This window comes from Theropithecus gelada, chromosome 7b (assembly GCF_003255815.1).
Source record: "Theropithecus gelada isolate Dixy chromosome 7b, Tgel_1.0, whole genome shotgun sequence".
In the NCBI taxonomy this organism is placed as follows: Eukaryota; Metazoa; Chordata; class Mammalia; order Primates; family Cercopithecidae; genus Theropithecus; species Theropithecus gelada.
This window is the reverse complement of record NC_037675.1, coordinates 101,804,603-102,042,321: the sequence shown is the minus strand read 5'-3', so window position 1 is coordinate 102,042,321 and position 237,719 is coordinate 101,804,603. Positions and strand designations below refer to the sequence as shown.

The following is a 237,719-nucleotide window of genomic DNA, read 5'->3' as shown; positions in this document are numbered from 1 at the left end:
TGTGCTCCACTGCAAATGCAGGTGGAGGGCATCAGCGGGGCTGGGGGCTCTGCGGGGAAAGGGGGCTGTGGGTGAGGGGAGCTTTCATGAAGATACCATCCAAGCAAGCACTGAAGGAAAGAGGCTGGGGAGGGGGATGGTGGGCCCAAAGGCCCTGAGGCACCATCAGCCTGCTGGGTGGGGGTGATGGGATGGGCCCCACAGGTCACAGGAGCTCCCTCTCAGAGCAGGAGGAGAAAGGGCAAACGCCAGAGGCGTGACAAGAGGGAGGCCCCAGCAGCCACCTGGGGCAGAGGGCAGAGACTACCCATCTCCCACACCAGCCTCAGCACCACCACCCCCAACCGCCTTGCTCAGGCCAGTGGCAATCTTCACTTTCGCCAGTGACCAAGCTGGCCGGGCACAGGGTGCAACTCTTTTCACCAACACAGCCGTTCTTGAGCCTAAAAGAAATACACGGAAGGTGCTCCCACTGTGGGTCATGAGGACGCTGCCCCCACATGGGCCAGGGGATCCCACTCACCCTGTCCTCAAGGCACAGTAGGGGGACACTGGGGCCATGCCCTCAGCACCCCCAGTGCTCAGCTCCAGCTTCCTCTCCCCCAGACAGGCACACAGTAGGTGCTGTAGACCCGGATGCCTGCCATGTGTCAGGCTCTGCAGTGACTGTCGGGCAGGAGGGTTCAGCCCTCAGAAGCCCCACCTCGGGGCCTTTGCACAGCTCCTCCCTCGTCTGGGATACTCCTCCAGAGGAGCCCAGGGATCCCAAGGACCCCCTGGACACACTGACACACAGATCTTCACCTACCGGCTCCAGGCCAGCTTCAGCCCCCTCCTAGGACACTCCCAACAGACTTGACCTTCTCTGACCCTAGCTGTGAGCCTGCAGGCTGGCTCTTCCGATGCCCCACTTTACAGATGCGGAGATGAACCTGGGAGAGGAGTGGTGCCTTGCCTTGCCTCTGCTATGGCGACAGTGGAGTGGGGACAGAATCAGGGGGAGGGGAAGCCAAGTGCCCACCTCTTCCTGCATCCCCCACTGCTCTGGTCCATGGGCGGCCTCTTCACATTCTCTGCCTTTCTCCACTGACTCCCCTGCCAGGGACACCATCTTCACCAAGTTGAGGTCTGCCTCCTCCAGGAAGCCTTCCAAGGTACCCGTGGGCCCCACCTTCACCTGTCAGCAGATCCCTGGGCTCCTGGAGTGGCCCCTCAGTTACAATTCTGTTGGGGTTTCCATCTAGTCAGCCTGTGCAGGCACCTGGGGAGCCAGGCCTCCTCCCAGCCCAGCTCCTCCAGGCTCCTCAAGGGTCCCTCCCTCACTTCTCCACGAGGCTCCCTCAGCAGGTGAGCACACCTGCGTGTGCAGCACGCACACTGGTGGGGCAAGAGGCGGCCCAAGGGGCCCAGGGCTTGGGCCAACCAGGGGCCCAGCTGGCCACAGTCCTGGGGAGTGCAAGCGGCTGGGGCCTGTGAGGCTGGTGGGGCACTGAGCTCCAACAGAATCCCTGAGGGCAGACCAAAGACCCAGACTACCCCCACTTCAGGACTCCCTTGCTGGGACCCCCAGAGCGGGATGATCCCATCTCAAGCTCGCACAGTTCTCTCTGTCTCCAGAGCTCCAGCAGGCCTGGGAGGAAGGAGGTGAGAAGAAGCCGCTAATGCAAACTTATTGCTGAAAACACTTAACAAATAGCAAAACACATGTTTATTAGGCATCGCCGGCCGCCTGCCAGGCGCTTTCACTATTGTAGTCCTCACACTCCTGAGGCAAACAGACTTTTGTCCCCACTTTACAGATGAGGAAACTGAGGCTCAGAGGGTGGTACCCAGGACCCACAGCCAACCTCTGTGCTCATTCCTCTCATACACCCTTGAGGAAGAGGGGAGTCCCAGAGCCCAGCTGGCAACAGGAAGGTTCAGTGACACAAAGCTCAGTGCCAGATCTTCATGTCCCCTCCCCAGGAGCAGGTGGCGAGGACGGAGGGCAGCACGGGGTGGTAGGTGGTGCCGACACAGGCCTGCGTGTGCCCCTGCAGCGTGCATGCCCGGCTGGCCGTGCGGAAGCTGTACATCAGGACCCGGCCATCGGCGCTGCCCGTCACCAGCAGGTCACCGCCTGGGGAGCACTCACAGCCCACTGAGTAGCCCTCCACCTGCAGAGAGGGACACAGCGGGTGAGTAGGCTGCACCTGTCAAGCTGGGGTGAGTACGCCCATTCTACAGAGGAACAGGCCAAAGCCCCAAGCTGACAGAGCAGAGCTGGGCTTCACACCCCATTCCCTGAGGTCAAAGCCCAAGTCCCACCCGTGAGGCTGTAGAGCCCTAATGCGGGCTCACATCCCAAGGCCAGTTCAGCAAATCCAGGGAGATCAGCTCCAGCCCAGCTGAGGGGTCTGGCCTCAGGGACAGTCACCCAGCCCCCAGCCCTTCACCCCATCAAGGCTGGCCTGCGGAAAGGGGAGGGTGCAGAAATGACACCCATGACCATTCTGTCCTGTTCCCGCCACCCACCTCTGAGACCTGTCTGTGTGAGCCAACTACTGCTTCCTGCCCAGTACCTGGGCCCTGGGGTGAGGACCAGATGTGGCTCAGGGACTTGAAGAGATAGCAGGCCACATGGCATGCGCTCACCCAGGAAACAGAAAGCAGGATCCGCCCAGACAGAAGCTCCATGCACCCTGGGGCCCATATCCAGGACTGCCAGGAGGCTTGGGGCTGGGGCTCAGCATTCGCCTGGGAGACAAGGACAGAAGTACCTTGTGCCCTTCATAGCGCCGCCGTCTGCTCATCCGGTAGGGCCACACAGTGGAGAAAAGGGCCAGGTAGTTGCCATTGGTCTGTGCCAGGAACACGGGCTCTCTCGGGTGTAAGGCGAGGCTGGGGCAGGTGAACCTCTCCTGAGAAAAGCAGAGCCACAAATGGGTCGGAGAAGACACCCCCTACCCGGCACTGTGGTCTGAGGGGAAGCTCAGCTCCAGCTTCCCCTCCCACAGACAGGCACACAGTAGGTGCTGTAGACCTGGGGCCTGCTTCCAGACCCTTGCTGGGTGTCTCCATTGGTTTCCTATCGCTGCCATGACAAATCGCCACAAGCTTGGTGGCTCAAGACACACACATTTTACATCACACAGTTCTGCAAGTCAGAAGTCTGAAAGCGGCTTCACTGGGCTGAACTCAAGATGTTGGCGGGGCTGCACTTCTTTCTGGAGGCTAGAGGGAACCCAAATTTCCTCCATGTTTCCCAGCTTCTACAACCTGCCTGTGTCCCTGTGGCAGGCAGGAAAAAGCCCCCCAAAATATACCCATGTTCTAATTCCTGAAACCTGTGAATGTTACCTTACAGGGTCAAAACCAAGGGTCTCTGCAGACATAATTAAGGATTCTGAGATAAGGAGATGATCCTATGTCACGCTACATGCAGTCACGTGCAGCCTTACAGAAAGGAAGCCAAGGCTGGACGTGGTGGCTCACGCCTGTATCCCAGGACTTTGGGATGCTGAGACGGGCGGATCTCTTGAGCCCAGGAGTTCAACACCAGCCTGGGCAACACAGCAAAACCCCCATCTCTACAAAAGAAAAAAAAAAAAAAAAGAAACAAAGGGAAGGTGCAGAGATGTGACACAGTGAAGGTGGTGTGAAGACGCTGGCTTGGAGGGCTGGAGAGATGCAGACACAAGCCAGGAATGCCGGCTGTCACCAAAAGCCAGAAGAGGCCAGGAGGGATTCTCCCCTTGACACTCCAGAGGGAGCACACCCTGCCAACAACTTGATTTCAGCCCAATCAAACTTAATGTTGATTACGAACTTCAGGCCTCCAGAACTGTGAGGGAATAAGTTTGTGTTCTTCCAGCCACCAAGTTTGTGTAATTTGTCACACAAGGATAGAAAAGGAATCTACATGCCCATCTCGCCACCTCCACAGTGAGTCCTCAGGGACAGCCCAGCCCAGCCCAGCCCAGGGACCCACACAGCCAAAATGCACAGTAAGTGAGGAGGTAAGTGGCCAAATGAGAAAAGAAATGCAAGCACAAACCTCAAAACACAGGGGCACGAGATCTCACTGCTTCATTGACATGGTCCTACAGAAAGCACCCCTAAACTGCCCCCTCAAGCTGGCTTTACATTGTTCTAACTATTCTCCCTAGGCCACACTCTCTAAGAGAGCCCAAACTCAGAGGGCAAAGTGGGGAGCAGCAGGAAGCACAGCTGCAGGCTGATGTGCCCATCAGAGGCACAGAGGCTGCCACGGTCAGACAACGAGCTGCCGGTGTGATGGTGCCAGGCTGAGCACCTGTTCCCTCCGCACAGACAGCGTGCAGTGTAACTACAGTTCAGGCACAAGGCACCTTCATCTGCCTCACTTCCCCTGGGCTCCCGGAGGCAGGACACCCTCAGAGGTCCAATGTGCCCCTCCAGCTCCCCACCAGGGCCTGTCCTGCCCAGTGGGTTGCCCTGGGACACCCTGCAGTGGACGTCTAGAAGCAGGTTTGCTCAGGGCCACTTAGAACCCATTGAGAACAAGGAAAAGGCAGGGAGGAAAAGAAGGTGTATACAGGATAGGTATTTCATGTACACCCACATATATCATATACATGACATAAAGTTTTAAATTCGGAGATTAGTCATGGATTAGTTGAAATCTCAAAAGATGATGATGATGATGATGGTGATGATGATGATGATGATGATGGTGATGATGGCGGTGTTAGTGGTGATGACGATGGTAGCGGTGGTGGTGGTGATGATGGTATAACAGAGATGGTGGTGGTGACAATCATGGTGGTGACGGTGTGACAGAGGTAATGGTGGTGGTGGTGCTAGACATGCTGGTGACAGTGGTGGTGATAGAGATAGTGTGGTGTTGGTGTTGATGGTGGTACTGATAAGAGATGGTAGTGGTGACAGAGATGTGGTGTAATGGCAGTGATCGTGGTGGCAGTGATACAATTGGTGGTAGTGACAGAGATGGTGGTGGTGATAGAGTGGTGGTGATGGTGGTGGTGCAGCAACAGAGATGCTGGTGACAGTGAAGGTGACAGAGATGGCAGTGGGGATGATGGTGATGGCGGTGGTGATAGAAATGGTGTGGTGGTGAGAACGAGAGTGGTGATGGTGACAGTGATGATGATGGTGGTACGGGAGATAAAGAGGATGGTGGTGATGGTGGTGGCGGTGATGATGGTGGTGATGGTGGTGGGTATACACATGGTGATGCTGATGCTGATGGTGGCAGTGCTAGTGATAACAGTGGTGGCAGTGATGGTGGTGGTGTGGTGGTGACAATGATGGTGATGAGTATAGAGATGGTGATGGTGATGCTGATGGTGCTGGTGATAATGGTGGTGACGGTGATGACAGGAGTGGTGGTGGTGACAATGATGACAGTGGTGGTGGGTATAGAGACAGTGATGCTGATGGTGATACTGTTGATGGTGGCAGTGATGACACTGGTGGTGGGTATAGAGACAGTGATGCTGATGGTGCTGGTGATAATGGTGGTGGTAATGATGGTGGTGATGATAGGAGTGGTGGTAGTGACAATGATGACAGTGGTGGTGGTGGGTATAGAGACAGTGATGCTGATGATGGTACTGGTGGTGACGATGATGGTGGCAGTGATGACACTGGTGGTGGCAGTGATGTTGATGGTGGTGGTGGTAATGACAGTTAAAGTACAGAAGCACTCCCTGTGCCTGGCACTGTGCTATACCCTTTACAAGCATTCTCTCTCTCTCTTAATTCTCAAAACTATTTTCTCATAAAAAAGTGAGAATCAAAGAGGCTAAATAGCAGGTCCAGGGCTCTCTGCCTTAGAAGGTCCTAGTGAATCCAGAACCTTAATGCAGGTGTTCTAACTGTGGGGCCCCTGCTCTGAACTCCTGGGCTACATCACCTGCCAATGCCACTGAGGGCCAGAAATCCCTTCTGAGTAGCTGGTTGTGGTGGCAGTGGGAGGGTGGGGTTTCTCAGGTTGCACTGCCACGTTCCCCATTGATCTGGACTGAACTGCCCCCCGCCCCGACCCTTACACTGTGGGGTGGCCGTGCTGGCACAAGAATAGCAGAAGGAGATTGCATCTGGAAGCCCACAGCAAGCTCTCCATGTGTGCGGTAGGCTGAGACCTGCCTACCCCCCTCCTGGAGATTTCAGTCAAGTGAGTCTCCTCCCACAGAAGGGACCTGGGACCTCAGATAGATCAGAACTACACGGATACACTCTGTGGCTGAAACTGACAGCAATGCCAAGTGGGATTTCTTACGTGAAAAATCTGGTTGGAGATTTTGGCAGAGGTCCGGAAATCCCAGGCAATAATGGTGCGGTCAGCTGAGTCACGGGTGGAAGCATCTGTGCTGCTCAGGAACTCGGAGCCTTCCCGGAGGAACAGGATGTCCAAGGTCTGCTGGATGGTCGCCTTGTAGCTTCTCATCACCTGCAAGAGTGGACACCAGTCATGCTGGCAGGCCTGGGAGCACGGACAAGCTCCTGCCCAGGGAAGGCCAAGGACTCAGTGGGCAGGCGGGTTTAGTGAAGTCTATGCTGGATCATACACACCCAGGCTGAGCAGCATCCTCAAGCCATATGTGGAATCATGGACCCTCCCGCCCCACACCCAGGCTAGTGTCTGTCAACTTCTCAGCCCCCCTGCTCTATTGCCACATGGGCCCAGAAAGGCATTCCTACCACCCCTTGAGAGCAGCAGGATCCCAGGGAAAGTGCTAAGGGAAGGGCCCTTCACTCGCCAAGGGCACCTTGAGAGCATATTGACATCCATCAACACTGGGGTCATGTTTTGAGTGGGTCTTGCTTCTGAAGATGTCACATAATTCACAGCTTGCAAAGTCCCAGATTGTTGTCCCTGGAGGAGCCATAGTAATGCAGGAACAAGTGTGCTTAGGGACAGACCATAAAGCCAGAATCACAGGCCATATTTTAGCTTTAACGACACTTTGTATTGTTTTAGCATCATCACCGATACTTCACAGTCTCCTGTCTCATAAACTGACTTTATTAAGTATCGAGCAGTTGTTTTTCCTTTCTTAGAGGATTTTATCACATTCAGCCTCTGCTCTCAAATATCCAGCTCTGGTGGGGGGATGGAGAAGGGTCCCAGGACTAGCAAGTAGCTCCACTTAACAAACTCACAGAGCACAGGACTTTAATTACAATATAGAAATAACATGCTGGGCACCCACTCACCACCACGGAAGCACAGCAAGGTCTCAAGTTGGTCAGAGGGGCCAGCCGGTCCCTTTACCAGTTCCTGGGGCGCCACCATGTGGCTGCAGCATAAACAGTTCAGTCCCTGGGCCCCACCAGCTCAAAATGAGCCATCTTGACTTTTTAATTGGAGTTCACACCTTTCAAATTTTGCAGACATATTTTCTATCATCCTCCTTAAAATGTATATGTCAAATTCACATTAAATGTGGCACTCCATAATTTCAGTTTAGGTTAGAGGAGGAGGAGGTTGAGACCCATTCTCTGGATGAGGTTCACTGAGGCCCAGAAAGAGGTAGGGATGTGCTCAAGGTCACATGGCCGGGGCATGGTGGAGCCTCTTCCGCCTCCCACGGCTTCCCTGGGACCCACAGTTCATTTTCCTGCTGGTCAATTCCTGCCTCCTGCCTCTGTAATTCCTCGGGGAGGGTGGGCAGCAGATGACTGTTCTTCTCTGAGCCTCTTCCAAAGCAACCCTCAACTAAGGAGATTTCAGAGAGGGCCCCTTGAAGCCTAAACAATGATCCAGGGGTGGAAAAAACAGTTTTCTGAATGCAGGACAGGGAGACAAGCTGCCCCTCACAGCACAGCTGCCTGCCTTCCTCCGCGCACTGGATTCTGCATGCCCGTGCCTGCTCTATCCTCCCACGTGGCCTTAATACCACCGCCCCCACCAGCCTCAACACTTCGATCTCTAAGAGGCGGACCCAGGGAAAGAATGAGGAAGATGACGGCCCTCCCTGCCACTCACTGAGTGCCCGTTAGGTGCTGGCCCCTGGCTGGGGGGTTCACATAAGTTATCTCATGACAAGAGCCCCACAGGTAGCTTCTCTCGATGGGCATGAAGTCTCAGAGACAGGCAACTTGCCCAGGAGCCAAGAACCACCTGCATGCCCCTGCCAATGCACCACCTGCCTCCCAAGACAAAGTTTTTGAGGAGAACCAAAACAGTTGTTCCGTACATTTTCTGAGAATGGATGGAAATGGCCCAATTCATTAGAGTGTCATAAAAGTGAATGGCTGGGAAACAAGCCGTGTTATGGGCGATCCCTGCCAATAATGTGGCTGCAAGTGGAAGGCTGGCCTTTGAAGTGATCGCCGCCGAACATGATTTACTCGCCTTCACAACTGCTCGTGCCCCAGGAAAGAGCAAAGGGGCCATTTGTGTGTCTAGCTGGTGGGTTTTATGGCAACCTTAATTACACCAACAGCTGGCATGGGACGGTGCTACCCGAGCCTAACGAGCTGGATCCAAAAGGGAGCCTCGCTCAGACTCTTCTGGCAACTGCGGGCCCCTGGTGGAGAAGCAGGGACATGGTCTTAGGGAAAGCAAAAGATCGATCATGACACATGCAGGGGTTATGTCCCTACAATCTGCCCACTACTTGGCCTGCCAGCAAACCTGGGTGACGCTGGGCTGCTGCCGACTCGTCCAGAGCAATCTTGGGTTCCTGCCACTTCCAGGGTGCACAGGGTTGGGGATGGTCACTGGGCTCCAATCTTGGCCCACTAAGATTCACTATGTGCCTGGGGAAGGTTCATTCCCTCCCTGGGCCTAGTTTTTGAGTCATCAACACTCAGGCACCTCTGAGCCTCTAAGTACTCCTGGTCCTCAGAAAGGACTGGCGGATGCACCCAGCTATCCCTCACCCCATGCTGCCAGTCCTCTGCATGCAGATCTGAAGGACAGGAGGTGGGCAGGCATTGCTCTGGGCTCACACGCAGCCCTGTGCTCCTTTAGCTGCCCACCTCAGCCACCTGCCTAAGCCACAGGACTGTGAGCTCCTGGCACAGATGCCCTGCTGCCCACATTTCTGGGTCATCCTTGGCTAGCACGGGGTCTGCCCCCTGCAGGCATCAGTAAGGCGTGTCAAATTGATGCTGGATAAGTGAGTGGATGCATAAATGAATGAGTGAATGAACAAAAGGTCAACTACTTTAAAAGAAGCAATCCAGGGTCCTCTGGCTCCCAGCAACATCCTAGCACACAGGGCTAAGGCAACACACAAAAGCCTTTGCCACTGGCTCTCCCAGGACCCCCAGGTGAGATGGCATTCACTCACAGGTCCTTCCCATGGCCCTGACTGAGCCAGCCCCTGCCCTACCCCTCAGACTTGGAGACAAAGGAAAGCTGCTCCAAGACCTTGGTGGGAGGTGGGGCACAGCTGGACTGTGCTCCATGCTGCAGCCTCACAAGAGCCAAGAGCCCAGAGGTGGGTGGGGCCTCTCCTGGCCCTTGGATGAGCAGGGGTGAGATGCCAAGTGGGAGGGTCCAAGTACTTAGGCAGACACCCTGGGGACCTGAGCCTGGCAGCCTATTACCGGCTGCATCACTGGGGCAAGTAACTTCCGTCTGTTCTTCAGTCTCCATACCTGTAAAGTAGGGGTAACAACAGGACCTCCAGCTGAGGAAGTAAGGGTGATGTGCCCAGCTAAATGCCCAACACATATGAGCCTGATGCTTGTAAACCTTCTCCTCCCCAGCCAGCCAGAGCTAGAGTCCCTAGGATAGAGCTGTGAGTTCTTGGGCAACTCTCAATAATAGATGTATTGTCTTCTTCTAGTGCCAAGATGCAAGGCAAAGTGGAAAGGTAGCACAGGGCCCACTGCTTTGGTTTAAACTCGCAAAAGCAGAAGCTGCCAATCACACAGGATGGTGGCTATCAAAAGCAATTGACATTTACATTCAACAAAGTAAACCATAACTATGAGGAAAAACATGATTCAATTTCTCTACAACCTGGGGCTAGGGAAAACTTTCCCAGTTATGACTCCAAAGCCAGAAGCAGTAAGAGAAAAGTTGAATAAATTGGACTATATAAAAACAATAATAATTTAAAAAAAATACTTTGGGATGGCAGAAAGCAAGCAAGTAAATAAATAAATAATAAGGAAAGCAAAAAAGACAAGTAGGAGAAATATTTACCACTTCTATTACAGGCAAAGGTCACTATCTGTAATATACAGATGGTCCCTAAAAATAGACGAAAAAGACCAATAGCTCTACAGAAAAACAGGCAAGTAAACAGAGCTCAGAAAAAAGGAAATGGTCCTTCCACTTTGCTCATAACAAAAGCAATGCAAATTTAAATCACATAGAGATACCATTACTTGCCTATCAAATTAACAAAATCCAAAAGTTTTGCAACACCCTTGTTATGTGGCTCTGGGGGTGTTAGGTATCTACATATGGCTGCCAGAAATGCAAATGGTACAAGCCCTGTGCAGAAAGGATTTACACAACTTTGAGCAAAATAACATATGCATCGTTACTCGGCAATACGCATGACCCAGCAACCCCACTTTTAAGAACTAATCCTAAACACACTGGCAAAATCCCAAAGAGATATAAGCACAATGCCACTGAAAGCAGCACTATTTGTAAAAATAAAAAACAGGGAACAACCCAATGTTCATCAAGAAAGGACTGGCTGAATAAATTTCGGTACACTAATACTCTGGACCACTATGCTGTTGTAAAAAAGAATGAGGAACATATCCTGCTATGGAGTGATCTCCAGGACACATTGTTCAGTAAAAAAAAATCCAAAGTGGGAGAAAAAAAGTGTGTAAAGTAAGAAGAGGTGATAGGAACATGTGTGTGTGTTTGCTTCCACTGAGAAGCAATAAGAAGACAAATGAGAAACTAAAATAAGTAAATAAATATGATTGCCTTAAGAGGAAGGGAGGGGAGCAGACTGGGGGAGACAGAGTTAGAAGTGGAACATGGATGATTTCTCGAAATGCACCTTGTTTTGCAGATTTGACTCTAGAATTCCGTAAAGAGCCAGTCAGAAAATATTTTGGGTTTTGTAGGCCATATATAGTCACTGTTATATATACTTCTCTTTCTCTCTCTCTCTCTCTCTGTATGTGTGTGTGTGTCTGTGTGTTTGTTGGAGCTGGTTAAAAATGTAAAAACCATTCTCAGCTCAAAGACCATATAAAAACAGGTCACAGGCCAGATAAGGCCCATCAACCATAGTTTGCCAATCCTTTCTCTGGACCCACGTACACATTTTATTAAATTATGCAACAAAATTAACTTAAAAAGCAATCTCTAAAATGTGAAAGCAAAATTAGGCAAACAAAATTAACCACGTATTGATTTGGTAGCTTAACTGCACAAATAAGATTTCTTTTAAAAGACCTGAAGCACAGTAATTTAATGGTTAAATTAAATGGTTAGTTGAATATACATTATTAATAGAAAACAGCAATATGGTGGTAAAGCCTAATTAGATACACATTGTGAACAAAGAGAACTGCAAGAAATCTTAAAGTGTTTTCAGTTGTTTCATTGTTAGTGTCAATATATATAAAAGAAATGTGTTAAGGCAGATGGAAATTTAAAATTTTTAGCATAAAAGAGATTTTAAAAATATAAAAACAAAAAGTAAAGAAAATTCTGTAATCCTAAATTTGAATTGGAAAAATCAGTATAAACAATAATATATTTTGTCTTCACAATGAAAATATTTCCCAGCTCTGTCCACAGAAGGAGTGTGGAAACAATCAGTAAACTCTGCACCTGGATTATAGTCCCTAAGCCCAGCTAAATTGACCAGAAGTGACATAGATAATAGACCAAGACATGAAAAGTTATCATAACTCCATAACATATGTTTAAGAAGGTAGAGGAGAGAGTGACCATGGTAAGTAGAGAATGGAAGAGAATGTATATATATACACACACTTGTGTGTATATATATACACACATACATATATGTAGTCTTTGGATATATGATTATACATGTTTTATAGAGAGAGACTATATGTATATATATAGACTACATAAATGATACAAAGACTATATGTAGATATAGAGATAGTCTTCCATATCTCTACTACCGTGGTCAGTCTTTCCTCTACCTTCTTAAACATATGTTATGGAGTTATAATAACTTTTAATGAATCATATATACATATATGATGCAAATCACACTTCTAGAGATGAAGTATGCAATGTTTGAGATAAATACATTAGATGGGATTAACAGCAGATGAGACACTGCAAAAGAAACCATTAGTAAACTAGAAGACATAGCAATTAAAATTATGCAACATGTACCACATAGAAAAAAATTCTAAACTTTAAAATGAACAAATCTAATGTAAACCTGAAATGGAGTAAACCCACTATGCCTCTCTCTCTCTCTCTCCCTCCTATAAATTACAAAAAAAAAAAAAACTTTGGACAAAATTTTAAAAGCAACTACCTGAAGACTTTGAAAAGTCAATAATAGCAGGTGGGTTGGGAAGGGAAGTCAAAATTTGAATAAAGACCAGTATGGCAGATGAGGTTCCTAATTGGTATTCACTTTTGTGTTTTAACTCCTGATGTTGACCCAAAGACTGACTGGATTAAGGCAGTACATAGAGTACATAGTGGGCATGGACAGCAAACATTCTAAAATAAATCCATCATTCTGCCCAAATGATCAATCTGAAGAAAAAATAAACAGAGCTATGGGGATCTATGGATAATATCAAAAGCTTAAACATTTTTGTCAACAGAGTTCTTTTTCTTTTTTTCTTTTTTGAAGATGGAGTCTCACTCTGTCCCCCAGGCTGGAGTGCAGTGGTACGATCTTGGCTCACTGCAACTTCCGCCTCCCAGGTTCAAGCGATTCTCCTGCCTCAGCCTCCTGAGTAGCTGGGACTACAGGCGCACGCTGCCATGCCCAGCTAGCTTTTTGTATTTTAGTAGACACAGGGTTTCACCATGTTGCCCAGGCTGGTCTCGAACTCCTGAGCTCAGACAATCCGCCCGCCTCAGCCTCCCAAAGTGCTAGGATTACAGGTGTGAGTCACCGCGGCTGGCCATCAACAGAGTTCTTAAAGAAGGTGAAGACAGCAGTACCCAAAAGAAAGAATATTTAAGGAAGTATTGAGTGAACTGTTCCCAAATTTGGTTAAAGGCACAAATTTACGAAGTCAAGAGGCTCTGCAACTACAAAGAGGATAAATTAAAAAGAAAAAACACAATACAAACCAAGTTCTGCATATCCCAATCAAACTGCTAAAAACCTCAAAGAAAAAACCTTGACAGTGCCCAGGGGAAAAAAAATGAAGAATTACACAGAGGAGAACAATTTGAAATACCACAAATTTCTCATCAGAAACTATGGAGACCAGAAAACAGTGGAATATACTGAAAGTGGTAAATTAGTGTCAACCCAAAATTGTACAGACAGCAAAAATATCTTTCAAGAATAAAGATAAAATGAAGACCTTTACAAATGAAGAAGACATAAGTGAATTTGTCATGAACAGACCTAACCTATCTAAAACAAATGCTAAAGGAAGTTCCTCAGGTTGACAGGAAATAATGCCAGAGGAAAACGGAGCTTCAGGGATGAAGGAACAGCAACAAAAAATGGTAAATGATTAGGTAAACATAAGAAACCATTTTTTTTCCACTTGTTATATGAAATATGTATGACTCTTGAAAAAAAAATATATAGCATTGTCTGGGAAGGGGATCTTCAATGTATGTAGATGTAACCCATATCACAATTTTAACATACAGGGTAAGGGGTAAAAAGGCTTATCTGGTTAGAAGAATCATATGTTTGTTTTGTTTGTTTGTTTGTTACTTTGTTTGAGACGGAGTCTCGCTCTGTTGCCCAGGCTGGAGTGCAGTGGTGCAATCTCAGCTCACTGCAACCTCCCCTTCCTGGATCCAAGTGATTCTCCTGCCTCAGCCCCAGGAGTAGCTGGGACTACAGGCGCATGCCACCACGCCTGGCTAATTTTTGTATTTTTAGTACAGGCGGGGTTTCTCCATGTTGGTCAGGCTGCTCTCGAACTCCTGACCTCAGGTGATCCGCCTGCCTCAGCCTCCCAAAGTGCTAGGATTACAGGCATGAGCCACCGCACCTGGCCTAGACGAATCGTACGTTTTACTTGAAGTGGTAAAATATTAACAATAAGTAGAATTGTGAAAAATTAGGCATGTATATTGTAGTCCTTACGGCAACAATTTAAAGGTATAATACAAAGAGACATAGCCCAAAAGCTAATAGATAAAATATGATATAATAAAAATGTTAAAATAATCCAAAGAAGGCAGAAAAAGAGGAAGTAGAATAAAAACAGAGGAGATATGTCAGGTGCAGTGGCTCATGCCTGTGGTCCCAGCTACTTGGGAAGCTGAAGTGGGAGGACTGCTTGAGCCCAGTAGGTCAAGGCTGCAGTGCTCTATGATCATACAACTGCACTTCAGCTTGGGTGACAGAGCGAGATCCCATCTCCTTTAAAAAAAAAAAAAAAAAAACAGAGGAGACAAATAGTAAAATAATAAAATGACAGGCCAAATTCAACCATAGCAATAATTACATTAAATATAAATTGTCTAAAATCTCCAACTAAAAGACAGATTGTCCAATTGGCTTTCAAATTAACATTTCAAAAGATCCAACTGTATCTAATCTACAAGGCAGCCACCTTAAATATAATAAAATACATAGCTTATAGGTAAAAGGATGAAAAAATATACCATATTAAAAATAACCAAATGAAGGCTGAAGTGACTATATTTATAGCAGGCAAAGTAGACTTCAGAACAAGTAAAACTGCCAGGAATAAGAGGAATACAACGAAAATGTAAAAGTGTCAATTCATCTAGCAGACATAACAACCCTAAATATGTATATACCTAATAACAGACTTTCAAAATACATGAAGCAAAAACTGATAGAATTGAAAGGAGAAACCATACAAGTCCACGATTTTACCTGCAGATATTAACACTCCTTTCTTTATAATAAATAACACAAATATTAATCAGTGCATTCATGTAAGGAAACTACACAAACCAGGAAAGGAACCACCAAAAGAGAATAAGCAAAACAATTGCCAAGTTTCACACAGAGCTAGGAATCTTTCATTTTCCCACCAGTTACAGGGGGAAAACCTTGAAATACACAGGGCATTGGATAGAGTACTCACAAGAGTATTACCTCAGAAATGAGGCAAAATTAGCCCTAGTCTAAAGGCTGTTTTGGTTCCACCAAACAAAGCCTAACAGCAAGCCTCAGAAAAATCAAACCATTATCAAGCAATACAACTGCATCCAAAAAATCTCTCAAATCATGTAAAGGACAACAAAATATTGAGTACCCAACAAGTAAAATTCACAATGTCTGGCATCCATTCAAAAGTTACCAGATCTGGAAAGGGGTAAGAAAATGCTTCCCATAATGAAAAAAAAAAATCTGTCAATAGAAACAGACCCATGAGTGACACAAATGATAGAATAAATAGAAAAGAGGTCAGACATGGCGGCTCACGTCTGTAATCCTGGAAGTTTGGTAGGCTGAGGCAGGTGGATCACCTGAGGTCAGAAGCTCGAGACCAGCCTGGCAAATATGATGAAGCCCCATCTCTACTAAAAATACAAAAAAAAAAAAAAAAAAAAGCGCCAGGTGTGGTGGCATGTGCCTGTAATCCCAGCTACTCAGGAGGCTGAGGCAGAATTGCTTGAACCCAGGAGGCAGAGATTGCAGTGAGCCAAGATTAGGCCACTGCACTCCAGCCTGGGTGACAGAGTGAGACTCAGTCTCGAAAATAATAATAATAATAATAAATAGAAAAGAACAATAAATCAGTTATAATTATATACTGTATGATCAAGAAGGTAGAATATAGTATGAAAAGGTTAAGGATAATACACATGAAAGACATCTTTTAAAGACCCAAATCAAACATGTAGAAGTGATATAAAACAATGTCTGCTACTAATAGATTAGAAATTGCATAATATATGATTACTAAATTTGAAGATATGGAAGAACAGAGGATCAGTGAGCAATGGAATAAATCCAAAAAACCTGAATATGAATATAAGTGAGACAGGGGGATGAGGGGTGGGGTTTCAGGGAAAACCAAAATTGAAAAAACTATGAACAAAAATTTTCCAAATTTGATTAAACTATAAACCCACCGATAAAAGACTATAATACATTGATTAAAACTATAAACACATAGATAAAAGAAACTAAACAAAGCCTAAGAAACATAGAGAAAATTACACCAAGGCCCATTGTTTAAATTGCTTGAAGCCAATGGTAAAGAGAAAAATCTTAAAAAGCAGACAGAGAAAAGATGCATTACATACAGAAAAGCAAAGATGAGAAATACAGCAGACTTCTCACTGGAAACAGAGCAAGCTAGTGACAATTGAGTGACATGTTTAAAGTACTGGAAGAGAAAAAAAAAATCATCCACCCCAAATTTTTTACCTACCATAAATATATTTTAGACAAAAGACAAACTAAAGACTTTTCTGGGCAAATAAAAGCAGAAATAATTTATCACTAGCAGACCAAAAATACAGGAAATGTTAAAGGAAATTCTTAAGGCATAAAGAAAATGATACCAGATCTAAATTTACACCCAAAAAAGTGAAAAGCAATGGAAATAATACATATGTAGGAAAATAGATAATACCTTTTTCTTATTAAAATATTTTAAAATTATTGGCTACTTCCAGCAAAAATAATAACAACGTATTACGGAGGTTGTAACATATGTAAGAGTTAAAAATGTATGCCAGCAACAGCACAATACATTGAGGGGAAAAATTGAGAATCTGTATATTGCTGTAACGTTCTTACAGAAAAAGACATATAATATGACTTAAAGGCAGACAATCATTTTTAAAAAAACAAACTCCACAACACAAAGCCACAGATGACAAATCAACAAAAAAAATTAGATGAAATCATAAAAATACTAAGTTAATCCAAGGGGAAAAAAAGGTTGGGGGAGAAGAGATGGAACAAATAAAAAAACATAGCAAGGTGGTAGATTTAAACCCAACCATATCAATAATCACAATAAATTAAAACAGGACAAATACCCTAGTTCGAAAGAAGAGATTGTTAGACAGGTTTAAAATAAGAAAGCAAGATCCAGCTATATGCTGCCTAAAAGAAACACACTTTAAATATAAAGATACAGATAGGTTAAAAGTAAAAAAGATACGCCGTGCTAACAATAATTAAAATAAGTCAGGAATGTCTACATTAATACCGAAACAGATTTCAAAGTAAAGAATAAAGGGATAAAGAGGGTCTTTTCATGGCTGGGTGCAGTGGCTCATGCCTGTAATCCTAGCACTTTGGGAGGCCGAGGCGGGAGGATCGCTTGAGCTCAGGAATTCAAGACCAGCCTGGGCAACATAGTGAGACTCTGTTTCAAAAAAAAGAAAAAAAAAAAAAAAAAAAAGAGCGTCCTTTCACAATGATAAAAGAATCAATTCATTAGGAGAACATAATAATCCTAATTGTGTATGCACCTAGTAACAACTTCAAAACAAACGCAGGAAAACAGAACTAAAAAAGGAAGTAGACAAATCCACTCTTATAGACACAAATTGCAAGCCTTGTCTTAGTGCATTCCTGCTGCTAGGACAAAATACCTTAGACTGAGCAATTTATAAATAACAGAAATTTACTTCTCCCATTTCTGGATGCTGGGAAGTCCAAGATTGAGGTGCCAGCAGATTCAGTATCTGGTGAGGGCTTGCACCTTCTTGCTTGTCCTCACATGGCAGAAGAGATGGAAGAGCAAAAAGGGCCCACCTTGTTCCCTCCAGCCCTTTTATAAAGGCATTATTAACTACACTAACAAATGTGGAGCCCTCATGACATAATCACCCCTGTACGTGCCCCACCCCCAATATCATCCCTTTGGGGTTTAAGTTCCAACATATAAATTTTGGAGGAATACATACATTCAAAGTACAGCACAGCTCCTGTAGAATAGACAGAAAAATCAGAAAGGATATAGAAAATTTAAATAACACTATCAACCAACTTGATGTAATTGACATTTATAGAACACTGTACCCAACAACCGCAGAACACACATTCTTTTCAGTGCACACAGAACACTTACCAAGAGAGACCATATTTTAAAATATCAAACAAATCTAAATAAATTTAAAAGAATTCAAATAGACAATGTATGTACTGCGACCACAATGGAATTGAATTAGAAAAAACAACAAAGAGGCATCTGAAAAGTTCCTAAGTGTTTGGAACCTAACAAACACACTTCTAAATAAATAATGGATCAGGAAGAAATCAAAAGGAAATTAGAAAGTATTTTGAACTGAATGAAAATGAAAATGCAATGTATCAATAGCTTGGGTCGTGCAGCTGAAATGCCTACAGAAAAATCAATAGTATTGAACATCTATATTAGAAAAGAATAAGTCTCAAAACCATCACTTCAACTTCTACTTTAAGAAACTAGAAAAAGAAAATAAAACTAAATTCAAGGTTTTTGTGAAAGAAAGGAAATAAGATAGCTAAAGAAATTAATGACTTCTGTAAAAAGCAAAGAAAAAGAGTAAAAGACAATAAAACCAAAATCTGATACTTGATCAATAAAATGTATAAGCCTCTAGCTAGACTGATCAGAGTAAAAAAGAGAGAAGACAAAAATCACCAATATCAGCAATGAGATAAATGAGGTGATGTCACTACAGATTATACCGATTTTTTAAAATAACATTATAAAAAACTTTATGCCAAAAAAATTGGACAACTTTGATGAAATGGACAAATTTCTTGAAAGGCACAAGCTACCAAAAGTCACTCAAAAATAAACAGAAAATCAGAATAGCCCTATATTTATTCAGGAGATTTTATTTAAAATTTCACATCTTCCCACACAGAAAATTTCAGGCCGAGGTGGCTTCACTAGTCAATTCTAGCAAACATTTAAGGAATAAATAATGTCCATTTTTACATAAACTCCTCCAAAAATTGGATGAGAAATGAACATTTCCCAATTCATTCTCTGAGGCCAGAATTACCCTGATAGCAAACCCAGACAAAGATATTACAATAAAAAAGTTCAGATCAATAACCCTCATAAACATAGGTGCAAAAATTCCTAACACAACTTTAGCTGATATAATTCCAAATTATATAAATGGAATAATATATTATGATCAAGTGAAGTTTATCCCAAGAATGCAAGGCTGTTCTAATATTTGAAAATCAATTGACAAAATCCACCATATTAACAGAACAAAAAAAACCACATATGATCATTGAAATAAGTGGGAAAAGGCATTTGACAAAATCTAACATTCATTCAGGATTTTTAAAAAACTCTCAGCAAACTATGAATAAAAGGGAGTGTATTCAAACTGATAGGGACATGTACAAAACAACTAGTTAACATCATATGTAACTGAAAAAGAATACTTTCCCTCTAAGATCAGAAACAAGGCAAGGATGCACACTCTCACCACTTCTAGATAACATTGTTCTAGAGGTATGAGCCAGTGCAATAAGGAAACAAGAAAGGAGGGAAGGAAGGGAAGGAGAAAAGGCATAAGGGAGGGAGGGATGAAGAGAGAAAATAGATGAGAGAGAGAGGATATGGATAGACAGATAGTGTCCAGATTGGAAAAGAGTAACTAAACCTGACTTTATTAACAGACAACATGATTATCTATATAGAAAATCCAACAGAATCTACAAAGAAACAACCAGAACTAATAAATGAGTTTAGAAGAGTTACAGAATTCAAGGTGAATATTCACATAGCCACAATTTTTCTATATACTAACCAGGAGCAACCAGAAGTTGAAAATTTAAAATACCACTTACAATAGCATCAAAATATAAATACTTGGGGATAAATCTGACAAAACAATGTGAAAGACCTACACTATGAAAACTACAAAACATTGGTGAGAAAAATCAAAGATTTAAGTAAATAGAGAAGTATACTATGCTTATGGGTTGAAAGAAACAAAATTGTTAACAGTACAATTCTTTCCCAAATTGCTCTACAGATGAGATGCAATATCATTTAAAGTTCAAGCCAGTTTTTTTGCATAAATTGGCAAAGCAATTATAAAATTGAAATGTAAATGCAAAAAACCTAGAGTAGTCAAAACAACTTTGAAAAAGAACAAAGGTGAAAGACTTATACTAGCTGATTTCAAGACTCATTATAATATTACAATGATGAAAACAACAGTATAAAGATAGACAAATCAATGGGGCCAGTGCGGTGGCTCACACCAGTAATCCCAGCACTTTGGGAGGTCAAGGTAAGAGGATCACTTGAAGTTAGGAGTTTGAGATCAGCCTGGGCAACATGGCGAGACCCTGTCTCTCCAAAAATAACAAAACAAAAAAATTATTTTATTATTATTTTATTTATTTATTTATTTATTTTTGAGATGTTGTCTCGCTCTGTCACCCAGACTGGAGTGCAATGGCGTAATCTCGGCTCACTGCAACCTCCAGCTCCCGGGTTCAAGTGATTCTCCTGCCTCAGCCTCCCGAGTAGCTGGGATTACAGGCACCCGCCATCATGCCCAGTTAATTTTTGTATTTTTAGTAGAGACGGGGTTTCACCATGTTGGCCAGGCTGGTCTTGAACTCCTGACCTCAGGTGATCCACCCACCTTGACCTCCCAAAGTGCTGGAATTACAGGTGTGAACCACTGTGCCCGGCCAAAAGAAAATTTTTTTAAATTAGCTGAGTGTGGTGGTGCACTATAGTGCTAGCTACTCAGGAGACTGAGGCAGAAGGATCGCTTGAGCCCAGAAGTTCGAGGCTGCAGGAGCCACGATCGTGCCACTGCCTGGATGACATAGCGAAACCCTGTCTCTAAATGGAGTCTCGTTCTGCCTCACAGGCTGGAGTGCACTGGTGCAATCTCAGCTCACTGCAACCTCCGCCTCCCAGGTTCAAGCAATTCTCTTGCCTCAGTCTCCCAAGCAGCTAGGACTACAGACACGCACCACCATGCCCAGCTATTTTGTGTACTTTTAGTAGAGACAGGTTTTGCCATGTTGGCCAGGCTGGTCTCAAACTCCTGACTTCAAGTGATCCACCCACCTCAGCCTCCCAAAGTGCTGGGGTTACAGGTGTGAACCACTGTAACCAGCCTACAAAAAAAATTTTTAATTAAAAAAAAAGAAGAAATCAATGGAACAGAAGAGAGAGTACAACAATAAACCTACATCTATTTAGCCAATTTATTTCCCACAGAGATGTAAAGGCACGGATATTGTTTTCAACAAGTGCTGCAGAAATTTGATTATCCATAGGCAAAAACATGAAACTACATCCATACCTGTGCCATACACAAAAAATTGATACTAAATAGATCACAGACTTTAATATGAAGCCTAAAACTACACAACTTCTAGAAGTAAACACAGGGGCACAAAAACTTTTGAAGGTAATGGATGCATTATTTATCTTGATTGTGGTGACTATTTCATGGATGTATACATACGTCAAAACTTAAACTGTACATTTCGAATATGTGCAGCTTACTGTATGTCTTTTATATATAAAAATATACTTTTATATTTCCATAAAAGTATAAAAAGGGCAGGACATGGCAAAAACGAAGGAAAAACAAAGACGTTTTTGATAAACAAAACAGAGAATTCCCCACCACAAACCTGTACTATAAGAAATGCTAAAGGAAGCTCTGCAGCCTGGAGGGTAATGATACCAGATCGGCACTCAGATCAACAAGAAGAAATGAAGACACTATAGCCATTAAAAAATAAAGTTAAAAACAATTGTAGGGCAACAAATTTGACAATTTAGATAAAATGGAAAAAATCCTTAGAAGATAAAGGATAACAAAAACAACTAAAAGAGAAATAGGACACCTGAATGGCCCGTGTTATATATACTTAATTTTTTTGTGATTCAATATCTACCTACAAAGCAAGTCTTGTGTCCAGATGTCTTCACTGCAGAATTCTATCATTTAAGGAAGAAATAATACCAATCTTACACAAACATTCAAAAACATAAGTAGAGAACATTTCTCAATTCACTTTTCTGAGGTCAATATTAATCTCACATCAAAATGAGACACAGAACATAGGAAAAAATGTATAGCTCAATAATCCTCATCAACATAGATTTTTAAAATCCTTAACAAATTATTAGCAACTTGAATTAAACTCCATATGAGGACAATATATCATAAAACCAAATAGGAAAGATATGGTTTAACTTTTAAAACAAATCAATGTAATTCAACATATTAACAGAATATAGGAAAACATATAGATGTAGTAAAATCATTTTTGACAAAATTCAACACCAATATAGTATTTTTTAAAAATTCAGAAAACTAAGAATAGAAGGTAACTTTCTTGAACTGACTTAAGGTATCTATGAAAAACCAACATCTAACATCATACTTAATGGTAAAAGACTGATTGTTTTCCCTACAAAATGAGAAACAAGACAAAGATGTCCATTCTCACAATTTCTATTCAGTATTGTACTGAAGGTTCTAGTTATTGTAATACAGCAAGAAAAATAAACAATTGCACATGCATTAGAAAGAAAGCTATAAAATAGTACAGGCAACATGAACATGTAAATTAAAATTTCTAAGTAATCTATGAAAAAGCTACAAGGACTAAGAAGTGAATTTTAGTAAGGTCACATGATACACAGTCCATATTTAAAAAGTCCTGTATCTTGCCTGATTGTTCTGGTTGGAACTTCCAGTACTATGTTGAATTAGGAATGGTGAGAGTAGGCACCCTTGTCTTATTTCAGTTCTCAAGGGGAAAGCTTCCAGTTTTTGCCCATTCAGTATGAAGTTGGCTGTGCATTTGTCATAGACGGCTCTTTTATTTTAAGGTATGTTCCTTCAAGGCCTAGTTTCTTGATGGTTTTTATCATGAAAGGATGTTGGATTTTATTGAAAGCTTTTTCTGTGTTTATTGAGATAATCATATGGTTTTTGTTTTTAATTCTGTTTATGTAGTGAATCATATTTATTGATTCGCATATATTGAACCAACTCTGCATCCCAGGAATGAAGCCTACTTGATCATGGTGAATTAACTTTTTGATGTGCTGCTGGTTTGGTTTACTAGTATTTTGTTGCAGATTTCTGCATCTATGTTCATCAGGGATATTGGCCTGTAGTTTTCTTTTTTCTTGCCAAGTTTTGGTATGAGATGTTGGCTTTGTAGAATGAGTCAGGCAAGAAAAATAAAGCACATCGAGATAGGAAAAAAAGAAGTCAAACTATCTCTCTTCACAGATATTATTATTCAATATCTAGAAAACTCTAAAGACTATGCCAAAAGGCTCCTGGAACTAATAAATGACTTCAGTAAAGTTTCAAGATAGAAAACTCGATGTGTAAAAATCTGTGGCATTTCTATATGCCAATAACATTCAGGCTGCAAACAAATCAAGAATACAATCCCATTTGCAATAGCCATTTAAAAAACACACAAATACCTAGGAATACATCTAACCAAGAAGGTGAAAGATCTCTACAAGAACTACAAAATACTGCTGAAATAAATCATAAACAACACAAACAAATGGAAAACCATTCCATGCTCATAAGATTGGAAGAATCAATATCATTAAAATGACCATACTGCCCAAAGCACTCTACAGATCCGATGCTATTCCTATCAAACTACCAATGTCATTTTCCACAGAACTAGACAAAACTGCTCTAAAATTCATATGAAACCCAAAAAGAGCCCAAATAGCCAAAGCAATCTTAAGCAAAAAGAACAAAGCTGGAGGCATCATATTACCTGACCTCAAACTATACTATGAGGCTGCAGTAACCAAATCAACATGGTATTGTACAAACACAGACACATAGCCCAATCAAACAGAATAGAGAACCCAGAATAATGCTGCACACCTGCAGCCATCTGATCTTCAACAAAGTCAACCAAAATAAGCAATGGGGAAAGGATTCCCTATGCAATAAATGGTGCTAGGATAGATGGCTAGCCATATACAAAAAAATGAAACTGGCCCCTGCCTTTTACCATATACAAAAATTAACTCAACATTTAAATGTAACACATCAAACTTTAATACTCCTATAAAAATAAAACCTAGGAAACATCATTTTGGACATCAGCCTTAGGAAAGAATTTATTGCTAAGCCCTCAAAAGCAACTGCAATAAAAACAAAAATTAACAAGTGGGACCTAATTAAACAAAAGAGCTTCTGCACAGCAAAAGAAACTATCCAGAGAGTAAACAGACAACCTACAGAATGGGAGAAAATATTTGCAAACTAGGCATCTGACAAAGGTCTAATATCCAGAATCTATAAGAAACTTAAACAATTGAACAAGCAAAAAAACAAATAACCCCATTAAAAAATGGGCCAAAGACACGAATAGACACTTCTCAAAAGAAGACATACAGGCAGCCCTCAAATATGAAAGAATGTTCAACATCACTAATCAGCAGAGAAATGCAAATCAAAATCACAATGAGATAATTTCTCACACCAGACAGCATGACTATTATTAAAAAGTCAAAAAATAACAGGTGCTAGCAAGGCTGCAGAGAAAAGAGAACACTATGCTCTGTTGGTGGGAATGTAAGTTATTTCAGCCATTGTGGAAAGCAGTTTGGAGGTTTCTCAAAGAACTTAAAACAGAACTACCATTCAACCCAGCAATCCCATTACTGGGTATATATCCAAAAGAAAATATTATTCTACCAAAGAGACACATGCACTCACATGTTCATCACAGCATTATTCACAATAGCAAAGACATGGAATCAGTCTAGGTGCCCATCAACAGTAGATTGGATACAGAAAATGTGGCAAATATACACCATGGAATACTATGCAGCCATTAAAAAGGATGAAATCATGTACTTTGCAGAAACATGGATGAAGTTAGAGGCCATTTTCCTAAGCAAATTAATGCAGGAACAGAAAACAAAAATACTCCATGTTCTCACTTATAAGTGGAAGCTAAACTTTGGGTACTCGTGGAAATAAAGATGGCACAATAGACACTGTTGTCTAGAGGGTGGAGGGAGGGAGGGGGAAAGGGTTGAAAAGCTAACTACTGAGTACTATACTCGGTACCTGGGTGAAGGGATCAATCATACCTGAAATCTCAACATCATGCATTATACCCAGGAAACAAACCTGCACGTGTATCCCCTGAATCTAAAATAAAAGTTGAAATTATTTTTTAAAAAAGAAAGTTAATAGTATTTCTATATACTAACACCAAACAACTGGAAAATGAAATAAAAAATAAAATTCCACTCAAATTAGTATCTAAAAACATGAGAAACTGAGGAATAAATTAATACAACATGTGTAACATCAAACACTGAAAACTACAAAACACTGCTGAGAGAAACTAAAGAAGAGCTAAATAAATGAAGAGATGTACTACGTTCATGGAGAAGAAGATTCAACATTATTAAGATGTCAGTTATTCCCAAATTGATCTATAGATTGGACACAATCAGTATCTTTGTAGAAAAAGATAAATTGATTGTAAAACTGAAATAGGAATGTAAAGAACCTAGAATAGCCAGAAAAATCTTGAAAAAGAAAAACAAAGTTTGAGGCTTAAACTTCTCAATTTCAAAAATTATTATAAAGCTACAGTAACCAAAAGAGTATGGCATTGGTAAAATGATAGACACATCAATCAATGGAACAGAATTGACAAGCCAGAAAGAGATCCTTATGTGGCAAACTGATTTTCCACGAAGGCTCCAAAAACAATCTAATGAGGAAAATAATGTCGTTTCAACGAATGGTGCCAAAACAACTGGGTATCCCACATAGCAAAAGAAATAAATAACCATCAACCTTACCTCACACCATAAACAAAAATTAACTGAAAATATACCATAGCCCTGAATAAATGTACAGCAAAAACTATGAAACATCTAGAAGAAGACATAGGAGAAAATCTTTGCAACCTTAGGATAGGTAAAGATTTCTTTTTTTTTTTTTTTTGAGACGGAGTCTCGCTCTGTCGCCCAGGCTGGAGTGCAGTGGCCGGATCTCAGCTCACTGCAAGCTCCGCCTCCCGGGTTTACGCCATTCTCCTGCCTCAGCCTCCCGAGTAGCTGGGACTACAGGTGCCCGCCACCTCGCCCGGCTAGTTTTTTGTATTTTTTAGTAGAGACGGGGTTTCACTGGGTTAGCCAGGATGGTCTCGATCTGCTGACCTCGTGATCCGCCCGTCTCGGCCTCCCAAAGTGCTCGGATTACAGGCTTGAGCCACCGCGCCCAGCCGTAAAGATTTCTTAGAACACAAAAATCTATGTAATAGGAGAAAATAATACCAGAATATATAAAGACTCTTAGAACTCAATAATAATAAATTTATGTAGGCTAAAAAATTTGAACAGATCCTTCACAAAAGAAGACATTCAAATGGTCAATAAGCCCCACAAACAGATGATCACCATCATTAGACATCAGGCAGAAGAAATTAAAGCCACAATCAGATACCACTGCACACCCACTAAAATAACTAAAATGAAAAAGACTGACAACACCAAGTGTTGGTGAGAATGTGAGGCAACTGACACTTTCCCACACTGCTGATGGAAATGCAAAACAGTACAAGCACTTTGGAAACAGTTTGGTGACTTATTAAAAATTTAAATATATATATACTACACCACTTAGCAATTCCACTCTCAGTTATTTACCCAAAGAAATAAAAATGTATATTCACATACAGACCTGTTCATGAATGTTCACAGCAGCTTTACTCATAACAGCCAAAAACTGGAGACAATTCAAAACGTCCATCCACAGGTGACTGGATAAACAAACTGTGGTATGTCCATACAACGGACTATGACTCAGCAACAAGGAATGCTGATACATACAATAGGGATGAGGCTTGGAAGCAGCAGCAGACTCACAAGCTCCCCAAGTGACCTGCTTTAAGATGAAACTACCAGTTCATAAGACATACAGAAGAACAGAGGAATGTGTTAAATTACACCAGAGGGATACAGTCAGAAAGATATAGGACAAAGAATTGATTTATTAACCAATAAATAAGTTATAAGAAAAAGAAAGTAGGAAACAAATATATAGACTTAAGAGACTTAGCAATCAAATGTTAGGGTCCTGATTTGAACAAGGCACTGTCTAAAGCAAATTATGAGACAACCAGGGAAATTTGAACATGGATTAGAGAGTTGATGATATTAAGGAATTATTGCTAAATTACTAGATGGAATAATAGTTTTTTAAGCCCACATCTTCTAAAGAAACAAAAGTATTTACAAATAAAATGACAGGATATCTGGGATTTGCTTCAAAATAATCAGTGCTGAGGGTGAGGAGGGTAGAGACCGTTAGGAAATGGGTAGGATTATGGATAAAATAAGCATGGCCATAATTTTATAATTGTTAAAACAAGATGCTGGTTGCATAAAGGTTCATTAATTAGTCTTTCTACTTTGGTATATGTTTGGATTTTTCAATAATAAAAAGTTTTTTTAAAGTGCTCTGAGGGGAGGAATTAGCTCCACAAATGTTAGTTCTTCTTATCAGCTGGGCCTGAAATAACAAGCAGAGGTGGGACCAACTGGAATCAAGCAGTGGGCACAGAACAGACACAATTAAAGCCAATTACACCTGTGGTAGCGCATCTGTCCCATCTGTCCAGAACCCAACCCCTCTGCCAAGGGGAATATAGCAGTCTTCAGGGACTGGGGCTGAGGCAGCTGGGGCTGGGGACAAGGTTGTGTTGTGTAAGTGAAGCTGGGGAGTCCAGCAATTCTCCTACCTAGGTGCTGGTGGTTTCTATAGAAACCACCAGAGAAATGATATTTCACAGAGCACAAAGCATCTCCACTGGCCTCCACTGGCTTTGTTCACACTTGCCCATCAGCATCTGAGATCCAGCCTATCAAAGTGGCCCTCACAGCTCACTTTTAAATAGGTACAGCTCATTATAAAGCACCTGCTTTCAAATGTTTCCAAGGAAACAGAGGCCTCAAGACACCCCTCTCTCTAAATTCATTAGCATTTACCACTCCTTAATGAGGCTTAAAGATGGCGTGCTTTAATAACCACATGCAGGGGGCGGGGGGAGGACACCTTTCCCTTTTACATTCAGGTGAAACTGATGAGCTGGCTCAGGCTCCCAGGGGACACGCTTTAAAGGCAATGGTGACAGCATGCTGGGCATGTCTGGGGAGGTCTCCCTTATCTCTAAAGCCTCCCTTGGGGTGTTCAGCTCTGGGTCACAACCTAAAAATGGCTAGGGTGGAGACCCTGCACTGGCTGCCATGGGCAGCCAAGCCGACCTTGTTTCCTAACTCGCCTCTGAACGCGCATGTGTGCACGCACGCGCACACACACACAGACACACGGACACAGACACACACACATGCATGGATGGACACACACACACATGCAAAGACACACATACATACAGACACACACACTCACAGACACACACTGCATGTTCTCCAGCGACAAAAAACCCTCACCATTCCCTCATGCATTGTGCCCTTTAGTGCCTATGTGCCTTTATACATTCCTTATGCCTAAAATAGCCTACCTTGACTTGCTGCCTAGAAAACTCCTATGTATCCTTTGAAACCCTCTGCCAGCCAAGCCTCCCAACGTGGCAAGCAAAATCATTAGCTCCTTCTGTGAGTCTTTATCAGCCCCCACAGCCATTCCCACCATGATGCACTCTGTGGAGACTGGCTCCTCTCCTCGCCATGCAGGGAGGGGCCTCATGTTCCCCCACGCCGTGGCCATTTGGCCATGCGGTGGTTAATTCAGCAAGTGTCTACAGGACTCTTAATGAAGAAATTTAAAGTGAGCAGCTTCACGACACTGGTGGAACTGGAGCTGGCAGGTGGGGAGCAGCCTGTGAGTGTCTTGGGTCCCCCAGCTCCCCCGACTCTAGAAGAGCTAGCTGACTACCAGCAGCAGGAAGGCCTTGTCAGAGTCGTTCCCAGCTAACAACCGGAGGTTGTGCTCTACACAGGTTAGGTCATGGAGTTCGGCCTATTCCTGGCTAATGGGGAAAGTGAGGACCAGGGAATGAGAGCACTGAATGTGGGGGGCTCATCAGAGCCCTAGGGCCTTTCCCCTTAAGCAGGGAGGTTGTGAAACTGTCCCTCGGACAATGTAGAGAGGTGGATGACACCAGGCTCAGAGCTGAGTGGGAGGGCAAGGGCCAGCACAGTGGGGGGCTCTGCTTGCACCTCCCACAACTATCAAGGGGCCATGCAGAAGCAGAACATGTCCTCCAAGGACAGCTTTCCTAGGGGTGAGCCCCATCAAACAGCCCAAAGAGCTGTCTGGGGACAGGTCACGGGGCCTGGACTAGGGGAGGGATGGGGAACAGGATCCGCCAAAGGGTGGTAGGAGGGGACAGGGGAGGAGGGCTCCCTGGGGCTCCTGGAGAGTGAGATGAAGCTGGCCCTTGTCGGCTGCACAGCTCCAGGCAGACTGCACCATCCTCCTCTCTGCGTTGCCTAAGGGACTGTTTCCCAGCATCCTCCCCCAAGGAAAAGGCCCAAATGGCCCTTGTGAGCCCCCACATGCAGTGTCCCCATTCTCTGGTCCTCCCGTTCTCCATCTGTCAGGAAGGGTGAGCTGTATCTTCCTCTGTCTTGGAGGGTATCTACTGGCTTGTTGCCATGTGGGAATCACAGGGCCTCTGATAGCTCCTGGGGTGCCTTAGGCACGGGTTCCCACAGTGACAGCTCCTAAGTTCCCATTTTAGGTTCTTTCCCCCACATCCTGAGCATCCTTATTCAGCAATAATTAATTCACTTCTCCCTTTAAAAAACTAATCAAAGACAGGGGAGAATGTGTATCTGAGCTTCTGATCAGCCTGAGATGACCGGTGTTATCACACTGGGTTAGAACATCTTCAGCCAAAAGCACAGGCCCTTGACATTTTGGCCAGGTATGCTGCCCGGCTCGGGGGAAGGTACAATCTCTGCTCCACTTTTAGCAAAACTGAAGATGGCTCATGATGGCCAATTATCATGAGCTCATGGAGGGCACAACCCTGTTGTGATCATCATCTGAAGACATCAAGATAGCCAGGAGCATTTATTGAACACTCTAAGTGCCATGCATCTTGTTAGGTGCCTTACATGTGACCTCCTTAATCCTTGTGACCACTTTGGGAAGTTGGGCTTGCCACCTGCACTGTACAGTTGAGGACACTGAGGTCAGAGAGGTGAAGTGCCCTGCCCACGATCATGAAGCGAGGTGGAGGCAGAGCCACTGTCACACCAACTCAGTGGCCTGACATTCGAGCCGGACCCCTCTGTACCATGCACTACACCAGGTCGCCCAGTGCACACAGTAGCTGCTCAATTAGTGTTTGCTAAATTAGAATTGAATCTAAACATACCCACAGAGAAATTGTCATGTTGAAGACTGAAATTTTAAATTACAGATACAAAACACAAGGGAAAGGAAGAAAAGCAGAAATAGACAATTACACATGTATCTGTGTGCTGATCCCCTCAAGTGAAAAATTGGTTTTCGTCAGTTTATAGTGGAGCCACGAATTAAAAGTGGGCTCTAACAATGCAGCCACCCCCAACGGCAGCCCAACTCTGGAAAGCCCAGGCCCCTGCCTTGCAGCACCACCTGCAGCTGCCTCCTCCCCGCACCATCAACCCCCAGGAAGCCACACAGGACAATGGACAGAGGCACAGGCCTACTCTGAACAGAGATGGAGATGGTGAGGCTCGCTTGGCTGAGCCAGCGTCAAAACTGTGGGGGGCCCCAAAACCCCAGGCCCTGCCTAGCCCCAGAGAAACTAACTAGGGCACTAAGGGGAGGGGTCTATCTCTCTGATGAGGCACAGGGTCAACAGGAACCAAAAAAGGCCACTTTGTGGTGCACTGGCCTTGGGCTGGGCCACAGAGAAAGGCCCGTGCCCAGCATGCCTCCATCTGACCATCTCCACCCCTCCTTCTCCACCTTCCACAGCCAGAGCCACTTCCCTCTCCTCAGGTGCCTGGAAAAAGGAGCAGAAGAGGTGAGCTGGCCTGCCTCCAGGCCACTGAATTAGGGCAGGGCCTCCCCCAGGGCCCCCACAGGCCCTGAACCACAGCAGGAGAGAAGTGAGGGCGAGCAAGCCACCCTACTCTCAGGCCCCTCCAGTGTCCTCACCAGGAGCACACACAATGCACTAGGAGGGAGCTGCTCCATCCAGTCAGGCTTGCCCTCCTCCTTGGTGCGCAGAGAGGATGCGGCAGGTAAGAGAGAAGTAGGGGAGGAGGGTTGTGGCACCTCTGGGAAGAGAGCAACCAGATCCCAGGGAACCTCTGGGTGGAGTGGGGCCAGGCGGGCAGCAGGACCCCATTTCTCAACACTTGTACCATCCCCCATCTCAGGGACAGCTCTGTCTTTGTATCCCACCTGACTCCAGACACTGAATTCTACATTCACCAGGTGTGCAGTGAATCCCGGTCACTCCTTTGAGTTCTGAGGTGCTTGGCTGGGCTGATTAGCAAGGACTGGGGCCAAAGCAGAACACAGCGAACTTCACCCCGGAGGCCCATTCCACAGCCCAGGACAGGAGTTCTCGAAGGAAGGAGGCCTCCTGTGGCCCATCTGCCCGATCTCCCAGCCCCACTTCCTTCCTGCCTCGAGAAGGAGGTGGCTTTCTTCCCTGCCCCCACCCTCAGCCACCACCTCACCTCCAGCCCACCTCTCTGCACCAGTGCCTTCCTCCAGGATGGAGGTGAACATGCATTAAGTCTCACCTATGCTGAAAACAAGCAAACTAACAAATGAGCCCCATTCTTCAGGGTTAGCTGGCAGCTCCTTCTGGAAGGAAGCAGGCAGTGGTTTCCAGAGCCTAAAAACCATGCTTACCCTTCGATTAATTCTGCATTTAGGAATTTACGTGCAGAGACATTTGCCTTAGTGTTGTAATAAGGGAGCCACTGGAAATCTTATAAATACCCAACAATAGAGAGCTGGTTAAATACATCTTGGTATAATATATTGGGTAATTATTAAAAATTATGCATCCAAAAACTGTTAAATAATATGGGAAATGCTAATGATTTTATAATAAGCTGAAGGACAATGATATAAAAATATAAATATATATGCATAAAACAATTGAATGAAGGATATAAACTGTCAATGGTGGTTATGGATGGGTTGAAGTTTAACGGGTTATCTTCTTTATATTTTTTTCATTTTCCAAGTAGCCAACAAAGACCATATATTCCTTTTCTAATCAAAACGAACAACTAGAGAAGTACCACCTCACCCTCCATTCTGAAGTCGTGGGCAGCACTTGGGTCTCCAGGTCTCCAAGGCCCTTTTTTGCCTCTACCCCTACACCCTGCTTGCACCCAAGTCACAGGGGTCCCCACGACAAACCCTCTCATCGGCTCACAGCCCCACTCAGGCCAAGTAAGAGACAGAAGGGGAGGGACAGGGCTGCCACTGGCCCACATGGCACCTTGGTTCCTATTAGAGAAAGATACCCCTTCAAGTAGAAACCATCCCAAATCAGGGGCATGGCCTGGCCAGCAGGGCTTGGAATAGAATCCAGACCCCACCTACCCCTCAGCAAGGAGCCTCTCTGCACTGGACAGCCTGCACACGTTGGTCCCAGAAGAGGAGGACACAGGGACTGGGGTGGTGGAGAAGGGAGACCCTAAAGCTGCTGCAGAGGTTTCTGGCTGGGCCAGCAACTGGGTGGAGGTGGTGCCAGCAGCAGGGCAAGAGACATTTCCTGCAGCTTCTCTGAATCCTCTAAACAGTGTTCAATGAGCAAATGAGTGAGGCAAGCCAGAAAACCAGACCTTTTTGGAAAAAAAAAAAAAATTCAAGTCAAAGACTGTAATTCAAAACCAAGAAATCTGTTTGGTGGAAAGGGGGCATGCAGAGGGTAAGGAGAGCTATGCACTCCTCATCTCCCTTCTGAACTAGGCGTGGCGATGGCCCGCTCATTACAGGACGTGGCCCTCAGTCTCTCAGCACATCCATCTCCCTCCACAGCCTCTGCGCTGGATTTGTAGAGAAGCACCAAGCAGTCTTCCTTCAGGGGTATGAGAAAAGGTTGTGGCTGCCAGGAAAGCCTGCCCACTGACACAGTACATGGAACATCCGTGTGCTTAAAACCACACAGCCATCATATACACCCTCCTAAAACTGGGAATCTATTTGTTGGGGCACAAATTGAATTACACAAACTTTCCTGAAGTCATACAATCTTTGCAGAGTTATACTGCAGGTCCATGGAGGTTGGTACAATCACTTATTCAAGAAACAGTGACTGAACTGCTGACCAGGTGCCAGCACACACAAGGTCTGGGGATACCGGGTTGGAAGAGACCATCATGTCTCCCAGTCCTCACAGGGCTTGCATCCCAGTGGGAGACAACCAGGGGCTACAACCCAGGCTATCAGGCTGTGGAAGTAACACCACCTGGCAGGGGCAGGGGGACACCCAATCCAGTCGGGCTTGGGAAAATTTCCTGGAGGGAAGACATCACTGGAGACTTGGAGGACAGGTGATGTCTAGTCAAAAAGAAGGGAAATTCAAGCGAAAAAGAAAAATATATTCAAAATCGACCTGAGGCTAAATGGGAGCACACCTCCTGTAGCCCACCTCTCCACTGATGAAAACTGAAATTCTGGACAAAATACAAAAAGCAACTCCCTGAGGACTCGAAAAGTAAACAAGAGCAGGTGGCTTGTGAGAGAGAGAGAGAAACTCAGAGGAGTGACTAGTACAGAGGTGGGAGCCCGATTTCTTTTCTTTTCTTTTTTTGTTTGTTTGTGTGTTTTTTTCTTATTTTCTCTAACAGCTTTGACCCGAGAGGAGGACTCTAGTGGAGTTGTGCTGGCAGCTTCAAAGTATACAAAGCAAAAAATCACAGAACTGAAGAGAAAAATACACAAATTCACAACTATAGCTTGAAATGTCAACACTCCTCTCTCAGTCACTGAAAGAACAAGTAGATTAAAAAAAAAAAAAAAAAAAAAACAGCAAGGATGTAAAAGAACAGACACCATCATCAACCAATTGACCAAACTGCCATTTATAGAACATTCCACCCCACAACAGCAAAATGCACGGAGCATATGAAACGTTCAACACAGCAGGCTATATTCTGGGCCATAAGCTAACCTTAATAAATTTAGAAGAACTGCAATACAAAGTATGTTTTCTGACTATAACAGGATTAAACTAGAAATTAATGATAGACAGCTATCTTCCAGCCTGACCAACACAGTGAAACCCCGTCTCTACTAAACATAAAAATTAGCTGGGCGTGGTGGCACATGCCTGTAGTTCCAGCTATTCTGGAGACTGAGGCACGAGAATTGCTTGAATCCGGGAGGCAGAGTTTGCAGTGAGCCAAAATCGTGCCACTGCACTTCAGCCTATGGGACAGAGCAAGACTCTGTCTCAAAAAAAAAAAGAAAAAAAGAAAAACCTGGTAAATCTCCACGTTTCTACATGCTTGGAAATTGAATAATACACTTCTAAACAGCCCATATGTCAAAGAGAAAGTCTAAAGAAAATTAGAAAGTATATGTAATTGGATTAAAATTAAAATACAGCCAGCATATTATGATTAAAATTTGTGGGATATAGATGAAGCAGTGCTGAGAGGAAAATGTGTAGCATTAAAATGTTTATATTAAAAAAGATCTCAGGCTGTGCGCGGTGGCTCACGCCTGTAATCCCAGCACTTTGGGAGGCCAAGGCGGGCGGATCACAAGGTCAGGAGATCGAGACCACGGTGAAATCTCGTCTCTACTAAAAATACAAAAAAAATTAGCCGGGCGTGGTGGCAGGCGCCTGTAGTCCTAGCTACTCAGGAGGCTGAGGCAGGAGAATGGCATGATCCCGGGAGGCGGAGCTTACAGTGAGCCGAGATCGCGCCACTGCACTCCAGCCTGGGGAACAGAGCGAGACTCTGTCTCAAAAAAAAAAAAAAAGATCTCAAATCAATGGCCTAACTTGCCTCCTTAAGAAATTAGAAAAAGGGCAAATTAAATCCAAAGCAAGCAGACAGAAGAAAATAAAAATTAGAACAGAAATTAAAGAAGTGGAAAAACAATAGAGAAAATCAGTATTTCTTTGAAATGATTAATAAGATTGATAAATCTCTAGTCACAATGACTAGGTAAAAAGAGACAAATATCATTATCAGGAATGAAAGAGGAGACATCACTATAAGCTCTAAAAATATCAAAAGAAAAAGAGAATATTACAAATCAGTTTATGTACATTAAGTTTCACAACTTAGATGAAATGAACCAATTATTTGAGGCAGGTAACTACCAAGTCTCACTCATGAAGATATATACAATCTGAATAGTTCTATATCAAACCTCAAAGAGATCAAACAAGATACCACTTTGTACCCACTAGGATGGGACAAGTAAGAACAAGTGTTGGTGAGGATATGGAAAAATCAGAACCCTCATACATTGTTGATGGGAATATAAAATGGTGCAACCACTTTGGAAAACAGTCTGGCAGTTTCTCAAAAGTTTACACATACAGCTACCAACCATATGACTTTGCAATTCCACTTCTAGGAAGAACCACGAGAAATGAAAACATATATGCACATAAAAACTTACAAACAAATGTCCAAAAATGGAAGCAATGCAAATGTCCATCACCTAGAGATGGAGAAACAAAATGTGTATATCCATACAATGGAATATTATTTGGTCATAAAAAGAAGTGGAAGACTTTCTGTTAATGGTCTGGCATGTAAGGAGCTTATAAATCAAAACTCTGTCCTAACAAGTAAAAAGAACAAACTGTAATACTCTTCTCAGATCCATAAAAGAAATGAGATCACAGGGCAAACCACTGCCCCCAGAATTGGAGACACAGACAGGTGAATAAACAATCACAACATATTGGAGCAGAAATTTCCACAGGAACCAGGGCCAGGAAACTGAATAATTGACAAATTGCTAGAGGCTCATTGTGGACAAGTTGGACAGATTAAAAACTCTGGAACACCTGGTCATCAGTGGCCCCCAAAATTTTGTGCATTTTACCTCCAGGAGCTACCAGGTTCTCACGGTGAAGACTGGAGAAAATCCCCTTATGTTTCCAGCAGAAGGAGAAAAGGAACTACTTTGTTTTTGTTTTTGTTTTTGAGACGGAGTCTCACCCTGTAACCCAGACTGGAGTGCAATGGCATGGTCTCAGCTCACTGCAACCTCCACTTCCAGGGTTCAAACAATTCTCCTGCCTCAGCCTCCCAAGTAGCCAGGATTATAGGCACCTGCCACCACGCCCAGCTAATTTTTGTATTTTTAGTAGAGATGGGGTTTCACCATGTTGGCCAGCTGGTCTCAAACTCCTGACCTTGTGATCTGCCTACCTCAGCCTCCCGAAGTGCTGGGATTATAGGTGTGAGCCACCGCACCCAGCCATAACTACTTTGAAACATAACAGAGCATTCTGTTCTTCTTTTATGCATTTATTTTTGTAGAGTCAGAATCTTGCTATGTTGTTTGTTTGTTTTTGTAGAGTCCAGATCTCGCTACGTTGCCCAGGCTGCTCTCTAACTCCTGGCCTCAAGCAATCCTCTTGCCTCGGCCTCCCAAAGTGCATTCTGCTCTTAATGAGGTCTGTCCTGCAGAGAAATTAGTTAGCCAGAGTCTAACCTGCTGGGTTTATCACAGCCTAGCTGACCTAGGGGAAGGGGAATACCCAACCCCCACTGGCTCCCGCCTTTCACATGGGAGAAGGGAAAAACCCAATTCCTGCCCCTCTAGCCTTCTAGGTGGAGGAAAACACCCAGCTCCAGCCCATTCTAGCTGTCCTGTCCTATCTAAAGGGGAGAGGGGACTAAGAAGTACGTGTGAGCTCACAGTCCAGAAGCAGACTCTCTAAAAGACTAACCTAGTCGCAAGACGCTTCCCCCACCCCCCAACACTTCCCCACATTACTTAAGTCCTTTTTATAGCACTCCCTTTTACCTAGCTCATCTTGTCTGACTAGCAAGAAAGAATTATAAGGCATACTAACAGGCAAAAAACATAGCTTGAAGAGCAAGTACCAGAACTAGACTCAGATATGGCAGTGATGATGGAATTATCAGGCTGAAAATTTAAAACAACTATGATCAACATGCTAAGGGCTCTAATGGAAAAGTAGACAACACGAAGAACAGAAGGGCACTGTAAGCAGACAGACAGAAATTCTAAGAAAAGACCAAAAATAACTGCTTGAGATCAAAAACACTGTAACAAAAATAAAGAACATGCATTGCTGGTGCAGGGGCTCACGCCTATAATCCTAACACTTTTAGGAGGCCAAGGTGGGAGGATCCCCTGAGCCCAGGACTTTGAGGCTGCAGTGAGCTGTGATCACAGCATTGCATTCCAGCCTGGGAAAGAATGCGAGACCCTGTCTCCAAAAATAAGAAATAAAAACTGAATGCTTTTTATGAGTTTAGTAGCATGGATACAGCTGAGGAAGGAATCTTTGAGCTTGAGGATATCTCAACAGAAACAGATCGGGTGTCTGGTGAAGGCACTCGTCCAGGTTTGCCAACAGTCATCTGTTTTCTCACTGTATCCTCACACGGTGGAGAGATTCATCTCTCTTGTGTCTCTTCTTATAGGAGCACTATCCCCAGTCCTATGAGCTCCACCTCATGTCCTAATTACCACCCTTCGACCCAGCAACTCCACCTCCTAATATCATCACATTAGGAATTAAGGTATCAACATATGAATTTTGGAGAGGATATAAACATTCAGTCTATATTGTACATGTCATTAAACATTTGTCCAAACTCATAGAATGTACAACATCAAAAGTGAACCCTAATGTAAACTACAAACTCTGAGTGACAATGATGTGTCACTGTGGGTTCACCACCTGTAACAGATGGACCACTCTGATGCAGAATGATTATGGGGAGGTTGTGCCTAAGCACGAGCAGAGGGTAAGTGGGAAATCTCTATCCCTTCTGCAAAATCTTTTCTGTGAACATAAAACTCCTCTAAAAAATAAAGTCTAATTTAAAAAAAAAACAAACATAAAATAAAGGAGTGAAGTCCTGATATAGGCTACAATGTGAATGAATCTTGAAAACATTATGTTAAGTGAAAGAAACCAGTTACAAAAGACCACTTATATAAAATGCCCATAACAGACAAATCTATACAGACAGAGTAGATTCATGGTTGCCAGGGGCTGGGGAATTGGCGGGGACAGGCCTGGCTGCTAAAAAACATGGTTTCTTTTTGGGGTGATGAAAATGTTCTCAACTGCTGTGGCTGCATTACTCTGCAAACATACTAAGAACTGAGTGAATGAGTGAATGAGTGAGTTGTACAACACAGAATAAAGCTGTTACCAAAAAACATTTAATGAGTATTTACTTTTGGCTCAATGTGGTGGCTCACACTTGTAATCCCAGCACTTTGGGCTCACGCTGGAGAATCGCTTGAGGCCAGGAGTTCAAGACCGGCCTGCACAACATAGTGAGACCCCTTTTCTACAGAAAATTTAAAAATTAGCCAGGCATGGTGGCAGGCACCTGTATTCCCAGCTACTAGAGAAGCTGGGGCTGGAGGATCCCTTGAGCCCAGGAGTTCGAGGCTGCAGTGAGATATGATCATGCCACTGCACTCCAGCCTGGGTGACAGAACGAGACCATGTCTCTAAAAATTTTTTTTTTAGTTAAAGTATATTAAGACAAAAAATAACTAGGGCATGAAGCTCATGATTTTTTGGACGCTATTAGTTATGCCAAGGCTAATAAGTTTTCAAGTAAAAGAATTATAAATCAATAGCAAAAAAAAAAAAATTTTTAAATCTTAAGCAGAAGCATGTTCAGTGCAGCACAGAAATTATTTTAGTGGCCACATGTATTATAGAAGATTTATAAATTAGAATTACAGAAACGTCATATTTATAGAATCAGCACAGGTCCAAAGAACCTGCTTTGTATTTTCTGAAATTGCCTGTTGCATTTTTAAGGGCAGAAGTTATCAAATGGGGTGGGTGTTAATTAAAGTCTTGGAACATTGCCCTCTTGAGTGCCATGGGCCTCCCACTGTCATCCACTGAGCTTGTTGGCAGCTCATGTGTGGGTTTTAAACAGGGGTCTTCTTACCCAGTCCCAGTGAAAGTGGTGCAGAGGGAGGCCGAAGAGGAGGACTGGCTTGCAGGACAGGTCTCTGAGGTTCCAGATTCTGGGAACCAATTGCCCACTTCTGCCTAAGACTTTAGACAACCCAGGGGATGCACAGGGACTCCCCAGCCAACTGTGTGAAGGCAGTCAGTGAAGCTGGTGAATCCATTGAATATTGAAAGAAACAGATGTTCTCAGCAGTCCCTTCTACAGCTTTAAAACATGGACTGTCTAACTGGATTTTGTTGCCCCGTGCCCTGGGACAATGCCTGGTTTCTGGTGGGGGCTCAGAAAATGTTTGTGACGTGGATAAATGAAATGTGTCCTCTTCCTGCAATAAGGAGAAGCAGAAAATAGAGGAAGACCTGGGTTCAGATCCAATCCCCTCAATGGCTGCCTACCCTGCACTGACAGCTGAACCTTTCAGAACCAGTTTCCTTGCCAATACTGTGGGGGCAGGAAGGCTGCTCTCACAGACATGATGGGTTCTGTTTCCAGGCCTGAGGTTACAGGGCTGTGGTCCCTCAGAACAAAACCCACCACTGTCCCATCCATGGCCAGGTCCTGACAGCAGGTGCGGAGCTGCACGCGGCAGTGCTCAGTGAGCATGTGAATGCCAGGGCTGTCCATGCAGGCTCCTCCAAGAACAAAATGCACAGTCCTCACTATGACTGATAAAGATTCAGTCATGTGATGCTTAATGACAGGGATACAGTCTGGGAAATGCGTCATTAGGCAATTTTGTCATTGCGTGAACATCATGCACTTACACAAACCTCGACGGTATAGCCTGCGATACACCTAAGCTAGTGGTCTAGCCTATGGCTCCTAGGCTATACATCTGGATGGCTTGTCACTGTACTGAACACTGCAGGTGATTACTAGGTGATAGGAATTTTTCAGCTTCACTATAATCTTACAGGACCACTGTCCTATATGTGGTCTGACATTGACCGAAACGTCATTATGTGGTGCATGACTGTATGTTCATTCAAGACCAAAGCTGAATTCACACTGTGAACAAGAGGATCTGTAAGGGTTTAGGCATCAAACCACCCCAGTACACAGTCTTACCCCACTACAAACTGGCCGTGTGCTTGTGGTGTATAACTAAGTCCTTCCAAGCCTCAGGGCCCTGACAGAGGAAGGGGATGGCGGCAGCACCCAGTCCACCTCCCAGGAGGTCACAAGGAAACGAGCCATCGCACACACAGTGTGCACAGCGTGATGCCCGCAGGAGGCGCACTGTGGTCAGCACTGGCTGCTGAAAGGGGTTCTTGAGATCAGCAGGCGTTCCGCCACGCCCCAGTTGACAGATGAAGAAACAGGAGCCAGGAAAGACAAGGAACAGCCTTGGGTCCTCTGTCTTTGCCACCATTAGGCTCCTACTCTCATCTGCATACAAAGTTTAGCTTGCAGCAAAGCTTAGTCAAGACTGTGGAAAGCACAAAAAGTCCAAATAAAAAGTCGTTTTAATATAAAACAGATGAAAGAGACAAATGGAGAGTAATCAAAATATCATTAGGGCAAATAAGCAACCTGCCTACAATGCCACAAAACTGATGGCACTTTGAGCCAAGTAGGCGAAGCCATCTCTTGGATGGCCACCATCACAGAAGTGCAAATCTCAAAGACGGTTTCATCCATTGGGGCAGAAGCCCCACAGAAACCACCTACACCATGGCTCCCAACTCTGGCTATACATTAGAATCACCTGCAGAGTTTTCAAAAACCTCAATGCCTAGGCCATCCTGGGCAGCAATAGTTTCTAATGCTCCCTGGGTAGCTCTGGCCCGTGCCCTAGATCAGTCAGGCCAGGCCGGCCCAGCCACCACCTGCTGCTTTACCAGCTCCTATTACTACCATCCTGAGATTACTCACATCCAAGGAAGGATGCCCATAGGAGGGGAAGGAGATAAGCAAATTAATGACAGTGGCTTAGCCTCCATTCAACTGGCTGGGTTAATTACTTGTGATTTTAAGAATTGGTCTTGATTAGAGCTATCAGTCATTCATGCGACAGTCTGCGCCTCCCCTCCCTCCCTACTATGTGCTTAGCACTATGGTGGATGCTGGGAATACCACGGTAAATGAGGCACAACTCTTTCCCTCAGGGAGTCCACATGCCACCAGAACGCTACAGCATACTAGTGATGAGCTGGGCTCATAGGAAGCTGAGCTGAGGATCCACACAGGCCCAAGGGTGAGCCACCCACTCCCCTGTCATCTGCACATTAGGACACGTGCCTGTAGAGGGTGTGGGACAAAGTTAGAGAAGGAGGTCAAGAAACCAAGTCAAGATCTGGAAGTCAAGATGTCCCTTTACAAATTTAAAAATAATAATAAAAGTAGGGAGAAAAGATGTAGAACAAGCATGAAATATTCACGATTAGTGTCAATGTGACACCAGGGTGTGCTGGAGAAAGTGAGTTGGCTTGTCAGAGCTGGTTTTATCAAGAGAGTCCCAGAGTGAGCAGGGAATTGGGGTTTTAGAGGTGTGCAGCCTTCCCCGGAGGAGCAAAGTTGGCAGATCTGAACGCACCTGCAACTCTTTTTCTCAGGCGCAGAGTAGGAGCTAGACAACAAAAGAACCACTCGACCACTAGCCTGCCCAATGTCACCCTGCACATAGAAAGAGAGGAGGAACTAGGGCAGAGTCCAGGCTGCCAGCTGCAGGAACCACATGTCCTAGATTTTCCAGGGCTGCTCCAATTTCCAGTATTCAATCTTGCCTTAACTGAGAGGTAATTTGTTGAGGTTGGGGTTCCATAATGTAGTCCTGCAAAAAAGGTGATTCACCAAATTTGCTGTATATGCTTTCTTAACAAATCTGATTCATGTTACAAAAGGAGAATTTCTTTTTATTTTTATCCTAACTTTTGGTTCAAAATACATAGTCATCTTAAAGTGAACTTGAAGGTGGCTACCTTGGAACATTCCCCACACTGCTAGAGGGCCCAGTACAGCTGAGTCCGTGTCTTGGGCTTCTCTTGCAATTCTACAGCTTCCATTCTGTGCTGGGCACAAAGCCACAGCACCGCAAAGCTGGAAATGCAAGAAACTCATAACTCTGTTATCCACCAAACACTGGAGAGCAGAGGAGCTCAGCCTTAGTGGAGAACTACAGTGCCTCGATGGCCACACCATATCTCATCTAACACAGGGTCTCCCAAGTCCTCCTGCCTCTGTCCACACTTCTGGAATGACTCACTACAGTTGAATTCCAGCTAGCCTTCATATCCCATTTGTCAGAGGGGCCATGCCTTCTATGTAGATCCCAGGGTGGCCACTGCCCCTGAGGTTGTGGGCAGGTGATGCAGGTCTCTATCACAATGACAGTGGCGGCTGACCCCATCAGCTCACTCCAGGTTATCTGAACACCTCCTCTGGTCCAGGCCCTGTTGGGGATGCCAGGCACAGAGGTGACTCAGGCTCCCACACCAGGTGGCTGTAAATAAACACCTGTGGATAAAAGCGCCCACAGATCAAAAGTGATCACTGTCCCTGAGATAGGTCACAGATGGTACAGGCTAATTGAAGATAAGGTTCAAATGAGAGAAGCAAGGGACTTCTAAGTTCAGAGGCCCTTTGGTCCTTAGCTTCTCAAAATGTTGTCCATATACTATCCTCCCCTTAATTTCCTGGGAGCTTGTTAGAAATGCAGGGTCTCATCCCAACCTGGACCTGCTGAAACAGAACCTGCATCCTAACAAAAGCCCAGGTGCTCTCCTACACGTGTGAGTTTGAGAAACCCTACTTTGGAGGTGCCACTTCATGATACCAATTAAAAAACTGTGGATCAGAGAGGCTTTTGCTTAAGGAATGTGCCCGAAATCACCCAGCCAAGCGAGTAACAGAGGGAGGACGTGAGCCCAGGTCTCCTGCAGCTCAGGCCAATGGCACTAGAGGCTCAGGGGGCTTCTGCAGAAATTGACCCTCATACTGTAAAGGTCAGACCACAGGCGTCCTGGGTTCCAGACCACACCCATGTTCAAGCAGACTGCCGGGAGGATAGGGGTCAGAGGATGCTGCAGCAGCAGCAGGAAGCCAGCTTCGAGTAAATACACACAGCTGGCTTGTGCAGAACACGTCCTGCCGGCCTCTGGAGATGAAGTCAGGCACATTGCAGTGACAAGATGTGCTACAAACATCAAACCCGAGGTGGAGAGATCACCCGAGATCAGCCAAGAAGAGGAGACAGGGAGTCAAATAGCCCATTTGCTGTAATGAATTGGGCTAGACTACAGAAGTCCAGAATCTTAACACTTATCTCTTGGCTACGTTTAAGGAATCATAAAACCTCATGACTGGAAAGTAACTAAAAAGTTATATGTTCCAACTACTCACCGTGCCCTAAGATCCCAGGGAGAGGTTGTCTGGCCTCACTCCCCTCAGTTCTGCTGGCAGAAACCTACTCCTTACCTTCACAATGTAGGCTTGCTTTGACCCAGAAATTTTCATCCTGAGATTCAAGCTTAAGGAAATAAATCCCAAATGTGGAAAAAGCTATATGCACAAAGATGTTTCTTACAGTGGAATGTGTAATAAACTCAACCTTGATAGTTTGTTTAGAGATTGTAACAAGAGAGAAACAACTTATATACCCTTGACTGAAGGAACAGTTCCCACCTAGAAAACACATTCTCTGAGCACCTGGTTTCTGCAAGGAACACAGAATGGGGCAAGACACCCACCTTGTCAGCCAGCTCAGGAGGATTAGTCCTGACAATCAACAGGGTGACAGATGTCAGAATCACATCTCTCTATGCCAAGGTCAGCCAGATCTTAAACATCTTTAGTTTTGTGGGCTATGTGGTCTCTGTTGCAACGACTCCACTCTGCTACTATAGTATAAAAGCAGCCATCGATGATACATAAATAAATGAGTGTGGCTGTTTCGTAAACCTTTATTTACAAAACTGGCAGCAAGCTGGACTAGCCTCGGGCTATAGTTTGCTGACGGCTGATCTCTATATTCACATCTATTAATTTTAAATGGCAAGAGTTTTTGAAATATCCTACATGTCTAACACAGGGAAATGGTTTAATATGTTAAAGCATTCATCTGATTCATTTGATCCACAGATACTTACTGAGTTCCTGCCTAGGCCAGACATTGTTCTGAGTCCTGCGGAGACTCGAGGCAGTGAGTCAGGGACACCCTGAGACAAAGGAATATGACTGAAGACCTTATGAGAGTATGCTCTAACAAAGAATATCCTTCTAATGCCACATGAAAAGCAAAATACAAAATTGTGTATAAAAATAAGACCAAATAGTGCTTTTATAATTTTTTTAAAAACCACAAGGGAAAAAAAAAAAACAGAAAGAAGAATATCAAAATGTTGCTAATGTTTACCTTTGGCTGCTTGGACTACCCCTCTTCTCTTTACCTGAATTTTCCAATGTTGTCATATGATTACATATTACTTTTACAACAAAACATTCCTTCCCCACTGTATTTAAAAGGGAAGGCCTGTCTTGGTTTAAGCTAAGGTCTGTGTCCCTCCTACTTCCACCTGCGGTTCCCACCGCAGTCCCTGAAGGCAGCTGGAAAAAGTCAAGCTGCTTGCTTCTGGATGTTCACATACACGCCCAGGCTGAGCCAGAAGGTTCAGCACCTGGGACAGCGCCACAGGAGCCCACAGGGATGAGAAGGGAGCAGCCCCAGGCGGGAGCCCCTGGAGGGCAAGGGCTGTGCCTCCTCCCTGGTCCTCCTGCTGAGTTCATTTGAGACACATGGTCAACACCTGTCAAAGCAGGAAAGAGTGTTGTCCCCTGAGCCCAACTGATGCAAATGGAACGAGCCCCGTGACCCGGCGGGGGAGGATTGTTGGTAGAAAGGAAGTAAAAACAAATACTGCACAGATCCCTTAGCCACATTACTATCTTGGGAGAGACTCGCAAACATGCCAACACCAGTCACAGCAACATCTGCTTCTAATTGCTTCTCCCCCAGCATTTTCAGAGCTCGTCAGCTGGCATCTGCCCTAGGAAAAAATCCAGTATTTTTAACAAATGCTTAAATCAGATGGCGTCCTTGGTGAGTAATTTCTTACGTGTTTGGTCTTTGAGGCTAAAAACAGTAAGCGCACCCATAAGGGACGTGGTTGTCAGGAGTGGCTGGGTGCTCAGGAGGTCCCACTTCAAATGGTATGACTAAGAGTTTCCAGTTCACAAGGCACGTTCAAATGTTTTCTTTCACTTGTCATGTATTTATATCCTAAATATAAAGTGTTTTGGCGGGTTTTTTTAAAAATGCCACTGTGTCCACTTCTTTATGGGTAATTTCCTCTCTTTTCCAAATATTTTTATAAGAAAGTTCCTTTGTAAAAGAAAAATGTGTGATTTTTTTTAAAGACTACATCTATCTATGCTCCCACTTGTGAGTACTTCAAGCAAGATCTCATGTACAGACAAAACTTCCCATTCTCTGTCAAGAAAAGTCTCTGTATTTAGGCTCTCCTCAAAAAACCCACAGCCCCTTCCAACTGCCTGTCGGGAAAGGGTCTTCCTGTGCCAGCCAGTCTGAAGCAGAAAGGCAAATTTGGAATCTAGGCCTTGAGGGCTCTGTCTCACCCTCCTCCCTCTGGAACACATGGACAGCCTCTACTCAGGACAGACCTGCTTGGACGCTGCACCTATCTAGGACCAAGGCAGGAGATGTTCACAAACCTCCCGTGGCTCCCCACTGTTGAGACCAAGACACACAGCGTTGAAAAACTCTCTGCCCAGGCCACCTCGCTGTGTGAAGCCCACACCCAGCCAAGTCCCCACAGGCATCCTGTGTTCCCACCTCCTGTATCTCCACTCTCTGCATGACTCTCTTCCTCTGTCATTTACTCATTCAGTCAATCATGATTCACACAGTGCCTACTATGTGCCAGGCACTGTTTTAGAAGCCAGATGTCAGCAGCAAACAAAACTCTCTGCCTTCAAAGAGCTTACATTCTAGAGGAGGGAAATAGGCAAATGAATGAACACATAAAATCCGTAATACGTCAGGTGATGGTAAATGCTATGGAGAGAAATGAGATAGCAGAGGGGACTAGCAGATGCTAGTGGGTTGTGGGCAGGGGGCACCTCATGGAGAGGTAACATGTGAGCAGAGCCCCACGACAGGGGGCAGCAAGCCTCTACCTAGGAAACAGGCAGAAGAGCCTTCCAGGCAGAGGGAGTGGCAAGTGCAAAGGCCCTGAGGCAGGAATGTGCTGGTATGTTCAGGGAAGGCAAGAAGCCTAGTGGGGCTGGCACTAATGGCACCCAGGCCAGGGAGGTACATTTGGGCCTTGTGGATCATCAGAGACATTGGCTTTTACTGCAAGATCAGAGCCTGGAGGATTCTGATGAGAGGAGTGACATGTCTGAGTCACACTGTAACAGACCAGTGTAGTGGCTGTGTTGAGAACAGCCTGCAAGGGGCAAGGGGGAAAGTGAGAGATCAGATGGGAAACTCCTGCAACCATCCCAGTGAGAGACAATAGCAGAGCTACAAGAGCTGATGTGGGGAAAAGTGTCCAAGTTTTGGAGAATTTGCTAATGGTTTGCATATGGGGATATGATGCAAAGAGCAGAGACAGTGCTGATTCTGATGTTTTTGGCCTGAACAACTAGGGTGGAGCTGCCATCTAGTAAGTGGTGATGGCAAAAGGCTCAGCAGGTTGTAGTAAAGGTTGGGTATGGAAATCACAACCAGCCTTTAAGACCCAGGAACAGTGGCTCCTCTAAGAAGCCTTCCCACAGCAAGCTAAAAGCACTTACCTCCTCCCTTCCTCTCTCACAAGCATGCATACAAGTGCACACACACACACATACACACACACAAATCAATTCTCTGTACCAAAGTTATCTGTATCCACACATTATTCCCTTGAGTAACCTAGCAGATTCATTTTATATCATCTGGAAGCATCTGTGCACAGTAGGTGTTCAACAAATATTTTTAGTAATATGCTGCATAAAATTGCACCTATGATATTTTAAGTCTGACAACTCAAGAATGTTCTTTCAAAACATCTAAAAATTATGCTTAGCACTGATTAAATATTAAGTGGTAATTATTCCACCTCAAGGGCCCTATATATAGATGCTGACCTGCCCCCAATTATTCAAATTGTTGAAGCAAGCTCTCCTGTGGAAAGACCAAGTTAGGAAGATGGCTATTACCTTGCCAGTCCTTATATCCCAAGCTTTCATTTCAGAGCTGAAGCCTCCACATAAAAAAATGTTGTGGTCTTTTGGATGGAATTTCAAGGTAGTGATTCTAAAGTCACTTCGACCACTAAATAGTTGGGTTCCTACAACACAAAAAGAGAAGAGAGGGTTAGAAAACTTAGGTCACAAAACAAATATCTTAAAACTAAGATGCCATCTGTTATGGGGCCCATAGCAAACACAGCTTCCCTGGGCCCAATGTGGCCCAACGGAGACTTTCTGGAAATATGACAGTGGCAGCAGCAAGATTTGCCCTTATTCTCTGATTCTCTGGCCAGCCCACCCTTGACTAGCTGAACATCCCCTCCGCCTGGGCTGAGCTTAGATGGGTGGATCAATGAGTGCACCTTTCATATTTGCTGTCAGCATGACATGCATTAGCTCATATAAACCACACAACGACCCTATGCCCACTTCACAACCAAAAACCAAGCCCAGGGAGGTCATGGAACATTTCCAAGGCTCCACGGTTAACACAGTAGATTATTTACCTGGGAGTCTAGAAACCAAAAACAGGACTGCTCTAAGGTGATACTTTTCAGGATCAGCCACCTTATAATAATGGATGAATGGTCTGCTATGGAGCATGGCAGGTGGGATGGCCTGAGACACTGGGCGATAAATGAGAGTGGCCATCATAGTGGCCCAAGCACAGATTGGACAGAGTGGTGTGGGCCATTGGGGGTCTCACTGGCTCTACAGGACATGAGGCAGTCCTTGTCCTTTATAAATACATCATAAACTGTTGTCAAGCATTTATGTGCATTATGGTAAGTGTCTGTGTGTGTACATATATACACATATGGTGTGGAAAATGTCTTTTTTATAACTATGATCTTTTAGAGGTAAGCTATATAAACTTCGAAAACATCAATCATTTGGAGCAGGTCAAAGCTGGTCCTCCTTCCACTACCCAGTGCAGCCCCTGTGTCCCAGAGCACTGGCTGTCATTCTTGTCTGTCCACACCTCATCCATCTGAAACTACATCAAGAAGGCAGACCGGCCTTGGCAGGGTGTTCTCACCATGGGAGTCTCTGGGTGCCACCCCGTATATGCCCCCCACAGGCAGGGCTCACACACCAGGCAGAGCACCTGCCACACGCCACCCAGTCAGAAACGTGGAGCAGGCTTCGCTCAGAGGTGCCATGAGGGCTCTCACAGCACAGGAGGAAGAACCTTGACTGCCTTGTACCCATAGAAACTCCCCCATGGGACTGAGCAATGGGCTACTTAGGGACACGGGAAGCTGGTGGCGAAGAAGACCATGAAGACACCGAGGTCTCAAGCATCATTTCCACTCACAGGAACCCAGGAAACAGCACTTGCTCATTCAATTCAGAAAGCACAAAAGCTTGCCCAGCTTTGTGTTCTGTGACCCCCACACATTAGTGAAGGCCTCTGCCAGCTCACCAGGTGTGGAAATGAAAGTCATCAATCAGTACTCACGACAGTCACAGCGGGAGGCTTTCACAGACCCAATCTGCCTAGATCCATGGTCTCCAAACTATTATAGTTTGACGGTACACCCCATCCATGAAAAACCTAAGGCACACATCACCAATATATAGATATTTGTTTTAAGTTGTATAATGTGCTTCTGTACCAACATATTATAAACATTATTAAAATATCAAAAATAGAACACTTTAAAGGATGATACAAGGATAAAATAGTCAATATTTAAAAATATATTTTAATATACCCTTATATGTGCCTATGCCAGGGACTCAGAGCAGCAATGTGGCAGCACAGAGGCCCCAGGACACTCGCTTCAGCCAAGTGGCTGGGGGTCATCTGGAGACTGTCAGAAGGGACCACCATCACATCCCCTAGACAGAAAAGGAGGACACGGATGCCACTGCAGTCCCCATACCATCTAGAAGGCCCAGGACTGCCAGACTCTTTCTCCCCACAGGGAATACTGCACTTATTGCTGAGAACATTCAGTGGCCGGCTTCTTGCTCACTTGGCATTCATTGCCAACCCTTAAATCCAAAAGGAAACATAAACTCTATCTGCCTGGAGAAAAAAATGTCCCTTGTTTTTGGACCATAGCATATAACCATATGCTTATTTTCAGAAATGACAGTGAATTATCCATATGTTTTTTCAAAAGTGCAGTGATACAGTCTTGCCAACAATGGGGAAGAAAGATGAGAGAAAACGTGAAAGCTGAATTGCTAAAAGATGATGATCGAACTTTTTCTGCTAAAACAAACAAAAAATCTGAATGTTATTTTTCCTCAACCCCCTAAAGACATTGAAAATCTGTCTTTTTAAGTATTTCCATTTAGAAGATAAGCTGTAGTTTATACATTTTTCCTATTTTTACTTACAATAACTAGGCCCTTACTGCTTTTCTTTGTTAAAAGGGTTCAAAACTACAAGATTTTTAAATTTTCTAGTAAGTTTCTAGATACCTAGTGAAAACACTAAGGTAGAAATCTTGCTAACTAAGAAGTTCTCAAATAAGACTTTGTTTCAGAGATTAGGACCATAGCCATCATTATCTTCATTATCTGGCACAATGTTAGAAGCAGGAGATGGTATAGTTGAGGAGTTCAGAGCCACGCAGACCCAGATCCCATCCCAGCTCTGTCACTTCCAGCGGAGGGGCCTTGCACTGCTGTGTCTCACACTCTTACACATGTAAGGTTGTCATGACAGCTAAATGTAACATGGTGCATGAAGCCTTCCACAGAGCATGGCAAACAGCAATCCACAAAAGGGAGCTATTAGAGTTTACAAAATTAAACCCCAAATTATTGAATTCATCATTGGTTCAATTACAAACTAAAACCAAGGGATACAGGTTTGTTTTTTGGTTTGTTTGTTTGTTTTTGGTTTTTTTTGAGATGGAGTCTCGCTCTGTTGCTCCGGCTGGAGTGCAGTGGCGTGATCTCGGCTCACTGCAAGCTCTGCCTTCCAGGTTCACGCCATTCTCCTGCCTCAGCCTCCCAAGTAGCTGGGACTACAGGTGCCTGCTACCACACCCAGCTAATTTTTTTATATTTTCAGTACAGATGGGTTTCACCGTGTTAGCCAGGATGGTCTCAATCTCCTGACCTCGTGATCCGCCCGCCTCGGCCTCCCAAAGTGCTGGGATTTCAGGCATGAGCCACCACGCCCGGCTGGGATACAGGTTTTTAAATAGCAATAACCTCCAGAGATTAATGCTTTTGGGCTTTTCCCATGAGGCTTTGAAAATACAACGCCCTGGGCTGCCCTTTACATGTGTTAAAGAGATATGGGTAAAGTCTGGAAAATATTCATCAGTGAAATATCTTGAACATGAACACTAGCCATGCCAGAGGAGAAGGTCTTAACTTGTCAGACAGGCTCTTCCTCTCTACCTTTTCATAAATCAAGGAGCTTGTTTATCATATCCTCTCCCGGGCAATGTTACTTTCAGCGCAATGGTTAGCTGTTACATAACCTTTAACCTTAAGACCATCTTGCTTGTTTACCTGTTTGTTATAGAAAATTCTGTTTATTCACTGTATCCTTATTATAGGAAACTGAGTTTTAAAATGTTTAATCCACTGGCACTGACTTTATTGATCTCATTATAATGAGCTCAACCAGTATAAAAACTGTTTGGATCTTCTTGGAGCTAGGAAAAATCACTTATTTTCTCCTTGAATCAATAATGATACAAATAAAAAAATTGTTAAAGCAAAAACATGTTTAAAACACAATGCAGAAATTCCATTTGTTCTACTAACTCTATGACCAGTGCTTCAATCCCCATATGACTGTGATAAGGCACCTGGGAACTCTGGAATGGTGGCTCCCCCAAGCTGCCCCTCTTCCTTTCTCAGGTGGAGACATCAAGCTCCCCAAGGTGGACACCCATGTGGCCGGGGCAGCACCACCTGTCCACCCTAACATCTATGCTTGGAATCCTATCATCACGCAGGGCTCCAGGCCCGTGAGGGCCCTCCTCTTCCATTCAGCATGAATGACTCCCAGTCTAGTTCCTGGCACATAATAGGTATTTGATCCAGGTCACATGAAACCCAAGTATGGGTCTCCAGGACAGAAAAGAGAAGCTCATGTCCCCCTCTCCAGGGAGCTCAGAGGCAGACCCAGCAAAGCAATTCACAGTTAAGGAGGGGGAACGACATTTATCAGGAGCCTGTTACCTCCAGGCCTGTCTGGAGCTTGCACGCATCACACAGCAACCTGGGTGGTAGGTGTAATTAACCCATCTCTCACAGCCAGGGAAACGGAAGCTCAGCGAGGTGAGAGACTTGCCCAGAGCCACATGAGTCAGCCACGCTGAGACGGAGACTGGCCCCGTCTAATCTCAAGGCCAGGTCTCGGCACCCTACCTTGCATCCCCGCCAGTTATTCGTGACCTTTCCTTCTCCTAGTGCTTTGTTCACATCCACAGACTCATGAACACGTAGGAAAAATGTTGACAAGGGAAAGCTTATGCTGTTGGCTTGTGGTAATTGAGCTTGTGTTCCCAGGCAGTAGGCATATGACTCATTTCGCTAAAATCAATATCGTTACACTCATCCTCTGGGAAGTATTCAGCCAGCTGTAAATTTCACCATCCTGACTCAAAGTTAACGAGAAAAGAAGCTTACTAACTTTCAAAGCAAACTCTGTGCATCAGAAACAGAGGCCATCTTGGCAATCCGGGCAAAGGCCTGGGAAGGGTCTGGCCTGAGAGCCAGCTGGGCCTGCATCTGAACATTCTCTATCAGCTGTGGCCCTGCATCAGCCAGCAATCCTCTCCAGCCCTGGTATCCTCATCTGTAGACTCAGGATCACAAAAGGTGGTTATGAGAATTAGAAATAATGTATGTAGGAGATCTAAGCCCCAGACAAATGATAGGGCCCAATAAACAATAGCTGTAGCACTGCAATAATAGTAATAACAGAAGAAATAGTAGTAGTTGCAGTCATTTTTTAAAATTTGTCTTTCTTTTTTCCATTATACTTTAACCAAGTTGGAAAATTTGTCTTCTAATGACATACTTACACCTGCTCTTTCCTTCCCATTCTTTTTTGTTTCATTTTAAATTAGTTTTAATTGATAAATAATAATTATATATATATAGGTGGTACAATGTGATGTTTTGATCTGTATATAGATTATAGAAAGATTCAGTCAAGCTAATTAACATATCTATCACCTCACTAATTTATTTTTTTGTGGAGAGGATGTTAAAAGTCTATTATTTTGGCCGGGCGCGGTGGCTCAAGCCTGTAATCCCAGCACTTTGGGAGGCCGAGACGGGCGGATCACGAGGTCAGGAGATCGAGACCATCCTGGCTAACAGGGTGAAACCCCGTCTCTACTAAAAATACAAGAAAATTAGCCGGGCGAGGTGGTGGGCGCCTGTAGTCCCAGCTACTCGGGAGGCTGAGGCAGGAGAATGGCGTGAACCCGGGGGGGCGGAGCTTGCAGTGAGCCGAGATCGCGCCACTGCACTCCAGCCTGGGGCACAGAGCAAGACTCCGTCTCAAAAAAAAAAAAAAAAAAAAAAAAGTCTATTATTTTAGGATGTTAAAAGTCTATTAGCAGTTATGAAATACACATTATTAACTGTGGTCATCATGCAGTACAATAGATCATTAAAACTTATTCCTTCAGTCAAACTGAAACTTTATACCCTTTCATCAACATCTCCACTTACCCTATCCACCCCTACCCCCAAGTCCCTGGTAACACCGTTCTACTCAATGCTTCTAGGAAATCAACTTTTTAAGATTCCACTTGTAAGTGAGATTTGTCTTTCTGTGCCTTTGCTTATCCCACTTATTGTAATGTCTTCCAGGTTCACCCATATTGTCAAAAATGACAGAACACTCTTCTTTTTTAAGGCTGTAGAGTATTCCATTGTGAATATTCACCACATTTTCTTCATCCACTCATCTGCTGATAGACACCGAGGTGGCTTCCATATCTTGGCTACTGTGAACAGTGCTGCAATGAACATGGGGGTGCAGAGATCCCTTCCACACACCAATTTCAATTCCTTTGGAGATACACCCAGAAATGGGATTGCAGGATCATACGGTAATTCTATTTTTAGTTTTTTGAAGAACCTCCATACTATTTTCCAAAATAGCCATATTCATTTACATCATACAAGGATTCCCTTTTCTCCACATCCTCAACAACACTTGCTATCATTTGTCTTTTTGAAAATAGCCATTCCAACAGGTTTAAGGTGATATCTCATTGTGGTTTTAATTTGCATTTCCCCGATGGTTACAGATGTCGAGCATTTTTTCATGTACCTGTTGGCCATTCATATCTTTTCCTTTGAGAAAAGTCTGTTCAGATCCTTTGCTCATTTTAAAAATCAGGTTATTTGGCTTCTTGCTGTTGAGTTGTTTAAGTTCCTCATGTATTTTCCATATTAGCCCCTCATCAGATGTATGATTTGCACACTTTCTCTCCCAGTCCACGGGCTGTCTCTTCACTCTGTTAACTGTTTCCTTTGCTGTGCAGAAGTTTTTTAGTTTGATGTAATTCTATTTGCCTATATTTGCTTTTGCTGCCTGTGCTTTAAGTCCTATCCGAAAAATCATTGCCCAGACCAATGTCAGTCACTGCTTTTAATTCTCTGGACAAGACCAAATGTTCAAAAATTTAAAAAATAATAAGAGTTCTAAACTTGCAAACAAGGTGTATCCCAGTGCTTTACTAGTAAGTTGGTTTTTTGAAACTCAGAACTCGCCATTCCAATAGCAAACACGCCATAACCACGTTTGGGCTCCAGAGTCAGTCAATAATGGCAGCCTTACCTGACAAGGGCACCAAACTGTGATGCAGCTGCAACCAAACACACACACGTCAGACATCACCACTGCGCACTCACGGTCATGAACAAAACAAGAATTTGGATTAGAAACCATCTTTTCTTTGTCTAGGGGGCTGGTGTGAGCTGTGTTTGTGGAGATGTGAAGGATCTCTAGGCACTTTCCCAAGTGGCAGTTAAGGGCTGGCATGGTGTTGTAATGAAGTTTAATAACATTTGATTTAATATCCGTAACTAGGGTCAGCTTCTCACTCCAAAGAAGTAAGGAAAGAAAAAGAGAAAACAAGATTCAGACAGAGGAGAAGCACTTTCAGAGTGAGAAAGGAAGGATATTTGTGGGAACAGAGACTGGCCTTGGAAAATAGACCCACTCACAAGTGGGCAAGAAAGTAGGCGGCTGCTCACTGGACAAGGAGGCACTTGAAGGGTGGCAGCCAGGGAACCCTCATCAGCTCAGACCTCGCTAGGCTGTGGAGCTCCTCTGAGCCTTCACTTCTGGATCAGTGGCAACAATCCCTAGGACTCAAGGAGCATGTACATATAAGTATCAGATGCTTTGTAAATGTGCCCACAAGCTTCCTTCTACTTCCTCTGGGTCTGTGGGTGCCTGAGGGATACCTAATCAAGTCCTCCTGAGCTATGCTAGGGAAACTCCAGCCACAGTGCCAGAAAGCCAAAGAACCAAGAAGCCCAGGTCCCTCTGCGGCACTTCTTCCAAGGACCGGCAGGAGCCAGCACCACCTCAAAGGCTTAGCACAAGAAGCCTCCTTCTCTGGCCCTTTCTCCAAAGCCCAGGAGCTCTTGGGGCTCTTTGCCATGGATTTCATTTGGACACTTCTCACCCTTCCCATGCCAAGTGGTCTGAAGTCGTCAGGGCTAGCATTTATCCCACTGGAGCATGGCCATCCATCGCTGGAGAGGCATCTTTCCTTCATGGACCACTTAATTACAGGGATCAGTCCCCCTCAGTCTGGGGCACTCCTTCTTCCCAGAGGCCACAGGTTATCTTCTGCAGGTGGCCAGCTGCTGCCCAACAGGCTCCCCAGAAGTCAGGTTAAGTTGGGTTCCCCGTTGTTTCCCTGTTTGCTCACAGCAGGGAAACAGATGTGGGGAGAGCATGCCACACCATGCCTCAACAGCAGGAGCTCTACTAGTCACAGGCCAGCACTGGATCCCAGCTATGTCACCTCTGGCTGGGAGGCCTCAAGAAAGTCACTGACCACTCTAAGCCTCAGTTTCTGGGTCCATGAAATGGGGATAAAAACACTCCTCTCACAGGCTAGTGGGGAGACTAAACGTGTCACATAAGCAAAGCGTCTACCATCCACTCACTCATTTCAGCTCCACACAGGCCAGGCAGCGTGTTGGAATCCAGGGCACACAGCCCAGGGCCCAGCCCACAGCAAGGGTTCGATAACCTGTCAGTCTCTTTTTCCTTGTAGCATTTCTGTGATGGAAGCACCCGGTCATAGATTGAAAACAAGGGAGAGACCAGAAGACACCTCTTGGAAACAAGGAGAAATGGTCATTTATGAGCCCAGTCCCAGTTGGCTGCTCATTTCCACACACCATGACTCCCACCAAAAGACACTGGGACCCCAGGGCAGGACGAGCCAGTCAGAAGCTGGGGACAGCAGAGCTGTAGGCAATGGCACCTGAAGGAAGAGGGCCATAGGCCTTCTGTAGTGATGAGTGCCTGGGGCTCTGGAGAGGGTCAGGCTGGGCAGGCTGGGGGTCTGCATACTCACTCGAGAGCCCTAATAAAGGGCGTGTGTTGTTCCATCACCAGGAGGAAGGGAAATGTGGAGGAGATGCTGGGAGAACCCATGATGGCCCAAAGCCTCCTCCCAGTCTGCCCCCAAGACCCATGCATGGGACCAAGGGCACATCTGTAAGCTCACTGAGGGGACGAGCAGGGGCTTCTGGATGATGATCAAAAAGTGGCCCCATGTGGGGAAATGGCCCGCCAACAAGGACCGTCTGGACAACTTAGCAGAACAAGGGCCCCATGGGCTGTGACAGAGGAGGAGAGGAGCTCCTTGCTGAGGACCTACCATGCGCCAGGCATTCTGCAAAGTGCCCTAAATGTGTTATCACAGCTGCTTCCTTCAACAGCCCCAGCACCAGGTGGTGTGGTAGAAACAGGTGAAGAGGCCTGGCTCAGGGAGGCAGAAGAGCCAACACCTCTACCCTGTCCATGTGCCCTCTTGCACATGCTGCCTCCAGGATCTGGGAGGTAGAACCAGGTGACACTGCACAGATGGCTCAGATGAGCCAGCACATATCAGGAGAGCTGGCCCATGCACAGGAAGGAGGACAGGGTTCCCTGCCCAGCCAGGGCCCCAGGGCTCCAGGAAGAGGAATCTCCTTTGCAGCCAACAAAGGTAAAGGACAGAGGCCCTGTACGCCTCTACAGCTGCATCCTCGAGGGTCAGGCTGGGACACCTGCCTCAGGGCCTGGAGTCTGCAATAAACATGACAGGACCACTTAGAACTGAGCAAGCTCTACGGGGGATTCTGAGGAGACTGGCTGAGCTGGCGTGTGGCACAGCTGACTCATAAGACAGGCGACACTCAGGGCCCTGGTGGAGTCAGCCAGCGTTCCCTGAGGCCACCTCAACCTAAGGTGCCACAGACGTTTTGTTAGGAAGATTACAGACTGAAACAAGAGCACCAAAAATAATTGCAAGCAGGTTTTATTTAAGTGTTGATTCATGGTTGTTCTATAAGCCAACAGCCTGTCAGAACTATAAATTAATGAGATAAAATGTTGCTGGCCCTCCATATTTCAGGCCGGGTATTGACATTTTAGAATCCACAGATTTTTAACTGTATTGATTGAGGACACCAGGATAAATGGCCTTGGCGCCAAATTCCCATTAACGACAATGGGCACCGGGTGACTAATTCCCAAAGCGCTGCGGTGAGAACGCCCTGCACTGCTTTCTCCTGGCAGGGAGTTCTAATTAGATTGAAATGAAAAAGCCAAATCACCAAGGGCGGAAAAAGGCAGATCCAGTAAAAAGGGAGATCAGACTCAGCGAAGAGAAAGGACAAGGTAAGTCCAAGCGGGACGAAAGCCACAGGGGCTGCAGAGCCCACCCCAGTGGCTAAAGAGAGCACTTACCAAAACCCGGGCTGGAGGTGGGATGTGCACAGATGAGGTAGGAGACATACAGGGAGACACAGGTGGAGCCCTGGCAGTCCCTGATGGGCTTCACTGCCCAGGTAGGAGGACCTGGCAAGGACCAACTCAGCTCATCTTACCCACACAGGCACTGAGCAGCTGCTCCAAGCCAGCCCTGGCCAGAGGATAGAGACACAAAGAGCACCGGGACAGGACTCCATCCTCATGGAGCTCCCATGCTAGCCAGGGAGAGGGACATGGAAACCAACCACCCTCAGCAGAAGAGGCCCTGTCTGAGTGTGGGGAGCTTACCCAAGGGTGAGGTCCAAACCCCTCAACCATTCTTTCGCAGGGACCCACCATACTCTCCACTGTGGCCTCAGCACCAAGTCCTACATGCAGTGGGTGCACAGTAAGTAACTGCAGAGTGAATGAAACTGGGCCTTCAACAGATGAACCCAGTGGTGAGCGCCATTCCTAGCAGAGGGATGGAGTGAAGAAGTCCTCAATCACCTCCCCCACTGGATGGTAATGCCCTGGGGGCAGGGCCATGCTTTTCTTTACCCACAACACACCATAGCTAGAGGGGCACATTGGGCCTGGGGCCAGACAAGCTGTTCTCCGAACGCAGTCTCGGCAAGGCATTCTACCTCCCACTCCAACTCTCCACCAGGGGCTATAGGTCACCCAGGACCAGCGGGAGCTACCAAGGAGGTCTACTCAAAGCACAGATCGAGCCCTGACTCACTCTTGCCTGCTTCAAATTCAGCAATGGCCTCTGCCTGCCACCTGCTATGGCAGTCCCTGACTTGTCAGGCAGGAGGACCCTCTTTGAATGTCTAAAAATTTCAGAACCCCCTGTCAAGACACATCCACACATACCCACCCACACACACAATTGCATGCATTTGTTTAACATCTGTTGATTGAGAGAATAATGCTTAAGGGCCACTATGAACCCATCAATGCCATCAAATGAATTTGATTTGAGTAACCCAACGGTGTGAGTGAGTGAGCTTGTCACTCTGTGAGCAGTGTGCTACCCACATGTGCTCATGTGACCCACAGGCTGGGGTTTCCCCTCCTGCACTCCTCAGACTCATCTCCTCCAGTCCCAGGACCCCATATTACATCCTGCTTTGGTTTCCATGCATACTACATGGAACCCTGTTCCTGTGACGACCCTGTCCTTGTTCCATCTGCAAGAACCTACTTTCCTCCTCATCAACCATACCTCCTCCATCCTAAATCTCTGTCCACCTAATATGTGGCTCAGCTCAGGTTTCACTTCCTTCAGGAAGTCTTCCTTGATTTTCCAAGCTAGATGTTCTTGTAGTTCCTGTGTCTTTCTCCATCACTGCAATTTGGGATTGACTGCACTTCTGTCTTCCCCAGCAGACAGGAGCTTCTCCAGGGTAGGCACTGGGTGTTGTTCAGCTGTGTCTCCTCTATCAAGCATATCTTATGGGACATGCAGACAACAGTGTAACAGTCAGGCAGCAGGCTTTGGGGCCTGGCAGACCTGCGTGCATCCTGGCTCACCTGCGTGCATCCTGGCTCTGCCACTTGCTGGTTTGTGCCCCTGGCCAGCGTGTGTACAGCTGATTCTGAGGGCGCCTGTCTCAAAGGTGAGCAGGGCCTAAATGAGACGCTCTATAGAGGCTACAGAAGAATGCCCAGCACATAGTGGGTGCTCAGTAGTAAGTGCTGCCATCATCAGCCCAGTCATCACCATCAACAAGTGGCATTAAACTCCCTGAGTCTGGCCACTCTGCAAGGGATTAAGAGAATCAGCAAGACCAGGGAAGCGCTTCATGAGAAGAAACCGCCACACACATGGCACGGTGGGAAGGGCACAGGATCTGCAGTTGCACAGACATGGCTTCAAATCCCTGCTGGCTATGCACCACTGGGAGGCACTGAGCAAGCTGCTTCGCCCCTCTAAGCCTCAGTTTCCTCTCCTTTAAAATGGAAATAATCACTGCCGGCAGCTGCAGTGAAGATTAGACATGCTGTGTGCAAAGCCTATAGCACCTGGCAGGGGCCCTGTGACCATCAGTATTGTCCTCTCCCCTACTGAGCATGCAAGGAGCTGCACGGCCGCCCACATGCAAGGTGGAAACAAACCACCCTCTCCATTTTCCCTCTGCGTCTCCTCGGGGCTGCTGGGCATGAGCAGCAGGGGTTGGACCAGCAAGTTATCATCTCCGTCTTGCCAGACCCTGGGAGAGGCAGGCCCCAGAGCCCCCACCACTGCAGGGCCAGGCAGGCAAGATGCTGGCCTGAGGGCTCAAGGGGAGCCCCAGGGACTGGTGCGAAGTCTGGCCTCTCCCTGGGCTCCTGGCAGTGGAGCCCAGCAGAAACAGGACCTAGGAGGAGCTCTGGGGAGGAGGAAGTGTGGTGCTGAAAGAAGCTGGATCCTGCTTATGGAGGGGGATAAAACATTTTTAAAAGCAAAGGAAGAAAAGAGAGAAAGAGAGCAGAGAGGGGAGGGGAGGGGAGAGTAGGGGAGGGGAGGGGAGAGTAGGGGAGGGGAAAGGGGAGGGTTGGGGAGGGGAGGGGAGGGGAAGGATGGGGAGGGGAGGGGAGGGGAAAGGAGAAAGAGAGGAAGGGAGTCAGATGGCAGAGGTGTGAATCCCAGCTCTGCCACTCCCTGGCTGTCTTCACTGTAAACCCCGGACAGGGCCCACTGGGGGCCATGGCTGCAGTGGGTGTTGACAGTGCCTGTTGCACAGGAGCGTTCAGTAAGGAAAGTTCCTTCCACTGACTTCTCTCTCCTTCTCACCCTGCTTGTCAAGAGCCCCCTCAGGATTTACCCAGCACGAATCCATCTTGCCCAAGTGCCTTTTCAGTGTGGGCATTAAAGCAGAACTCGTTTGAAGACTTTCCTTATGAGCTGGAATCATTTCTCATAGCCTTTCAACGATAATGAATTGACAGGAATTCTAACCTGATTCTAACCAAAGGACACAGTGATAAAGTTAAATCTATTTCAGCACAAATTGCATGTCAGAAGTAGATTAAAAAGCCACCTCTTTATCCAGCCCCATGGCTTGGGGCTCAGACAACCTTGGGGCTCTGTCCTCTGTGTTGGCTGGCAGAGGCCCACCCTCTGTGGGGAGTCGCAGTTCCAATGGGCAAGCAGTCTGGAAGCCCTCTCACTGAGCACAAGCCCACCCTGAGGCCCCTCTCCCTCTGCCACACAACCGTATACAGCTTGTGGCTGCATGCCCACCAGAGAATCTTCCCCAGGGAGAGAGCTACCAGCTCACCTCAGGGTGGTGATACAAGAAACGCACCTGTTTCAAGGTCTGTTAGGTGCAGGGCGAAGTCAAAGCCACCGCTGAGGATGCGCCGGCCACAGGGAGCCCAGCGGGCAGCCCGCACTGCCTCTGTGTGCAGGGAGTATGTCTGCAGGCAGTGCCCGGAGTCCACGGCGTTCCATACCTGCAGGCAAACACAGACGGCACCAGGCGTCACAACAAGGGTCTGATCTACAGGACTCAGCTCCACCCCTCTGTAGAAAGAAAAAGGTCTCGGTGGAATTAGATTCCCATTATTTTACCATCAAATCTATATCTAGATGTTAAACTTTTCATTGCAGAAATGTAAAGGCTTGGGATTGGTAAGTTGGGAGGATCATTTCCCCAAATTTTTTCTGGGGTTAAGAAAACAGCATTCTGGACGGGTACCGCAGCTCCACACCTGTAGTCCCAGCACTTTGAGAGGCAAAGGTGGGCAGACTGCTTGAGCTCAAGAGTTCGAGACCAGCCCAGGCAACATGGTGAAACCCTGTCTCTACAAAAAATTAGTTGGGCGTAGTGGCACATGCCTATAGTCCCAACTACTCAGGAGGCTGAGGCAGGAGAACTGCTTGAGCCCAGGAGGCAGAGGTTGCAGTGAACCATGATTGCACCACTGCACTCCAACCTGGGTGACACAGTGAGACTCTCTCAAAAGGAAAGAAAAAAAGAAAATAGCATTCCTGTGTCTGCCGGTCACCTACCCAGCCCTTCCCACCTGCTTCATCCCTGCGGCCAGGAGGGAGTCCTGGGCCCTCAGCATTCACAGCCCTATCCCAGTTTCACCTGCGTCCCTGGCATCTTATCCTGGGCTCCCCGGCATCCCCAGCGTCTTATCCCAGGCTCACCTGCATCCCTGGCATCTTATCAGGCTCACCTGCATCCCTGGCATCTGTCCTGCCACGGACACTGCCCAAGGCCAGGCTATTTTCATGGTTCTGCTGTAAGACTGAGATCCAAAAAGGAACCTGCCACACTCGTATTTACAACCAGTCAAAGTACAAATATCTGCCATAGGGGCAGCTGTCCTTTTGTTGGGGGAGAGAAGGTGCTGTCTCTCCTTCCCACCCTGGCCTTCCATGAGGATATGAGGTTATGAGGCTCGTGGGAGAAAACCCTGTTACACTCAATGACTTCTGAAAAATTACCTAAGATATCACGTATAAAACTGCATGTTCCCAGAGCCAGGGCCACACCATGTGAGAGCCCCTGAGCTTAGCTTTCCACCAGCTCTCCCAGCAAATGCCGCCAATCACACCGTGCAGCCCAGGGGAACAGCCACAGAATTCGGAATATGTCAGGGTAGGCCCAGGGCCTGACACACAGAGGTACTCAGCAGTGCTAGTCCCCTACCTTCTTGTCACTGCAGGATGAGGGCAATGCTCTCACCTACCACCCAGGTAGCTCAGAGGCTGAACCCGAGCAGAGGAGTACTTGCAGCCAGCACGTGGGAGTCAGAACTAAGTGCCTCCCACCTGATACGGCTGCTGGCAGGCCTTGGGCCTTGGCTGAGTGGCTTTGCCTCTCTGGGCCTCAGTCCCCCTCTCCCTGAAGTGGGGATAAGAAGGGCGTCACCCCAAGGGCAGTGGTAAAGGCTGAGGAGGTAATGGCTACACAGCACATGGCATAATGGCTGGCACATGGCTGAACGTGGATTCCAGACCTGTTCCATTAGGAAAACGAAGCTTCATTTTCTTTAATAAGAGAAAAACCCAAACAAAGTACACCCATGCACTTCTACAAACCTGATCCCAGGGATAACCTTCTCATTAAAAATGAGAAAATTCAACCTGCCAAGTCCTGAATGTTCTCAGAATGCAAAGGATCAGAGCTCTGAAACCTTGTTTCCTGGGATTATGTAAATGCCTACACTTAAGAAAACAAAAGGTCAAGAGTAGCCTTCAAAAAATGTGAAGAGAGCTCAGTTTCTTTCTTCCTCACTAAGGGTCAATAGCTGGGGTCTCAAACTGAAAAAATCAAGAAACAGCAGTATTTACATTTAGAAACACGACACAGCCAGAAGACTTCAAAGTGGAGTGAGAATTCATGGGAGAGAGATGGGGCACAGGGAACTGCTGCCTTCCAAAACTATGTACGAATATGAGTTTAATTTTATTTAAATAGTAAAATAAGCTAGATCTACAGGGTTCACATGGTTAAACAGTAAAAAGTTAATATTAAATACGTAAGTCAAGCTGCATATATGAAGTACAATGCCATTTAAGTTTTTACATGAAACACCACCTCGTACCCATTAGGATGGCTGCTATCAAAAAACAGAAAACAAGCATTGACAAGGATGTGGAAAAGCTGGAACCCTTGTCCACTGCTGGTGGGCATGTCAAATGGTGCAGCCACTGTGAAAAACAGCATGATGGTTCCTCAAAAAATTAAATGCAGAATTACGACATGATCCAGTCATTCCACTTCTGGGTAAATGCCCACAAAGCTGAAACCAGGGTCTCAAAAAGATACTGTACATCCATGTTCATAGCAGCATTATTAATAGCAGCCAAAAGAGGGGAGCAATCCAAGTGTCTATGGACAGATGAATGAATTGTAAAAGTGTGTTCTATCCATACAGTGGAAGAGTATTCAGCCTTAGAATGGAAAGAAGCCTTGGCACTTGCTACAACATGGATGAAACTTGAAGAAATTATGCTAAGTAAAATCAGCCAGACACATAAGGACAAATACTATATAACTGCACTTATATGACGTAGCCAGAATAGTCAAAATCATAGAGATAGATAGAAAGTAGAATGGTGGTGGCCAGGGCTGGGGGAGGGGGAATGGGGAGTTGTTTAATGGGGACAGAGTTTCAGTTTTCCAAGATAAAGAGTTCTGTGGACAGATGGGATGCAGGCTGCATAACACTGTGAATGTGCTTAATGCCACTGACCTGTATGCTCAATAAGGGTGAAGATGGTCAATTTTATGCTGTGTATTCTGCCACAGTTTTTAAAAATACATGTAAAAAAAAAAAAAAAAAAAAAAACCAGATCTCATTTATTTGTGAATTTGTAGCCAGGCTATAAAAACATGCATGAGGAGGGCCATCACTCCTGGGAAGGGAGGGAGAGGGGCAAGGCTAGAGGAAAAAGCTATGAACACTACACAGCAGCTCTTCCAAAGAGAGGGTGGAGCATGTAGGGGAGAGCAGATAAGGCAGGGGAGATGAGACGGGGTAGGGGAGAGGAGATGGAGTAGGGGATGTGAGATGGGGTAGAGGAGATGAAATGGGGTAAAGGAGATGAGATGGGGTAGGGGAGAGCAGATGGGGTAGGAAAGAGTAGATGGGATAAGGGAGAGCAGGTGGGGTAAAAGAGATGAGATGAGATGAGATGAGATAAGATGGAGTAGGGGACATGAGATGGGGTAGGGGAGGATGAGATGGGGAGGGAAGGGGAGATGAGGTAGGGGAGATGAGATGGGTGAGGGGATGAGATGGGGAGGAGAGATGGGGTAGGGGAAGTGAGATGGCGTAAGAGAGGTATGATGGGGTAAGGGAGGTATGATGGGGTAGGGGAGATGAGATGGGGTAGGGGAGAGTAGATGGGTAGGAGAAGTGAGATGTGGTAAGGAAGGTGTGATGGGGTAGGGGAGATGAGATGCGGTAGAGGGGATGAGATGGGGAGGGGAGAGGAGATGAGGTAGGGGAGATGAGATGGGGTAGGGGAGGTGAGATGGGATAAGGAAGGTGTGATGGGGTAGGGGAGAGTAGATAGGGTAAGGGAGGTGAGATAGGGTAGGGGAGAGTAGATGGGGTAGGGGAGGTGAGATAGGGTAGGGGAGGCAAGACGGGCTGGATAAATAAGATGGGGTAGGGGAGAGGAGATGGAGTAGGGGAAGTGAGATGGGAAGAGGAGAGGAGAGAGGTAGGGGAGATAAAATCGGGTATGGGAGGGGAGATGGGGTAGGGAGGTGAGATGGGGTAGGAGAGATGAGATGGGGTAGGGGGAGTAGATTGGGTAGGGGAAGTGAGATGGGGTAGGTGAGATGAGATGAGGAGGGGAGGTAAGATGGTATAAGGGAGATAAGATAAGGTAGAAGAGGTGAGATGGGGTAGAGGAGGTGAGATGGGGTAGGGGAGATGAGATGGTGAGGGGTGATGAGATGGGGTAGGGGAGATGAAATGGGGTAGAGGAGAGTAGATGGGGAGGGGAGGCGAGATGGGGTACAGGAGGTGACATGGGTTACGGGAGGTGAGATGAGGTAGGAGAGATGAGATGAGACAGGGGAGAGGAGATGGGGTAGTAGAGAATAGATGGGGTAGGGGAGGTGAGATGGGGACAGGAGATGAGATGGGGAGGGGAGATGAGATGAGAAGGGAGATGAGATGCGGTAGCAGAGATGAGAAGGGGAGGGGGAAATGAGAAGGGGTGGGGGAGGTGAGATGGGGAGGGGAGGTGAGATGGCGTAGGGGAGGTGAGAGGGGGACAGGAGATGAGATGCAGAGGGAAGATGAGATGAAGAGGGAGATGAGATGAGGAAGGAGATGAGATGGGGAGGAGAGATTAGATGGGGAGCAGGAGGTGAGAGGGGTAGGGGAGGGGAGATGGGGAGGGGAGATGAGATGGGGAAGGGAGATAAGAGGGGGAGGGTAGTTGAGATAAGGAGGGAGATGAGATGGGGTAGGGGAGAACAGATGGGTTATGGGAGATGAAACAGGGAGGGGAGATGAGATGAGGAGAGAGATGAGATGGGGTAATGGAGAGCAGACAGGGTAGGGGAGATGAGATGGGGAGGGGAGATGAGATGGGGAGGGGAGGGGAGATGAGATGTGGGAGGGGAGATGAGATAGGGTAGGGAAGATGAGATAGGGGAGATGGGATGGGGAGGGGAGATGGGATGGGGAGGGGACATGAGGTGGGGAGGGGAGATGAGATGGGGTAGGGGAGATGAGATGGAGAGGGGAGGTGAGATGGGGTAGGGGAGATGTGATGGGGAGGGGAGGGGAGATGGGGAGGGGAGACGAGATGGGGAGGGGAGAGGAGATGGGGAGGAGAGGGGAGATGAGATGCGGTAGGGGAGATGAAATGCACTGGGGTGATGAGATGGGGTGTGGGAGATGAGGAGAGGGAGAGATGGAAATGCTCTGAAGAAAACATGCCCAAATGTTTCCTCTGAAACTCATTCATTTATTCATTCATTCAACAAAGATTTCCTGAGGACCTGCTATTAGCCAGGCATTGTGCAACAGGAAGCAAATAAGACAAAAATCTCTGCCTTCAAAGAGTTTATATTCTAGTGAGGGAGACAGACACTAAACAAATAAAAATCCATAGTCCTTACGGCAGTGGTGAAGACTGATGTATTAAAAAGTAATCAGGAAAGGGCTCTATAAGGCTAAGGAAAGGCGCTGAAAAGGCGGCCACGGAGGACCTCTCTGAAGAGGTGACTTTGGAGGAAGTCCTGAAGGGGTGAGAAAGTCAGCTATGCAGAAATTGAGAGAAGAAGCTTCCAGGCAGGGATAGGAGTATGCCTGGCATGGCCAAGCAACAGCAAGAAGGGCTACTGCAGCTAGAGAAGTGAAGAAGGCTCGGGATTGGCAGGGAGGTGGTAAGAAAGGGACGAAGTCGGAAAACCATAATCCGTTGGCGCATCCCAGGGTTCTGCAGGTGGAATGGAAGGGAATGAGGGCCAGTTCCACTCCAATAGGACCACTCCAGCTGCCATGCAGGGAGGAGAATGAAGGGCAAGGGAGATGAAGACGATCAGGAGGCTTCTGCAAGAATCCAGGGAGAGAGGAAATGGTTGGGACCAGTGGGAGGCAATAGAGAAGTTGCCTGCCTTGGAGGGTAGAACCAACAGGATTTCCCTGGACTGGAAGTAAGATATGAGGACAAGGGAAAAGCCCAGGGCATATTCGAAGTTCCTGGACCGAGCACTGAAAGGGGTGGAGTTGCAGGGATGGGTCAGTCTGCAGAAGGGGTAAGTTTGAGGGAAGGAGCACCTGGAGCTCAGTTTTGAATGACAGAGAGCAGACAGTATAAAGACTCATCCCATACCAGTGTGATGTTCAAAAGAGAGGTCCAGGGCAGAGGCTGAGCTGTGGATGCCATTGTGGAAATCGTGCTGCAGCCATGAGCAGGATGAGCTCTCCCAGGGAGCAATGCAGACAGGACAGAGAGGAGTCCCACATTTCAACCCTAGACCTCCAAAGTTCACAGGCTGGGAGCCAGGGGAGGAGAAGGAGAAACCAGAAAGGAGTCTAAGAAGAGGCCAGTGAAGTGGAAGGAAAAAAAAAAAAAAAAACAGAAGAGGAGAGTCCTGGAAGGCTAGAGAAGAGAGTGTTTTGACAAAGAGACCGGTCACCATGTCAAATGCTGACGGGTGGGTCCGCTGAGAACTGAGAACAGACACCTGGGGATTTGACAATCTCAGTGGCAGGTGTATGGGTATCTTACCTTCTAGACTTTTGAGTATGTTTAAAACACTTCATATTTAAAATAAAAAGTTAAATTAACAAGAGGGAGAGGAGGCAGAGAAGAAGAAAAAAGGAAGGGAGAGAAGAAGTGATGGAGGAAGTGGGGAGAGGAAAGAAAAAAACACAGGATGGGAAATGGAGGGGAAGGAGAAGAGAAGGGAAAAAGGAAGGAAGGAGCAAGGGGAGAGGAAGGAGTGAGAGGAGAAGAGAAGGGAAAAAGGAAGGAGCAGGGGGGAGAGGAAGGGGGAGAGGAGAAGAGAAGGGAAAAAGGCAGGAGAAGAGAAGGGAAAAAGGCAGGAGCAGAGGGGAGAGGAAGGGGGAGAGGAGAAGAGAAGGGAAAAAGGAAGGAGCAGCGGGCAGAGGAGAAGAGAAGGGAGAGGAGGAGAGGATGGAGAGGAGGAGAGGAGGGAGCAGGGAGAAAGAACATGGTAGTCATGCAAGAAAGAAGAAATTACAAAAAACTTGAACTCTATGACATCCAAGGCCAAAAGCAGCAAACGGGAATGTTTGAATTCTTGTCCAGGGGAACTCCCGAATCAGCCACGGAAACATGTAAGGAAGATCCATCAATCTGTAAATCGTCTGACAAGTTCCCCCTGAAGTGAAAAATGCACACTTGGCTCTCCTAGTAGATGCACAGACAATGAGAGCATCTGAATCAATGCAGACCAGTCAGCTACCTCTCAAAGCTACCCAGGGTGAAGGAGGGAAGAATCTTTGCCAGTCGGTCTCCTTAATTGAATTTAATGTTCACTGTCAGGTTTTAAAGATTAATTCCCCAACATTGAAGCAGACTGAAGTGCGGGCCTTTTTTCAATTAAGTAATTAGAGATCCCAAACTGCCTTCACAGAATTAAGGAGTTAAATCTTCTGTCAAATGTTCCAAGATGATTTCATGTATTAACTAGAGACGTTCTTTGTGTCCGACAAAAGTAACAGATTTGAAAAGAACATGACAAGTAAAATATGGTGCAGTCACTTGTTGGTGCCGTATTTACCACGGTTTCTGTGTCCTTGTTACCAAGACATGGCCCTACCAAGAGTTCCTCACAGTCTCCAAAGACTGAACAAGTATTGATCTAGCCACAGGTCATGTCCTTCCTGCCTGCCAGCCTTTTGTTTTTGGTTATAAAAAATACAGTCTTCTTGTAAATTATCCAAACTATACAGAAGTGCAAAAACAAAATCCCATAGGAAACAGCTACAGGATTGTTGTTTCTCTGATTTCATTGGAAATATGTGTGCTCTGCCCAAAAAAAAAAAAAAAACAGAAAAATACAACAAAAATAAGAGTCATCCATAACCCCATCACCTAGCCGTCAAAATTCTGGGTGAACCTTTGCCTCCCATGTGGCCCTATCCTACTCACTCTTATCTCAGAGACCCTCCTAGTCAGGCCTGGCTCCTGGCCTCATCCCACCTCTTGACAGTCCCTGTTGCCCCAGAAAATAATTGTAGAGACCATTCTCAAACTCACACAGCTCAGCACAAGCCTGTGCAACCAGTGCCTAACCCTTTACCAAACGGATGGGATCAGTCCATTTGCCAAATCTTTGAGAATCCTCCATGATGTTTGTGTTCTACAGCTGGAATTGCATTGATTCTAAAACATTTGGGAAAACACCTTAATAATATTGAGTCTCCCAATCCATGAACAGATGTCTCTCTCCATTTATTTAGGTCTTCTTTAATTTCCCTAAGCAACAGTTTGTGGTTTTTTAAGTGAAAGGATCTTGAATGTCTTTTGTCAAATTTATCTCTAATTATTTCCTAGTGTGACACTATCATAAATGTTATTAACTTTTATTTTCAGATTGTTCATTTCTCGTATGTAGAAATACAATTAATTTTGTATATTGACCTTGGATTCTGCAACCTTCCTAAACTCACTTTTTAGTACTAGAAGCTTTTTAAAATAGATACAGTGGAATTTTCTTTTCTTTTCTTTCCGAGTCAGGGTCTCGCTCTGTTACCCAGGCTGGAGTGAAGTGGTACGATCATAGCTCACTGTAAAACTTTGAACTCCTGGGCTCAAGCAATCCTCCCACCTCAGCCTTCCGAGGATCTGGGGCTGCAGACACACGTCACCCAGCTAATTGTTTTTATTTTTATTTTTGTACAGCTGGGGTCTCACTATGTTGCCCAAGCTGGTCTCAAACTCCTGGCCTCAAATGATCCTCCTGCCACAGCTTCCCAAAGGCTGGATTACAGCATGAGCCACTGTGCACAGCCTGGAAGTGTATACAGATAATCATGTTATCTGCACATAAAGGCAGTTTTACTTCCTCCTTTCCAATCTGGATCCTTTTCTTATCTTGTCTTATCACACTGGCAATCTCCAGCAGAATGCTAAATAACTACGGGGAGAGTGACACCCTTGCCTATTCATGATCTCACTGGGAAAGTGGTCAGTCTTACACTGTTATAAACGACACTAGAGCTAATGTTTTTGTTGGTACCCCTTATCAGTTCAAAGGAGTTCTCTTCTATTTCTAGTTTGCTAAAAGTTGTTTTTTTTTAATCATTAATGAATGTTGGATATTGTCAAAAGCTCTTTTGGCATCTATTGAGATGTTCATATGGTTTTTCTTTCATAATTAATCATTAATATTATAGTTCAATCATTAATGCTGAGTTACATTGATTTGCAAATGTTAAGGCAAGCTTACATTCCCGGAACAAATACTACTTGGTCATGATACGCATATATATAGTTGGATTGATTTGCTAAAATTTTATTTAAAAATGTTGTATCTATGTTCATGAGAGATATTAGTCTCTTGCTTCCTTCTCTTATGATGTCCTTTTCTTGGTTTGATACCAGGGTAATAATGACCTCATAGAACAAGTTGGGAAGTGTCCCCCTTCTTTGCTATTCTGGAAGAGTGTGTGTGTGTGTGTGTGTGTGTGTGTGTGTGTGTGTGTGTATATCCATTTCCCAGGGCTGCCATAACTAGAGTACCATAAACTGAGTGGCTTAAACAACAGAATTTTGTTGTCTCACAGTTCCAGAAGCTAGAAGTCTGAAATCAAGCTGTTGGCAGGGTTGGTGCCTTCCGAGGGCTCTGACGGAAGGATCTGTTCCAGACCTCTCTCCTTGACTTGTAGATGGCTGTCTCTGTATTCACATAGCGTTCTCCCTTATAGAAAGGGGAGATTCAGAGATAGACATTCATAGAGAGAGATATTGGATAGGATGCACCCTAATGACCTCATTTTGACTTGATTACCTCGGTCATGACCCCATCTCCAAATAAAGCTACATTTTGAGGCACTGCGGGTTAAGATTTCAAAATATAAATTTGCAGTTGGGGGTAGGTACAATTCATCCCATAACAAATTGGTATAATTCTTCTTTAAGTGGTAGAGTTCACTAGCGAGTTTTCAACTGGAGTTTTCTTTGTGGGAAGGTTTTTAATCATGAATTCAATTTTTTAAATAAATATGAGGCTTTGGGGGTTATCTATTTATTCTTGAATGAGCTTTTATTGTTTGGGTCTTTCAAGGAATTTTTCCATATCATCTAAGTTGTAGAATTCATTGGCATAAAGGCATTGGCATAAAGGTGATCATAACATTACCTTAGTGTCTTTTAAATGTCTGCAGTATCTATAATTAGGTCACTTCTCTCATTCCTGATATTAGTAATTTGTAATTTTTCTCTGTTATTTCCCATGAGTCAAGCTAAATATACCTTTCATTGGTCTCAAAGAACCAACTTTTTGTTTCACTGATTTTCCTCTACTATTTTTCTATTTACCATTTCAGTTATTTCTGCTCTTATTTTTATTTGCTTATTTGGGTTGAATTTGCTTTCCTTTTTCTGGTGTCTTAAGGTAGAAGCTGAGATCACAGATTTGAAAATTTCTTCCCAACTAATATAGACATTTAATGCTATAAATTACTATCTGAGCACTCTTCTAGTAACATTGCACAAATTTTTTATATGTGTTTTCATTTGCATTCCATTCCAAATACTTTCTAACAACTCTATCTGTTTCTTCATTGACCCATGGGCTATTTAGGAGTGTGTTAGTCTCCAAATATTTAGAAATTGTTTAGATATTTTTGTTACTGATTTTTAATTTAATCCCATAGTAGTCAGAGGATATACTTTGAATGATTCCAATCTTTTTAGATATACTGAGACTTGTTTTATATGGTCTCTCTTAGTGGACATTCCATGGGCAATTGAAAAGAACGTATATTCTGCTGTTGTTACATGGAATGTTCCATAAACGTCAATTAAGCCAAGCTGGGTGACAGTGTTGTTCAAGTCTTGTAAATCTTAACTGATTTTCTGTCTACTTGATCTATTGATTATTGAGAGTGGGGTGTTGAAATCTCCAACTATAATTGTGGATTTTACTATTTCTCCATTCAGCTTCTGTCAGTATTGCTTCATGTATTTTAGAGCTCTCTTATTATTATGTAAATATTTATGCACCTAATGTTTATGCAGCTGACATTACACACCTAATGTTATGTCCTTTGATGAACTGACCCCCTTGTTGTTATGAGTCTCTTTATCCTGGTACTATTCTTTGCTCTGAAATCTGCTTTGTCTATGTTAGCTCCAGCTTTCTTTTATTACTATTAGTATGATATATCTTTTTCTCTCCCTTTACATTTAATCGTTTTGTGTCTTTATATTTAAAGTGGGTTTCTCATAGGCACTGAGTCTTGACTTTTTATCCAACCTAACAATCTTTGTCTTTCAAATGGGGTGGGTAGAACATTTCATCCATAACTGATATGGTTTGGGTTTAAATCTTGCTATTTGTTTTTATTCCATCTGTTCTTTGTTCTCTCTTTCCTAATTTTTTTGCCTTCTTTTGCATTGAATATCTTTTGTTATTTTATCTCCCATTGTTAGACTTATAACCATAAATCTTCGTTTTGTTTTATTACTAGTTGCTTGAAGGTTTACAGCGTACATCCTTAGCTTATCACAGAGTACTTGCAAGCAATATTATCGCTTTCCCTATAATATAAGAACTATAACAATAATATACACAATCTCCTCTGTCCTAGCCTTTGTGCTATTGTTAGTGTATTTTACATCTACATATGTTATAAACGGCACAATACATTATTATGTTTTTACTCTAAACAGTCAATCATCATTGAAAGTGATTTTTAAATAAGAACAAAAAACATCTTACATTTTCCCACACATTTACCATTTCTAGTGCTCATTATTCCTCTCTGCAAATGTAGATTTCTCTCTGGCATCATTTTCCTTCCATGTCAAGGACTCCCTTTATTAACATTTCTTATAGTGCAAGTTTGCTGATGGCAAATCACTTCAGTTTTAAAATGCCTGAAAAAGTAATCTGCCTTTCTTTTTTAAAAGATATTTCACTGGATATTAAATTTGGGGTTGATAGTGGTTTTGGTTTTGGCTTTTCTTTTCAGTGCTTTCAAATGGTGTTCCACTGTCTTCTGGCAGTATTTCCAATGAGAAGTTTGGGTCACTCTTATCTTTGCTCCTCTGTATGTAATGTGCCTTGTTCCCCCCTCTGGTTACTTTTAAGGTTTTTTTTTCCCCTTTAACAGTAGTTATAAGAAATTTCAGGCCAAGTGCGGTAGCTCACACCTATAATCCCAGCACTTTGGGAGGCCGAGGTGGGTGTATCACTTGAGGTCAGGGGTTCGAGACCAGCCTGGCCTATATGGTGAAACCCCGTCTCTACTAAAACTACAAAAATTAGCTGGGCATGGTGACAGGCGCTTGTAATCCCAGCTACTTGGGGGCTTAGGCAGAAGATTCGCTTGAACCTGGGAGGCGGAGGTTGCAGTGACCCAAGTGTGGTTTTCTTTGTATTTGTCCTGTTTGCAATTTGCATGGTTGGAATTGTTTTTCTTTTAAAAAAGAAACTCGCCAAATTTGGGGCATTTCCTGATATTATTTGTCCAAAATATTTTTCTTTCCCATTCTCTCCCTCTTCTCCTCTGGAACTCGATTATTTATATAATAGATTTTCTGATATTGTCCACAGTTCTCTGAGTATCTGTCCTTCTTCTCCTCCATCATTTTTTTCTGTTTTAAGGTTGAATACTTTTTATTGATCTATCTCTAAGTTCACTGGCTTCGTCAGCTCCCTCTGTTATGGAATCTAAATGGTGAATTATTAATTTCAGATACGTATTTGTCAGTTCTAGAATTTAACACTTGTTTTTCTTGTAGCTTCTATTTCTCTACTGAGATTCCCCATTGTTTTAGTTGTTGTGAGGGTATTTTCCTTTGTACCCTTCAGCACATCTATAATAACTGTTTTAAAATACTTGTCTGCTAATTTCAATATTGGGATCATCTTGGCGATAAGCTCCTTTGATGGTCTTTCTCTTGAATATAGGCCCCCTTTTCCTGTTTCTTGCTTTATCTAGGCATTTTGGATGGAATACTGAACATCACAAAATGTATGTTATCTCTAAATTTTTGTATGCTCCTCTGAAGAATATTGATTTAAAAAAAAAAAAAAAAAACAGGCAGCTAACCTGGCTCTACTCAAATTTCAAACTCTGTTTCCCCTGCAGTGTGCAGCAACAGAAATTTCTATTCAGTTCTCTTCGCCTTTGTTGAGCTGCTTAGAGTCTGCATTCAGAGATTTGGGTAGAGTTTATAGACACTTTCCAGCTTCTGTGGTTACCCCAAACTCTGTCCTCTGGCTCTTTGAGCCAGTAACACTACAGGTTTTCTATACAAATTTTTAGCAGCCTATCTGGCACAGACTGGAGCCTATGCTTAGACAAAACAAACAGACAAAAACATAAAAGTCAGAAACTCATCCAGTACCATTTCCTTCTTCGGAGGGTAGACTTCTGTCCAGTCTCTGCCTGCTTTTTATTTTGCTCTTGAATACCTTCAGGTAGTTTTGTTGTTGTTGTTGTTGTACAGTTTATAGTTGTTAGCTGTGGGAGGGTTAGTCTGCCGGAACTACTGCTTCATTACTGGAAGCCAAACCTAATTTTCAATTTTAAGCATCTGTTTTGCAGTAATTATAAAATAATACTTCACCCCACCTCCTCATCTCCACCCTCACACCTGCCATACACGTACTCCATTACCCCATTACTTCAGTCAGAATCTTCCCTACACCCAGCCTTCTGGCAGGAATGTTTAGGAGAGTGAGGGGATCAGAGTATTTGTTCTGTGGGTGAGCCACTGAACACCACCACCACCAGCTTCACAAAAATTTGCAGAGAACCTGGGAACACTTCAGGGTTTCTAGGATACATGGTATGGGAGTTTGAGCCAATTTCATTTGCATCTCCAAGGGCAGGGTACCCAAGCTGATATCTGGGTTACAAGGGGCTCAAATTTGCAGAAATGGCAAGAACAAAAGCAGCATTTTCATTTTACACCATCTTCCTAAGTGCTTCCTAAAGTGTTTTCTACACCAAATGATGCAAGGTCTCTCAAAGTAAAGGTTGAGGAGAAACTCGATCAGAATCTGTAAGTACATGAACATTCATTATACAGAGAATTCCAAGAAATTATTCTCTCTATTCAATAAGGTCAGAACAAAAGGAAAGAATTTTAAATGTCAACAGAAGATGTAAAAGGGCAAAGAAGAGTTTTCTTAAAGCAAAAAGGATTAAGAGCAAGACATATCACAGAGGGAGCTGAAGAGAGTGTGGAGAGCTGGAGGCAGGGGCTTCTGGGGGCCATCAGCTACATCTGCCTCACAGAGTGGGAAGATCCCTCCACAGCCTGCCCGGCCCCCCAGCAGGTGCAGAGCCTGTCCAATGGTAGGAGTACAATGGTCTCAGGAGGAGCCAGTGCACCTTCTGAAAGCATCATAATCTGGGACTTCATATCCGGGACATTTGAAAGCATCATAACCCAGGGCATTATTCTAGGACCGCCTCCAGGTAACAATAATCATGTATTGAGCATGTTACTACATGCCACACATGCTTTTCAGCACTTTACAATTGAGTTAGTTGAGTGAACTGAGTTAACTGAATTAACTCAATCCTCACCACAGCCCTACAAAGTCTAAAATTAGGTCCGTTTTACAGATGAGGAAACTGAAGCATCGAGAGGTTGCCTGTCCCAGGCCATACTGTGAGAGGTGGGGCAGGCACTTGGACCAAGGTACTCTGGCTCGAGAGTCTGCAGGCTCCAGCACCACTAACGCTCTTCTACCTCCCACCTGCAATACCCCTCAAGGTCCAACCCACTGCCCTAATCCTGTGCTCCGGAGAAATACAACTCAAAGCCAGACTAACCCCTCTTCCTACTGCCAGCCTTTAGGTTGTCTCATGGTGAGTTCCCCACTGAATCCCTGTCTCCTAGTTTGATTGTCTAAAGTGCTGAGGTCCTCTTTTATGCCCTTCCCCACCACTCGTCAGCTCTGTCAACCCAGCCACTTCTCCGCGCTTCTGTGGCTCCATCCTCTGAGCACCGTCCTCTCTCCCCAGCACCACTGCAACAGCCTCAAAACCGATGTCTGAAGTTTCACAGGATGAAAGCGTTATGGAGAGGATGGTAGTGATGGCCACACATAGATACACTATGAATGTATCTAATACCACTCAACTGTATGCTGAAAATGTAAGATGGTACATTTTATGTGTATTTTACCACAGTAAAAACGTTTTTGAAAAAAATAAAAAACTAATTAGCCGGGCATGGTGGCGGGTGCCTGTAGTCCCAGCTACTCGGGAGGCTGAGGCAGGAGAATGGCGTGAACCCAGGAGGCAGAGCTTGCAGTGAGCCGAGATTGCGCCATTGCACTCCAGCCTGGGCGACAGAGAGAGAACTCCATCTCAAAAAAAAAAATACAAAGGAAAAAACAAAAAACTGGTATCTCAGCTTCCACTCTTGCCCTACAATCTACTGCCACACAGCAGCCAGACTAGACCTCTGCATCAGAGTCGAGTTATAGTCCCCCACCCCACAAACTCTCCAGTGGCTTCCCATCACACCTGGAATAAATCCTGTGTCACCTGGCCTAACTCCACTCTAGCAGCACTGGCCTCCTGGCCTGTCACACTCCAGCACCTTCCCCCTCAGCGCCTGGGCACCTGCTACTTCTCTGTCCAGGTGCTCTTCTCTACCCAGCCGCTGGGCTCACTCAAGTCTCTACTCAGAGAGATGTTCCCTGAACCACATGATCTAAACATTGCTCTCATCACTCCCCTTCATCTTAGCTGGCTCTACTTTTCTTCAAAGCATTATGTTACTGCCTAACATATTTATTTATTTGCTTGTTTGTTGTTTATTTATTTCTCCCACTAAAATGTAAGTTCCATGGGGGTAAAGACACTATCTCTTCATTATCTGTTTTATTTGCTTCTATATCCCCCAGTGTCTTGAACAGAGTCTGGCATATACTAGAAGCCCAATGTCTCTTGAGTGAGTGATGGCATTGATGGAATAAATGGATGGACGGATGGATGGAGGGATGGATAGAGGGATAGATGGATGGATGGATGGAATGGATGGATACATGAATGAATGGAATGGAATGGAATGGAATGGAATAGAATGGAATGGAATGGAATGGATGAATGAATGAATGAATGAATGACATGGAGGGATGGGTTATGAATGGATGATGGATGGATAGATGGATGGATGGATGAATGGAATGAAATGGATAGATAAATGAATGGGATGGAGGGATGGGTGATGAATGGAGGATGGATGGTTAGATGGATGATGGATAGACAGAAGGATAGATGGACAAACACGTGGACAAAAGAATGGCTATCCTAGCTTTGGGTCATCTGCAGATTGGAAAGCAGACCTCCCTTCTGTAACATTACCCAATTTATTTATTATTAAGCTGTGGAAAAGAATGCTAAGTACAGTACCCTTTAGTCATGAGAGACCTCCTCTATTCTGAGAGTAAATAATTAATTCTCAGAGTTGAGTGCTCTTGTTCAACAAGCCATAGGTCATTCAGTTGGACTGTACGACCTGGTAGGTACCTCTTTATCTCTCTCACCTACTCAGGAACAGTCTGAACCTCTCTGGCACCACAAGGACCTTAGGCTGCTTCCTGCTCTTCTATAAAACAAGGATGTGATGCAATCACCAAGGCTCTAAAGGCGTGAGGCTCTGAATGTCAGCACCTTTCCAAATCAAGACACACTCAGCCTCTGGCCTCAATACACATAGATCCTATAAGTCTAATAGTTCATATAAGAATGAATGAGCCAGGCACAGTGGCTGATGCCTGTAATCCCACCACTTTGGGTGGCTGAGGCGGGCAGATCATTTGAACCCAGGAGTTCAAGACCAGCCTGGGGCAACATGGAGAAACCCTGTCTCTACTACGGTGGCACACAACTCTAGACCCAGCCACTTGGGAGTCTGAGGTGGGAGGATCACCTGAGCCCAGGAAGTTGAGGCTTCAGTGAGCCATGATTGTGCCACTGCACTCCGGCCTGAGTGACAAAGTGAAACCCTGTCTCAAAAAAAAAAAAAAAAAGAATGAATGTTTTGGCGAATGAATGCTGGCTCCTGACAAGCATATCTGTCTTTTAATCCTGCAAGGCCGTGAATTCTACTGCCTGCCTGGTGTTCATTTTCTCTTTCTCTAGTATAAGTGTCCCTCCCCAACTCAGTCACTATGGTACATGGTGCTTCCAAAACTACTTTTTTTCACTCTTGGAAAACGGGTTTTCCACTTGGGCACCTCTAGTCTCCCAGCTCTCTCCCATTCTCTGTAATTTCTCAGCACTCTCACGTGGATCGGCACAGCTGGAACCCCTGAGGTCTAAAGCCTGAGCTGCTTTGACTTTGTTAGGTGTTCTTTCACACCTGCCTCACCTGTAGGGACTGTGAAGTGCTTTTGGGGCTGCATGTCACATCTTCCCTCAAGCCACAGGCCTCTTTCTTCCTTGGTGTGCTTAGTCTGCACACAGTAAGAGGGGCTCTGGACTGCTCCTACTCTCTTATCCTAAGACATACTCCCTCTCTCAATAACTGGGAGGAAGAAGAGGTTGTGACCTGATTAGAATGAGTAGCAATAATGTTATACCTTTATTTTTGTGTATCACTTTCCACATTCATGTGCCCCTTACACAAACCTGCAAGGTTGCCAGGGAAACTGTCATCTCCATTTTACAGATGGGTAAAGAGAGGCTTACAGTGATTGGGTGACTCATTCACTCGCTAGGTTTGTTCAACAGATATTTACACCAGTCTGCTATCTGCCAAGAAATTTGCTCACTGCTGGAACTGCTAGAGAAGAAAATAGCTCATGAGAGTCTAGTGGAAGAGAAAGATATTAAGCACACACAAACAGCTCTTCTAACTCAGACCAGTGCTGTGAAGAACAGAACTGGCTCCAGGAGATGACAATAGCAGTTGGAACGGATTCACCTTGATTTCCACCGGGGAGGTCGGCAGGCTTCTCTGGAGGAAGGGGTGAGGTGGAGAGGGCCTGAGCAAGGCATAGTCACACAGCCTGGGGGACTGAAGGCCAGTGTGGCTGGAGCCCTGTATGAAGGAAGAAAGCAGCAAGAGTGGGCAAAACGCAGATCACTCAGGGCTTGGCAGACACTTGCAAAAGTTTGGAATTTTTCCCTCCATGGAAAATGGATGGGTTTTTAAGCATTGGAGCAAAGTGATAAGCAGATTTTTGTTTTTAAAGAGCACACCGGCTGCTATAGGAAAGTCCAGAATAACACAAGGTGACCAGCAAAGAGGGTGCGCAGAGGGGACAGAGCAGGCCTGGGCCACCGGACTGTGGACGCACTGAACACCCAGTTTAGAGAAGAATCACTGGGACTTGCGGGTGGATCAGAGGGGAGTGAGGCAGAAGAGAAGCAGAGGAGAAGGCAGGGTGTCGTGGCACATGGCGGAACAGCAGGAGAGAGCCCCCTTCCGATCACACCCTAGCAGAGGCAGGGAGAGCCAGAACCTGGGACGCCTCATTCCTATGACCACACGATGGTGCCATCTCTAGAAGTGAGGGCAGACGTCACCTAAGCCAGGACAAGGAGATGCATTAAAATCACTCTGTCTGCATCATCCATGTGCGGGGACTCAGGGATGCTCTTGGCAATTACTGAGTGGGGGCTCCTGGAAGCATTATCTGATTTAGTTCTAATGGCCTCCAACTTAATTCCTTCTGAAGGCCCAGTCTGGGCAGGGTGTCCTGGCTGTCACACATAGCCATGTCCCAGGACACAGACCTCCCGAGCTCAGCTTTTCCAAAGACCCAGCTAAGACAGCCTCTCCTACCATCATGCAACAGCCAGCCGGGGCAGGGCCCCAGAATAGAGGTGACCACTCTCAGAAAGTGAGGTTGCTCGGGTCCTGCTGCCATGGCAACCGCCACAGGCCAGCACCAGGCTGTCTCTGCTCCCCAAGGAGGCCTCCTAGGGCAGCCCTGTGGACAGGCTCCAGCAGGCCCACGCCATTACCGAAGCCACAGTTCTCCCTGGCCCTCCCTGATGGGGTTGGGATGGAAGTGATTGTTTTCATCAAGATTTCTCAGTTTGCATAAAAATGAGCACTAACCCTTTGCTCCAAAAATTCCATCCAGAAGCCCAGTAAGGGGTGCTCTCCGAGCCTTCTAGCCATAAGGCCTTATCTTACCAAGCACATCCCGGGGGCTTAGGGGGGTGTAAACAGCTACAGTGGGAAAGTCAGTGGCTGAAACCAGAGGCCCCACTCACCTGCCCAGCCTCATCTCCCATCACGATCTTCCTTGCACACCACTTTCTAGCCATGTTTCCCAAACTTACTCTGTTCCTTGAACCTCCAGCCTTACATATGCCTTCTCTCTGTTTGAAGTACATTCCTCTGTCTCCAACTGGTTGGCTCCTACTCTTCTCTCCTGTCTCCCATGAGATACTCCTTCCTCCAGGAAGCCCTCCTGACTCCTGTAAGCCAAGTTAAGGTCCAGTGGATGTTCCTACAGGTCTCCATGCAGCTAGGTAGACTGCATTGTTTCTCCACCTCCAGTTATTGCCCTGTTCTTTTATGTGTAATGTTTTTCTGGTTGTGACAGAAACAATGCATTTTTATAATGATCCCCTCACCACCACAAGGCTATGGTTTATCTAGACTGCCACATGCCCACACTGCCAGGTGTTTATACAGGTGATGGAGTCCTGGCAGTGCCCCTCACTCCTCTGAGATAGTGTAACTGGGCGACTATACAGATGAAGAGAATGGGGCTCCTAGTAGGAAAGAAGTTGCCCAAGGTTATACAACAAGCAGGTTAGCAGGCCCACAACTCAAGGCCAGCATACATGTGCTTCCCTTTCTGGGGTGCTTCTCACCTGGGGACCAGGTGTCACCACCTTGGGCAATGGCTAAGATACTGAAAAGGAACAGAGGTGACACTGGATCTAATCCCTGCACTCAAGCACAGGTAAACCGTGCAACCTGCTGGCAGTCTCCACAGTATTTTTCTATGCAGACACTGTTTCTCCTGAGATCCTACTGAATGTATAATCTGGCATCCTGCTATCTTCACTTAACAGTTTCCAATGTTCCTAAAATCATCTTTTGTTTTTTTTCTTTCTTTTTTTTTTTTGAGACAGAGTTTTGCTCTTGTTTCCCAAGCTGGAGTGCAGTGGCATGATCTCGGCTCACCACAACCTCTGCCTCCCAGCTTCAAGTGATTCTCCTGCCTCAGCCTCTGGAGTAGCTGGGATTACAGGCAAGTGCCAACACGTCTGGCTAATTTTTTGTATTTTCAGTACAGACAGGGTTTCTCCATGTTGGTCAGGCTGGTCTCGAACTCCCGACCTCAGGTGATACGCCCGCCTCAGCCTCCCAAAGTGCTGGGATTACAGGCGTGAGCCACCGCACCCAGCCGTTTTGTTTTTTTGTTTTTTTTTAAGTGCAGTTACTCATCAATTCCCAAAGAAAAGAGCACAGATTTGGCAGGGGCCTTGAACTTGACCATTTTTCCCTGGTGCCAATAGCTCTGTGCACACAGCAAGAGGATTTAACAGCCTGATTCAGCACGGTGGGAAGGAGTAAATTGCTTAAGTCTGGGAAATACATTACCTCAATCTCGCAAATGGTTTTTGAAAATCATTAGGCCACAGAAGTGTCATTCTGCAGGCCTGGCTTTTGCTGCCTCCCCCACCCTGCTCAATACCACCTACCTCACCATGTCTGGTGCCACCAAACAGAGCACTCAAGTCTGGGAGACAGCTGGCTGAGCCCCTTGGCCCAGATTACCCCAATATCCCTCCTGAAAGACAAGTAAAATGTGACCTCAGGCTCCCCAGTTTGTTCAAGTCAGAGATCAGAAAAGAGCTGCAGACACTTGGCAAAGAGCAGCCCCTCCTCCGCTGCAAGGCTGGCACCCCCACGCCTCGGCACCCCACGCCTCGGCTCCCCCACGCCTCAGCACCCCTCTGCTACCCAGCACTGCTGCTAACTCGTGGGAAATGGTCTTTGTGGGCTCCAGGTTGGTGTCCAAAAATAAAATCGGAGTAGATTTATCGGTCTCCAGTCCATTTCTGAGAAACAATCCCCAAGTTTAATCGCTTCTAAAAAATCCACCTAAGTAAGGACAAATGGAACAGCTTCCAGTAGTCTCCAGTTCACTCAACACTGCTCGGCATCCAAGCTCATGCGCAAACCTGGGGTACTTTTGGGTTGAATATGCAAGGTTCCCTAACAAACTGCACTTAGAATGCATTAGCTGTTATTATAAATGGAGCCCAAAAAATTTCTAATAGCTTTGAATTAGTCTGTATAATTACATTACTTCAATGAGCATGAAATTATTTTACCTACAAAAGTTTAACAAGTGATTCTAAAGGATTAAGAAGAATCATGTGATGGGATAATAATGATGACTCTGTAGCACTTAGTCAAGGATTTCTGTGGCCACAGCCTATAATTTTCAGAAGCTGCCTGGCCATATAACTAACAGCCAGGAATTCCCGCATCTGTGCGGTGCTGACAGCAGCAAGAACTCACAGGGTTAGGGCATAACCACGCCCACAGAGCCAGGAGTGACCAGCGACACCTGCCCAGATCACAGAAGCCCTCTATCTGTTGGCTGATCTGCCTGTCACTCCTCCTCATTCTTACTCACAAGCTTTCAGATACAGTGTGTGGCTTCTGATATTTCTAAGAAACAGAAATTAATTTCAAGCTGCTGCTTTTGAAGTGAAGTATGCTTGATATTGTGTTGCTTACCATGTGTTGTGACTTATACATTTTTACTTTTTTTTTTTTTTTGAGATAGAGTCTTCTTCTGTCACCCAGGCTAGAGTGCAGTGGTGTGATCTCAGCTCACTGCAACCTCTGCCTCCCAGGTTCAAGCGATTCTCCTGCCACAGCCTCCCGAGTAGCTGGGATTACAGGCACACACCACCATGCCTGGCTAATTTTCAGTAGATGGCCTAATGTGAGCCAGGCTGGTCTCAAACTCCTGACCTCAAGTGATCCACCTCCCTTGGTCTCCCAAAGTGCTAGGATTACAGGCTGGAGCCACCACAACCAGCCCATTTTTGCTAATTCTGGTCACTGACATCAACAAAGCTACTTGCCATGGCTCTGTGTCACTTGTGACCACCACCTCAGGACCCCAGAGGCAGGGGCTCACAAAGCCAGAAGGCTCCTTCTCTGTACTCCAACTGAGCTTCATGGCTACCCTTCCCCACCACACCAGGAAGAAGGTGGAGCACAGCGCTGAGATAGTCAGGGGGTACAATATCTGGGGCAAACAGCAAACTCAGCAGTTAACCCGAAGGCTTGGGGTCATCCTGGGTTGAACCTTCTTTTCTTTTTTTTTTTTTTTGAGACGGAGTCTCGCTCTGTCGCCCAGGCTGGAGTGCAGTGGCGCCATCTCGGCTCACTGCAAGCTCCGCCTCCCAGGTTTACGCCATTCTCCTGCCTCAGCCTCCCAAGTAGCTGGGACCACAAGAGCCCGCCACTTCGCCTGGCAATTTTTTTTTTTTTTTTTTTTTTGGTATTTTTTTTTTTAGTAGAGACAGAGTTTCACTGTGTTAGCCAGGATGGTCTCGATCTCCTGACATCGTGATGCACCCATCTCGGCTTCCCAAAGTGCCGGGATTACAGGCTTGAGCCACCGCACCTGGCCGAACCCTCTTTTCATCTACCAGGATGGCCAGCCTCAGATCCTTTACCTCAACATTGGTATCGCCAGGCCTCACCCCGCGTCTTCTTAGAGGGGCAGCATGCATGGGTTGGAATCGCAGGGTTCTAAACCCCAACTGCTTCTTCCAACTGTGGTGGAAATGGGCTCTGACAGGATGGCCCAATGCCTGAGTCAGGGTGGAACAAAGGTTCTTTCTAGCCTGGTCCTTATTCTCCCAGATGCTTCCAAACAGGTTCTGTGCCCACCTCCTCCTACAGGGAGGTCAGAAGCTAAATGAAGCAACCTGGGGGTTTCAGAACAAACGCCTGGAAACTTCCTACTAAAATCCAAATATAAGAAGCCTAGAAGCCATCCTGTCCCCCTCTCAACCCTGGCAACAAGGAGGCTTTGGTTCACCTCTGAGGCCCCTGAGTCACATGGCTGCAGCAGGTCTTTCCTTCTCCACTCCCACCCTGCAGGCATGTGGCTTCTCGGTCTTCTTTTCACCTTAAAAAAAGGATGTTTTGAAACCCTTGTCATGTGTGAGTTTTTATGATAACTAGTCTAAAATCTTTTTTGGTAAGTTGTGGCATAAGTTATAGAAAAAGACCAACACAGCTAAGGCTCTGAGGCAAAATTTTATTACCACCTTGAAGAAGTTCAGCATCATTTTTCTTCCAGTAAACATGTAAATCTGGTGTCCAAAACAACACAAGTTGCATTGTTCCATGGCTTATTTGCATGATTTTTAATGACAAATAGTAATAAAGTGTAACCAAATCCTCTAATTCTAAATTCATCCAGACTTTGCTGCAGAGAAATGCATTGATAATAAATTCTAAAGTTTTGTCTGAGAACTCATAGGTGAAACTCTGAGGTTGCTGGGAGACAGGAAAAGAGTGAGTGAGAGGGGGCCTGGTGGGGATATGAGGTGACAGCAAGAACACGGAGGCCCAATTCCATGGGGGACTTGAGGGTCAGACACCCCTGAATCCTAACTCTGTTCTGCCCCTTCAATCCACGTGGCCTGGGTAAATGACCATTGTCTCTGAGCCTTCATTTCTACAGCTAGAAAATGGGGCTAATCCTCCTACTTTCCAGAGCGGTGGGGAAGCTTAAAGGGAATTAGGCCGGGCGCAGTGGCTCACGCCTGTAATCCCAGCACTTTGGGAGGCCGAGGCGGGTGGATCACGAGGTCAGGAGATCGAGACCATCCTGGCTAACACGGTGAAACCCCATCTCTACCAAAAATACAAAAAATTAGCCGGGCGTGGTGGCGGGCGCCTGTAGTCCCAGCTGCTCAGGAGGCTGAGGCAGGAGAATGGTGTGAACCCGGGAGGGGGAGCTTGCAGGGAGCCGGAATCGCGCCACTGCACTCCAGCCTGGGCGACAGAGCAAGACTCTGTCTCAGAAAAAAAAAAAAAAATGGGAATTAAAGTGATGAAGTAGAAGGTGCCACAGAAGGCACTATCAACTTTGGTTCTTCTCCTGTCCTTCACTGCCTGCTGCCAAGAGAGCGTAGTATTCGTACACCAGGCTCAAGTCCCTAGGGACGTGAGGAGAAAGATGAGCTGTTTCACTGCCTCCTTCTAGACACAGTCCTCCAGATGAGCCACTAGTACTGTGAATGCACCAACTATTCACCCTCTGTATAGTCCCAGGGGCCTGAAACCAAAGGCCCAGCCCAGGACTTCTGTAGGCCATGGCAGGGCATCAGAGGCACTTCACCTGCCAGGTATGGTGGGGCCTGGGGCCAGTGCAAGAAGGAAGTCACCTGGACCCAGATGTGTCCAGGGAATGGTAGCAGCTCTGGCATGGGCCTTAGCTAGGGTAAGGGGGGCAGCAAGCCTGACGGGGCCCCATACGCCTGGGTTCTACCCTTCACTACATGCTTTAGAGACATCCATGCTGCAGTTCTCTGCAGCAGCCTCCCTGACCCACAACTAAGTGGCATAGACATGCTTGCAGGCATGCCCCTCAGTGGCTGCAGGGCTCCCGGGAGGACAAACTGCTACCTTCGAAGCAGCAAAATTTCCAGCAGCACCAGTGAAGCTTCAGCTCCCTCTGACTGCCACTTTCCTTCCATTTTCACGGGTTCAAATGTTTCCTCTCAGCCCCAAATTCAGCCAGACATAACTTAGTGCTTCTCAGGCATCCCCTGCCTGGTGTGCCCATCTTCCTGTGGGCTACCCCTTGCAGAATCCTGAGGCCACAGCTGCTGGTCTCAAGGCCAAGTAGGGCTATGGACAGGACAGGGCTCTGGGGCTGGGCTCCTGGTGTCCAGGCCTGGCTCTCCCTCTGGCTAACAGGTGGCTGTTGGTTCACCTCTCTGAGCCTCAAGATCCTAAGCCACAAAACAGAGAAGGTAGTATCTCCTCCTCAAGGCTGTGGGGAGCATAACAGAGAATACGCATGAGGACCATCTAGCCAGTGCCCGGCACTAAAGGACAGTGATTATTATTACTCATGCTCCAATCACTCAGCACATATTCCTCATGCCTTCCAAATGCGCTCATTTCACATCAGCCCGGAGCGCTCCCAATTAATGAAAGAACAAATTAAACTGTCATTACTTTGGTTTAATTCTGTAATTAAAGAACTTCAAGAGGCGACAGGCTCTAAATAATGCATGCTTTTGTCAGAGATATGTTGAGTTCTGGGCAGAGAGAGAAAATAAAGGGGGAAAAGCTTTGGGGAAAAGGAGAGGGAGGAGACATGAGGCCGCAGCAATGATATTTATCCCCCAAAATCGGAGGGAACAATCGAGTGACAGCTGAAGGACTCAATTCGTTTTTGAATTAAGGCTTCGGCTAGCGCAGAAAGCAGAGAATGGAGGGCCCCACCCCCCACTCCCACCCTACATCTGCCATAAACAGAAATGGTGTCAGGAGGAATTCAATCGGTGGCTCTTCCAGTAGAGGGGGCGAAGCAAGACAGTCATTCTGACATCTGCTTGTGTGTGACTCTCCTTTTTATCTCAGTTCAGGGGAAAGAGAAATAAAGAAAGGAAAAGCATGTGGCACGTAAATTTTTCTAAATGTGTGTCTCTTACCCAGCAGGTCACGCAGCTGCCACATATTACAAACCTAACAAGGTTGTTATATGCAGTGGTGGAGAAAGACAGGCTTGAAGCCAGAAGGGCAAAATTCAAACCCAGCTCTACCTTGCCATGGCCCAAGGTGTGAACACACCCCACAGAGCACGCCCAGGTCCCCACCTGCAGCCGGGTCAGGACTCACAGAGACAGGGAGCAGTGGGCACCTGTGTGCGAGTGAGGCCTGCCGAGCAGTGTGGTAGGTCTGAGTGGGGAACCAGCCAGCAGGCCTGTGACTCCAAATTAAATAACTTACTGAGCTGTTTTCTTCTAGTTAGGCATGAATGTTACCATAAATCCCATACACTGTGTAATTGCTATGTCCTGATTCTCTGAATCACATAAAGAAATGGCTTTCAGACATGGCCTCCATTTATGCTTCTATTAGCCACAGAACCCAAAGGATGAAATGTTATTAAATAGAACGTTTTTTTTTTCCCTGCAATATCGCTAAGTTCCAAGAACAGCTTGGAGGTTTCCCTGAAAAGGTTGGCAAATGTGCTTAGTACACAGAATAGCAGCTGCTTTACAAACTGCATACTTTTATTAAATTACTGCCCCTGCAACATCCTGCCAGCCACAGAATTAAAAGGAAAAAGAAATTAAACTGATGGGAATGATTCCTGAGCAACAGGTCTAGATACAAGGGGACAGATCACCTTTGAAATCTATGCAGTTCAGGGGCAAGAGAGAGAGTTCTGGTCTGGTTTTGTGTGGCAGGGAGAGCCTAGCATATAAAATGTTAATAACATAGACCCACTGTTTCAACGCTGAAATATTGCTTATCCGCAATGCTAGATGTGTGATCTTTCTCCTTCCTTCTTTCCCTGCCAGCCTGGGAGCTCCACCAGGGTGAAAACACCAACTCTGGTACACCACCATCTACCCAAGACCTGGTAGACCACATGGCATGCAGTAGGTGCTTACTAAATACCAGCTTTGTGGCTGAGGGAATGTGTGTACCCCCAGCAGAGGGCTGGCCACAAAACAGGTGCTCAGGAAGTGTTCAATTTATCAGTCCATCCAGGAGCAGTGTGACAAGCACACTGTCCCTGTAAGACCCTCTGCAACCCAAGCCCACCCCTCCAAAAGAAGAGCTCAAGCATGGCTCTGGCCACAGTCAGAGCTGGCCCTCCCCATGGCCCTGCTCCTCCTGGCGCCTCCCAGCCCCTGCACTGCTGAAAGGAAGCCCTTGGGAGCAACAGCCTGGTGTCAGATCTTCTCTCTGCCTCTCTCTATGTGTGACCCTGAGCAACTGCTTTACCCTCTAAGAAGTTTCTCAGCTATAAAATGGGAATAAAAATACCTAAAAGAGAGTCAGCGCAAGGCCTTCAGCCCAGCGCTTGGCATGCAGTAGGTGCTCACTACCTGGCCACTGCTACTGAGACTGCATCTAGGAAGGAACCTCCCTCTGCCTCCTCCATCTCATCACCACGGCAGATGCTTGTTGACTAGGCTCTGTATGCCAAGCGCCAATCAGGGGCTTTCCTTCTACTGTCATTTCATCCTGCAGCAGCCCTTATGACAGAAGCGAAAGTAGGATTGTCCCATTTCACAGATAGGGAAACCAAGACCAAGAGCTGCAGTAACTCAGCAGGCAGGCTAGGAAGCAGCAAAGTCCATACTGCGCTCCATGTGGACCCCAGCCCGTCTGCAGGGCCCAACCAAGCTCTCCTGTGTGCCTTCCACCCTCCCCTGCTGCCCCTCTGTGTGCGTGCAATCTGACCCACACTCTCTGGGCACTGCCACTTCCGGCCTCTGCCTGGAGAGCTCCAGAGGTAAGACCTGTCTGGAGAGGAGACCCCCTTCCTGTAAGACGCAAACCACCCCCTGCACTGCCTTCCCTGTCCCACCCCACCCCCTGGGCAGTGAGGCGGGCCCAGTCTTCCCCTAAAGTGCTCAGTTCTCACAATCATCCCCATAAACATCTTTCTGGCCCCCATTCTACAGTGACCACCCTTCAAGGAGACAGCGCCCAATATCACACACAGGACCTAGCACACAGAAGGAGCTCAACAAATGTTTGATGACTACGTGGTAAATGAACAGAGTGCCTCCTACGTGTCCCTCATGATGTCCATATCAGAGTGTTCTGGAAACCTAAGCCAGGAAGCAGAGTCTTATCTCCCTGGCCCAGTTTCAAGACCAAACCAGGAAGGGCTCTGTATGTCTTGGTTGATTAAAGTGATGAACAGGAAGAAAACACAGGCTGTTTATTGGCTCCACACAGAATCCCTTTCTCAAAATGCCAGGGACCGGGTACTTTGACACAAATTCAGCAGCAGCATCTTTAATCATTTCAGGGTTAATAAAAAATGTCAATTACATTTGTCATCAGGACTATCCTGGGGGAACAATCCCAGTGCAGACAATCTCTGGCCAAATGACAGCCTGGTCTGTTTGTCACACATCCCTCCAGCTGCCTCGCTGACGAATTTATCGAGTTGGTTACCTCCCCCGGCCAGTCCCTTCGTAAATAATCAGAAGTAATATGGATCTCCTAAATAATCCTGACCTGAGAATTGCTGCTCTGGCTCTCCCTAAATAAAATAAGGGAATAAAAACAGGGAATGAGACTAAATAAACCAGAAGATGAAGGTTGCCTGGAAGGGTGAGTATAGCAGCCAGGGCAGCTGGGCTCCTTCCACATGGACAAAGCAGGGGCCTGTGTTTTTCTCCCAGTGTCCCTCAGTGCTCAGCACAGCCCCCAGAGAGCTAGCATGCTGAATCATGACAGTCAGCCCCTCCCATGCCCCAAAACCTTGAGGGTCCCATCCTACAGCCCATTCTATCCGCCTGTAAACAGCCGCTCAGAACAGACTAAGAGGCATGCCTCCACGGGACTCAAAGCCAGGTGTCTGGCGCCACCCTGCTGCCGTGGCCGAAGGGCTCCCTGAGTGTGGCTGCCTGTCTGCATTTTGAGAGTAGCTATTTTGCAATCAAGGAATTCCTGCACATTCATTTGCCAGGTGCAAACGCATCCAAGAGGAAAACACTCCCCTGCTATGACTGACACACATAAAGAGAGGAATGGAGTCAGGTTGAAACTGAAAAAGGAAAATGCTGTTTTCCACCCAGGACTACTCCAAATGTTCTGAAATCCTGAAATGTGCCTAAATGAAGTGTTCTATCTTTATCAGATAGTGACTCGAAAATGACTATGCTGCTTTTAGGGACTCTCACATGACAGTTTCCCACATTTGTTTCTTAACAGTGGATCCTTTCCTTGACAAGTGGACCTGAACATGCACTGGAAGCCAGGAAGTCAGGGCCCAGGCTTCCTCCTACTGGAAGTGGGGTTTGGGCAACTCCCTCAGCCTCTGCCACAGCGCATGAGAGCGCTGCCAGCTAGTTCACTCCCATACACTGCAGCATGCTTTACAAATGGGAGGAATTTTTGCTATAAAACCCTATAAAAACCAAGATAATGTTTATTATCTTGAATGAAGAAAATATGGAGAGTGTGAAAAATATATAACTGTTTCTAGTATTCATTTTAAAGCTATGGCAAGTCAAAGAGTTAAGCTGAGCACAATGCCTTGAAGACCACTGTTAGTTTCTCCAACTCACTGTCACATAAAAAGCGTCTACCCCCACCCACATGGCAACCAGGGGCTGCCCAGCTGTCCTTCCAGAGAGTTCTGTCTCCAAGGAGAAATCCAGGTGACGCTTTTTCAGCAGCCCCACAGGCATTAGGTTTGCAAGTTAACTTTCACGAGACAGGCAAAGGCTCTTATTTTGACGGCTTCCCTCCATCTCGGCAATTTTATCACCTTCATAAACACTAATGGCTCTTGAATACCTGCTGTGGGCGGGGCGTGCTGTGCCAGACTGAACTGCACAACGCCACACAAAATGCCATCAGATGAGTCACCTGTCTGCACTGAATCAGCTCTGTGATGCACAGGAGTCCGGGGGCTGAAGTAACAGCAGCTTCTTCACCGAGGCCAGAGCCATCCACGCATTCTGACAAGCAACAGATGCCAAAGGGCAGGGTCTTTCACTTCCTGAGTGCCCACCAAGTGCCAGGTGCCTCACACATGTTGTCTGTGACCCTAACAATAACCCAGGAGGGTATTCTACCACCAATCACAAGTGGGTGCAGTGAAGGTCAGAAAGGAGGACTTCACTTGCCCAGGGCATAGAGCTAGGAAGTACCTGGGAAATCGATGCCCAGCCCCACTCCCCACTGCTCCTCACCTCCAACTGCAGGAGGGTGCCCTAGCCACCAGGGCCAGGCCATTTTTGTGGGCAGGTCAATTGGCCATGTGCTAAAGGAAGTGCAGACCCCTAGAGGGGTTCTAGAAGGAACTCTGGCCTTGCAGCCAGGCAGTTCTGAGTTCAAATCCCAGCTCTGCCTCTTACCAGCTGTGTGACCCTGAGCATATCACCGTACCTCTCTGAGCCTTACTTTCCTCAGATATAAAATAGGAAAAATGTAATGAACCTCACAGGGCGGCTGAGAAGACTACACAATATTCAATGAAATAACATGAAAGTCACTCAACCTCTCTCTTCTCCTTAATCAAGTCTGCCTATAATCAGCTTTGGATGAAAAAGCCAGAGAATCAAACCTAACTTCAAATCCCACCTCCCAGGTTTGCCAGCTGAATGATCGTGAGCATGGGGCAAAACCTCCTCTGGCTCAGCTCCCCATAGCCACCTACAGGGCAGTGCAAGGGTTAAGGAGCCGGTGTCTGGCACAGAGTGGGCGTTCAATAAAACCTCATTCAATTCAATTTGACTTAATTAAAAAACCTTACTCATAGCCTCGAGAATGGCAGGAGCACAGAGGGCTAAAACTACAAACAGAAATCCATTTGAAGCCCATAAATTTTATATCCTGCCAATGAACGCATTTTCTTATTAAGCGACAATATTATAAACCTCTTCTGAATTCCTGGCAATGCCTAAGAGTCATATCTTCATTGGGCTGAAAGCTGTTGTCAAATCACAAAGAACTTGAAGGGGTTCTAAAACAACTCATGAAAAGGAATAACTGAAACCAAGTTTACCGAACAAATCAAATTATTTCATTGCGTGCCTGTCTTTGCAAAGCTTCTCCAAATTACACTTCATTACAAGACTCAGAAATTAGACACCAGCAACAAAATAAGAAAGCCAGAACACATAAATATGTACATAATCATCAGAATAATAATATTCTCCTGTGCAAATCTACCTACTACTTTGTTTATTCTTATTAACTCAAGTTTAGAAATAGGACAATCATCTGAAACAGGGCCCTGGGGATTTCTTTCCCAGACTCCAACTATTTCTTTCTTTTGCAAAAACAATGGTGTGTAAGGAGAGAAAAGGATGAGAAGGCAAGGACAGAGGGAGGTGCAGTGCTCCTTGAGCCCCTTAGCATCCTTGATGGTCAGCTCAGGGCTCAGAGCAGCTGGGCAGATAAATGCTCTGAGCTGGCTCCTCTCTTCTCTTCTTCACTAAGGGGGTGTATAACACCAGTGCTGTGTGTGAAAGTAGGGGTGGAGAGGTAGAGGGAGAGAAAGGGAGTTAACAGTAGTGGTGACAGTAACATCAGTAGTAGTAACAGTAAAACTACTACTAATAATACTAATAATACTAGTAATAATACTACTAATAATAATGGTAACCAATGCCCAAGTGTCTGGGTGCTGGACGCATGTCATCCCAAATCCCTACAACCACTCTCTGCTTAGTGGTATGTCTCTGCTTTACAGTAAGGAAATCAAGGCTGCCAGAAGTTAAGCAACCCACCTTGCCCAAGGCCACACAACTAGTAAGTGCCAAAGCTAAGGTATGAGCCCAGGTTCGGGTGGCTTTTTTATGCCGCTATAATACCACGTCTTGGGCACTGAAACCCAAGAACTGAAACAGTGAGACTCAACACTCAGCAGGCTCAGACTGGAATCTCAGATATGGGTCTGGGTCTTGCTAAAGTCAAGCTGTGGGGCCTCTTGAGGAGAGGACGGGACTAAGGCTGGGCTGTGGGGGACCGGGCAGAAGGGACCTGCTCTCTACAGCCAGGTGCTCTTCCACGAGCAAGACCAACGTGTGGGCTGGGCCCTGAAAAGAAGTCCCTGCTCTGGGCTCCACCTCCTCCTTTCCTGCCACTCTCCTGAGCCCTCAGCCACAATAATCAAACATGCACACAAGCATTCAACACACAAGTACCAGGCCCTTACTCCAGTTCCAGCCCCTCACCAAGCACTGAAGGGACCCAAATGGCTAAGGCACAGCCCCGGTGCTAAAAGGCCTTCAGTGCTCTTCTAGGCAAGACTCTAACTGTTGTGCCACATTTTCCAAAACAAAAAGGCAGAACAGATGGCTCACCATATGGTGTGGCACAAGGACAGCAACTGAAAGCAGGGCCAACCTAGCAAATTGAGGCCCTCTGGGAGCCAGAGCTTTTGCTTCCGGGGTGTGCATGTACCCTCCACAGCTCAGGGGGCTGGAGGGAAGAGACCCTCTCTTCTGCACATATGATGCCCAGCCAGATGTTCCTAGGTGAAACACAACCCCAGGAAGGACCCAATGACATGGCAAAGTAAAACCAGGCTACACAGGATGCCGACACACAGGAAACTTGTCCCCAGTGTGCAGAGTCCTCCACAACCCAAGAGACACCAAACACCTAACTCAGAGAATGCCTGGCCGGCCTAAAGGGAAATCCAGGCCATAGTTCATGGCCACTCTGCGATATAGTGCTATTATACAGGGAACTTAGAATGACAAAAGTATCGGCTGCAAATCCATGGAGACAACATTAAGATGTCATTAAAACATGTAAGCTCAATGTAAAACTATTTCATTGCAAATTACACCGCTGTAAAATAAACAAAGGAAATGAATTCTAAAAAGCATTAAAGTGGGCCAGGCACGGTGGCTCAAGCCTGTAATCCCAGCACTTTGGGAGGCCGAGACGGGCAGATCACGAGGTCAGGAGATGGAGACCATCCTGGCTAACCTGGTGAAACCCCGTCTCTACTAAAAAATACAAAAAAAAAAAAAAAAAAAAAAAAAACTAGCCGAGCGATGTGGCGGGCGCCTGTAGTCCCAGCTACTCGGGAGGCTGAGGCAGGAGAATGGCGTAAACCCAGGAGGCGGAGCTTGCAGTGAGCTGAGATCCGGCCACTGCACTCCAGCCTGGGCGACACAGCAAGACTCTGTCTCAAAAAAAAAAAAAAAAAAAGCATTAAAGTGACATTAAAGCAAACTGAACTCCTTTCTCAAGTACAAACAAAATCTAAGTATGACAAGCACACACAGTCTGTGGTGAAAAGGCGGGCCAAGGTGTAGCAGTCATCCCTGCGTCCCAGCTCCCACTGGCTGTGGGGCCTTCCATAAGTGCTTCACCTCTCTGAACCTCAAAGCACTCATATGGAAAATGCTAGATGGGAGGGTTCAATCAGATAAGGTGAGAAAGAGAAAGTTAGCAAGGCTCAGACATAACACATCCCAAGGACACATGGCTAGTCAACAGAAGAGCTGAGAATTTGATACCTGAATCTGGCCTCGGCAGATGCAAAGAACTTGCTGGAGAGGCCAATGGTACTATCCTTCCCCATTACAGAGAAGACAACTAAGGCCCAAAAAGATTAATGATTTGCTCAGAGTCAACTCTTCCATGGTGCTGACCAGCAGCTATCCTCCCTCCCCTCCAAGCCTCACACCAGAGGACTCACATATACACTTAGGCATCACTCTTCTCCCTGGAAGTCACATCTAACCCCCAGACCTCACTTACAAGCCCCTCCTAGGTGATCCACGGCACCATGTCCTTCCCTGATAGGCCTCACTGTCCTTCCAGCCATGAAGATCCCTGTCTGGACTTGCAGATGCTCTCTGAGGTCAGGGCAGCACCCTCCTGCTCACTGTGTTAACCTCACTGCTCAGTCATACTAAATGAATGAATGAATGAATGTCTTGTTGCCCCCATAGCAGGAGCAGGTGGCATGACAAGCCCTCATCTCTGGATGTTAAGGCCAGACCAGGGCTCTCTCCACTTCAAAACAGCTGAGTGAGCTTCTCTTTCTGTGATCTCCAAACTTCTTTGATCACATATCACTATTATTTTTTAAAATTTGTTCTGAGCACAGAACTTTGAGTACATAAACCCTATTCTACCGATACGTTATACTCATTACAAAACACGTACACACAACAAATTTTAAAAGAATGATGAGGAAAGCAGTTATAAGGGGAATAGCTCCTCCTTTCTCCTGGGTTATCCTTCCCTCCCTGGGGCCTTTATCCTTAGCACCCAGGATGATGCAAGCCCTGCTCCTGGCATCTCAGGCATGCAGTGAACCCCAGCAGGAGGAGCAGGTATACCCGTCATCCACAAGTTTCAGCTCTGGCACCAGACAGTCTGGCCTCAACCTCTAGGACCAGCTCACAACTGTGTGACATGTGGTCACAGGACTACTTTGAGCCTCAGTTTCCTCCTCTGCCCACGTTACCACTCTTCCAGAGTCAGGTGGAAAAGGCACAACGCTGGGTAAGGGCTGTGCTGTCATTAGCACCTAGGCGCACACTGCACAGTTCTCATGCACCTACATAACAGCCAAAAAGGAGACCATCACAGACCCCTCAGGAGCAGAAAGAAGGATCAGGGACCCTCGGGACTAATGGAGCCTGCTCGGGCACACTGTTAAATGAGAAACAGTAAACTGTGAAAGAGGATTGAGAATATTCTACTTTTTATGAAGAAAAAGAGGGGAATAAGAAACTACCCATTAGAGCAAAAAGAAACATAGAAGGAAAAAGCACAGACTAATAAGACTGGTTCCCTACAGGGCAGGGTGGGAGCTGGGTAGAGGGCACAAAGGGATTGGAGTGGGAAGGAGGGGGAGCAACTCTCTGAAAAGAACTTTTTGTACAGACCTGCCTTTTGGAAAGGTCCGTGGTTCACACAAAAGGGAGGGAAGAGAAAATCCCTGAAATTGGGGAAATCTTTCAAATATAATACAAAGAAACAAAGGAACCAAATTGTATTTCAAATGAATAACACAACCACACTGAAAGGGGGCCGCCGGGAACAAACCTAAGAAACACCTGAAATGTGGACTATATGCTCTCAGTCTAAAGCTGAAAAGAGCTCTAATACTGAATTCTAATCACTAGACCTCTTTTTGCAGAGGTTAGCAATTTTGAAACTACTTTTTGACATTCTAGAATTGAGCAAATACATAAATATATTGTGAAAACCAGGAAGCCAGGTTTCACTGTCGGAGAGGGGAGTGACAAATATGGAAATGGAAAAGGGCAGAATGAACCCCGCAGCACTGCATCAGGATTAGAGATACCAGTGTAAACTCAAGGGTTCTCCTGGAAAGAAGTGAATAGAGGCATGTGTGCATGTATAAGCAGACATCTATTGCCAAGATCTGTCTTCTGAGAAGCAATGACCCCTGGTAGCAATGAAGCAATGAGCATATATAATACCCAAATCCCAAATCTTGGTTTCTCTCTCTGTGTCTCTCTTTTTGTTTCATGTTTTTGTTGTTGTTTTTTGTTTTGTTTTGTTTTGTTTTGGTAGAAACGGCTTTTCACTATGTTGTCCAGAGTGGTCTCAAACTCCTGGCCTCACGTGACCCTCCTGCCTGAGCCTCCCAAAACACTGGGATTATAGGCATGAACCACTACGCCTGGCCAAAATCTTGGTTTCTAAATGCCTTTCTCCACTAAAAGGAACCAGAGCTCCTTGGAGATGGCTGATTCTAGGACTGGGGCAGGAAAAGAATAAGTGAGCCCAGAACATCTTGTTGTGCCAAAAAGTCAAGTCATGTTCAAAGAATATGGAGACAGGAACTAGCGTGAAGAGACTTCTCTTATCAAATGATAAAAATGTATTATTATAACTTACTGTTAAACTAAGAAACTAGGAGTCCGTGAGTCCACATGGATACAAAATAAACAGACTAATGGGGGGAAATGAAAACTTTTCTTTCTAGTTAGGATGAGAAATCCCCACGTGATAAGCGTGATCATAGGGATTGACTCAGGTAAGAATCATGGATGGATGCTAAAAGGAGTTGATGAGAGGTTGAGGAATAACAGTATATTTACATTATCTCAAAGTGTCTCTCCATATGACACTTTTTAATTGCAAAAGGCAAAATATTAACTACACTGAAGAAACCCAGCATCTCAGCCAAGTGATCAAAGTTAACACTGCCAGCAATAGGACAAACCAACAACACGTGCCTCCTGGTAGGAAGCACTGAGAGACACAGCATCACCCAGAACACTCCTGCCAAAGGGCATCACCTGAACCTAATCACAAGGGAACACTAGACAGACCTACATTGAAAGTCAAAAAATAACTGGCTTGTACTCTAAATGTGAGTGTTGTGAAACTGAGGAACTGTTTCAAACTAAAGGAGACTAAAGAGATAGAATGATGAAGGGAACACATGACCATGAATTCTCTTTTGCTATAAAGGATATTTTTGGGACAGTTGACAAAATATCAGTAAGCTGTGTACAGTGGATAAGATCATACAGTTATGTGCTACATAACAACATTTCAGTCAATGACAAACTTCTTGCACTACACTGGTCCCATAAGATTAGACTGTATTTTTACTGCACCCCTTCTAAGTTCAGTTATGTGTAGATACACAAATGCCCTACAGTATTCAGCACAGCCACATGCTGTACAGCTGTGTAGCCTAGGAGCAATGGGTTATACCATACAGCCTGGGCGTGTAGTAGGCTGTGCCCTCAGGTTCATGTAGGTACACCACATGGTGTTCCCACAACAACACTGTCTAACAATGCATTTCTCAGAACATAGCTCCATTGTTAAGCAACACATGACTAGCGCTTCAATGTTATTTTCCTGATGCTGATGATGACACTGTGACTACATAAGAGAATTTCTTGTTTTAGGCAACACACACTGAAATATTTGGGAGTAAAGGACTATCAGTCTTACTCTTATATGGTACCAAAAAATATATATATATGCATGCTTATACATGTGGTATGGGGCATAAAATGATGTTAACATTTGGAGAAACTGGGTAAAGAGTGTCTGGGGATACTTGGTATTGCTCCTGCAGTATCTGTAAGTCTGAAATTACATCAACATTTTTAAAAAGGGGAAGAAAGGTGAGAAAATGGATTTTTTTGTAGGCTAGTAAACTTGATGGAGTTATTTGCAAGGTCTCTTTCAGCAGGCTACATTTTTGGAAGATTCAGGCATCGTGACAGTAAGCTTTCTAAAAATAACAAATGAAAGGAATTGACTCTTTTATAAGTGGGATAATACCCATTGACTTACTATATTTTTATAGTGAGTGTTTCTACAAGATATTTTCCTTTCCTTTCTTTTCATTTTGTTTATTTTCTTTCTTTTCAAATTGATAGCTTCAGCAGACTTCCTAACCCAAGTAAGATGAGAATGAAACACCTGAATTCTCCTTGGTGCTCCTATTTCAACCAGTCATAATTCACAACTTGCTGTTGCTGAAACTGGGATGTACAAGTGTAACACATCAACTGCACAGAAGAAACTCAAGGAAGAAAAGCACTCATCTTTGAGGAAGAATGGCAAAAGAAATTACCAACAAGGCTGGGTGCCGTGGCTCACGCCTGTACTCCCAGCACTTTGGGAGGCCGAGGCAGGTGGATCAGCTGAGGTCAGGAGTTCGGGACCAGCCTGATCAATATGGTGAAACCCCATCTCTACTAAAAATACAAAAATTAGCTAGGCTTGGTGGCAGGCACCTGTAATCCCAGCTACTCGGGAGGCTGAGGCAAGAGAATCACTTGAACTTGGGAGGCAGAGGCTGCAGTGAGCTGAGATTGTGCCACTGCACTCCAGCCTGGGCAACAGAGAGAGACTCCATCTCAAAAAAAAAAAAAAAAAAAAATTAGCTGGGCATGGTGGCAGGCACCTGTAATCCCAGCTACTCAGGAGGCTGAGGCAGGAGAATCACTTGAACCCCACAGTCGGAGGTTGCAATGAACCGAGATTGCCCACTGCACTCCAGCCTGGGCAACAGAGTAAGACTCTGTCTCGAAAAAAAAAGAAATTACCAACAGAAATGCACGCCTATGTCTCTAGGCCAAATAGGCTTTCCAACTATTATATTCTCTGCATATCATCCTCAATATTAATTCAGCTCTTATGGATTATTTCCCAATACATAAAGAAGGAGGCTTTTATAAATAATCCTTCAACTGCTTTTATCAAATGTATATTACTTTTAATTTGTATTTAGCAAAACCAAACGAAAAACCAATTTCTTTTGGTTAACTAGGGAATTAAAGTACCTTGCCAGGCAGTTATATGATTCTAGAGAAATCCTTTAGAAAATATAATTAAGTCTAAATGTTCTAAAACCACTAGTCTTATCAAAAGTTATTTTATTAACTGAAGTTCCAAGGATACAGATACTCAAATCAATTCATGTCAATATTTTAATGTCATCCATTAATTAGCCATACTAATAAAATAAGAACGCACTTAATTATAAATGTCAGGGGCCAAAGAGAATGACAGGTTAGCTAGCTGAGCAGAAAGGGCATTGATTTCAATCCGTAAGTGTGGTTAATGTGTCCTTCCATCGACTCACTCAGGAAACACCTACTGAAGGCGGGCCACATAGAAGCCAACGATGAGGCAGAAGGAAGCCCTTCACCAGCTATTTATTCCTGCAGGCTGAGGCCAGAGGACATCTCTGGCACTACAGGAGTTAGTGGATGAAATGACCCACAAGGAGGGGAGTGGGCACCTCTTAGGCCTCTCCTCGACAGCCAGAAAGGTCCAGGATGCCAGGTTGGGGAGTACACAGCAAGCCTCATCTGTGCAGGCCCACTCGGCATGTCAGCATGGGCCTCCTGCATCTCCACCGTCCCTTCCACAGAGCCTGTCGAGATGCAGCCTCCCTCACTGGGTCACCTATAACAGCCTCTGGTTCTCTCTGTGCCTCAGTGTCCTCATCTGCAAACAGGCACCATAGTCCTGCCTGGCATAAGGTACAAGGTTATCAGTATATGAAGCCATTTTGCACATCAAGACTAGCTGTTATTTTAATTAAATCAACACCCAATGAGTGAGCACTTACTTTGTGCAGATGCCATCTGACGTGCTAATGATAAAACACACTCCCTGCTCTCATGCAGCTTTCATTACTCAGCTGTAAGGTATTATTAATGAATAAACAGACTAGGAATTTCAGCTTCTTGGTATATGGCACCAGTAGTAGCACCCCATCACCTAGGGCAAATGTCACAATTCCTCCATTTCCCCAAAGAGCTAAGGAGATCAGGGAGCAGGAGGTCTGGAGGTGGCTCTGACTGGCTGGGAAGAGGTGGAGCTCATCTCCAGCCTATACCCAACACACCAGCCAGAGCCAGCAGGCCAAGCTTAGGATGTGCCTTCCTGGGAACACACACACACACACCTACACACCAGGCCCCCTCGGTCTGCAAGATTTGCCTAGAGCCTCTGGGGCCAAGTCCATCTCATCTTTCTGGAACTTTTCAGATTGAAATATAACAAACATTCACTGAGCACTTGCCATGTGTCAGGCAGCATACTAGGGGTGTCATGGATGTGTCTTCCCCAAAATTCATATGTAGAAGCCCTAACCCCCTAGGGTGGCTGCATTTGGAGATGTGACTTCTAAGGAAGGCTAAATGAGGTCATATAAGCTGGGCCCTGATTCAATAGGATTAGTATCCTTATAGGAAGAGACATAAGAGCCCTCTCTCTCCCTGCCCCAATTCCCTCCCACCGCCACCACCCCACCCCAGGAGCACACACACACCAAGGAAAGGCCATGTGTGCACACAGTGGAGAAGGTGGCTGTGTGCAACCCAAGGGGAAAGCCTACACCTGACACCAACGCTGCCGGCTGATCCTGGACCTTGGACTTCCAGTCTATAGAACTGACAGAATATAAACTTTCTGTTGTGTGGGCCACCCAGTCTAGGGTATTTTGTTATGGCAGTCCAAGTAGACTAAGACAAGCAGTGTCACCTGTATTACGGGGTTGAATATTTGATTTTCTGAAGTTCTCAGAAGCTGTATGTATAGGACTGCCTAGGCCTCCCCCTAGCCACTGGGATCTTGTTTATTAAAGGCCTCAGGGCAGATGAACAGTGGACTCTGATATAAGATGAACAGACATATCCTGAACCACTTCAACCCCTTGGCCCAAGGAAGCAGTTCCTTCTCCTCTTTCTTTCACACCAGGTCCTGCACGCCTGCTTATAGGTAAGTCTCCTGTTAGCCCCATAGGGATGGAAGCACACACAGCCCACCTCCCCATGACAGGCTGGCCTCTGCTGCACCACCCCGTTTCCCAAGGAAAGAAGAAGCTGGTGACAAGCTGGGGTCAGAGTTCTAGAAGGTGGTTGGAGCACCTTCAGTGGAGCTCAGGGTCACTCAGCACTGTGAGTCAGGACAGGTCCTGTTCTGCAGCATAGATCAAAACCTGGGGACAAAACACAAAGTGCCAAATGGAAGAAAATGTTCTAAAATGTTACAATCGAGTATCCATGGCAGAGTGGAAACTTCCCAATGACAGCAGTATGCACTGATTCAATAAGTGCAGGATCTGAAATGACTTATGTGAAGTGAAGCTGACACGCTCGGGAAACCGTATTAGATGACTCAGAGTGGCTCGGGGGATGACGCCTCTGGTGCCAAAGACGCAAGAGGAGCGCGAGTGATATTGCTTCATGAAAGGGAAGAAGAAAAACAAACCAATATCACGAAATTAATTCATATGAGATTTTAAATATGAATGTGCAACTAAATTAAAGTTACATTCAAAGTAGAATAAAAGCGAAGGTACAGCACTTTTGAAAGAAGGTATCAAATGTTTAAAAATACATCCACTTGATGAAAGAAGTGAAATGGCTCCTCACAGGGGCAGCTCTCAGTAGGGCACCTCTGAGGGATAAGACCAGGGAAGAGGGGGCTCCGCTGATGAGGCCCCAGTACTCTCCTGGACAGCACAGGGCAGGCCAGCAGGTCGGCATCAACAGGGACCACCACAGGGGCCACCTCCACTAAGAATGCAGGGAGACAGGCACTGTATGCAGCCCCCAGCGCTCAGGCACTGTCCCCCCTCCACAGAGGAGGACGCTGAGGCCGAGAAAGGCTAAAATGACTGCCCACACCAGGCTGGTGAGTGGCACAGCCAGGACCCATAGCCAGGCCACCTAACTCCAGACGCCATGCTCTGACCAGGCTCGCTACACACACCAGGAAGAGGAAAGGACAATGCCCCAGCTCAGTCACCCCACAGGGCCACCTGCCTCCCAGGTCACACTCACTGCCTGTAGGCAGAGGGAGACCCAAGACAGGCTGAGGCACAGCCTCAGCATCTCACCTCCACTCCACATGCAGAATTCTAGACGCGTCAGTGCCTACGCTTTGGTCAGAGCACACGACAAACATTTCCTCAGATGAGAAAAGTGACCTTGCATGAGTGCTCCAAGGGGAATTGTGATGAGGCCCTGCTGCAGGGAACCCGGCTCCCCTCAAAAAGGAAAGGAAAGGGAGTGTGTTGGGGTCTCAGGAGGAAAAGGCCTGCAGCCCCATAGAAGGAGCCTCAGCCTGAGGGCACAGCAGTCGCTGCAAGGCCTCTACTGGCTGTTCTGGGCAGATAAACCCACTCCAGCACCACATCACCAGGAGAAACAGCAGGGGTGTGGAGGGAGCACAACACTGAGAGTCAGGAGGCCAGGGCTCCCTGGCTCTGGCCTCATGTCTGGGCAATGGGTGGGGTGGTGGCAAAGATGCCCATCAACCCCGTACTCCTGCCAGAAGCTATTTCTCTCACAGCCCAGACACCCTTGAATTTGTACCTTAAAACAAGCTATTTTTCCTTCAGTGGTGAAGGATGTCAAGTGATATGACCAGTTTAACAAAGCAAGTAATGACGGGATCCCATAGCACATCCTTCACCCACACGTCACCCCCGGCTCCTGCCTGGACACCTGCCATTAGCATGCTGATGGCCTCCAAGGCCAGCACCTACTCGGCACTGGGACTCTTGCCTCACGGAGATGGCACCTTCCTCCAAGGCACCATGTGTCACTTTGCAAATGTTTCAAAGTGCCTACTGCGCCCTGCTGACTGTGATCAAGCTGGGGATACAATGCAGTGAGCAAGACACACAGGCCCCATGGTGAATGGGACACAGTTGGAGCGGGACAGATAAGTGCTGCAAGAGAGGAGATCGAGAGGCAGTAGGACCACACTGGTGGGCGCATCTAATGCAGCTGGGGGGCATGGAGGGCTTCATGGGAAAAGGGCTCTCATAAAGTCAGGAAGGATGGAGCTGAAGAAGAGAGTGGGAGGAAGGAATGTCCCAGGCAGAGGACAGGCACAGGTGAAGGGTCCTTCCAGGCAGGGTGGAGGACAGCACGGCTTCACATAGCCAGAGCAGCAGAGAGGAGGACGAGGGCCCTAAGGTGGCAGGGACAGGTTCCAGAAGGCCTTGGAAGACACAGTGATGGACCTGGTTTTTATCTGGAGACCAAGGGGGAGTTGCTGAAGGGTTTTAAGCAAGCCCCCGAGTAATAAGCTCATGTATGAAACCCTCTGCCTGAGATTTCACCAGCTGCCACTAGAGAAACCACCACACAAGTAATAGACACTGGGCCCCAGCTGGCAGTTTCCTAGGACTGGGACAGCCAATGGCAGGGCAGCACCCACACCAGGCAGCACTGCTAGGGCAGGGACATATCTTTCATTTCTGTGTGCCCGGTTGCCTTGCACAATGCCTGGTACCTAGCAGGCCCTCAGTAAATGGGGTGGGGGTGGGGGCGGCAGTCTTCCTCATCTGGGAAAGATGGACAGCTGCACTCTGGGACCAGGGCACTTGCTCCAGAGGCTCCAACAGATCCCATTCTAGCTGTGGAGCCCAGGGAAGGGGCAGAGTGAAGAGCTCTGGAGAACTTGACTCTAATCCGCCTTCCAATCCTGCGCAAAGTACGCGGAGAACACTTGACAAATGCGGGCTGGGCGCGAGCAGGCGTCTGAGGACTTTATTGACTTTTGACAGCTCTACACGTCTGCCTGAAATACAGTGTCACAGTGCCATTGTCGAAGATTCATGCTTTCTTCAGAGAACTTGGGGCACAAATTTATAACTTGTCAAATAGATGCCCACTGTTCTTTGGAAGGGCAATCCCATTTGGGAAAAGTAGCCAATAACTCTTCCAAGTTGGAAGCCCATTCTCAGGTTGATTTCCCAAAGCACAAAAAAAGAAAAACAAAGAAAAGTGTAATTGCAGAAAACAATAACCCTATAGACGTAACCCAATATACAGCCCATTATCTTCTCTACACTGACTTTTCAATAATTTTGTGATGGATTCTCCCGGAAAGCTTAATTTGTACTTTTAACCACAAGAGTTAGTGGGCCAGAAAAAATTAATTCCAAGCTTTGGCTTGTAGAGAGAGAAATAAAGGACATATCTATTAATTTTTTAAACTACCCCATGTGAAGCTGTGGAATGCATATTCACGATGACGGCGTGCAGAGAATAACCCTGCACTCATTTGGGCTTATGCAAGTCCCATTTGGGGTGGAAATGTCAGGACAGCGCCCTTGCAAGGCCCAGGGTCTCACCCTGGCCCCACTGAATACCCCTTGCCTCATGTTGAGGGTCAGCTTGCCCCAGGTGATTTCCCTGGCTGCATATCTGTGCCTGAAACCAAGCTGAAATTGCTTTAATTCTGTCCCTAGGTCATCACATGCCAGAGCTTGGATAAACAGTCCAGAAATTTCAGCCAGGGAACACTATTAGATTAACAAAGACCCTTGAAATAAAACCTGTCATTTTCAAGAACTCCTTCAAAACGAAAGCTTGCCAGGACCTCATCAACGGCCTGCTGAGCCTGTGACAGCACAGGGCCCGGCCCCCACCGTCAGTGTCCGACAGTGCTGCCTGATGAGCTTCGTGTTTAGGAGAGCTGGGCTGCCAGGGACCTCTACTGTAACGTGCAAAAGTCGGGTTCTGTCCTGGGTATATTTCCCCATCAAACATATTTCACAATCCAGGGGAAGGAGTAAAAAGAGCAGGGGCTTTGGAATACAGCAAATGTAGATTCAAATCAAATCCTAGCCTCCCTAATTTTTAGCTGTGCAACCTATGGCAACATTTGTATATCCACCCAACAGCTCCTCCTGGGTGTGTGCCACCCCTGTGCTAGGCACTGGGATAGGTCAGGGCAAGTGACAGCCCTGCTCCGTCGTAGCCTAGGCCCATGGGGTGACAGGATGTGCACATTAAGGGAGGTAAGATGGAGAAGGGCTGACACAACCAGCCTCCAAGGACCCAGGACCCACATCAAGGAAGAGGGACTTGATCCTGAGCCCTCCAGGCCATGGGGCCAGCAAGGGACACACCCAGGTGCACAGTTTTTAGAAAAATCCTGGCTGCCTGGGGGCATGAAGGGGAGGCAGGGGAGAACATTTCTGAGGCTGCTGCACTTATCTTGGCAAGATATGATGGTAGCCTGGGCCAAGAAGGTATGGATGAACAGAGAGACAGACAGACCCAAGAGATGCTTCACGGGGAAGCCATGGGCTGTGTGACTGACAGGCCTAAGCCACCAAGTAGGAAGTGGCATATTATGCCAGGACGGGCAGGGCAAGAGGAGCATGTGTCCTGGGAAAGGCATCGCCTTGTTGAGCCTGAGTTTCCTTGTCAGTGGAATGGAATGATCAAACTCTTACTCTGCTAGACTACAGGGTGCCTGGCAGAGGCTGCTCCATAGTAGATGGTCACCAGGTGGTCACGGCTGCCACCACTGCTGAAAGGAACCCTGAGATCAGCCTAACTACCGAATCACACCAAGATTCTAGGAAACCAAGACACCAGGGCAGGAAGGGCTGGTCCCAGAACCTGGGCTCCAGATCCCCAGGCCTAAGACATTCCCACCCAAACACTGGACAGGCAGCAGGGTCCTGGGCCCCAGATCCCACAGGCAGTTAAACCCCTTGGCTGAGCACAGGCATGTCACACCTGGCGTGGGGTCTGCTCCCAGGTCCCAATCTCATGCCATTTTGTTCCTCTTGATGCAAGAAAGCCCTGGGGTCAGTGGCAGGTCCCCAGTAGCAAAGGATTGTCCTGGTGACTCTTAACATGCAAACAAGGTCTGAGGTTTAATTAGGATAACAGGTGCTGATGTTTGTTTACACAGGATGCAAACTGTGAGGTGTGAACAGTCTGTCATGGAAACAGAGGCTAATGCCCTGCCCCTTGTTAGACTTCTGCTGGCACCTAGAATGTGTGTGAAAACAACGCAGGCTCTGAAACTCAGCTCCCTGGAAGTAGTGTGGGCATCGAAGTGCCTGGGCTCAGGAACACTCCCCCAGCCAGCCTGGGAGGCCTCACCCGAGGTGCCTTCCTCCCCTTAAAACAACAGGTAACGAATGCCTTGTTTATACCCAATCTGGTTGGTACAGGGAGGCCCTGTGAGATGGCCTGTGGCACACCTGGCTGTCCCCACTGTTCTGAAGGGCAACATGTGTCATCTGCCTCCCTGGGACCAGCACCAAGCCCATCCTGGGCAGCTGCTCCACCTGGGACTCCTAGAGCGCCCCATGCCCCATCACAAGGTGTGGACAGCAGTGCCAGTGATGTTTTGAGGACACACTGCACCCACATAATTTAGAACAGTAGCCCCTCAAGATGCAGATGCTGCTTCCTGAGTGCCTGCAAAAGACCTGGGCTGACTCTCAGTGCGTAGACAAGGTCTCATTTCTGCAGCACAGGCTCTGGTTCTTAACACAGATAAGAAGCCAAACACCGCTTAGGAGGGAAGCAGAGAAGATAAATATTCTCCAGCATGCTGCAAATAGTGTTCAGAGTGTTCAGACGGAACCAGATTAAATTAAAAGTAGTCAAAAGTTCCATTTTCAAGGAAATTCATCATAAAATTCTTGATCCGACATGGCTATTTTCCAGATGTTTCTGAGAGAAGTCAGCAGGTTATCTTGATAATTATAATAACTGAACATTTTGAATTATTTGGTTCAACACGTTTCCTAAACACTCCCCAGTGCCAGCCTTTGTGCCAGGATCTGAAGGGACTTTCCTCTACAGCCTCACAGTATGATCTGAATAAGGTGTGTCTGACTAATTGGGTGCTATGTGGCCCAAGGAGGAAGCCCACAGCCAGGGTTCACACCCATACCCATGCCACAGCCCATACCCGTGGGTCCAGGTATGCCCACACTGGGGCCTGCCAACCACCGACAGCTTCCATCCTCAGTGGCATTTTCCACAGAAGCTTCGTGCGCACGCTATTATAACAGGAGAGATCAGGCTGGGGGAAATCAGTACCAGAAGTAATTAAATGACCAAGAAGATAGCAAGAGCTGGAAGAGAGACACATATTGGCACCATTTCTTATTACTATTATTGTAATAACACATACTAAGAACAGGGCTCCCAGACAAAGAGAAAGCAAGCTTCAGGGCATTTTTAAATTGGGCAAATTATAGAGAGGTGAGAGATTAAATGAAAATCTATCACATTACAAATACAGCCTGCAGTTACTGAAATCATATTTTTTTCATAAATGAGTCATACCAACAGTAACTCCAAGACCTTCATAATAGTTTGCAATAAACTCTGTGGGATGCTCGCCACTTCAATCCTGAAAAATTGACATCATAAGCCAAAAAATAGCACTTTGACGTTTCTGTCTTCTTTAGGGCACCCAGCTGGAAGGGGAATAAAACACCACCCCCAGGAGGGAGCACAGGGCCTGGCCTCACCAGTGGGCAGGCAAATTAAAACAATAAGATCCTACTTCACACCCACCAGAGGGGCAAAAAATCAAAATCCCTAACAGCAAATGATGGAGAGGGTGTGAAGAAATGGGAACGCTCAGTACGCTGGTGGGCGTCTATGGAACAAATACGCAGGAGGGGAAGCTGGCAACACGTGGTTGCGTCAAAGAGGGCCATCACGAAGGCCCATCAAGTCACCATGAGGGGTCCCAGCCCCAGAAGCTCTCACGGGGGCGTACAAGGAAGTACATCTATAAATGCTGGAATGAAAACAGGTCTACCAACTCTGTGAGGCTCGTCCCATTGAAGATGGAGTCCAATCTCCCATGCCCTGAATGGGAGGCAGCCTCAATGACTTGCTTCCAAAGAACAGCATGAAGACAACAGACGCTGCCTGGCCTCTGAGGCTGGGTCACAGAGCAATCTGGTTTCAGTATGGGGCCTCTCAGGACACTAGCCCCTAGAACCCAGCTGCCATGGGATGAGGAAGCCCAGGCCACAAGGAGAGGCCGTGTGCAATACTCCAGCAAACAGCACAGCCAGGGTCCCAGCAGACAGCCAGAACCACTCTTCGGATTCTAAGCAAACAGGCCTGCAGATGCTTCCATTTCTAGCCTTTGAGTTGCTCCACATGATACCAAGTGGAGCAGAGACGAGCTGCCCACACCAAGCCCTGCCCAAACTGCAGATTCAGAAGCAAAATAAACATTATTGTTTTAAGCTACTAAGTTTAGAGGTGGCTTATTAAACAGCAATAAATAACTGAAACACATGTTCACTACAATATTGTTTGCAAGAGACAAAAAGTAAAAACAACTCCTTCCAAGAGTAGGAAAATGAATAAATAAACTTCAGCTTATTTATACAGTGGAATCCCACACACCAGTGAAAATTGAATGAACCAGACGGAGAGATGGATGGATGGATAGAAAGATAACAGAAAACATAATGTTGACTACTTTGCAAATTGCAAAAGGACACAGAGTGTAATAACATGTACATAAACCTTTAAAATACAAAAGTATTACATATTGTTTATGTCATTCATAACATATGCAGGAAACATTTAAAAGCATGCCCACCAACGTCAGGAGAGTGGCCATTAATGGAAAGGGAATGAAGTAGGGTTTTAGCTCCATCTGCCATATTTCATTCCTTACAAAACAGAAAAGAGGGACCCAGTACAAATATGGAAAAATGCTAATAACTAAAACCTGGTGGTGCGTCTATGCAAGTTTATTTTATTTTTTTGTTCTTTTCTGTAGGATTAACATAGGTCACAAATCACTCATTTCTACTCAGCCAAGGTTCAGCTTGGTTGACACAAGGGTAACAGTGTGATAGGGCAGGGGTAAGTCAGCCTGCTTCCTCCCCTCTTCTGTGAGCTTCCGGAAGGCCACGACTGTGGCTCACAACCCCCTGCTGCATATGGTAGGTGCTCAATCAACCTCCCTTTGTAAGACTGACTGGGGGACCAATAAGCGAGGACGATTCTGTCCCCTTCTCTGGTTCATAGGAACCAAGCAGAGAGCAAAGGATATTTTCTAACCCAAGGGACTCTGCAAACTCGAAACACAGGGATGAAAGATTATCCCATTAATAACAAAGAGGAGCTCTTGGTCAGGCGTGGTGGCTCACACCTGTAATCCTAGCACTTTGGGAGGCTGAGGCAGGCGGATCATGAGGTCAGGAGATCAAGACCATCCTGGCCAACATGGTGAAACCCCGTCTCTACTAAAAATACAAAAAATTCGCTGGGCATGGTGGCAGGCGCCTGTAGTCCTAGCTACTCAGGAGGCTGAGGCAGGAGAATGGCATGAACCTGGGAGGCGGAGCTTGCAGTGAGCCGACATTGCGCCACTGCACTCCATCCTGGGCGACAGAGCGAGACTCTGTCTCTTAAAAAAAAAAAGAAAGAAAGAAAGAGGAGCTCTTTCCTAGTCCCGATGCATACTCTTCCTCTTCTCTGTCTGTACACTGTTAAAATTCCAGCTTTGGCCAAATGGAAAGTCACAAACACAGGCAGTTGTAGATGAGGGACATGCAGGAAAAATAATCATATTTCTCCTTATAATGACCCAAAATGCAGGAGATACACTGTTTCAGCAGACGGAAATAAAAAGACTCACCCAGCCAGAGGTAAGAAAAAAAGACTGAGAGGAGGAAGGCATGGTGTAGACAAAGGCCAACAATATCCAGGACAGTGGGACAGAAAGATGCAAACAGCCAGGGTCGCTCACAGCATGGCTTCACCTGGGTCCCGCCCTGGACTCTCCCTCAAGCCTCCTGTTCCCTGAGACAAATGAGCCTCTCTCCACCTGTTGAAGCCACTCGAGTTGGGTTTCCTGTTATCTGCAGCCTCATACACTCCTAGCTAATACAGTGGTGAACACTGCATGATGGGACAGCTGGGCATCTTTATTTTCCTTTTTCTACCTTTTTCTGTTCTTCAAATATTATTACTATAAGAAGATTTTAATATTTTTTTTAAAAGTTGTTCTTAGTCTTGGCTAGCAATTCCAACCCTAGCAATAGAGCCTAATAAAATAACTGCACAGAAGCTAAATATTATGTACATAAAGATGATCACTGCAGCACTGCCTATAACACACCAATAAAAAACCTGCTGGAATAAAAAGCTCAATGTTCAGCAACAGGGATACAACTTAGCAAATTGTGGTACAACCACATGATAGAAGATGACTATCCTGAAGGCTGTAAAAACAGGGATACTGAGCTTTAAAAACAGTATCCAAAATGATATATGAAAAATCCCTATAGAACGATTTAAAAAAAAACTGTGTTCACAAGTGAAAGGTAAAACACAAAACAGAAGTTACTTGCTGTGGGCCTGGATGCCCGAGCCAGTGGAGGGAGGTGGGGAAAGGGGTTGCCAGAGCCTGAGGCCCATGTGCAGATGGGGGCTGTGGAGGCAGTGAAGGCCTCCTTCCCCAGGAAACAGCAGCTTCCAGGCTTCCAGACGCCCCTGGAGATGCAGGCAACTAGGCCTTGTGAGGGGCCTACAGGGTAGGAGGCTGCTCATGGCCACAGTTACAGACTGACCACCAGGTGGGCCCCGCGGGCGCCCGTTCACTCCCAGGTCCACTCTCACATAAGCCCAAGGCAATGAGGCAACCTGATACAAAGAAGCCAGGAGAAATTCCAGAGCATGTGCTCCTGTGTACCAGATTCTTCAGAAAAGACAATTTCCCATTAATTTCAAATGTGTGTGTTCTCTGAGGATTTAATACAGGGAGAGTTTCCAAGCATTTGCATCTCTGTCCCATGATATAAAGCATGGGCCAGAGGCACGAACTGTCTGTGTTCACAACGTCATCCTATTTGTGACAGATTAGATAAATTAGATGTGAGGTTCCACCTCCCTACCTGTGATACTTCTCCACTATAAAAACAACTCTTGATGTCAGTGTCTGAAATTACTTGCTCAAAATTATAATTATTATATTAATGTGACTAAGTGTAAAACTATACCTCGGCTTTCTAAATGAGAACACCAGGCTGCCAAACCTTCTAGAAGAATTTAAACTAGTAATGTGATAAAGACTATTACATCTCCAAAGACATTACCATAGAATTTTTCCCCCATTTCAACAAGAAAAGATGCTGGACTATATTGGAAGCCTCTGTGAATTGCCTAATTATAGTTAATAAGGTCATCATCTTCTCATGAAATAGCCTTTTCTGTTTTCCAACAGAGCATTCAACAATTCTAAACACTGTTCATCTGAACACTCCCCAAGAAGGCTATCACATCACAGGGTAGATAGCAGGAGAAGGAAGAAAGAGGTAGGCGGAAGGAGCGAGGCCCCAGGAAGCCACAGAGAGACCCCTGTGGAGAAAGGAAATAGAACTTTTTTTTTTCTTTTTTTGAGATGGAGTCTTGTTCTGTCTCCCAGGCTGGAGTGCAGTGGCATGATCTCGGCTCACTGCAACCTCTGCCTCCAGAGTTCAAGCGATTCTCCCCCCTCAGCCTCCCAAGTAGCTGTGACTACAGGTGCACAGCACCACACCCAGCTAATTTTTTTGTATTTTTAGTAGAGATGGGGTTTCCCCATGTTGGCCAGACTGGTCTCAAACTCCTGACCTCAGGTGATCGCCTGCCTTGGACTCCTAAAGTGCTAGGATTACAGGCGTGAGCCACCACGCCCGGCCTAGAAATAGAACTTTCTCAGAGCCCATCATTTCAAGGCAGGGTCCCAGGTGAGGCAATGGGAGTCACAGGAATTGTGGGTGTAGGGACCACTCCACACCCCTGCCTGGCAACCTGGGTCCAATGCCAGGTCCCTCCCAGAGTGGGTGTGGTCCGAGTGGGACCCCCCCCACCGCCACCCCAAACTCCCAGGGATGTCCCATAAACTCACCTTAGCATAGACCCTGACCTTTGTGGCTGAGACTAGCAGGTTGCACTACTATGCCGTTGTGCAAATTTTTCACTTTTTTTTTTTTTTTTGAGACGGAGTCTCACTCAGTCGCCAGGCTAGAGTGCAGTGGCACAATCTTGGCTCACTGTAACCTCTACCTCCCAGGTTCAAGCGATTCTCCTGCCTCAGCCTCCCAAGTAGCTGGGACCTGTACAGGTGTGCACCACCATGCCCAGCTAATTTTTGTATTTTTAGTAGAGAAGGGGTTTCACCATGTTGGCCAGGATGGTCTCCGTCTCTTGACCTTGTGATCTGCCCGCCTTGGCCTCCCAAGGTGCTGGGATTACAGGTGTGAGCCATGGCACCTGGCCAAATTTTTTCACTTTTAATAGTTGCTTGAAAGTCAGAAAGGCCAGTGCTAGGTGACGTTGTGTGTATCATGTACAAAATCACGGACAGTGTGATTTTGTAATCACAAAGACGTAAGATAAGACGTAAGGTCAGGCACAGTGGCTCATGCCTGTAATCCCAGCACTTTGAGAGGCCGGGGTGGGGGGAGGTGGATCACGAGGTCAGGAGTTCGAGACCAGTCTGATCAACATGGTGAAACCACATCTCTACTAAAAATACAAAAATGAGCCAGGCGTGGTGGCGGGCGCCTGTAATCCCAGCTACTCAGGAGGCTGACGCAAGAGAATTGCTTGAACCCGGGATGCAGAGGTTGCAGTGAGCCGAGATGGTGCCACTGCACTCCAGCCTGGGCGACAGAGTGAGACTCTGTCTCAAAAAAAAAAAAAAAAAAGACATAAGAAAACCAAGAACAACCTTCACGAGAACCTATAAGCACATGCACAAGAGCCTAAGTGGCCTGTCCACAACAGAAGTGATGGAAGGCTAGGAACTGCTCAGGGTCACTGTAGCCAGGAAGAAGTCGGGCAGAAAATGCAATGTCAGCCCCGTGTCTGTCTTGCAGACCAATCACACAGTATCAAATTAAGGGCGATTTGTGCAGTCGTGCTCCTGACTCACTCTCCAGAGCCTCACTGGCAGAGAGAACAAGGAAAAGGCTCGGTCTCTAGCACCCCCATCCACAAGCAGAGGTAATGCTCAGGCAGCTCTCTCCCTCCCTGGAGGAGGAAGGTGACTTTCAGTAGCCTCAGAGCTGGAAGCGGGAGTCACCAGGGAAGAGTGGCTAGAGCAACCAGCCTGGCTGCTCAGGGTCTTAACAGGGTGGTGGGGGTGGGAGGGGGCACCTGGGTCATGGGAAAGAGCCTAGCCCCACACCTCACTCCATCTCTAGCCCTGCGCCCTCACCTGACCACCATGGACCTGAGATACTCAGTCCCACAAATCCCTGAGTGACTGGGAGACTGAGAAGTCTGCAAAGCATGTGGCACGTGCTGAGTGTCCTACTAAGCAGCTCCTCCACGTACGGCTGCCTCTCTCCCTGAGCTAGTGTCAGCACCAGGCCTGGCATAGGAGACACGCACAGGCAACAGATGATAAGGAAATGAGCAGAGGACTCCGGCCATGCCACACACCAGCACAACAACCCTAGGCCCACGCAGAAGGGAGGGGCAGGGCCCAGGCTTGGCTCACCAAGGCTTGGCCCCTGGCCTGCAGTAGCTGGATTGTCCCTGGAGGGACTCTTTCTCCCAAAGTCAAATAATTCTGTTGAGTCACCAGTTTTCAGGAATACTGTGACTTCTAAATCATCTACCCAAGATCTCATCCCTGGGCGAAGATGGGCCTTCCAGACCAAGGTTTGTGAGAGTGACTCTCCCTGGGAAAGGTATTGACACATTTCTCCTCGGTTCAAATCAAGTACCTCATGACTGTGAAGTTACTGGGTGCCACAAGTGAGCCCCAAGTGCCTGCTAGAGAAAAGTACCCTACAGTCAGTAACGAGCACCAGGCTTCTCCCTGGACATCTGGGGATGATGGTCCAGTGCTCCCTTCCCAGTGAGCCCAAAGACAGAACACTGCCGGGGCACAGCCCAGGTACACGTGATGCTACAGCAACACAGGCCACACTACCATTTATGCAGTCTGGAGACAAGGGAGAAATGCAACCTCAAGGAATGGGTAGAGAGGAGACCCTCGAGCCAAGTCCAAGGGGATAAGGAAGCCTTTGCCTGAAAAGAAGGAAGGAAAGGGCAAAGGCCTGAAAGGGTGTGTCATGTTTGGGAAAGAGCTGGAAAGAATTCAAGGCACACAGCAGGCAGCTTGTGATAAGAAGAGAAATCGGGGCAGGGTGAATGGGCCAGTGACACAGGTTGGTTTGCATCCTGTACTGTTTGGGCTGCAATCTGTATTGTAGTATGAGGGCAAACAGCAAAGGTTTTACATCAAGGAATGACAATCAGAGTTGAGAATAAGTAATAATAGAAATTACAACAGCAGTAGTCACAATTTGGGCATCTACTATTTACCAGGAACTATACCAGGCACTTCCCTTGTACTGCCTCTTACTCTTACAACAACCATGAAAATGAAAACCCTTCACAGGGAGAAACTAAACGGCAGCGAGGAATGAGATGAATTCGATAAAGATGAGCTAAGTAGAGAAGTCACAACTGAGTGGCTGACTGGACACAGAGACTGAATGACAGGTGCTCTGTGAGGGCTAGAACCATATCTGGCTTCCCACTCTATCTGCTGTCCCTGGACCTGACACCCACTAGGTGCTCAGTAAAGATTCCGGTGGCAGTGCACTGACAGAGATGCAGAAGAAAAGAAGGACAGCGGCAGAGCAGGGAGGACATCAGCTGTGTGAATCATGCTTGGCAACCAGAGGCACTGTCATGAACTGTGTGGGCTTTGAGACAGTACTCTGCTAGCAAACTACCAAGTTAGCCTGCAACAGCTTCATACATACTAGCAGAAGGCATGAGATCCCTGGGTCAGAGACTGAAAACAGTTTATTACTCACAGCAGTAGTAGTAGCCTAGGTAACACTGCTGCACCAGTTCCTGAAGCCCCAGTTCCCATAGTGATCCCATGAAGGCAAAGTGTTACCTATACACACAGTGGGATGCATTACAAAGAAGAGTCCTGACGTTAGGATGCCCCAATCTTATATAAGCAGCTGCTGATAAACCTGCCCAACCTCTGCTCCTAAGGGAGACATTGTCTTTGTTATCCTGGAATATAAATAAATCTGCTCCAGAGAGAAATGCTATCTCCACTCTCCAAGGCTGCATGCTATTCAAACATCCTTGAAAAGACAGGCCAGAGCAAATCAGCTGTTCATGCCTTGCTCAGAAGACTGCGCAGAAATATGACAGACCCATGGAGATTTGTGTCCCAGCAGGTACTGTGCACATACGACCAGCATGCCTACGTACCTCCCATACACATACGCCTTTAGACTGCCTGTTGACCATCTGAGCCATTTCCTCCCCTTCTCTGGTTAGTTTATAAACAAGACTAATATTTCTTTGCCTGTCTTGCTTGACAGAATAGAAGTAAGCCTCAGAGAAATTAAGTTAACATGCTCAAAGCTTCCAGGGTCCTCTCTTTTCTGTGAGTAGCACCATCTCATCCTTAGTAGCTTAAGCCAAAACCTGAAATCATCTTTGACTCCTAGCATCATCCAGTTCATCACCAAGCTTCAGCTACTCTGTCCCCAAACCACCCGTGAGAGCTAGCGCCTTCCACTATCCCCATCATCCTCAGCAAGCACTGGCCTTGCTCACCTGACAGCTGCCTCTGCCCCCTTGCTGCTCTCCCTGCCACCCCAGTCCCTCGTGACCCATTCTCCATCTAGAAATAAAGGGACCTTTTAAAGATGTAAATAAGATGGTGTCACCCCCTTACTCAAAGCAGGTGGTTTCTTACAAAGCTGAACACACAATTACCATATGAGCCTGCGGTTCCACTCCTGAATATGTACCTAAGAAAGATGAAAAAAAAGTCTAGTCCACACCAATGTTCATTTAAGAACTAGCTCTAGGCGGCCGGGGGCAGTGGCTCAAGCCTCTAATCTCAACACTTTGGGAGGCCAAGGCGGGTGGATTACCTGAGGTCAGGAGTTCGAGACCAGCCTCGCTGACATGGTGAAACCCCTGTCTCTACTAAAAATACAAAAATTAGCTGGGCATGGTGGCACACACCTGTAATCCCAGTTACTCGGGAGGCTGAGGCAGGAGAATTGCTTGAGCCCGGGAGGCAGAGGTTGTAGTGAGCCAAGATCATGCCACTGCACTCCAGCCTGGCTGACAGAGAGAGACTCTCTGCCTCAAAAAAAAAAAAAAAAAGAACTACCTCTAGGTTGGGTGTGGTGGCTCATGCCTGTAATTCCAGCACTTTGGGAGACCGAGGCAGGCAGATCATGAGGTCAGGAGTTCAAGACCAGCCTGGCCAACATAGTGAAACCTTGTCTCTACTAAAAATAAAAAAATATTAGCCAGGCGTGGTGGTGCCCGCCTGTAGTCCCAGCTACTAGGGAGGCTGAGGCAGGAGAATCACTTGAACCTGGGAGGTAGAGGTTGCAGTGAGCCAAGACAGCACCATTGCACTCCAGTCTGAGTGACAGAGTGAGACTCCGTCTCAAAAAAAGAAAAAAAAAAGAACTACCTCTAACAGCCCACTAGAAACAAACCAAATGTGTCCATCAACAGAAGAATGGATAAACAAATTCTGGTATTTTCATACAGTGGAATACTACTCAGCAATGAAAAGGGATGAATGGCTGAACATGGATGAATCTCAAAAACATTCTGTTAAGTGAAAGAAGTCAGACACAAAAGGCTACACCCCGCATGATTCCATTTAGATATTTCATTCTAGAACAGGAAAAACTACTGGGTTGGTGCAAAAGTAATTGCAGTTTTTGCCATCCAAAGTAATGGCAAGGTTGGGCGCAGTGGCTCACGCCTGTAATACCAACACTTTGGGAGGCCAAGGTGGGCGGATCATGAGGTCAGGAGATTCGAGACCATCCTGGCTAACACAGTGAAACCCTGTCTCTACTAAAAATACAAAAAATTAGCCAGGCGTGGTGGTGGGCACCTGTAGTCCCAGCTACTCGGGAGGCTGAGGCAGGAGAATGGCGTGAAACTGGGAGGCGGAGCTTGCAGTGAGGTGAGATTGTGCCACTGCACTCCAGCCTGGGTGACAGAGTAAGACTCCATCTCAAAAAAAAAAAGTAATGGCAAAAACCGCAGCTACTTTTGTACCAATCTACAATGACAGAAAGCAGATCTGTGGTTGCCTGGGGCTAAGGTTGGGGGTGGAACTAAAAGATGGGCTGATAAAGGATACCCAAAACACTGTGGGCCAGGGGAAAGGTTCTGTGCCTTGATTGGAGCGATGGTTGCATAAGTGTACAGCTTTGTCAAAACTCATCTGACAGTGTACTTAAAAGGCTGCATTTTATTGTAAGTTATATCTCCTTAGAGTTAATTTACCTTTTCAAAAATTAAAAACAGGCCGGGCGCGGTGGCTCAAGCCTGTAATCCCAGCACTTTGGGAGGCCGAGGCGGGTGGATCACAAGGTCAGGAGATCGAGACTATCCTGGCTAACACGGTGAAACCCCGTCTCTACTAAAAATACAAAAAAAAAACCTAGCCGGGCGCGGTAGCGGGCGCCTGTAGTCCCAGCTACTCGGGAGGCTGAGGCGGGAGAATGGCGTGAACCCGGGGGGCAGAGCTTGCAGTGAGCCGAGCTCGCGCCACTGCACTCCAGCCTGGGAGGCACAGTGAGACTCCGTCTCAAAAAAAAAAAAAAAAAAAATTAAAAACATTCAGGCCAGGTGTGGGGCTCACGCCTGTAATCCCAGAACTTTGGGAGGCCAAGGCGGGCAGATCACTTGAGGTTAGGAGTCCGAGGCCAGCCTGGCCAAAATGGTGAAACTCCGTCTCCACCAAAAATACAAAAATTAGCCAGGCCTAGTGGTGGGCGCCTGTAATCCCAGCTACTTGGGAAGCTGAGGCAGGAGGTTCACTTGAACCCAGGAGGTGGAGGTTGCAGTGAGCCGAGATCGCACCACTGTACTCCAGCCTGGGTGACAGAGCAAGACTCTGTCTCAAAAACAACAACAACAACAACAACAAAAACCACATTCAGCAGCTTTCCATTTCATTCTGAATAAAACCTTAAGGCTTACTGTGTCCTACAAGGGTCTTTCGTGATCTGGCCTGCCTGTAGCATCAACCCCATCTCAAAACACTCTTCCCTTTGCTAACATCCCAAATATAAGGCAAACCACAGAGACTTTACCCATTTTCCCAACAAAAAGATTAAAAACACAACAGAAAGGTTAGAGACAAACAATTAAATACAAATACATGTAGAGATGTTGAAGAAATAACTGAATGTCTGTATTTATGTTTAATTTATTAACTTAGATGCACACTCATACTTAAAATCACTTAGTATAAAACTCAGAAATACTGTATTTTTCCACTTTCCTCTCATGAAGAAATTAAATGCACCTCTCCCTAGACATCTTCAAAAGCAGTGTTTTCACCACTCCTAGACACGTTTCTAGGTCTACTAAAGGGAACCCTGGAGATTGAGGGCAACAATGATTCCTGAGTACCTAATACCGTTTCCTTTCATCTTCACTAAACCAAACAGGTCAATACTATCACCACAGTTCCCAAATAATGCACCACGGGATATTTTACCTTTTTTTCTTTTTTCTTTTTTTTTTTTTTGAGACAGCGTCTCACTCTGTCACCCAGGCTGGAGTGCAATGGCACAATCACAGCTCACTGCAGCCTTGAACTCCTTGACTCAAGCAATCCTCCCACCTCAGCCTCCTGAGTAACTGAGACTACGGGAGCCCACAACCACACCCAGCAAATTTTTTCTATTTTTTGTAGAGATGGGGTTTCACCATGTTGCCCAGGCTGGGATATTTTACCCTTCTAAGGGCAACAGCAATATCTGCTAGACAACATGCAGACTCTAGCTGAGGTTTCAACATTACATTCAACATTGGATCCTTTGCATTGCTTTAGATGACATCGTATCTCTGCAAAGCTGGGTTTTCAATAGGTGCTGTGATAAAAAGCAAAAATCAGGCAGGGCACAGTGGCTCATGCCTATAATCCCAACACTCTGGGAGGCCAAGGCGGGTGGATCACCTGAGGTCAGGAATTTGAGACCAGCCTGGCCAACATGGTGAAACCCTGTCTCTACTAAAAATACAAAAATTCGCTGGGTGTGGTGGTGAGCACCTGTAGTCCCAGCTACTCGGGAGGCTGAGGTAGGAGAATGGCTTGAACCTGGGAGGCAGCGGTTGCGGGGAGCCAAGACTGCACCATTGCATTCCAGCCTGAGTGACAGAGCAAGACTCTATCTCAAGGGGAAAAAAAGTGAAAATCAATGTGGAACAGGCCATGAGGGTGGCAGCATCCAACCTACTTTCAATGTTTGCGAACCAACAGGTGTTGTTACAACGTAAGTATTTAAGCTGTTTGGTCCTCACTCCTTAGTAAACAGGACTGTTAATTAAGTTGTTTGATTTGGCCTAGGAGTACTGTGAAAAACGTTACAGTGGCACTGAGGGAATTGCGACCCAAGAGCATGAGACCGTCTGTGCTATTTTCTCTATTTCACACACGGGGAAACAGAGGCACCTTGGGGTTGCTTGCCCAGCAGCACAGAGCTAGGAAGCTGGGGTCTAAGCCTAGCACAAAGCGACATGGCCTTCAGGAATGGATCTACCATTAAATGGCTTACCAGAGACTATTTAAACATGTGATGGGTAAATATTTGAAACAAATTACTTTCTGGACAAAGTATCAAAAGATCTGCTTTGCCAGGCAGGGTGGCTCACACCTATAATCCCAGTACTTTGGGAGGCTGAGGCGGGCAGATTGCTTGAGCTCAGGAGTTCCACACCAGCCTGGGCAACATGGCAAGACTCCATTGCTACCAAAAATACAAACATTAGCCAGGCATGGTGGTGCACACCTGTAGTTCCAGCTACTCAGGAGGCTAAGGTAGGAGGATCGCTTGAGCCCAGGAGATAGCGACTGCAGTGAGCCATGATTGCACCACTGCACTCCAGTGTGGGCGACAGCGTGAGACTGTGTCTCAAAAAAAAAAAAAAAAAAATCTGCTAAAACTTCACATCCAAAAGTAAGCGTCCTGTAGTTTAAGAAAGTTCTTAAAGGCCCAAGTATAAAGCGAACACTCTCTTTATAAGGAATAATCTGAAGACAAATCTTGCCTTGCATTCTACCTCCTGCCACACCAAGCTCTTCTCAGCCTCTGCACTGGCTGTTCCCTGAGGAAGGACAGACCCATGTCTTCCTCAGGCTTCCAACTTCAGCTTGCATGCTGTCTTCTCCCCTACCCACCCAGCCATGTTTCTCTATTTCCCAGGAAATACTACTTTGCAACTTGTAATTACCCTGTTAATTAACTGATTTATTAGACTGTGAGCTAGGTATTGCTGGCCCCTCACATGGTGCCTAGTGGTGGGTACAATTCTCAATGTTCTCTCCACCCCCTGGGCCCACAGGGTCAAGAACCAAACACCAGCAGCATAGGGAGGCCAGTCCTCTGTGTCCTCCACCGTCTCCCTGGGAGGCCCTTGCCGCATACACCCTCACTCCAGCTTCCAGAGCATATGTAAACTTAAGGAAGCCAGTTCCCAGAGAGCTCCCTAGGCCAGGGACCAGCACTGACGTGTTTTGACGAAGGGAGCTCTGGCTTTTTCCTAATCTCAGTGGCCACTGCCCCCAGAATCACTTTAGCAATAGAGCTTTGACTATCTCCCTCTGGAAACTCCGATGGGCTTTGGCCCAGAGTATTCTTATTTTAAAACACTTATTTTCTGAAATGGTAAACTTTTGTGGCTACTGAAAACAATTAAAACCAAGAGAAATCAGTGGAGACATGGAAGGGGGTGAGTAATTATTATCAACAAAACCAATGAGAGGGAACAAATGTATTGGGCCAAAAATCTAATAAACTAAGTATGAGAATTCTGGAGCAGCTCCGCAGGAAGCAAATTACTCTTCTGCATCTTCACAGACAATACACGCGAGAGGCAATTTATTAACTTGAGCCACATTGGCCTCAACATTAACCCATATCCCTAAAGTACTTAACTCTTACCCAGGAAACTGCTTACTTAACTTGCATTAGGACACACAGGGCCAAATGCAGGTTTGCTATTCACAGCTTCAAATTCAATTTAAAGGGATCCCTGTTCCAATTTCCTGTAGAAAGTTACTCCATGTTCTAATACATCAGTGTCAGGAAACACAGCCTTTACTTAATTTCTTCTCATTATTCATATAACCAGGGATCACCCAGAGCAATTTCTCCTCCTTTGTGCACCTAACAGCAATGATGGGGCTTTTACTTCTCATCTTTTCAAGAGCCAGTCGCTCTGCAGTGTCCCCTTCCCTCAAAAGAGAGCCCTTTAGAGACCCTTGATCAGCTTCCTGGGGTGGGTGGAGGGGTCCTCTGCATGGTGACATAGCTTGTGACAATGGCATTGAAGTTAAAATGCCAATATTTCTAACTGATTCATATACTAAAAGGCAATGCAGGCCTAGAAAGCATGAAGACTAGCCCTAAGCTACCACATCACCTTGCACCAGACACACGTAACCAGTGGCCTCCAACTCCTCACCTGTAAAATGAGAGGCTGGAGCCAGATTACTGGGTCTCCAATTTGATAAGCCCTGGAGTCAGTCTCTCAGAGGCAGCCATGTGAAAAAGCCCAGTCGTGAGACAGAAAACGGCAGAGCTGTTTGGAGGGAGGAACCTGGGGGTGGGTCCTAAGCTCCCCAAATCCCCCACCCTGGAGGCAGCCTCTAGAAATTTCTATGAAGCCCTTGGAGTCCCTAAAGCACAGGCTGCAACCCACTGATCTCAGTTATCTCGACAAGCGCCTCAAATAAAATAAGTCTAGCGCTCCAAATCTCCTTTGCCCAAGCAAAACATTCCTAATAAGATTGTAATGGAAAAATAATTCATGCATTTTATTTCCCATTTAATGCATTTATGTATTTTCTACAATGAGCATACATTATTTTAATAATCAGAATAAAATAAACATTACAAAAGGGAAAATAATTCACATAAGTTTTTCAAAACACAAAACACCCAAAAGGCACAGAAAAGATGAGCCGGAAGGTTTGCGTAGTCTTCTGGCGTCATATACTATCGTTAAGTGCTAATTGCTTTCGGCCCTTCAGAGGAGAAAAATATCACAAGTGTTTGGAGAAGGTCTGATGAGTCACCAAACACTTGCGTGGCTCTCAGCTGCGTCACTGAGCTCTATGCTGGCCTGCGTAAATATTCACAACCCCACAGTTTGCCTTGGCCTTCAGCTATAGAGACTGGGGGGAGCAAGGATTGGAGGGGGGAACGGAGGCGGCGCTGGAGGGAAAAGAGCACTGAGGGCTGCAGACCATCCCTAGAGAACATGGCCTTCTGTCATCTCAGGTCTCCTCCACCCTGACCCCTCCACACAGAGTTGTGCAATGTTGAAACTCAGTACATGTAAATTAAGTGGGTTCTCAATAAATACAGGAGTTTCTAAGCCCCTAAATCGTACTTACATTGATTCTCAAATCGTGGGAATCTACAGTGATGGAGGGGGGTAGTAGCAGAGCAATCTAAAGTTAGGGGTAACACAAGCATCCCAATCTGCCAATCCTGAGGCCTAGATTATCACAGGAGTGTCAGATGAGGTCTCCCTAGGGTTTGTCTCTTCAATTTTATACACCAGTTCACGAACATTCCATGGCTCCCCGTTCCTATAGGAAAAACTCCAGATTTACCCACATCCCTCAGAAGGCCCCAAGCCCCATGACTATAGGTTGTTACCATCACCACACTCTCTACCCCAACCCCTACCCCCAGTGCCTGGTATGCAGGCACTTGTGCTCTTGCTCTCACAAACCCTCCCCTGTCCCAAGAACCAGCTCTTGCACCCTCTCCCACTCCCATCAGGATCAGAGTCAAGGGTCATTCCCACAGCTCACCGTGACATATGTGTCTGGGAGCCCAGCATACTCAGCACCACCAGCTCCTGAGCGGGGACGGGCCACATCTCCAATCCCAGCTCTCATCTCTGGCACCCAGACTCAGCCTAGTCAAACTGGGTGTCAGGGCCTGTTTGGGTACTGAAGTGTGAAACTGTGGTCCTTGCTCTTAATAATTGTATGCTTTGGGGGACAGCTGCTTCCAAAACCTGCAGAAACAACATACCCAGAGCGCCCAGGGTGCATGTGGTCCTCGGGTCTTCCTTGATCTGCATGCCATAAGCAGCCTCCAGCAGCTCCCCTGGAAATGCACTGGCTTCCCACAAGGGCACACTGAAGAAGGGGGCAGAAGAGCCTAAAACCATCCATGAGCCCCACCCATGACTGCCAGCCCCCTCCAGAACCTGACACCCAACACCCAGAAGGCTGGCCTTGCTTAGCTTCAGCCAGACCAACTTTCTAGTCCCCGTCTCACCTGAGTTGGGAAGATGGATAGGGCTTTGAATTAAAAGCTTTCCGTCACTGTCTCCTGGACTCTGAGAGGTATGTGAGCCTGAGAGTAAACAGGGGGGTTATTAATGTCAAAGGAGGACAATTACCCCAAAAAATGTGAGCACATCAATAAGAATCTGAAAGCAACTTTTCAGGAATATAGGACACAATGCAAATTAACTGTCTGAGCTCTGAGTATATATCATCACCTAATCTCTCAGAAACTCTCCGGTTACTATTAACATGTTAACTGCAGGCTCAGCCCAGGCATTGATCTTCTTCTCCTGGGAGGACTTCAACGACCTTTGTCTTCGGGCTCAACTCATTCCATCCCAAAACTGCTGCCACCCTCTTGCTGACTCCATGCAAACCAGCTCCTTGAAGCTGCCCTGGCATGGCAGGGTCCTTCTCACACCTGCAGCTTTGCTCCTGCTCCACAGCCCTCTGACCAGAGAGCACTTCTGAATCCCAAGAAGGAAGGAAGAAGGGAACAAAAGGAGAAGGGGGGCCTAGCCACAGATTTACTGCCAAGTCTTTAAACCACATTTCACATCTGCCAACTGCCCTGGGGCCTGCCCCTTACTTTCCTATCCCCATGGTGTATCTTTCATTCACTCACTCACGCTTTCACGACACAAATATCTGTCCAGCACCTACTCTGTGTAAGGCAGGAAGTGCAGGGTGTGGCCCTGACCTTGACCAACTCACAATCTGGGCTCCTACAGCTGCACACATGTGACAGGCCAAAGCTCTCAAGAGGCACAGGGAGTAAAATGTGTGAGGCTGAGTAGTACTGATTCCAGCTCTGCTACTTGGTAGCAATGTAGCCTTAGACTCTGATCCTTGGACAAGCCACCTAGGGGGACCTGGTGCCACTGTCCTGCTGCCATAAGGGCATTCCCCACTCAATTCCTGGCTCTTCACACTAAACAAAGACACCACCATCTTAAGTATCAACTGCTTCAACTGCAAAATGGAGATAAAATGCCTAAAAGTGACTCCCATGAAAACTGACGCTGTCCATGTGAAGATCTGGCACACAGCAAATGCTCGGGTACCAGTAGCACTTTGACGACTCGAATTGTGCCACTGACTTGCCCTTCATACTCGTCCTGAGTACACAAGAATGGCAAACACACCTGCCTGTGCTCCTCAGCCAAACCCACACCACCAATATTCAACAGTCCAAGGGGCCTGCGAAGCCAACTGCTCCAGGTCCCAGGGCTGGGACACACATATCAATGTCAGAAGGAAGGCTTTAACCCTCCCTTCTCCATCCCCTGCTTTGAACCTGGGCCCCATGTGCCTGACATGGGCTTCTGAAGCCTCTAAGCCTTGGGGAGCCTGTACCTCTGTCTACCACACATTCCTTCCCACAACCCTGCTAACCATCTTCTCTGAAGGCAAGCCCATGGAGCACATCTCCATTCTGAGGGGGACCCAGGCCCACAAGCAAGAAACAGATTGATTGCATCATCATTTTGAGACCCATGTAAGCACTTGAGAAACTCAAAAGCCTATGCACAGCCTGGCCCTGCCTCCAAATGGCCAGAAACAGAGAAAAACATCCAGGTGGGTTTCCTTGGGAGTGGCATTTCTTAAGCACTAATATCCACCCTTCCCCAAAGAAAACCTAAAGCCAAGGCTCCTCCCAGCCTAATCACTAAGAGCTGCTGCCAGGAAGGGCAACTGCCACACCAATCCACACACCACAGAGCTAGGCCCTGCAGGCTACCCCACCTCCCGACGGCCAGCTCTGCTTCTGCCCTTGCATGTATCTGTTAGTGCTGGCCTCCAAGCAGGGCTCCCAAATGAAAACAAAAGCAGAATGCAGCCCAAAATGAGATTATAGTGAAGAAATATAACAGAGTTAGTGATCGATCCTCCAGGGGGCACAGCCTCCCTCCCCATCCCCTGCACCCCAGCCCCATCCTTAGGCCCCAGGGTGCCTATAAGATGGGGCAGAGAGGCCAGGCACGGTGGCTCATGCCTGTAATCCCAGCGCTTTGGGAGGCCAAAGCGGGTGGATCACCTGAGGTCGGGAGTTGGAGACCGGCCTGGCCTACATGGAGAAACCCCATCTCTACTAAAAATACAAAATTAGCTAGGTGTAGTGGTGCATGCCTGTAATCCCAGGTACTCGGGAGGCTGAGGCAGGAGAATCCTTTGAACCCGGGAGGCAGAGGCTGCGGTGAGCCGAGGTCGTACCATTACACTCCAGCCCGGGCAACAAGAGCAAAACTCCATCTCAAAAAAAAAAAAAAAAAAGATGAGACAGAAAGAGGATTCCTAGGCCTCTGAGCTCAGCGTCCTTGTTGAAGCTTTGCCCAAGACTTAGGCTCCTCGTTTGGCTGCCAGCTGCCACCTTCCACAGATAAAAAAATTCATTTCTGAGAACGAGGGGGTGAGACTGGAAGAAGCCTCTGAGGTGGAGGCAAGAGGACAGACAGATTCTGCGAGCACAGGAAAGACAGAACTAGCATGGGGACACAAGCTAGGAGGGTTAAGAGGAGGGGCCGAAACACACCAGGGCCAAGTTCAGACAATGATACGAGGAAGGAATAACCATGTCAATCACAGGAGGGATGGGCCCAGCAGAGGCCACAGCTGCAGGGGAGAGGGGTGGGTGCCCCCATGTTTAACAGAAGGAGAATGCAGGCAGGAGGAGCGAGGGGTGTACACTTGGCTTTTCAGAGTCAGGATCATGGCCCTAGAGAAACAGAGTCAGGTCAACATCTTCCAGTCAGCAGACTGAACTGGGACAGAACATTTGCACACGAAGCGAGCCCCATGGGAACGCCAGGCCTCCAGCGGACCCTATGCCTGAGAGGAAGCACTACAGAGATAAGGATGCATTTGCACTTCCCCCAAGGGCCTTGCTGACCCTCCTGGCCCACGCAGACCACAGGTAGCGGCCCCTGTTTCCCAGCCAGGAACACCAGAGGGGTGTGCGCTCTGCCTCCCATGGTGGTAAGGCCCAGGTGAAAACCACATGAGAAATGACACTGTCAGTGGTAAACCCAGCTTTTGGGACCAGGCCCTCACTGCCATGAGTAACACTGATTCTACAGGAAAATGAGAACCCAGGTTGCAAACATCTGCTTTACACTTACAGGCTGGCATGGGAGAGTGGAATGAATGTAGACGTAGGGAGCAAACAGCCCTGGACTCCATTCCCAACTCTGCCACCTTGCAGCACTGTGCCCTGAGGCCCTCTCAGCCCCAGGTCCTCGGACGCAGGTTGGGGCATGCCATCGGCACCTCAGAGGTTTCAGGGGACCAATCATGTGTGTATGGGGCCCAGCACTGGGCTGGACACATGGTAGAATCTCAGCAAGTGGGAGTTCTAATTGCTACCAAAAGTGAATGTCAGGGAGCAGCCACCTTGAGTTCCTGTGATACTGGGTAGAGCCCATGATAAAGTCCGCACCAACATTGCCTCATTCTACTCAAGGCACTTCATCAGGCAGGCCAGAACCCAGGCAAACAGGAATTAACTTAATGCTCTGTTTGGCAGTACTTTCCCTGGGTCCACCATCCATTCTTATTCCCCGGAAGCTGCCAGCCAAGCAAACTGGAATATTGATCACTGCAATCATCTCGATGGAAGTCTGAGGGCCAGGCACTTCATGTGCGTTTCAATTAGAAGAGTGGGCCTGCCATTCTAATTCTGCCTCATTCCAGCCAGCTTCACTCTAAGCAACAAACGGGCTCCTAAAAAGTTGAGTTCATCAGCAATCTATTAATGGAATCACACCTCCACATTGATTTTACATTATCATTGCAAAATGATACATATTCATTTTCCATCTTCAAAGGAACCAGAATTGCTGTCTCTGTGCTAAGCTCTGGGCACCACTCAAGGCCGCTATCTCACTGACCATGCACAACAGCCCTGCAGGCTAAGCATGCCAGCCCCACTTTACAAGAAACAGTGGGGGAGAAGCAGAGGACCTTCCCCAGACCTAGGGTAGAAAGAGCCACGGCTCAAACACAAGTCTGCCCAGTTCCTTCCCAGGAGTCCCAACAATCCCAATAATTCCAAAGGCTTTTGCCTCCAATTCACTCCCCCAACATTTGGCCATATGTGCTTTGGTTGGAAAGGCAGCCAGGTCATTCTAATTCAATGCAGCCCTGGCCCGCTTTGCTTCCCGCAGCAAGGCTGATGCTCCCTAGGATCCAGAGACGAGCCACATACGGCCTCTCCAGATCCAGAGCATGGGAAAACGACTCAATTTTCTCTGTACATCAAATACTAATTTGTATTTCTATTCTTAAAAAAATCAGTTTTCAAAGAAATAAAAAAGAATGGTCTCTTCCCCGAGAGGAAGCCTGCTTGGTAGAAAGGATAGGACACTATCCGTAAGAGAAAATTTCATTCACCCCAACAACCATTTGTTGGGCACTACTGATACAGAAGCCCTGAGGTCGGCAAGACAGGGTCAAAAACGTAATGAAGCTCAGCTGTCAACCCCTCAGAGAGGGCTGGACCCTTCACAACCTAAGGGTGTCCTCCTAGCAGATCTCCTTCAGTGCTGGCTGGCTGCACGGGTCTCATCCCTATGGCATTTTATTTCATGCCCCTGGCTCTGCTCCATGGTGGTCAGGAGGTGTTAGTAACTTTTCTGCTTAGTGACTTCCTCTGGAGCTCACAGGGAGAGAAAACCGATTCAGAATCATGAATGCTCATTTCAACTACCCTGCAGGAAGAGTTCGGGGGACACCTGTAATTCTCTCATTACCTCATTTAGCTACAGTTAGTTTGGAGATCACAAAACTACTCAGCTTAAAAGGGTCTCAGAGAACACAGTTGAGCCTCTATGTTTGCCAAAAGAGGAAACCAACACCCAGAGATTGCCTGGCCTGCCGAGGGCTCAGTTGGTAAACAGCAGAACCCCATGTGGCCCCCTGGCCCCTGGCTGACAGCACATCACTCTGTCCACCCCCGTGTCCCACCTGTCTTGTCCCTGCTTACGTCAATAACCTTGCAAAGGAATGAGTCACTCCTAGCCCAGATCATGCTTTTAAAGCCAAGGGGATTTTTTGGTTTTTTTGGTGTTTTGTTTTGTTTTGTTTTGTTTTTGGAGGAAGTAATAACAAAGAAAAGTGGGGGAGGATGTCTTAAATAAAGATTGTCCCTCTGACGTGCTGGATGGAAAGCTTTCGGGTGTGAGACGGAATGGTGCATGATTATAGCCAGGTAATAATGGCTGTCACATATCAGGAGAGAAGATGTCACTACCTTTTGACAGAGGACACTTGGGAAGAAAAAGTTACAAATAGAAAGCTTTCCCTTTACCTTCTGAGGGGTAGAATAATAATTCACCTGAATTGTCAAGATCTGTTCCAGGAGCATTTGTGCAATAAAGAAAGATTCAGAAAACCTCCTGTGCCATTATGGGCATTCATGGGAGTAGCAGTAATAACTGGGTTTTAAAAGCCTCGCACGATTGAGCAAAAGTGCTTTTCAGCACTTCCTACTCCTTCATCAGCACCTACTAACGCCTGTTGTACCCCAGGAGGTGCACCAAGGAGAATGTAACTGAGCCCCTCCCAGGTGTCCATGCTAAAAATGACATCCAAGCCCTCGAATTCCACAGAGAAAATGGCAAGTGCCTGCATACAGAGAATAAGCAGAACTAAGACACATGCAGAGCCACCCAGGAGGAGAGAAGCCAGGTGCAAGTTCCAGGGGATGAACTGTCCTCCCTACTGCCTCTCAGACTCTCTGGTACTTTTCCATTCCTCTGTATGAACATGTTTTTCTTCCTTTAGGATCAGAAACAAACTAAAAAGAAGCCCAAAAAAAGAAAAATGTCAACCAACAAATTCTCTCTGTAATTCTCTTACTACCACCAGAACCTGCTGGTACAAAGCGCTGGGAAGGAAGAAATGACCAATCCCCAGGCGGGGGAGCCTCCTGGAGGGGACCCAACCTGAGGCAGCCCTGAATGGCAAGGACTTGCCTCCTGGGCACATGGGCAAGGTGCTCAGGGCCACCCCTGCCAGGGAAGTCTAAGACACAGGGGAGGAGGCAGGGGACCAGCCCCCCCGACACTCAGACCTCAGTGGACAGAACTGGTCTGAGATGCGTGAATTAACAAGAGAAGGTGATAAGCAAGGAAATGCCTGATGAGGCAATGCAAGGAGGATCAATGTGGACTGAGGCCACGAGGAGGCCGGCGGAAGCAGAAACTGGGCCTCTCTGGCTCTGGCTCGGTGGAGCAGAGGCTGCAGCCACGGGGAGGGGGAGGTCTCTCCCGCCCCAGGAACAGCGAGCAGCCGCCGACGCGCCCCGGAGGCCCACAGGAAATATTATTGTGAGACAAAAACTGAATTATGAAATCCGCAAGCAATAATTAGTTTAAATTACTACTTCTACTTGAATAATTAAACACGCTTATTTTCACTCACTGATGTTTTATTCATTACCATACATTTTTCTTGAAAGTTGTTTTTAACGTGAACATTCTTTTATTTGCAAAGATCCCACAGAGATTTACTATGCTAATTTCAAACCTTTCCTCTAAAATAAAAACAATAACAAAAACACTCTTAGATTATCATACATTAGTGACTACTGTGTGGGGTCCATTATCAACTTAAGTCATAGCAACTGGAGAGAAATACTGTGGGTAGTTGTAAAGTTATTCACACACCAAAGCTTCCTCCCTTTAAAATTCACTACTGAAAGGGCAATATTTAAATCAGTGCAAAGTGATTATGAAAATAAAAAGACCCGAGTGGAGAAAGACTACTTAGCCACAGATGGAAAGTGCCTTTTGCTTTTTATCACACCCTGTATTAATGAAAATGTTTTTGCATTTTCACAAATAATGTTTGGATTTTATAAGTCTTATTTTTACACACTGGAGCCAGGATACCCAGAAACACAGTAATAAGGGCTTAAGGTTTTTATTAAACAAAGTTACCTTTGGGAATAAGTACTAACTTAAATATAATCCACGAACTAACTCTTCCTTGCTGGGCTATTAGCTGGTGCTGGCTGCATGGCAAAACTCCAAATCCTAGCTAATGCCAACAAGCTGGGCCTGAGTCAAACCCGGAAAGGAGCAGCAAGGCTGCCACCATCATAAACCAGCTCCACTGAGGACCAGGAGCCAACAGCCCTCCAAGGGGGCCACAAAGCCCAGTTAATGTGCAGGCATGTGAGTTGTACTGCAGAACTGACAACAGCTGCACTCACTGGATTACCATGACAAGTATCAAGGAATGTCACTGCAGTACAGGACACACATGCCCCAGCTCTGTCACTTAAAAAGCTACTCCACCAGAGGAGGAACTGTGCCTTTCACACTCCTGGTGCCCCACAGCACCTGACCCCATGTCTCGGAAATGGCCAGTCCTCACTGAACATTCATTAAATTAAGTATCTTTTTTAAGGCCTCAACTGTACTTCTCTTTCCCCCAAGTCCTTTTTTTTTTTTTTTTTTTTTTTTTTTGAGACGGAGTCTCACTGTGTCTCCCAGGCTGGAGTGCAGTGGCGTGATCTTGGCTCACTGCAAGCTCCGCCTCCCGGGTTCACGCCATTCTCCCGCCTCAGCCTCCCAAGTAGCTGAGACTACAGGCGCCCGCCACCACGCCTGGCTAGTTTTTTTTTTTTTTTTTGTATTTTTAGTAGAGACGGGGTTTCACCATGTTAGCCAGGATAGTCTCGATCTCCTGACCTCGTGATCCACCCGCCTCGGCCTCCCAAAGTGCTGGGATTACAGGCTTGAGCCACTGCGCCCGGCCTCCCCCAAGTCCTTTAAAAGCAGTCATTCAGCCCAGTAATTCAACAAATGCATCTAACCCTCTCCCATGTGTAACTTAAGTTATTCCTGGAACCTGCAGCACCCGCACCCCCTTCATCTAGTATTTTTCCCTCAGTTAATATAAGTAAATTCAAGTAAGTCTTTTTCACATGGTTGCAACCAGTCTTCTGGAGCCACAGGGAAGCAGATTACTCAAAATTTTGAAGTTTCAATTTTGAAATCAAAAATGACCATCTACTAACAGAATGATGAGCTGTGGCATCAGCTTGGCCTTTGGAAAATGAAGGGACTCCAGAGGCCACAGGCCAGGGCTTAGCTGATTCTAGAAATCAACATTATCTGCGTCATCATCGTTAGAAGCATCCGGAAAGCAGAACAGAGCTTCTGCTGGGCTTCTGTTTCCGTGGCAACAGCTTCACTGGCCTGTTGCAGGGAAAGGCATAGAAGATAGGAACTGGCAAGAGAGAGGGAGAGGGGCACAGGGGGATGGAAAGGAGGAAATGCAAAGGAGAAAAAGGAAGGCAGAGGCAGGACCAGGTGGAAGGCCAAAGGAGAGCAGAGTGAAAAAAGTACAGAAAAAGACATGAGAGAAAGAATGAGAGAGAAAGAAAAAGGGGAGAAATGCAAGAGAAGGAAGGGAAAGGAATGGAAGGAAACGTCCCAAGCTGGGGCTTTTGTCTGAAAAAATCACCTACAGATGTGCATCTATCAGTATGCAAAGAATGCTCTAGTTTCACTCATTAAATGCAACACATTTCCACTCAGTTACTGCCTCAAGACACACTCAATTATCCGATAAACCACAGGAAGGTTGTGTAAAAACGTCAATGTGGTAAGCAGTCTAAATCCGAATTCTAGCTAATGTCAACATTAGCCCAAAAGGCTGGCTGGGTTAAATCCAGAAGGAGAAAAAAAAGAACAAAAAAAAAAAGAAAAAAGGAATGAGAAACCTGTTATCACTAAACAGCTACCATTAAGGACAAGTCACTATTGGCACTTTATAAGTGAGTGCTCTGTAAGTCTCATTAAGGTGCAAACCTTCTGCTTGTCTTGTTCATGACTGAACTAGGAAGCAAGTCTTGAAAACCAAAAGACATCCAGTCTGAGCTTGACTGTAGCTTCAAGGCTCTGGTCTCCTGATATGGGACATCAGCCAGGATGTGTGGGGTTTGCTCAGAACAGGGAACTCAAAATTAGTGGCCAGGACAAGCTCCAGTCCATTCCTTACTGCCCAGTCCACTCCCAAAAAACCAAATTATTTATTAAATAGCAAGAGCTCTCTAAATGCAATATGGCATCCTATATTGGATCCTGAAACAGAAAAAGGACATTAGTGGAAAAACTGGTGAAATGCAAAAAAAAGTCCACAGTTTAATTAACAGAGGTGTACCAATGTTAATTTCTTAGTTTAATAAATGCACCAGGTTATGCAAGATGTTACCACTCAAAGAAGTTGGGTGAAGGGTACATAGGAACTCTCTGTATTATTTTTATACCTCTTCCATAAATCTGAAATTATTTTTTAAAGTTTTACAAGAAAAATAACAAGGGGTGTTTAAAAGTTAAGACTCCTGTTTTTCTAACAATGATTTATCTTTTTCATATAAAACCAATGCTCCGATAGGGCTTAACTATCATAAAATTTTACTGGAATGCTGGCTGAAACATTATAGTGAAGTCCATACTCCTGCAGCAAAAGTAAATTATTAAACTCCAGTGTGTTAGCAGTGTCCCTTCCCTCTGAAGCAAGAACAAAAGGAGTGACATGCCTCTGCACGTCAAGAAACACGGCTCTATTGGGCAGAAATGGAATGCACTTTGAAAAGTGTGCATTGCAACCTCTTCACACTCCCCACTCCTGATCAGAAGTCTTCTCCGGGCCGGGCGTGGCAGTTCACGTCTGTAATCCCAGCACTTTGGGAGGCCAAGGGGGGTGGATCACTTGAGGTCAGGAGTTTGAGACCAGCCTGGCCAACATGGTGAAACCCCATCTCTACCAAAAATACAAAAATTAGCCGGGTGTGGTGGTGTACACCTGTAATCCCAGCTACTCGGGAGGCTGAGGCAGGAGAATTGCTTGAGTCTGGGAGGCGAAGGTTGCAGTGAGCCGAGACCACACCACTGCACTCCAGCCTAGGCGTCAGAGCAAGACTCCATCTCAAAAACAAAAAAAAAGTCTTCTCCAGCCTGTCTTGCTCCTCATGCTTTATGCATCCGATGCCCAGCCTCATCCAGCTACCTTGCAGTTTGCTGACGGCAGCATGCTCTTGTACACCTCCCTGCCTTTGCACACTCTGTTCCCTCTGCTAGAATGCTCTTCCATTGCTTTGCTGCTGAGCAATGGCTACCCATCCTCTAGGACTCCTGTGACTCGCTGACACTCCCCGTCTCAGGCTGTTCTTTATGCCCCAGAGCACCTTACCCACCACCCTTCAGAGCAGTCATGACGTTGCGCTATAATGATCTGTCCACCTGCTTCTTTCAATGAGCCAGGAGCCTTTCCAGAAAGGCTATATTCATCTCTGTATCACACTCCCATTCCTAGCACCCAAGTCTCACAACAGATGTTGAATGAATGAAATACTATGTCAAGAATGCAGGCAATTCTTTAAAGAGAAAATACCAGTAACAACTTTCCATCTTCTGTTAAAAGGCCAAAAAAAGTCTATTTGTAAGAAGTGAAGGAAGTAAGCCCTTTTAAAAGAAACAGATTTTGTTACAGAACGACAGGTCCATTTCCACCAACAATATAAGCACTGTACAAGTATCCTCTTCCGACCGAGAAGCTGAAAACCTTTTCAAAGGTTTTGGTTTCCTTGACAACAGCATTGCTGGAGACAAGCAGGGAAATAATTAAAAAGTGTGTTCCCTTTGCTTTGAACTCCTCAAGTGTTTTTAGGCAATAACAAACAGGCCACACTTGACAACATCAGTGTGGACAGAGCCAAGGGCATGAGGGGAGACCCCATCCTGCCACCCCTCCAGCGGCACCTCCTCTGAACTTGGGGACCTGAGTGAAGGACTTGAGCCATTTAAGAAATACAACATTCACCATGAGAAACACAGACCATACAGTTCAGGTTAACAAAAGCACTTTGCAAGGTCCAGGTCCCTGGCCAAAACCACAACACTTATCCTCACAACAGTTCTGTGAGCTAAGTATTGTTACAGCCACTTGGCAGAAGAGAAACCGAGGCACAGAAAAGAGCAAAACAACTCTGGCAGTCTGGCCCAGGGACCTGTGGCCCTGCCACAGCCCACCCTAGAAAGAACATGTGACCTCTCCTTAACTTGACTCAGACAGAGATTTCCCCTGGCCTCTCCTATGATCTTCATCTCCTCCCTGGGCAGCTGAGACAAGAAGCTAACTGCCTTTCCTCTGAGTACCACTGTCCTGCCATCCCACATGCCTATGTGAGGCCACTTGTGTTGGCTTCTCTTGGACAGCAAGAACCGAGCAACCTTGTGCCACCTGCCTTGGGTCTGCGAGAACACAGCACGCAGAACAAGACGTGAGGCACCAGCTGGGAACAGCGGTCAGTTCTGTGTTTGATTGACAGGCTTCCTTCTCCTTTTGGGGTGGCTTTCCATGGTCTGTCTTGCTTTAATAGCTTCACTTTGTTTGTATCTTTTATTGTAGGCTTCCTCAAGTCCTTTCTGGATTTATGATTTATAAATAAATAATAAACAAACGTACAAGCTGCAAGCCCATGACCATTACCTGACAGTGTAAATACAAACATTTCAACAGATATGGAACAACCATAACTTTGATTTAGCTCCCAGCAGAGTTTCCAAAGCCCTTTCACAAACCTGGCCACATTTAACCAATCCCCAGTCCCCCACAGGGATGCCTCCTGCACAGACTGGAGGTGAGGGCTGGGTGGGGGAGTGCAGTTGGACCCCTCCAAGATTCTCCACATCCCAAGATTCAAGGAGACCCACAAAGAGCGTGGTCGACTGAGCAGGTGCTATGCATTCAAACTGGAGAAAACAAGGGAAGAAAACAAATTCCTTGCCCTCATGGAACTTATATCAGAGCTCCTGCCATTTTACAGATGAGCTCATTAAGACACAAAAAGATGAAAGGCCTTGGCACAGTTACACGACTACCTTTTTGGAGCTCCCAAGCAGGGAGGTGACTAGAACAATCCCAGAAAGCAGAGGCAGCAAAGGTGAGTTCAAATACCAGCCCCGTGCTTAGGAGCTACATGTCCTTCAATACCCCTCTCTGGTCCTCAGTTTCATCATCTGTAAACGGGGCATACGGATGCTGATGCTGCCCCCAGCTTGCATTATGGAGTGCCTGCCATACGCCTGGCATTCTCCTGAGAGTCTGCCATGGGTTCTCTTGTTCAATCCTCAGAAGACTGAGGTGGATGCTGTTATTATCCTTGACTTATGATGGGGAAACTAAGGTCCAGAGAGTTAAGTAACTTACCCTAAGCCACACAGAAAGCGCAGGCGCTGGGGCTGAACCCCAAAGTAAGACTCCCGGAGCTCTGCTGATTACCCAGCTGAGGGCAAATGAGAGGTAAACCCCCGTGTGGTGCCTGACCCGGCACAAGTACAGGAAGCGCGAGCTGGCCTTGGGCCACTGACCATCCAGGGCTAAAGCTGACGACAAGCCCAAGCGCTTCACCTGGCCATCCTCACTGTCCCCTCCCCACAGCATGCACAGCACAGGGCTGTCCTCCCCACCCACCTGGCTGCTCCTCATCAATGTCATTGTTGTTGTTGTTTTTTGAGATACAGGCTTGAGTGCAGTGGCACAATCATGGTACAATCATGGTTCACTGCAGCCTCAAACTCCTGGGCTCAAGTAGTCCTCCTGCCTCAGCCTCCCAAGTAGCTGGGACTACAGGCATGTGCCACCACACCCAGCTAATTTTTTAATTTTTTGTGGAGATGGGTATCACTATTTTGTCCAGGCAGGTCCCGAAATCCTGGCTCCTCATCTTCTAAAACCCAACTCATCCTTCCCCTTCCCTGAGGCTTTTCCTGTCCTCTGCCTCCAGCACTGACAGACCTAGCCCACTCTCCTATATATTCCTGTTTCCAGCACAGATAGCCCTGGAGGGCCTTTCTCATCATCCCTCTCAAGTCTGCTTTGATGTCTGTGCCTCATTCACCTTTTGCCAGCAAGAGTGGGTCTGGTCCCCTCTGATCCCAGGGCCTGGCAAAGAGCCAGAATTTAACTGCTAGCTGGACAGCCATACAGATGACCAAATGAAGAAAGAAGTGAGGAACCGGCCCTGCTGACACTGCCACTGAGCGCCCTCTCTGTTCACAGCAGAGACAGCATAAAGCAAGGCCCAAGGAATTCACAGGCCACACAGCAGCAAGTCCAGAAGCCTGGCTCATGGAGACGTCCCAAGGCTTACCAGCTGAGCCGTCCCCCAAGTCCACCACCCCAACCACTGCCAGCCATGTCACACTGCTGGGCTGGAAGACAGGAAGCCACACCTAGAGGGACCTGAGCTCCTCAAGAGTCTGCTGGGGTCACTGGGTGCACACCAGATTATTTGATCAACGAATCAAGGCAACTGGAGGCAAATTGGATTGCAAGCCTCACACGCTTAGGAACTCGGCTTAGGAGGCAATCACAGAATAAACCCCGGCTTGGAGTTCTTGATAATACCTTCCATTTGTAAGAGCGTTACCGTTTACAGAGTGGTTTCACACATCTAACCTCCTCTGATCCTCACAGCCCTGCGAGATAATTATATCACAGATGAGAATGCTGAAGCTCAGAGAAATTAGAGGAGGAATGTGCCTGACTCTCTTTTGAATATGCAGTGTGTGGAGCACTGTGCTCCGCTTGGGCGAGGCCCTAAGTGCAGTATTTCAGGGCAGAGCAGCTCACAGCCACCATCTTGGCCCTGACCACAGGACACTCAAGCCATTAAGGGCCTTGGAGCCCGAGGCCTGAGTGGCTGACCCAATGCCAGCATCTACTTCCCAGCCCTCCAGCAACATGGGCTCCAACCTGCACTACACCCCTCCATGCAAAACGGCCCTCACTCCCTTTCCAAGTAGTCTACTGCCCGAGTTGCCCAGCTCTGAGCACCGGAAAGTTCTCCTTCACCATGTGCTGACCTCTTCCCCCAACACACACACTTTCCACCATCTGTCCTACTCCTGCCCTGGGAGCAAACCCGAATATACCCCGTTCTCCTCCCACAGCAGCCCTGCCAGCACCTGATGACAGCCACCATTCCCCTGTCCCTGGGCTAACAGCAACGCGCCAGGACACCCAGGTACCAGAAGCATATCAGAACACACTTGAATAAGAGAAAAGAACATGAAAAGAAGCCAGGACGAAAACAAACAACTTTTCTAAGCAAAGGTTACAATGAAAATCTGTTTTAATTTGTGTTTTTGTGTCTTTCAAAATAACACTTCAACTAGTTCAGAAAGAGACCACTTCTGTTTATAAAACGCTCTTTCATTTTCCCTACAGTTGTCAGGCTGTGTAAACACACTGCCAGTAGGGAGAGAGAAATTGCTACTTGTGAAACTTTTAATGCTAGCATGTATGTGAATTAGAATTCTAAACTCAGCAGGTTAAGAATGTTCTGAAAGCAATTTTGGTGTTAGTCTAAATAATTATAGATCACATTCACTTAGATAAGGGCCTTTGCCCCCTTGGGGCTTCAAGGGAAAATTCTAGGCACGATAGTTAAGCAAAATGGTTGGTTATTACGCAAGCTTGGCGGTGGCAGTGCAAATTGGTATAATCCTTTTGGAAAGCAATCTGACAGGAGATGTATCTGGACCCATGAAAATGTACAACCCTTTGACCCAGCAGTCCCACTTCTGGGAATCAATCCGAAAGAAATAATCCAACAGAAAACGGTTTCATGCATGAAGATAACCACTTCAGCATTATCTATAATAGCAAAAATTAGAAACCACCTAAGTGTCCAAGGGCGGCTAAGTAAATTACAGTTAATCAACTCGATAGAGCGTCATGGAACCAGTGAAAATTGACAGCCCTCCAAAGACGCGGAGGCGGCTGGTGGCACGGTGTGGCGCAGGCAGGGCTGGGGGAGAATGTTAAATGGAAAGACAGGCTGCAGAGCTGCACGCACACTCTTGACAAACACAGCTCGTATGGACCAGAAATGGATGGGAGGGTGTTCAAAGGATAATCATAATTTCAGTGTATGGTCGAGTTGGGGGATTTTGCCTATGGTTTTGAAATGCTGCTGAGTCATCTCCACAAAGGGCAAAAGGAAGGGCAGAGGAGAAGGGGCCGGGGGTAACAGAGGCTTGGACCCCTGGGATCACGTTTTCATCACACAGTTTGGAGAGCTAACCAAGCAGAGTAAGACAGAGACATGGCTGTAAAAGAACCCACTCAACCCACGGCTGGGATGTGCTGCCGTTTTTACCAACACAATAGTGAGATTCCCCCAAAATGTAATTACAGATGTAAAGAAAACAGTGGTCCCCAATTACACTGTCTAAAATGATTGAGGACCCCAAAGAGCTGTTGTTTTTTCAGATTATAGCTATGGGTACTTAGCATATTAGAAGTGAAAACTGAGGACATTTTAAAATATTTATTAATTTATGTAAAAGTAACAACAAACCCACCACATGTTAACAGAAATAACATATTCTTATAAAAATAACTCTATTTTCCAAGACCAAAAAAAATTAGTGAGAAGGCATTGTTTACATTTTTGCAGATCTCGTTAATGTCTGGCTTAATACAAGACAGCTGGGTTCTCAAAGCTGTGTCTGTATTTAATCTACTGCAAAAGCACATGCCCCATAGCCTCTGGAAAACTCCACGTACACTCAGGAGAGAATGAGAATGAAAAAGGCAAATAACTCCTAGGTATTATTATGAAAATAGTTTTGACCCCCTGAAAGGGTCTTGAGGCCCCCCAGGGATTTGGAGACCACAGTAAAAACCACAGCAATAAATTACAGCATTAAAAACTGCTACTGCAGTATGTGGAGGGAAAGAAGGGTTTAGATTAGATGTATAGTTGGAGCTCAACTATGTTGAATCTTTTTTTTTAAGGCTGGATGAAAATATACCAAAAAGTCTGCAGTCATTGCCTCTGGGCGGAGAGAAAATGGGCAATTTGTTTCTTCTTTATACCTTTCTGTTCTTTCCAGATTGCATTTCTTTTATGGTCAAAAACAACATTTCTTTTTTGAGGAAAGGTTTGGGAAGCTGTGGCGTACCCATGCCCTGCGGAATAAGCCGGATGAGAAGAAGGTCATTTTAAATCATGAATAGCCAGCATCAGTGTGGGGGAGCGTCACGAAGCTGGCTGCTGGGGACCACGGCGCTGCTCCTTAATATGCCCATCGATCCCTGGCACCACGCACACATTCATCATGGTGGCACAAGGCCTGCCTGGAACCCACTGACGAGAACTGAAACTGGCTCAAGCTAATCACTACTAGATGAAGGTCAAATATAGGTGACGATTTATCAGATCTCAGGGTGGGGGAGGACATGCCATGCTCTAGAGCCACGGACAATTACAAAGGGACAGGGCCAGAGACTTGACGACGAAAAATGTCAGGTTTTCTCTGTTAAAAAAAATAAATGAAATACCAAAACTCAACATCACACAACACCCTGGTGGGGGAAGAGGGTAAAATATGATGAAAGGTCAATATTGTTAGTATGTAAATTGCCCAGATAAGAGAAACGCTAAGACTACAGGAGATGAATGGACAAGAACCAGGATAACAAATGCTTGTTTAGAATGAACGAAGTGCCGGGCCCGTTCTTTTTTTTTTTTTTTTTTTTTTGAGACGGAGTCTAGCTCTGTCGCCCAGGCTGGAGTGCAGTGGCCAGCTCTCAGCTCACTGCAAGCTCCGCCTCCCGGGTTTACACCATTCTCCTGGCTCAGCCTCCCGAGTAGCTGGGACTACAGGCGCCTGCCACCTTGCCCGGCTAGTTTTTTGTATTTTTTTTAGTAGAGACGGGTGTTAACCATGTTGGTCTCGATCTCCTGACCTTGTGATCCGCCCGTCTCGGCCTCCCAAAGTGCTGGGATTACAGGCTGGGATTACACCGCGCCCAGCCTGTTCTAAAAGAGTTGTACGTAAATGAACTCACTTGGTTCTCAAACAAGACACCATTAAATTAGCAGACATTTTCAAAAGGTAATAACTCCACCACTGTGGAGGGTGAGAAGACGCAGCCACTTTTACACAGAAATGATGGTATGTGTCAGACACTGAGCACTACAGAGTCCCCAAAAAGAGCGGCACAGATCTGCACACTGGTGGGAAAAGACGTGCTGGACAGTGAGAAAACCAAGCTGGAGGACAGGATGGAGAGTACAGTCTGCACACTAAACACGGAGACCTTGACCCTCTTCCCCAGCTCAGATGCCGGAAGGCTGGCAGCAGGCCAAGAGCCCACCCAGAGAAGACGCCTCCCTGAGAAGCTGACCAGGCTCAAGGAAATACATAAAAATAATCACAAGTGGGTTCCTATGATGAGCGCCAGCCTGCCGCCTCATAATCCCACATCCGGCCCGCTGCAAACAAAGTCCCTTTGCCCCCACACCAGTGCATGTGCGTGCACACACACACAGCTTTCGGTCAGGTCAGCTTTTTAGGGCCTCCCTCCCTAATTGGAATGAGCAGCAGGAAATCTCTTAACATGGAATGCAGACACCAAAACAAAAAAAGACCAAAGGAGATAAGAAAGAGACAAACATTTCAGAAAACAGGAAAACTTTCAAAGAACTCAAAGAGCTAAGAAAAGACCTTGTAAATATACAATAAAAAACAATATGTTATATTAAAAAAAAAAAGGAACATTCAGAAAATAAGAAACAGCTCTTGGAATGTAAAAATATGACAGAACAGAACACTTCCCTGAATATATATTATGCTTCAATTTAAAAGTTTATGACAGCAGAAATACAAATTCAAAAAAAGCATTGAAAGATAGATAAAGTGGAAGAAATTCCCCAGAAAAATAAAACAGAAAGGCCAAGAAATAAAGAACAGAAACCCAGAAGCTCAATCCAGGGACATTCAGGATGCCCAAGCAATCAGAGTCACAAAGTCAACGACCTTCACCAGCAGCAGCCCCCCAGGGTGCCGCTCAACTCTGTATGGCCCTCGTTCTATGGGGGGCCAAGGTCCCCAGTGCCTCACTCCCAGCAAGGAAAGGCAGGCCTGGAACAGCTCCACAAGCCCTGGCAAAGCAGAGTTCTAGCACCGCTTTGGTTGTAGGTTTCTAAAGCCCTTCTGGTCCTCCCTGCAGTATCACAGTATTCCATGTAGAAGACCAAGATACACTATCCTCTGCCAAGTTCAGGAAACTTCAGGAAGCTTGCCAGAGTGGAGGTCAGGTGAAGGCAGGCTTCTGGGTATCCTGGGCTGACACAGTTGGTCTCACTCACATGTACCTTCTGACTGCCCCTCAGTGCTTCTGTCCCCCAACTTGCTCCACTCCCCCCCAATATATGATGGGTCTGCATGAGAGCTGTGTCCATCTGGGAGAACAGACAAAAGAAAACACCTGATGAGAAACAGCAGAAGCTAGAAGAGAAGCTTAAAAGGTTGGAATGACTTACCTAACACTTCTCTTAAGAGGGAAAAATACTAACAATCTGGGGGAGAAATGACCATCCTGTGATTTTAAATGCAGGCTACGAAAACAACGTACCTACAGTATGATTAAAACTAGTTGATACATGTAGGGAAAAAAGACTAGAAGGAAACGCTGCTTGCAAAATGTTCACAGTCATTAGGCTTGAATGAAGGGTCCATGGTTTATCTTTTAATTTCTGCCATCTTCTTGTATTTTTCTCCAAAATTTTACCACTTTTATGATAAAACAAATTAAATCTAAAACAACTCATTTGGACACAGGCCATCACTGGGCATTAGACAGGCACCTTTAAGAGTCTACTGTCTCCAAGTTTTAAAAGCAACAAGAAATAATTTACTAGACTGTCTCAACCCCTAAGTGCGCCAATTTTGCAATCTGCATTTTTCAATTACATTAAAAGCATTTTTCCAAATTGCTCTATCCTTCCCTTAATGACATGGGATGAGAGTGAATGAGGCTTGCTTCTCGAGGACAGAACCTGTACCTTCACACGGCTGTTTTCTTCCTGTCAACATCTGGTGAGCACAAGGCCCTGCCCTTGGTACACCGAACTGTTTAAGTTAAACGGAATGAACTTATTAAAAAGCAGAAAACACAGCTTGGGTTCTGCTACACTTTAGTTTTCTTATTCCTCTCCAACCCGAGGTTTTTTCTGTAAGACACAAGATTGTAAGGCAATTGGAACTGGGAAATGTCTCATTTGTTGGCCTCAGAAACGTCGCGGCTTTCACATGGGGGAGGAGGAGTGTCAAAAACACTTCACTTCCCACGAAGAGAAGATTCCAGCTCTGAATCTCATGGCTCTTCCCAGAGGCTCCACAGCCCTGCTGCCAACCAGTCTAAAGCCCCTCACTCCCAATCCTGGGGTAATTCAGGTGATTCCGAACTTCCTTTGGAAGGTGGGAAAGAAGAAAAGCAGATATAGCGTCCAGTCCAGGAAGCATCCAAACACCTACTGTGTGTCCTCGGGCAAGTGTCTTCCCCTCTTTGGGCCTCTATCAAATGAACCAGATGAACGCTATGCATGCACGCACATGTGCACACACACATCACCCATTCTCTCCTCACCTTCATCTAATTACCCTGGATGCACTATTAATCATTCACTCCCCAAATACCAAAGGACCACTACCACCACCCAAACCTCCTTCCCAGCTGCGCCTCTCATTTCCAATAGATTTGCCTCGTGCTTAGAATGAATTGCCAATCATCTGCATAATGTTCCACGACTCCTCACTCCACACATCAAATCATTTCTCAGTCTCATTTTGTAAAATCCATCAAGAATAATTCTTTCAAAACTGAAATAAACCCTCACTCTGGCACTTGGAGCCATAAATTCCTTGTCTTTGAATGTGAAATATATCACTTTCTACAAAGCACATCTAAGATACCCTAATATAATCAGATTCACTAACAATGATAAATCAACAGGATCCTGTAATACATAAAAATGCAAATCCAAACCACCCCAGAAATCATCTCTTCTCCATACGTCCCTTAACAGAGCCATAAAATTTGGAAGCTGGGATGGAGCTTGGACACCACTTGGGTGAAGGGGATACGCTTTTCCATTCCTTATTCTCAGAGGCAGGAGGGCAGCGTGGGGGTGGTAGCTCTTTCTGCTCAGGCTCTGAGTCTGAAGCTTCCCTGCTTGCCCCTATCATTTACTTGTCCGTGTGACCACGGATAAGTCCCTTGACCTCTTTGTGCCTCAATTTCCTCATCTGTAAAATGGGAATGAGGACAGAAGTGGCCTCTCAGGCCTGTAACGAAGAGGAGATGGTGCATTTAGAGCATGCCTAGTACATGGTAAGCACTCAGCAATGGCTCAGCAATGGCTAGTGCTCTCCATTCTCTCGGATGAGAGAGAGATGCTTTAAATGTGACCAGTTTGGGGACAGGGACTCAGCTCTCCAACACAGACCTGCCAAGTGTTCAGTACATGAAAAGGCAGTGCATGAATGGCTTGGCACAGACAATCCTCAAACTCTTTAGATTCTAAAAGTATTTATCTCAAGAACACGGAGATTGAAATGCTTTAAAAATGTGTGCATAGAGACAATGAAAAGATTCACAAAAAACAAGAGTTACAGTAAGTTGGAGGATTCTGGGTGATTTGTCTTTTCTACACTTTGTTTTATAACTAATCAATACAGGTACAGGGGAGTCAGAAACATGCTTCCTCAGCCTCTCCCTTGTCAGGCACTAGGCTGGATCTTCTCATTACAGCTCTACAGCAACAACCATAATTGGTGGCCATTTGCCAATTATCCCCATTTTACCAGTGAGAAACTAGGGGATCAGAGAGCCTAAGCGATCTTCCCAAAGTCACATAGCTACCAAGCAGAAGATTTGGCATGGGAGCAAAGGAGTACAACAGTGGCACTGAAGGTTTGCCTGTCTACTCAGGTCCCACTCACCACACACAAGGGCTTTAGCTAATGCCCGGGTGTAAATCAAAGCCCATCTTAACTGCATTAAGGCAGCAAAAAAAGACAACATTTATTTATTTATTTATTTTATTTTTTTTATTTTTTTATTTTTTTTTTTTTTGAGACAGAGTCTTACTCTGCCGCCCAGGCTGGAGTGCAGTGGCGTGATCTTGGCTCACTGCAAGCTCCGCCTCCCGGGTTCATGCCATTCTCCTGCCTCAGCCTCCCGAGTAGCTGGGACTACAGGCGCCCGCCACCTCGCCCGGCTAGTTTTTTTGTATTTTTTAGTAGAGACGGGGTTTCACCGTGTCAGCCAGGATGGTCTCGATCTCCTGACCTCGTGATCCGCCCGTCTCGGCCTCCCAAAGTGCTGGGATTACAGGCTTGAGCGACCGCGCCCGGCCAAAAAGACAACATTTATGTACAGCCATATTCACTGCAATACTGATTATTTTTTAAACAAAAGCAGGAAATTATAGGAAGCAACATGGAAATGACAAAGCAAAGTATGAAATTTGAGACAGTTATAAAAATATATTTGGGGAAAAGTTTTTAATAAGGTAGAAAAATTCCCCTTACACATTACAAAAGATTGGGCAGCAAAGAATTCAAAACTGCACATACTATGCAATAAGCCCAATTATGTAAACAGATAGGAATGCAGGGCCGAAGACCAGGGAGGCCCCTCATGTTAATGAGGCACTGACTTGGGGTTGAGAGTTATCAATGATTTCTGTTTCTCCTTCATACTTCATATTGCCGCATCATCAGAGTTTTTCACAATAAGCATCTATGACATTCATGATCAAAAATTAAAAGGTTTTTTTTAAAAAGTATTTTAAGGAAGCTTGTTACTGGAAGAATTTCTAGAGCAAATTATTCTGTAAAGCAAATAAACAACATCTAACTCATATATTTTCTTTAAAAACCTTCTGTGTTTTAGAACTGCAGGTTTTCATACAGGTACAGAAGGTCCCTGGAAGCAGAAAACACATCTTATTCCTTTGGGACTCCTTCTCAGTGCCTGGCAGAGGGTTCTATACATGGGAGCATTCAATAAAGGCTGGTTGTATTTGGTTAAAGCAGGCCATGTACACGTTTTCCTTCAAAAACAGGCATCAAAGTCTGAATTTCTACCTTTACGTGCAGTGGGTGTTCAAACACGTTAAGCCGAACGAGTTCACTGGGAGATGAAAAGAGTATATAAAAGGGTATCCATGCTGGGATCACAGCTGTGAAAAAAACATGCACGTTCACAGACAGGGGCAAGAATGGATCGTCAGGAAAGAGCCGTGGTGCAGAATTATGAGTCATTGTTTTATTTTACTTAATTTATCTAGCTGTAAATTTTTCAAAACTAATAAAAGCATATTTTACAGCTCACAGAACATTTAGAACATATTAAAATAAGTATCTTTCCACTGTAATATGCCCAATTGAAATTTATGAATTCTAAAGCTACATTTTAAGGAGATGAAGGAACTGGCACTCCATGTTCTTTAGATTAATAAGTTGGGCTGTGTTGTTTTTCTCCTGATCAGAAAGAAATCATTTTTCAGTAAATGTTACCTTGAATCAAGGATTCTTCCACATTCTAGAAGCTTGGATGAGCTGCTTATATTAAGTCTTACTGTGCCCCCTAGTGGCGAATAGGATTGATCCACTCAAAAGACAATCCCTTCCCAAAGGCTTGCGATAAAATCCAAAAAATTTGTTTTAATCTTTATCGATCACTTAACATGTACACGATTTTGTGCCAGATGCTGGAGAATATAAAAATTGGTTCTGGCTCAGGAAGCTTAAAGTCTAGCTAGGTGAAGCTGATATGCTTCCATGGCTACATATGTAAAATAAGACATCAGCACAAGTCAAGGAAAGAAAATTCTTGGGGAAAAGCAGGAACTCGAGCACACACTAAGTGCTGCTATGTGCCAGGCACTGCGTGATTCACAACTAATATCGTTTACTCTTCACAAAAACCCAGCAAGGCATGTTTAATTCTCTCCACTTTACAGATACTCAAATGAAGGCTCAGAAGTGAGGTAACTTGCCAGAGACCACACAACCAAGGGCCTGGCCGCAAAGGAAGGACCCCAGCAGGTCTTGTCACCCAGTCCCAAGCTCTTCTCTCCTTCCCGATTCCGCAGGGGCCCAGAAGACACTGGCAGATTTTAACCAAAAGGCAGGGGGAAAGCACCCTGGGAAGGGTACACTGCTGCACCCACCTCTTTGAGCTCATTCCCCGCTGTGCCCACCATTTCCTCCCCTCCAGGGACTGGGCTGCAGCCAGCCAGGACTCCTGCCTGCACCTGAGGCCCCATCCCCACTCCAGATCCACGCCCCATAACCACACACTGCCTTCCCCAGATCACTAGGTCCCCAAGATCTGCCATGCTGCCCCACCTCTGACACCAAGGAGGGAAAAGAACACCATGTGCTGCCCAGCCAGGCCACGCACAAACCTGGTGGCCCAGCAAGCCTGAGGCCTCAGCCAGGACTTCTGGTCACAGCTCCTGCCTGGCTCCCCACCGGTTCCCAATTCATCTTCCCATCCTGGCTCCTCCAGCCCCTGCCATACACTCTTCACACTGAAAAGTTGTTCAAAGTCAATTTGCCCAAAACCAATTTGCCAAATAACCCCATCACTGAAAATTGTCAAATATCTTAAAACAGAGAGAGGGCCCTGGCTCACCATTTGTATCTATGGCTTATAAAAGCCCTAATGTTCACAACACCACAGTAAAAAGAGGATCAGGAGACGCCGACCCTAGCAGCCATGCTGACCCTGGCCCAACCTCACAACAGCAGATGTGCTCTGCCATGGGAAGGCACCCAGGGCGCACAGTGCAGTGGGTGGGGCTCCCAAGAAGCTGCCTGGCAGCCCAAGGGGCCTGTGCCGGTGTCATCACCTGCAGCACACACAGTCTCCTCAGGACAGGCGGGCACAGCAGCGGCGCCTGGCCCCACCCAGGGTAGCCCCACAGACCTGGACCCAGGTCTCTGAATTGCCCAGGAGCAGGGCATTCCTACCACAGTCCCTCAGTCTGAGCCACCCTCACTGCCATTCCAAACTGGGCCCGCTGCGCCCTCTTCTGGTCATGAAGTGTCACAGTTAGTTGGCTGCTCACAGTTTCCCCTCCATGGGGGCAGAAACATCTCTCCCCCACATCCCCAGCGGCACCATCCCTGGCATATTCGTCTACTCCACAAGGCCAGAAATCACTGCCTCCACTCAGGTGCTCTCTGCTCAAAAACTAACGTGGGGATGCTTCTGTTTAGGAAATCTAAATTTCCCAGGCAAAAGTGACCCAAGCTGCCCCTCTGCCAGCAGGGCCCAGGGAGCGCTTCACACCACCAGGCGGAGGCCAGTCCCACAGGGCCCCAGGTCCACCCCTCACCATCAGGAGAACTCCAGAGGTGAGCAGACAGGTGGGCATCCACCAGGACACACCTGCTGTCCCCACCTCTCTCCAGGAGGCAGTGCCCTGAGTGGAGGACACGCCGCCCATCTCTGCCCATAGCAACCCTCTCCTCCTCTAGCCTGTGCTGCCTTTGGCCAGGCTGCCCTCTCTCTCCCTCCGGGTCCCTCAGAGAGGACTGCCTGTGCCCCTCAGGTGGCTCACCCCACAGCCAGGGCTATCTTCCACAAAGCCCCTGCTGCGTGCCAGCCCTAGACTGGGTGCCTTGGATGCCACTGTTCACCCTGATTCCAGCCCATCGGCTGCACCATGGTGCTGCCCCAGGAGGCGAAGCTGCAGTCACCCCTGCAACAAGAGACAAGGGCGGGAGGCCCCTGGCCCTGCTCCCAAGGCCCACGGGCAGCAGTGGGGAGCAGAACATTCAAACAGCAGACAGTCATGAGGGACGCCCAGAGGTGAGAGGCTGGACATCAAGACGCCCTGCTAACCTGCCGGCTTCTCAAGTCGGGGGATTTGTGTGTCTCGATCAATGCTATTTCTCTAGCGCCTAAAACAGGACATTGCACAAAGCTAGAGCCCACTAAACACGTATTCAGTGGACCCAACAGGGAGCTTTTCAGAGAAGATGACTTTCCAGGCTGAGCCTCGGCTGTTGAGCAGGAACCTAACAGGCAGGAAAGCAAAGGGAGGAGACCCTGGAGAGGGTGGGGCGTGAGAAAAGCATGGAGGAAAGAAGGCCTCAACAGGAAGGTGAGCGCAGGGAGGACAAGGGCCACCACTCGAACTGGGGCCAGCCAGACACTGCGCAGGCCCACCAGCAACCCTCCGGACAGGCTTCCCACCCTCCAGCCCTTGCAGCGCAGACTTGGGAAGGAGAGCGGAGAAGCCCCAGGGCCACAAGATCAATCCCAGTAATGCTGTGATCCACACCAGAGATGCCAGAAGCCTCCGCGCACACTTCACAGCCCCCAGAGTGGCAGGAAAAGCACCAAAGACCTGAGTGAAAAATCCTGGAACTCCAGGCTGAAGAGAGAATATGACTCTCTCTCCCACAGGACTCTGAGTCTTGCTGGAAAAGAGCACAGACAAGCCACTTCAGGCTTTCAGTTCACCACTTAAAAATGACACCCATCAATTCAGCTCATTTCAAAGACATCTCTATACTTGGAGCTTCCTTTCCTCACTTAAGAAACTGCTTCCAAGGGAGAAAAGCTCTAAATGTAATTTGCAAGTGAAAAGATCTAGGAAAGTTGGTTCCAGAACTCTGAGGTAACAAAGGCAAGGGAACCACCATTTACTGAGCGCCTATGAGGTACCTGGCTCTGTGCAAGGCACTTTTTCAGCATTTTTCTCACATGAGCACATGACCCAGGTATGATTTTGCCCTTTTACAGATAAGACACCAGACTCCACAGGAAGGCGCTGGCCAGTGGTCGACCAGCTAGCTACTCTGCAGCAAAGCTGGATGTGAAGCCAGGTCCCTTGAAGTTATTTCCTTTCCAAGAGCTTTCTGTTCAGCTTGCATTTAGTTGGCACCCGCTACATATCAGGTGCTTTGCTAGCTTCGAGGAGAGAGAGGAGGGGCGCAGTACACAGCTTGAAGGGCTAGAGACAGGTCCCCGGTGGGCACAATGACCTATCACACTGTACTTGCATACTGTGGGGACTGCATTACTATTACTTCAGTAGCCTGTAAAATAAATAAGACAATGCAAAAAGGAGTTTCCATGTACAACCAGAAGTCCCCAGAAGGGCACGTGCAGCCCTCCCTGGCCTTGCTTCCCCAGCCTCAAGTCCCTCATGCTTGAAGCCAGCTCCCAGGCCCTCATGCTTGGAGCCAACACATACACAGGGCTCCTGCAGTCAAACGCACCCTTCCACCCCCATCACCAAGTGAACCTTCCCCTTCCTCAGGAGGCCTTTGCCGAGCCCTCCCGGGCTGGGCTGGTACCCCTCCTGTTGGGCTCCCAGAGCACCTGTGTGTCCTACTGGGGGCCCATCCTCACAGCCCAGGGTTGTGTCTGTCTACTTTTCCATGGCTCCTGCCTCACTGTGCAAGCCCTGACACCAGGGGCTGGGTCTACCTACCTCTCCTAACAGCTCCTGAAACCGGCACAGCACCAGGTACAGAGCTGGCATGGCTCAATGCTCCACAGGGTCACCAAGGACATCCCCAGTCCCCAGGGCTTGGTCCTGGGCCTGCTTTTCTTCTCCCACTATCTGACCTCCTCCCTCACGGCCTCTGAGAGGGATAAGAAACAGTATCCTCTGGTGACCTGAGCAAGGCAGCATCAGGGAAGGGTTGGGGCAGGAGGAACCTACAACCCAGGGCTGACCACAGATGACCCTTTCTCAAATGTGACAAAGAGAATTACAGAAATCTACACACAAAAAAGTTCAGCCTATAACCTCCCTCCACTTCACTGTCATTCCAGCAGTGTATTCCTAAGAGCATCTGAAAGCAGAAGTTTTCACTCAAGTCTTACCTTGAAAGTTTTATCCATAGAAGTGGAGAGAAGCATGTGGCTCTTAGAAAGGACTGGACACCACTGAATGGTGTTGACAGGGCCCCTGTGCCCTCTTAGGTGGAAAAGCACTTTCCTGGGAACCGTGGTTTCTTTATAATGGCTGTTCAAATATGGTTGAATAAACTCAGACACTCTGGGGCCCACATAGAGAGGGGCTGGGGCACGCCCTGCAGGGGGCCCCTGTGGCTCCATCTCTTTACTGTTGCCTGTTTCCGTGCTTAATGCCTGCAGTTGTCTTAGTCTTTTGGGGGTATAGGGTACTACACAGTCCTCACACTTTTTCTTCTGAAAAGAGCTGTCATTTTTACCTACAGTTTCAGATTCACTTTGAGCACAGAAAGATGACTTTGGAAAGTTCCTGGAGAGTTTTACTTGCTTAAAGCGTGCAGCTGCCAGGGGTATGTGGCTGGCTGGAACATGGCTTGTCCACAGAGAAGAATGAGAAGGCTCTTTGATGGGGAAGGTGACTTGAGGCTCCTTCCCAGGCCACTGTAGCCTCTGGCTGGGGCAAGAACCCCGATCACTTCTCCCAAGCTGAGCCAGTGGAAGGCGATGGCCCCCTGGGTCTTCACAAGAGCCATGCTTTGTGGGCTGTACCCCTGCTTTGGGCACATCCAGTGTACCAGATGCAAAACCCTTCTCAGGTGGTCTGGCCACACCAGAAGTGTCTTTCATCTGGCCAGTGGCATCAAAACTTCCTGCAGGCTCTGTCTCAGCCTCCGAGTCCGAATCATCATATGCTACCAGCGAAGCCATTAAAGACAGAGTTCTTGCTGTCCTTCAAAGCCAAACCACCTAAGATCAAACAAAGTCAAGCATGAGAAAATGTACATGGAAGAATATGTATGTAGTTATAAGAAAACATGTCACCTAGGAAATCCAACAACTCAACACTCATAAGAATAAACACAGGCCAGGCACAGTGGCTCATGCCTGTAATCCCAGCACTGTCACCTCTGGGCGACAGAGGGAGACTCCATCTCAAAAAAAAAAGAGCGCTGGGTGCGGTGGCTCACGCCTATAATCCCAGCACTTTGGGAGGCCGAGGCAGGCGGATTACAAGGTCAGGAGTTCAAGACCAGCCTGGCCAACATAGTGAAACTCCATCTCTACTAAAAATACAAAAATGAGCCAGGCGTGGTGGTACGCACCTGTAGTCCCAGCTACTCGGGAGGCTGAGGCAGTAGAATCACTTGAACCCAGGAGGCGGAAGTTGCAGTGAACCGAGATTGTGCCACTGTACTCCAGCCTGGGTGACAGAGACTCCATCTTAAAAAAGTAAAATTAGAAAAAGAAAAAAAAGGAAAGAAAACTAAAACTTTTATTGAAGGACATAAAAGAAGACCTAGGCTGGGTGTGGTGGCTCATGCCTGTAATCCCAGCACTTTGGGAGGCCGAGACCGGTGGATCACCTGAGGTCAGGAGTTCAAGACTAGCCTGACCAATATGGTGAAACCCCGTCTCTACTAAAAATACAAAAATTAGCCGGATATGGTAGCAGGCACCTGTAGTCTCAGCTACTCGAGAGGCTAGACAGGAGAATCATTTGAACCCGGGAGGTGGAGGTTGCAGTGAGCTGAGATCATGCCACTGCACTCTAGCCTGAGTGACAGAGTAAGACTCTGTCTCCAAAAAAAAAAAAAAAGAAGAAGACCTGAAGAGACAATGCCTACAGAGAAAGGGACAGGACTTTAAAAATGCCTTTGGAAGGTCCATTTTGGTCATATGTATTACAAGTTTAAACACATCATTTTCACCTCACCAACCCCACTGTAGAACTCTATCCTACACAAATACTAGCATATGTTTGCTAGATGTATAAATCCATGAAGATAAATGTATAAAGAAAGCCTGCTGCACTGCTTATTAGCAACCAGTGAGAACATATGCTCATCATCATGAACGAGGTTAGGTCTGAAAATACTGAAATCAAAAGATGTCCAGGATCCATGGTGAGAAAGGCCTGCCACGCTCCTCTGCATCATTTCCCTGTGCTCCAGCCCTTCCCTCTTTTCTCTCTGCCTGAAACATTCTTCCCCCAGATATCCCATCTCTGTAGCAGCCAGCTGGAGGCCTAAGGTGTTGGTCCACCCAAGTGTGCAGGGAGCAATTCTGAGGGCATGATCCAAATTCACCCGTTTCACTCCCAACACAGATTCACGCTGCAGTGAATTTCTACTTGTTAAAAAAAAAAAAAAAAAAAAATCTTTCTGGGCAGGGCATAGTGGTTCACGCCTGTAATCCCAGCACTTTGGGAGGCCGACGTGGGCAGATCACCTGAGGTCAAGTTCGAGACCAGCCTGGCCAACATGGTGAAACCCTGTCTCTACTAAAATACAAAAATTAGCCGTGCATGGTGGCACACGCCTGTAATCCCAGCTACTCAGGAAGCAGAGGCAGGAGAATCACTTAAATCCAGGAGGCAGACGTTGCAGTGAGCTGAGATCGCGCCATTGCACCTCAGCCTAGGCGACAAGAGTGAAACTTAGTCTCAAAAAAAAAATTCTTTCTGAAATTCTGAACCATCATGCACAATACATTGTTATCAATTAGTTCCCAGAAAGAAGTGCTTTGGTCTGGATCAATGTTTTACTTCTATGCTGTTAGCACCAAGTACAATCCAGAGAAAAAGAAGGGTGCTGGGCACACCCAGGACAGCAGAGGGCGCGGTGGAACAGCACAGAACGCCCAGGCAATAGACTAACTTCCAAGAAAATCCAGTGCACCCAAACTTAATCAAACAGGCCAAGGTCCGCCTCCATCTCCCAACAGGTGGAGTCAGATCATATTAAACAGATTCCCTCCAAGTCCTTTGCTAAGTCATTCCAGACAGCCTATTACCCATCTCTTCTGCTAGACAATGGGTTTCAATGTCTCCTGGAATCAACCACCCAACCCCTTCCACACCTTTCCCCCAAATGGCACCATTCGCCTGAGGGTTCCACTGGTCTACAAGTCAGGTCATCATTCCATAAATGTCTGTAGTCAGTCTCCTCTAGTAATGCCGCCCCTGTTCACAGCCCATTCTAGGCAGGTAACAACTTCCACACACAAAGCCAGAGTTCAAATAAAATGGGTGGGCACAGTGGCTCACGCCTGTAATCTTAGCACTTTGGGAGGCCGAGGCGGGCAGATTACCTGAGGTCAGGAGTTCAAGACCTGCCTGGCTAACATGGTGAAACCCCGCCTCTACTAAAAATTTTTTAAAAATAAAAATAAAAATAAAAAACAAATTAGCCGGGTGCAGTGGTGCATGCCTCTAATCCCAGCTACTCTGGAGGCTGAGGCCGCGGAATTGCTCGAGCCCGGGAGGCAGAGATTGTGGTGAGTGGAGATCACGCCACTGCACTCCAGCCTGGGCTACAGAGCAACACTTCGTCTCAAAAAAAAAAAAAAAAAAACTTCTAAAGCCAGCCAGCCAGCTCATCTCAGATGGAACTAATATAAAAGACTAATTATAAACTAATGGAACCGTGCACTGCAAATAATTTGGCATTTCTGTTCTCCAAATACTAAACCTGGTCCCCAGGCCACTCTCAACTCCTCTGCCCAGGCACCACCCACCACGCACCCGACTCCTTGCTGTCAAAAGGATCCCACAGATTCCCACCACCAGAGTGCCCGTGCTCCCTCTGGAAGGTGGTGAGGGATTAAACTAAGAGGAACTGAGACAGATGGAAGGGAAGGCAGGGACACTGGAGAAGAGTCTAAGGAAGAAGCGAGTGACTCTGACAATCACTATCAGCATGTCAGCCCCATGAGGACAGGGCTTTCTGTGTTTTGTTCACTATTCAATGCCCAGCGTCCAAAAATATTTCTGGAATGCAAACAGGTGGGAGGGGGAGATGCTGAGGAAGTAAAAGAAATAGGATATTGCCATTCAACAAACATTTCCTGATTACCTACTCTTTGTCAAGCCCTATGCTGGGTCTTGTGTGGGTGGAAATTAAACACAAAACACAGATCCCCCGGAGGCCCCAGACTGATGAAGGCAACAAACAAGATACGACCAGAGATGGATTTTGAAAGATGAATAGGAGTTAGCCGAGCTGTCAATAGTAAGAAGTAAGGTTGGTCCAAGGCACAGCGCTTTCTGAAGGAACAGGAAGTGATAGGAAGGCGAGCGGCTATGAGAGACCGCGTTAAGAGGCGCGGGGCGCTTATAGACGCTGCCCAGTCCCGGCCCCCTCCAGCCCGGGGCCCGCCGCTCACCACACGCACCGGAAGCGCTCGGTTCTCCCGGAGGCAGACCGGCCAGCACACCACTGTCCAGTCACGTTCCGACGCGGCCCCGGGGCCGCCAGCCAATCAGTGGAGGCCTTTCCCCGCCCCCCGCGTGAACAACCAATGATGGCGCCGTCGGGCCGGAAGTTGTTCCGTCCGGATGGCGTTTCCACGGACGCCCCGGAGACAACCCGTGGCTGAGCCGGGAGTGCTGACGGGCCCGGCTGGGCCGGGTAAGCGAGGGGAGTGAGGCCGGGGCGGAGTGAGGGAACAAGGGAGGGAGTAATGGAGGGACGCCCGCGCGGCGCCCAGCGGCCTGGCCCTCCAGGCAGTATCCTGAGAGCCCGGCTTGCTGCTCGCCGCGTTCTGGCACCGTGAAGGGCGCGGATCCTGCCACCGACCCCTTGCTCCTTTCCTGTGAGCGCCGCCGACCCACCCCGTCCCCCTTTCCCACCGACACCAATCCTTCATCATCTCCACCTCTTCTCTTTTCCCGAGAAGAGAGGCCCCCATTTTTATTTAGCGCTTGCCATGTGCCAGAGACTTTGCCTAGTGTTGCACTTAGTCCGCTCAATGGTAATGTTAGCAGGCTTCTCCATGCCCATTTCACAGATGAGGAAACCGAAGGGAAGCAGAAAAGTAATGTGACCCTTGCCCAAGGTTTCGAGTAAGTCCAAGCTGGGATTGAAACCCAGGCGTCTGTGACCTCAGAACTCCCCATCTTTCCACTACACTGCGCCGCCTCGGTGAACAAATGCGGGGAATTTACGGTTTCTCTTTCTAACGCCCACTACTCCACAAAATCAGTCACACTGACACTGAGGGGGGGGAACGGGAAGAGGGTGGAGAGGTTATTTGGAGGCCAGCGGGGGGTGAGGGGTGGCTGATGCAATGCCCAGCTAATGGCTCGATTCTCAGGAGGGTTTCATTGGTCTTAACCTGGTCCTAGGCAGCCCACCTCTGATTGGACAGTCTCATCAAGAAGGTTGGTCAGGAGCTCAAGTGTTTCTGAGAATCAGGGCGATTTATAAGAAAAGCTTAGCTGAATGCAGGGTGGGGACTGGTAAACAAAAGGAAGAGAAAAGCCTCTTTTTTCAGAAGGGAAACTGAAAGAAAGAGGGGAAGAGTATTAAAGACCATTTCTGGCTGGGCTGGGCATTCTCAGCTGCTCAACTGCCCAGCGTGACCAGTGGCCACCTCTGCAGAGTCTTCCACAACGTGGGTATGTATTGCCATCTTTGCCAGGCTTAGAGCTTGTTAGTGTTTTTACCAAAGTGCGAAAACCTTGGTTTAGGGGGTCAGGACTTGTGTCTTTAGGATTAGGGTGTTATGCATTTTACTTCTTCCATTGACCGAAAGTTCAGGTAATTCACTGCTCCCATAGGGAATAGAGATCCTGGCTGAGCAGTCGCGTGCTTGGATTTGTAGCTTGCCTCCCAGCACTCTCATGCTGTCTGTCATAGTTTTCACTGATGCAGCCCCCTTCTGTGCTCAACATCAGAACGTATTGTCATTCTTGTTGTGACACCCCAAAGTGTCTAGTGCCTGGCTTCATATAAATTAATGGCTTTGCCTTTTAAGATAATGTTCATTTGTTATTTGGAGGGGAATGCAATCTTTCTTTTAGTGTTTAAAAAAAAAAAAAGTGGAACATAATGGGTCTCAGAAGGTGTCAAGAAATCCTTGCTCTAAAGAAGTCATTTTCTTGTCCTCTGGGAACTTTCCAGTCCAAAGGCATAGTCACTTACACTCTGGGGCCAAGATGTAAAGGATGGTATTCCACCTCTTGGTGATATTCCAGGGATTCAGAAACACTCCTGGGCTACATTTTCTTCTCAGCTGCTCCAGAATTGGCTGTCTTGATGCCACCCTTCCCCAGATTGCAGAATCAGTGTGTCCTGATCTTCTCTGTGAGATGATTTTTATGCAACCCAAGTCTTTATCATGTTGTTCTGTTAAACAATTCTATAATTCTTTCCACTCCTCATCCCAATACAATACCCAGTTTCTTTAAGTGCCTATTATGCTCCTCCACAACAGTGGAAAATTTCACAATGAGCACAAGATTCAAGTTCTTGAAAAGGGGGTTGGGGATTAATTTTCAAGAGCCTTTTTAGCTTTCTCCTTGAAGGTCTGCTGTGATCTGCTTTGGAGTAGGCAGTTTTGCTCTTTACACGCCCAGTACTTTTGTTTAGGGAAGATAATAGAGTACTTCACTGGTTATAACTGCATTTCTTTGTTTCAGAGTGTAGTATTTGTTAAACAGGTAAATCTAATTCTCTTAAAGACTTAATGTTCTATTTGCAATTTATTTGGTAAACACTGAAGACAATGGTCCTTAACCTTTTGGCATCTCAGCCTCCTTTGGAAAGGTTACTTTGAGCAGGAGACGTTGCTCAAAACCATGCACATACCAATGTACTTGCAAGCATTAATGTAATTTCAGATGTTCATGAACTTCAAGTTGAAAAACCTCTGAAGTTCGGCCGGGCACGGTGGTTCAAGCCTGTAATCCCAGCACTTTGGGAGGCCAAGACGGGCGGATCACAAGGTCAGGAGATCGAGACCATCCTGGCTAACATGGTGAAACCCCGTCTCTACTAAAAAATACAAAAAACTAGCTGGGTGAGGTGGCGGGCGCCTGTAGTCCCAGCTACTCGGGAGCCTGAGGCAGGAGAATGGCGTAAACCCGGGAGGCGGAGCTTGCAGTGAGCTGAGATCCGGCTACTGCACTCCAGCCTGGGGGACAGAGCGAGACTCTGTCTCAAAAAAAAAAAAAAAAGAAAAACCTCTGAAGTTCAACTCAATTCTGAAAGTCAACAAAGAAATAAAAGAGGATGTTGATAGGTAGGGGGAAGAAGAACATTTACACAATAAATGGGATAAACTGATAAATGCATGAAATGAGGAAGATGGTAGTTCCATTCTCCTTGTCTCTGACCACACAGAAAGTTGCATCATACACACACACACACACACACACACACACGATTTCAATAGTGTGGTTGATTCCCACACAAAATATATGCCTTGTGATCATAATCATTTGCTATTTCCTCAGTCTAATTTCATTCCCATGTGCTTCTTTTTTTTTTTTTTTTTTTTTTTGAAACGGAGTCTCGCTCAGTCACCCAGGCTGGAGTGCAGTGGCGCGATCTCGGCTCACTGCAAGCTCTGCCTCCCGGGTTCACGCCATTCTCCTGCCTCAGCCTCCCAAGTAGCTGGGAGTACAGGCGCCCACCGTCAGGCCCGGCTAATTTTTTGTATTTTTAGTAGAGACGGGGTTTCACTGTATTAGGCAGGATGGTCTCAATCTCCTAACCTCGCGATCCGCCCGCCTCGGTCCCATGTGCTTCTTAAATGGAGTTCTGATAGTTACAGACACATGTTTTTCCCTGCAACAGGGACCCTAAATGCAAGTACAGTTTATCTAGCTGATCCTCTAGCAAAGAAACAGTTATCTATTCTATTGCAATGGGAGATTGGCTCTCCTGGGATCACCCAGGCATTCTACCTGGCACTTTCTCCAGGGATTTTTAAGAATAATTTTTATACTTGATTAACTTCAAAACCTTACTGCTGCTGCTTTGTTGCCTTCCACGCAGGGCACTGCTTTTTTTTGGAAGGACAGGGTAAACCAAAAGGAATTCCAAAAATAGTGACCAGGATGGTGGACAGATGTTAGCAGAGGGTGAAGAAACCAGACTAGGGATGGGAGACCTGGAGAAGACCCCAGGAGACCAGCCTGGCTCTCCACAGATCTGGGAAGGCTCAACTCAGTACCAGTACATTAAACAAGAGGCCATCTAAAGTCCAGCTGGGGGAATCAGACTTCAACTGGAACAAGTAAAGACATTCTACAGATAAACCTGAGAGGAAAAAGTTGAACTAGATGACTAAGGAGATTCATTCATTAGGTAAATATTTTTTTATAAGCTGTGTGTCAGGTACTAGAATTACACGGAAGAATAAACCCAGTGCTTACCTTTTCTGTCTGCTGGGGAAGACATGAGTAACTAAACTGCAGTGTAAGTGCTTTCATAAAGTTACTAAAGGAGTGTTTGGGGATCACAGAGGATGGAGCAACCAACTTGGTCCCAGAAGCACAGGTGTCAGGAGAGGCTGTGAAGAGCTGAGTTAAAATTGGAAAGAATCAGCAGAGTTCAGGCAGAGAAGGGTGTGAGACATTTCAGGCAGGCAGGCAGCAGGGAGCAGCAGGGATTCTGAGAAAGCACATGAGCGAGGGGGCTTGGCAATCAGATTCTGGCTTAGCTACTCCCTAGCAATGGAGCCGTCAGCCTCTTGTCTGCTATTGCAGGGTGTATAGAATAACACCCAGCTTTGAGAGTTGGGAGAATTCAGGATAAGTATCTGGACATGATGTTTGATGATTTGCGGCTAGAAGTAATTTTCATGAGTTTGATTGTTATTTGATACGGGCAAAGACCTTAGAGAGAAATGGATAACGACTGATTTGCTCAGCTTGTTGCTGGGGAGGGAACGGGAGAGTCTGGGAGTTCTCCTCTCTAGCCCTAGGCAGAGGGTACTTCTGCATTCCTCCCTAAACTGGATGCTTTCTTATCTGAGTCAGTTATCTCACCAAACCTTCCCTTCTGGGAATTGAGGTGGTTCTCATCAAGGAAGAGAAAGAAACTGGCTGCTGTCCTATCCTGGTTTTCAGTGTTATACTTTCATTGACTTAAATAAATTTTGATTTACATACTTTTTTTTCAATTTTTGTTTTTTTATAAAAAATTTTTGGAGAGACAGGGTCTCACTATCCATGTTACCTTTCACTTGTGTCACTTGTGTGCGTGTGAAGAGACCACCAAACAGGCTGTGTGAGCAACAAGGCTGTTTATTTCACCTGGATGCAAGCGGGCTGAGTCCGAAAAGAGAGTTAGCAAAGGGAGGTGGGGTGGGGCCGTTTTATAGGATTTGGGTGGGTAAAGGAAAATTACGAAGGGGGTAATTCTCTGGCAGGGAGGGGCGGGGGTCACAACGGGGAGCTTTTGAGCCAAGATGAGCAAAGAGAAGGAATTTCACTAGGTAATGTCATCAGTTAAGGTAGGAACAGGCCATTTTCACTTCTTTTGTGGTGTAGTGTCATCGGTTAAGGCAGGAACTGGCCATCTGGATGTGTACGTGCAGGTCACAGGGGATATAATGGCTTAGCTTGGACTCAGAGGCCTAACATTACCCAAGCTACTGTTGAACTCCTGCGCTCAAGCAATCGCCTTAGCCTCCCAAAGCACTTGGATTGCAGGTGTGAGCCACCTCTCACAGCACCCATGATTTACATACTTTTTGGAATTTTTTTGGTTTTGAGACAGAGTCTTTCTCTCTGTTGCCCAGGTTGGAGTGCAGTGGCATGGTCTCGGCTCACTGCAACCTCTGCCTCCCAGGTTCCAGTGATTCTCATACCTCAGCCCCCCAAGTAGCTGGGACTACAGGTACATGCCACCATGCCCAGCTAATTTTTGTATTTTTAGTAAAGACAGGATTTCACCATGTTGGCCAGGCTGGTCTCGAACTCCTGACCTCAAGTGATCCACCTCCTTGGCCTCCCAAAGTGCTGGGATTACAGGCATGAGCCACCACACCTGGCCAATTTACATACTTTTTTTTTTTTTAATTGAGACAGAACCTCTCTGTCACCCAGGCTGGAGTGCAGTGGCGTGATCTCAGCTCACTGAAACCTCCACCTCCCAGTTTCAAGCAATTCTCCCACCTCAGCCTCCCAAGTATCTGGAACTACAGGTGTGCGCCACCATGCCCAGCTAATTTTTTTGTATTTGTAATGGAGACGGGGTTTCACCATGTTGGCCAGGCTGGTCTCAAACTCCTGACCTCAGCCCGGCCAATTTACATAATTTTACAGCAAATATTTAACAAATGGATAGGATAGAGTAAAATAAATGACACCACAAATGTATATGTTTGATTCATAGAGATAAGTCATTTGTAGGATAATGGTTGAAAGTGTAGGCTCTAGAGTCAAACTACTAGAGTTTGTAGCACACCTCTGCCATTTCCTTGTGGTGTTAACATGGGCAAGCTTTTATTTTATTTTATTTTTATTTTTTAGAGACAGGGTCTTACTCTGTCACCCAGGCTGGAGTAAACTGATGCAAACATAGCTCACTGAAGTCTCAAACTCCCAGGCTCAAGTGATCCTCCCACTACAGCCGCCCAAGTAGCTGGGATTACAGGCCCACCACCGTGCCCAGCTAATTTTTTTTTTTTTCTCATTTTTTTGTAGAGTCTCACTATATTGCCCAAAGTGCCAGGATTGCAGGTATGAGCCACCATGCCCAGCCGTGGGCAAGTTTTTTTTAACCCCTCTGTGCCTCATCTTTGAAATGGAGATAAGAAATCTATTTCATAGGACTGCCGCAAGGCTTAAGTGAATTGATACATATAAGGTGCTTAGAACAATAACAGGTACAGAGGTGTTCAAAGTTAGCAGCTCAGGTACTAGCCTTGTCATTTTCCTTCTCCTCCAAGGTTTTACAGCAAGCTAAAATGAAGCTGGAGTTCAGCCAGTCTTTGAAACCCTAAGAAACACAAGAAATTTAATAACAGTACTCATAACGTAGTTACATCTTGCTTTACAGTTTACAAAGTGCTACCATGCCTTTTGTTCCTCATTTTGTTCTCATAAGAGCCTGGGGTAGAGGAAGAAGTTCCTGGCGGTGCCATTTTATAGGTGAGAAAACTTGACACTTAGAGGAAATGATTGAGCCAAGAAGGGTTTGATGGCAGCACAGTCTCTGTCTGCCCTGTCCTCACCTTCTGCAAGGGTAATAGTGAATCATAACTAATAGGAGGTACAGACACACCTTCTCCAAAGGTTCGTAGTTAAATAAGGCAGCATGCGGAATGGACAGACTGGAGACAGTCCTTACCCCATGTGGAACCTAGGACAGGTAAGGCCCTGTCCTCCACCCCAGAGCTCACTTTGAGAGCAGCTGGCCAGCAGTGGAAGACATTTGCTCAGCGATATATTAGTTATGGGTCCAAAAGCCCGATAATTCATTCCCAAGGCAATTAAGATAAACAGCAAATAGAGGATGGGTGCCTTGGCTCACACCTGTAATCCCAACATTTCCAGAGGCTGAAGTGGGAGGATCACCTGAGGTCAGGAGTTCAAGACCAGCCTGGCCAACATGGTGAAACCCTCCCTCTACTAAAAATACAAAAATTCGCTGGGCATGGTGGCAGGCAGCCTTGGGAGGCTGAGGCAGAAGAATCGCTTGAACCCCAGAGGTAGAGGTTGCAGTGAGCTGAGATCGCGCCACTGCGCTCCAGCCTAGGTGGCGGAGCAAGACTCCATCTCAAAAAAAAAAAAAAAGAAAACATCAAATAGTAATTTGCCAGAAGTTTTTGGCACTAGTGAACTTAGGTTTATTAAAACACATTGGTATTGGCCGGGCGTGGTGGCTCACGCCTGTAATCCCAGCACTTTGGGAGGCCGAGATGGGCGGATCACGAGGTCAGGAGATCGAGACCATCCTGGCTAACACGGTGAAACCCCGTTCTCTACTAAAAATACAAAAAATTAGCCGGGCGTGGTGGCGGGCACCTGTAGTCCCAGCTACTTGGGAGGCTGAGGTGAGAGAATGGCATGCACCTGGGAGGCAGAGCTTGCAGTGAGCCGAGTTGCCCACTGCAGCCTGGGCAACAGAGCAAGACTCTGTCTCAAAAAAAAAAAAAAAAACACATTGGTATTTAGACCCTGAGCAAACAAGAGTCCTCCAGTGCTCTGGGCACTGGGTGGGGCACAGGGGGCATCACCAGGTGCAAACTTGATCTTGACTAGGAGGCCCCTCTTTTGCAGACCTTAAGTCAGTAAATCCTAGCCACTCCTTTAGTCTTCAGCATTGGCATTTGATGGTTTTCCTCTTCTTCATGGCCCCGAATTTCTGCTTCTCTTTTTATTATATTATCCATGTCCTTTATTGTAACTCACCTCACAACCTTTTCGGAAAAAAGGACTCAATACAGGAAAGGAAAAACAGCTACGATGTTTTGTTATTCTCTCGTTTTTCTTCTCTCTCCTTCCCCGTGCCCCCCACCCCGCCCCGCCACCAGTCTTGACTGTCTGCTGAACGAAGCCTCTGACCTCAGGCCAGCCGTGAACGTACTTCCTGAGAGATGGCAAACATGCCCAACAGCGAGCCCTGTGCCTCTCCGCTGGAGCTGTTCAACAGCATCGCCACACAAGGGGAGCTCGTGAGGTCCCTCAAAGCGGGAAATGCGTCAAAGGTACATGATTTTGCTGGATTCTCCACGAAGGCAGCTGAGCCTCCCAAGTCTGTACGGTTGTGTTACTCTAGAATAGATGGTTTCCTCAATGACTGAGGTATTTTGGTTATAATTTTTTTTTTTTTTTTTTTGAGAGGGAGTTTCACTCTTGTTTCCCAGGCTGGAGTGCAATGGCGCAATCTAAGCTCACTGCAACCTCTGTCTCCCGGGTTAAAGCGATTCTTCTGCCTCAGCCTCCCAAGTAGCTAGAATTACAGGCATGCGCCACCACAACCAGCTAATTTTGTATTTTTAGTAGAGATGGGGTTTCATCATGTTGGTCAGGCTGGTCTCAAACCCCTGACTTCAGGTGATCTGTCCACCTTGGCCTCCCAAAGTGCTGGGATTACCAGCATGAGCCACCATGCCAGCCTTGGTTATCGTTTTAAATGTATTTTTCCCTTTATCAACATTGGGATGCCTGTGGTGTAAAGAGTCAGGGGTTCTCAAAGCCTTTGTGAAGTACAGTGGCCCTCCAACCTACCTCTCCCTATTTCCTGCTCAATTCTTTTAGCCGACCTTTTGGTTATGTACGCCCCATATCTGTAAATATTCTGCTTATTATATTGTTCCTTGTTGATTTTCAAGTTGGGAACTTTCAGGTGGAAATGAAGAATTCATACTTCCACAACCACTTGCCATCCAGGCAGTCTCCCCGTCTGTATTGCAGTTGTAGTTAGGTCAGTATCTGTACACTGACATTATTATGACCATGGAAATAGACGTGGACAGCTGAACCATCACGGATAGAATGAGTACTCTAACTTTCTCACCCAGCTTTTGTTTTCTCTGGAGTTAATATTTGTCTTAATTTCTGTTTGCTTGACTTTTATATTAGTGATACTAATGATAATGTATCTCCAAGCCCTTTCCCTGTCCAATGAATCTCCTTTCAACACACATCAACTAGTCTATCAGGTTCATCTTTTTGAGGAGATCTCTCCCAAAACCTTCTGCCTGCTTCCCGCTGGACTGGTGACTCTTGCGTCCTACACTGCCCATCTTGGCGTCTTTCTTCACTGTCGACCCAGGGGTTTCTTTCACCCCTGTTGATTGGGTGCCCCGTTTCCTGCTCCTTCGTCTTATTCCTCTTTGCTTTACTCTTCGGGCAGAGCAAATCTTCCAATTGTTTCTGAAAAAATACTGCAAAGGAAATATTTCTGGGGGGATCTTGCCCATCTGAAAGTGTATGTATTTTACCTAAAATGTGATTGATAGCCAGGCTGGGTGTAGGGTTCTAGCATGGAAGTGATTTCCCCTGGAAATGCTGGAGCCACTGCTCTACTGGCACCTAGCTCCTGGGCTTGCCGCAGAGAAGTCCGTTGCCATTCCTTTGTTTTTTCTTTTTGGAAGTTGGCAGGATCTTCTTTGTTCCAAGGTTCTGGAATTTCATGGCATGTGGGCTCAGTATGCCTTTCTTCCCCGCCCCACCCCCCGACCCCGCCCCGCAAGATGGAGTCTCGCTCTGCCACCCAGGCTGGAGTGTGGTGGCACAATCTCGGCTCACTGTGACCTCTGCCTCCTGGGTTCAAGCAGTTCTCCTGCCTCAGCCTCCCAAGTAGCTGGGATTACAGTTGTGTGCCACCAGGCCCGGCTAATTTTTGTATTTTACTAAAGATGGGGTTTCGCTGTGTTGGCCAGGCTGGTCTCAAACTCCTGACCTCGTGATCTGCCTGCCTCAAACTCCTGACCTCGTGATCTGCCTGCCTCAGCCTCCCAAAGTGCTAGGATTACAGGCGTGAACCCCCACACTCAGCCTGCCTTTTAGACTAGAAACTCATGACCGTTAATTCTCAGAAATCATGATTTCTTTGATCTCTTCTGTTTTCTCTCTTCACAGACTTTTTTTTTTAAATTCAGAGACTGTTTCTCTGATTTTCTAACCCTCCTATTTTCCATTTCTGCTGTCATTTTTAACCTCCAGGAGTATGTGTGCTCCCTGAAGTTTCCTCATAGCACTCTGCCCTGACTTACAGTACAGTGCCACCCTTTTCTGTCTGAGATCTTAATGGTAGTTTTCCATAAGTCCTCTACATCCTTTATAATCTCAGTTTCTTCCATCTTAATTTGTTTCCTACCTGCCTTTCATATTAGAGGCAATTCTCAAATGTTTGGTGTTTCTTGGCTGTTTGCTTGTGTTTTGGGGGGTGCAGTAAAAACTGCTGGATGTACTTTTCGTTGGGGAGGAGCTTATCAACATGGGTTCCACTTCCTGGAGAGTGATCAGGCTGCTCCCCTTTTGTTGGGGAATATCTTTCGTGTCAAGGTCTTTAGATGATCTTTTCTTTTTTTTTTTTTTTTTTTTTTCTGGAGACAGAGTCTCGCTCTGTTGCCCACAGGCTGGAGTGCAGTGGTGCCATCTCAGCTCACTGCAAGCTCCGCCTCCCAGGTTCATGCCATTCTCCTGCCTCAGCCTCCCGAGTAGCTGGGACTACAGGCACCCGCCACCACGCCCGGCTAATTTTTTTGTATTTTTAGTAGAGACAGGGTTTCACCATGTTAGCCAGGATGGTCTCGATCTCCTGACCTCGTGATCCGCCCATCTTGGCCTCCCAAAGTGCTGGGATTACAGGCGTGAGCCACCGCACCCAGCCTGGATCTTTTCTTTAGTTAAGTGAGATTCCCTAGAGAAAGCTCCCCCAGTCCACTGTTCAGAGGGGGTGAGTCCCACTGCCAGCATTCTACAGCTGAGTGGGAGAGAAGGGCTGGGCTGTGGGATCCTTCCCCGAAGCTCCCTATTCTCTGTGTGCTGCCAGTGCCCCAACTATGCAGATTGTCCCCAGTCTAGGGACCTGTAACTCTGTCCTCTCTCGACATGAAACCTTGGAATGGAGGGGAAACTGTGACACTCCCAAGGGGGTCTCAATAACTTCTTCTTGAAGAGACTTCAACCAGCACTCCTGTTTTCATAACCCGCTTTCCCCCCAACTCCTGTAAGCGCCCGAGGTCACTAAGGTCTGAACCTTTGGGCGATTCCATAGCAGTGTACACTCGGTCATGTTCCAGTATTTCCACGGTGTCTTAGCATTTGTTTTTCTCTCATGCTTTTAGGCACTGGTCATTCATCAGCTTTTCAGCTTCTGAAACCTTGTTGCTGTCGCCCTCTTCTTGTTTCCTTTGTCCTTGCGGGATTATGCTTTAAAAAAAAAAGTCTCGGCTTTTGTTGTAGTAGATTTCAGAAGTATCGTCATCAATATGTATCTTTAACTAGAACATAAGCATTTCATTTCCTTCCGAGGTGACTCCACTCCTAGGTCCCCCAGCTTCTCTATGACTTCCATCACTTCTCTTTTTTTTTTTTTTTTTTTTTTTTGAAGCAGAGTCTCACTCTGTCGCCCAGGCTGTGCACTGGCGCGGTCTCAGCTCACTGCAACCTCCGCCTCTTGAGTTCAAGGGATTCTCCTGCCCCAGCCTCCTGAGTAGCTGGGACTATAGGCACCCACCACCACACCCGGCTAAATTTTGTATTTTTAGTAGAGACGGGGTCTTGCGGTATTGGCCAGGCTAATCTTGAACTCCTGACCTCAGGTGATCTGCCCGCCTCAGCCTCCCAAAGTACTGGGATGACAGGTGGGAGCCACCACGCCCAGCCCAACTTCCATCACTTTCAACTCCTGTTACCTGTTATCTTTTCAAACACCTTGCTTGTCACCAGATGGTGTCAACCATCTCACATTCCCCAATAGTTTACTTTGACTATTTGGGACCCTGATTTAAACCATTATTTTTTTGTGTGTGTGTGTGTGTGTGTGTGTGTGTGTGTATTTTTTGAGACAGGGTCTTGCTCTTTCCATTTTGGAGTGCAGTGGTGCAATCCTAGCTCAGTGCACCCTCGAACTCCTGGGCTCCCACCTTAGCCTACCAAGTTGCTGGGATTATAAATGCAAGCCACTGCACCCAGCTCATATTTTAAAGGAAATAAACAGTACTGACAGAAAGTAATGTCAAAAAAAAAAAGAAGTTACTTTTTCACAGAAACAGATTTACTCACCAGGTAGGGCTCAAAAGATTAAACCAAGTTGTTTTAAAACAAAGGGATAAAATAAATAAAAGACCCAGTGGGGTTATGTAAGCCTATCATTTTGGGAAGTTGATAGTGATATTTTTGTCCATTAATATCAAATTTGAATGACACTTAGTAAATGTTTTTGGTTTGTAATTCTTAGTGACTGCAGTTATGTTCATTATTTTAGTCAACTTGATACATTTTATAATAACTCTTCCAGGTGTATCATTTGACTAATGCAGTTGACTGGCACACATTAAAGACATCAGAGGTTACACAATGAGACCAGAGTTAAGTGATGAAAAATTCAGAAGTACATTTGTATCTGACCCTGAAATGTCTTGGTAGTAGAAGCACTTGATGATTTGGAAATTTTAAAAATTAATTTTTAGCAAAATAGTTTGAACCACACTGGGAGTGCCAGTTCTCTGAGAGGGCACCACCAGCTCTTCCTTGGCCTGCTGTTTATCTAGGCCATGGAGCTCGATGGTCTTTTCTGCTCCTGTGTATCTAAAGAATAAGAGCCACGTCCTTCAGTAGCAGCAACTCATTAAAGCGGTGAGTTTCCTAGGGAGGAATAAGTCAGAATCTGAGGGCTGTGAGGGGAAGTAGTTTGAACAGGACTGAAGAAGCAATGCTAGGTCTTAGGTATTAAGAAAGAAAGCAGAGCCTTTTTCTTCTCCTTTTTGTTTAAGTGACTTCTAAAATCAAAATATACCATTCATACAGAAAAATATGCTAATCATAAGCAGGCACCTCACTGAATTTTCACAAAATGACCACACCTGTGTAATCATCACCCAAATCAAGAGCAAGCATAGAGCACCTAGAAGCCACCCTCACGCCCCTCAGCCTCTGCCATGACTCCTCCCACCAGGGGTAGCTCGACTGTGTTTGAACTGTATGTAATCAGGTAGTATACAGTTTTGTGCCTGGCTTTTTTTTTTTTTTTTCTGAACATCAACTTTTGGCCAGGCTCTGTGGCTCATGCCTATAATCCCAGCACTTAGGAGACCAAGGCAGGAGGATCGCTTGAGGCCAAGAGTTTGGGACCAGCCTAGACAACATAGTGAGACCCTGTCTCTACAAAAAATTTAAAAATTAGCCAGACACGGTGGCATGGTGGCACACACCTGTAGTTCCAGCTACTCAGGAGACTGAAGTGAGACCCTGTCTTAAAAAAAAACAAAAAAAACTAATGTTCTGGGGTTTTTGGGGGGTAGGAGTCTCACTTCATCACCCAGGTTGGAGTGTAGTGGCACAGTCTCGGCTCACTGCAACCTCTGCCTCCCAGGCTCAAGCAATCCTCTCACTTCAGCCTCCCGATTAGCTAGGAACACAGGTGTGTGCCACCATACCTGGCTCATTTTTTCTATTTTTGATAGAGACAGGGTTTTGCTGTGTTGCCCAGGCTGGTCTCGAACTTACGAGCTCAGACGATCCGCCCGCCTTGGCCTCCCAAAGTGCTGGGATTACAGGCATGAGCCATTGCACCCAGCTAACGTCAGCTTTGAATCCTGTTTCAGTGTCCTGGTTCAGACACTGATTAAGACTGATTATAAGAAAATAGATAAAGTGGCCGGGCGCGGTGGCTCAAGCCTGTAATCCCAGCACTTTGGGAGGCCGAGACGGGTGGATCACGAGGTCAGGAGATCGAGACCATCCTGGCTAACACGGTGAAACCCCGTCTCTACTAAAAAATACAAAAAACTAGCCGGGCGTGGTGGCGGGTGCCTGTAGTCCCAGCTACTTGGGAGGCTGAGGCAGGAGAATGGCGTGAACCCGGGAGGCGGAGCTTGCAGTGAGCTGAGATCCGGCCATTGCACTCCAGCCTGGGCAGCAGAGCAAGACTCCGTCTCAAAAAAAAAAAAAAAAAAGAAAATAGGTAAAGTGAGCCTGCTTGTCTTATTTCAGTGCTATTCCAAAATGCAGATGGTCCTTGAGCAGGGACATTGGTTAAATGTTTGACTTTCACACAGCCTCCTAGTTACAAGCAGAATTAGACCGGATAGAGTATGAAATGTCAACAAAGCTAGTTATTAAGGGATACTGACCGCAGTGTACTTCAAAGCAAGGTAAGCCTTCCCATAGATAATTGGATAGATTATAGGTACTAAACTTACTTTTTGCAAGTACTGAGCCTAGGTACTACAGAAATGAGATGGGTGGAACATACTTACCTGTCTAACCTGGGCAAACGTCTCATCTATGAATTGTATCCATTGGGTTACTGATTCCACAAATCTGGCTCATTTTAATGATGAGTCTCAGATAATTTTTTAGTTTGAAACACAGATCTCTCCAGAATCGCAGTCCTCTATAGCCCAGGTGCTGTATCTGATGGAACTGTTATCTCTGAATGGAGGTTGATGTTTATAGAACATTCTGTATATGGTAAAAGGAATTTAAGGAGATTTAAAAGAAAGAATGTTCTGTATAAACTATAAGTGGAAATGTTTGTATTTCCCTTGGTAAGCAAATTGGACTGTGTATATTCTTTGTTTGTGATCTAATCTAGCAAGGCCAATTACCGGAATAGAGCTTTAGGGCATAGCATGACTAATAGGCTTAATTAGGCCTGCTTTTCTAAACTCCAGGCTTCTAGGGATGGCCACTATGAACTCCTGCAAAAGAGTCTTTAATAGACTTCCAGACTACCCAAGGGTGCATTTTACCTTTGGTTTTTTGGTGGTGGTTTTTTTTTTTTTTTTTCAAGATAGTTTGATAAGACTCTAAAATGTGGTGATATAACTATTTCCCAATGAATCCCTCCTTAATTTATAACCTGAGAGCCTACATTTTTTGTCCTTGCTTTTATCTGTTTTAGTTGCTCTTACTATCCTTAGTGGCATCATTGGTTAAGTTTCCATAAATATTCATCTCAACCTGTGTGGAATGTAAAAACTAGTTCCAACGCAGAACTCCAGGATACTCAGTTAAAGGAGCTTGTCACACACATTCTCCGGCATCAGTGGTGTTTGAGAAATCTCTAGTATATGAACTTTGTCATAAATGACAGTATATGTTGTGTCACTGCTACTGTCCCAAAGTGTTCATGGTAGCACTAGAATAACAGATGAAAATGAAGTGTTTTTGAGCCGATGACTTGCTGTGATTCTATGGGTAAACTCCTTTACCTCTCTGAGTCTCAGATTCTTGAGCTGGAAAAGGACAGTGACAACAGTGCCCGCCTTGTAGGGTTGTGACACTAACTAATGTAACGTGTGTGAAAGCATTCAACATAGTGCCTGCCATAGAATAGGCATTCAGCAAATATCAACGATTAGTAATGTTTTTAGCCATCACTTTTGTTTCCTTTCTCAGGATGAAATTGATTCTGCAGTAAAGATGTTGCTCTCGTTAAAAATGAGCTACAAAGCTGCCATGGGGGAGGATTACAAGGCTGACTGTCCTCCAGGGAACCCAGCACCTACCAGTAATCATGGCCCAGATGCCGCAGAAGCTGAAGAGGATTTTGTGGACCCATGGACAGTACAGACGAGCAGTGCAAAAGGCATAGACTATGATAAGCTCATTGGTACGTCCTCTGCTTTCTTTCCAGAAAAAGCTTCAACTTTTAGAAGTGGTCCCATTGAGTTGATTCCATTGATGTTTTTAAATTTTGAAGTAATCATAAATTCAGTGAAGCTTCAATGCCAAGTAAAAATGGATCCTAAAACCTTTTGATTGTGCATTATATTCCCAAAGGATTATTTTAAAATAAAATAACAAAATATATTTCAAAATAATGATCTATAGTAGACAGCTTAGTAGAAGCTTTTCCCCTTTTTTGAGCGCTTCAGAACTTGGGAAAGGTCTGTTGAAATGGCCATTTATAACATTTAGTAGCTACAAGTCAATCATAGATTACTTAGGTTTCACCTCCAGTGATACTGACTATGGACCTAGAAGGCTGGAAGTCAGCTTAAGAGCGGTGACTTCTCACAGCGGGCCAGTTCCCACCATCGGGCCCTTCCTTAAGGGCCTTCCTGCTCAGAAAGACTGTTGCCATTCCATTGAAGTCTTTACTCTGAGATCATTACTAATTGTCAGAGAAGAAACAGAACTAAAATGTTTTCATCTAAGTCAAACCCATTTTCCATGATTTGAGTATAGACTATCAATCTATCAATGAAGGAAAATTCACTTGAAGACAGACATTAATTCAGTTCAACAAATAAAGAGTGTGAGCAATCATGGTTGCCAATGAATATAAATTTTACCTTAATAAACAAATATATATATATATTTTTTTTTATATGTGTATGTTTATATTTTGTTCAAAAGTTGCTAGCTGGACTGCATTGTGGGTATATTTCCCATCAGAATCCAGTCTCAGGCAAAACAGCATTTTGTGTTGTAATTTATTTCCTGTTTTGTTGGTTGTGTTGATCTCAGATGTTGTTTTAATACAAAGACCTTTTACTTTATGTTGGGGGTAAGGACCTTTAGCAGAAGGCCTAAAGAGGTTTGTGTTCATTAAGATTGTGCATGGATCACTCACTTTTCACCTTCATTTCAGTAATATCTAATCACTAAACCTCCTGCCACCTAAGGAAGTCATCTCTTCCTTTTTTCCAGTTCGGTTTGGAAGCAGTAAAATTGACAAAGAGCTAATAAACCGAATAGAGAGAGCCACCGGCCAAAGACCACACCGCTTCCTGCGCAGAGGCATCTTCTTCTCACACAGGTCAGGGGCTCTTCACTACAGGCCTTCTCACCTGTCCTCTTCTTTTAGTTCAAAAAGTCACAAGACACTCCCTTCATAAGCCACCTGGTACTGTGGGAAAAGTGATGGCCAGCTATCGGAAGACTGACATCCATCTTCTGTCCTGTCAGTAGCCCACTGTGGGATCATGCTTGTCCATTCACCCTCAGGCTCTTAGTTTTTTCATTTGTAGATTGCCCACCTCACAAGATGAGAATCATATTAATAGCAGATGAAATTCTTCCCAGATTACTTGCTGTGAATAAATTATAAAATGTCATGAAAACAAAAGAGAATAATATGTCCAAGTTCAGCATTTCCCACACGACAACAGTAGGCTTCCTAAAATTCCAAACCCTCTTCCTCCTATTGTATCAACTTGCTCATAAATAATACCAAGAGACAAACCAACAGAGAATGCATGGAACAGATTATCTGTACCTTAGGCCATAAATTCCATGCAGATAACATCAAGATATGGGCAGGTTCCAAAAGAGTTTCTGCCTCTCCCAACCTACAGTTAATCTGGGTTGAGGCAGCCCCATTTTTGAAGCTGTGTCCATGGAATTTATGATCTGAGGTAGGATTGTTCTGTTCTACTGGCGCGTCACGGTTATAGGAGAACACCCCCAGGACAGAGCCCAGCAGTCTGCCCAAACACTTCAAATTCTACCTGCAAAGAGCTCCAGGCCTTGCTCAACCCACTTTCTGGGCAGATTAAAGTATACAACTAAGTGGGTTTTAGTATATTCACAAGGTTGTGAGACCATCATGACTATCTAATTCCAAAACATTTCATCACCCCAAAAGGAAACTTCTACCCATTAACCCATTTATGCCAGAAGTTGCAAAAATTTTTTGTGAAAAATCAGACCTTGGCAATCACCTTGAGCAGTAAGATATAAATAACTCCCACAAGTTTAGCATTCCAATTATGCAACACTAGGTATAAATGGGTTAACAGTCATTCCCCACTTCTCCCTCCCCACTGGCAACTATTAGTCTGCTTTCTCTATATCTAGATTTAGGCAGTTCATATAAATGGGATCATATAACATGTGGCCTTTTGTGTCTGGCTTCTTTTACTTGGCATAACATTTTCAAGGTTCCTCCATGTTGTAGCATGTATCCATACTGGATTCCTTTTTATTGCCAAATAATATCCCATTGAATGGATATACCTCATATTTTGTTTATTCATTCATTAGTTGATAGACATTTGAGTTATTTTCACTTTTTGGTTATCAGCAATGCTGCTCTGACCATTTGAATACAAGTTTTTGGGTGGATATATGTTTTCAATTCTCTTGGGCATATACCTCAAAATAGAATTAATGACTTATATAGTAATTCCATGTTTAACTCTTTGAGGAACTGACAGACTTTTCTATAGCACCTGTATCATTTTACTTTCCCACCAGCAACATAGGAAGCTTCCCATTTTTCCACATCCTCACCCACTCTTGTTATTTTCCATGTTGTTGTGTTTTATAGCCATCCTAATGGGTGTGAAATAGTATCTCATTGTGGTTTTGGTTTGTATTTCCCTAATGACAAGGATGTTGAGAATCTTTTCATGTGCTTATTAACAATTTTTATATCTTTAGAGAAGTGTCTATTCAGATCCTTTGCCTACTTTTTAATTGGGTTGTCTTTTTATTGTTAGCTATAATAGTTCTTTATATATTCTGGATTCTAGTTTCTTATTCATATATTACTTGCTCCCATTATATAGGTTGTCTCTTCACTCTACTGATAAGTCCTTTGAAGTATAAAAGTTTTTCATTTTGATGAAGTCCAATTTATTTTATCTTTGATTGATTGTGTTTTTGGTGTCATATCTGAGAAACCACTGACCAATCAAAGGTTGTGAAGATTTACAGCTATAGTTTCTTCTCAGAATTTTGTGGTTTTAGCTCTTTCATTTCAGTTTCTGATCCTTTTTGAGTTAATTTTTGTTATTTGTGAGGTACAGCTCCAACTTCATTCTTTTGCTTGTGGGTATCCAATTGTCCCAGCACTCTTTTTTGAAAAGACTATTCTCGGCCAGGTGCAGTGGCTCACGCCTGTAATCCCAGCACTTTGGGAGGCTGAGATGGGCGGATCACGAGGTCAGGAGATCAAGACCATCCTGGCTAACACGGTGAAACCCCATCTCTACTGAAAATACAAAACATTAACCGGGCGTGGTGGTGGGCGCCTGTAGTCCCAGCTACTCGGGAGGCTGAGGCCAGAGAATGGCATGAACCCGGGAGGTGGAGCTTGCAGTGAGCCCAGACCTCGCCACTGCACTCCAGCCTGGGCTACAGAGCGCGACTCCGTCTCAAAAAAAAAAAAAAGAAAGAAAGAAAAGAAAAGACTATTCTTTCCTTACTGAATCTTTTGGCATTTTTGCCAAAAATCAATTGGCCATGTATTTAAGGATTTCATTCTAGACTCTCAATTCTATTCCACTTATCTATATGTCTATCCTTATGCTAGTACTACATAATCTTGTTTACTGTAGCTCTGTAGTGAGTTTTGAAGTTAGAAAATGTGAGTACTCAAACATGGTTCTTTTTCAAGATTGTTTAGGTGTTTTGGGCCCCTTGCATTTCCATATGAATTTCAGCTTTTCCATTTCTGCAAAAGCAGCAGCTGGGATTTTGATAGGGATTGCACTGAATCTGTAGACTCATCTGTAGAGCATTGCCATCTTAAAATATGAATTCATCTAATCCACGAACATGGGATGTCTTTTCACTTCTTTCATTTCTTTCATTGATGTTTTGTAATTTTCAGTGTATAGGTTTTGCACTTCTTTGGTTAGATTTATTCATAAGAATTTTTATATTTTTAATGCTATTGTAAATGGCATTTTCTTAATCTCATTTTCAGATTGTTTGTTGTTACTATATAGAAATACAACTGATGGCCGGGAACGATGGCTTACGCCTCCCAACACTTTGGGAGGCCAAGGCGGGTGGATCACTTGAGGTCAGGAGTTCAAGACCAGCCTGACCAACATGGTGAAACCCTGTCTCTACTAAAAATACAAAATTAGGCAGGCTTGGTGGCAAGCGCCTGTAATCCCAGCTACTCAAGAGACTGAGGCAGGAGAATCACTTGAACCCAGCAGGCAGAGGCTGCAGTGACCGGGGATCGTGCCATTGCACTCCAGCCTGGGCAACAAGAGCAAAACTCTGTCTCAAAAAAAAAAAAAGAAAAAAGAAAGAAATACAATTGATGTTTGTGTATTAATCTTATATCCTGAAATTTTGCTGAGTTTATTAGCTCTAATGCTTTTTCTCTTTTTGCTGATTCTATAGGATTTTCTACGTAGAGGATTGTATCTCCTATGATTAGAGACAGTTTTACTTCCACCTTTCCAATTTGGATTTTTTTCTTTCCTAATTTCTCTGACTAGAACTTTCAGCCAACTAAACTAACCAGCCAACAACCTAGAACTTTCAATAGGATGTTGAGTAGTAGTGTAGAAAGTGAGCATCCTTGTCTTATTCCTGATCTTAGGAGAAAAGCTTTCAGTAAAGACTGAATGTACACCATTTAGTATAATGTTAGCTGTGGGCTTTCTATATACCCTTCAACATGTTAGTGTTTTTATTATGAAAAGATATTAGATTTTATCAATTGCATTTTCTGCGTTTATTGAGATGATCGTATGGGTTTTGGCCTCTGTTCTATTAGTATGGTATATCACATTGACAGGTTTTTGTGTGTTGAATCAACCTTGCATTCCTGGAACAAATTCCACTTAATCATGGTGTTAAAAATCAATTGATTTTCAATCATGGTGTATAATCCCTTTTATATGTTGCTGGATTTGGTTTGTGAGTTGCTGAGGATTTTTACATCTGTGTTCATAAGGGATATTGGTCTATAGTTTTCTTTTAATGTCTTTGGTTTGGTATCAGGGTAATACTGGCCTCATAGAATGAGTTGGGAAGTATTTCTTATTCAAGTTTTTTGGAAAAGCTTGGGAAGAATTGGTGTTAATTCTTTTTTGGACATTTGATAGAATTTACCAGTGAAAATGGGGTTTTGGGCTTTTCTTTGTAGAAAGTTTTTTCATTACTAATTCAGTCTTTTTGTTTGTTCCAGATCTGTTCATATTTTCTATTTCTTCTTGGGTTCATTTCAGTAGTTTGTTTCTAGGAATCTGTCTATTTCATCAAGATTATCTAATATATCGGTATACAGTTATTCATAGTATTCCCTTATACAGTAATCCTTTTTATTCCTATAAGATCAGTAGTAATGCCCCTTCTTATATTCCTGATTTTGGTAATTTGAGTATTCTCTTTTATTCTACCCCCCCAACACACACACACCCGGTGACTTTAGTTCAAAGTTTACTAATTTTATTGGTTTGTAGTCAACGTTTTTTATCTTAGCATTGCATGGTTCTTCTCACTGCCTTTGTGACTTATTTATTGACTACAGTATAGTAATCCTGTAGCCACTTGGCTTAGGAAAGCATAGGACCTGAGCCATTTGCCCATTCTCAAATTTCAGACTGCCCCTCTGTCTAATTTTGTCATCTGTAAAATTAGAGATTAAATGAGATCTACCATGCACAGTCAAGCTTCAAGTGGTGGGCAGGTGACTGGGTTCCCTCAGTAGCTGAATGAGCCTCTCCTGGAACCCATCCTCATAAAACAGGAGCTCAAAATTGGAGCCCAGTAAATTTCTGCACGCTTGTCAGGAGCACCTCACCCCAGGATCGAGCACGCAGTGAGTTCTCAGATGCTCCCCATAAACACAAAAAAAGCAGCTCATGGGACAGCTGCATTTTTTTTCTCTTCTGTAAGCCCATAAAAGTTTAATTTGGTTAGTTGTGAGAACCAAAGAAAGATTCTTTCCTTCCAAAATTATGGGTTATTTTCTTTCCTTATTTCAAAAGCAGTATGTGAGGATTTCATGGGAAAAAAATGAAAACTAAGCCCAAAAACCAGAACACCCACAACTGTATCTGTCCAGAGATAAGCAATGGTGACCCTTGGCTTGGGGAATATAAGGAGAAGTCACTTTCAGAATACCGTTCTCTAGATTCTCCTACCCAGACCTCTGGAAAAGGTAGTTATTCATCTTGTATTTGGGGACACTTTACCCAGAAACAAAGGACATTCATCCTGGAGTGTTGGTTTCCCACCCTGCTGAACATTGGAACCCCTCATGGAGCTTTTTAAAAATACACATTCCCGGCTGGGTGCAGTGGCTCACACCTGTAATCCCAGCACTTTGGGAGGCCGAGGTGGGTGAATCACGAAGTCAGGAGTTCGAGACCAGCCTGGCCAACATGGTGAAACCCTGTCTCTACTAAAAATACAAAAAATTAGCTGGGCGTAGTGTCGGGTGCCTGTAATCCCAGCTACTCGTGAGGCTGAGGCAGGAGAATCGCTTGAACCTAGGAGGCGGAAGTTACAGTGAGCAGAGATCACGCCATTGCACTCCAGCCTGGATGACAGAGTGAGACTCTGTCTCAAAAATAAATAAATAAATAAACAAACAAACACAGTCCCAGAGAGCGCCTCAGATCCATTCAATCAGTCTCTGGAGGTGGGGCACAGGCAGCTGTGATTGGAAGCAGCCTGGTGGGGAGGGGGATGACTCTAGAGTGACTTGCAGATGAGGATACCTAGTCCCAAGCTGGCTGAGGAGCGCAGATAGATCTCCAACTGGGGACGTGACCTCTGAACTCCCAGAGGAAAATTCTTACTTTCCCTACTAAGCCAGGACTGTCTGGTCCCATGCAGTTTGCCTGGTCTTGGTCTGAGAGTCCTCGGGGCTGGGTGATTCTGAGCAAAGATCATATGGTGTTGGCCTAGTGTCCCCAGGGAAGTGTACTAAGGTCACAGTGTGTCGGCACTGATGTTTGGAGGGATTCCAAGAGTCCCAGTAACTACACAACTGGATCCATCTTTTCAACACACACATTATTCCAAACCTACACTTTTTTTTTTTTTCCCCAGACGGAGTCTCGCTCTGTCACCCAAGCTGGAGTGCAGTAGCGCAATCTTGGCTAACTGCAGGCTCTGCCTCCCGGGTTCACGCCATTCTCCTGCCTCAGCCTCCCGAGTAGCTGGGACTACAAGAGCCCGCCACCATGCCCGGCTAATTCTGTGTATTTTTAGTAGAGTCAGGGTTTCACCGTGTTAGTCAGGATGGTCTCGATCTGCTGACCTCGTGATCCGCCTGCCTCGGCCTCCCAAAGTGCTGGGATTACAGGCGTGAGCCACCGTGCCCGGCTGCAAACCTATACATGTTATCTTTTAAAACACTCACAGGAGAAACCATTTCAGTAGAAGTTTCCTGTCCTTTTTGTATCATAAGCACTAAAGGTAACAAACTCTAGTTATTCATGTTGTTTTGTCTCTGTCTATATTTTTCATTTCCAAAAGTACACTAGTGCCTTGATATTTTTCTCAGAAAATCACGCTATTCCTCTTCTCCTTTTTCCTTTAGAGACATGAATCAGGTTCTCGATGCCTATGAAAATAAGAAGCCGTTTTATCTGTACACGGGCCGGGGCCCCTCTTCTGAAGCCATGCATGTGGGTCACCTCATTCCGTTTATTTTCACAAAGTAAGTATTGGATCTTATGGCTTTTCTTACTCTCTTAGTGAATTGAGAATGTTGCTTATAAACCATGTTTAGAACTGACAAGATCATGCTAGTTCATTTGCTGAGCAACCAAGATACCAAGAGTTGGCACTTTTTTGGCTTCCATTCACTTTGTTCCTGGGCTCACTTTAGAGGACCATGGAATGATGGGGAGAGTGAAGCTTTGGAGTCAGCCAGGCCTGCTCCTCTTCTCATCCTGCTCCCTGTCCGCATGGCCATGGGCCGGCTACTTCTCTGAGCCTGAGTTTCCCCATCTGCAAGATGAGAGTGAAGATACCTACCTCATAGAACTGTTGTAAGGCTTCAAAACAAAGTGTGTGGAGCAGCTAACACAGAGCATACAGGGCCATCTTGGTCAATAAGTGGTAGTAGACCTTATCATTATCCGTAGTCAAATTCATATCATGATTCAAATTGTGATTTTGTAGGCAAGGAAGTTTTAACATACATTGTAAGTAGGAACTGTGTTTTCAGATGGCATTCCTCCACAGGGGAGATGAGACGTTAGCTTTCTTCCCCTGTGTTTCTTTAGGTGGCTCCAGGATGTGTTTAACGTGCCCTTGGTCATCCAGATGACAGATGACGAGAAGTATCTGTGGAAGGACCTGACCCTGGACCAGGCCTATGGCTATGCTGTGGAGAATGCCAAGGACATCATTGCCTGTGGCTTTGACATCAACAAGACTTTCATATTTTCTGACCTGGACTACATGGGGTAAGGAGAAAACGTCTGGCTGCCTTTTCAATATGTAGAGGTGGATGTCAAGTTTTCATGACCACAGCTAAATTCAAAACACCTGAAATGGTCTTAAGACCTGGTAAATGTTTTTCTTCCTTTATTAAATGCTATGAGCGGCCAGGCATGGTGGCTCATGCCTGTAATCCCAGCACTTTGGGAGGCCAAGGTGGGCGGATCACGAGGTCAGGAGTTCAAGACCAGCCTGACCAACATGGTGAAACCCCATCTCTATTAAAAATACAAAAATTAGTCAAGTGTGGTGGCATGCACCTGTCACCCCAGCTACTCAGGAGGCTGAAGCAGGAGAATCGCTTGAACCCGGGAGGTGGAGGTTACAGTGAGCCGAGATCGCACCATTGCACTCCAGCCTGGGTGACAGAGTGAGACCCCGTCTCGAAAAGGAAAAAAAAAGAAAAAAAAAGCTATGAGCTGGTTTATTGGTTTTATTTGCCAATAATTTTGAAAGTGAAAAGCTGTGTATATAAATAGAAAGGATTAAGTGATATCAGTATCTTAAAGACTCAATTATTCCCTCCATAATTACATTTACAGAAATTTAAAATATGGGCTCAGCCACAGCATGATGGCATCTCAGATTTTCTTCCTCAGTTGTGCCAGGAAGTCCTGCCTTGCCATTTCTCACCAAGGATAGTCAGTCTTCCAGAGTTATGTCTTCCTCCTTTTCAACGCACCTTTTCCTCACAGAGAAAAGACTCAGTGGTTACACAGTTCCCTCAGTCTAGTTCTTTTAATCAGCCATTTAATAAACCAAAATATTTCATTCTGAAAATCCTTCAAGTTTCATCCCAAATGAATACCAAGAAATGTGTTAGAAAGATAAGACTTTGGTCAACCATTACAAGAAGGATGCTATCTAGTTCAACAAATATTTCTTTTTTTTTTTTTTTTTGAGGCCGAGTCTCGCTCTGTCACCCAGGCTGGAGTGCAGTGGCCGGATCTCAGCTCACTGCAAGCTCCGCCTCCCGGGTTCCCGCCATTCTCCTGCCTCAGCCTCCCGAGTAGCTGGGACTACAGGCGCCCGCCACCTCGCCCGGCTAGTTTTTTTTTTTGTATTTTTTAGTAGAGACGGGGTTTCATTGTGTTAGCCAGGATGGTCTCGATCTCCTGACCTCGTGATCCGCCCGCTCGGCCTCCCAAAGTGCTGGGATTACAGGCTTGAGCCACCGCGCCCGGCCAACAAATATTTCTTGAGCACCTAAGTTGTGGTACTCCCCTAAGGCAAGATACTCTCCTAAGTCATGGTATTCCCCTAAGGCGTGGTACTCCCCTAAGCTGTGGTACTCCCCTAGGGCATGGTACTCCCCTAAGGCAAGGTACTCCACTCCCCTAAGATGTGTTACTCCTCCCCTAAGGTGATTCCCCAGGAGGAGTGGGTTCATTGCTGTGCTCCTGCAGCCCAGGTTGGGCTCTGAGCAGGCCCTCCCATGTTAGCTCACCATCAGAGAGCAGGCCGAGGCAGGATAAGAGGGATACTAGAGGGGCAGGTGAGCAGTGAGCACAGGCGGACTTCCTTAGAGCCACATCCCCAGGACATTCCCTTTTATAATACCTTAAAATTGAGTAGTGGCAGCCAGGCGCGGTGGCTCACGCCTGTAATCCCAGCACTTTGGGAGGCTGAGATGGGTGGATCACAAGGTCAGGAGATCGAGACCATCCTGACTAACACGGTGAAACCCTGTCTCTACTAAAAATGCAAAAATTAGCCAGTTGTGGTGGCACGCTCCTGTAGTCACAGCTACTTGGGAGGCTGAGGCAGAAGAATCGCTTGAACCTGGGAGACGGAGGTTGCAGTGTGCCGAGATCATGCCACTGCATTCCAGCCTGGGCGACAGTGAGACTCCATCTCAAAAAAAAAAACAACAACAACAAGAAAACAAAACTGGGTAGTGGTTTTATATCCATTGAGAGCAATGTATGCCCTGATAGGAAATCTTGCCCTTCTATCAGCCAGTAAAACTGTTAGCTTTCTAATTTTACCTGTTAGAATTTTTTTTTTTTTTTTTTTTTTTGAGATGGAGTCTCACTCTGTCACCCAGGCTGGAGTGCAGTGGCATGATCTCAGCTCACTGCCAGCTCTGCCTCTCAGGTTCACACCACTCTCCTGCCTCAGCCTCCCAAGTAGCTGGGACTACAGGTGCCTGCCACCACACCCGGCTAGTTTTTTGTATTTTTAGCAGAGACGGGGTTTCACTGTGTTAGCCAAGATGGTCTTGATCTCCTGACCTTGTGATCCACCCACCTTGGCCTCCCAAAGTGCTGGGATTTCAGGCGTGAACCACCGTGCCCGGCACCTATTAGATCTTTTAAAATTACTTCTCTTTGTTCAACCATGTGAGCATGGAGGCCCTGTGGCATCCTTGAAGGAAGGGAAATAGAGATCCAGATCCTGGCACCTGGGTTTAGTGGCTGCGTGTCATAGCAGCCATGTCCATGAAATAGGATCAAACAAGAACATAGATGTTGTCATTAGTATAATTTTCTTTTTTTTTTTTCTTTTGTTTTTTTTTTGTTTTTTGTTTTTTGTTTTTGAGACAGAGGCTCACTCACGGGTTTTGCCATGCTGGCCAGGCTGGTCTCGAATTCCTGACCTCAAGTGATCCCCAAGCCTCGGCCTCCCAAAGTGCTGGGATTACAGGTGTGAGCCACTGTGCCCAGCCGTATTAGTATAATTTTCATGTCACTTTATTTCCTTATTCTCACCCCATTCCATACAATGATTCAACTGATTGAACCTCGGCAGAGACAACCATGAGTTCTGCTTCTCCCTTTCCAATCAGGCAATGCTGCTGGCATTGCCCAGTAGCTGCTATCCTCTTCCCACACCACCGCTGCCCCCACCAGCCACTGATCTCCCTAAAACTCGGAGCTAATCTCATCTTCCACTTGCGGGTCTTTCCCGGTTCTCCTCCTTAGATGACAGTGAGAATTCTCACCTTTCGCTTAGCACACGAGCCCTTTCGTGATTGGCCCTGTGTTCCTCTCTAGCGTCACTGCTACCTCCAGCTCAGTGGAACAGCTTGCAGTTCCACATCCCTCTCCTTTGTATGTGCTCTGTGCTGCCCAGAATTCCCACCCACTCTCCTGACCCTGCCACCCCAGCTTAGCTAATTCTTACACTTCCTTTTTTTTTTTTTTTTTCTTTTTTTTTGAGATGGAGTCTCACTCCATCGCCCAGGCTGGAGTGCAGTGGCGGGATCTCGGCTCACTGCAAGCTCCGCCTCCTGGGTTCACGCCATTCTCCTGCCTCAGCCTCCCGAGTAGCTGGGACTACAGGCGCACGCCACCACGCCCAGCCAATTTTTTTTGTATTTTTTTTTAGTAGAGACGGGGTTTCACCATGTTAGCCAGGATGGTCTCGATTTCCTGACCTCGTGATCTGTCCGCCTCGGCCTCCCAAAGTGCTAGGATTACAGGCGTGAGCCACCGTGTCCAGCCAATTCTTAACACTTTCTTCCAAAGGCATGATCAAGTATCACCTTTTCCTAGGAGCTTTCCCTCCCCACAGCCAAATTTAGATGCGCCTCTCTGGTCCTCCATCACGCTGGGCCTTACCTCTGCCACATCTGGTACAGCGTGGCCCTCTCCCCGCTAGCTGAGTAAGACACACAGTTCCTGAATTTGCTGTCTGTGGCCCATCCCCTCCTGGGCCCCACAGACACAGCAGAAGCAAAGCTGAGCCCCTTCCTCGATGGATATAAATGCTGGTGGCAAGACAGGAGCAATTGCCCGTAATAGTCCATGAAGCTGATTCAGCCAGTAGATGCGCGATGGGGTAGATGAACTTTGGAACAGTCCACGTGAAAAGACCACCACCTGAGCAACCCCACTGTCAGCGCTCTCTGAATATGGAGTGAAGCCGCTGTTCCCCGTGCTGTCTCTTTGGCAACTGCGGTTGCAGCTCCTGATCAGCCTCCACCTTCACTAAGTAAGAACTTCCCTTTTTTTGGTTTGTTTTGTTTTGTTTTGTTTTGTTTTGTTTTCCTTTTTTGAGATGGAGTCTTGCTCTGTCGCCCAAACTGGAGTGCAGTGGCGCGATCTCGGCTTACTGCAATCTCTGCCTTCTGGGTTCAAGCAATTCTTGTGCCTCAGCCTCCTGAGTAGCTGGGATTGCAGGCGCCCGCCACCACACCCAGCTAATTTTTGTATTTTTAGTAGAAACAGAGTTTCACCATTTTGGCCAGGCTGGTCTCGAACTCCTAACCTCAAGTGATCCACCTGCCTCGACCACCCAAAGTGTTGGGATTACAGGCATGAGCCACTGCACCTGGCCAGGAACTTCCTTTTTCTTTACAAACATGGAGTAAAGATGAAACCCAGACAGTACGTCAACCAAAAGGGTCTATGATATCTTTTCTTGAAAGGCATTTTATGTTGAACCTAAAGTGAGGAGAGACATTGTAAAGGGTAAATCCTCTATTCAAACATTTTACTTTAAGAGTTTCTTGTAAACACTTGAGCATTTTACTTTTCTTTCTTGAATTTAACTCAAAATCTGTATCTTTGGCTTAATAAAGCTCCTTCCTGGCGTTTGGGAGCTGGAAATTCAACAAAGCCAGCCATCGCCCTCTTCGAGTCGGGGGGAGGTGGGAAGGCCTCCATGAGGGAGGAAGCCAGTGCAGTTCCCCCTGCACATTGCATGTGGCCCCAGAAAGGCCCTCCCGCCCAGGGCCCTGAGGGATGCACAGGCACTGAGCTGGGAGTCTGAACACTTGTGTTCCAGACGCAGCTCTGCCCCTGCCTGGTCTTGTTCCCTTGGGCAAGTCCTTAAATCTCTGAGCTTCCATTTTCCTGTGAGGAAGGGAGCTGGATGCTAGTGGAGGACGGCATAGCAGAGGTTGCAAGTGCTCTGCTTGACGGCCGTCCACTGTGTGGCCTGGGCATGGGAGGAGCTCCTCTCTGCCTGCTTTCTCCACTCTGCTCATTTGTTCTACAAATATTTATTGAACATCTACTGTATGCCAGACTCATGCTGTGGGTACAGCAGGGAGCAAAACCATTATCTCAGCAGCTGTGTGGAGCCTCTCTTCTAATGGGGAGAATCAGCTAACAGGTGATCAATGAGGTGATAATGAGTTCTACGGTGATAATAGGGACAAAGAGCAGGGTTAGAGAAGACCATGGTCAGGAGATGATAGTGCCTGCACTGCATATAAAGCGCTTCAAGCCACGCCTGGCACCTGGGGAGCGCTCAGTAAATGTAATCTAAAATCTCTTCGCACTTTAAGCCCTGTCTGAGAGTGAAAGGCAGGTGCCCTCCCTGGAGTAACTGGTCATTCATCCACATGTGGTGTACAGTTATGTGTGTTCACTGAAGCCAGTGAGAAGCCTCCATGTGCCGGCACTGCCATGGCTGCTATTGCGTCGTGGGTCCATCCCAGCTGTGCCATGGGACAGCCGTCCCTTGAGGGGAGGATCACGCATGTTCACGGTGCAGTGCCCGCATTCACCCTGCAGCCAGCACAGTGGCAGCAGCTTGCAGCAAGTAATGACCAGTCTTCTAAGAAAGGGCAGCATGCTCTAACTCAGAAATAACAGTCACACACCGTGGAGCTACAGTCCTGCCACAGTTTGGGAGTACTGGAGACTTTCCCTCCTTGTAGGGGTTAGGGTGTCCCAGGTGCCTCAATCCCAATGGCACATGGAGTCTTTGCTGCAGCCCATCTCCCCAGGTGACAGACAGCTGCTGTCCTTAATGGCTGTGAGGCCTGCTGCGGTGCCTAGGCAGGACCCTCCCTGCCCGAGGTGTTCCTGGCTTGCTTGGCAGGAAGACAAAGGCCGCATCTTCCCAGGCGGTGTCGTTGTTGGCTGTGCTCTTGCTCTCTGTTGTTTCCATTATGCTGAGTGGGTGACACAGATGCTGGGTTCTCCTGGCATGCCCCTTCATGGTACTGCACCTGCCCTTTCCAGTGCCCCACAGGGCCTGAAACTCAGCCAGCTGCTAGGCGAAAGACACAGTCCATCCCTCCCATGCTGCCCCTGCTGAACCTGGACAGACCTTGGCACTGACCTTGACCGTTACAGGCCTCCCAGCATTATGCTTCACCCAGCCCAAATGGCCAGTGTCCCTGCACTCCTGACACCCCACCCCACCTGCACAAAGACATTCAGTAGTTCTCCTCCCTATCCCAAAGGTCTAAACTCTTCTACAGGATAAGAGGTGGTGGGAAAAGCATAGACTTTAGGGCCAGGTGAATCTGTGTGGGGATCCCAGCGCCTGTACTCACTGGCCTGTGACTATGACCGTGAACTTCTTTGAGCCTAGTCTTTAACTGTAAGGTGGAGGCAATACTACCACTTTGAAGGGGATTTTGGCAGTGTTGACACATATGCAGCACCTAACACAGTTCCTGCCACATGGTGCAAATACTTAAAAGACACCAGCCTTCCCCCTTTTCCCTCGTAGTGTCTGACACATGGTAGGGCCTAAAGGAAAAGCTACTGAATATAGTAATGCAAAGATGCAATATAAGAAGCCACTTGGCCCGGTGCAGTGGCTCACACCTGTAATCCTAGCACTTTGGGAGGCCAAGGTAGACGGATCACCTGAGGTCAGGAGTTTGAGACCAGCCTGGACAACATGTTAAAACCCCATCTCTACTAAAAATACAAAAATTAGCCAGGCGTGGTGGCAAGCAGCTGTAATCCCAACTACTCAGGAGGATGAGGCAGGAGAATCACTTGAACCCAAGAGGTGGAGGTTGCAGTGAGCCAAGATCATGCCACTGCAGTCCAGCCTGGACTACAGAGTGAGACTCCATCTCAAAACAAAAAAAATGAAGCCACTCTGGGTTCTGCCAGACCCGTACACCCCACTGTTTGCTTCGTCTTCAGCCTAGTTCCCTCTGGTATCAGAATGGCTGCCACAGATCCAGGCCTGGTACTCACACACCTCACCATCCAGAAGAGAGAGTTGGGTTGCTTGAATCAGCCACTGTGGCCTAGCCCTGTTGCTGGGGATAGGGTCAGTTCTGCCCAAACAGCAGTGGGGTGCAGTGGCCAGAGGCTAGGAGGACCAGCTGCACTGAGACAGGCCTTCCTCCTTCTCGGGCCATGGATTTCTATCCATATGCTCATCTGACAACAAGCAGATAGTCTCCTGCAACACAGTATGTCTCAACTAAGAAGCTCCTGGGGGCTCCCAGACTTGAGCTCCACAGCCCACTGAACTGCTGACCCTGGCAGAATTTAAATTTTTCATGCTAGCTGCGAGTCTCTGAATCTGCTTGTGTTCTTGCCTTGTTTGTGTGTCTGCTTCACGTTGGTTTCACACTGGTTTCTGCCTTTCCCAGTCAACTCCACAGGTAAACGTGTGTCTGCTTTGCCTGATGCAGGTATCTTTGCCTACAGATGACTTCCTGGCACCTTCCTGGTGCTTATGTGTTGACCACAATGTGGCCCCAAGTCTGGCCCATGCCACTACTCCTTGGCATCCAATTTTAACAACTGTGACTTTGCCTTCAGTGAAGGCCGCCCTCCAGTTTGGGATTTCATTCCCATTGTCTTTGCAGGATGAGCTCAGGTTTCTACAAAAATGTGGTGAAGATTCAAAAGCATGTTACCTTCAACCAAGTGAAAGGCATTTTCGGCTTCACTGACAGCGACAGCATCGGTAAGGGGCCCACTGCTGCCTGCGCCTTTCAAAACGGAGCAGAGTTCTGGAGGAGACACATGTCTGGTTTAAATATCTCTGAGATGTTAGCTTTTGCAACTGTCTCTTTAAGTAGGACACCCAGGCCTGGGCGGGTCGTCATCGTCCTGGAATCTGACTAGCTAGTGTAACGCATTGAGCAGCTTCTCTGGGTTGGGTGAAGCTGCACTTCAGGATGTAAGTCTGTCCCTCTCCTGTCACCCATCTTAAGGTTTAGAAGAAAGAAAAATCTAAGGATGATTTTGGAGTTCCAACAGCTCTGGTGGGACCCCAGTCAGTGTAGAACTTGGGTGGAACCAGGGGTGATGGAGAAGGACAGCTGGATCTGCTGCCCATGAGGGAGCCTTTGAGTCTTTGTCTCCCTGGGCCTCAGTGTCCCCACATGTAAGATGAGGGGCTTGACTCGAGGTCTTCTGGAGCCTTCCCATCCCTGCCCTGCTCTCCTTCCATGGCTCCACCCCAGCAGATATGCAAATGGTTTGCCTCCCATGTGCATGCCTTCTTGGCCCTCTCTGTCAATTTCCATGTGTCTTTCAGATGCATTGGCCTTGTAGACTTTTAGACTTTTGGTCCTTGAGAGTTGTGGCTGGGCCTTCTGATCCCCTCCTCTACTTGACGTTTGCCACATGGCTTCAGTCCTAGCAGGCCTCTGAGGCCTTCAGTCAGCTGCCAGCCAAGACAGCTCCTTAGGATGTGCTGCTGGGGCTCTCCATGGGGAGGATTCGCCCTGCTTGGAGCCAGAGCCACAGTGGTGTGTGCTCCACAGCATCAGGGTCACGCTGGGCCAGCTGCATGCCCAGAGTCCAGAAACATCTGAGCTCACCCAAGGGCCTGGGTACCGCCACTCAGTGGGGGCTGGCGTGGCATCACCTGTCAGGGGCCCCGGAGAGGTCAAAAGTTCTTCTGCAGGCCTAAGCAAATACTGATGACAGTAATAACAGCCACAACATCCAAAACACTAAAACTTTTAAATAGCAAATACATTCATTGTAACTTATGATAATTAAAGGTGGAACAACCTGAATGCCCAGTGGTTAGAGAGTGGTTAAATAGTATGTTACATTGACAGGATAGAATATACTTAGTAACAACATGGATAGTCATTACAACGAAAAAGGCAAGGAAGGCCGGGTGCAGTGGCTCACTCCTGTAATCCCAGCACTTTGGGAGGCCAAGGCAGGCATTTCACGAGGTCAGGAGATCGAGACCATGCTGGCCAACATGGTGAAACCCCGTCTCTACTGAAAATACAAAAATTAACTGGGTGTGGTACGCACCTGTAGTCCCAGCTACTCGGGAGGCTGAGGCAGGAGAATCACTTGAACCCAGGAGGCGGAGGTAACAGTGAGCCAAGATCGAGCCACTGCACTCCAACCTGGCAACAAAGCGAGACTCCTGAAAAAAAAAAAGAAAAAGAAAAAGCCAGGGAAAGACCAAATATAATGTAGTCACAATGAAAATGCATAGAGTAAAATACAAAATGGATGAAATGAGACACATTGCAGCTATACAGTTTATTCTGTTTTCTACTTTTCCGTATTTTTTAGGTTTTCTTTAATGATTATTTTATAATGGGGAGAAAACCTGTTTTTGTTCATTCCTTTATTAACTAAGCAGAACAGGAACTCATCTCACGTGTGAAAACATTTCTTTCTCACTTTCAGGGAAGATCAGTTTTCCTGCCATCCAGGCTGCTCCCTCCTTCAGCAACTCATTCCCACAGATCTTCCAAGACAGGACAGATATCCAGTGCCTTATCCCATGTGCCATTGACCAGGTCAGCAGGCAGAACCAAGGCTCTCTGAGTCTGGGGCATTGACAGCAGGTTCCTCTTACTCTTCAGCGGGGGAGAAGTGTTGAAAGATATGACGGGCAGCCGGGCAGGGTAGCTCACGCCTGTAATACCAGCACTTTGGGAGGCCAAGGCAGGCGGATCACTTGAGGCCAGGAGTTCAAGACCAGCCTGGCCAACATGGCAAAACCTCATCTCTACCAAAAATTTATAATTTAGCCAGGTGTGGTGGCAGGCACATGTAATCCCAGCTGCTCACCTCACTGGAACCCCAGAGACAGAGGTTGCAGTGAGAGCGCATCACTGCACTCCAGCCTGGGCGACAGAGCAAGACTCTGTCTCAAGAAAAAGGAAAGAAAGTTAGGGGGTGGGGGGCAAGAGAAGGGAGAGCATTAGGACAAATACCTAATGCACGCGGGGCTTAAAACCTAGATGATGGGTTGATGGGTGCAGCAAACCACCATGGCATATGTATACCTATGTAACAAACCTGTGTGTTCTGTACATGTATCCCAGAACTGAAAGCAAAATAAAAAAAGGAAAAGATATGAAGGGGAGGAGGGAGTGAATTTCTTTAGTTGGAAGCATGAGGGCCTTCTGTGAAGATGCTCACAGGGACGGCTCACAGCTGAAAGCTGGCATGTTTTCCAACCGCCCTCATCAGGGTCCTTACTCTCCCCCACAGGATCCTTACTTTAGAATGACGAGGGACGTCGCCCCCAGGATCGGCTATCCTAAACCAGCCCTGCTGCACTCCACCTTCTTCCCTGCCCTGCAGGGCGCCCAGACCAAAATGAGTGCCAGCGACCCCAACTCCTCCATCTTCCTCACTGACACGGCAAAGCAGATCAAAACCAAGGTGAGCAGTGGCCCGGGCAGAGGGCAATCAGTGGGAGTAGAAACATGCCTTGGGGGCACACGCACACACACACCACTGCACAGTGCTTTGGGCCTCAGCCACCGTAGCAATGCTGAACTCCAGGATTGCCAACTATGCTCCCTGCAGAACTCAAGGCATCCTGTCCTTCCCACATGAATCAGGTGAATTTGTTTTGTGTCCCTTCATTTAGGTAAAATTTTGAATTTTTTTTTTCCCTTTTCTGCTTTTCTTACCAGCACTGTTCTGGAAGCAAAGTCATGGCAATTTCCTTAAAGTTATAATTACTGTGGATGTTATTAAACAATGGAAAAGATTTGTGTATATTTCTGATCATCAGCTGTGTTCCAGGGGCTGGACCCGGTGCCTTATTTATGTTTTCTCATGTTTCATTCTCACTGGGAGGTGGTGGTGCTATTCCCTTTAAAGATGAGTTGATGAGGCTTAGAGAAGCCCAGCCACTTGACCAAGTGTCCATCACCAGGAATCAGCAGCACTGCTCTCCTGACCATGAGCAGCCAAGCAGGGGTTAGGAGCTGGTTTTATCCCAGAGAGTGTTCTCACTGAGAGACACAGAACTGAGAAAAGTCCCTCCACGGGACAGTCCTGCTGGCCCCAGGAGGGATGCACGCAGCAGGCATTCAGCAAACATTTGACAAATCACTAGAGAAACTAAAAGGAGAAGTTAGTTTGAGCTTCCTTATTTTGCATGGCCCCAGTTCTGTTGCCTGGTTCCTCAACTGCCAGTGTATATTTAATTGCCTCACTGTTACACATAGCAGTTGACATTTTCTTTGGAATCAAGTGTGTGTTTGCAGGCTTGAAGATTGCAGTGGAAATGCTGGGAACTGTATTTGAGGCGTGTCGCATGCCCTCTGAGTCACTGCCCCTGACCCTCTGGAAAGTCCCAGGCAGGTTCTGGTTGACAATGGAGAAGTCTTTCATATCAAAACTTCCTAAGACATGGCCTCCACCAATTCTCCTTACTCAGTTGGAAGCTGGTATGATTGGAGACTTTTCTTTCCCTTTCACTTCTAGCCAAAACTTCCGGAGCACAGCGTGCAGAATGGGCAGGGAAGTGCCACTGGAAAAGTCTGCTGTTTGATTTTGCTTCTGAGAAGTTGTTTTGAAAAAGTTGTTTATGGCCAGGTGCAGTGACTCTCACCTATAATTCCAGCACTTTGGGAGGCCGAGGCAAGGGGGATTACCTGAGGTCAGGAGTTTGAGACCAGCCTGGCCAACATGGTGAAACCGCTGTCTCTACTAAAAATACAAAAATTTGGCAGGCATCTGTAATCCCAGCTACTCGGGAGGCTGAGGCAGGAGAATTGCTTGACCTTGGGAGACGCAGGTTGCAGTGAGCCGAGATCGCACCACTGTACTCCAGCCTGGGCAACAGAGCGAGACTCCGGCTCAAAAAACAAAAAGGAGAAAAACTTGTTTATGGATCTGGGACATTTATCATTCACTTAGGGACCAGCAGAGCCCTCGAGGTGAGCAGTTAGCATGAGGTCAGGAAACACAGAGGCCTACAGACGGTCACTGGGCCTGCAGGCTTCTTGTGGGGCAGAACAGGGTCCGGCCAGGCCCTCACTCTAAATCCCCATGCCTGACTTCGGCTGCAAAATCAGAATCTCCACACCAGAGAAGAGGGCACATCTGCTCTGGCCTCCTCCTAAAAATAACAGGTTCAGGCAGGTTAGTGGCACGTGCCTGTAGTCCCAGCTACTCAGGAGGAGGGCTTGAGCCCAGGGATTCAAGGCTGCAGTGAGCTACTGTTGTGCCAGTGAATAGCCACTGCACCCCAACTGGGGTGGCACAGCGAGGCCCCATCTCTAAAACTAAAAAAAATAAAATAGTAGCACAGTGCTGATGATTCAAGTGGCTTTGCTGAGTGAGTACCTGCCACCTGCACAGAGTCAGCCTGTGTGATCTAACTGCATCCCAACTACCACCCTAGCTGGCCGTGTCCACTCAATATCATTTCCTGTCGCACAGAGTCGCACTGGTCACCCGCTTCCATCATCTTAGTTGCTGGCAGCAGTGCTGCATACCCACCCCCAAGTCGTCCCTCCATTTGTTTTCCTGTAAGTCAGGCCTGGTAGGCTGCTTCCTGCATCACTAAGGACTGGTCACATCAAGGAGGCAGAACTGAGCCACTCAGTTCTCGAGCTCCACCTGGAAGCCTGGTGTCCCAGGAGCCAGCCTGGTCCTGCCAATCCCTGTCACATGTGGCAGGTTCCTGACACTCTGGGCCTGATTTCCTTCACCTGTAAGATGGCAAAAGCACTACAGAGGTCATTGGGTTGTTGGGGATAAAATACATGTCACAACCCTAACAGCCAACATGGATGGCACATCTGCTGTGTGCCTACCATGGAACAAGGAGCTTCGCCTGGGAAGGGGGAGTGTGCAGGTGGTGGTGACGCCAGCGCATCGTGAAAAACGTGCAGCAGACACCAGTTTCCTTGTTCTCCTCTCAGATAAAGGGCTGGGAACTGGCCTTTCAATACCCTCTTCAAACTGCCCCAGGAGCCCAGGACCTGTGTTCTCAGACTTTCTTCCTGACACTGGAGCTTCTTCTCCAAGGCCCAGCAGGGAGGGCTGTGGCCACCACACAGCAGTGACTCCGTCAGGCACTTTCTTCCTCCTGTTTATTAGTATTTTCCATAGTTTTTGGTTCTATAACTTTTTTTTTCTTTTTTCTTTTTTCTTTTTTTTTTTTTTTTTTTTTTTTAGGAAAGGGAAGGTAAACGTCCCATTCATTAGCTTTTTTCTTTCAGCCCCGCAGGCCTGCCCACCAGCCAGCCGCACAGCGCCAGCCCCTTGCATGGGCCTTGCCTGAGCCTCTCGCGTGACTACTGCTTTCCCTGCCCAGCCTCTCAGCAGTGCCCTGCCACGATGGAGACTGGCACCTTTGCCCCAACACTTGTCTGCTCCTTTTGCACAATCCCAACTTATCTAGTTAGGAATCTGCTCTGGAATGTGTGTGTGTGTTGTGTGTGTGTGTGTGTGTGTGTGTGAGATGGAGTTTTGCTCTTGTTGCCCAGGCTGGAGTGCAATGGCACGATCGCGGCTAACCACAACCTCCACCTCCCGTGTTCAAGTGATTCTCCTACCTCAGCCTCCCAAATAGCTGGGATTACAGGCATGCGCCACCATGCCCAGCTAATTTTGTATTTTTAGTAGAGACGGGGTTTCTTCACATTGATTAGGCTGGTCCCAAACTCCCTACCTCAGGTGATCTGCTTGCCTCGGCCTCCCAAAGTGCTGGGATTATAGGTGTGAGCCACTGCACCCGGCTGCTCTGGAATTCTTTTGAGGAGACTTACTAAACATAACAACTTAGAATTTATTGACTCTGCCTACCCTTTTTCCCGTAAAAAAATGTTAAGGCTGGGCACAGTGGCTCACTCATGTAATCCCAGCACTTTGGGAGGCCATGCAGGTGAATCACCTGGGGTCAGGAGTTTGAGACCAGCCTGGCCAACATGGTGAAACCCTGTCTCTACTAAAAATACAAAATTAGCCGGGCATGGTGGCAAAAAAAAGTTAAGGGGCCGAGCACAGTGACTCGTGGCACAGTAATCCCAGCACTTCAGGATGCCAAGGCAGGCAGATCACTTGAGCCCAGGAGTTCAAGACCAGACTGGGCTATATGACAAAACCCGGCCTCTACAAAAAATACCAAAAAATTAGCCAGGCTGGTGGCACACACCTGTACTCCTAGCTACTCAAGAGGCTGAGGCAGGAAAGTAACCTGAGACCAGGAGGTCAAGGCTGCAGTGAGCCGTGATCACACCACTGCACTCCAGCCTGGGCAACAGTCTAGAGATCCTATCTAAAACAAAAAAATTAGGGTGACATTTGTGCATTGGAGGTTTCTCAGATGCTCACTGAAAGAATGTTGAAGGAGTTTTGCCTATTTTTTCTGGCTTTTAGTAGCCCTAATTACTCTGTGATTATCTTCAACAATTCCTAAAAGGCATTGCGTTTCTGAGTTTTTCAGCTCTGACAGCGTTGCCTGTTTGTGAGTGGAGACCTGCCTGCAGGCCCCTCTACCCGCGCAGTTCCCGTGGGTTTGCCTTCCCTTACTGCCCTACCCTGCCCGTGCCTTCTTGTTCTGCTTTCTGTGGGAGGCTGGCCGCTGCTTTCCTGTCCCTGTTAACACAGCAGTACCTATCCCTAAGAGAGGCTGCCCTTCCTGCCATCTTCCTTACTCTGAGGATGACTTACTTATCTTTTTTTATTTATTTATTTTAGTTTTTATTATTTTAGAAACAAGGTCTTGCTCTGTCGCCCAGACTGGAGTGCAGTGGTGCAATCACAGTCCACTATAACCTCAAACTCCTGAGTTTGAGCGATCCTTCCACCTCAGCCTCCCGAGTAGCTAGGGCTACAAGCGCACGTCAGCACACCAGCTAATTCCCTTTTTTTTTTTTTTTTTCAGAGAGGGGGGCTCACTAAGTTAGCTGACTGGTATTGACCTCCTGGCCTCAATTGATCCTGCCCCCTCAACCTCCCAAAATGCTGAGATTACTGGCACAAGCCACTATGTCTAGCCTTACCCATCCTTTCTCTGAAGTTTGTCACCTGAGGCACTTGTCTCCCCCAGGTTTCAGTTCAATCAGTGCCTTTGCTTTCCCAACTCTATTCTCCTGTGTCTCTGAGGATGAGGGAGTTCAAAGCTCATCTGCCCCCACCTCTCCTGCAGTGAGCCCCATGGCAGCTCACACCCAAGCCTCACAGGAAGAATAGCAGTGGATCCCCCACCAGCTCTGCGCCTTGACCTTTCTCTGGTCCAGAATCGGACAGCACTCACACCTTTGACTTCCGCACTTGGGCTTCTCGCCAGCGTCCAGGCACAGGATGAGCAGGACTGACGAGCGTGTTTGTGTCCTCTTCTGGTGCAGGTCAATAAGCATGCATTTTCTGGAGGGAGAGACACCATCGAGGAGCACAGGCAGTTTGGGGGCAACTGTGATGTGGACGTGTCTTTCATGTACCTGACCTTCTTCCTCGAGGACGACGACAAGCTCGAGCAGATCAGGAAGGTGAGCAGGGAGCCCCAAGGGCCCACAGCTGCCTCCAGCCAGCCACTCCTGCCCATGGGGCCTGGAAGGCTCCAACAGCCGGGCATGAAGGGTTGGTCGGAAGTGCTCAACTGAAACAAGGTGAAAACTGAGTAGAGTCGCCCTCATAGTTTTTAGACCTGGGGTCAGAAGCCTCATGAACAAATCACGAAAGAGCAGATACAAATTACTATTCATTTGGGAGTCATACAAAACAGTCTTGCTTTATTAGTCATCAGAGAAATCTAAGTTAACGTGATCAAAGCTAAGACAGTTCAGTACAGAATCAATAGGGGCTTTTGTGTGGCCATTGACTGTGTTCAGTGATTGTGAAGCAGACGCTTCCAGGCACACTCATGTGAGCAGAGTGTTTATCGGCACAGCCTCGTAAGCAGTTTGGTGATAGGTACAAAGAGCCCAAAAATGTTCAGAGCTTCTCCTCAGGTTTTCTCATTCTTAGAATTTTTTCCAAGGAAATAATCCTGAATAAGAGAAAGCTTTCCACACAAAGGTGTTAAAAATGATAATAGCAAAAAGTTCAACACAGACTTGATACAACAGAGGAAATGTTAAATAAATTAGAACTGTTACAGGGTGGATTATTATGCAGGCATGAACTCTTTTAAGAGTGTTCATATGCAGAGCAAGGTGGCACACATCTGTAGTCCCTGCTACTTGGGAAGCTGAGACAGGAGGCTCCCTTGAGACCAGGAGTTCAAATCCAGCCTGGGCAACATAGCAAGACCCTCTTTTTTTTTTTTTTTTTTTTTTTTGAGACGGAGTCTTGCTCTGTCACCCAGGCTGGAGTGCAGTGGCGCGATCTCGGCTCACTGCAAACTCTGCCTCCCAGGTTCATGCCATTCTCCTGCCTCAGCCTCCCGAGTAGCTGGGACTACAGGCTCCCGACACCATACCCGGCTAAATTGTATTTTTAGTAGAGACGGGGTTTCACTGTGTTAGCCAGAATGGTCTCGATCTCCTGACCTTGTGATCTGCCCGCCTCGGCCTCCCAAAGTGCTGGGATTACAGGCGTGAGCCACCACGTCCAGCCAAGACCCTCTTTCTTTAAAAAAAAAAAAAAAAAAAAAGTTTTAGTGACACAGGAAAATATGCCTATGATAGTGAAAAAAGGATACCAAATGAAAACTCAGGGAGCAGTTAACTATGTTTAAATGAAATGCACATGAAAAGAAATGTAAAAAAATTCACCAAATGTTAGTGGCAGACCCCACCTCTGGGCACTGTTTAGGTGGGCAATTTGTAGGTGATTTTTCTTTGCTGCGGCTTTGTGGTTTGGGTACTTTATTAAATTTGCTTAATGAGCCTGCATTACAATCAGAAAAAGAGAAAAAATCAGCAAAATTTGGCCAGGTGCGGTGGCTCACACCTGTAATCCTAGCACTTTGGGAGGCCGAGGCGGGTAGATCACGAGGTCAGGAGATTGAGACCAGCCTGGCCAATATGGTGAAACCCCATCTCTACTAAAAATACAAAAATTAGCCAGGCATGGTGGCATGTGCCTGTAATCCCAGCAACTCAGGAGGCTGAGGCAGGAGAATGACTTGAACCTGGGAGGTGGAGGTTGCAGTGAGCCGAGATCACACCACTGCATTCCGACCTGGCAACAGAGCAAGACTCCGTCTCAAAAAAAAAAAAAAAAATATATTAGCAAGATTTTCCAGAAGCCGTAAGGCTGCCAGGAATTGTTGTTTAGTGCCTGGGGGAACGGCGGCCCCTAGCGTCGGTAGGGTTGGGGACTGCCCTCCCCATTGGCCCTTTCACTGTGAGAGACCTAGTCATGGCTACCGTCAGAGCCAGGTTTCTAGCCGTTTTAGGAAAAGTGTAGCTGAAGGTATAGGTTATTGTTGTGGTAACAACACATCTCACTTCTGAGTGCCACCCACGTGCCAGCCTCTTCTTGGGTGGTGTGGGCTTAGCTGGTGCCCAAGGCAGGAAGGAGCCGCTCAGGACATGTGGAGCCGTCTCTCACACGGCTGTCTCCCTCTGGGCAGGATTACACCAGCGGAGCCATGCTCACCGGTGAGCTCAAGAAGGTACTCATAGAGGTTCTCCAGCCCTTGATCGCAGAGCACCAGGCCCGGCGCAAGCAGGTCACGGACGAGATAGCAAAAGAGTTCATGACTCCCCGGGAGCTGTCCTTCGACTTTCAGTAGCACTCGTTTTACATATGCTTATAAAAGAAGTGATGTATCAATAATCCCAGCCCAGTCAAAGCACTGCCACCCGTAGGCTTCTGTCTCATGATTATTATTAGGCCTGGTCTCTGTAAGCCTGTGTATGTTATCAATACTGTTTCTTCCTGTGAGTTCCATCATTTCTGTCTCTTATGGGCAAAGCATTGTGGGTGATCGGTGCTGGCTAACATTGCATGGTCAGATAGAGAAGTCCAGCTGTGAGTCTCTCCCCAGAGCAGCCCCAAAGAGTGGAGCCTTTGGCTGGAAGTCCATGGGCCACCCTGTTCTGGTCCATGGAGGACTCCGAGGGTTCCAAGTATACTCTTAAGACCCACTCTGTTTAAAAATACATATTCTATGTATGCATATATGGAATTGAAATGTCATTATTGTAACCTAGAAAGTGCTTTGAAACATCGATGTGGGGAGGTTTATTGAGCACAAGTTGTATTTCAGCCCACACCCCCTCCCAAAAGAAATTGGTAAGTAAAAGCTTTGCTATACATTTGACTAAGAAATCACCCAGCTTAGGCCGGGCGCGGTGGCTCAAGCCTGTAATCCCAGCACTTTGGGAGGCCGAGGCGGGTGGATCACGAGGTCAGGAGATCGAGACCATCCTGGCTAACATGGTGAAACCCCGTCTCTACTAAAAATACAAAAAAAAAACTAGCCGGGCGAGGTGGCGGGCGCCTGTAGTCCCAGCTACTCGGAGGCTGAGGCAGGAGAATGGCGTGAACCTGGGAGGCGGAGCTTGCAGTGAGCCGAGATCGCGCCACTGCACTCCAGCCTGGGTGACACAGCGCGAGACTCCGTCTCAAAAAAAAAAAAAAAAAAAAAAAAAGAAATCACCCAGCTTTAAAGCTGCTTTTAACAATGAAGATTGAACAGAGTTGGGCAATTTTGATTAATTGAGACTTGGGGGTGAAACTGTCCAGTTTACTGAACTCCAGACCATGCATGTATTCCACTCCAGAAATCAGCTCGCTTCCCTTGGCATACCAGTATTCTCCCGCCAAATGACCCTAGACCCTCTGTCCTGCAGAATCAGGGTCGCTTTTCCCCTGACTGTGTCCGATGCCAAGGAGTCCTGGCCTTTGCAGATGCTTCGTTTTGACCCTTGGCTGCAGTGGAAGTCAGCACAGAGCAGTGCCCTGGCTGTGTCCCTGGACGGGTGGACTTAGCTAGGGAGAAAGTTGAGGCAGCAGCCCTCGAGGCCCTCACGGGTGTCTAGGCAGGCCTCATTTCATCATGCACCATGAGCAGGTCTGGAAGAGCAAAGCCAAATCTCAGGGAAGCCCTTGGTTGATGTGTCTGGGTCTCCTCTGGAGCACTCTGCCCTCCTGTCACCCAGTAGAGTAAATAAACTTCCTTGGCTCCCGCTCTTGGCTCTGGCTCTTGTCATTGTGCTCTGTCTGGCAGGTCTGAGGAGGGAGCAGAGACCCCTCCCCTCACCCTTCTGTGTATGACCTTGAGTCTGCTGGAGTCAAAATTTGGGGATGAAAGTGCACAGTCCTGGGAACCCCATGGTGTTGTGTCACAGCTCCCAGGAATGGGCTTATGCTGGGAGAGCCCTTAGCAGCATCCCGGTGCGGGCTCCGTCTCACACCACATTTCTCATTTCCAGCAGTTGATGGAGAACACAAGCAGAGGTTGTCCTCGCTTTTCAGAGGAGGGGCTGGCCGTGGGGTACTTGGTGGTGCTGTGTAGTGACAGGGAGCACAGGCTGGGAGCCAGGCCAGGCCCCGTTCACATGAGGCCCGGGGCAGGCGCCGAGCTGCAAGGGAGCCCTGGGCTCATTCTACCGGCTCATCCTCATTTTGCAAGTGGGGAAGCTGAGGCTTAGGAGAGGAGAACATGACTTGTCCAAGGCCATAGGGTGACTCTGACACAGCAAGTCTGTCCTGACTCTTGGGAGGCTGGAGGCCTGGGCTGGAGTCCCACTTAGGTACCCGTGTGCACCATGACCTCACCTACGCCTCCTCCCTGTCTCAACTCCTGCTGAGCTGGGCCCCACCCCTGCCCTCCCCTGCTCACCTGGCTGGCTATGGCCAGTGGGGGTGAGCCACCCACAGAGGCCATGTAGCTCACTAGCCTGTTGCCCTGGGCAACTAATGTGACTCCTTGTAGCTCTACTGCACCTGTGATGCAAGTGCAGTGAGGGGTGACAAGTGACGTCAGTGACAGTGACGTGGGTGTCGTTGTCCACCCAGCCAGAGCATCTATTGGCAGGGCCCTGGTGAGACCCTGGCCCCAGGGAGAAGTGAGCCAACACCGACCAGCTTCTCCCCTCACTGGCTGTGTGACTCTGGCCAGGTCACTTAACCTCCCAGGACCTCCATCTCCTCCCCTGTAAAAAGCAGTGATACCTCTTGTTTAGGGTCTTAGGAGGGGTGCCCTGGGTCCAATACTCAGGTGACTTGCCCAAGGCCACTGCTGGTCAGGACACGGGAGCTGCACGTCTCCCAAACCTCCCCCATTTTGCTAAAAACCAGTGGTTTCTGAGAGAAATGTTCCCTGAAAGGCACGGGCATGTCTGGATTAGGACGGACAGGTTGCAGTGGCCCCATGGGTGTTTGGGGATGAGGCATGAGGCTGGGTGCCAGCACCACCGTGGTGCCGTAGGCTCTGCCAGAAGAGCACTCCTACTCCAGCTGGTGATGTCCACCTGGCAGACAGATGTGGGGCCGGCCCAGCTCAGCCTCTCTGCCCCGTGGCCCCCAGCCTGGAGGAGAGACCAGCTGAGCCTGCCGGAAAGGAGACGGGACCTGAGAAGCACATAAAACAGCACTGGGTGGGGAAGCAGGGCCAGGAAGGAGGGTGGCTGAGCACACGGGTGGTTGTGGAACAGCTCGCTGCTCCAGGACAGCACTTGGCAAGCAAAAGGCCTGCCTCTGGCCCCCAGTGCCCACCTGCAGCACCAGCAGCTGTGCCCTCCCCAGGGTTACGCTGGCTGGGCCTTGAGGCCCAGGACTCTCTGGTCATTACCATAGAGGTTGTAAAGACAATGAGGACAGAGGCCCTTCCTGCAAAACCCCTCCCCAGTGACAGGCAGAGCCAGCTGCTCAGTGACACAGGCTCAGGGAGAGCCAAAGGCCCCACCTCCCAGAGTGCAGCCACTGCCAGAGCCGGGCCAGGAGTGCTGCCAGGAACCCTCCTGCCAAGGCCGAACAGGTGGGGTGTTCTCAACACAAATGGTCCCAGGGTCAGTGTTTGATGAACGATGGAAACCGGTTAGCACCTGCCCTTTCCCAGCATTTGGCCACAGCATCTCAGCCTCTGCAACTCCTAGGCTGGACGCACTTCCTGGAATCTACTGCAGGCCTTATTCATTCACTCACTCGCTCATTCATCCCACACCCGCTACTGTACAGCAGCCCTGGAGCTAGATGGAGTCCTTGCGCAGCTCACAGGCTCTTGTGGCTGGGGAGAGGCAGACGAGTGACCACACACCCAACTAGGTCCCCACGGGAGCAGAGCAGGAGATGCTTGGGAGCAACCCAGTGGTCAGGCAAGGAGAGCTTCCCGGAGGAGGTGGCACCTGGGGTGTGGAGCCAGCCAGGCAGAGCAGGGGGAGGGTGTTCCTGGCACGGGGCACAGGGCATCAGATCAGGTGTCCACAGCACCACACATATGGGGACTGGCATAACAGGAGCAGACCCAGGAAGGGGGGTCCACCCCTTATTCTGGGAGCAGAAGAGTTCTGTTCGGCAGAACAGAGGACAGCGTTCAGTGCACAGACACAGTCAAGGTCGGTGTCCCTGAGTGACTATAGTCAATGCAGGTGGCCTCCAGCCCTGCCAGAGGGCTGCTGTGGTGGAGACCCGATGGCTTCACGCTGGACCTGCCAGCCCTACCCCCTGATAGCCCCCATCAGTGGAAGCCACATGATTGATACCAGGAGGAGGGTGCTGGAGCCTCAGAAGCACGGGCTCCAGTCCACCCACCCCTCCTGATGCGTGACTGCAGGCAAGGCCCCCTCCCTCTTGGAGCTGTCTGCTCGCCTGGCATCCGGTGGCTGTGGTGAGCTGTGCAAGGTGCCCGGCACCCTCCCACACAGGGCGGGTGGGAGGGCCTGGCTGGAACCAGCTTTCGCTCAGAAAGCGGGTGGGTTTGGGATGAGGTGGTGAGGAGAGCAAGTACCCTGCTGAACAGCCCCCTGCAGCAGGACTCAGCGCCATAGGCCAGGCCCCACAACCCAGAAGGCTGAGCGGGTGGAGCCCGCCAGAGCGCCAGGCAGTGTTTCAGTGTGCCCATCTGCACAGTGGGAGCGCTGGCAGCTTGGGTTTGGAGGGGGCTCATCCAGCAGGAAGCGAGCAGGACAGGGACAGGGCCCTGCACCTCCCAGGATAGGTGGGCAGGCCTCACGGGGTGCGAAGCTGCTGGGGGCAGGGAACGGTCAGCCCACGGCCATGGAGCCACAGCCCTGAACATCCTCAGAAACATTTTATTCACAACAGTTCCCAACAGAGTCTTTGGGGTCTTTGCAGCGTTTTTGGGGTCTTTGCAGAGTCTTTGGGGTCTTTCCAGCATCCACAGGCAGAGTGAGGGCTCCTGAGGAACCTCACCCCAAATTCCCTAACCGGGTGAGGACGGCCACCCCGGGCCCCTGCCAGGTGGGCATGGCAGTCCCGGCAGCACCCCTGGGAGCAGCCTGCTGTGGGGAACAAGCCAGGCCGGGAGCCGTCAGTCATGGTGGGCCAGCCCAGCTCATGCTCCCTGCCCCAAGGCCCCCAGCCTGTGGGAAGCCCCTGCCTGTAAGGGACAGCTCATGAAGACAAGAACAGTGGTGGGGACGAGGATCTGGGAATGGGACAGAGGTTGGCTGAGCACACACCTGACTCCCTGGAAGTTTGCTCCAAAGACATGGGAGGCAGGGGCCACGGGGAAGCTGGGATGAACAACTGACTCCATGCGACACACGCCCTCATCAAAGAGGCCCACTCCTCCCTGGCTCCTGCCACCCCAGGACAACCCTGGCTGATGGCCGGCGGGCCCCTCGACCTGAGGTCAGTAGCTGGGCAGGGCAAGCTCAGGCCTTGGCCGACTCACTGCAGGGAGGCTCCTCGTTTTCCTGGGCAACGGCCCTGTGGGGTCCCAACCCCAGCCACACTACCCCTTGCCTCCTCCAGCCACCACAACCTCCTGCAGCTGCCGGCGGGTGGGCCGCTGGGCGTGGGGACCAGCTATGTGAGCAGACCCTGGGTGAGCCTCAGCACCGCCTCATAGGCGACAAAGACCACCATGTTGACAGGGAAGGCGCGGCAGCAGTTGAGCACCAGCCCCTTGAAAAGGACCCGGGGTCCCTCCTCCCGCATGCTGGTCACCATACAGTGCAGGAGGCCCCGGTAGCGCCTCTGGCCCTGTCCATCTGCCTGCAGTCTCGACTTGATCACGTCCATGGGGGTGGCCACAGCCCAGGCCAGGACTCCCGCACAGCCCCCGGCCACCAGCACGCCCAGAACATCTGCAGAGAGACCACAGTGCCTTGACTGGGAGCCTGATCGGGGCGCCCAGGGCAATGTGCCCTGGACTCACTCTTCCGGCCCATCCTCATTTGCAAGTGGCTTGGGAGAGGGGAAGGGAACTTGTCCACAGCCACACACTGACGCTGACACAGCAACTCTGTGCTGACTCTTGGTGTTGGGGGAACTGAGGAGCCCACCCTGGGAGGCAGGAAGCCGAGTTCAAGCCCCCACTCGGGTACTGGCGAGCAGCAAGACCTCACCTTGTCCTCATCCCGCCGGGCTCCGCGCCCTGCCAGGTTCCAGCCCCTGCTCACCTGGCTGGCTGTGGCCAGCGGGGCTGAGCCGCTCACAGAGGATGGCGTAGGAAAGGAAGTAGGTGGCAAAGGAGTGGCCGTCCCGTAACAGCAGGGCCGAGCTGCCCTTGTAGAGGCCGCGCAGCCCCTCCTCGCGGGCTACTGTGGCCAGGCAGTGAAGCGGCCCGCGGTACTTGGGCTCTGGGCAGGCTGGGGGCGCAGGACACACGGGGGGCACAGCCGAGGGCCCCAAGGCCGAGAGCCGCCGCTGCTGCTTCTGTGCCTGTGTCTGTGTCTGCAGGCGGACTTTGGCCACCTCAGTGGGCGATGTCAGGAACACCTGGACCAGAGAAGGAGGCAGGGGTCAGCCACCTGTGGCTCTGCCCACAGCCTGGACCTGGCCTCCCACCGGCCTCATGTTGCCCACGGTGACCTCAGGAGGTTGGGCCCCAAGACCCTGCAGGCTGGCCCAGAGCTGGGGGCCACGGGGTCCAAAGCCAGCTCTGCCCACCAAAGCTCATGCTTCCTCGGCAGCCACATCTCTCCCAGGCGCCAGCCTGCCGGACTTCTCCTGGGAGGTGGTAAGAAAATGTCGGTGACCCAGGTTCAAGAACGTATTTAATAACGTATCAGCAATAAAATAATATCACGGCCGGGCGCAGCGGCTCAAGCCTGTAATCCCAGTACTTTGGGAGGTCAAGGCAGGCGGATCACAAGATCAGGAGTTTGAAACCAGCCTGGCCAATATGGGTGAAACCCCATCTCTACTAAAAATACAAAAATTAGCCGAGCGTGGTGGCATGCGCCTGTAGTCCCAGCTACTCAGGAGGCTGAGGCAGGAGAATTGCTTGAACCTGGGAGGCAGAGGTTGCAGTGAGCCGAGATGGTGCCACTAAACTCTGGCCTGGGCAACCGAGCAAGACTCTGTCTCAAAAAAAAAAAAAAAAAATCACTAGACATACTGGCTGCCACTTCGATATGTGTGCTGGGGGCTTTACCCTCATGATCTCATTAAATTCTCATCATGCCTCTTACAGATGGAGAGACAGAAGCTCCAAGAGTCTCCCTTGCTTGCCCAAGGTTGCTCAGCTCCTGAGAGTCAGAGCTGAGAGCTGGGCCTGGTGGTCTAGACCCCTGGGCCAGGCCTTCGGCCACTGGGCTGCTCCAGCTGGCTCCGTGCTGTCACCGTGTGCAGAAGTCTGTCCCCACTGCGGGAGCCAGGGCTCCCTGAGGGCAGACGGGCACTGCAGGTGCTCCACGCACAGTTGAGGATGGAGAAATGCCCGCGTCCAGCAACAGCTGACTGTGTTCAGGCATCTCTGTGCCCGGAGCCATGAGTGCCCGGGGCCTGCCTATTCAGCTGCCCATGGTGGCTTCTAGGTGACCTTCTGACCGTGACGGGGAGGGTCTCTTTGGTCACAGCCCCCTTCCCCAGGGGGCCATGCTGGGCAGGACAGCAGTGAGCCCCTCATCTGTGCACTGCTGAGGGGTTCTGGGCCCAGCCTGGGCGGGATGCCAGTTCCTCTCCCACAGCCCCTGGCTCCATGCATGGCCTCCAGTGTCTGCCCTCATCAAGCCTCAGTTTCCCCACCTGCCAGGGTGGATAACCTCGCAGATTCCACAGTCTCTCTTGGGTCTTCCCCACCCTGGCTGCCCCTACTCACGCGGACGAGGCCAGAGGCGTATCCCGAAAGCGCGACGTCGGCCTTGGAGGGCTTGGCGTCAGGGCTGCCGTACCGGAGCTGGCAGATGTGCGCCAGGCAGTGGCGGTAGGTGCCGAAAGACACGGAGGACACCAGGGACACCGTGCACACAGGAAGCGAGAGGCCGCGATAGAAGCCCCACACCTAGCAGACAGGGTCTAGGTGAGGCCAGGGCCCCGCCAGAAGGAGGAGCCCACCGAGGGAGCCCACACTCAGCCCCGCCCTGCACTCTGCTGTTGGACCTCGGGAAGGTCATTCACAGTCTCAGGGCCTCAGATTCCTCTGCTGTAGGATGGAGGTCACGAGGGGAGACCTGAAGAGTCAGAGGACCAGGCCAAACCCAGCGCAGCTGCTTGATGATGATGAACTTTTTTTTTTCTTTTTTTTTTTGAGACAGAGTCTCACTCTGTTGCCCAGGCTGGAGTGCTGTGGCAAGATCTCAGCTCACCGCAACCTCCACCTCCCAGGTTCAAGCGATTCTCCTGCCTCAGCCTCCTGAGCAGCTGCCTGCTCACCACCTCCAGCTAATTTTTGTATTTTCAGTAAAGACAGGGTTTCACCATGTTGGCAAGGCTGGTCTCGAACTCCTGACCACAGGTGATCTGCCTGCCTCGGCCTCCCAAAGTGCTGGGATTACAGGCGTGAGCCACCGCACCTGGCCTGATAATGAACTAACAGCGTGTTATGCCTCTACTACTTTCACAAGCTAGCTCCTGGCCTGCACCAAGCCCCAAGTTCACTTTAGAGAATGTCACCAAGTCCTGCCTCTGGACAGGTCTCTAAGCTAGACCCTGAAGACTCCACCCAACACTGCCTTCAAGGGGTACCTGGCCTGGAGGAGCCAGAAATGCAGTGCATGGGTCCCTCCTCTGACCTTCAAAGGCCTGAACGCTACCTCTAGACCCTCTGCTGGAGGTGGGAACCTCCTTCTGAGGCCCCTCTAGCTGCCAGATGAACTGGCTCCAGTCCTCAGAGGAACTCACGAGATTGGCAGAACTATTCCCATGTGGAAGGTGAGAGAGCTGAGACCCAGTGGGGAGCCCAGCATCACCTGCTGGGCAGTGGAGGCAGGCCCAGCATCCCCTCCCTGTCTCCCTGCCCACACCCTGGCCCCAGACCTACGCGCTCTCGGTGATACGTATCCCGGATGCAGTGCCAGATGTCTGTGTATTTTGGCTCCGTCTGGATCCTGACCTGCAGGAGAAGTGAGCTTCAGGAAGGAGTAGCTCCAGGCCTAGGGCAAGGCCAGCAGGCCTTGGGGAAGGGGCAGAGTCACCCTCTTGATTGTCCCAGCCATGCTGGACTGTGGGCACAGCAGGGACAGGGAGCCTTGTGTTAGATGAGAAACCTGGGGTGCAGAGGCGAGAAGGTGGGACTGACAGTCCCAGGGGCTATGGGGAGCCACTGAAGGCATTTGAGCAGGAAAGGGGTGGGTCTGTTTAGCATTCTGGAAAGTCTTCTGGCCATGGATGGGTGCAGGGGCCTTGGAATGGTTGGGGGGCTGGCTGCTGCCACACCTTCACCGTGTCCAGGGGGTAGCCCACAGCAACACCGCAGACGCCTGGAAGGAAAGCAGAGGCCCACGGTGAGGAGAGTGGGGCCAGCGAGCAGTTCCACCCCATTGCAGGGAAGAAGAAGCAGGTGCACACCAACTGGGCTCCCCCAAGGGCAGACCCATATTTGGCCCTTCTGGTCTGCACCAGGTCTCATCCCCTGAGGGCACCCTCGTTTTATAGATGAGGAAACTGAACCTCCGAGTGACTTCTGCCCTTTGCAAGCGAGTTCCCCTTTCCTGAGTCCTGGCCTGGGATTGCCTCATCCTTGCTGCCTTGGGCCAAAGACATGGCCCGGCCTCCCCACGGGCATCACGTTCTGAGAGAATGTCTGATCCAACCCTGGCTGGGCCCTGTCTCTGAGCCAGGCAGACCTTGCCCTCGAGCCATCAGTCCGTGGAGGGTTCGCCTGTGAGCTAGGCAGTAACTGTGTTTTGGCTGTGTGGGTGGAAGGAGTGGGAGGCACAGCCTGGGCAAAGGCCAGGAGGAGGGAAGCCCAAGCCCACACCAGGGTTTGTGAAGAGCCAGGACTGCCAGGAATCACAAGTGCGTGTGGAAGAGAAAGGGCCGGGAGTCCACACCTTGCAGAGAGGCGTCAGGTGCCAGGCCTCAACATCCAAGCCCCAGCACTGACACAGGGAAGTCAGACAGGAAATAGGCTGGTCCCTGGGGGGACCATTCTCTCCCTTGAGGGTCAGTGGTAAAGGCCAATGGAAGACAATAGGCACATGGGGACTGTACCCTATTTACTGTGGCCCAGGACTCAGTAAATATGCCGGATGAAAGAATGAAGCGAATAAATGAAGTAAGGCAAAAGACCAAGTGGCTTGGAGAGAATGACCCTTCTTAACCCTCCCGTACACCTCATGCACCTCACAGAACTCCTACTCATCTATCAAAGCCCTGCCACAACACCACCTCCTCTCTGGAGCCCTCTCTGACCTCTGTACTCTGGGCTGACTCTGTGCCTGGAACATGTTGAGCAGAGGCCTTGTCATATGGCTTTGCTGCTGTTGTATGCCACCGCCACCTCCAGAACTGGAGTTCTCCAAGGACATGGCCCAGGGCTGACACCCCATGACCCAGGGCCAGCCACAGAGTGACAGCCCTTTACCTAGGCCTCCCCATGGCTTCAGAGGAAAGATGCCAGACTCAGGAGCCCTTTCCAGCTGTGTGACCTCAGGCAAGTCCAGTAACTTCCCTGAGGAAGGGAGAGGCTGGCCCCAGGCTGGCACCTAGCTGGGGCTCAGAAAGCCTGCTAATGGAGGCCAGGCGCAGTGGCTCACACCTGTAATCCCAACACTTTGGGATGCTGAGGCGGGCAGATCACTTGAGGTCAGGAGTTTGAGATCAGCCTGACCAACATGGTAAAACCCGGCCTCCACTAAAAACCCAAAAATTAGCCAGACATGGTGGTGCATGTCTATAGTCTCAGCTACTTGGGAGGCTGAAGCAGGAGAATCACTTGAACCCAGGAGGCAGAGGTTGCAGTGAGCCAAGATCACGCCACTACATTACAGCCTAGGCGACAGAACAAGATTCCATCTCAAGGAAAAAAAAAAGAAAAAGAAAGCCTGTTAATGGGGCAGGTACCCTGCCTTCTCCCAGGCCCAGAGCTTGGCCGCTCTCCCAACCCCCATGCTATTCCCAGAAGTACTGACGCCACCCACTGCTGTTTCACAAGACCAGCAAGGCCAGGAGTGCCCACTCAAAACAGTCCCCACAGCCCATGGGATGGAGCTGAGCCCGTGTCCCAGGGCCTGGTTATCTCACTGAATCAGTCTTTCACCAGGAGCCCTTCCCCGGGAGGGAGAACGGTTTCCCCAGCAGAGTCTGGCCTGAGAAGCAGGTTCCGGAGGCCCAGCCAGGCGCACACAGCCAGCGGGGCAGGTGGAGCCAGCTCGCCAGGTCCCTTACCGTCCTCTGCCCGCCCCTTCCAGTACCTGCTGCAGGACCAGGCCCCATCTTCCCTACCCATCTCCCCGCCCTCTCGATCCTCTCCTGGGGTCTTCCTTCCCTTTCAGTGACTCAATCACCCCTCCCCACACCAAGAACTCCCAGCCTCCCTAGCTCTGCCTCCCGAGCGACCTCCATGCCTGGACCACAGCCCCATCCCCAGCCTGCCCTCAGCCTCCTGTCTGAGCCTCCCAGGCCATTGCAGCCCCCCAGGCCCTGCAGCACCCCTCATCCAGCCTTAGTCTCCCAGGAACCTGCTCTCTGCTCCTGGCACCCATGGCCCACACCAGGTCCTGGCAGATCCTGGGAGCTGGGGGTCTCCTCAAACCCCCCTGCTGCCCAGCACCTTCCTGGGCCTCAGCTCCTGCTACCCCCAGGAGCAGCAGTGTCTGCACACCCACCATCCTGTCAATTACCTCCGATGGCTCCAGCAACAAAATCCATGAACAAGGTGTGGCGGGGAAGCCCTGGGTCTGCCTTCCTGAGAGGGCTCTGGTGCCACTGGGGTGGCCTCAACAGCTCCCAGCTGACCCCTCTCAGACCTTAAATACCTGCGGCAGGGGAGGGGACCGGAAGCAGAGCCTGCTGAGGCCACGTGGCACACAGCTGGACTCCCTCCCCTGCCCCCAGGACCCTTGTCCCAGTGCCCTCGGGACCCAGGTGTCAGGAAAGCACAGGAGAGAGCACAGGAGGTGGCAGACACCAGGGAGCAGGGTCACTGCCCCACCACAACCAAACACCTCCTGGAGAGGTCCAGAGATGGGGCTGTGACAGCTCCCGCCCTCCAGGTCCAAGCTCAAGCCTTCACTCTGTCCCCTGGGCTTTCCTGACTCCCTTGGATTTGCTCAGGACCCCTTGCCCGGGAAACTTGCAAAGCTCCCTCACTTACTCACTCAACAAACACTTCCTTTGCTGACGCTACACCCAGGCAAGACAGCCAGTCCCTGTCCTCAAGGTGCTCCAGTTGTCAGGGAGGGAGGGGGTCGGGGGAACAGGCCTGAACCCAGGAACATCACCCACCACCTGTTCTCGCCCTTCCTGCTGCCCCGGTTCCCTGCTGTCCGCTCCATGGGAATGCGTCTCCCTGGACCCAGAGGCCAAGGTCAGGGCTGCCTCCACCAAGCCCCCATGCCTGCATGAACCAAGGACAGAGGCTCTGCCGATTCAGCCTCTGAACCAGCTGGCTGGGGCCCTCCTGAAGGGGAGACCTCTCCACTAAGAGGCTACTTCTGTCTGCTGGGCACTGTAAAAACAGGGACCTCCTCGCCTGTGCACCCCACCTTACAGTTCACCAAGCTTCTCTCACTCTCAGGCTCTAGGATCCTCCTCACCGCCCCAGAAGGGAGGCAGCACAGCATTAGTGCTGCCCATTTCACAGATGGGGCCACTGAGACCCAGAAAGCGGGCTTGTTTAAGGCCACGAGGGCGGCAGGGCTGGATATGATCCCCAAATGCTCTCACACAACCCACTCTCTGGGATATTCAGGGCCCACCTGGGGAGGCCCCAGTGGGCTCTCAAGGTGACTCAGTGCATGCCACATGTGACCTGCGCTGCAGCCCTGTGAGATCTCCACAGGGGACACCAAGGCTCAGGGAGGCTGTGCAGGAGGCCTCGGTCACACAGCTGCTAAGCAACAGACTAAGTGAGTGCCCTGCAGACTGGAATGCCAGCAGGATAGGGGAGGGGCAGGTGTTGACGCATAGACCCAGGCAGCCCATCTGGGTGGCCCTCGGGGCAGGTGGCAGGGCCAGGAGGCTGTTTGTCTACCTGTTTTCCTGTCCTCTAATGGCCGGACCTGCAGGCTGGCCTTGAGCAGGCTGAGAGTTGACGGAGGGACAGCCCCCCTGACAGCCTAACTGTTTGTAGGCAAGTAGGAGACACAGGGTTAGCAGTGCCAGCTGCTATGGCAGAGGGTAAAGGGCAGCAAGTGGCCCATCCAAGGCCAGTCCTGATGCTAGTCCTGGCCCTCAAGGGGATGAAGCTTAGCATCTGGTTAGAAGCTGGCTGCCTGACTTTAAAGCCCAACTCTGCCACTCATAGTTGAGACCATGGGCCAGCCCCTCGACCACTCCGTGCCTCCAGTTTTGCATCCATGAAATGAAGAGAGTACCTGCCTCATATCTGCAACTGCTCAGGGCAAGGTCCGGGCACGTCCCTGTGAGAGTGGCCAGCTACATGCTAAGGCTGCATTAACAGAAGCATAGAGTCTGGAAGGAAGGAGGTGACTGGCCTGTTCTGGGCAGGGCAAATACAGCTGAGACTTGGGTTCAATTGCTGATGCTGCACTCAAGAAGCCAGTACCTTGGGTGCTGAGGGAGTTTGAAGCATGGTGTCTAACTGACAGAACAGGGACCGTTCAGATCCATGTTTCCTGCAGAGCATCTAATGCAGCAAGTGCCAGTCACCCACAGCACCTGAGCCACAAGTCCAGGAATTGCCCTGGACACCTCTCTCTCTCCACCCCACATCCAGAGTCCCCAGTCCTATGTGTCAACCTCTTAAATTCACATTCAGATCCCTTCACCACTGTCCGTCTGCACAGCCCCAGCCGTGTCATCACCCCACAGACAGCGGCCTGCCCTGCCCATGCCCTCTACTCATGAAACCAAGGCTGCCTGTTGAGTTTTAGGCACTGAGACACATCAGTAAACACAACAGATAAAAACCCTTGCCCTGGGCCAGGAGCAGTGGCTCACACCTGTAATCCCAGCACTTCGGGAGGCCGAGGCGGGTGGATCACAAAGCCAGGAGTTCGAGACCAGCCTGGCCAATATGGTGAAACCTCGTCTCTACTAAAAATACAAAAAGTTAGCCGGGCGTGGCGGTGGACGCCTGTAGTCCCAGCTACTTGGGAGGCTGAGGCAGGAGAATTGCTTGAACCTGGGAGGCGGAGGTTGCAGTGAGCCGAGATTGGGCCACTGCACTCCAGCCTGGGAGACACAGCAAGACTCTGTCTCAAAAAAAAAAAAAAAAAAAAAAAGCCCTTGCCCTGGTGGACCTTATGCTCAGGGAGGAGGACAGCCAGTCAACAGATGAATAGCCAAAATACAGAGCACCCCCAATGGCAGCAAGTGCCAGGAGAGAAATAAGGTCTTGGGGAGAGGGAGACTTGCAGGGGGTGTTAGGGAGGCCCCAGAAGGTGACATTTGAGACAAGCCTGTTCTCTCAGTCATCGCAGCCGGGTTTTACCTGCTCTTTGTCTCCTGAACGAACATGCCCTAGCTTGACCCTCTTCTCCAAGGCAGAAACAGAAAACAGGCCACCCCACCATTTAGGCTGCTCCGTGCAGGTCTCAACATCTCCCCACTCAGCTGTGGGCTTTGGGTAGGCAGGGTGTTGCTGGGTTTGTCTCCACACCCACGGCACTCAGCACAGGCGGGCACTGGGGAAGCCAGGTAAATAAGTATGAGAGAAAATGAGTCAGTGAACAGATGGAAGGATGGATGGATGGGTGGAGGGATGGAGGGATGGAGGGACGGATGGAGGAGGGCTGGACAGACAGATGGATGGATGGGAGACAAATGGAGGAGGGAGGGATGGGCAGGTAGACAAATGGATGGATGGGAGGAGGGCTGGACAGATGGATGAGTGGACGATGGACAGAGGGATGAGTGGTTGGATGAAGGGGTAGAGCAATGAAGGCATGGACAGAAAGACAGATGGCTGGAAGGATGGACAGGCTGGCAGAGGCCCCACAAGAAAGGCGTGAGACAGTGTTGCAGAATCTGGGACAGGCCATCAGTCAGTCTACACCCTCAGTACCCTCACTGTGCCAGGCCCTAAAGATCAAAGGGACTTCAAGAGGATGTCACCCACCTGCCCCCATCACCCCATCCATCCTTTCCACCAAGCACCTTCTCCTCCCTGAAGGTGTTCACCTGGAGGCCCTGCACTCCCAGGTGTCCTCAGCTGGAGATAGCCAATGGCATTAGATGACTTTACTTACTTTTTTATTTTTTATTTTTATTTTTTTAGATCGAGTCTCGCTCTGTCGCTCAGGCTGGAGTACAGTGGCGCAATCTTGGCTCACTGCAACCTCCATCTCCTGGGTCAAGTGATTCTCCTTGAACCAAGGAGGAGGAGGTTGCAGTGAGTTGCCTCTTGAGTAGCTGGGATTATAGGTGCGTACCACCATGCCCAGCTAATTTTTTTGTATTTTTGGTAGAGATAGGGTTTCACTATGTTGGCTAGGCTGGTCTCAAACTCCTGACCTCAAGTGATCCACCCATGTCAGCCTCCCAAAGTGCTGGAATTACAAGAATGAGTCACCGCACCCGGTGGCATTAGATGATTTTAAACAATCATTGTTCTTGTTAGGTGCAATAATGGCACCAAAGTTCTATGAGGAAATGCCTATATTTCTTAGAGATACAAACAGAAGTACATGGTGGTAAAATGGCATGATGGCTGAAATTTAATTTAACATTGTCTGGCAAAAAAAGAAAGGAAGAAAAGGAGAAAGATGATGAGTATGTGACCTTTGTTGTAGTCAGTGATAAAAAGTAGTAGCCAGGTGTGGTGGCGCATGCCTGTAGTCCCAGCTACTCAGGAGTCTGGCGGGGGAGGACGACTTGAGCCCGGGAGTTCTGGGCTGTAGTGCGCTGGGCTGATTGTCCGATACGCTACAGTCAGCATCCATATAGTGACCTCCCGGGAGTGGGAGACCACCAGGTTGCTTAAGGAGGGGTGAACCGGCCCAGGCTGGAAATGGAGCAAGTCAAAACCCCTGTGCCGATCAGTAGTGGGACTGTGCCTGTGAATAGCCACCGCACTACAGCCTGGGCAACATCGCGAGTGAGACCCCCATCTCAAAAAACTAAACAAGCAGTAAAAGGCGGCCGGGTGCGGGGGCTCACGCCTGTAATCCCAGCACTTTGGGAGGCCGAGGGGGGCGGATCACGAGGTCAGGAGGGCGGATCACGAGGTCAGGAGATCGAGACCATCCTGGCTAACACGGTGAAACCCCATTTCTACTAAAAAATACAAAAAATTAGCCGGGCGAGGTGGCGGGCGCCTGTAGTCCCAGTTACTCGGGAGGGTGAGGCAGGAGAATGGCGTGAACCCGGGAGGCGGAGCTTGCAGTGAGCCGAGATGGCGCCACTGCACTCCAGCCTGGGCAACAGAGCAAGACTCCATCTCGGTGCCACTGCAGTCCAGCCTGGGCAACAGAGCGAGACTCCGTCTCAAAAGAAAAAAAAAAAAAGTAGTAAAAGGGCCACTGCACTCCAGCCTGGGTGAAGGAGTAAGGCTCCTGTCTCAAAAATAAAAATAAAAATAAGTAGTAAAAGAACAGTGAACAAGAATGAAGCTGCTTATACCTTGCCCAGCCTCCTTCCAGGCCTCATCGATCCTGCCTGGTGGAGGGGAGGAGCCCTCAGCCTAGGGTCTGGCCCGGGGCTCTGCCTCTCCCAGCTGTGCTACCCTGGGCCGGTGGCATGACCTCTCTGGGTCTTGAATTTTCCAGCAGTCGATGGACCTGGGGTCTTCTGCGGACGGCAGGAGGCAGAGCCTGGGAGAGTCCACTGGAGACAGCAGGCTGCTCCTCCGACAGGCATGGTGACTGCTAGGAGAGCCAGGCTGCCTGCAGGCCTCCTCCACCGGCGCCTGAGCCCACGCTGTGCGCGGCCCGGGCTGCCCTGCGGGAAGGCTGCGTTGTCCCCTAGGGGGCGGCAGACGTTGCCCAAGCAACCAAGCTGCACTCCGCCGAGGGCTTCGGGAGGGAGCCTGCCGGCCCTGCTGGCTGGGCCACACATTCTAAAATACTCTTTTATTTTTATAACGAAAGGAATAACTACAGGTTATGATTATTTTAATCCACACAGAAGTAATGGAGCCAGCACGGAAAGTGAAAGTCCCACCACTCAGCCTGAGGACCCACCTGCAGCGATCCGGCCAGCACTAGCCTTTCCTTTCCTTTCTTTTCCTCGTTCTTTTTTTTTGAGATAGTCTCACTGTGTTGCCCAGGCTGGAGTGCAGTGGCGCTATCTCGGCTCACTGCAAACGCCACCTCCCCGGTTCAAGCGATTCTCCTGCCTCAGCCTCCCAAGTAGCTGAGATCACAGGCACCTGCTGTCATGCCCGGCTAATTTTTTTTTTCCACCTCCCGGGTTCACGCCATTCTCCTGCCTCAGCCTCCCGAGTAGCTGAGACTATAGGCGCTGCCACCATGCTTGGCTAATTTTTTGTATTTTTAGTAGAGATGGGGTTTTACTGTGTTAGCCAGAATGGTCCTGAACTCCTGACCTCGTGATCCGCCTGCCTCCACCTCCCAAAGTGCTGGGATTACAGGCGTGAGCCACCGCGCCCAGCTTTTTTTTTTTTTTTTTTGAGACGGAGTTTTCTCTCTTGTTGCCCAGGCTGGAGTGCAGTGGTGTGATCTCGGCTCATTGCAACCTCCGCCTCCCGGGTTCAAGCGATTCTCCTGCCTCAGCCTCCTGAGTAGCTGGGATTACAGGCACCCGCCACCACGCCGGGGAAATTTTTGTATTTTTAGTGGAGATAGGGTTTCACCATGTTGGCCAGGCTGGTTTCGAACTCCTGACCTCAGGTGATCCACCTGCGTCAGCTTCCCAAAGTGTTGAGATTACAGGCGTGAGCCACCGCACCCGGCCCTGAGTTATTTTTTATTGTAACAGATTTTGCCATTTTGGTGGAATTTGGAGGGGTCAAGGAAGGACAGTGAGATTTCCAAAGAGTGGATCCTGACTCAGGGGCCCAGAGTGAACCCTGGGGGGCTGGCATGGCTCCAGAGAAAATTGGCAGCCCTGGCATTTCCAGAAAATAGGGGTCCTTGGCAAGTCTGAGCAAAGTCAGCAGTCCCCAGATTCTCACCTGGCTCCCTCAGTGCCTGGGAAAAAGCCACTGACCCACCCGAGCCTCAGTTTCTTCATCTTTTTTTTTTTTTTTTTTTTTTTTGAGATGGAGTCTCGCGCTGTGTCACCCAGGCTGGAGTGCAGTGGCGCGATCTCGGCTCACTGCAAGCTCCGCCTCCCGGGTTCACGCCATTCTCCTGCCTCAGCCTCCGAGTAGCTGGGACTACAGGCGCCCGCCACCACGCCCGGCTAGTTTTTTGTATTTTTAGTAGAGACGGGGTTTCACCATGTTAACCAGGATGGTCTCGATCTCCTGACCTCATGATCCACCCGCCTCGGCCTCCCAAAGTGCTGGGATTACAGGCTTGAGCCACCGCGCCCGGCCTCTTCATCTTTAAAATGGGACAAGGGTCGGGCATGGTGGCTCCTGCCTATAATACTGCCATTTTGGAAGGCTGAGGCAGGAGGATCCCTTGAGCGCAGGAGTTTGAGACCAGCCTGGGCAACATAGCAAGATCCCTGTCTCTACAAAAAATAATCCCATGACTGTAATCCCACAACTTTGGGAGGCTGAGGCAGGTGGATCACCTGAGGTCAGGAGTTCAAGACTAGCCTGGCCAACATGATGAAACCTCATCTCTACTAAAGAATACAAAAATTAGCCAGTCGTGGTGGCACACGCCTGTAATCCCAGCTACTCGGGAGGCTAGCCACGCATCGTGGTGCATGCCTGTAGTCCCAGTTATTCAGCAGGTTGAGATGTGTGTCAGTGTTCTCTAGAGGGACAGAACTAATAGGATATATATACACACATACACACACACACACACACACACACACACACATGAGTGCAATGGTGCAATCTTGACTGACTGCAACCTCCGCCTCCCAGGTTCAAGTGATTCTCTTGCCTCAGCCTCCCAAGTAGCTGAGATCATAGTCACGTGCCACCACACCCAGCTAATTTTGTATTTTTAGTAGAGATGTGGTTTCACCATGTTGGCCAGGCTGGTCTCGAACTCCTGACCTCAGGTGATCTGCCCACCTTGGCCTCCCAAAGTGCTGGGATTACAGGCATGAGCCACCGTGCACGGCCTAAAAGGGGGTTTATTAAGTATTAACTCACACCATCACAAGGTCCCACAATAGGCTGTCTGCAAGGTGAGGAGCAAGGACAGCCAGTCCAAGTCCCAAAACGGAAGAACCTGGAGTCCTATGTTTGAGGGCAGGAAGCATCCAGCATGGGAGAAAGATGTGGGCAGGGAGGCTAGGCCAGTCTCGCCTCCTCATGTTTTTCTGCCTGTTTTATATTCGATGGCAGCTGATTAGATGGTGCCCACCCAGATTAAGGGTGGGTCTGCCTTCCCCAGTCCAGTGACTTTAATGTTCATCTCCTTTGGCAACACCCTCACAGACACATCCAGGATCAACACTTTGCGTCCTTCAATCCAATCAAGTTGACACTCAGTATTCACCCCATCACAAGGTGGGAGGGTCACCTCAGCCTAGGAGGTCAAGGCTGCGGTGAGCCATGATCACACTGCTGCACTCCAGCCTGCCAACAGTGAGACCTTGATCCCCAAAATAAATAAACAAGCAAAATGAAACAAGCCCAGCCCTGTGCCCAGGACATGAGAGCCTATATGCTCCAGGCTTGGCCCCTGTCTGCTTGGGTGTATACAATGCCCAGCTGGCTGCTGCAGACCACACAACCCCAGGCAGTGGGTGGGTGCAGTCTCACCCACTATGGAAGGGAGTGGGTGTGCTTCTGGGGTGAGATTGGTGTGTGGAGTGGGATGAGCCCCCACTCAGTCCTCGCAGACACTCTAGCCTCCCTCTGAAATCCTGACAGGCTAGGGCCCTGGGCCTGGGGTCTCTGAGCCTGTGTGGCCCCTGGGACAGACCTTCAACTTACAAAGCCCATCACAGGGCATTCGTGCTGCCTCCCCCTCCTTGGAAAGAGGGTGCAGAGGTAGGGCTGCTCCCAACTCCAGCTCCCACTCCTGCAGGAAGAGGCACTAGATGCTACCTTTCCCACTGAGCGCATTGCAGGCGTCAAACCCCACCCCCTGTGCCCATTGGCACTGCTTGTGTTACAGATGAGGACACCGCAGCCCAGACAAAAGCAGCCGATGAGAGTTCGGGAAAAGGGTGGGCGCCATGGCTCACACCTGTAATCCCACCACTTTGGGAGGCCAAGGCAGGCGGATCACCTGAGGTCAGGAGTTTAAGACTAGCCTGGCCAACATGGTGAAACCTCATCTCTGCTAAGAATACAAAAATTAGCCAGTCATGGTGGCACGCGCCTGTAATCCCAGCTACTCGGGAGGCTGAGGCAGGAGAATTGCTTGAGCCTGGGAGACTGAAGTTGCAGTGAGATGAGACAGTGCCCCTGTACTCCAGCCTGGCCAACAGAGCGAGACTCTCTGAAAAAAAAAATGGCCGGCTGTGGTGGCTCACGTCTTTAATCCCAGCACTTTGGGAAGCCGAGGTGGGCAGATCACAAGGTCAGGAGTTCAAGATCTGCCTGACCAACATACTGAAACCCCGTCTCAACTAAAAATACAAAAAACTAGCTGGGCGTGGTGGTGGGTGCCTGTAATCCTAGCGACTAGGGAAGCTAAGGCAGGAGAATCTCTTGAACCCGGAAGGTGGAGGTTGCGGCGAGCCTAGATCGTGCAGCTGCACACCAGCCCAGGTGATAGAGTGAGACTCCATCTTCAGAAAAAAAAAAAAAAAAAGGTTCAGGTAAAGACCTGGAATTTGAGGCCCAGCTCTGCCACAGATGACTCTGTAGCCAATGGACTTAACTCTTGTCCCTCGATTTCCTTCTCTGTGAACAGGGACAACAGCCAGCTGCAGCAGGGTTAACAAGGTATTAGCAATCAGAGGCAGAAGTGAAGTCAGAGGGCTGACCACGCAGGTCAGACCAGGCCCTGCTGCTGGCATTCCTGAGCCCCCACCACACCCTGGCTCTGTCTCTTCAGAGTCCCCAGGTCCCTAAGCCTTTTGGGGGGCCTGCTTCTTGCAGAACCTCCTGCTGCCCACATTTCTCCCCGCTTTCCGCTTTCCAGCCCTTTGTGCCCTGACCAGGAGGCATCCTCAGACCTGGATTCCACTGGCTGCAAGGGCTGAGAAGGCCACTTATCCTGGACCTCAGGGTTCCCACCTGGATCCAATGCACAGGCAGGTTGCCTCCTATGGAAAGGGAGGCCCTCCCCAGAGCAGGGCCTGGGGCCCATCACATCGGCCTCATGTGGGCAGAGGAAGGGATTGACTTCTGTCAGTTATTCCTTCATTCATTCACTCGCATGCACCTTCTCATGCCAGGCCCCACGCTGGGCAGGGGAGCCAGAGATGCCACTGTCGCCCACCTCTGGCCCCAGCCTGGCTGAAGAGTGTATAATCCATTACTGCATAAGAAATTGCCCCCAAATTTAGCTGCTTTAAACCTCAGACATTGGCCGGGTGCGGTGGCTCACGCCTGTAATCCTAGCACTTTGGGAGGCCGAGGAGGGCGGATCACGAGGTCAGGAGATCGAGACCATCCTGGCCATCATGGTAAAACCCCGTCTCTACTAAAAATACAAAAAATTAGCCGGGCGTGCTGGCGGGCGCCTGTAGTCCCCACTGCTGGGGAGGCTGAGGCAGGAGAATGGCATGAACCCGGGAGGTGGAGCTTGCAGTGAGCCGACATCGTGCCACTGCACTCCAGCCTGGGCGACAGAGTGAGACTCCATTTCCAAAAAAAAAAAAAAAGAAAGAAAATCAGACATTTATGATCACATAACTCCTGAGGGTCCAGAAACCAGGAATAAACTGGCCGGGTGGCTCTGGATGAGGGGCTCTCATGAGGCTGCAGTCATCTGGAAACTAGGCTGTGTTGGGAGGACCCCTGCCAAGGCGACCCACTCACACGGCTGTGGGCTGGAGGCTTCAGCTCCTCACCACACTGCCGACCTCCCAACAGCACTGCTTGGGCGCCCTCACAACATGGCACCGAACGTCCTCCAGCACGAGTGATCCAGGAGAGCAAGGAGGGGCTGCAGTGCCTTTTAGGACCCAGTTTGAGAGGCAATGCACTGTCTTTGCCACCATTTTCTATTCACTGGAAGCGAGTCACTAAGTCCAGCCCACACTTGCTGGGAGGGAAGTGAGGTTTCACCTCTTTTTTTTTTTTTTTTTTTGAGACGGAGTCTCACTCTGTCGCCCAGGCTGGAGTGCAGTGGCTGGATCTCAGCTCACTGCAAGCTCCGCCTCCCAGGTTCACACCATTCTCCTGCCTCAGCCTCCCGAGTAGCTGGGACTACAGGCGCCCGCCGCCTCGCCCGGCTAGTTTTTTGTATTTTTAGTAGAGACGGGGTTTCACCGTGTTAGCCAGGATGGTCTCGATCTCCTGACCTCGTGATCCGCCCGTCTCGGCCTCCCAAAGTGCTGGGATTACAGGCTTGAGCCACCGCGCCCGGCCTCACCTCTTGAAATGGGGGAGCGCTAAAGACTTGTGGACATATCTTCAAGTCACCACAAAGAGCCAGGAATGGAAACAGGTGAATGTGGCAGGCCCCTGCAAGGACCCTGGAAGCCTGTCTCAGTCTTGGCTGCTGTGGAGGTTTCAGCGAAGAGAAGACAGATGAGCCCTTTGGAAAGCGGATGGAGACATCCTCGCAGGCAGCAGTAGGAGTGTGTGCCTAATGGGCACACCGACCTGGACGTGCTTGGCAGGGAGTGGCTGGGGTGAGGCTGGCAGGCCAGCAAGGACTGGGAAGGGCTTGGAGCTCCCAGGTCGGAGCAGCACAGCACATCCAGGGAAGGCAGTGAGCCTGGTGGGGCAGTGGCAGATGAAGGAGGGGAGACAGGACAGAATCCCAGGCAGGAGGTACCTTGGAGGGGAAAAGACAGGCAGCTTCGAAGGGAAGCCTCCTGCAGGCAGGCTCTCCAGGAGCCCCTGCTAGCCAGGCCTGGCACACAAAGATGCTTATGAAATGCATGGGCACAGTGGTTCACATTTGTAACCTTGGCACTTTGGTAGGCCAAGGCATGAGGATTGCTTTGAGGTCAAGGAGGTCGAGACCAGCCTTGGCAACATAGCAAGACCCTGTCTCTAAAGAAAAAAAAAGAAAAAGAAAAAATAGCTGGACATGGTGGTGCAGGCTGTAGCCCCAGTTACTTGAAAGGCTAGGGTAGGAGGATCCTTGAGTCCAGGAATTCAAAGCTGAAGTGAGCTGTGATTGTGGCCACGGAACTCCAGCCTGGGAGACAGAGACCCTGTCTCTAAAACAAAAACAAAAACAAAACAAGGAAAAAAATCCACGCATGGACAGGGTGAACGGGAAGCTGCCTACCACCCTCCATTTGGACAGCAGGGCCTGTTAAGGAGTGATTGTAGAGGCGAACCGCCTCCCAGCTGGTCTTCATGCTACCACGTGTGCCGCAGACCCTGGAAGGTCAAGCAGCAGAGGCGCTCAATCATGGGGCTGCAGTGAGAACTCCAGAGGACAGAGCCCGAAGCAGGGGCAGGTAGCAGAGCCCTGCACAGCTGCCCCAGGAAGACGCAGCCCTGCCCGATACTGGCACGTGCTGGGCAGGTAACTGGTCCCAACGCGCCTCGGGCTCAGTACACGTTGTCCTCTCTGCCAGCCGCCCCGCCCTCTCCCTCCCACTCCTGCCTCCAGGTGCCATCTCCAGCTCACTCTACCACTCCAACCCAGTTTGCCCTAACTGGAGGCCTGGGACTGCCTGCTCACCCAGCCATACCCACTGTGACAATGGGAACCTGAGAGAGGGCACAGCCAGGCCCCTGCAGCGGCCCAGGGTTGGCCCTGAGGCTGAATTCTGTGAGCCCTGGGCAATGTAGGAAGGCCAAGGGCTGCAAGCCCACGCTGTCTCCACAGATGCCTGGCCGAGCTCCTCTTGCTGGCCCCTCTGTGTCCTGGCCAGGTGGCCACACCATCCCTCTGGCCTTCTGGCTCTGGAGCATATCCTGCCCCCACTCCTGCCTCCTTCAGCTCTATTTTTATCCCAGAGGCACTCGCCATGTGTTATTTATGTCACTCCCCATCTTGAGTTTCTGGTCCTCTCATAATCTGGCCCAAGCCTCCTCAGGCTTCGTGGCCCCCTTGAAGGCCAAGTGGGTTCTGAATGGTATCCGGCCTGCCCAGAGCCCACAGCTCGCCCAAACAGTAGCTCTGGGAAACTAAACATTTGCAACCAATGGCAACGCAAGAAACCCACACATCATGGTGGCAACTGTGGGGTTCAATGTGTTGTGCCAAGAGGTCCCAAGCCCTTCACTCTCTGAGGCCCAGAGGGCATCCCCTGGCAAGGAGGGGCCACTCCCACTGAGTGGCTGAGAGGCTGGAGAGTAATCCAGAAGCAGCCCCCGGCAAAAGGCTTAGGGGCCTGGGGACTCTGAAGAGACAGAGAAAAATATTTATTCACAGCAAGAAAGAGACCAGTCGGGCGGAGTCATGACTTGCCAGTGCCAGGCCTCAAACCAACAGCCCGGGCCCCAGCCCCTGGCCACAACGCCACCTGACCTGTTCCCAGGTCTTCGGCAGCTGTCTGGGACCTTTGCTAGCTGGGGCCAGGAGCCCCACTGCAGGGCCACGATTTCCCCCAACCCATCTAGACAGTTGAAGATGCCCTTAGGAAGAAGCCTTCAGGACTTCAGCTGATTAATTATATTCACACTTACCTTCCACTTCCTGCAAAGGTGTGGACAGCTATGGGTGGAGAGCCAGGGCGTCTTGCCCTACAACAGCAGGGCGGGCACGCTCCCTGCTCCGTGCCAGCTTGGTGTGAGGCCCCCACATGCATAGACCAGCCCCTAGAATTCTCCCCAGCCCAGTTCACAGATGACAGACCTGAGGCAGGAAGGCTCATGGGTCAGCACAGCCAGGAGGGGTCCCAGCTGAGAATTAAAAGTAGAACTGTTTGAGTTGGATCTTCCTGAATCTATCCTTAGAAATGGTCTCAACCCAGTTTCACAGCCACCTCAGAACCACTAAAGAGCGTGGTTTAAATGCAGTTTTCGTCTCCACCTGCTCCCTGGGGCTGACTTCTTAGGTCTGGGGCAGGGCCTGGAAATTTGCCTTCCTAGCTGTTTGCCAAGGCGGTGGCGACTCAGCCCCACAGGGATCCACTGGCCAACTCCAACCCCAGAGGTCTACAGAGGGGAAACCTGTGGCCAAGGCCACGCAGCAGGACAGAGCAGAGTCTGGGTCGCCTCACCAGGCTGGGCTCCAAGGCTGCCTGCTCGCCCCTTAATCGGGTTGGGAGGAGCCGTGGCGACCTGCCCCTGTGGTTCCAGCTATTCAAGAGGCTGAGGTGCGAGGATGCTTGAGCCCAGGGGGTTGAGGCAGCAATGAGCTGTGACAGCACCACTGTACTCCGGCTGGGCAACAGAGCGAGCAACTTCTCTCTCTCACACACACACAAGGCACCAATCCCATTCCCTCATAACCTAATCACCTCCCAAAGGCCCTACTTCTCACGCCATCACCTCGGGGGTTAAGACTTCAGCATATGAGGAACAAAACACACTGGGGCCTACCTGAGGGTGGAGGGGAGGAGAGAGAGGATCACTGGGCATTAGGCTTAATACCTAGGTGACAAAATAATCTGCACAACACACCCCCATGACATGGGTTTACCTATATAACAAACCTGCACATGTACCCCTCAACTTAAAAGTTTTTTAAAAAGACTTCAACATATGAATTTTGGGGGGACACACACATTCAGACCATGGCAGGTCAGCCAAGCCCCTTCTGAAGAGGTAAGCATTGAATTGAACAGGAACCCAAATCCCCCCCCCCTTTTTTTTTTTGAGATGGAGTCTCCCTCTGTTGCCAGGCTGGAGTGCAATGGCGTGATCTTGGCTCACTGCAACCTCTGACTCCCAGGTTCAAGCGATTCTCCTGCCTCAGCCTCCCAAGTAGCTGGGATTACGGGCACGCATCACCACGCCCAGCTAATTTTTGTATTTTTAGTAGAGACGGGGTTTCACCATGTTGGCCAGGATGGTCTCGATCTCCTGACCTTGTGATCCACCTGCCTCAGCCTCCCAAAGTGCTGGGATTACAGGCGTGAGCCACTGCGCCTGGCCGGAACCCAAGTTCTAGAGATAACGATGCCAGGCCACGCAGAAGCTTCCAACATGGCAAAACCCCATCTCTACTAAAAATACAAAAAATTGGCCAGGCATGGTGGTGGGTGCCTGTAATCCCAGGCTACTAGGCCCTTTTCCAAGAACCCCAGGGACTCAGAGGAGCTGCCAGTGCCAAGGTCCTGAGAGGGGCACAAATTTAGAGGGTAGGCTCCAATAAGAAGGCCAGAGGGCATGAAAGGTGGGAGATGAGGTTGTAGTCTGGTTACCCTGGGCCTCAGACACCATGGCACTGAGCTCATATTCCATATGAGACAGGAGGTGATTGACAGCCCACCCGCCCCACCAATCTTTGGCCAGGAGTTTGCAACCTGCTCAGGTGGCTCCCATCCCAAGTCTACACCAGTGCTTGCAGCCAGAGCCCTTCTGGGCACTCTCCCCTGCGCAGCCTAATTCCTGGGAAGTTCTACACAGCTGGTGCCTCATCCCCACCCCCTCAACTTGCCCTCTGGCAGCCTGAGTTGCAGCCATCCTCCCCATTCCCAGCCCAAACAGCTCCTGCAGGGGGTCACTCAGCTCTAAGATTCCAGGGTGGGGACAGAAACTTGCGTTTCCTTTTTACCTGCTGGTGTTTCTGATTTCTCCAAACTGAACCTGTCTTGCGTGAGAAGAATAAAAGCTGTACACAAGGAAAACTCCAACACACCCTTTCCAGTGAGCTGGCTTGACCCTTGGTGCCCGGTGACAGTCCCTCCGGCCTTGTGATTCTCCTGTGCTGGCCTTGGGCCTGCCCTGCCCCTTAAAGGCTGGGGTCCTCAGGGCTGCACAGGGCCCTGCCTCCTCTGGCATGGGAGGTCCAGGGCTCTGTGGAACATGGGAGTTTGAGAAAGCACATTCTGTGCTGTAACCTTATCCTCGGGAAATGAAATAAAACAATAGACACTGATCCCAGCTGCTGATGTAATACTGCAGACTCTAAGATGTGGGCATACAGATTCATTTATTTGGCACTAACTTTTTCACTCCTCCTTTCTGGTCTCTCCTCAGCTCTGACATGAAGGTCACGGATTTGTCTGTCTTCTCCCCAGCACAGGGCACAGGGCACAGGGCAGTGTGCTGGCTGAGTGCATGATTCCCAGGCAGCAGGGAAACAGGGTGCTCAGGAAGATGTGGCTTTGCAAAGTTTAGTAACCCAGCAGCACACCTGCGTGATCCCTTCCCCTCCCAGTGCCTGTCCTCACCCCCTCCCTGATGTCCCCCACCCAATGTCAATTGTGCAGGCCCTGAGGACACCAAGATGAAGGGGACAGACCTGCCCTCAGGGTGCTTCCAGTTGAAGGCAGCCCCCTGGCACCCACATCCTGAGGTTCCCTTGGCGGGTTAGGTCAGGCAGACCTGTCCCAGAGCCCAGTCCTCCACTGTCCCCCACATGCTGACCTTAGTCCCCAAATCCAACAGCCCCCCCCGCTCCACACACACACCAAGAACCCTGCCCTCCCCACAAACCAGCTCTTCCTCCAAGCTCTCCCTGCAAAGTGCACAGCTAAGGGCCTGCAGTACTCATCTCCCAGGCCTGGCACAATCCCACTGTTCCCTCACACGGCCTGCCTCAGCTCTCTCACCAGGGGACCCTCCCTGCAAGGAGGTTTCTTTTTCTTTTTGAAATAGGGTCTTGCTGTCATCCAGGCTGGAGCACAATGGTTCGATCATAGCTCACTGCAGCCCTGACCTCCTGGGCTCAAGCAACCCTCCTGCCTCAGCCTCCCGAGTTGCTAGGACTACAGGCCTGCAGGCATGCGCCACCACATCCTGCTGATTTTTTTTATTTGTTTGGTGTTGTTTAGAGATGGGGCCTCACTATGTTGTCCAGGCTGGCCTCAAACTCCTGGCTTCAAGCGATCCTCCCGCCTCAGCCTCCCAAAGTACTGCGATTACAGGCATGAGCCACTGAACCCTCAAGGTGGTTTCCGAAGTTCAACTATGGAATAACTACTGTTTACCAGGCTACTAGGCCCCTTCCCAAGGACCCCGGGAGGTTTCCTTTTTTTTTGAGACGGAGTGTCACTCTCTATCGCCCAGGCTGGAGCGCAGTGGCGCGATCTCGGCTGACTGCAAACTCTGCCTCCTGGGTTCACATCATTGTCCTGCCTCAGTCTCCCAAGTAGCTGGGACTACAGGCACCTGCTACCACACCCGGCTAATTTTTTTTTTTTTTGTATTTTTAGTAGAGACGGGGTTTCACCATGTTAGCCAGGATGGTCTCGATCTCCTGACCTCGTGATCTGCCCGTCTCGGCCTCCCAAAGTGCTGGGATTATAGGCGTGAGCCACCGCGCCTGGTTGACCCCAGGAGGTTTCTAAGCTCAACTATGGAGTGCCTACTCTTTACCAGGCTACCAGGCCCCTTCCCAAGGACCCCAGTAACCTTCCCAAGGGTACTCAGAGCTCAGTGCAACCTGCCCCAAGCATAACTTTAAAGGCATGTGCAGTCTCTCAACAACAAAGCAAAACAGGTCATGCTTGTCTCCTTATCAGTTTCCATCATTTTCTCACTGTTGCCACGTGCTGTTAAGGTACTGGATTTTCCTCCCAAACCTCAACCAGGAATGAATGTGCAGGGATTTGTGGTTTACCTCATGAGCCCTCCAGCATCCCAAGGACACCCTGTTCCTAAGGTAAGTGATTAGATGTAGGCTGTCCAGTGTAATCACCGTGTCTGCAGGAGGCCTCCAGCCACCTGAGTAGCCCCACAGCCAGCTCCTGCCCTTTTGGGTCTGGGTTTTTCTTGGGGCCCCCATACCACTGCTTTTCTGGCCCATGGACCACTCTCCGCCATCCCCACACCTGCCTCCCTGAGGCACCCAAGTGGGTCAGAGAGGCTGGTGATATTCAAACCCAGGCCTCCAGACCCCTCGTTCAGGGCCCACCAGCCACCATGAGCCCTTGACTAGGAGTCAGCCGACCTAGGGTTTCCATCTCTGCTTAACATTCTACTTAGACTCTAAAAGGAAACTAATATGAGTATTGGGGACCCCCGCCCCTAGCACCAGGCTGCACTACTGACAACACCTACCTGTGTGTCCTGGTACCAAATACACAGAACCTTTCCGACCTGCCCCTCCAGGAGGTAGATACCCACTGGAATTCGGACAAAAGAACCATGGGACCCTAAACCCGGAAACGTGGCACACAGTATGGCCTTGCCTGCAGGCCCTAACGAAGGAAGCTGGGCCCGGCCTAAGGCTGTGATCTGACTCCTACAGTGAAGAGAAAGCGCCTGGCCCGGCCCTGCTCCCAGGCTCCAACCCGACAGTCGACCTCCAGAGGCACTGGGGAAGGGCTGGCGGGAAGTCACCGACTGGGACCCTCCACAGGGACCAGGGCGGACCCTTGCCACTGTGAATGTCAGGGACTCCTGAGGGGCCGAGTCAGACTCGGCTCTCATTCATCCCCGCAGCCCATGGATACCCTGGTGACCCAGAGCCAAGCGCCCTCCGACTTCAGCGCCTGAGCGCGGCCCCTATCGAGCCGCTCCGGTCTTGCCCCGTCCGGCCTCCGCTGAAGGAGGCGCTGCGATCTGGCTCGGCTTCACTCCGCAGCCCTGTCCAGGAACCTCCCTCCCTCCACAACCTTCCGTGGCTCCCGCGACCCGCAGTCCACGGGAAGGAGCGGTCGCCCGAAGGCCTGGCTGCACCCTTTGCCCCACGGCCCCTTTCCCTTTTAAGGTTCCCTGCTCTCCGCCCAAATCCCAGCCTCAGGCCCCGCCGGAAGCGCCTGTGCGCGTCCGACCCTCAGAAAGCGGCGGGTTCGGCCAGGAGGCCAGAAGCCCCGGAGGCCACGGCCGCCGCGGGCGCGCAGGCGGGACGGGCGGAGGCTCCACAGGGGCGATTCCCGCTCGCGGAGTTTCACAACTAGCGGCGTCCCAGCCTGCGGGCCTCGGAGGGTCCAGGCTCTCCACTGCCGTTATCGCGGCAGTGTCCGCACGGCACAGGCCAGGGCGCTGAGGTTCTGCGGCGGCGCCGGACTCCGAACCCAGGGTCCGGTTCCCCGCCCGATCCGGGCCAGCACCGCCCCGCGCACTCCGGGGGGTCCTCGGGGCAACCCCGCAGCCCTGCGCGTCCCCTCCCGCCGGACCAGCGCACCCATTGCGCTCTTTGTCTGAGGCGCCCCCGCGCCCCGCCCGCGCGCCCGCCACGTCCCCCCGCCCCGCCCGCCCGCGCACGATCGGCCAATGAGGCGCGGCGGCGAAGCGCGGTGCCCGGGGTGTTGTCCGCGCCGCGCCCGCCCATTGGCTTCGCTCGGCGCCCCTGCCCGGGCCCTGCCGGCAGGAGCGAGGGGCGGGGCGCGCGGCCCGAGGTGAGGGACCGCCGGCCGGAGGGGATCCAGCGAGTCCGCCGCCGCCGAGGGACCAGTGCGGGCCCCGCCGCTGCCGCCGTCCCCACCGTCCCCACCGTCCCCGACCGCGCCTGCCCTGGCTCCGCGCCAGGAGGGGCGGCCAGGCCCAGCCTCGGCACCGTGAGCTCCGGGACCCCGACGGCGTCCAGCCCGGCAAGGGGCCTCAGGGGGAGTACGAGGAGGAAGGGCGGCCTCGCCGGGGACCCGGCCATGGCGCTGGACTTCCTGGCTGGATGCGCTGGGGGTAAGGAGGCGGCGGGCCTGGCCGGGGCAAGGGGTCCGGGGAGGGAGGCCGGCCCACCAACACGCCCTGGCCTCGCGCCTTCCCGCTGGCGGGGGTCTCCGCGTCTGTGAATGGGGACCACAGTGCTCTTGCCTCGGGCGGCTCTCGTGGGCGTAAATTGACTTCAGGCCCGGGCTATCCACGGTGGCAGGTGTCTGTATTCTCTCCGGGCACGCTCGGACGGGAGGTCTGGGGCGCCGGGGCAGCACCGTGGCTGGGCGGAGGCCAGGACTGCCGGGAGGATGCCCCACTGCCCCCCGCGCCGAGGTCCCGGGCTCATCTCTCTCCCCTCCCCCATCCCCGTCCGGCGCGCACTGGAAACAGGGTCCCCTCCCCCGGCTGTATATTTGGGGGCTGACTCCACCCCGTCCCTCGCAACTGTCCAGCGGGGTTCGAGCTACGGGGCCGACCCCTTACTCGGCTGGCCTTGGAGGGCACTGAACCGCTCTGGCCAGACCCTAGGCGCCGAGTCACGCCTTGGAACGCCGCCCCTTCCTACGCGGTTTTTTGAGCTACTGGGGGCGGAAGGGGGGTGGTAGGTGGGCCGGGCGAGCCGGTGTGGGGCACCTTCTCCGAGGCCCGGCCGCGGCCCTGGGGTTTCTCCCATGCCGTTGTCCCCGGGAGGGCGTGCAGTCCCGGCTCTCCCGTGCCCCAGCCGTGGGCGTCGGGCACGGTACTTCTCTGTTGGGCCTCTGGCTTCTCTGCTTTTACCTTGAGGGTTAATTTATTCACCAGGATTCATCGGGACGCTAGGTTAGATATCGCGGGCGGGGTGGGGAAGGGTGGTTGGCGGCGGGAGTTGCAGAGAGGACCGGCCGGTTGTCCTTGTTTGGTCCCACTTCTCTCCCCAGCACCTGCCCTTGTTCGCTCTTCATCTACTTGAATTTGGCTTGAATAAAGCCTCAGCTCCCGGCCAGCGCTGAGAGCCCTGGCGGGAGTGGCTAGCGGTGGCCTTAAGTATTTAAACCTGTGGCGTCGGAGCCTGCTTCTTCTTGGGCGAGAGACTCGTTGAAAAGGGAGTGTGTTGGGGAAGTGATGTGCGTTGAAGGGAGTTAGAACTTCCCGGTCGGTCACCCAGTCAGAAGCTGCGGGGCACAAAGCCCAGAGTTTGCTGTTAATCGCTGGAGAGTTTCTCCCTAGCGCCGGGTGCCCTGGAGACAGAGGGGGCGTGTCCTCTGCGGATTCCATTCTCACCTTCCCCTCCCGCTTCCGATCTCGCTGTGTGCTCCACCCTTGCTCCCCACCCACTTCCAGCTCCAGTGGGTGGGGGGTGAGGGGCTGTCCCCAGGCCAACACCTCCTTCCAGCCTTTGGGGAGTGGGGATTCTTTCCCCGGAGGGACAGAGTTCCTTCTGCAGTTGCGCTACCGTCGGTGCTGCTCTCCTGGAAACACCAGGGTTTGGGGCAGGAACACTTTCCCTGAAGGCAGGCCTGCTTGACGCCTCCAGGCACACCTGTGGTCTCCTCTGCCCTTCCTTGCCTGGCCTGCCCTTCCTCTGCCTCCTTGCCTGGAATGTCCTTCGCTGTCCATACTGATGGGCCCACCTGGGAGAGATCATATCCATGCCCCCTGCCCCAGGTTTGTGGGTGAGGTCAAGGACTGGCACTGTTTGGTGCTGTAGCACTGGGGCACAGGCCACCCCTCCGCCCTCAGGCCCTACTTTTCCTGCAGGCCCCAGGCACATAATGGCCACCCAGCTAAGGCTCTACAGCATAAGCCTGAGCCTCCCAGGTGGACAAGGACAGAAGTCACCTGGGGGCTCACTCCTGGTCTCATCGGAGAAACCTAGGCCCAGGGAGGTGGAGGGACTAGAGCAAAGTCACACCACGTGCTCTGCTGATGGCCAGGATGGGCCCTCAGGACAGTGAACTGACCGTGTCCCAGGCTCCAGGTCCCTGGCACAGCCCGGGTCACACTGACAGCCTGCCCAGAGGCACCCCACCTTGGGAACTGCAGGCTCACGGCAGATGATACCAGTGCTTCTCCTTGGTGGCTGGGGAGGGGGACTATCCACTCCCTACTATTCGCCTAGTGTGGGTCATGTGTTTTAACTTCTCAGGGAGGCGGGGCCAGCATCTTGACTGACAGCATCCTTGACGCCTCGTATGGTGGAAGGTTTCGAATGCCTCGCCCCTCTCCCCTGTTGGGGGATCATCCCAAATCTTGAGGCCACATAAACACTGGGCTCTGGATGGGGCATGGACAGAAGCAGGCACAGAGAGAAAAGCTCAGCCAGGGGTGGGAGAACCTGGGAGGAGAGGGAAACCCCGAGAAGGCAGCCACCTCTGCTGCCAGCCATCCCCAGGACAGTGGTTCCTCCCCACCCACCCCAGCCCTTGAGGACCATTGGGTGGGGATTGCCCCTGGAGCCAAGCTTAGGGAGGACAGTAGACAGTGGCTTTGGAGTTGGGAGACAGGGTTCTGCTTCTGGTGTGACTGGAGGCCTCCTCGTGCGCTCAGGAAGGTGGTGAGGAGGCTGGTCCAATGGAGGCCGGCCCCACAACCCACGCCGTTCCTGAGGATGGGTTCTGGGTGAAGGAGACCAAGCCCCTTGCCGAAGGGTGCTGAAACAAGTCAGAAGAGAAACTGGGAACCAGTGCCTGTCCTGGGAGACCTGAGTGGGGCCTCCCAACAGAGACAAGTGGGGTAAGGGTCTTTCTGCTCTCTCCCTCCTTTGCCCTGTTGCTGTTGCTGTCACCTGGGCAGGTCTAGGGCCAGAGGCGTGACCATGCACCCACAGGAAGGGGACCCCATAGCTGGACCTAGCTTCAGGGGACATGGAGGGGCCTCGAGACGACCCCCGCTGGAGGGAGAAGTAAAGTCCAGCGGCACATCCTGGGCAAGTGTTCAGTTTCCAAAACCCAGAGAAACCCAGATACTGCCCAAGAAAAGAGGTTCTAGAACTAGGATTTTCAAATTTAGAAAATTAAAAAGCTGAAGTGGGAAACAGGATGGATTTCCTGTTTCCAGGATACAAAGGCCTCCTAGAAAACCAGAAACCCAGATGGAAGTCACGAAAGAAAAGATAGGCTTGGTGGTTGCTTCTTCATCCGCCTGTGAATGTTAGAGGCTCTGGAAGAAGAGGGAGCAGGTCTGGAGATGATGAATATGATGAATAAATAATAGTGGAAATTTTCTGCACAGTGAAAGTGTTGGTATTGTTCCAGGAAGGGTTACTTTAAAGAAAAAGACACACCTTTGGCATCTCCTGGTGACATTCTTGAAATCCACAGATAAAATGTCAGTGACCTCCCCACAGAATTGAAAAATAACACCACCACCACCACCACATTGGCAGCAGATTTCTCATCGGTAGCACTGAAAGCCAGAGGACCAAGGCTGGCCTGGGCCCAGGATTCTCCACCAGAGTGTTCATACTGTTCCCCAACCAGATTAAGAAATAGATTTTCTCAAGCCTGTAATCCCAGCACTTTGGGAGGCCGAGACGGGCGGATAACAAGGTCAGGAGATCGAGACCATCCTGGCTAACCCGGTGAAACCCCGTCTCTACTAAAAAATACAAAAAACTAGCCGGGCGAGGTGGCGGGCGCCTGTAGTCCCAGCTACTCGGGAGGCTGAGGCAGGAGAATGGCATAAACCCAGGAGGCGGAGCTTGCAGTGAGCTGAGATCTGGCCACCGCACTCCAGCCTGGGTGACAGATCGAGACTCCGTCTCAAAAAAAAAAAAAAAAAAAAAAAAATAGATTTTGAGCCAGGCTCGGTGGCTTACGCCTGTAATTCCAGCACTTTGGGAGGCTGAGGTGGGTGGATCACGAGGTCAAGAGATCGAGACCCTCCTGGCCAACATGGTGAAACCCTGTCTCTAAAAATACAAAAATTAACTGGGCGTGGTGGCACGTGCCTGTAGTCCCAGCTATACAGGAGGCTGAGGCAGGAGAATTGCTTAAACTCGGGAGGCAGAGGTTGCATGAGCCGAGATCGCGCCACTGCACTCCAGCCTGGGTGACAGGAAGACTCTATCTCAAAAAAAAAAAAAAAAGAGAAATAGATTTTGGGCCAAGCTTGGTGGCTCAAGCCTGTAATCTCAGCACTTTGGGAGGCCAAGGCAGGTGGCTCACTTGAGGTCAGGAGTTCAAGGCCAGCCTGGCCAACATGTGAAACCCCGCCTCTACTAAAATACAAAAATTAGCTGGGCGTGGTAGCAGGAGCCTATAATTCCAGCTATTCGGGAGGCTGAAACACAAAAATCATTTGAACCTGGGAGGTGGAGGTTTCAGTGAACTGAGACCTCACCATTGCATTCCAGCCTGGGTGACAGAGTGAGACTATCTCAAAAAAAATAAATAAATAAAAAAATAAAGGCTCTAATGAAATGGCAGTTGATGAGTAGAGACCCCAAGATGGAAGGAGAGGGAATTGTGAATTGAGTCTCGCGGTCTCTAGGAAAATGTCAGTGGAAGGTGGCAGGGATGGGAGCCTTCTTCCGGTAGCTCTTACTAGGGTGGGCGGGACAGAAGGAGGCAGACAGAGTCATGGGGGAGGCGGTGCTTACACTGTTTCTATATAATGATTAGAAGTATTAGAAACAGGAAGTAACCCTTTGCTGAAATTACAAATTAACAATTAGAGGCCGGGCGCGGTGGCTCAAGCCTGTAATCCCAGCACTTTGGGAGGCCGAGATGGGCGGATCACGAGGTCAGGAGATCGAGACCATCCTGGCGAACACAGTGAAACCCCGTCTCTACTAAGAAATACAAAAAATAGCCGGGCGAGATGGCGGGCGCCTGTAGTCCCAGCTACTCGGGAGGCTGAGGCCGGAGAATGGCGTGAACCCGGGAGGCGGAGCTTGCAGTGAGCAGAGATCCGGCCACTGCACTCCAGCCTGGGCTACAGAGCGAGACTCCGTCTCAAAAAAAAAAAAAAAAAAAAAAAAAAAAAAAAAACAATTAGAAAGGGAATAAATAGCTGGGCGTGGTGGCTCATGCCTGTAATCCCAGCACTTTGGGAGGCCAAGGCAGGTAGATGACTGAGGTAATGAGTTTTAGACCAGCCTGGCCAACATGGCAAAACCCCTTCTCCACTAAAAATACAAACATTAGCTGGATGTGCTGGGACAGACCTGTACTCCCAGCTACTCTGGAGGCTGAGGTAGGAGAATCAATTGAACCTGGGAGGCAGAGGTTGCAGTCAGCCGAGATTGCGCCACTGCACTCCAGCCTGAGTGACAGAGCAAGACTCTATCTCAAAAAGAGAAAGGGAATGAATAGTAATTTTCCCAAACCATCAAAAATATGGAAAAAGGAGTAAAATAAACCATTCACATAAAATAAAGTGGCATAAAAATGTCAGATCCCTCAGTTGTTCCAGCAAAATCAGACTGCTTTAGACAAAATCCAGTTATAGTTGCTTACAAAAAACATCTAAAACAAGATAGTAAGAAAAGGTTCAAAATTACACATTGGGCACGGTGACTCATGTCTGTAATCGCAGCACTTGGGGAGGCTTGGGTTTTCTTGAACCCAGGAGTTTGAGTTTTCTTGAACCCAGCCTGGGCAGCATGGCAAGACCTGTCTCTGCCAAAATTACAAAAATTAGCTGGGTGTGGTGGCTCGTGCCTGTTGTCTCAGCTACTTGGGAGGCTAAGACAGGATGGTCACTTGAGCCCAGAAGATGGAGGTTGCAGTGAGCCGAGATTATGCCACTGTACACTCCAGTCTGGGTGACAGAGTGATATCTTGTCTCAACAAAGACACCAAAATTACAAGTTGGACAAAATCATACCAGTCACATGTAACCAAAGAGAAAGCAGAATTGGCAAAGTTAAAGTTAATATCAAGTGGGTTTTAGGGTCCAAGGTTTTGTTGTTTTTTTTTTTTGACACGGAGTCTCGCTCTGTGGGTCACCTAGGTTGGAGTGCAGTAGCGCCATCTCAGCTCACTACAATCTCTGCCTCTTGCGTTGAAGCGATTCTCCCACCTCAGCCTCCTGAGCAGCTGGGATTACAGGCATCCGCCACCACACCTGCTAATTTTTGTATTTTTAGTAGAGACGGGGTTTCACCATGTTGGCCAGTCTGGTCTTGAACTTGAACTCCTGACCTCAAGTGATCTGCCTGCCTTGGCCTCCCAAAGTGCTGGGATTACAGGCATGAGTCACCACACCTGGCCAGATCCAAAATATTAAAGGATGGAGAGGATGTTAGGTAAAGATACAAAGTTCAATTTGTGGAGATACATAGTAACTTCCACAGGCATTAAGTGGAAAAGTGAGAATGGGTTGTAATGTTAGTTTGTTACTCAACAGATGCTAGCTGTTTTAATTATACATAAACACTACTGGCAGTAAAAGGAGAGCTTGAACAGATGTCCAGGTGAAACTCCAGGGAGAGGAGCAAGGGAGTCAGAGTCAGTTCACTGAGCCTGTTTCTCCTGTGAAATGGATAATGAGGTTGCCTTACTCACAGTGGTGGCAAGACTCAGAGATGGTTGCCACCTACACAGTGTTTAGGACTCTGAGAAGTGTTAGTGAGCCATTTTGGAGGGGTGAACCTTTGTCCTTCAAGAGGGGCTGGATTTTTGGCAGGACCTGAAATAATAACCAAGGATGACCGCACAGTCACAAGCTGTCTCCCTGGGCTCGAGGTGGCTCCCACCCAGGGAAGGGGACGGGGGTGTCAGCCACTGCATCACGACCTGGGGTCGTCACTCCCTGGGGGAGGGAGGTAAACCTTTACAGGTAAGGAAAGTGAGACCCAGAGACAGAGTCATTTGTGAGCACGCCAGGCTGATGTGTGGCAGGGGAAAAATTCAAATCTGGGGAGGGTCTGACCCCAAAGTCCAGCATCCCTGGAGCCTCCTGCTCATGTCAGGTGTTTGGATTAATGGGACCTCCCAGAAATAGTGTGTGCAGCCTCCCAGGGGACAGCTTCCCCTGTCAGGCACCCAGACCAGTCCGCCGTGGAGAGCAGCAGCCTGCAGATGGGTCACCAGTGCTCAATGGGACAGATGCTGGCATGGCATTGGGATGTAACATGCATACCCCCTCACTGGACATGAGGATTCCAGGGGCTCACGGGATCTGCCTGCTGCACCCACAGGTGCTTGGGCAATGCCCCTTTCCCCTGCAGGAGCTCCTGCCAGTCCTCCTTGCCAGCACTCCCTCATGCCCAGTGCCCTGCACTGCGTTTCTGAGGTATGTGGGTCACAAGTCCCCCTCTCCTCCTCCAGGTGTGGCAGGCGTGCTTGTGGGACACCCGTTTGACACAGTCAAGGTGAGTCTCATCGCTGCTTTTTTTTCTCGGCGCGTACATTGGAAAGAGGCTCACAGGGTTGGGGTGGCTGGAAGCCCGTTTCCATGGACAGCCCCAGGTGGGCAGCTGCTTTTTACACCGCGCCGGGCTGAACCTTCCTGCTGCTTCGTCCTGGCATCTCCCAGCTGGGGCTGATCTACATTCTGGGTTCATGGCCAAGTCCATCCTGGGCTTGGCCAGCTGGGACCGAGGTGCTGAGGTTTCCTCCCACCCAGAGCAAGGGCACCCACATTGTTCCCATGCAGAACTCCCCCAAACACTTCCTTGAAAGAAAGAAAAGTTCAGAGAGAAAATACAAAAAAGCCAAAACTCGTACCTCCCATGAACATGATCTTCACGGAGTGGTGATCATCCTTACGGAGAGTCCGAGTGATAGTTTCCCACGTGCCAGAGGCGTGAGGAAGGGCTCTGTTAGCCGGTTCTTTGACAACACCCCACACCTCCATAAACCGGAGTTCCAGGTTCTCAGACGCCCCGGAACGGGAACCAAGGAAATCTGTGTCCTCCAGCTGGCAATTCCCAAATAAATCCCCCACCCTCCACTTGTGGTTGGGCTGTATGTTCTGAAAGTAGCGCAGTGGGGCCCTTCCTCACGCTTTTCCCTGGGCCCCAGGGCAAGCGGTGAGTGGCGGGCACCAGACCAGCCTTGTGCTTGCCGGCAGCACGACACGTGGCCCCTCTTCCCACTGAGGGAAGGCAAGGCAGGATGCACATCCTGAGCTGGGTTGGCAGGAGACTTCCGGTCTCCTTTTCTAGTGAGCCCAGGTGTTTGTTGGCAGAGACAGTGACTGCTTACCATAAGGCTGGATTGCATCCAGCACAAGAGTGAGGGCCCGGCCTTATGCATTGGCTGTGACCTTAAAAAGCTCTGTCCCTGGGCCTTGTGCAGGTCCAGGCCCCTCTGCCAGCTGGTTTTCTGCATGACCTTGGGCAGGTCCCTGTATCTTTGGGCTCAAACGTTGTCATGGTGCCAGTGCTCACCAGCATAATTTATGTTGGACTAAATGCTGGCTCTGAAAAGCTCTTCCATCCAGTTTGTGGCGGCGGCTGAAGGGCCAGGCTTTCTTGGCAGGCAGCGGCCCCACGTTTCCTGCACCAGCCTGCCGAGAGGGAGGCAGTGCAGAGCCTGCCCACACAGCCCCCGGCCCCAGCCGTGCCCACGCGCTGCCTGGCCAGGCCACCCGTGAAGCCTCCCCCAGGCCAGAGCAGCCCAGGACAGCCTGGCAGTGTCCACGTTGCACTGTGTTTATGTCTCGTCGTCATGTGTTGTGAATGCCTCTCGCAACCAAGAAGTGCCTTGCATTCACTTCCTCTTTCCAGCTCCGCGGAGGCCTAGGCTCTCTGAGCTATGAATCGGCCAGACCTGCTGGGCTCCTGCCCGGCCCCCTCAGGCAGCCCCTGGCAGGCCGGGGAGCACTTTCGTCCTGGTGCTCCGCCGTCCTGAGCCACTGAGACCGCGAGCAGCATCCCTGATGTGACTCAGGGACAGGAGTTTCTCCAGCCCATGAAATTTTACTCCCCAGACCCTACTTCACTGTCTGGAGGGTGGTCTTTGAGAAGATCTATTTGTGATCCCTTTTTTTTTTTTTTTTTTTTTTTTGCCACTGTGTCGCTCCAGCATCACATCTGGACATACCTACCTTAAAAAGCTGAACTTTTTTTTTTCTTTGAGACGGAGTCTGTGTCTGTCACTCAGGTTGGAGTGCAGTGGTGCGACCTTGGCTCACTGCAACTTCCTCCTCCTGGGTTCAAGTGATTCTCCTGCCTCAGACCTCCCCAACCCCCCAAGTAGCTGGGATTACAGGCACGTGCCACCACGCCTGGCTACTGTTTGTTTTTAGTTGAGGTCCAGCACATGTAGAAAGTGCACACATCCGGCCGTGCGCAGTGGCTCATGCCTGTAATCCCAGCACTTCTGGAGGCTGAGGTGGGCGGATCACGAGGTCAAGAGATCAAGACCATCCTGGCTAACAGTGAAACCCTGTCTCTACTAAACATACAAAAAATTAGCTTGGCGTGGTGGCGGGCACCTGTAGTCCAGCTACTCGGGAGGCTGAGGCAGGAGAATGGCGTGAACCTGGGAGGCAGAGCTTGCAGTGAGCTGAGATCGCGCCACTGCACTCCAGCCTAGGTGACAGAGCGAGACTCCGTCTCAAAAAAAAAAAAGAAAGTGCACACATCCTAGGTGTACAAGTCATCGCAAAGCACATGTACGTGGGGAGCCGCCACCCAGGAGAAACAGAACATGGCCAGCCCTCTGGAAGTCTTCACTCCTGCTCCTATCAACTCCTCCTGCCCCTTCTTCCGAGGCTTCCACTGGCCTAACTTCCTCCTTTTTTTTGAGACACGAGTCTTGCTCTGTCACCCCAGGTGGAGTGCAGTAGCCCACTGTAGCTTTGATTTCCCAGGCTCAAGCAGTCCTCCCACCACAGCCTCTCAAGTAGCTGAAACTACAGGCAGACACCACCATGTCTAGCTAATTTTTTTTTTTTAAGTTATTAGTAGAGATGGGGTCTTGATAACGTTGTCCAGCTGGTCTCAAGCTCCCGGGCTCAAGTGATCCTCCTGCCTTGGCCTCCCAAAATGCTGGGATGACAGGCCTGGCCCACTATCCTCACTTCCAACACCACGGGCCCCTTTTGCCTGGTTTGAACTTAATATAATTGCAGCTGTACCCTAGAATCATCAGGGGCGACCCGAGTCCATGTCAGTCTGTACTGTCACATGGCCACAGACTATCTCATGGCTGGGACAGTCACAGTTTATTCCCCCAGACCCTTGGGACTGAAAGAATCCAAGATCTGGATCTCCTCTATAGCGTCCAGAACCACAGCCCCCGTCCTGAAGCACATGGCCTTCACACATGGTTCTGCACGAAGGGAATTTTCTGTCCTGCTTCCTTGGATACAACAATAATCAGGAAACAGTCACTTTCATCAGGGAGCAGTCATCTTGAACTGTGATGAGGGGGTGACCGGCTATCCCTGGCCAGGGGATGGGGAGGGTGGGTGGGGGCTGGCTGTGGGGGCTCCGTGCCTGGATGTGATGTTGAAATTTTGTGTTGCTTTAACCGCCTTTACTTTCTGAGCTAGGGGCTGTCTCCATCCATAGCAAAAGTGTAACTTTGTTGTAGATGGGCGTAAGCCTCACCCTGGAGAGCGCTAGTAAGTACAGACCAGGTGAACCAGACCCCAGCCTGGACCCCACCCTGTCGTGCCCATCTCCCCAACCCCAGAGTTCCCTCCGTAGCAGGGGACAGGGAGGGTGTGAGACAAGCTTGGGCCCAGCACAGATCCTGGGGTGGGGGCTCGGGCTGGTCGAAAAAAATCAGCCCCCTCTGGATTGGGGGTCCTCATGTGGGGGTGTCTCAGCCCTGTGGGAAGCTGGGAGCTTCCTAAACTTGTGTCCAAATGACTAGTTTCCCAGGGGTGGGTCCATTCCCATCAATCCTCAAAGGAGAGCCTGTCACCCCAAGATTTTAAAAGCCTGAGCTGTAGGTGACAAGACTTGGGATGCTGGGCCACAGTTCCTCTCCCAGAGAGTGAGGGCTCGTCACAGACTGAGGGGTCAGAAACAAAGTAGGGAGAGACCTCTGCCCACATTGGTGGGAAAAGCTGAGTTGACCTGAGCCTGACATTCCCGAGCTGCTGGACTTGGGCGTTCACCAGTGTATGTGACCTGCAAAGACTTCACAACACTACCCAGGTGGCATTGAGTATCCAACCTGGGAAGGGATAGCTCCACGTCACATCGGTCCTATTCACACAGCCCTCTTAGTCCCAGTGTTGGGCCTGCAGGAGGAACAGAGAGATCCCCCCAGAGACCCCAGAACATTGAAGGGAAAGCAGCAAACCTTGCATCAAGGTGCTCGCCAAGAACTGGGCCTCCAGGGTGGGAGGGGTGCTTCAGGCCAATCTTGAAGCATTGGCTTCTAGCTGTTGAGGTCCTGGGCGTACTGAGATGGTACTTGTTTCCTAACAAAACATTTTTTGTAAGTGCATTCACCAATAGAGGGCCCACCTATTCTGGTGGAGAGAATTGGAAAAGGTTCCAGAATCTGGGCAGAAGCCTGGCTGTTCCCGGTGAGGGCTCTCCCTTGCCAGCACTCCCTCCCACCCTCACTCTGACCAACACAGCC

At 48.3% G+C, this 237,719-nt stretch overlaps 4 protein-coding genes across 19 annotated transcripts in view; 2 read left to right on the top strand and 2 right to left on the bottom strand.

The window, feature by feature from the left end:
* Positions 1-1,674: 1,674 nt before the first annotated feature.
* Positions 1,675-153,832, bottom strand: WDR25 (WD repeat domain 25). 6 transcript variants are annotated; one of them, XM_025391752.1, is made up of 7 exons: positions 153,744-153,832; positions 133,298-133,371; positions 60,595-60,742; positions 47,338-47,468; positions 6,263-6,433; positions 2,760-2,900; positions 1,675-2,156 (listed from the first exon to the last, which is right to left on the bottom strand). In XM_025391752.1, the coding sequence occupies exons 2-7, from the start codon at positions 133,367-133,369 to the stop codon at positions 1,935-1,937; spliced, it is 885 nt and encodes a 294-aa protein (XP_025247537.1). In that variant the 5' UTR covers positions 133,370-133,371; positions 153,744-153,832; the 3' UTR covers positions 1,675-1,934. The 6 variants fall into 6 exon arrangements, with proteins under 6 accessions (XP_025247537.1, XP_025247531.1, XP_025247538.1 ...); XM_025391746.1 differs by lacking the exon at positions 133,298-133,371 and adding an exon at positions 149,490-150,326 and having other exon boundaries at positions 153,753-153,832; XM_025391748.1 differs by lacking the exon at positions 133,298-133,371 and adding an exon at positions 149,490-150,326 and having other exon boundaries at positions 1,683-2,156.
* WARS (tryptophanyl-tRNA synthetase) lies at positions 153,442-196,112 on the top strand. Of its 5 annotated transcripts, XM_025391755.1 has the most exons (13): positions 153,940-153,988; positions 154,705-154,977; positions 156,022-156,127; positions 161,850-162,023; positions 169,393-169,606; positions 170,650-170,758; positions 177,242-177,361; positions 177,933-178,115; positions 185,669-185,769; positions 187,473-187,585; positions 188,286-188,459; positions 193,391-193,531; positions 195,562-196,112. In XM_025391755.1, exons 4-13 carry the CDS (start codon positions 161,913-161,915, stop codon positions 195,721-195,723), a joined length of 1,428 nt encoding a protein of 475 aa, XP_025247540.1. In that variant the 5' UTR covers positions 153,940-153,988; positions 154,705-154,977; positions 156,022-156,127; positions 161,850-161,912; the 3' UTR covers positions 195,724-196,112. The 5 variants fall into 5 exon arrangements, with proteins under 5 accessions (XP_025247542.1, XP_025247543.1, XP_025247540.1 ...); XM_025391756.1 differs by lacking the exon at positions 153,940-153,988 and having other exon boundaries at positions 154,659-154,977; positions 156,001-156,127; XM_025391757.1 differs by lacking the exons at positions 154,705-154,977; positions 156,022-156,127 and having other exon boundaries at positions 153,442-153,988; positions 195,562-195,875.
* Positions 196,113-200,268: 4,156 nt separating this feature from the next.
* On the bottom strand, positions 200,269-207,230 carry SLC25A47 (solute carrier family 25 member 47). The gene is made up of 6 exons (XM_025392546.1): positions 207,131-207,230; positions 204,723-204,766; positions 204,328-204,399; positions 203,167-203,349; positions 201,524-201,842; positions 200,269-201,208 (listed from the first exon to the last, which is right to left on the bottom strand). Exons 1-6 carry the CDS (start codon positions 207,156-207,158, stop codon positions 200,928-200,930), a joined length of 927 nt encoding a protein of 308 aa, XP_025248331.1. The 5' UTR covers positions 207,159-207,230; the 3' UTR covers positions 200,269-200,927.
* An 18,684-nt stretch (positions 207,231-225,914) lies between these two features.
* SLC25A29 (solute carrier family 25 member 29) overlaps positions 225,915-237,719 on the top strand; it is a 15,336-nt gene continuing 3,531 nt past the window's right edge. The window contains exons 1-4 of one of the 7 annotated variants that reach the window (XM_025393100.1): positions 225,915-226,272; positions 233,499-233,542; positions 235,200-235,333; positions 236,715-236,745. Coding sequence is in view for 1 of the 7 variants with exons in the window: in XM_025393096.1 (XP_025248881.1) it covers positions 226,239-226,272; positions 233,499-233,542 (78 nt within the window). In the remaining 6 variants the exon portion in view is untranslated. Of the gene's footprint in view, positions 226,273-233,498; positions 233,543-235,199; positions 235,334-236,355; positions 236,746-237,719 lie in introns of those variants that run through there. The other 6 variants (XM_025393098.1, XM_025393099.1, XM_025393097.1 and 3 more) reach the window with 6 other exon arrangements.

Bases quoted from the DNA above. Each gene is read 5' to 3' on its own strand.
- WARS (XM_025391755.1), top strand. From the start codon at position 161,913: ATGGCAAACATGCCCAACAGCGAGCCCTGTGCCTCTCCGCTGGAGCTG. The intron at 177,362-177,932 runs GTAAGTATTGGA...GTGTTTCTTTAG, and splicing joins ATTCCGTTTATTTTCACAAA to GTGGCTCCAGGATGTGTTTA. The intron at 185,770-187,472 runs GTAAGGGGCCCA...TCTCACTTTCAG, and splicing joins CACTGACAGCGACAGCATCG to GGAAGATCAGTTTTCCTGCC.
- SLC25A47 (XM_025392546.1), bottom strand. From the start codon at position 207,158: ATGGATTTTGTTGCTGGAGCCATCGGAG. The intron at 204,400-204,722 runs GTGTGGCAGCAG...CTTCTCCTGCAG, and splicing joins ACCCCCTGGACACGGTGAAG to GTCAGGATCCAGACGGAGCC. The intron at 203,350-204,327 runs GTAGGTCTGGGG...CCTGTCTGCTAG, and splicing joins ATACGTATCACCGAGAGCGC to GTGTGGGGCTTCTATCGCGG.
- WDR25 (XM_025391746.1), bottom strand. From the start codon at position 150,287: ATGGCTTCGCTGGTAGCATATGATGATTCGGACTCGGAGGCTGAGACA. The intron at 2,901-6,262 runs GTAAGAAATCCC...TGCTTTTCTCAG, and splicing joins TCTCCAACCAGATTTTTCAC to GAGAGGTTCACCTGCCCCAG. The intron at 2,157-2,759 runs GTACTTCTGTCC...CCCTCTCTGCAG, and splicing joins GGCGCTATGAAGGGCACAAG to GTGGAGGGCTACTCAGTGGG.